Consider the following 288,358-nt stretch of genomic DNA (forward strand, 5'->3'; position numbering starts at 1 on the left):
CCCGCCCGCCCGCCCCGGGCTACTTTCAGTGGTATGTCAGCCGATTGTGGTTTGTAGGCTTGTTTTCTTTACTGTCTCAATGCTTCATTAACTAGCAATTCTGCTGATATTGGTAAGAATGACTTCCGGGTGATAACGGCTGATCCTATCAAACAACAAGGAGGTGCCTTAATAAAGTACAGTCCTGAGGGTAGCTGGTGAGGCCAACAAATTTCCAGTCCATCCCTCATACTTAGATGTTAAAGGCAGACCTGTTCAATATGCTATCCATGTCCCAGTTTGGCCTCTTGTTGGTAGGAGGTGTAAATGGTTGCTTTAAACAGAATGAAGCTATTTTAAGTCTGATGTCGGGAGTCTCAGAATGGACTGGTCGACATTTTACTTAGCAAAATATTTATGTCCCAGTTATCCTTCTAGTTGAAGTTGGTCATGGTTGTGATTAGTAGGGGAGTAACGACTGCGGTCGCAGCAAGTCACAAAGGCCCGGAGGATCAGGGGCCCGCCGACACCAGCAGAACCTTTAATTAGATGTGTGTCCTCCTACGCACATCCAGTTGAAGTGTATTGCTGTGGACATACCCATTGGGTCCTTTAGCGACAATGCATTCTGTTGGCCAATCATAGGCCAGCACATGACGGGGCGCATCGCAGTAACGTCATGCACTCCCGTCACAGGCCGAAGTCAGCTGCCTGCTTCACAACAGGACTTGCGGAGCGGGAGTGAAGGGAAGGTGGGTAGAGTATTTAAATATTTATTTTAAATAAGTTGCCATACTACTATATGTAGCATCGGCGTCTCTGCCCCCTGCTAGGCAGAGACGCCGTCCCATTCACCTCCTCGCTCCCCGCTCTGTGTTCACCAGCGCTCCTCTTCCTGTTGCCGGCGCGCGCAGCTCCCCGGGCACTGTGCTTAGGGCGCGCTCGCTCCCTCCCTCTTAAAGGGGCCGCGTGCGCCGTCCTAAGGAGTCCTCGGCCAATAGCCGAGGGTCCTCCCATATATAAGGCACCTCCTCCAAAATGGAGGTGCCCGAGCAAAAGTTGTTGCACAGTGTTTCTGACTTCTGCTTCAGCCCTCAGGTCCCGCTGCTAGCCTGACTACCAGTCTTGCCCACCAGCCTGTTACCTGCCGTGCCTGCCAGCCCGCTCACCTGGGAGCACTTGCCTGTTGCCTGCCTGGTACCTGCCGTGCCTGTCAGCCTGCTCACCTGGGAGCACTTGCCTGTGACCTGCCTGTTACCTGCCGTGCCTTCCTGGAGGCTCCTGCCGTCACTTGCCGTGACCACTTGCCAGCCCACCTAGAGACTCCTGCCGTCACTTGCCGTGACCACCTAGAGACTCCTGCCGTCACTTGCCGTGACCACCTGCCAGCCCACCTAGAGACTCCTGCTCGCCAGCCTGCCTGCTGTGCCTACCTGCTATTCCGGTCAGTCCCTGCCATCTGTACCGTGAAGGTCACCTGCTCCCTTACAAGGTCATCCCCAGAGTAGCACCTGGTCCCTCGGCTCGGTCCCTCCCTGGTCACGGAGTCGTTAACTGCCGTACGACCAGGGTCGGTCCGGGTTGATACTTAGTTACGCCCCTCTGGGTCCCTCCTTGCACCATAGCACAGAGGTTCTACCCCCCGGACCCGTAACACTATATATGACTATGAGGTGCTTTATACTACTATATATGACTACGGGGTGCATTATACTGCTATATGACTATGGGGTACATTATACTACTATATATGAATATGGGGTATACTATACTACTATATATGGCTATAAGGGTGCATTATACTGCTATATATGACTATGATGTACATTATACTGCTATATATGACTATGGGGGTACATTATACTGCTATATATGACTGAAGTGCAATATAGTGCTATATATGACTATAGGGTGCATTTTACTACTATTTATGACTATGGTGGTGCATTATACTACTATTTATGACTATGGAGGTGCATTACACTACTATATATGACTATGGGGGTTGTATTATACTACTACGGATGACTATTGGGGTTGTATTATACTACTACGGATGACTATAGGGGTGCATTATACTTCTGTATATGACTATGAAGGTGTATTATACTACTATATATGACTATGTGGGTGCATTATACTACTATATATGACTATGGGGGTGCATTATACTGATATGACAGTGGGGTGCGTTATACTACTATATATGACTATGGGGGTACATTATACTACTATAAATGACTATGGGGTGCTTTATACTACTATATATGACTATGGGGTGCTTTATACTACTATATATGACTATGGGGTGCTTTATACTACTGTATATGACTATGGGATGCTTTATACTAGTGTATATGACTATGGGGGTGCAGTATACTATTATATATGACTATGGGGGTACATTATACAACTATATATGACCAGGAGGTGCAATATACTGCTATATATGACTATGGGGTGCATTATACTACTATATAAACTATATGGGGGTACATTATACTGCCTTATATGACTATGGAGTGCATTATACTGCTTTATGTGACGATGGGGGTGCATTATACTTCTATGGATGACTATGAAGTGTATTATACTACTATATATGACTATGAGGATGCATTATACTACTGTACATGTCTATGGGGTGCATTATACTACTATATATGACTGGGGGTGCATTATACTGCTATATAGGACTATGGCTTGCATTATACTGCTATATATGACGATGGGGTGCATTATTCTGCTATATATGACGATGGGGGTGCATTATACTGCTATATATGACTATGGAGGTGCATTATACTACTATATATGACTATGGGGTGCATTACACTACTTTATATGACTATGGAGGTACATTATATTACCATATATGACTATGGGGGTGAATTATACTACTGTACATGTCTATGGGGTGCATTATACTACTATATATGACTGGGGGTGCATTATACTGCTATATAGGACTATGGCTTGCATTATACTGCTATATATGACGATGAGGTGCATTATACTGCTATATATGACGATGGGGGTGCATTATACTGCTATATATGACTATGGAGGTGCATTATACTACTATATATGACTGGGGGTGCATTATACTGCTATATAGGACTATGGCTTGCATTATACTGCTATATATGACGATGAGGTGCATTATACTGCTATATATGACGATGGGGGTGCATTATACTGCTATATATGACTATGGAGGTGCATTATACTACTATATATGACTATGGGGTGCATTACACTACTTTATATGACTATGGAGGTACATTATATTACCATATATGACTATGGGGGTGAATTATACTGCTATATATTATGATGTGGTGCATTATACTACTATGTATGACTGTGGAGGTGCTTTATACTTTATTGAAAACTATGGGGTGCATTATACTACATGTATGACTAGGAGCTGTGCATTATACTTTATGGACGACTATGGGCTGTACAGTATATTATATAGAGGAGAATGGGATGCATTATACTATATGGAGGACTATGGGATGCATTCTACTATATGAAGGACTATGGGAAGTGCGTTATACTTAAGCTCTGGAGCCCCATGACTTGAATGTACACCCCTGGTGAGTATAATGGCTTAGATTTTTTTTATACAATAAAGAACAGCGGCAGAATGGGGGACATATTCGGGATATATATATTCAGACTCTAGTTACGCCACTGGTCATAAGACACATGAAATCATTGTAAGTTCAATTAATATTCGGGGTCTGGAGTCATAAATTGGACTGGTTGGCGTTTAAGTTGGTTAACCATTTAGTTTCCAGGTTATCCTTTAAGTTGGATTTGTAAGTTGGGTATGGCTGAGCTGAGCAAAACCAGTGTAAGTCCAGCTGCTCCTCCTGGTCCGGTGTCATAGGATGGACTGCTCAGCATTTAAGTTGATAAACATCTACATTTCAGTTTACTCTCCTTGTTGGAGGTGCAAGCTGGACATGGCTGCAATAAGCTGAATAAAACCACTGTAAGTCCAGTTAAGGCTCCTAGTTGGAAGAGATGGCCTTGTGGACACAAAGTGATTAAACTGTTAATGCCCCAATCTACCCTCCTGGTATGGAGTGGTAAGATGAGCTTGATGGTGTCATGTTGGACAGCACTACAGTGGAGAAAATAAGTATTTGATACACTGCCGATTTTGCAAGTTTTCCTACCTACAAAGAGCGTAGAGGTCTGTCATTTTTATCGTAGGTCACTTCATCTGTGAGAGACCAAATCTAAAAATCAGAAAATCACATTATATGATTTTTAAATAATTAAATTGCATTTTATTGCATGAAATAAGTATTTGATCACCTACCAACCAGCAAGAATTCTGGCTCTCACACACTTGTTAGTTTTTCTTTAAGAAGCCCTCCTACTCTGCACTCATTACCTGTATTAATTGCACTTGTTTGAACTTATTACCTGTATAAAAGACACAAGGCTGGGATGGGCTACAGGACAATAAGCAAGCAGCTTCACGAGACGCCAACAACTGTTGGCGCAATTATTAGAAAATGGAAGAAACACAAGATGACTAAGTCTTCCTCGGTCTGGGGCTCCATGCAAGATCTCGCCTCGTGGGGTAAGGATGATTCTGAGAAACGTCAGGAATCAGCCCAGAACTACATGGGAGGACCTGGTCAATGACCTAAATAGAGCTGGCACCACAGTCTCAAACATTACCATTAGTTACACACTACGCTATCATGGATTAAAATCCTGCAGGGCACACAAGGTCCAGTGCTCACCCCAGCACATATCCAGGCCTGTTTGAAGTTGCCAATAACCATCTGGATGATCCAGAGGAGGCATGGGAGAAGGTCATGTGGTCAGATGAGATCAAAATAGAACTTTTGGTGTCCACTCCACTCACCTTGATTGGAGGAAGAAGAAGGATGAGTACAACCCCAAGAACACTCTCCCAACCATGAAGCATGGCGGGGGAAACCTCATACTTCGGAGGTGCTTTTTTTTGCAAAGGGGACAGGACGACTGCAATGTATTGAAGGGAGGATGGATGGGGTCATGTATCTTCCTTCCCTCAGTAAGCACGTTGAAGATGGGTTGTGGTTGGGTCTTCCAGCATGACAATGATCCGAAACACACAGCCAGGGCAACCTAAGGCGTGGCTCGATAAGAAGCATTTCAAGGTCCTGTAGTGGTCTAGCCAGTCTCCAGACCTGATCCCAGTAGAAAAGCTTTGGAGGGAGCTGAAACTCAATATTGCCCAGCAACAGCCCCGAAACTTGAAAGATCTGGAGAAGATCCGTATGGAGGAGAGGGCCAAAATCCCTGCTTTATTATGTGCAAACCTGGTCAAGAACTACAGGAAACGTCTGACCTCTGTAATTGCAAACAAAGGTTTCTGTACCAAATATTAAGTTCTATTTTTCTATTGTATCAAATACTTATTTCATGCAATAAAATGCAAATGAATCATGTAATGTTAATCATACAATGTGATTTTTCTGGATTTTATTTTTAAACTCGGTCTCTCACAGGTGAAGTGACCTACGATAAAAATTACAGACCTCTACATTCATTGTAGGTGGGAAAACTTGCAAAATCGGCAGTGTATTAAATACTTATTTTCCCCACCGTATAGCAGTCTGCCCTCCTAATGGAAGTTGGATCTGGATTCGCCAGTGTGGGGCTGATAAACCATCAATGTCCCAGTCTATCCTCCTAACTGGAGGAGCATGATGGACGTAGTTATACCGGTTCTAGTGAAAATATTCCAAGACCAGCATATCCTCTTGGTTGAAGTTGGAAAATGGACATATTAGAAATTAAGTCAGTGAAGCCATTATACCCAATAAGTATTTCAGGATTGAAGTCCTAAAATTGCTAGATTGAACTAAGTGGTGAGTTGGTTAAATATCCGGTCAATGCGCTTTTTGGGTGATTAAAACGGCAATTCTGCAATAAATCTACAAGGGGAGGAATTGATGGATGAGATAAAATGTCCACTTACCTGTCAGACTCCTGTAGCAAAGGAGTAACCTCTCCGCTAGTCAAGACGAATGCCTTCTCACTGCGTTTCTTCAGACGACTTAACGTTCCGCCCTGTGGGACAAACCAAAAAAAAAAAAGATTGGTGAAGTTTGATTGAAATAAGGTATTAAATATTCTGGTTTCTGGATCCCCTTTGGCATTCTGGGATGCTCAATCTACACTTTATAGCAAAAAGTGGGGTAGATATTTTTGAACCATTAGGTGGTCATTGACACTGGAAGGGTTTCTTACTGTCCAGACCTTCGCCTTAGGGGGGCCTTACTTCAATGGAAAATATCAACAATATTGTGTTTGTGATCCAATTCTCTCGCATGCGAGATTCGGATCACAGGTGTGGACAAGATGGAGCATTTAATTTCTCCATCTTCTCAATTGTGTGAGTCAGCCGGCGTATATTGGACTGCACTCAGATGACATCTGAGTGCAGTCCGATGTTTTTCACGTATCCATAGACTTGTATGGGCGCATCGTCTGATATACTCTGCCAATTGCAGCATGCAGCAATTTTTTTCTCATGCCGACTTGGCATGAGAAAATAAACACTAGTTGGCACTGCCCCATAGTATAACATTGGAGTGAGTGCTATACTCATCCGAGTTATATGCCGGCTACTCAGCAGTGTCAGCCATCCCTAAAGGCATCACCTTGACAATCACAGCAATAAGCACATGACACAGACGTGTTGGCTCTGATTTTTTGGGGGGCAAAATGGTGCAGTGCTGAACTTCACCACAAACACCCCCAGCTACATGATGTGTAAACAGGACCCCAAGATTGTGTGAAGAGACGCTTACCTGGACCAGTGTCCTTCAAGCTGTCCGGGGTTAAAGACATAAAATGATTCCGGTTTAGAAATGTGCACATTCTATTTCATCTGTGATGTCATGGGATGTCGATGACGTCACGCGCCCGGTGTTGTCATTAACACTGTCACTGCTTTTTATGGATCCAGTTTACAACATCAACAAAAAATTAATTCAATAAAAAGACAAAACCCCGACCTCATTTTATAATTCTATGAGGCACATTTAAAAGGAGCCTTTTATTTTATCTATATTACCTACTGCTCTATGTACTAAAATAACACCCAGGACCCCATCCTGCCATTCCTGACCCCCAAACTACAACTCCAATGTCCCCCCGAATTCAACAGGAACAAAGGAGCTGACAACAGAGAATGATGGCATACGCTACTAAATTTCTGTTACAAAGTGCTGTAATTCTACCACGTCAATGGCAAAACGATCCAAAAATGGAGCCGCATAAAGATGTCCCAACTTGAGCCCCCCCTATCTACATGCCTTACTAGAGTATAGGGGTGACATAGGGGGCGAGCTCCATTGTAGTCTGCCATAGTGGGGGGGCAGTGCAAAGAGCTGGAAGACCCCCAACAAATATGTATCATCACATTGTCATCCTCCTGCTATAGGGGGCATGTAACACGCTGCTTCCCCAGCAATATAGCAGCTCATTGCTGGGGGTTTAGCTGCCATACTTGTTCATATCAGCAGATCATCAGTGACTCCTCATTTAGGTAAGGGGTGGTCCTGAAAATGTCTTATTACAGAGTGTTTCTGGAGATCCATGATAAATCCGGGGGATACGCTATAAGTATACCAAAGCTTAAAAGTAATGTGCTCCCTACCTGGACTCGTCCCCTTCCAGCTGTCAGATCCTAGTGACACAAGATGGCTCTGGTGCAGAGCTTCATACATTCTACTCCAGCTGTCATGTCTATGATGTCATGTGCATTGTGATGTCATCATGGCTCTCACTGTTATTTCACATTTACAACCACAAGAAAAAGTTGATATTAATTGTTTAAAAAAACAAAACTAAAAAACATTGTGGGTAATTGCAGCCTGTGATTATTTTACACACTATCATTAATATTTGGGGGGATTAGTCATGTCCTTCGCCTTCCCCTCCTGCACTGCACTTTATATGTTGTATATTATAATAATGGACAATCCACAAGCCCTGCTTGTAGAATATGTAATATATATACAGTACAGACCAAAAGTTTGGACATACCTTCTCATTTAAAGATTTTTCTGTATTTTCATGACTATGAAAATTGTACATTCACACTGAAGGCATCAAAACTATGAATTAACCCATGTGGAATTATATACTTAACAAAAATGTGTGAAACAACTGAAAATATGTCTTATATTCTAGGTTCTTCATAGTAGCCACCTTTTGCTTTGATGACCGCTATGCACACTCTTGGCATTCTCTTGATGAGCTTCAAGAGGTAGTCACCGGAAATGGTTTTCACTTCACAGGTGTGCCCTGTCAGGTTTAATAAGTGGGATTTCTTGCCTTATAAATGGAGTTGGGAACATCAGTTGTGTTGTGCAGAAGCCTGGTGGATACACAGCTGATAGTCCTACTGAATAGACTGTTAGAATTTGTATTATGGCAAGAAAAAAGCAGCTAAGTAAAGAAAAACGAGTGGCCATCATTACTTTAAGTAATGAAGGTCAGCCAGTGCGAAAAATTGGGAAAACTTTGAAAGTGTCCCCAAGTACAGTTGCAAAAACCATCAAGCGCTACAAAGAACCGGGCTCACATGAGGACCGCCCCAGGAAAGGAAGACCAAGAGTCACCTCTGCTTCTGAGGATAAGTTTATCTGAGTCACCAGCCTCAGAAATCGCAGGTTAACAGCAGCTCAGATTAGAGACCAGGTCAATGCCACACAGAGTTCTAGCAGCAGACACATCTCTTCAACAACTGTTAAGAGGAGACTTTGTGCAGCAGGCCTTCATGGTAAAATAGCTGCTAGAAAACCACTGCTAAGGACAGGCAACAAGCAGAAGAGACTTGTTTGGGCTAAAGAACACAATGAATGGACATTAGACCAGTGGAAATCTGTGCTTTGGTCTGATGAGTCCAAATTTGAGATCTTTGGTTCCAACCACCGTGTCTTTCTGCGACGCAGAAAAGGTGAACGGATGGACTCTACATGCCTGGTTCCCACCGTGAAGCATGGAGGAGGAGGTGTGATGGTGTGGGGGTGCTTTGCTGGTGACACTGTTGGGGATTTATTCATAATTGAAGGCATAGTGAACCAGCATGGCTACCACAGCATCTTGCAGCGGCATGCTATTCCATCCGGTTTGCGTTTAGTTGGACCATCATTTATTTTTCAACAGGACAATGACCCCAAACACACCTCCAGGCTGTGTAAGGGCTATTTGACCGAGAAGGAGAGTGATGGGGTGCTACGCCAGATGACCTGGCCTCCACAGTCACCAGACCTGAACCCAATCGAGATGGTTTGGGGTGAGCTGGACCGCAGAGTGAAGGCAAAAGGGCCAACAAGTGCTAAGCATCTCTGGGAACTCCGTCAAGATTGTTGGAAGACCATTTCCGGTGACTACCTCTTGAAGCTCATCAAGAGAATGCCTGGAGTGTGCAAAGCAGTCATCAAAGCAAAAGGTGGCTACTTTGAAGAACCTAGAATATAAGACATATTTTCAGTTGTTTCACACTTTTTTGTTAAGTATATAATTCCACATGTGTTAATTCATAGTTTTGATGCCTTCAGTGTGAATGTACAATTTTCATAGTCATGAAAATACAGAAAAATCTTTAAATGAGAAGGTGTGTCCAAACTTTTGGTCTGTACTGTATATACTAGATGGAGGCCCGATGCTATCGCATCGGGAGGTCAGTAATGTCACGATGGGGGCAGGCTTTGCAGTGCTGAGAATCTCTCCCCCCCATGTGCTCACTCACCTATTCACTCTCTCTTTCCCCCATGTGCTGACTTCTCCCGTCTGTGATCTCTTCTTTGACCTGTCTACCCCATGTGCTCTCCCCCTTGTCTGCTGTCTCTCTCCTTCCTGTGCTGTGTTCTCCCCTCATGTGCTGTCCCGTTTGAGCTGTCTCCCCCCTGTGCTCTGTCTCTCTCCCCCTGTGCACTTTCTCTCTCCCCCATCTGCTGTCTTCTCCTCTCATGTGCTCTCTTCTTTGACCTGTCTACCCCATGTGCTCTCCCCCTTGTCTGCGGTCTCTCTCCTTCCTGTGCTGTGTTCTCCCTTCATGTGCTGTCCCGTTTGAGCTGTCTCCCCCCTGTGCTCTGTCTCTTTCCCCTCCGTGCACTTTCTCTCTCCCCCATCTGCTGTCTTCTCCCGTCTGGGCTCTCTTCTTTGACCTGTCTACCCCATGTGCTCTCCCCCTTGTCTGCTGTCTCTCTCCTTCATGTGCTGTGTTCTCCCCTCATGTGCTGTCCCGTTTGAGCTGTCTCCCCCCTGTGCTCTGTCTCTCTCCCTCTGTGCACTTTCTCTCTCCCCCATCTGCTGTCTTCTCCTCTCATGTGCTCTCTTCTTTGACCTGTGTACCCCATGTGCTCTCCCCCTTGTCTGCGGTCTCTCTCCTTCCTGTGCTGTGTTCTCCCTTCATGTGCTGTCCCGTTTGAGCTGTCTCCCCCCTGTGCTCTGTCTCTCTCCCCCTGTGCACTTTCTCTCTCTCCCATCTGCTGTCTTCTCCTCTTATGTGATCTCTTCTTTGACCTGTCTACCCCATGTGCTCTCCCCCTTGTCTGCGGTCTCTCTCCTTCCTGTGCTGTGTTCTCCCTTCATGTGCTGTCCCGTTTGAGCTGTCTCCCCCCTGTGCTCTGCCTCTCTCCCCCTGTGCGCTTTCTCTCTCCCCATCTGCTGTCTTCTCCTCTTATGTGATCTCTTCTTTGACCTGTGTACCCCATGTGCTCTCCCCCTTGTCTGCTCTCTCTCTCCACCCCTGTGCTGTCTTCTTCCCTCATGTGTTCTCTCGTTTGAGCTGTCTCCCCACGCAGTAAATCAGATCGCCGCCATCTTTGTGCAGGCAGATAGCGGCGGTCACATTAAATCTGTGCATGCGCTCCTCCTGTACAAAGATGGCGGCAGTCAGTGAATCATTCGGCTGATCCCGGCGGCGGCGTGTTTGCGACAGTGTTCCGCTGGTGGTACCACGCAAGAGGCTGCGTACGGCGTATACCGTGTGTGTGGTGCGTACGGCGTATACAGAGTGTGTGTGTGTGTGTGGTGGTGCGTACGGCGTATACAGAGCGTGTGTGTGTGTGTGTGTGTGTGGTGGTGCATATAGCGTATACAGAGTGTGTGTGTGTGTGGTGGTGCGTACGGCATATACAGTGTGTGTGGTGTGTACAGCATATACAGTGTGTGTGTTGTGCATACGGCGTATACTGTGTGTGTGGTGTGTGCAGCTTATACAGTGTGTGTGTTGTGCGTATGGCGTATACAGTGTGTGTGTGGTGCGTGCGGCGTATACAGTGTGTGTTGCATACGGCGTATACAGTGTGTGTGTTGTGCGTATGGCGTATACAGTGTGTGTGTGGTGCGTACGGCGTATACAGTGTGTGGTGCGTACGGCGTATACAGTGTGTGGTGCGTACGGCGTATACAGTGTGTGTGGTGCGTATGGCGTATACAGTGTGTGTGTGTGTGTGGTGTGTACGGTGTATACAATGTGTGTGGTGCATACGCCGTATACATTGTGTGTGTGGTGCGTACAGCGTATACAGAGTGTGTGTGGTGGTGCGTACGGCGTATACAGAGCGTGTGTGGTGGTGCATACAGCGTATACAGTGTGTGTGGGGGGGTGCGTACGGTGTATACAGTGTGTGTGGGGGGGGTGCGTATGGCGTATACAGTGTGTGTGGTGTTGCATACGGCGTATACAGGGTATGTGTGGTGAATACGGCGTATATAGTGTGTGTGTGGTGCTTACGGCATATACAGTGTGTGTGTGTGTGTGTGTGTGTGTGTGTGTGTGGTGCGCAGGGTGTATACAGAGTGCGTGTGTGTGGTGGTGCGTACGGCGTATACAGTGTGTGTGTGTGTGTGTGGTGCATACGGCGTATACAGTGTGTGTGTGTGGTGGTGTATACGGCGTATACAGTGTATGTGGTATGTACGGCCAGGGGCATACATAGGAATCATGGGGCCCCATAGCAGAAGCTCTAATTGCCCCCCCCCCCCAAAAAAAATAATTAAATAATTGTCGGGGTCACCAAAGATCAGATCTCACAACTTTCCATCTTTACATAGTAATTTTCCTCCTGCTGACGTCCTAGATCTCTTTCATTGCCCCATAAAGTGTGATGCCAATAAAAGGGCCCCCCAAACACAGTATAATACCCCCATGGTGAATTCCTCCACATGCACAGTATAATGACCCTACTGTACCCCACCTCAACTCCCAGGGTAAAGTATGCTGACCCCAACATAGTATGATCCCCCAACTGTGAGCCGCTAGAGAGGATGGTACATAATAAGGGAGGGTGTTATACATAATAAAAGAGGAAACTATATAACTAAGGATGGCGCTATACATAGTAAGTGAGTACACTATATACTAAGGGACTGTCCTATACATAATAAGGCTACATTCCTGCATCTGTGTGCAGTGTCGGTGTGCTGCCCTGCATTGAGCATGTCCTATTCAATATCGGATCAGAACAGGACATTCTCTGACCCTCTTAGATCTCATTCTCAGATCCGTGATTTTCATGGATGTGTGAATGGATCTATAAAACTGTACGAGTCCGTGGACCATCCGATAAAAAGATCTGGCAGCACACGGACATTTCACACAAATGTGAGAATGCAGCCTAAGGGATTTTACAGATAACATTATCACTCCAAGTCACACAGTGCAGATACAGAATAATATTTACATCCAGGCACTTACCGCTGACGTCTCATCTGATCAGAGTCGGTTTCTGCTGCTTCTTCTCCATCTGGTCAGACCTTCATGTCGACATCTCCCAGCCACGTCTCGTCTTGTCACGATGATCTCCAGCCTAGAAAATAACAAGGTCACATATTGTATGTATACATGTGTCTCCCCCGCTCTGCGTCCTCGAATACAGATATGTAACCCCCCCCCCCATTAATATACTATTAACCACCTAGTAATCAAAATATAAAGTGATAAGCAGCACTGTGCCCCCCATTAACTATAATCTGCACAGGCCAATAATATAAATTATTCAGTCTCTGTGACTCTCCCCAATTAACTGTAAGGCTATGTGCACACGGAAAACATACAAGGCTTCACAGTACAAGCAAAGTGAAACCCCCATAATTGCTCTCTCCCAGCACCCCCATCATTGCTCTCTCCCAGCACCCTTGTCATTGCTCTCTCCCAGCACCCCCATCATTACTCTCTCCCAGCACCCCCATCATTACTCTCTCCCAGCACCCCCATCATTGCTCTGTCCCAGCACCCACGTCATTGCTCTGTCCCAGGACCCTCATCGTTGCTCTCTCCCAGCACCCCCATCTTTGCTCTCCCCCAGCACCCCCATCATTGCTCTCTCTCTTAGCACCTGCATCATTGCTCTGTCCCACCACCCCCATCATTGCTCTCTTCCAACCCCCATCATTGCTCTGTCCAGCACCCCCATCATTGCGCTGTCTCAGCACCTCCATCATTGCTCTGTCCCAGCACCTCCATCATTGCTTCTCCCAGCACTCCCATCATTGCTCTCTCCCAGCACCCCCATCATTTCTCTGTCCCAGCACCTCCATCATTGCTCTCTCCCAGCCTCACATCATTGCTCTCTCCCAGCCCCCCACCATTGCTCTCTCCCAGCCCCCCACCATTGCTCTCTCCCAGCCCCCCACCATTGCTCTGTCCCAGCACCCCCACCATTGCTCTCTCCCAGCACCCCCATCATTGCTCTCTCCCAGCACCCCCATCATTGCTCTCTCCCAGCACCCCATCATTGCTCTCTCCCAGCACCCACGTCATTGCTGTCCCAGCACCCTCATCGTTGCTCTCTCCCAGCACCCCCATCTTTGCTCTCTCCCAGCACCCCCATCATTGCTCTCTCTCTTAGCACCTGCATCATTGCTCTGTCCCACCACCCCCATCATTGCTCTCTCCCAACCCCCATCATTGCTCTGTCCAGCACCCCCATCATTGCGCTGTCTCAGCACCTCCATCATTGCTCTGTCCCAGCCCCCATCATTGCTCTGTCCCAGCATCTCCATCATTGCTCTGTCCCAGCCCCCCATCATTGCTCTCTCCCAACCCCCCATCATTGCTCTGTCCCAGCACCTCCATCATTGCTTCTCCCAGCACTCCCATCATTGCTCTCTCCCAGCACCCCCATCATTTCTCTGTCCCAGCACCTCCATCATTGCTCTCTCCCAGCCCCACATCATTTCTCTCTCCCAGCCCCCCACCATTGCTCTGTCCCAGCACCCCCACCATTGCTCTCTCCCAGCACCCCCACCATTGCTCTCTCCCAGCACCCCCATCATTGCTCTCTCCCAGCACCCCCATCATTGCTCTCTCTCTTAGCACCTGCATCATTGCTCTGTCCCACCACCCCCATCATTGCTCTCTCCCAACCCCCATCATTGCTCTGTCCAGCACCCCCATCATTGCGCTGTCCCAGCACCTCCATCATTGCGCTGTCCCAGCCCCCCATCATTGCTCTGTCCCAGCACCTCCATCATTGCTTCTCCCAGCACTCCCATCATTGCTCTCTCCCAGCACCCCCATCATTTCCTCTCAGCACCCCCATCATTACTCTGTCCCAGCACCTCCATCATTGCTCTCTCCCAGCCCCCCATCATTGCTCTGTCCCAGCACCCCCATCATTGCTCTCTCCCAGCACCCCCATCATTGCTCTCTCCCAGCACCCCCATCATTGCTCTCTCCCACCATCCCCATCATTGCTCTCCCCAGCTCTATCCGCCCCATTATTGCTCTTCCCAGCCCCATCCCCTCCCCAGCATTTCAGTAAAAAAAAAAAAAACTTACCTCAGCTCGCTCCCCTGCAGCAGCATCCTCCTGGTTGCCGGCAGCTTTCTTCCTGACCCAGGCGCGCGCTGCATGATGACGTCATCAAGCTGCGCGCGCCTGGGTCAGGGAGGAAGTAGAGGATGAACCCTCCAGCTCCGCTGCTATTCTCCTCCTGACAGCAGCGGAGCTGTAGGGATCACTCCCTGACCGCCGCGTGCAGGGAGCAGCTGCACCTTGTGGGCCCCTTTGTGCAGCTGCATGGTGGGGACCCGGCGCAGCTGCACCGGTCGCGGTATATCCACCCCTGGACTGCTATGGGGCCCCCTCGGCTCACGGGCCCCATAGCAGTCGCCTGGTCTGCCGCCATTGGCAGTACGCCACTGTGTACGGCATATACAGTGTGTGTGTGGTGTGTATGGTGTATACAGAGTGCGTGAGTGTGGTGCGTACGGTGTATACAGAGTGCTTGTGTGTGTGGTGGTGCGTACGGCGTATACAGTGTGTGTGTGTGTGTGGTGTGTACGGCGTATACAGAGTGTGTGTGGTGAGTATGGCGTATACAGTGGATGTGTGGTGCGTACGGCGTATACAGTGTGTGTGGTGCGTACGGTGTATACAGAGTGCGTGTGTGTGGTGCATACGATGTATACAGACTGCGTGTGTGTGGTGGTGCGTACGGCGTATATGTAGCACCCTGAGGACTCGGCTGCTACAGGGGTATTACACCTCAAGCCAGAGGTGTGGTATTCCACTCCCGGGTAAGGATGGAGTGTGGAACTGAGCTCAGTAGGCTGCATACACTACATACATCCAATTTCCGGGGGACAGAACTACTGTACTCCCACCAGAGATATGTGCAGGTACGACAGCGTCTGTCCCTGGCTGGAGTGGGAGGGGGGTGGAACATCCCAGTAGTGTAGGGGCAGATAGGGGGAGCAGTCTGGGTAAGGCTAGGAGCTCATTGGGTGCTGGTCACCTGAGCTCACACATAGAGGGAGTATATAAGGTGGGCACCATCTTAGAGCAGGGTCTTTTGTAGAGCCAGAGGAGCAGAGCAGAGAAGCTCAGCCAGAAGGGCTGACAGGGAGCTGTGGTTCCGGCTGGGCCCAGCTCCAAGGCCAAGTCTGAGAGAGAGAGAGAGGAGAAAGGAAGGCCCAGAGAGGAAAGAAGAAAGAACCCCAAGATCCCAGAATACAGACAAAAGGGTGAAGGGTTAGCGAACAAGGGTACCGGATCCCAAGCTGGCAGAGGCCAAAACCCCTGAACTGCACAGCCCGACTCTGAGTCTTCTTACTAAACTCTACTGCACCTTCACAACCACCATCCTCTACATCTGACCCCCTGAGGCTATACCCCTCCCGTTGGGGGTTATACTACCACAGCTGCACACACACCACCAGCCTCAGCGGACCCTTCTGCAGCGGCGGCCTTTTGACCGCAAATCAACGGGTGGCGTAGTCGACACTAAGAACATCTAACAACATCTGTAAAGACTGCCGCACACTGAGTTTGACACCCTGGGCACGGACCGGGTCGCCGCCACTCGGAGACTACAACCCCCATCTGATCCGGCTCCGGGTATCCCAAACAGCACTGGCCCAGGGGGCGCGTCAACATTGGCGTAGTCGGCAGGATAACGTGCCCGCAACAACCGGGTACTGCGTGCCTGAAGAAAAGTTCACCTTTACCTCAAAAAGAAGTCTCCCGCCGGTTCTAGAGGGTCCCCGCCATCGGACCCCATCACAGGTCGTTTCCCGCTGGTTGCCCGCCATTTGCAGCTTTTTCCCGCCATCCACGGAGTTTCCCGCCACTGGGAGACGTTTCCCGCCATCAGAAGAAGATTTCCCGCCTTGGAAGAGCGGACGCCATTATGGGCGTGCCAGAGGGTGGCAAGAGGCCACCTCCCATCGTGGGCCAGGTCGAAGAATGGCGCCAAAAGCGGAAACCTCCCCCACCAACAGAGACTGTGATGATAGAAGTGTCCATCAGCGTGAGGGAACTGCCCCTGGAACTGACAATCACCAAGTTGTCCCGGGACCATCCTCAATGTGGGCGGGGACAGAACAAAAGAGAGAAGATGGGTGCAGCCTGGAGGAGTCTGGAGAGAGCGCACCCGGAGATGAGGAGTCTGGAGAGGAGTCCAGAGAAGTCGCACCCGGAGATGGAGGGAGAGTCAGGCAGCACCGACCCTGTGGTCAGGAGCCTGCTGCAAGCGACCACCCCACTAGGCCTGGTGGAGATACTGGCACAGCTCCCCCGAGACCGGGAGTGTGCACAGACCGCGCTGGAGCGCCTCGCACGGAGGATGGCCCAGGTGCAGCGAGAAACGCTGACGGAGTGGAGCAGAGAGATGGCCCAGCAGGCTGGAACCCGCCAGCGGAGCACGCCACCCGAGACGAGGAGTCAGACCGCCTCTGAGGATGGTGCAGGAGGAATCAAGGCCGGAGACGACGCCGAGGAAGGAGCTGAAGAGACGGAGGCAGGTAAAGGGGACGTCACTACCCCGAGCCGAGAAACCGTGAGCCTGCCCCAGCTACCCGTCGCAGAGCCCGAAATTCCCCCTGCCGTGCCCGTCGTTGCACCGTCACCGCTCCAGACTAGGCCTCAAGCAGAAGCCGCGGCCGCGACCTCTGTGACGTCACGCGCCCCAACCCTGAGCGCGGCCAAGCAGGAAACACCATCGGCCTGGTCGCAAGGTCGAGTGCCCCCGGGCGCTGCAGAGCCAACAGCGCCTTCTACCTCCACCGAGCCACCGGCCTGGTCGCAGGGCCGAGTAACCCCGGGCGCCGCCGTCCTTACGGTGCCCTTTACCTTTAGGGTGCCCCAAGCCTGGTCGCAAGGCCTGGTAAACCCGGGCGCCGCTACCACCACTGCGCCCTCAACATCTAGAGTGCCGCACCTGGGTGAAGACTTATTTGCCCAGCACACTTGCCCGGATGGGCAGCCCTTTATATGGCCACCGGAGTATTATCAACTGGAACTCCAAAAAGCAAGGCCCCTGTGCGAGCCCCTGATTCCGGCTCCGAAGCTCGTCAAGAGGACCCCGCCCCCGCTGGAGGAGGCACAGTTTGAGTGGGACCCCACTGGAGGAGACCTCATGGGGTTCACCCAGGAAACTCGGGCGGCCGCAGCTGAACGTGCGGAGTGCTGCCGCCAGCAGCTAGAGGTCTTCGAGCGAGAACGGAGAGAGAGGCGGGTCCGTGAGCAGCGGCTGCAAATACAAAGCGCAGAGCAGAAGAGCCGGACCAGGAGGAACCCCCGTGCAGCACACGGTCCCCGTGCCACCGGGACTGTGATTAAATTCCAACTGCAGCACGGTTGGGGTTTCATCAGGGATCATCACACCCCTGGCGACGTCTTTGTCACCCGCAGAGACGTAGAAAGCCATCTGCCGGAGGGACACAGAGGTCGTGACCTATACGTTGGGGATGAGGTCACATTCACCCGGCACAAGTGTGCCAAAGGACCCTACGCTCTCCATGTACACCGGCTGACGGAGGAGGAGCTGCGGTGTGAGGAGGAGCAAGAGGACCCGGACGGGTCTGAAGCCTACTTGCAAGGAGGAGCAGGAGGACGCCGTCATTAGAGTACGGTATCGTGAAACTGTACATAGTTACCCGTCGGGATATAAGAACTGTTGCTGATTTAAATATGTTCCCCGTTGGGACAAGTGTGAACTGTACCCGTATGTCCCTATTCCCACTGACCGAGGACTGAGAGCGGTCATCCTTTCCTAATACCTGGCCGAGGACTGAGAGCGGCCACATTTCCCCTGTATATAGTTGCGCTTTCTAAGGCGCCCCCTACTGGTTTTATAGGAAACTACAAGAGACTGTCGCACTTTACCCGGTCACAAGTTGCACCGTGGCCGGAGGAACAAGAATATTTATATGAAAAAGTTTAATATGCTGTTGATAATATATATGATGTTTTTATATGTTTTATATGTTTATGTTTTATGAAAAGAATTGTATGTTTGTGGATGTTTTTATTCTTTTACAGCCCGAGGACGTGCTGTGATTTACCAGGGGGGAATGTAGCACCCTGAGGACTCGGCTGCTACAGGGGTATTACACCTCAAGCCAGAGGTGTGGTATTCCACTCCCGGGTAAGGATGGAGTGTGGAACTGAGCTCAGTAGGCTGCATACACTACATACATCCCATTTCCGGGGGACAGAACTACTGTACTCCCACCAGAGATATGTGCAGGTACGACAGCGTCTGTCCCTGGCTGGAGTGGGAGGGGGGTGGAACATCCCAGTAGTGTAGGGGCAGATAGGGGGAGCAGTCTGGGTAAGGCTAGGAGCTCATTGGGTGCTGGTCACCTGAGCTCACACATAGAGGGAGTATATAAGGTGGGCACCATCTTAGAACAGGGTCTTTTGTAGAGCCAGAGGAGCAGAGCAGAGAAGCTCAGCCAGAAGGGCTGACAGGGAGCTGTGGTTCCGGCTGGGCCCAGCTCCAAGGCCAAGTCTGAGAGAGAGAGAGAGGAGAAAGGAAGGCCCAGAGAGGAAAGAAGAAAGAACCCCAAGATCCCAGAATACAGACAAAAGGGTGAAGGGTTGGCGAACAAGGGTACCGGATCCCAAGCTGGCAGAGGCCAAAGCACACCTTAGCCAGGAACCGGAGGTCGTGGTCAGGATCTGCCACGACCCTCACCAAATCCACTAGAAAGGCACACCAAGCATAGGGTCAGGGAACCCAGAAGAGGGACAACCAACAAGAGGCCCGAGGGAGCCGGACATAAGTGGATCCCTGGTGGGAACGGCCAGTAGAAGGGAAAGTCAGAAAAGAGCTCAGGACCACGCTCCAGAATTGCTTGGGGGTTGGCCGAGTCCAGGACCTGGTGGACGCAGCACGGCTCGGGTGGTCACTCAAGGCCAGAGTGACCAAAAGAACATCAGTAAGTAAAACCCCTGAACTGCACAGCCCGACTCTGAGTCTTCTTACTAAACTCTACTGCACCTTCACAACCACCATCCTCTACATCTGACCCCCTGAGGCTATACCCCTCCCGTTGGGGGTTATACTACCACAGCTGCACACACACCACCAGCCTCAGCGGACCCTTCTGCAGCGGCGGCCTTTTGACCGCAAATCAACGGGTGGCGTAGTCGACACTAAGAACATCTAACAACATCTGTAAAGACTGCCGCACACTGAGTTTGACACCCTGGGCACGGACCGGGTCGCCGCCACTCGGAGACTACAACCCCCATCTGATCCGGCTCCGGGTATCCCAAACAGCACTGGCCCAGGGGGCGCGTCATATACAGTGTGTGTGTGGTGTGTACGGCGTATACAGTGTATGTGGTGGTGCATATGGTGTATACACTGTATGTGGTATGTACAGCGTATACAGTGTGTGTGTGTGTGGTGTGTACGGCGTATACAGTGTGTGTGGTGGTGCATACGGCATATACAGTGTATGTGGTATGTACAGCGTATACAGTGTGTGTGTGTGTGTGTGTGTGTGGTGCGTACGGCGTATACAGTGTATGTGGTATGTACGGCGTATACAGTGTATGTGGTGTGTACGGCATATACAGTGTATGTGGTGTGTACGGCGTATACAGTGTGTGTGGTGTGTACGGCGTATACAGTGTGTGTGTGGTGTGTACGGCGTATACAGTGTGTGTGGTGGTGCGTACAGCGTATACAGTGTATGTGGTATGTACAGCATATACAGTGTGTGTGTGTGTGTGTGTGTGTTGCATACGGCGTATACAGTGTGTGTGTGTGTGGTGTGTACGGCGTATACAGTGTATGTGGTGTGTACGGCGTATACAGTGTGTGTGTGTGTGTGGTGTGTACGGCGTATACAGTGTATGTGGTATGTACAGCGTATACAGTGTGTGTGGTGTGTACGGCGTATACAGTGTGTGTGTGTGTGGTGCGTACGGCGTATACAGTGCATGTGGTATGTACGGCGTATACAGTGTGTGTGTGTGTGGTGCGTACGGCGTATACAGTGTGTGTGTGGTGCGTACGCCGTATACAGTGTGTGTGTGTGGTGCGTACGGCGTATACAGTGTGTGTGTGTGTGTGTTGCGTATGGAGTATACAGTGTGTGTGTGTGTGTGGTGCGTACGCCGTATACAGTGTATGTGGTATGTACAGCGTATACAGTGTGTGTGTGGCGTGTACGGCGTATACTGTGTATGTGGTATGTACAGCGTATACAGTGTGTGTGTGGTATGTACGGCGTATACAGTGTGTGTGGTGCGTACGGAGTATACAGTGTGTGTGTGTGTGTGTGTGTGTGTGTGTGGTGCGTACGGCGTATACAGTGTGTGTGTGTGTAAGTAAATTAACCTTAAAGAGTAAATCAACTTTTGGGACGTTTTTAATGTGATTTAGGGTCATTAATTCTGAGCAGATTTGTGGGGACCCCAATCTTTTGTTCCTTTGCTTAAAAGACCTCCTAGAAGAGCGCAGCTCAGTAGATAGGAGAGTACACTGAGCGGAGCAAATGCAGCAGAAAGTCATAGTCATGTCTCCTCACCTCTTCACTTCTAAGAGATCTTCTGAGTGATCAGGGTCTCAGATTCGCACTAATCTGCTCAAAATTATAGGACCTAAATCATGTAATATATATCCCAAAATGTAAGTTACTTTTTTTTGCATCTAATCAGTACATTGGTTCCTATACGGTCCACAGTCTGATGATGACTGGTAACAACTCCCAGTATCTCCTTACCATTGCTAAGGACATACTGGGAGTTGTAGTTAAGTCCTCCATTCTCTGGAATTCCTATTGTTAGCAATGCCCTTCCTCCACCAATTGCAAATACAAAGGATCCATCCATGGGGCGAGATCTTGGGAATAATTGAATCGTACCTACATTTAAAAAAAAAATAAATCTCCTATTCTTAATAATAACCGTATTTTTCGGACTATAAGATGCACTTTTTTCCTCCAAAATTTTGGAGGAAAGTGGGGGGTGCGTCTTATAGTCCGAATACTATATTATTGTATGGCCGCATGGTGGTGGGTGTGGGGGAGCCACAGGGGTGGATTAAGAGTAGCAAGTGCCCCGGGCAGTTTAGAAGGCGCGGCCCCTTCCCCCCCCCACACACACACACACATGCACACATACCTGTATGTATGACATGTCACATGATCCCCTGTGATAGATCATGTGATAGTTCACGTGAAATTAATTTGGCACAATATTAATTATAATAATTTTTTTTATGCTGTGCCCACTACGCGTTTTTTAAGCTTTTCCGCAGCGGCAATTCCGCTGCAGAAACGCTTAAAAAACGCTTGGTAGAAGGTCTGCCATGTTCCCCAATGATAATCCGCATGTGCTGTTCACATGCTGTGTAAATTTCCGCTGCGGATTATCATTGCGGAAAAATCCGCAGCAATAACAATTATTTTGCGGAAGCGTGGCGCTTTCGCCGCCATTGACTTGCATTGGAACACATGGAATCCGCATCACTGCATCTGTACATGCAGATTCCATGCGTTTCAATGTGCGGATGGTACCTGGGTTTGGAGAAAAGGAGACTCTCCTCCGGACCCGGGTACCATAGAACCTGTAAAAAAAGAATAAAATAAAAAATAAATATTATACTTACCTTCTGATGGCCCCCGGTGTCTTTATCCGATGCGTCCTGGCTTGCCGGCAGCTCGCGATGGTCTGAAAAGGACCTGCCGTGACGTCATTTAGTCATGTGACGGGTCACGCGACCGCTGACGTCGACAGGCCATCAGAAGGTAAGTATATATTTATTTTTTACCATTCTTTTATGGTCACACTATATAAATCCATGCCGGTTGCATGGATTTATATAGTGTGACCAAGTTGTCAAGTACTTTCCAAGTGATGCTAAAATCGCTTGGAAAGCGCTTGTCAACCCGCATGCGGAAATGCATGTGAAGAACGCTTCACATCCGCATGTCCCTGGCAGGTAATTTTATGACTCAATATTGAGCACACGTAACCATCTATACACAGCAGGAGGCCGCACTGCGCCATCTATACACAGCGGGAGGCCGCACGTAGCCATCTATACACAGCAGGAGGCCGCACGTAGCCATCTATACACAGCAGGAGGCCACACGTAGCCATCTATACACGGCAGGAGGCCGCACGTAGCCATCTATACACAGCGGGAGGCCGCACGTAGCCATCTATACACAACGGGAGGCTGCATGTAGCCATCTATACACAGCGGGAGGCCGCACGTAGCTATCTATACACAGCAGGGAGCCGCACGGTGCCATCTATACACAGCAGGAGGCCACACGGTGCCATCTATACACAGCAGGAGACCGCACGCTGGCATCTATACACAGCAGGAGGCCGCACGGTGCCATCTATACACAGCGGGAGGCCGCACGGTGCCATCTATACACAGCGGGAGGCCGCACGGTGCCATCTATACACAGCGGGAGGCCGCACGGTGCCATCTATACACAGCGGGAGGCCGCACGGAGCCATCTATACACAGCGTGAGGCAGCACGGAGCCATCTATACACAGCGGGAGGCCGCACGGAGCCACCTATACACAGCGTGAGGCCGCACGGAGCCATCTATACACAGCGTGAGGCAGCACGGAGCCATCTATACACGGCAGGAAGCCGCATGTAGCCATCTATACACAGCGGGAGGCCGCACGTAGCCATCTATACACAGCGGGAGGCAGCACGGAGCCATCTATACACGGCAGGAAGCCGCATGTAGCCATCTATACACAGCGGGAGGCCGCACGTAGCCATCTATACACAGCGGGAGGCCGCACGGTGCCATCTATACACAGCGGGAGGCCGCACGGTGCCATCTATACACAGCGGGAGGCCGCACGTAGCCATCTATACACAGCGTGAGGCAGCACGGAGCCACCTATACACAGCGGGAGGCCGCACGGCGCCCCCCCCCAGAGACAGCAGGAGGCCACACATCGCCATCTATACTCAGCAGGAGGCCGCACGCAGTCACGCACACACACAAACATATACAGACATATACATACACGCATAAACACATTTGAAACACAAAAATACATATAAACAGACATCACACAATGATATCTGCCTGCACACACATACATACATACACACAGACAGACTCACACTCACACACACACAGACAGACACACACACACACACACACACACCATCCCCCGGCTTGGCTCCAGTCCTCCTGGCTCCTGCTCCTATCCGGTGGTAAGTAGCAGTGCAGGCCGGGCACGCACTGCGTGACGTCACAGCTAGGAGACACGGCCGCGCACAGGGCCGTGTCTCCTAGCAGTGACGCGGCCGGGCCAGCAGAGGGAAGTTAACTGCTGCAGTGCTGGCCCGTCCAAAGAAGAAGCAGCGGCTGTGCACCGCTGCTGGGGGAGTGGTCCGGGGCCCCCCCTGCCACTGTCTGCCGGTATGTGCCGCGGGGCTGCACATATAATGAGGGCAATCCGGTCATAGAGACCCGAGGCCCCGGGCGGTAGCCCGGATTGCCCTCATTATAATCCACCTATGGGGAGCCGCAGCGGGGGATCAGCGGGGCACAGGATTTTACAAATCGCAGAAAACCCATTTGATGTTAATTGTTTGGGCTTTTCTCATGCGCCGAGCATCACTCACGAGGAAAACAAGCTTCAAAGAACAAATGAGAGGAGACAGTCCATGCATTATGTGTCACGGTGGCGTGTCATTACCAACCCCCTTGCTGCAGCGCTCCCTAAATTCCCGACAATGTAGAAAAACCTTGTCCACACGTCACGGCTCTGAGCTGACTAGTCCTGGAGGATCGTGAGGTTCCTTCCTTACATCTCTCCTCAATTATCTCGGCTTCTGTAAAATAGGCCGAGTCTAATGGGATGAAAGATGCGGCTGCAGAATAAAGGTTCTCTGGCATTTATCTACTCTGTGATCACCGTTCCTAATCCAATCATGGAGGCGTTCCTGGCTGTTACAAGGAATTAGTAGGATTACTAAAGTGTGACAGGCGAGGGTACAGCGCCTGTGCCTGTCATGGATTCTCAATAGAGGTGGCTGGGAATGGTCGCTCTCCACTGAAATGATCGGGAGGTGCACATACTTCCCACAAGAAAGCACTTGAATTGCCAAGGTCAATCTATTCTATAGCTGTAACTTTAGCCTTAAAGGAATTGATACAGTGGGTTACATCTGGTGCCCGGGGGGCAGTGTTTGGTTAACTCTGTGTCCCTCTGAAGAAGCTAAAAAAGTGAAACGCGTGTTTAGGAGAGTGGCAGGCACATAATGGGTAAGGATCTCCTCATTACTGGTACTCAGGCGCAAAATATGTAGAATTTACACTACACTAGGGATGAGCGAACCCCGTGGATGTTCGGTTTCGACCAAACTTTAGTCCAAAGTTTGGTTCGGGTACCAGAACTTGAACCCGAACCCCATAGAAGACAATGGAGACACAAACTTTGATGCTGTAAAATGGTCGTAGTAAGGGCTAGGAGGTCTCTCACTCTTAAAACGGACTTGTCAGTGTTCGGAGTTCAGCATTGGACACTAGGTGTCCGGTATGAACCCCAAACTTTACAGTTCGGGTTCGCTCATCTCTACACAACACTCGTTATACTGTTGTACTGATACATTACACGTCTAGTCCCTGTGATTGACTATATATTCATTGTTGAGGACGCTCTTGCAGATGTGTCTAATCTCTGATGTCACGCCATCTGGAGGCTGAATCTTGAACTAAGTGCTCTTGTAATACAGGTTTTAATATTACGCTAATAAAATATATACTGTATACTGTACAATAGCTTTCCGACCCCATTACACAGTTTTTGAGCACTTGAGCTGAAGTTGTTAAAGCTCAATTGGTGTTTTGCATAGTCTGAGGGGGCTATAGGTGTAATTCTGCTGAGATTTTGACTTCGATGCGTGTTGCAGTTACATTGGCATAATACTCTGTTCCATGTACAATATTATGTAGAACAGAGTTTTGATTCTAAATGGACTGTAGATAAAACAGTATGTCCTGGAACAGTACCAATACACATGCTCTGTAACTTGCCATCCACTCTTTTGAAGTGGACGATTCCTCATTATCAGCATTCTGTCAGCACTATAGGTCCCGGGACATCCCTTCTCTCATTACTCAGCACGTATTGCTTCCGCCATTGCTTAATGAGATGCCTGTGTAGCACCCTGAGGATTCGGCTGCTACAGGGGTATTGCACCTCAACCCAGAGGTGTGATATTCCACTCCCGGGTAAGGAAGGAGTGTGGAACTGAGCTCAGATAGACTGCATGCACTACATACATCCCATTCCAGAGGAGCAGGCCGACGGCACTCCCACTTAGAAATGTGCAGGTGCGACCGAGCCTGTTCCTGGCTGGAGTGGGAGGGGGGAGGAACATCCCATGTAGTGTAGGGGCAGATAGGGGGAGCAGTCTGGGTAGTGATAGGAGCTCATTGGGTGCTGGTCACCTGAGCTCACACATAGAGGGTGTATATAAGGTGGGCACCATCAAAGATCAGGGTCAGACGCAGAGAGGAAGTCAGATGCAGAGGACTAGCCTGCAGCAAGAGAGAGAAAGAAACAACAGCCCTGGAGAGAGAGTGGAGTGCAGAAAGACCCAGAGGGGGACAAAGAAGGGACCCAAGAACCCAAATAAGAACACCGGGTGAGGAGTCAGCAGAAGGGTACCGGAACCCAAGCTGGTGGGGGCAAAGACATTCCCCAGCCAGAGACCGGAGACCGTGGGCAGTGTCTGTCACGGTCACCCACTACATTCACCCTGAAGGCACACCACATGGAGGGTCAGGGAACCTTAGGCCAAAGGTTGCCCAACAGAAGGCCCGAGGGAGCTGGATTTAGGTGAATCACTGGTGGGGACGGCTGAAGAAAGGACAGAGGGAGAGCTCAGGGCCACGCTCCGGACTTGTTTGGGGGTTGGCTGGATCCAGGACCTGGTGGACGCAGCACGGCTCGGGAGGTCACTTGGAGCTAGAGTGACCAGGAACATCTGCAGTAAGTAAAGACCCTTAACTGCACAACCCGAGTCTGTCATCATTACCGGCTGCACCACACCACCACAACCCCCATCCTCTGCGCCTGTCCCCTCTGAGGCTATACCCCTCCCGTTGGGGGTTATCCCACCAAGCTGCGCACCCACCATCAGCCTCAGCGGACCCTGCAGCAGCGGCGGCCACAGTGACCGCATCACAACGGGTGGCGTAGTCGACACAACGAACTTTAATAACATCAGTAAGGACTGCCACATAACACTGAGCTTGACGCCCTGGGCACGGGACCGGGTCACAGCCGCTCGGAGACTACAACCCCCCCCCCATCTGATCCGGTGCCGGGTATTCCCCTCAAAAAAGGAATATGTCCCAGGGGGCGCGTCAACTTTGGCGTAGTCGGCAGGATTACGTGCCCGCAACACCCGGGTACTGCGTGCCTGAAGAAAAGTGCAAGTTTACCTCAGAAAGAAGACTCCTGCCGGTTCCGGAGGGTCCACGCCATCGGACTCCATCACCAGTCGTTTCCCGCCGATTGTCCGCCATTTCCAGCTTGTTCCCGCCATCTGCAGAGTTTCCCGCCACTGGGCGACGCTTCCCGCCAAAACCGCAGATTTCCCGCCTTGGAAGAGCAGCGGACGCCATTATGGGCGTGCCAAAGGAGGGCAAGAGGCCACCTCCCATCGTGGGCCAGGACAGAAAATGGCGCCAAAAGTGGAAACCGCCCCCACCAACAGAGACTGTGATGCTGGAGGTGTCTGTCAGCGTGAAAGAACTACCCCTGGAGCTGACAGTCACCGAGTTGCCCCGGGACCGCCCTCGAAGTAGGAGGAGACGAAAGAAAAGAGAAAAGATGGGTGTCGCTTGGAGCAGTCTAGAACGAGCGCACCCGGAGGCAAGGTGTCTAGAGCGAGAGCACCCGGAGTCGAGGAGAGAAAGAGTAGACCCGGGAATGGAGCGGCAGCAGAGCAGCACCGGCCCGCTGGCCAGGAGCCTGCTGGAGGAAGAAGGAGGAGAGCAGAGCAGCACCGACCCGATGGTCAGGAGCCTGCTGGAGTCAACAACCCCGCTAGGCTTAGCGGAGATCCTGGCGCAGCTTCCCCGAGACCGGGAGTGCGCGCGGAGTGCCCTGGAGGGCCTCGCGGGAAGGATGGCCCGAGTGCAGAGGGAGATCCTGGCGGAGTGGGGCCGGGAGATGGCCCAGCAAGCTGGAACCCGTCCACGGAGCCCGCTCCCTTGGAAGAAGACATCGACTGCCTCTGCGGATGACGCGGGAGGACCCAAGGCCGGAGACGGCGCAGAAGAGGGAGCGAGACGCATGGCAGCAGGTAAGGGGGACGCCTATACCCCATACCGGAAGACCGCTTACCTGCCCCAGCTCCCCGTCGCAGAGCCCGAAGGTCCCCCGGCCGTACCCGAGACCGCCATGACACCGCCACCGACTAGGCCCCGACCGGAAGCCGCCGTCGCGGCCCCGGTGACGTCACGCGTCGTGACCCGGAGCGTGGCGAAGAAGGAGGAGCCTCCGGCCTGGTCGCAGGGCCTAGCGTTTCCGGGCGCCGCATCCCCAGCAGAGCCATCTACCTCCGCGGAGCCTCCGGCCTGGTCGCAAGGCCAGGTAGCCCAGGGCGCCGCCGTCCTAACAGTTCCATTTACCTTCCAGATGCCCCCGGCCTGGCCGCAAGGCCTGGGCAACCTGGGTGCCCCCACCATCGCGCCCGCACCCGCAACACCAAGGGTGCCATATCTGGGAGAGGACCCCTTCAGCCAGCTAACGTGGCCGGACGGGCGGCCTTTCATCTGGCCCAAAGAATTCTTGGAACTGGAGCGACAAAAGAAGTTGGGGCCCTTGTGTGAGCCCCTGATCCCGGCTCCAAAGCCCGTGACTCGGGTCTCGCCTCCACTCGAGGAAGCCCAGTTCGTGTGGGACCCCACGGGAGAAGATTTGATGGGGTTCACCGGAGAGACTCGGGCAGCTGCAGCAGAGCGTACCGAGTGTTGCCGTCAACAGCTGGCAGAGTTCAAGAGAGAGCGGGAGGAGAGGCGGGCCAGAGAGCAATGGGCCCAGACCCGCAGCGCGGAGCAAAAGAGTCGGACCAGAAGGGACCCCTATGCAGCAGATCGTCCCCGTACCATCGGGACGGTAATAAAGTTTAATGCGCAGCATGGGTGGGGCTTCATAAAGGACCGGAACACCATGGGTGACGTCTTCGTTACCCGACGGGATGTCGAGTCTCACCTGCCAGAGGGTCACAAAGGCCGTGACCTCTACGTCGGTGACGAGGTAACGTTCACCCGGCACAAGTGTGCCAAGGGACCTTACGCCCTCCACGTGCATCGCCTGACAGAGGAGGAGTTGCGGTGTAGGGAGGAGGAGCCAGAAGACCCGGACGGGTTCAAGGCTAGAAGGTACTATGACTGAAATAGTACAAAGGACTGTATATAGTTACCTGTCGGGGTACCCAAGTAACCGTGGCTGCTTTAAAGTTTAGTCCCCGTTGGGACCAGTGAACAGTTTAACCCGTGTGTCCCCTACCCAAACCAGGCTGAGGACTGTGAGCAGCCATCCCATTCCCTTTACTTGGCCGGGGACTGAGAACGGCCAAAATTTCCCTGTACATAGTTGCGCTTCCTAAAGCGCCCCCTACCGGTTTTATATGAGAAACTGTTTTTCAAAAGACTGTCGCACTTTACCTGGTCACGAGTTGCACGGTGACCAGAGGAGGAAGAAAGAAAAAGACGACGAGAAAGTTTTATATATATATGTTTTATGTGTTTTATATGTTTATAAAAATTTGTATGTTTTGGTGTTTTATGTCTTGCAGCCCGAGGACGTGCTGTGATTTACCAGGGGGGAATGTAGCACCCTGAGGATTCGGCTGCTACAGGGGTATTGCACCTCAACCCAGAGGTGTGATATTCCACTCCCGGGTAAGGAAGGAGTGTGGAACTGAGCTCAGATAGACTGCATGCACTACATACATCCCATTCCAGAGGAGCAGGCCGACGGCACTCCCACTTAGAAATGTGCAGGTGCGACCGAGCCTGTTCCTGGCTGGAGTGGGAGGGGGGAGGAACATCCCATGTAGTGTAGGGGCAGATAGGGGGAGCAGTCTGGGTAGTGATAGGAGCTCATTGGGTGCTGGTCACCTGAGCTCACACATAGAGGGTGTATATAAGGTGGGCACCATCAAAGATCAGGGTCAGACGCAGAGAGGAAGTCAGATGCAGAGGACTAGCCTGCAGCAAGAGAGAGAAAGAAACAACAGCCCTGGAGAGAGAGTGGAGTGCAGAAAGACCCAGAGGGGGACAAAGAAGGGACCCAAGAACCCAAATAAGAACACCGGGTGAGGAGTCAGCAGAAGGGTACCGGAACCCAAGCTGGTGGGGGCAAAGACATTCCCCAGCCAGAGACCGGAGACCGTGGGCAGTGTCTGTCACGGTCACCCACTACATTCACCCTGAAGGCACACCACATGGAGGGTCAGGGAACCTTAGGCCAAAGGTTGCCCAACAGAAGGCCCGAGGGAGCTGGATTTAGGTGAATCACTGGTGGGGACGGCTGAAGAAAGGACAGAGGGAGAGCTCAGGGCCACGCTCCGGACTTGTTTGGGGGTTGGCTGGATCCAGGACCTGGTGGACGCAGCACGGCTCGGGAGGTCACTTGGAGCTAGAGTGACCAGGAACATCTGCAGTAAGTAAAGACCCTTAACTGCACAACCCGAGTCTGTCATCATTACCGGCTGCACCACACCACCACAACCCCCATCCTCTGCGCCTGTCCCCTCTGAGGCTATACCCCTCCCGTTGGGGGTTATCCCACCAAGCTGCGCACCCACCATCAGCCTCAGCGGACCCTGCAGCAGCGGCGGCCACAGTGACCGCATCACAACGGGTGGCGTAGTCGACACAACGAACTTTAATAACATCAGTAAGGACTGCCACATAACACTGAGCTTGACGCCCTGGGCACGGGACCGGGTCACAGCCGCTCGGAGACTACAACCCCCCCCCCATCTGATCCGGTGCCGGGTATTCCCCTCAAAAAAGGAATATGTCCCAGGGGGCGCGTCACCTGCAATTAACTGAAAGACTCAATCTCTGTTAAGCCTGCATATACAGTTTGACAGGCAGGAACAAAGAGACAAAGGCCAAGCCCCACTTCCGGTAATCCATATAGGGGGGTTTCTGCTGCTAGAGACAAATTACACTTAGACAAAAGGGAGACCCTACCGGCCGACACTTTTAGGTTATCTAACCCCTGAAAAGTAACTCCAACTTAATTGAACTTTATAAAGGGATTTTGCACATTATCTATCGAATTAGATCAAGTACAGCGACCATTTAATTTGTATTAGGGTTCAACTCACCTGCAAACACCATGGGTTTCGCAGGCTTAAAGCCGGGCAGAGCCACTGGCTGCTTCAGTAAATGCAGAGTGTCTCCTATTTGTGCTTCCTGTGCGTCCTTCATCCCAGCGATTAGATAACCTACTTGCCCAGCATATCTTAGAAGCAATGAGAGCAATATATATTCACAATTAGTGCAGATTCATCAAATTCTACATTGAATATCAGGTACAAATCTACCATAAAAGAAGGTAGCAACGGCTCTGAGACCCAGCACTGCATGAGTTCACTACAGCTATATACAGCTGGCACTAGAGGGCGCTCACTGGAGACAGACTTCTACTGCTGCGGTTGGGTCCAATACTAGCTGTACATAATCACATGTCAACAGCTCCCCCTGGTGGTGGCTGCATGCAGCAAAAATAGTGTTTCATCTAGTTACATTCATTTAAGTCAGAAATGCTGTGACATTAGTCAGCACTGAATTTTGGATGTAAAACTATTTTGGATCTATCAACATATATGTTATAACTTCCCAGAGACTAAATACCACATCAGAGAGCTCTGCTAATCGCACTGTAACCAGCTGAGAACCATCATACGGCCATAACAGATTTGTAACTTTCCATAACACAATATTGGCATTTTATTTGCTTTAATAACAGAATCCCCTTTCAGCTCTGCTCTCTCCTGGGCATCAAACACACATGTATATTCATAGAAAGCAGCACCGACAGGAGCATCAGTACTGCATGCAGGATTAGAGCGCCATCTAGTGGCACTATAAGAATATTCCTAGTGTGCTAAAATGTCGCTCTATTATATCCTGCACAGGGTCGTACACAATTTTAAATGCTTTGGATATCGGAAAAAATTACTTTAAAAAAATGATGGAAAAACCCTTTTAAAAAGACACAGAAAGCAATAAGGAAAAAGCACAAACAAAAGAAGTGGTGCTGAGATGGGCCGGCTGCAGTTTATGCAGATCCTTGGGTGACAAAGTGCATGTGGGATAATCTTCACTTTTACAATTTGTTTTTTATCCTTGCCTTCTAAAAGCTATAAAACTTTTTTTCCCAGTAGATTCGTTGTATCTGGGCTTTTTTTCCAGTAGATTCGTTGTATCTGGGCTTTTTTTCCAGTAGATTCGTTGTATCTGGGCTTTTTTCCCAGTAGATTAGTTGTATCTGGGCTTTTTTCCCAGTAGATTAGTTGTATCTGGGCTTTTTTTCCAGTAGATTCGTTGTATCTGGGCTTTTTTTCCAGTAGATTCGTTGTATCTGGGCTTTTTTCCCAGTAGATTTGTTGTATCTGGGCTTTTTTCCCAGTAGATTCGTTGTATCTGGGCTTTTTTTCCAGTAGATTCGTTGTATCTGGGCTTTTTTCCAGTAGATTCGTTGTATCTGGGCTTTTTTTCCAGTAGATTCGTTGTATCTGGGCTTTTTTTCCAGTAGATTCGTTGTATCTGGGCTTTTTTCCCAGTAGATTCGTTGTATCTGGGCTTTTTTCCCAGTAGATTCGTTGTATCTGGGCTTTTTTTCCCAGTAGATTCGTTGTATCTGGGCTTTTTTCCAGTAGATTCGTTGTATCTGGGCTTTTTTCCCAGTAGATTCGTTGTATCTGGGCTTTTTTCCAGTAGATTCGTTGTATCTGGGCTTTTTTCCAGTAGATTCGTTGTATCTGGGCTTTTTCCCAGTAGATTCGTTGTATCTGGGCTTTTTTCCCAGTAGATTCGTTGTATCTGGGCTTTTTTTCCAGTAGATTCGTTGTATCTGGGCTTTTTTCCAGTAGATTCGTTGTATCTGGGCTTTTTTCCAGTAGATTCGTTGTATCTGGGCTTTTTTCCAGTAGATTCGTTGTATCTGGGCTTTTTTCCAGTAGATTCGTTGTATCTGGGCTTTTTTCCAGTAGATTCGTTGTATCTGGGCTTTTTTCCAGTAGATTCGTTGTATCTGGGCTTTTTTCCCAGTAGATTCGTTGTATCTGGGCTTTTTTTCCAGTAGATTCGTTGTATCTGGGCTTTTTTCCCAGTAGATTCGTTGTATCTGGGCTTTTTTTCCAGTAGATTCGTTGTATCTGGGCTTTTTTCCAGTAGATTCGTTGTATCTGGGCTTTTTTTCCAGTAGATTCGTTGTATCTGGGCTTTTTTTCCAGTAGATTCGTTGTATCTGGGCTTTTTTTACAGTAGATTCGTTGTATCTGGGCTTTTTTTCCAGTAGATTCGTTGTATCTGGGCTTTTTTCCAGTAGATTCGTTGTATCTGGGCTTTTTTCCCAGTAGATTCGTTGTATCTGGGCTTTTTTTCCAGTAGATTCGTTGTATCTGGGCTTTTTTCCAGTAGATTCGTTGTATCTGGGCTTTTTTCCAGTAGATTCGTTGTATCTGGGCTTTTTTCCCAGTAGATTCGTTGTATCTGGGCTTTTTTCCCAGTAGATTCGTTGTATCTGGGCTTTTTTCCCAGTAGATTCGTTGTATCTGGGCTTTTTTTCCAGTAGATTCGTTGTATCTGGGCTTTTTTTTCCAGTAGATTCGTTGTATCTGGGTTTTTTTCCCAGTAGATTCGTTGTATCTGGGCTTTTTTTCCCAGTAGATTCGTTGTATCTGGGCTTTTTTTCCAGTAGATTCGTTGTATCTGGGCTTTTTTTCCAGTAGATTCGTTGTATCTGGGCTTTTTTCCAGTAGATTCGTTGTATCTGGGCTTTTTTCCAGTAGATTCGTTGTATCTGGGCTTTTTTCCCAGTAGATTCGTTGTATCTGGGCTTTTTTTCCAGTAGATTCGTTGTATCTGGGCTTTTTTTCAGTAGATTCGTTGTATCTGGGCTTTTTTCCAGTAGATTCGTTGTATCTGGGCTTTTTTTCCAGTAGATTCGTTGTATCTGGGCTTTTTTCCCAGTAGATTCGTTGTATCTGGGCTTTTTTTCCAGTAGATTCGTTGTATCTGGGCTTTTTTTCCCAGTAGATTCGTTGTATCTGGGCTTTTTTTCCCAGTAGATTCGTTGTATCTGGGCTTTTTTCCAGTAGATTCGTTGTATCTGGGCTTTTTTCCCAGTAGATTCGTTGTATCTGGGCTTTTTTTTCCAGTAGATTCGTTGTATCTGGGCTTTTTTTCCAGTAGATTCGTTGTATCTGGGCTTTTTTCCCAGTAGATTCGTTGTATCTGGGCTTTTTTCCAGTAGATTCGTTGTATCTGGGCTTTTTTTCCCAGTAGATTCGTTGTATCTGGGCTTTTTTTTCAGTAGATTCGTTGTATCTGGGCTTTTTTTCCCAGTAGATTCGTTGTATCTGGGCTTTTTTTTCCAGTAGATTCGTTGTATCTGGGCTTTTTTTCCCAGTAGATTCGTTGTATCTGGGCTTTTTTCCCAGTAGATTCGTTGTATCTGGGCTTTTTTCCCAGTAGATTCGTTGTATCTGGGCTTTTTTTCCCAGTAGATTCGTTGTATCTGGGCTTTTTTCGCAGTAGATTCGTTGTATCTGAGCTTTTTTCCAGTAGATTCGTTGTATCTGGGCTTTTTTTCCCAGTAGATTCGTTGTATCTGGGCTTTTTTTTCAGTAGATTCGTTGTATCTGGGCTTTTTTTCCCAGTAGATTCGTTGTATCTGGGCTTTTTTTTCAGTAGATTCGTTGTATCTGGGCTTTTTTTCCCAGTAGATTCGTTGTATCTGGGCTTTTTTTTCCAGTAGATTCGTTGTATCTGGGCTTTTTTTCCCAGTAGATTCGTTGTATCTGGGCTTTTTTCCCAGTAGATTCGTTGTATCTGGGCTTTTTTCCCAGTAGATTCGTTGTATCTGGGCTTTTTTTCCCAGTAGATTCGTTGTATCTGGGCTTTTTTCCCAGTAGATTCGTTGTATCTGGGCTTTTTTTCCAGTAGATTCGTTGTATCTGGGCTTTTTTCCAGTAGATTCGTTGTATCTGGGCTTTTTTTCCAGTAGATTCGTTGTATCTGGGCTTTTTTTGCAGTTAGAGCTGTAGTTTTTATAAATGTTTTCTGATCTTTTTATTACTTTTCTTGGTGAGGCAAAGTGAACAAAATAAACTCCAGAGATTCTGCCGCTTCATCTTTTTTTTTCTTTTTCATTCCATCATCCACTCGATAGGATTTCTAGAAGATATTTTTTTTAGTTTTAACACGAACAGATGTGGTGAAGCCAAAAATTATGTAACGGGAGAATTTAACTTTGCAGGCTCAGGTCACCGAAAACATCCAATGGCTTTACCGCTACAGTGTAGAGTAAAATGACCAATCTGATATTAATCCCAGTTATGGGACGGGCTTCATAGTTGTACAATCATGGAAGACATGGAGGCCTTCAGTAGGATCCTTGGCTGTCAAGACAATGCCATTGCCACATAACACTCATATGATTGATGACATGACATGGCTTTATAACTGATGGGGAGCCGTACCCCTTCAAGCCCACTGATTCTCAGAAAGAGGGGGATGCTGTCTTTGCCTGCACAGCGGCCCCCTAAGGCTATGTGCCCACGATGCAGAAATGCTCCGGCTTTTTCCTGAACGTTTCTGTATCTCCCTGGCATGTGGATTTTATATGCGTTTTTTTCAGCCAGGGACAAGCGTTTGTCACGCGTTTTGCACATGTGATTTCGCATGCGGGTGGTCAAGCGCTTTCCAAAAGATTTTAGCATCACATGGAAAAGTGCTTGACAACTTAGTCACACTATATAAATCCATGCAACCGGATTAGCAGGATCCCCCAACAATTTCTTAAGCAATGAGAAAATGCAGTCCCTAATGATGTCCTCTGACAATAAGCGGATCACGGACAGCAGATGCATTGGGTTCTGCATTTCTTGGAGAATGGGATGGGGCAGCTTCTGTCTTCTCAGTGATACAATCAGGAAGGAGATGCAGCGTGAGACAATCCCTGTCTACATCTTTGATCTGATCATCAATACAGAGGGCTGATTGGTGAAAACAGAGGGAAAGGCTAATTAAATTATTTAAAAAAAACTTAGTTTTTCGGCTGGCACTTCCTCTGGGGTCAGTATGCCAACCTCATTGACTTCATAGCACTTGCCAGAGTGGGCAGACACGATTTATTGCCTTTACACACGTCACCTCCACACAGGGCGATGCGGCTACGACGCCTCTGTAGTGATCAAACGTGGAGTCAAACAGCAGGGCTTTAAGAGGGCTGCCCTTTTCAATCTTGGGACTAAAACACAAAAATAAGACATCCTGTTAAGGGGGATAAAGGTAAGTAACAGCGTTCAGTCCAGAGTGATGAATTCCAAAAGACAAAGTTTATTCCGCCATCACATAACGTTTCGACCTGTTATAGGTCTTTATCAAGTATATACAAAGACATACAGGGATACTGATCCCCTTTAAGGAAAATCAGTGGCCAGAACCCTTTAAATTCCCCTTAAATGGTCCAAAACTGAAACTGTGGGAACAATATAATCCACTTAGGGTTCAGCAAACTTACAGTCAAGGGTTTGATAAAATGATCTACACCCTTGTGTCTCTAGAAAGCATGGCGTACGTTCACGTGCTGAAAATGCCGACCAGTGCTGGAGTGAGCGGAGGTCCGCAGCTTGTGACACTCCTGCTGTAGTGAAACTACAGGTCCCAGCAGACTGACGGTCTCTCATCAAGTTATGCTGGGAGCCGCAGTTTCACAAATAGTGCTAGAGGATCCATGTCAGAAATATGAGGCTGCCACTAGGGTTTCTCCCACAAATATGTAATCGGACGTGGAGCAGATCTGCACGTGGATGAGCCATATTCTCTATCTGTGAACATACTACTCCTTCACTCAGATTCTAAGTGGTTCTGCAGCGCATCTGTGCAGAGCAAGCTGTCAATCAAAATCCAGGCCGGGTTTACAGCCGTCGCCCCTGATATAGCGAGCGGTGCTGTGATCCAAGACTGTAGCCGCTCCGTGCACAACGATGAGTGAAGGCCGGCGGCTGCAGGGAGGAAAGAAGTTAATTTTCTCCCGGTACCTGGACTATCAATAAGGCGGCCGGGCAGCATTGTAACAATATTTATCTGCAGATTAACCCTATACCTGCAGGTACATAGCATTTTCCAGGGTGACAGGTTCCCTTTAATAAACAGAAGATGGATAGAGCCGCATTAGTCCGTACTCTCGGTGGAAGCCTCCTGACAACTTCTTGAAGAACACTTTCCACATTTGTTCCAAGCTTCCCCGACATCTAATAGAAATAAACAGAGAAATTAATTTCTTAATACAGTTTAGAACTCGGCTACAACGAATCAGAAGAAATGAAACCTGTTTGAAGCTGACAAGCAATCAAGCCCCTCCGTAAGCCACACAGAACATGGCTACTTATGTCATCTGCAGGTGATTAAAGGAACCTGTCATGTTGAAATGGTATAAGATCTGTAGGGGGGTGTTGTAGAGCAGAGAAGTTGATCAGACTGATAGACATATCTGTGGGAAGAGAGTCAGCAAAACTGGCATTTTATGCAGTGAAAAGTCCTGCCGTATGTACACTAGTCCAGTGGGCGGTCCTACTAAGTGATTGACAGTTCCCTGTATGACCATGCAGGCAAAGATAGCTGTCAATCACTAGTAGGACCGCCCACTGGACTCATCTGTACAAACAGCAGGATTCCACTGAATAAATTGATACAGGAAAAACATCTATCTTTGTACCGTATTAGCCAGTAGATAGAAGAGTATTTAGATTTGAGAGTCCTCAGTGGTTGATACCATCTTTTCCGTTAGCCATTAAAAGGTAACAAATTGCAGGCTTTCCAGACTACTCAGGTCTCAGGTCTGCCTGATGAAGAAGCCGGAGTAGTCTGGAAAGCTTGCAATTTGTTACCATCTTTTCAGTTAGCCATTAAAGGTATCAACCACTGAAGACTCTCAAATCTAATGAATAAATTACAATTTATACTGAATCTTCTCCCACAAACCTATATATCGTTCTGCTCAGTTTCTCACGGATAAAACCTGTACATCTGAATGGGGCTTTAATGTTGTTATTACAATCATGTAACCGCAGATCACAAAATCTTTCATATGATCATTTTTTTAACACCTGAAACCCCAATGGGTCGTTCTTAGACCTGTGTGGCTTACCAAGCCCAATTTCTAAAAGTTGCAAAAGTGCTGTAAAATAGGAAGCTGCACATTTCTGCGCAAAAATGATGCGTCACAAAAGTTTTTTTTTTAACACCAAAAATTGATGTAAATTCCTCGCTACATTGCCCCTTTTCCAGCCACATTTTGTAGAAAAAAATAAAAAGACAAGGTACAGACAGCGGAGTTAAATTTGCCTACAGGAATGATTTTGATCTGGAGCGCATCGTACCCGGATACAGTCACTAGCGGGAACGTCAAACATCTTCTCAATTTGTTTCTCCACCCTTTCCGGATCTGCATTCTTCAAGTCTATCTAAAAGAATTAGTATAAATACTAATTATTTATCAAAGCTGGACAACATCTAGAAACCATATAAGAAAACTGGCTTAAAATATAGTGTGAACAAGAGTTTAGGGAGAGATGTACAACTGGCACTGGCCTATAAAAGGGATTGTGTAATCGTACAAAACTAGCAAAAATGTAAAGCGCCTGGAAAACAAGGAACGTGCAATTTACCTCTTAGTAAAATCCTATGCTTTATCAAGAACAGAGGAATTTTAATTTCATATTTATTTTTAATCAAACCATTTTTATTGAAAAACTGCAACTACAAATATTCCATCTTTCAAATAACATACATGACATAGTAATTCCATAGTAAAAATATGAACAAAGTATCTGAACTTCAATTCCCATAACCCACCCTAAACCCAAATCCCAACACTCCAGAGAGAACCATTTTCAGGGCAGTTCTAGAATAACGGACTATAGCATTCGTAGAAGGGGAAGAAGATAAAAAAGTGACTGACAAAGGGGTAGCAGCGTTTTAATGTTATCATTTACTGCTTGATGCCTGAGCCGGGGAGTGCACGCCTGAAAACTGTTGCAGGCTGCTGTAATCACAGGACACAAGCAAACAGCATGGCATTTCCTATCAGCAGGGAGGAAGTAAAGGGAACAGTAATGAAAGTCTCCTCCTACTCCGCTCCATATTGAAATGAATAGTGTGCATCCTACAAATGAGATGCATACAGCAAACAATTGATTTTCCATACATAGGTTTTGAGTTGACCACTGGATATACACATGTGTATCACTAATTACCAGAACTGGAAATCGAAAAAAAAGACGAGCAAGTTTGGGGTGAATCCTGCCTTCATTACTGCACAGCCGCTCAGAGGGATCGGTACTAGGAACAGCAGGAGTGCCGGCGATGTTCACAGATTTACCTGCTGCGGGACTGAAGGAGTCTGATCGCGCTCGGCTCGAAGCTTTTTACCTGGTTTACGATAGGAATAATTGAAAGCTGTGCTTCAAAGGCCAGGAAGAAGTTTGCCACCATCTATTAGAAAATCAACAAACTTAGGATAGAAACAATATGAACATATACCCTGCTATAAGTAAGTAAAAAGCAATAGGAAATATATATAATATAGGGTACTTAGTAAACATGTTGTTTGATTAAAAAAAAAAAAAGCCATCCCACCAGCACCAAGGTGTACCCAGTCAGTTATGTGAAGTATATAATAAAATACACTTTAGTACAATATTAGTATCTTGTCCCTTTAAATCTGCTGCTACTTCTGTCACCATGGTAACTGCATTCATACTCAGCCAATAGGATTGCTCGGTTTGAATTAGAAGAAAAAAAAAAAAAAAAGTCCTATATGGTCAGTTTGTTCCATCTCATCTGAGTGTGAAGACAGACACCTGCGATCAGCGAGATTATAGGTATAAGACGTGATATAATATAACGGACGGAGCCACATCCCATCACACGCACTCAGCGACCACAACTGACAGGAATCAGCACATTTATCAGAGGAGAAGTCATTATTCCCCAACACATGATAAGTGACAACTTCTAGATCTGCTGGGAACCCAACTAATCCCTGCTAGTACCTCCCCGGCCACCGCTCCATTCATTCTCTATGCAGGAGAAAGCTGAGTACAGCGCCCCCCATAGAGAATGAACGGACCGGCGGTTGAACATTTGCACTTCGCTCACTTCTATCTATAAGTGCTGTTCTGCTGATTGGGTCATAGCGGCCAAACCCACCGATCTAAGAGTCATCACCTATCCAGAGATCAGTGAGAACTTGTTCCAACTAGACATCCCCTTTAATGGAAGAGATCACATATCTAACAGCCAATCCTATTCATTCCCAATCTTCCCTGTGCCCAGTAATGCCCCTGGGTATATCGCCAATATGAGCCAATCACCAAACCCTCTGCTGACTGTTCCCCATGTTTTATAGATTTTGGATCCGTTTCTACAAGAGAAGATCTCAGCGGCCACCATGGGGATGGGTTACTCTGCCAGCGATGGAGCAGGTAGTATCCACCAGCCTGTGATATCTCACCTTCCTCCATATTCTGCTGTTACATGCGTTTCTTCAGCTTTACCCCTTCCCAACAGAACCAATTGATGTTTTTTTTCTGTTTTTTCCTTGGCTTTTTCCAAGGGCTATAACTTTTTCATGTCTGTCCACATATGTGAGGTCTTGTTATTTTGCAGGACGAGCGGTACTTATAAATCCCACCATTCATTTACCACATAGTACTAGAAAACGGGAAAAAAAGACCAAGTGCAGTAAAAGTGCGAGGAAAAAAAAAGCCTGACCCTGTTTATCTGGGAAGGGTTTTAACGGCGTACATAGTGTGGTGAAAATGACCTGGTAATAGGATCCTACTCCTCAGTGTGATCACAGCAAGACCAAACTTCTCCAAGAGTTTTGGCAAAAGAAAAAAACTTCATTTTTTCTGAGACCCGTAACATTTTCGTTTTTCGGGTTGATGGAGCTGTGTGGGGCTTATTTTTTGAAGGGCAAGAGGACTTTATTGATAACATTTTGGGACACATATGACATGGTCATCGCTTCTTACAGGGTTTTCTGTAGTATTGTGCCGAACGAAAAAAATGCAATTTTGGCTTTTTGAATTTTTTTCTGTGTTCACTGATCGTTTGTTTTTTATATTTGGATAGATTGTATTTCTCTGAAAGAGACCATACCACAAATGTGTATATTTTTATTATCTTTATTTTTAGTGGGAGGTGAGTTGAACTTGTGGGGTTTTAATATTTTACACTTTTTTTTTTTTAATTTTCACTGCATTTGTATACATTATCTGATTGCTTGTGCTATATACAGCGATACCACAGTAATGCTCCATATAGCAAAATCACGGTCTTCTTTACAGCCCAAATGAAGCTTTATGATGACAGGCACGGAGGCTTCAGCAGACCCCCGGATGTCATAGCAGTCCATCTGCACCCTGTGATCGCGTCACAGGAGCTCCGGTGGGCGCATGGAACGATGCGTCCCAATGCCGGCGCGCTGTTAATGCTGCTGTTAGTGATTGACAGCAGCACTGAACAGGTTAACAGTGGTGGGCAGATCTTCGCTCCACTCGCAGCTCTTAGAGGCAGGTCCTGGTTGTTTGTCACAGCCATTATCTGCCATGTACGGGGCGAGCTGACTCTGCTCCATACAGTCATGGCCAAAAGTTTTGAGAATGACACCAAAATTATATTTTCACATGATCTGCTGGCCTCTGGTTTTTATTAGTGTTTGTCTGATGTTTATATCACATACAGAAATATAATTGCAATCATATTATGAGTACCAATAGGTTATATTGACAGTTAGAAAGAGTTAATGCAGCAAGTCAATATTTGCAGTGTTGCCCCTTCTTCAAGACCTCTGTAATTCTCCCTGGCATGCTCTCAATCAACTTTTGGACCAAATCCTGACTGATAGCAGTCCATTCTTGCATAATCAATGCTTGCATTTTGCCAGAATTTGTTGGTTTTTGTTTGTCCACCCGTCTCTTGATGATTAACCACAAGTTCTCAATGGGATTAAGATCTGGGGAGTTTCCAGGCCATGGACCCAAAATCTCTATGTTTTGTTCCATGAGCCATTTAGTTATCACCTTTGCTTTATGGCAAGGTGCTCCATCATGCTGGAAAAGGCATTGTTGGGCGCCAAACTGCTCTTGGACGGTTGGGAGAAGTTGCTCTTGGAGGACATTCTGGTACCATTCTTTATTCATGGCAGTGTTTTTAGGCAAGACTGTGAGTGAGCCGATTCCCTTGGCTGAGAAGCAACCCCACACATGAATGGTTTCAGGATGCTTTACAGTTGGCATGAGACAAGACTGGTGGTAGCGCTCACCTCTTCTTCTCCGAATAAGCTGTTTTCCAGATGTCCCAAACAATCGAAAAGGGGATTCATCAGAGAAAATGACTTTGCCCCAGTCCTCAGCAGTCCACTCCCTGTACCTTTTGCAGAATATCAGTCGGTCCCTGATGTTTTTTCTGGAGAGAAGTGGCTTCTTTGCTGCCCTCCTTGAAACTAGCCCTTGCTCAAAGAGTCTCCGCCTCACAGTGCCTGCAGAAGCACTCACACCAGCCTGCTGCCATTCCTGAGCAAGCTCGGCACTGCTGGTAGTCCGATCCCGCAGCTGAAACAGTTTTAAGATCTGGTCCTGGCGCTTGCTTGTCTTTCTTGGGCGCCCTGGAGCCTTTTTGACAACAATGGAAGCTCTCTCCTTGAAGTTCTTGATGATGCGATAGATTGTTGACTGAGGTGCAATCTTTGTAGCTGCAATACTCTTCCCTGTTAGGCCATTTTTGTGCAGTGCAATGGTGGCTGCACGTGTTTCTTTAGAGATAACCATGGTTAACTGAAGAGAAACAATGATACCAAGAGCCAGCCTCCTTTTAAAGTGTCCAGTGATGTCATTCTTACTTAATCATGACTGATTGATCGCCAGCCCTGTCCTCATCAACACCCACACCTGTGTTAATGGATCAATCACTAAAACGATATTAGCTGCTCCTTTTAAGGCAGGACTGCTATGATGTTGAAATGTGTCTTGGGGGTTAAAGTTCATTTTCTGGGCAAATATTGACTTTGCAAGTACAGTAATTGCTGTTAAGCTGATCACTCCTTGACATTCAGGAGTATATGCAAATTGCCATTACAAAAAATGAAGCAGTAAACTTTGGAAAAATTACTATTTGTCTCATTCTCAATACTTTTGGCCATGACTGTACACCCGCTACTGACTTATACCAGACACGTACGGCAGATGTTGGTAAGGAGTTAAAGCGGTTGTCCTGCTTTGGGGCCATTTGTTTTTTTTACTTTAATGCAAGTATTTGGGGCTAAAATTGATTTCCGTTATTGAGTTTCATTAAAAATGTTGCCTTCTGTAGCATCTGCGCTGCACTGTCTATTCCTGGCTGCAAAATTAGCTAACTGAGAATCTATCAGTGAGCTCCTTCTGGCAGTCTTAAGGGAGAGTTTGTAGATCTTTCATCTGTTTTTTTTCCTGAGTGCCTTTTAACTGATCTATGCCCAAAGAAAACATGAAACTTGAATGTGCAGGGAAGCAATAAGTCTGTAATAACCAGTGAAAAATGAAATCTAAATGTAAAAAATTACTTTTAGTAGTAAATACATGGACATAAGAAAATACACACTGCTCAAAAAACTAAAGGGAACACTTAAACAACAGAATATAACTCCAAGTAAATCAAACTTCTGTGAAATCAAACTGTCCACTTAGGAAACAACACTGATTGACAATCAATTTCACATGCTGTTGTGCAAATGGAATAGACAATAGATGGAAATTATTGGCAATTATCAAGACACCCTCAATAAAGGAGTGGTTCTGCAGGTGGGGACCACAGACCACATCTCAGTACCAGTGCTTTCTGGCTGATGTTTTGGTCACTTTTGAATGGTGGTTGTGCTTTCACACTCGTGGTAGCATGAGAAGGACTCTACAACCCACAGAAGTTGCTCAGGTAGTGCAGCTCATCCAGGATGGCACATCAATGCGAGCTGTGGCAAGGAGGTTTGCTGTGTCTGTCAGCGTAGTGTCCAGAGGCTGGAGGCGCTACCAGGAGACAGGCCAGTACACCAGGAGACGTGGAGGGGGCCGTAGGATGGCAACAACCCAGCAGCAGGACCGCTACCCCCGCCTTTGTACAAGGAGGAACAGGAGGAGCACTGCCAGAGCCCTGCAAAATGACCTTCAGCAGGCCACAAATGAGCATATGTCTGCACAAATGGTTAGAAACCGACTCCATGAGGGTGGTATGAGGGCCCGACGTCCACACATGGGGGTTGTGCTCACAATCCAACACCGTGCAGGACGTTTGGCATTTGCCACAGAACACCAGGATTGGCAAAGTCGACCACTGGCTCCCTGTGCTCTTCACAGATGAAAGCAGGGTCACACTGAGCACATGTGACAGACGTGACAGAGTCTGGAGACGCCGTGGAGAACGATCTGCTGCCTGCAACATCCTTCAGCATGACCGGTTTGGCAGTGGGTCACTAATAGTGTGGGGTGGCATTTCTTTGGAGGGCTGCAAAGCCCTCCATGTGCTCGCCAGAGGTAGCCTGACTGCCATTAGGTACAGAGATGAGATCCTCAGACCCCTTGTGAGACCATATGCTGGAGCGGTTGGCACTGGGTTCATCCTAATGCAGAACAATGCCAGACCTCATGTGGCTGGAGTGTGTCAGCCTCATTTTGACTTGTTTTAAGTACATTACATCAAAGTTGGATCAGCCTGTAGTGTGTTTTTCCAATTTAATTTTGGGGGTGACTCCAAATCCAGGCCTCCATTGGTTAATAAATTTTATTTCCATTGATGATTTTGTATGAACATTTGCTAAAGAAGAACTGCGCCCAGCGGAGCCAAGCTGAAGGAAGAGAATGGACTTGATCTGACTTCAGACATTTTTTCAAGTTTCCCCCCAGGAGGGGGCCAGTTCACTTTTTAGCTGGGTTAAAATACACTGCTCAAAAAAATAAAGGGAACACTCAAATAACACATCCTAGATCTGAATGAATGAAATATTTGTAAGGTGCCCCAGCGAGGTAGTCGTGGGCGAGCTGTAGCCCCCTCTCGCTATGGCACCCTACAGACAATACGTGTCCTCTCTCTGAAGCGTGGCTGTGTATGTAGTGCTCTTCACTTACTTCACGCCATCCGATCGCGGCTGTCTCCAGGCAATTTTCTTCTGGGACCAGGGCAGCAATAATTTCAGAGGACACGAGGATCTTAACCAGAACTTGGACTTTACTTCGGGAAGAGGAATATTTACAGTATTTACAGTCAGATATAATGGATAAGGCCCGACAGGCAATCATCTCCCTCACAGGCGCTGTTAACTGCTTCAGCCCTGGTTCCCTCTTTAGGCGGAGCATCTCTGTGGCTATAATTCCTGGCCCTAGAGACTCCTCTGTATTAACAGTGAACGGATCCGATATCTCTCCCCACGTCTTGGCTTGGAGTACTGTTTAGCTTCCTCTGCTGCCTGCAGACCAGAAGTGCCCCGTGTCCTCACTACGCTTTGGTGAGTTTCTACGGCGAGCGAACAGGACTCGTGCTCATGCGTGGGGAGAACTGCGCACTGGGATCTCACTGTCTGAGGGTTCGGAGCTCCCGTCTACCCTAGCAGCCACTATAGTAAGGCTGTCTCATCAGGTCGCAATCCCTTCTTGTACTACTCAATCACTTCCTGATACAGGAAATTAAAACAGAGACTTTCCTAATATGCCCACCCTCAGTGAGCTGTCATCACAGAACCTTAACCCATCACTGTCTATAGCTCGGCTAGCAGACTCAACCTGACATCTGCACCCCGAACAGTGGCATCTTGTGGCTGTTTTCAGGTACTACAGCCCAGAAGGAACTATACCAGGAACAAGCTCTATATCTCTCTAGGCTTGATAAGGGCACTAAGTTCCCCCTCTGCTCTACCAACTGGACCACTAAAGCTAACCCCCTTAGCTTGGCCTACCACAGTTGGGGAGGTCTGTCTTCAGGAACTCTTCCTTTTACTCTCTCAGTCTCAAGGGAAGGCTACGACCTTCCCCACTATTACATTTTCTCATTGAATACTTTGTTCTGTACAAAGTTGAATGTGCTGACAACAAAATCACACAAAAGTCATCCATGGAAATCAAATTTATTAACCAATGGAGGCCTGGATTTGGAGTCACCCCCAAAATTAAAGTGAAAAAACACACTACAGGCTGATCCAACATTGATGTAATGTCCTAAAAACAAGTCAAAATGAGGCTCAGTATTGTGTGGCCTCCACGTGCCTGTATGACCTCCCTACACCACCTGGGCATGCTCCTGATGAGGTTGCGGATGGTGTCCTGTGGGATCTCCTCCCAGACCTGGACTAAAGCATCCGCCAACTCCTGGACAGTCTGTGGTGCAATGTGATGTTGGTGGATGGAGCGAGACATGATGTCCCAGATGTGCTCAATCGGACTCAGATCTGGGGAACAGGCGGGCCAGTCCATAGCTTCAAAGACTTCATCTTGCAGGAACTGCTGACACACTCCAGCCACATGAGGTCTGGCATTGTCCTGCATTAGGAGGAACCCAGGGCCCACTGCACCAGCATATTGTCTCACAAGGGGCCTGAGCATCTTATCTCGGTACCTAATGGCAGTCAGGCTACCTCTGGCAAGCACATGGAGGGCTGTGCGGCCCTTCAAAGAAATGCCACCCCACACCATTACTGACCCACTGCCAAACCGGTCGTGCTGAAGGATGTTGCAGGCAGCAGATCGCTCTCCACGGTGTCTCCAGACACTGTCACGTCTGTCACATGTGCTCAGTGTGAACCTGCTTTCCAGTGGCGAGTTTGCCAATTCTGGTGTTCTGTGGCAAATGCCAAGCATCCTGCACAGTGTTAGGCTGTGAGCACAACCCCCATCTGTGGACGTCGGGCCCTCATACCACCCTCATGGAGTCAGTTCTAACCGTTTGTGCAGACATGCACATTTGTGGCCTGCTGGAGGTCATTTTGCAGGGCTCTGGCAGTGCTCCTCCTGTTGCTTCTTGCACAAAAGCGGAGGTAGCGGTCCTGCTGCTGGGTTGTTGCCCTCCTAAGGCCCACTCCATCTCTCCTGGTGTACTGGCCTGTCTCCTGGTAGCGTCTCCAGCCTCTGGACACTACACTGACAGACACAACAAACCTCCTTGCCACAGCTCTCACTGATGTGCCATCCTGGATGAACTGCACTACCTAAGCATCTTCTGTGGGTTGTAGAGTCCGTCTCATGCTACCACGAGTGTGAAAGCACAACCAACATTGAAAAGTGACCAAAACATCAGCCAGAAAGCACTGGTACTGAGATGTGGTCTGTGATCCCCACCTGCAGAACCACTCCTTTATTGAGGGTGTCTTGATAATTGCCAATAATTTCCATCTATTGTCTATTCCATTTGCACAACAGCATGTGAAATTGATTGTTAATCAGTGTTGTTTCCTAAGTGGACAGTTTGATTTCAGAGAAGTTTGATTTATTTGGAGTTATATTCTGTTGCTTAAGTGTTCCCTTTATTTTTTTGAGCAGTGTATATAAAAAAATTACTGCAGCTTTAATGCTATTTATTACGTCTCAGGTAATTTTGTGACTAACTATACAGCATCAAAAATACCAAAAAGCTTAAATCGCCAATGGAAGCCGATAGCACTAGTGAGAACATGGCATAAGCGTAATTTAAAGGAAGAGGAGGACATTATTCACTCCAGTTTCCTGCGGCCCCTCGGGAGTATAGGTTGCTGCACAGTAGTCTGCATTCTGTGTAAAACAGGAAAAAACACTTTCTTAGAGGGATGAGGGCAGCGCGGTGGTCAGTAGTAGCACTCTGTCAGTTGAGGATTGCTCCTAATATCTGGTTGTGTTTCCTGAGAAGAGGAGACCCCACCCAAGAGGAGACCCACCCAAGAGGAGACCCCACCGAAGAGGAGACCCCACCGAAGAGGAGACCCCACCGAAGAGGAGACCCAACCGAAGAGGAGACCCCACCGAAGAGGAGACCCACCGAAGAGGAGACCCAAGAGGAGACCCCACCGAAGAGGAGACCCCACCGAAGAGGAGACCCACCGAAGAGGAGACCCCACCGAAGAGGAGACCCCACCGAAGAGGAGACCCCACCGAAGAGGAGACCCACCGAAGAGGAGACCCCACCGAAGAGGAGACCCCACCGAAGAGGAGACCCACTGAAGAGGAGACCCCACCGAAGAGGAGACCCCACCGAAGAGGAGACCCCACCGAAGAGGAGACCAAACCGAAGAGGAGACCCCACCGAAGAGGAGACCCACCGAAGAGGAGACCCAAGAGGAGACCCCACCGAAGAGGAGACCCCACTGAAGAGGACACCCACCGAAGAGGAGACCCCACCAAAGAGGAAACCCCACCGAAGAGGAGACCCCACCGAAGAGGAGACCCACCGAAGAGGAGACCCCACCGAAGAGGAGACCCCACCGAAGAGGAAACCCCACCGAAGAGGAGACCCCACCGAAGAGGAGACCCACCGAAGAGGAGACCCACCGAAGAGGAGACCCAAGAGGAGACCCCACCCAAGAGGAGACCCCACCCAAGAGGAGACCCACCCAAGAGGAGACCCCACCCAAGAGGAGACCCCACCAAAGAGGAGACCCCACCGAAGAGGAGATCCACCGAAGAGGAGACCGCACCGAAGAGGAGACCCCACCGAAGAAGAGACCCAAGAGGAGACCCACCGAAGAGGAGACCCCACCGAAGAGGAGACCCACCGAAGAGGAGACCCCACCGAAGAGGAGACCCCACCGAAGAGGAGACCCACCGAAGAGGAGACCCCACCGAAGAGGAGACCCCACCGAAGAGGAGACCCACCGAAGAGGAGACCCAAGAGGAGACCCCACCGAAGAGGAAACCCCACCGAAGAAGAGACCCCACCGAAGAGGAGAACCACCGAAGAGGAGACCCCACCGAAGAGGAGACCCCACCGAAGAGGAGACCCAGGAGGAGACCCCACCGAAGAGGAGACCCCACCGAAGAGAAGACCCCACCGAAGAGGAGATCCACCGAAGAGGAGACCCCACCGAAGAGGAGACCCAAGAGGAGACCCCACCGAAGAGGAGACCCAAGAGGAGACCCCACCGAAGAGGAGACCCACCGAAGAGGAGACCCCACCGAAGAGGAGACCCAAGAGGAGACCCCACCGAAGAGGAGACCCCACTGAAGAGGAGACCCCACCGAAGAGGAGACCCAAGAGGAGACCCCACCGAAGAGGAGACCCACCAAAGAGGAGGCCCACCAAAGAGGAGACCCACCAAAGAGGAGACCCACCAAAGAGGAGACCCACCAAAGAGGAGACCCCACCGAAGAGGAGACCCCACCGAAGAGGAGACCCAAGAGGAGACCCCACCGAAGAGGAGACCCAAAAGGAGACCCCACCGAAGAGGAGACCCCACCGAAGAGGAGACCCCACCGAAGAGGAGACCCACCGAAGAGGAGACCCACCGAAGAGGAGACCCCACCGAAGAGGAGACCCACCGAAGAGGAAGCCCCACCGAAGAGGAGACCCAAGAGGAGACCGCACCGAAGAGGAGACCCACCGAAGAGGAGACCCCACCAAAGAGGAGACCCATGAGGAGACCCCACCGAAGAGGAGACCCACCGAACAGGAGACCCAAGAGGAGACCCACCGAAGAGGAAACCCCACCGAAGAGGAGACCCAAGAGGAGACCTCAACGAAGAGGAGACCCCACCGAAGAGGAGACCCACCGAAGAGGAGACCCCACCGAAGAGGAGACCCAAGAGGAGACCCACCGAAGAGGAGACCCCACCGAAGAGGAGACCCCACCGAAGAGGAGACCCCACCGAAGAGGAGACCTCACCGAAGAGGAGACCCACCGAAGAGGAGACCCCACCGAAGAGGAGACCCAAGAGGAGACCCACCGAAGGGGAGACCCCACCGAAGAGGAGACCCGACCGAAGTGGAGACCCAAGAGGAGGCCCACCAAAGAGGATACCCAAGAGGAGACCCACTGAAGAGGAGACCCACCGAAGAGGAGACCCCACCGAAGAGGAGACCCACCGAAGAGGAGACCCACCGAAGAGGAAACCCAAGAGGAGACCCACCGAAGAGGAGACCCAAGAGGAGACCCACCAAAGAGGATACCCAAGAGGAGACCCACCGAAGAGGAGACCCAAGAGGAGACCCACCGAAGAGGAGACCACACCGAAGAGGAGATCCCACCAAAGAGGAGACCCACCGAAGAGGAGACCCAAGAGGAGACCCACCGAAGAGGAGACCCCACCGAAGAGGAGACCCCACCGAAGAGGAGACCCCACCGAAGAGGAGACCCAAGAGGAGACCCCACCGAAGAGGAGACACCACCGAAGAGGAGACCCCACCGAAGAGGAAACCCCACCGAAGAGGAGACCCACCGAAGAGGAGACCCAAGAGGAGACCCCACCCAAGAGGAGACCCCACCCAAGAGGAGACCTCACCCAAGAGGAGACCCACCCAAGAGGAGACCCCACCCAAGAGGAGACCCCACCGAAGAGGAGACCCCACCGAAGAGGAGATCCACCGAAGAGGAGACCCCACCAAAGAGGAGACCCCACCGAAGAGGAGACCCAAGAGGAGACCCCACCGAAGAGGAGACCCACCGAAGAGGAGACCCCACCGAAGAGGAGACCCCACCGAAGAGGAGACCCCACCGAAGAGGAGACCCACCGAAGAGGAGACCCAAGAGGAGACCCCACCGAAGAGGAAACCCCACCGAAGAAGAGACCCCACCGAAGAGGAGAACCACCGAAGAGGAGACCCCACCGAAGAGGAGACCCAGGAGGAGACCCCACCGAAGAGGAGACCCCACCGAAGAGAAGACCCCACCGAAGAGGAGACCCACCGAAGAGGAGACCCCACCGAAGAGGAGACCCAAGAGGAGACCCCACCGAAGAGGAGACCCAAGAGGAGACCCCACCGAAGAGGAGACCCACCGAAGAGGAGACCCCACCGAAGAGTAGACCCAAGAGGAGACCCCACCGAAGAGGAGACCCCACCGAAGAGGAGACCCAAGAGGAGACCCCACCGAAGAGGAGACCCACCAAAGAGGAGACCCAAAGAGGAGACCCCACCGAAGAGGAGACCCCACCGAAGAGGAGACCCAAGAGGAGACCCCACCGAAGAGGAGACCCAAAAGGAGACCCCACCGAAGAGGAGACCCACCGAAGAGGAGACCCACCGAAGAGGAGACCCCACCGAAGAGGAGACCCACCGAAGAGGAAGCCCCACCGAAGAGGAGACCCAAGAGGAGACCCCACCGAAGAGGAGACCCCACCGAAGAGGAGACCCACCGAAGAGGAGACCCCACCAAAGAGGAGACCCAAGAGGAGACCCCACCGAAGAGGAGACCCACCGAACAGGAGACCCAAGAGGAGACCCACCGAAGAGGAGACCCCACCGAAGAGGAGACCCAAGAGGAGACCTCAACGAAGAGGAGACCCCACCGAAGAGGAGACCCCACCGAAGAGGAGACCCACCGAAGAGGAGACACCACCGAAGAGGAGACCCCACCGAAGAGGAGACCCAAGAGGAGACCCACCGAAGAGGAGACCCCACCGAAGAGGAGACCCAAGAGGAGACCCACCGAAGAGGAGACCCCACCGAAGAGGAGACCCACCGAAGAGGAGACCCCACCAAAGAGGAGACCCCACCGAAGAGGAGACCCCACCGAAGAGGAGACCCACCGAAGGGGAGACCCCACCGAAGAGGAGACCCCACCGAAGTGGAGACCCAAGAGGAGGCCCACCAAAGAGGATACCCAAGAGGAGACCCACTGAAGAGGAGACCCAAGAGGAGACCCACCGAAGAGGAGACCCCACCGAAGAGGAGACCCACCGAAGAGGAGACCCACCGAAGAGGAAACCCAAGAGGAGACCCACCGAAGAGGAGACCCAAGAGGAGACCCACCAAAGAGGATACCAAAGAGGAGACCCACCAAAGAGGAGACCCAAGAGGAGACCCACCGAAGAGGAGACCACACCGAAGAGTAGATCCCACCAAAGAGGAGACCCACCGAAGAGGAGACCCAAGAGGAGACCCACCGAAGAGGAGACCCCACCGAAGAGGAGACCCCACCGAAGAGGAGACCCACCGAAGAGGAGACCCCACCGAAGAGGAGACCCACCGAAGAGGAGACCCCACCGAAGAGGAGACCCACCGAAGAGGAGACCCAAGAGGAGACCCACCGAAGGGGAGACCCCACCGAAGAGGAGACCCCACCAAAGAGGAGACCCACCGAAGAGGAGACCCCACCGAAGAGGAGACCCCACCGAAGAGGAGACCCACCGAACAGGAGACCCACCGAAGAGGAGACCCACGAAGGAGACCGAAGAGGAGGCCCACCGAAGAGGAGACCCACCGAAGAGGAGACCCACCGAAGAGGAGACCCACCGAAGAGGAGACCCACCGAAGAGGTGACCCACCGAAGAGGAGACCTACCGAAGAGGAGACCCACCGAAGAGGAGACCCACCGAAGAGGAAACCCAAGAGGAGCCCCACCGAAGAGGAGCCCCACCGAAGAGGAGAACCACCGAAGAGGAGAACCACCGAAGAGGAGACCGAAGGGGAGACCCACCGAAGAGGAAACCTAAGAGGAGACCGAAGAGGACAGACCTGCACCTTAAGATCCCTAGGGGGAAAGGGATGGCCCAAGGCCAGAAAAGACATCAATCGATCCTACAACAAAAAAGAAGAAGCAGAACCAGAACAAAGTCCGCCATTACATCAACCGGTATTTGAGAGGAAAGAGGAACATCATGTGGACCATCCTGCTGGGACCTCTCTGCCGATAACATCATACGGCAATACCGGCTGGTAAGTATAAATCCAACAAAGTAATAATAGCAGGATTGTAGGAATATAGTGGCAGTATGTCAGTATTAGTGTAATTTGAGTAATAATACTAGTGATAATAGTAAGAAAGTAATAAAATAACAGTAGTAATAGTAGTAGGTAGAATAGCAGTGTGATCCAGGGTTCTAGGACTGATCGCCTTTTCTCGGGGTCAAGAAGGAATTTTTCCGCTGTGACACAAATTGGCTGAAGGTGTCCTGAGGTTTTTGCCTTCTTTTGGATCAACACTCTAGGTATAGGGTAGTATTAGTAGCAATAGGAAAGAAGAATAATACCGTAATAAGATAGCACAATGTTAATAATAACCATATCAAATAGTTAGATTTATACAAACAAATTAAAATAACTCCAGTAATACAATAATTAGTGTAATATTTAACTTGTAATAACATTATTAGGTTTGATCCAGGGTCCTAGGACTGATCGCCTTTTCCCGGGGTCAAGAAGGAATTTTTCCCGTGACACAAATTGGCGTTAGGTGTCCTGGGGTTTTTGCCTTCTTCTGGATCAACAGCTTTAGGCATAGGGATTTTAGTAATACCATTATTAGAATCACAAGATTAATAAAAAAATTAGAATTTATTTTTTTTAATTAGTTTTATAACAGTTATAATTAATTGGATTAATGCAAAAATAATAAATAGTAAAAATGGTGGTAATAATAAAAAAAAATAGTCCCAGTTACTAAGTTAGTGTAGTGTTAGTGTAGGGACCCATCTGAAGAGGTCGCCTTGACGTTGGCAGATGGGCTCGCACAATTTGCTCAAAATGTGCGCTAAGAACCTCATATTTCTATGTACAGGAGATCTAGCAGTAATTCCATTCAGGAGATAGATATCTGTGTACACACACACTTTGTTATATACTTTTGTGCAGCACACAGGGCAGGCATACAGGTACAGGGCGAGAGGAGACCCACCGAAGAGGAGACCCACCGAAGAGGAGACCCCACCGAAGAGGAGACCCCACCGAAGAGGAGACCCCACCGAAGAGGAGACTCCACCGAAGAGGAGACCCACCGAAGAGGAGACCCCACCGAAGAGGAGACCCACCGAAGAGGAGACCCAAGAGGAGACCTACCGAAGAGGAGACCCTCCGAAGAGGAGACCCTCCGAAGAGGAGACCCACCAAAGAGGAGACCCACCGAAGAGGAGAACCACCGAAGAGGAGACCCACTGAAGAGGAAACCGAAGAGGAGACCGAAGAGGACAGAACTGCACCTTAAGATCCCTAGGGGGAAAGGGATGGCCAAAGGCCAGAAAAGACAACAATCGATCCTACAACAAAAAGGAAGAAGCAGAACCAGAACAAAGTCCGCCATTACATCAACCGGTATTTGAGAGGAAAGAGGAACATCATGTGGACCATCCTGCTGGGACCTCTCTGCCGATAACATCATACGGCAATACCGGCTGGTAAGTATAAATCCACCAAAGTAATAATAGCAGGATAGTAGTAATATAGTGGCAGTATATCAGTATTAGTGTAATTTGAGTAATAATACTAGTGATAATAGTAAGAAAGTAATAAAATAACAGTAGTAATAGTAGTAGGTAGAATAGCAGTGTGATCCAGGGTTCTAGGACTGATCGCCTTTTCTCGGGGTCAAGAAGGAATTTTTCCGCTGTGACACAAATTGGCTGAAGGTGTCCTGAGGTTTTTGCCTTCTTTTGGATCAACACTCTAGGTATAGGGTAGTATTAGTAGCAATAGGAAAGAATAATAATACCGTAATAAGATAGCAGGTTATTATTGAGCTCCTAGATTGGGCAGAGGAGCTCAGTCTTCAGCAGGAGCTGGCCGAGGAGAGCAGAGCAACTTGCATGGGGCTGCTGCACAAGAAGTAACTCAAAAGGTGGAGATTAACCCGGAGATGTGGTGCCCGGGCTGTGATCTGCTGTGCAGGCTGCATAGACGATGCCTCCTAGGACCCGAACTTCACCCCTAACAGGCACAGCAGAGCTCGGACGGCTGCAAGTGAATGGAGAGCGGCTGATTAGTAACTGCTGCGTCTCCTGCAGCTCAGATAAGAGCCGTACAGAGCGGGGGCTCAGTAATGATGAATACGGGAAGTGTCCGCCCCTCACATGTCCTATATGCGGCCTCCAGAGGTAAAGTCTCCCCTGTAACCAGCGCCTTCTCTCACCTTCTCTGCTGGCATGCTCCATTGCTTAAAGGGGATGTCTGAAGAAAACAAGTTATCACTTATCCACAGGCTCGGTAATCACTTACTGATTGTGGGGTCTGACCGCTGCGAACCATTGTCTGATCGGGAAGGAGTGGAAAGTCAGGGATCAACTGCAGCTCCATTCATTCTCTATGGGGCTCCAGAAAAGCTGAGCTCAGGGCTTGAATGCCACATAGGGAAGGAATGGAGCAGATCCTGGAGTAATAACATGTCCTCCTCTCCTCAGCTTTCTGTCTGTGTAAGTGGCTCAGCCCTTGTCTCCCTTTCTCACCGGCTTCTGTACTGGTCCCTGTGGACTTTCTCCTATGAGGAAGAGGAAACCCCTCTGCCCTTCTGTTCTCAGTCCTCTGCGGCTTTTCCCCATCGCTCAGTGCAGCCATTATATGTAATAAGGATCATTCTTGTCCGGCTTTCATTCCGCCCAGCTGACAAGATAATAAACATGTGAGGTGGAAGGTTCACAATTATTAGATGTGTTGTGAAAAGTCTCCACAGCAAATTCAGAGAAAACTGCAGGGTGACCGCTTGTGAAACCAGCACAAAATCCAGCGGACAGCGCCTCCCTGCCCCCCGCCGGTCTCTGTATCCTGGCATTCAGCTATTCCATTTGGTGCTTATTCAGGGAGGAAAACAAAAATGTGATGTTCTTACACAGACGCCTGAAGACGCGACGTTCGCTGCTGTGACGCCCAGCTGAGCTTGGTATCACAGATCCTAGAAGTGTGCATTGATGGATTCCTCCACAAGACGCCCTCATAAGCATTCACACACCTCCACCTTCCACCTCAGACCACCAGAGGGAGCCCGCTAGGGATATATAAAGGGAAGGTGGAGCCAGGCAGCCCAGAAAGTGATTCAGCAGTTTCCTGCTCAGACACAGAAGGACTCAGTGCAGTCGAGCCAGAGCCTAGCAGTTCCTGCAGAAAGAGTTCAGTACAGTCTGTAGAGTGATTCCAGACTAGAACTCAGCTCAGGATAGAGAGCTAGGAGTGTGCCGACGCTCTGAGAGCGGCGAAGAAGAGCAGTGTCCCGGCTGCAGTGTGTGTTGCCTAGTGAGGGCCCGAGCGGGACCAAAGGTGAGTGGAGAGTGAGTACATAGGGGGCAGAGGAGCTTAATTAGCTCACCCCGAAGAATTTACCGGACACCAGGTCCGAAGCTTAGCGGGATCTCTACGACCTAGTAAGGCATAACCGGAATCCCTGGAGAACTACAGGTCCCAGGATCGCTAGAGTGCTGATACGTAACAGAGCCGGGAGACACATAGGCCCCGCAAGCTGAGGAGCGTGTACTCCAAGAAAAGGCCCTACCACAAGGTCAGCCAGCGCAAGACAGAGACAAAGTTAGGCCTAGCTCCAGGCAGGTCAGAAACTTACTACGCAGAGGCAAGAAACAGGAAGCCCTACACCCGCTCATGGGGGAGGATCCTGATATGCACCCTTCACCCTACAGTGCTCCGGGATGTGCCTGACTTTCCATCAGTAAAAGGTACTGAAGTGACTACAGTGTCCGTCCCCGTTCTTGCTCTGACCCGGCTGGGTCTCGCCTGTCCTGCATTCCCCTTGCATACGCTGCCCTGAGGCCTAGCTCCGCCTGTGGGGAGCTATACCATCGAGCAACCTTATCACCGGCCTCAGTGGACTGCTGCAGCGCTGGTGATTATCATCAGAAACCACAGGTGGCGTCACGAACGTTCATAAAATTAACAAACAACCACCCTTTTAAAGAGTGACCCCAGGGTACGGGCCTGGGAGCCGACCACCGCGACATCCCCAAGGCCAGGCAAAGGCCCGGGTACCGAGTCATCCCCATCCCCTGGGCTGGTCACTGCTTTTCATCATCCATGTTGGGCTGTTGTACGACGTGTGGACTACTCTGCTTGTTGGATTCTTGCATTACCACAAACACTGCCTTTATTTTGTGATTTCTGTGCCGCTTCCCATTTCTATTGGCAGCGTGATATACCAGCACGTGAGGGCTGCCACAATCATGTGTCAATAGGTTATTGATGGAGGCCGTGATACAGAGACTGTCCTGGACCAGGGAGGAGTTGGTACAGAAGCACCTAGAGAGGAGGGTACAGGGGCTTCATTTCAATTTTAAAACTTAGCTGGATTGTGTTTAGCTACAAGAATGGAAAGAAAAATAGAAAAAAAAAAATGAAGAGTTTATTATTTGGCAAAATCGTCCATCAGAGGTTTGGCCACTACCAAAAAGTTTTTGATGAACTTACAGTAGCAGCTGGCAAAACCCAAAAAACTTTGTAACGCCTTTAAGTCCTGAATATTATACCAATCCAGTACCATCCGGACTTTTGCCAGATCCATGCAAAAACAGTGAATGATAAGAAATAACCCAAAAAAGGGACCTCCTGATGGAGAACATAAATTATTTGTCAAACCAGAGAAATGTATTATCTTTGAGTATCTGTAAGACCTGCCTGACATGTACCTGATGTGATACGAGGTGAATAAATTAGACTGTGGGGACCCCCAACGAAACCCCGACGCTCAGCCCCCCTACCGCCACCCCTTCCTTAACAATACAATAATGTAACTCTTACAACTGGATGGGTGAGGATCAGTCACAGCTAGTGTTGAGCGATACCTTCCGATATCGGGAAATATCGGATCGGATTGGATCGGACCGATACCGAAAAAGTATCGGATATCGCCGATTCCGATACCGGAAACCAATGCAAGTCAATGGGACAGAAATATCGGAATGAAAATAAACCCTTTCTTTCCTTGTAGGTTAATTCTACATGGAGGAAAACAACGAAGAATAATGTAGAATGTATTGGGGGAGGTGGGGGAGACAATAAAGGCATAGAGGTTTAGCCCAATCAAATGGAATAGCAGGAATTAATATTTTTTTTTAAGACGTTCTGAGTTACGGAAATATTGACTATGTTAAGTATTTTTATATTTTGTCAGATATTTATGTTTCACTACTTCCATGCTCTTCACCTTCTTTTTTACTTCTCCCACACTTTCTCCTTCATCATCCTCAGCATCTTTTTCATCCACTTCTTCTTCACCTTCTTCATTTTCTTCTTCTTCACCTTCTTCGTATTATTCTTTTTTTTTACATTCTTCATATTCTACTTCTTCATCTTCTTCATCTTCTTCTTCTTCATCATATTCTTATTTGTGGCAGGCATTCCTGTAGTTGTTATCTATAAAAGGTTGGACATTACACCTTTCGTTCTGCCCGTCACAAAAGATTTACAACAGGATTTGTCCGCGTTCAGTTTGGCCTGCAGCAGCAGGTCTTTTCCAGGGGCACCACGAGGAGGAACGGACTCACCCCCATACACTGCTTAGTCATCTTCTGCTTATAATTTAGATATTATCTTTTGCTCTGATTTTTAGTCTTATGCTTAATGTTCTTCCGCTTTTTGTTCTGCAGCTTCTTGTATTTCTGCTTCTTGGTTTTCTGTCTCTTGTTCTTCTGTATCTTGGTGCTTGTCTTCTCTTCTTTGTCCTCTTGGTCAACTTCTTCAGGGTCATCTTCTTGGTCTTCTTCGGGGTGGTCTTCAGGGTCGTCGTCTTCGGGGGTCCTCGTCTTCGGGGTCCTCGTCTTCTTCGGGTTGGTCTTCTGGGTCCTCGTCTTCGGGGTCCTCGTCTTCTTCGGGGTGGTCTTCAGGGTCCTCGTCTTCTTCGGGGTGGTCTTCAGGGTCCTCATCTTCAGGGTCGTCGTCTTCGGGGTCCTCGTCTTCTTAGGGTTCGTCTTCAGGGTCCTCGTCTTCAGGGTCCTCGTCAGGGAGATCTAGAGTGATTACCAAGAACCATTTCAAAAAGCTTGAACTTGGAAATGTAGCAGAAGGTACAAGAAAGCTGAGGAACTACCGAGGACCAGCTGACGGTACTGGAACCCGGATGGGTAGCAGAAGGTACAAGAGCCAATGGAACTGCCGAAGACCAGCTGACGGTACTGGAACTCGGTTACTAAGCAGGAGGTACCTGTGCCAGAAAGCACTACCAAGGACCAGCAGACGTTGGTGGAACTTGGATACCGAGAAGGAGTCACCTAATCCAAAGGCACTGCCGAGAACCAGCTGACGGTACTGGAACCCGGATGGGTAGCAGAAGGTACCCATGTAAAAAAAGTTCAAGGCCGCGAGCCGGCCGCAGTTACCAAAACCCACAGTCCTACAGGGGGTGCTTGTCCTATTGGCACTATGGAACCAGCCTTCATTGCCAGATCCCGCAGCCCACAAAGGAGTCACCTAAACTGCAGGCACCATAGAGTCGGCTAACCTGACCGCAACACGACAGGACAACGCATTGGAGGCAAAGTGACGTTGACACTACTCGGAAACAGCTGGCGTGCTGGAACCAGGCTGGGCAGGAGGGAGTACCCGTGCCAAAGTCACTGCCGAGAACCAGCTGACGGTACTGGAACCCGGATGGGTAGTAGAAGGTACAAGAGCAAATGGAACTACCGAGGACCAGCTGACGGTACTGGAACCCGGATGGGTAGCAGAAGGTACAAGAGCCAATGGAACTGCCGAAGACCAGCTGACGGTACTGGAACTCGGTTACTAAGCAGGAGGTACCTGTGCCAGAAAGCACTACCAAGGACCAGCAGACGTTGGTGGAACTTGGATACCGAGAAGGAGGCACCTAATCCAAAGGCACTGCCGAGAACCAGCTGACGGTACTGGAACCCGGATGGGTAGCAGAAGGTACCCATGTAAAAAAAAGTTCAAGGCCGCGAGCCGGCCGCAGTTACCAAAACCCACAGTCCTACAGGGGGTGCTTGTCCTATTGGCACTATGGAAACAGCCTTCATTGCCAGATCCCGCAGCCCACATAGGAGTCACCTAAACTGCAGGCACCATAGAGTCGGCTAACCCGACCGCAACACGACAGGACAACGCATTGGAGGCAAAGTGACGTTGACACTACCCGGAAACAGCTGGCGTGCTGGAACCAGGCTGGGCAGGAGGTAGTACCCGTGCCAAAGTCACTGCCGAGAACCAGCTGACGGTACTGGAACCCGGATGGGTAGTAGAAGGTACAAGAGCAAATGGAACTACCGAGAACCAGCTGGCGGTGCTGGAACCCAGGGTAAATACTAAAAACAGAGTGGAGCCAGAGGTGTAATTGGAGCAAGTTTTAAATCCGTAGTACAGTGGATGTGGACAAAGCAGGAGAATTTGCCGGACACACAGCTGGGGATCAGCTGACGTTACTGAACCCCAATAACACTGGAGCAAGCGTTGACTGTGCAGATGGCACTTCTGAGCAGCAACTAGCGGTATTGGAGCCCAGGGTAAATACTAAAAACAGAGGCGCCAGAGGTGTATTTGGAGGAGGTTTTAAATCCGTAGTACAGTGGATGTGGACAAAGCAGGAAAATTTGCCGGACACACAGCTGGGGATCAGCTGACGTTACTGAACCCCAATAACACTGGAGCAAGTGTTGACTGTGCAGACGGCACTTCTGAGCAGCAACTAGCGGTATTGGAGCCCAGGGTAAATACTAAAAACAGAGGAGCCAGAGGTGTATTTGGAGGAGGTTTTAAATCCGTAGTACAGTGGATGTGGACAAAGCAGGAGAATTTGCCGGACACACAGCTGGGGATCAGCTGACGTTACTGAACCCCAATAACACGGCAGCAAGTGTTGACTGTGCAGACGGCACTTCCGAGCGCCAACTGGTGGTGTTGGAGCTCAGGGATAATACTGAAAACAGAGGAGCCAGAGGTGTAATTGGAGCAACTTTAAAATCTGTAGTAGTGAGAATGTGGACAGAGCAGGAGAAATTGCCGTCCGCACAGCAGGGGAACAGCTGACGTTACTGAACCCCAATAACACGGCAGCAAGTGTTGACTGTGCAGACGGCACTTCCGAGCGCCAACTGGCGGTGTTGGAGCTCAGGGATAATACTGAAAACAGAGGAGCCAGAGGTGTAATTGGAGCAACTTTAAAATCACTAGTAGTGAGAATTTGGACAGAGCAGGAGAAATTGCCGTCCGCACAGCAGGGGAACAGCTGACGTTACTGAACCCCAATAACACGGCAGCAAGTGTTGACTGTGCAGACGGCACTTCCGAGCGCCAACTGGCGGTGTTGGAGCTCAGGGATAATACTGAAAACAGAGGAGCCAGAGGTGTAATTGGAGCAACTTTAAAATCTGTAGTAGTGAGAATGTGGACAGAGCAGGAGAAATTGCCGTCCGCACAGCAGGGGAACAGCTGACGTTACTGAACCCCAATAACACGGCAGCAAGTGTTGACTGTGCAGATGGCACTTCCGAGCGCCAACTGGCGGTGTTGGAGCTCAGGGATAATACTGAAAACAGAGGAGCCAGAGGTGTAATTGGAGCAACTTTAAAATCAGTAGTAGTGAGAATGTGGACAGAGCAGGAGAAATTGCCGTCCTCACAGCAGGGGAACAGCTGACGTTACTGAACCCCAATAACACGGCAGCAAGTGTTGACTGTGCAGACGGCACTTCCGAGCGCCAACTGGCGGTGCTGGAGCTCAGGGATAATACTGAAAACAGAGGAGTCAGAGGTGTAATTGGAGCAACTTTAAAATCTGTAGTAGTGAGAATGTGGACAGAGCAGGAGAAATTGCCGTCCGCACAGCAGGGGAACAGCTGACGTTACTGAACCCCAATAACACGGCAGCAAGTGTTGACTGTGCAGACGGCACTTCCAAGCGCCAACTGGCGGTGTTGGAGCTCAGGGATTACAGTTCAGGTGGTAGAAACATGAACACAACAGGAGACCTGGATACTGTTGCCAACCAATTATTTATTCTGGAAGAGGACTGGCAAATTCATGAGAGATCCAGGCCTTGTTCATTTTGAGAAAAGTAAGCCGGTCAACGTTATCGGAGGATAGTCGCATGCGACGGTCTGTTAGTACACCACCTGCGGCACTAAAGACGCGTTCCGATAATACACTAGCAGCAGGGCAAGCTAGCACCTCCAATGCATACTGACTAAGCTCTGGCCATGTATCCAGCTTACAGACCCAAAACTTGAAGGGAGAAGAGCCGTCTGGGAGTATACTAAGAGGGCAAGACATGTAGTCTGTCACCATCTGACGGAAACGTTGCCTCCTGCTGACTGGAGCCGTCTGTGATGGTGTAGACATTTGTGGCGGCGGGGACACAAAACTTTGCCACATTTCGGCCATACTGGTCTTGCCTTGTGCTGAGGCGCTGCTTCTGCTCCCTCTTTGTGCAGAGCTTCCTCCACTGCCTCGACGCACTGAGCTGCTTTGTAAAGCACTAGCAGCACTGCTCTCGGTTGGAATGGAGAACATGATGGAATGCACCAGTGCGTCTTGGTACTCCAGCATTTTACGCTCCCGGTTCAACGGTGTTATGAGGCTTTGTAAGTTGTCCCGGTAGCGAGGATCTAGGAGGGTGGACACCCAATAATCAGCCGTGTTGAGAATGTGGGCGATGCGGCGGTCGTTTCTCAGGCACTGCAGCATGAAATCAACCATGTGCTGCAGACTGGCAACTGGCCAAGAAACGCTGTCCCCTGCTTGAGGCGTGATCTCTGCCTGCTCTGCATCACCCCACCCTCGCTCTAGATCAGGGGTCTCAAACACGCGGCCCGCGGGCCGCATGCGGCCCCTGAGGCTGCTTTATGCAGCCCGCAGGCACAGACCCCTTGATGATCCCGACCAGGTCCAGGAGGAGCCGCCGACAGCAGCGCTGCATTGCCGCACAGAGACTGTCTCCCAGCACTGCATTTCCAATGCCAGCCGCCGGCCAATCAGAGGCCAGCAGCTGATATCTGCGTGTCGGCACAGCGAGTATGACGTCATTGCCATATGCAGATGTCAGCTGCTGGCCTCTGATTGGCCGACGGCTGACATTGAAAATGCTGTGCTGGGAGACAGTCTCTGTGCGGCAATGCAGCGCTGCTGTCGGCGGCTCCTCCTGGACCAGGTCGGGATCGTCAAGGGGTCGGACTCTGTGGTGCCTGCGGGCCACATCTGCAGGAAGGCCGCCGAGGGAACGGAGGACAGGTGAGAATCATCTTTTTTTTTTTTTTATGTGTGTGAAGAACAGCACAGGGGGCACATAGCCACAAGAGGGGACCTGGATGGGGCACATAGCCACAGGATGGGGACCTGGATGGGGCACATAGCCACAAGAGGGGACCTGGATGGGGCACATAGCCACAGGATGGGGACCTGGATGGGGCACATAGCCACAAGAGGGGACCTGGATGGGGCACATAGCCACAAGATGGGGACCTGGATGGGGCACATAGCCACAAGATGGGGACCTGGATGGGGCACATAGCCACAGGATGGGGACCTGGATGGGGCACATTAGTACAAGATGGGGACTTGGATGGGGAACATTACTACAAGATGTTTGCCATTATTACTATATGATGCTAATTGTAAGACAATATTACTGAATGTGGCCAATTGGGGGAAACAAAATTGTAAAAATCAAAAAAATAAAAATAAAGCATGAAAAAATATTGTGCACTAAAAATGCTGTTTTATATGTAAACTAAAGTAAACACAAAAAAGTGCATGTTTATTATCGCCACATCCATAACGACCCAAGCCATAAAAAAATAAACACGGAAAAAATGTTCAAAAGGTGTATACAAAAAAAAATGGTATCACTAAAAATGTCACATTGAACAAAGAATGCGGCCCCCCAAATTCAAATTTTTTCCATGTGCGGCCCATATACCCAGCCGAGTTTGAGACCCCTGCTCTAGATACTGACTACTAGAGCATTGTGTACCTCCCTCCTCTGGACAGATGTCTTCCTCATCCATTGACTCCTCCTCATCCTCCTCACAAAGTGTCCCCTGCCTAGGCCTTTGTGAGGAACCACGTTGCGCAGACTGTAGAGAAGCAGATTGCATTTGTGACTCCTCATCCTCCACCTCTTCCAAAACCTCGTCCCTTAGTGCTTGCAGTGTTTTTTCAAGCAGGCAGATAAGGGGGATAGTCATGCTGACTAGTGCATCATCTGCACTCGCCATCCGCGTGGAATAATCGAAGGCACGCAAAACGTGGCAAATGTCCTTCATAGAGGCCCACTCAGTGGTGGTGAAGTGTCACTGCGACTTGTTTGCGCCTGCTGCAGCTGGTACTCCATTACTGCTGCCTGCTGCTCACACAACCTCTCCAACATATGTAACGTTGAATTCCACCTGGTGGGTAGGTCACATATGATGCGATGTTCCGGAAGACGTAATCGGCGCTGCAGAGCTGCAATGCGTGATCTTGCATTGCTGGAACGCCGCAAGTGAGCGCACTCTATGCGGACCTTGTGAAGCAGTGCATCAAGATCCGGATAGTCCCTCAAATAACTCTGCACGACCAAGTTGAGCACATGTGCCAGACATGAGATGTGAGTGAGGTTGCCTAGGCCCAGAGCTGCCACCAGATTTCGGCCATTGTCACACACTACCATGCCTGGCTGGAGATTCGCTGGCACAAACCACACGTCGCTCTGCTGCTTGATGGCATTCCAGAGCTCCTGCGCTGTGTGGCTTCGATTTCCCAAAGAAACTAATTTTAATACGGCCTGTTGACGTTTGGCCACGGCTGTGCTCATATTGGTCACCATAACAGGTAACCGTTCACGGGTCGATGTGGAGGTAGACCGTGACGGCTCCTGCAGCGCTGATTCAGAGGAACTGGAGTATGAGGAGGAGTCAATGTGTACAGACTGGATTCCTGCAATCCTTGGAGTTGGCAGAACACGTACAGTGCCACTCTCAAGATCTGTACCCGGCTCCACAACATTTACCCAATGGGCAGTGAGGGAAAGGTATCGTCCCTGTCCATGCTTACTGGTCCACGCATCGGTGGTCAGGTGGACCTTGCTACTGACGGCGTTTTGTAGCGCATGTTTAATTTTTCCCTCCACATGATGTTGCAGGGCAGGGACGGCTTGCCTGCTGAAATAAAATCGGCTGGGCACGTTGTATTGTGGGACTGCCAATGCCATAAAGTTACGGAATGTGTCAGTCTCCACCAGCCTGAATGATAGCATTTCAAGGGCCAGTAGTTTAGCAATGCCAGCATTCAGAGCCTGTGCTCGGGGGTGGTTTGCCGAGTATGGGCGCCTTTTCTCCCATGCCTGTGCTAACGATGGCTGTAGACTGGCCTGGGAGTGTGAGGATGACTGGGAAAGTGGTGCTGTGGGTGGAATTACACTGTGTCTCTGTACAACAGTGCCAGAGATTCTTCCATGGCGATCCTGTGAGGAAGCCGAACCAGCTGTGTGTGAGCTGGAGGAAGAGGCTACAACACGAGCTGAAGAGGTGGTAGGTGGCGCTGTAGGTTGGCCTAGGTCTTCAGTGTGTTTTTGTAACTCCACCACATGCTTGGTCCGCACATGTTTCCACATATTTGTGGTATTGAGGTTGCTGACACTTTTCCCTCTTTTCACCTTCTGATTACACAGCTTGCATTTGACAAAGCAAATGTCATCTGCAACTGTGTCAAAAAAGGACCAGGCACTGCAAGTCTTGGGAGCGCCCGCTTTGGATTTTGGAAGAGCCATGCTCCTAATAGGTGCCGAAGTGGAGGCTACAGGCAACCAAGTCTGCCCCCTCCCTCTCCCTCCTTTTTGGGCTGTTCGGGGAATCTCTTCCTCAGAGCTGCTCCCACCACCTTCCTGTCCCTCACGCCATGATGGGTCAAGGACCTCATCATCTACACCACCCTCTTCAAACAACTGCTTCTCCTGGGTAGTCTCGACAGCACAGTACGCACCAGAAAGAGTCTCATCATCAGATGCGTACTGAGGTGTGCTGCTGACCATAGGCACTGGCCCACCCGCCTCTTCACATTCAGAGAGACAAAACGGTTGTGCATCACTGCATACTACCTCTTCTTCAAATTCTCGAATTCTGCTTGGCTGGCCCCCTCTTTCCAAGCCAAGAGATTCAGAGAACAGAAGTAGAGATGGCTCCTGTCCAGGGCTCTTTGACTGCCTGGGCAATTTGGCAGGTGGTGAAGAGACAGATGGGTGCTCTTCAGTGCTCAGGACCTGAGAGGATCTGGAACTAATTGAAGTCGATGCATTAGCTGCCATCCATCCGACAACGGCTTCAATTTGGTCCTCCCGCAGCAGTGGGGTACGGCTAGCTCCTACAAAGCTGCGCATAAAGGACTGTTCCCTGGTAAAACTGGGGGATGCTGAGTCACTGGTGCCCGCTGCAGGCACAGAATCCCCACGTCCTCTCCCTGCAGGCACAGAATCCTCACGTCCTCTCCCTGCAGAAACTCCACGCCCACGCCCACGATCACATGCCTTACTCCCTGCCTTCTTCATCTTGGTAGACTGATAAAAATAGGCAGAAAAGTACTAAGGGCTTAGTGTGCTTATTCCTGAACAGCTGCTAACAGGTATAAGAAACACTAATTTTATAAAGTGTGGACTAGACTTTAATATGAGCTAATGTGGCCTACACAACTGTAAAGTGGAGTGTTTGGTGAACTTTATTTAGGTTTTTTTTGTCACAAAAAGACACTGGATGTGCCTGAAGATGTAATAACGATAGTATCACAAACTTTTTGTAGCTATTACAATGTAGGAAGGTAACCTACAATGCAATAGATGAGGCTACAAAAAATAGGCTAATACTAATCTGGCTGGGGCTGCAGGGCCCAATGCTGCAGAAAGGCTCCTCTATCTACTCCTATATAGTGTGTTTGGAACCAGTTTAGCTGAATACGGATGGAACCACCACACTAATAGGAGATATCAGGAAAAATTATGAATTGGCAAAAAAGGACAATGTATGAGGCAGTGACACACACTGAGTGCACTACAACCAGACGTGGCTGAAGCACACACTACAGGGTGAGCTGCACTCACACACAGAGACCTTGCAGAAAGCGGTGAACAGCACAGAGAACTGTGCACTAGCACTGCAAGGCACAGCGATTTATAAAGTAGCTTGGGTAAAGCAGAATAGACCAAATAGGTAGCTAAAACTGTCCCTCAGAACAACAGCGTCCTATCCCTAACTGAATTCACAGCAGCCAAAATGGCGGCGGCGGCTTTTATAGTGCATCATGACATCATTTCAGCAGCCAATCACAGCCATGCCATTAGTTAAGATGCCTACATGCCTAACAGGATGTGCCCACACTTCTTAGGATCCTCATTGGCTGAATAAAATGAAAATGGCTCATTGCATTATGGGAACTTCCGATTCTGGTATACGATATTGCAAAAGTATCGGAATTAAGTATCGGAATTCCGATACCGCGAATATCGGCCGATACCCGATATTTCAGTATCGGAATGCTCAACACTAATGACAATTGAAAAGCACTACAATGATAAATAAGTGCTACAGCTCCTAAGTCTAATAGATGAGATACAAGGGCGGCAGTAGAAGCATTTACCTCACTGCCCACTAATGAATGAAACCAAATATTGCCGAATAAGGCTCATTTGGATATGAAAAGATATCTATTGTGATCCAAATAGTTTTCTATCTATAGAAACTGGAGAGACGGCTGAACACCTTGATGACCAGTTTAGTTGTACATATAAGCAGTTTTCTCTTGCTACGTATAGCATAATCCCTTTTATCCAATTTCCTGATAAATAAGCCCTGATAATAAAGTGAGTAGTGTATACCGAGTAGGATTATATTGAGGACTCACTATTGGTGGTGATTTATTCTGAAGAATAATATATTAGACAGATAAGCCCTCGATACACAACTGCCATAACAGAAGCACAAGCACTTTAACAGTTCTGGCTCATAGAACTCATCGCTGAATTATCAGAAACATCCAGTACTGTGGGTTTTTAAGTGTGTGTTATCTTTTCCGTTATTATATCTAATAATCAAAATAAAAGTTATGTTTTATATTTAGGTCTTTATTAAGGGATCTCTATTTTCCTTTGGCAATTTGTGTGTACATGAAGTAAACCCTAAGCCGACCTTTGAACAGAGTTTTTGTGTGTCTGATCCACACAATGTTACTCCACATTATGAGCTAAAGAGGACTTAAAAATGAGCAATTGATGCCTATTTGCTTCTGTGCTGATCTGACACATGGGCCCATCAGGTAAAGTGATGGGATGAAGTTTTCTCTCCTCATGTTGAAAAATGACATTTTCTGCCACCTATTGATGAGAGAAAAAAAGTGATGAAGATTTACAAACTTCTAACATTAGTCAGTGAAAAACATACAGAACAAGGATGCAAATGGATCTTTTTTTGGCAATCCAATCATTTGAATGGGCCAGTTTTATCTGCAAATCAGATTACAATCAAACATGTCTCAAATTTCTTTTGTGAACCATCAGCATCAGAGAAGGTTCATAGACTATAATTATTATGTTTTTATAAGCAAAGAAAAGGAACACAATGCAAACTCTAAAATCAGACATTTAAATGGATGAGTTTGGTGGGCAAACAGGGTCTGACTGGAGCACCGGGACACTGGACGATTATCCGGTGGGCCAGGGTCCTTGGCAGGACCCTGAGCAGGACGTAGAGGGGGCCCACTGGTTTCAACTGAATGTGCATCCGAGGACATTTCATTAATGATCAGTATTGTAATATTCGGTCACTATGTTGTAATATCTGGTCCGGGCATGGTGTGGTATTTATCCCTGTATGTGTTATTATTTGGTCACTATGTGGTGTGGACATGGTGTGGTGGTATTTCTCCCTTGTATGTGCAATTATTTGGTCGCTATATGTTGGTAATATCTAGTCTGGTCATGGTGTGGCGATATTTCTCCCTTTTACAGTCTGAGGTATTGTTCGGTCACTATGTGGTGGTAATATGTGGTCTGGTCACGGTGTGGCTGTATTTCTCCCTTCTACGTGGGATTATTCGGTCGCTTTATGCTGGTAATATGTGGTCTGGTCACAGTGTCACCTTAGTTCTCCCTTGAATGTCGTGTTATTGGTCTTGAAAAAGTGGATTGTGTTGTGTATATCAGTGAATTGTTCTCTCTGATATTAATTAGGAGAATAATCTATATTTAGATTTGTGATTAAATACTTGGAAAAAGATGCACTTACAGGAATTCTACTGTGAAAACAAGTAATCATCTTTCCAAAGGATAAGTGATAAGGTATTGATTGGTGGGGGTCTGACTGCTGGGACCCGCACCGATTGGTAGAATGTGGAGCTTTTATCCCCACTAGACTGGAGCAGCATGTGCGACTTCACCACTGATCCATTCATTCCCTCAATGGCTGTGAGCGCTGCTCTTATTTTTTTCTGGAAGCCCCAAAGAGAATGAATGGATCTGCGGTCAGACATCCCACCTGCCGCTGCATTTTAAAATGGGGATAAAAGTGTCCTGTCAGGGATAAAACTTCCCAATTCTGATCAGTGCGGTTTCCAATGGTCGGACCCAAACGATCATTAAGTTATCACCAATCCTGAGGAGCCCAGGGATCGGTGATAACTTGTTTTCACCAAAGAAGCCCTTTAATGCAAACGACCGTAATTGTCCATCCCAGTTGTGCTGTGCGCACAGTAGATGTGCAGGAGCCGCCTGTGTTTTACAGTCGAGGTCCCACTATAACGGGGATAACGGCTATCAGGTATCTGCATCTAGCTGTAGGGTGGGCCCCAGTCTCCCCAGTCCCACGCTGTGGGCAAATATAACCTGTCTGGGCAATTGTAGCCAATTTTGCTGCAAAAAAAGAAAAGTCTTTTTACCTTTTTAACCATAACTTTCAATGTCTTGGATAAATGTGTAACCCTTTATTAAATTCTGCCTTTATTATGGGGATCTCATGGTAGTAGAGCATACCAGAGGTTGACTATATTTTATTTTTTATTTCTCTTTTACAGAAAGATCCACGTAAAGAAAAAAAAAAAAGTAAAAAAAAATGGAAACCAAAAGAAAATAAACAGACCACACCTTTTTGGTAAATTTTTATACTTTGAGCAGCCCCATGATATAAGCTGGTGCAGGTCACTAATCAGACAAATCCACATGAATGAGTGTAAGAAGTGAATGCAGCACTCACCGCTATAATAAAACATTGTATTCCATCATTAATAACCATCAGCTTCTCACAGAGGGAGGTCGGCGAGTGGTAGATACAGCGCATTGTGAAAGGATTTGGCCCCCTTGAACTTTTCTACCTTTTGCCACATTTCTGGCTTCAAACATAAAGATATAAAATTCAAATTTTTGGGAAGAATCAACAAGTGGGAATGAAATTTATTGGATATTTTAAACTTATTAAAAAAAAATAAAAAATGAAAAGTGCAATATTATTCGGCCCCTTTACTTTCAGTGCAGCAAACTCACTCCAGAAGTTCAGTGAGGATCTCTGAATGATCCAATGTTGTCCTAAATGACTGGTAACGATAACTAGAATCCACTGATCCAATGTTGTCCTAAATGACTGGTAATGATAAATAGAATCCACTGATCCAATGTTGTTCTAAATGACTGGTAACGATAACTAGAATCCACCTGTGTGTAATCAAGTCTCTGTATAAATGCACCTGCTGTGTGATAGTCTCAGGGTTCTGTTTCAAGTGCAGAGAGCATCATGAAGACCAAGGAACACACCAGGCAGGTCCGAGATACTGTTGTGGCGAAATTCAAAGCCGAATTTGGATACAAAAAGATTTCCCAAGTTTTAAACATCTCAAGGAGCACTGTGCAAGCGATCATATTGAAATGGAAGGAGTATCAGACCAATGCAAATCTACCAAGACCCGGCCGTCCCTCTAAACCAGTGTTTCCCAAACTCCAGTCCTCACGGACCCCCACAGGTCGTGTTTTCAGGATTTCATTAGTATTGCATAGATGATGGAAGTATCATCAAGGCATCAGGAATTCTCTCACCTGTGCAATACTATGTAAATCCTGAAAACATGAACTGTGGGGTCTGTGAGGACTGGAGTATGGGAAACACTGCTCTAAACTTTCATCTCCAACAAGGAGAAGACTGATCAGAGATGCAGCTAAAAGGCCCATGATCACTCTGAATGAACTGCCGAGATCTAGAGCTGAGGTGGGTTAGTCTGTCCATAGGACAACAATCAGTTATACACTGCACAAATCTGAGTTTTACGGAAGAATGGCAAGAAGAAAGCCATTTCTCAAAGATATCCATAAAAAGTCTCGTTTGAAGTTTGCCACAAGCCATCTGGGAGACACACCAAACATGTGGAATAAGGTGCTCTGGTCAGATGAAACCAAAATCAAACTTTTTGGCCACAATGCAAAACGATATGTTTGGCGTAAAAGCAACACAGCTCATTACCCTCAAAACACCATCCTCACTGTCGAACATGGTGGTGGCAGCATCATGGTTTGGGCCTGCTTTTCTTCAGCAGGGACAGAGAAGATGGTTAAAATTGATGGGAAGATGGATGGAGCCAAATACAGGACCATTCTGGAAGAAAACTTGTTGGAGTCTGCAAAAGACCTGAGACTGGGACGGAGATTTATCTTCCAACAAGACAATGATCCCAAACATAAAGCAAAATCTACAATGGAATGGTTCAAAAATAAACATATGCAGGTGTTAGAATGGCCAAGTCAAAGTCCAGACCTGAATCCAATCGAGAATCTTGGAAAGAGCTGAAAACTGCTGTTCACAAACGCCCTCCATCCAACCTCAATGAGCTCCAGCTGTTTTGCAAGGAAGTATGGGCAAGAATTTCAGCCACTCGATGTGCAAAACTGATAGAGACATACCCCAAGCGATTGCAGCTATATTCGCAGCAAAAGGTGGCACTACAAAGTATTAACTCAAGGGGGCCGAATAATATTGCACGCCCCACTTTTCAGTTTTTAATTTGTTAAAAAAGTATAAAATAGCAAATAAATTTCATTCCACTTCACGATTGTGTCCCACTTGTTGTTGATTCTTTCCCCAAAAAATAGAATTTTATATCTTTATGATTGAAGCCAGAAATGTGGCGAAAGGTAGAAAAGTTCAAGGGGGCCAAATCCTTTCACAATGCAGTGTATAGGCGACGGCAGTGCTGTGTATCTGCAGGATTCCAGGCCAGTATCTGCCACCCGCTGGATTTCCCATGGGAGAAGCTCTGGGATTTTATTACAGGGAAACTGTCATCAGGTTTTTGCTATGTAATCTAAAAGCAACAAGTCGGGGCAGAGGACCTTATGCCAGCGATGTGTCACTTGCTGGTCTGCATGATGGCATTTTGATATAATCCCTCTTTTATCTGCTGCAGATCTAGCAGTTCCCTGAATTCACAGATCATGTAGAGACCAATGCGGGAAAGTTACCCCAAATGTTCTAGAAGTCAGCATTGGATTTTCTGCTTTCAGATCACCTCACAGACCAATGTAAGTTAAGGGACAAGTTCAGATGACTGTTTATCCCACTGTTTTTTGAAAGAAATTCGCCATTAAAACTCATGCATCCAGTACAAAAAGAAATAGATGCCACAACCAGGGCCGGCTCCAGGATTTCATGGGCCCCGGGCAAAAGTCTCAGTGGGCCCCTTTCACACCTACCACGATTCATGATGCACAGAAATATAGGTATAGTACAATGCTAAAGATTTCACTGACTTCTCACATTACATGAGTGATATCTATTGTAAAGTCTACAACAGCTCAGAAACCGGCGAATCCTTCCAGCGCACAGTTCAGACCAGACAATATAGTCCTCTATACAGTATTATGGGCCCCACGTAGTACTCCATATACAGTATTATGGGCCCCACGTGGTCCTCCATATACAGTATTATGGGCACCACATGGTCCTCCATATACAGTATTATGGGCCCCACGTGGTCCTCCATATACAGTATTATGGGCCCCACATAGTCCTCCATATACAGTATTATGGGCACCACGTGGTCCTCCATATACAGTATTATGGGCACCACATGGTCCTCCACACAGTATTATGGGCACCACGTAGTCCTCCATATACAGTATTATGGGCCCCACGTGGTCCTCCATATACAATATTATGGGCACCACGTGGTCCTCCATATACAGTATTATGGGCCCCATGTGGTCCTCCATATACAGTATTATGGGCCCCACGTGGTCCTCCATATACAGTATTATGGGCCCCACATAGTCCTCCATATACAGTATTATGGGCACCACGTGGTCCTCCATATACAGTATTATGGGCACCACGTGGTCCTCCATATACAGTATTATGGGCACCACATGGTCCTCCATACAGTATTATGGGCACCACATGGTCCTCCATACAGTATTATGGGCACCACATGGTCCTCCATACAGTATTATGGGCACCACATGGTCCTCTATACAGTATTATGGGCCCCACGTGGTCCTCCATATACAATATTATGGGCACCACGTGGTCCTCCATATACAGTATTATGGGCCCCATGTGGTCCTCCATATACAGTATTATGGGCCCCACGTGGTCCTCCATATACAGTATTATGGGCCCCACATAGTCCTCCATATACAGTATTATGGGCACCACGTGGTCCTCCATATACAGTATTATGGGCACCACATGGTCCTCCATATACAGTATTATGGGCACCACATGGTCCTCCATACAGTATTATGGGCACCACATGGTCCTCCATACAGTATTATGGGCACCACATGGTCCTCTATACAGTATTATGGGCACCACGTGGCCTCCATACAGTATTATGGGCACCACGTGGTCCTCCATATACAGTATTATGGGCACCACGTGGTCCTCCATATACAGTATTATTGGCACGACGTGGTCCTCCATATACAGTATTATGGGCACCACATGGTCCTCCATATACAGTATTATGGGCACCACATGGTCCTCCATATACAGTATTATGGGCCCCACGTGGTCCTCCATATACAGTATTATGGGCCCCACATAGTCCTCCATATACAGTATTATGGGCACCACGTGGTCCTCCATATACAGTATTATGGGCACCACATGGTCCTCCACACAGTATTATGGGCACCACGTAGTCCTCCATATACAGTATTATGGGCCCCACGTGGTCCTCCATATACAATATTATGGGCACCACGTGGTCCTCCATATACAGTATTATGGGCCCCATGTGGTCCTCCATATACAGTATTATGGGCCCCACGTGGTCCTCCATATACAGTATTATGGGCCCCACATAGTCCTCCATATACAGTATTATGGGCACCACGTGGTCCTCCATATACAGTATTATGGGCACCACGTGGTCCTCCATATACAGTATTATGGGCACCACATGGTCCTCCATACAGTATTATGGGCACCACATGGTCCTCCATACAGTATTATGGGCACCACATGGTCCTCCATACAGTATTATGGGCACCACATGGTCCTCTATACAGTATTATGGGCCCCACGTGGTCCTCCATATACAATATTATGGGCACCACGTGGTCCTCCATATACAGTATTATGGGCCCCATGTGGTCCTCCATATACAGTATTATGGGCCCCACGTGGTCCTCCATATACAGTATTATGGGCCCCACATAGTCCTCCATATACAGTATTATGGGCACCACGTGGTCCTCCATATACAGTATTATGGGCACCACATGGTCCTCCATATACAGTATTATGGGCACCACATGGTCCTCCATACAGTATTATGGGCACCACATGGTCCTCCATACAGTATTATGGGCACCACATGGTCCTCTATACAGTATTATGGGCACCACGTGGCCTCCATACAGTATTATGGGCACCACGTGGTCCTCCATATACAGTATTATGGGCACCACGTGGTCCTCCATATACAGTATTATGGGCACGACGTGGTCCTCCATATACAGTATTATGGGCACCACATGGTCCTCCATATACAGTATTATGGGCACCACATGGTCCTCCACACAGTATTATGGGCACCACATGGTCCTCCATACAGTATTATGGACACCACATGGTCCTCCATACAGTATTATGGGCACCACATGGTCCTCCATACAGTATTATGGACACCACATGGTCCTCCATACAGTATTATGGACACCACATGGTCCTCCATACAGTATTATGGGCAGCACAATAGTGGGCCCAATATATTGCTCCATAAAGAATAGGCCCCATATAATGCTCCATAGATAATGGGCCCTATATAATACTCCATACATAATGGGCCCCATATATTGTTCAATAGATAATGAGCCCCATATAATACTCCATACATAATGAGTCCCATATATTGTTCAATAGATAATGAGCCCCATATAATACTCCATACATAATGAGCCCCATATATTGTTCAGTAGATAATAAGCCCCATATAATACTCCAAACATAATGAGCCCCATATATTGTTCAATAGATAATGATCCCCATATATTACTCCATACATAATGATCCCCATATATTACTCCATACATAATGGGCCCCATATATTGTTCAATAGATAATGAGCCCCATATAATACTCCATACATAATGAGCCCCATATATTGTTCAATAGATAATAAGCCCCATATAATACTCCATACATAATGAGCCCCATATATTGTTCAATAGATAATAAGCCCCATATAATACTCCATGCATAATGGGCCCCATATATTGTTCAATAGATAATGAGCCCCATATAATACTCCATACATAATGAGCCCCATATAATGTTCCATAGATAATGAGCCCCATATAATACTCCATACATGAGCCCCATATATTGTCCAATAGATAATGATCCCCATATATTACTCCATACATAATGAGCCCCATATATTGTTCAATAGATAATGAGCCCTATATAATACTCCATACATAATGGGCCCCATATATTGTTCAATAGATAATGAGCCCCATATAATACTCATTACATTAAAAAAAAAAAATCAAATACTCACCGCTCCTTGCTGGAAGCAGGCCTGTCTCATCAGGATCTTCCGACTCTCTGCACTGGGACTGCTTAGCAGAGGGTGCTCTGTAGTGACGTCATTGCGCCCTCTGCCCTGAGATGTCACAGAGTAAGAAGACGCAGAAGACAGAGGAGCAGCAGAGGAACAGGGAGAGGTAAGTATTGCAAACAGTTTAAAGCACTGGGGAAGGCCCAGTGCAAGTGCCCTTTCGCTGGCATCAGGCCCCGCTGACTCATGGGCCCCATAGCGCGCTGGTGTTCCAGAGGGTGAGTGGGCCCCCCTGCTCGCTCAGGGCCCAGGCACTTGCCCGGGTGGTGATGCCGGCCCTGGGTACAACACATACGGCACCCGTTTTTAACTGATCCGCTGCAATGATTATGTAGGAAACTGTATTCATTTACAATCATCCACAGCGTGAGAGAAAACAGCTACAACATTACTGAATAAGCAGAAACCCTGCAAGTATAAGAAAATGATTTTATTAAAAATATTTTGCATATCAATCCAGTTTGAAAAAAAATAACTCATTAAGCATTTTTTGCAACGTAGCAGTCCACATCTGACAGAGTCCTGTAACTCTGGACACAGTATAATAGTGTGGCCGCTGTTCTCTAGCAGGATCCTCTAATGATAGAAGCAGGACGGCATACTGGATCTCGCACAACGCTACCTGCATGCCATCTGATTGGCTACTGTAAGTGCTCCAGCCGTATAAAGATCACTATGTATACAATATACTCCGAAAAGATGTCAGTGATTACTGTGAAGTCAAAATATTGTGGCCCCCATTGAGCAGGAATGATTAGAGATGGACGAGCTCCAGTTGGCAGACAGTCAGTGATGGCGGAGAGCTGATCATCTTTACTCGCTGCTCATTAGGAAAGTGCTCGCTTTCTGAAACCATTTGACTCTGAACTCGGCGTCAGACGGCATTATGTAAGAGGCCAATGTCTGAGTGGTTTTTGTGTCCATTTGTCCTTCCTCTGTTCTTTCTGCCAAAAGATCCTCACCCATAACCTAAGCATTAAAATAAAGTTGAATTGTTACTAATATTTTTGTAAATTTAGGACATGAATTGAATTTCATAAATTAAAAGAAAACTTTCCCTCCGATGTCCACAAAACTGAGCGCCACTACATAAGCCCCAAATAGTCTCCCCTCTCTCTCCCAGTCTGTGCAGCGGACGGGAACCATTTAAATGGGTGCAGGGCCGATTTTAGATAAAGTGGGGCCCTGGGGAAAAGTTTAAGGTGGGGTCCCAAATGCTGACATACAGCACCACACAAACATTTAGCTTGTATGTACATGCGCTGAGATCAGGCCGCTAAACGAGCGCAATCCACAATACTGAAGCCGTTCGACGCTTGTTTCCCGACCTCTTTATACCAGCTGAGGAAGAATGATGGATACAGAACAATCACTAATAGATCAATCTGTCCCCATACAGCATCATGTTATCAGCAGCACATCTGCAGGTTACACCGGCCGATGTGCTGCTGAGAACAAGGATTTTTGTTCTGGTAAAAACAATCCAATTACTCGATGAATAGGCAGCATTTTGCTTGTTTAGTATAATACATGCCATAGTCCTCCATATTTTATAATGTGCCCCACAGCCCCCCATATTGTATAATGAGGCCCATAGTCCTCCATATAGTATAATACACTCCCGATAGCCCTCCATATAGTATAATGCACTCCCCATAACCCTCTATATAGTATAATATACTCCCCATAGTCCTCCATACAGCCCTCCATATTGTATAATGTGGCCCATATTCCTCCAAATAGTATAATGCACTCCCCATAGCTCTCTATATAGTATAATGCACCTCATAGTTCTCCATATAGTATAATGCACCTCATAGTCCTCCATATAGTATAATGCACCTCATAGTCCTCCATATAGTATAACGCACCTCATAGCCCTCCATATAGTATAATGCACCTCATAGTTCTCCATATAGTATAATGCACCTCATAGTCCTCCATATAGTATAACGCACCTCATAGCCCTCCATATAGTATAATGCATTCCCCATAACCCTCTATATAGTATAATATACTCCCCATAGTCCTCCATATTGTATAATGTGCCCCACAGCCCTCCATATTGTATAATGTGGCCCATATTCCTCCAAATAGTATAATACACTCCCCATAGCTCTCTATATAGTATAATGCACCTCATAGTTCTCCATATAGTATAATGCACCTCATAGACCTCTATATAGTATAAGTCACCTCATAGCCCTCCATATAGTATAATATACTCCCCATAGTCCTTCATATAGTATAATGCACTCCCCATAGGCTTTCATATTGTATAATGTGCCCCACAGCCCTCCATATTGTATAATGTGGCCCATATTCCTCCAAATAGTATAATACACTCCCCATAGCTCTCTATATAGTATAATGCATCTCATAGTTCTCCATATAGTATAAAGCTCCTCATAGTCCTCCATATAGTATAATGCACCCCATAGTCCTCCATATAGTATAATACACTCCCAATAGCCCTCCATATAGTATAATGCACTCCCCATAGCCCTCCATATAGTATAATACACTCCCTATAGTATAATGCACTCCCCAAAATCTTCAATATTGTATAATGTGCCCCACAGAGCTCCATATTGTATAATGTGACCCATATTCCTCCAAATAGTATAATACACTCCCCGTAGCCCTCCACATAGTATAATACACTCCCCATAGCCCTCCATATAGTATAATGCACTCCCCATAGCCCTCCATATAGTATAATGTGCCCCACAGCCCTCCATATTGTATAATGTGACCCATATTCCTCAATATAGTATAATACATTCCCCATAGTCCTCCATATAGTATAATACACTTCCCATAGCCCTCCATATAGTATAATGCACTCCCTATAGCCCTCCCTATAATATAATGTACTCCCCATAGTCCTCCATATTGTATAATGTGCCCCACAACGCTCAATATTGTATAATGTGGCCCATATTCCTCCAAATAGTATAATACACTCCCCATAGCCCTCCACATAGTATAATATACTACCCATAGTCCTCCATATAGTATAATGCACCTCATATTACTCCATATAGTATAATACACTCCCCATAGTCCTCCATATAGTATAATGCACCTCATAGCCCTCCATATAGTGTAATGCACTCCCCATAGCACTCCATATTAGTATAATGCACCTCATAGTCCTCCATATACTATAATACACTCCCCATAGCCCTCCATATAGTATAATGCACCTCATAGTCCTCCAAATAGTATAGTACACTACCCATAGCCCTCCATATAGTATAATACACTCCCCATAGCCCTCCATATAGTATAATACACTCTCCATAGCCCTCCATATAGTATAATGCACTTCATAGTCCTCCATATAGTATAATACACTCCCCATAGCCCTCTAAATAGTATAATGCACTCCCCAAAGTCCTCCATATAGTATAATATACTCCCCATAGTCCTCCATATAGTATAATGCACTCCCAATAGTCCTTCATATAGTATAATGTGCCCCACAACCCTCCAAATGGTATAATGTGACCCATATTCCTCAATATAGAATAATACATTCCCCATAGTCCTCCATATAGTATAATACACTTCCCATAGCCCTCCATATAGTATAATGACCTCCCTATAGCCCTCCCTATAATATAATGTACTCCCCATAGTCCTCCATACTGTATAATGTGCCCCACTGCGCTCAATATTGTATAATGTGGCCCATATTCCTCCAAATAGTATAACACACTCCCCATAGCCCTCCACATAGTATAATATACTACCCAGAGTCCTCCATATAGTATAATGCACCGCATATTCCTCCATATAGTATAATACACTCCCCATAGCCCTCCATATGGTATAATGCACCTCATAGCCCTCCATATAGTGTAATGCACTCCCCATAGCCCTCCATATTAGTATAATGCACCTCATAGTCCTCCATATAGTATAAAACACTCCCCATAGCCCTCCATATAGTATAATGCACCTCATAGTCCTCCATATAGTATAATACACTCCCCATAGCCCACCATATAGTATAATATACTCCCCATAGCCCTCCATATAGTATAATACACTCCCCATAGCCCTCCATATAGTATAATGCACCTCATTGCCCTCCATATAGTATAATGCACCTCATTGTCCTCCATATAGTATAATGCACTCACCATAGCCCTCCATATAGTATAATATACTCCCCATAGTCCTCCATATAATGGAATGCACCTCATAGTCCTCCATATAGTATAATGTACTCCCTATAATCCTCCCTATAGTATAATGCACTCCCCATAGCCCTCCCTATAGTATAATGCACTCTCCATAGTCCTTCATAGTGTATAATGCACTCCCCATAGTTCTTCATATAGTATAATGCTTTCTCCTCAGTCCTTAATAGAGTATAATGCAGCCTCCCTATAGTATAATGCAGCCAAACATACAGTACATATAATATAATGCAACCCATAGATCTCGATAAAGTATAATTGGGCCCCAACCATAGAGTATAATTCCATATGCCTATAATGAATTAAATAAACCATTTTCTGGTCTCCATGGGAATCAAACCCACAACCGCTATCATTGCCGGTAACAACTAAAGCTATGAGCAACAGCCTCTGCTGATATCACGGAGGATTTTCGATATTTGCACAATCTGAACCCACAGGCAAATGCTACTGATACATAGAGATACATCTATACATAGCAGTGTATTTTTTGTCCCTGTATTATAGAGGAAAATTAAAAGATTTTTTTCCTATAACATTACTAAAAAATAATGAAAAACAATTACAATAATGGCATTTCATTGAGCTTTTTTAGATAATAAACATCACAAATCAGCAAATACCATGGACATATGTGTTCCTGTACCTATAACGACCCGCACAACACAGCGATCAGACGATTTATGGCAGGGATGTCAAACTCAAATACACAGATGGCCAAAATTAAAAACTTAGACAAAGTCGCAGGCTAATGTTCATATTTAAAAAAATGTCTAGAATTGCAGACGTTTTTCCTTATCAAATATAATGATGATACTTTTCTTAAAGGGGTTGTGCCACGAACAAAGTACATTTTAATTAATAGATCTTAGAATAAAATAAAACACAATCACAAATAGGGCATACTGGAATAATATAATGTTATGTAAGAGCAGTAAAAAGCAAATGGCCCAATGGCCTAATTTAAATATGTAATAACAAAGGATAAAAAACTTTGACTTAATAAATAATACAGATAATAAAGTATGATGCAAACAAAAGTGCCTCCCAAACACAGTATGATACCCTCACAGTGAATTCCTCCACTGTATCATCCATACACACGGTATGATGACCCTACTGTGACGCGAACACAATATGATGCCGCAACTGTGATTTGCACAAAGTCCTCCATACAGTATAATGGGCCCCATAGAGTCCTCCATACAGAATAATGTGCCACCTCATAGTCCTCCATACAGAATAATGGGCCTCACATAGTCCTCAATACTGAATAATGGGCCCACATAGTGCTCCATACAGTTTAATGTGCCACCTCATAGTCCTCCATACAGTATAATGGGCCCCACATAGTCCTCCATACTGAATAATGGGCCCACATAGTGCTCCATACAGTATAATGAGCCCCTCATAATCCTCCATACAGTATAATGGGACCCTCATAATCCTCCATACAGTATAATGGGCCTCATATAGTCACCCATACAGTATAATGGGCCCCACATAGTCCTCCACACAGTATAATGGGCCTCACATAGTCATCCACACAGTATAATGGGCCCCACATAGTCCTCCATACAAAATAATGGGCCCCACATTTTCCTCCATACAGAATAATAGGCCCCACATAGTCCTCCATACTGAATAATGGGCCCACATAGTGCTACATACAGTATAATGTGCCCCACATAGCCCTCCATACAGAATAATGAGCCAACTCATTGTCCTCCATACAGAATAATGGCCCCCACATATTCCTCCATACAGAATAATGGGCCCTAGATAGTCCTCCATACAGAATAATGGGCACCACATATTCTTTCATACAGAATAATGGGCCCTAGATAGTCCTCCATACAGAATAATGGCCCCACAAAGTCCTCCATACAGAATAATGGGTCTCACATAGTCCTCCATACAGAATAATGGCCCCACATCGTCCGCCATACAGAATAATGGCCCCACATAGTTATCCATACAATGTAATGTGCCACCTCATAGTCATCCATACAGTATAATGGGCCTCACAGTCGTCCATACAGAATAATGGGCCCCACATAGTCCTCCATACAGAATAATGGGCCCCACATATTCCTCCATACAGAATAATGGGCCCTAGATAGTCCTCCATACAGAATAATGGCCCCACATACTCCTCCATACAGAATAATGGGCCCCACATAGTCCTCCATACAGAATAATGGCCCCACATCGTCCTCCATACAGAATAATGGCCCCACATAGTTATCCATACAAAGTAATGTGCCACCTCATAGTCCTCCATACAGTATAATGGGCCTCACAGTCATCCATACAGAATAATGGGCCCCACATAGTCCTCCATCCAGAATAATGGGCACCACATGGTCCTCCATACAGAATAATGGGCCCACATAGTGTTCCATACAGTATAATATGCCACCTCATAGTCCTCCATACAGTATAATGGGCCCCACATAGTCCTAGATACAGAATAATAGTCTCCACATAGTCCTTCATACTGAATAATGGGCCCACATAGTGCTCCATACAGTATAATGGGCCCCTCATAATCCTCCATACAATTTAATGTGCCACCTCATAGTCCTCCATGCAGTATAATGGGCCTCACACAGTCATCCATACAGAATAATGGGCCCCATATAGTCCTCCATACAGTATAATGGGCCTCACATAGTCCTCCGTACAGAATAATGGGCACCACATGGTCCTCCGTACAGAATAATGGGCACCACATAGTCCACCATACAGAATAACAAGCCAACTTATTGTCCTTCATACAGTATAATGGGCCCCACATAGTCATCCACCCAGAATAATGAGCCCCTCATAGTCCTCCATACAGAATAATGGCCCCAAATAGTCCTCGATAAAATATAATGGGCTCCACATAGTCCTCCATAGAGAATAATGGCCCCACATAGTACTCCATTCAATATAATGGGCCCCTCATAATCCTCCCTACAGTATAATGGGCCTCACATAGTCACCCATTCAGTATAATGAGCCCCACATAGTCCTCCATACTGAATAATGGGCCAACATAGTGCTCCATACAATATAATGGGCCCCACATAGTCCTCCATACAGAATAATGGGCCCCACATAGTCCTCCATACAGAATAATAGGCCCCACATAGTCCTCCATACAGAATAATGGGCCAACTCATTGTCCTCCATACAGAATAATGGGCCAAACATAGTCCTCCATAAAGAATAATAGTCCCTAGATAGTCCTCCATACAGAATAATGGGCCCCGCATAGTCCTCCATACAGAATATTGGCCCCACATAGTCCTCCATACAGTATAATGGCCCTACATAGTCCTCCGTACAGGATAATAGGCCCCACATAGTCCTCCATACAGTATAATGGGCCTCACACAGTCATTCATACAGAATCATGGGCCCCACATAGTCCTCCATACAGTATAATGGGCCCCACATAGTCCTTCATACAGAATAATGGGCATCACATTGTTCTCCATACAGAATAATGGACCAACTCATTGTCCTTCTTACAAAAAATAGGCCCCACATAGTCCTCAATATGAAATAATGTGTCACCTCATAGTCCTCCATACAGTATAACGGGCCTCACATAGTCATCCATACAGTATAATGAGCCCCACAAAGTCCTCCACATAGTATAATGGGACTCACATAGTCCTCCATACAGAATAATGGCCCCACATAGTCCCCCATACAGAATAATGGCCCCACATAGTCCTCCATGCAGAATATTGTGTGCCACATCGTCCTCCATACACAATAATGGCCCCACATAGTTTTCCATACAATATAATGTGACACCTCATAGTCCTCCATACAGTATAATTGGCCTCACAGTCATCCATACAGTATAATGGGCCCCACATAGTCCTCCATACAGAATAATGGGCACCACATATTCCTGCATACAGAATAATAGGCCCACATAGTGCTCCATACAGAATAACGTGCCACCTCATAGTCCTCCATACAGTATAATGGGCCCCACATAGTCCTCCATACTGAATAATGGGCCCAAATAGTGCTCCATACAGTATAATGGGCCCCTCATAATCCTCCATACAATATAATGTGCCACCTCATAGTCCTCCATACAGTATAACGGCCCTCAGATAGTCATCCATACAGAATAATGGGCCCCACATAGTCCTCCATACAGTATAATGGGCTTCACATAGTCCTCCATACAGATTAATCGGCACCACATAGTCCTCCATACAGAATAATGGGCCAACTTCTTGTCCTTCATACATTATAATGGGCCCCACATAGTCATCCACCCAGAATAATGGGCCCCTCATAGTCCTCCATACAGAATAATGGCCCCAAATAGTCCTCAATACAATATAATGGGCCCCACATAGTCCTCCATACAGAATATTGGCCCCACATAGTCCTCCATACAATATAATGTGCCACCTCATAGTCCTCCATAGAGTATAATGGGCCTCACATAGTCATCCATACAGTATAATGGGCCCCACATAGTAGTCCATACAGAATAATAGGCCCCACATCTTCCTCCATACAGAATAATAGGCCCCACATAGTCCTCCATACTGAATAGTGGGCCCACATAGTGCTCCATACAGTATAATGAGCCCCTCATAATCCTCCATACAGTATAATGGGCCTCTCATAATCCTCCATACAGTATAATGGGCCTCATATAGTCACCCATACAGTATAATGGGCGCCACATGGTCCTCCACACAGTATAATGGGCCCCACATAGTCCTCCATACAGTATAATGGGCCTCACATAGTCATCCATACAGAATAATGGGCCCCACATAGTCCTTCATACATTATAATGGGCCCCACATAGTCCTCCATATAGAATAATGGGCCACACATCTTCCTCCATACAGAATAATAGGCCCCACATAGTCCTCCATACTGAATAATGGGCCCACATAGTGCACCATAGAGTAAAATGTGCCCCACATAGTCCTCCATACAGAATAATGGGCCAACTCATTGTAATCCATAAAGAATAATGGGCCCCACATATTCCTCCATACAGAATAATGGGCCCTAGATAGTCCTACAAACAGAATAATGGGCCCCACATAGTCCTCCATAAAGAATAATGGGCCCAACATAGTCCTCCATACCGAATAATAGGCCCCACATAGTCGCCTATACTGAATAATGGGCCCACATAGTGCTCCATACAGTATAATGTGCCACCTCATAGTCCTCCATACAGTATAATGGGCCCCACATAGTCCTCCATACAGAATAATAGGCCCCACATAGTCCTCCATACTGAATAATTGTCCCACATAGTGCTTAATACAGTATAATGGGCCCCTCATAATACTCCATACAGTATAATGGGCCCCTCATAATCCTCCTTACAGTATAATGGGCCTCACATAGTCACCCATACAGTATAATGGGCCCCACATAGTCCTCCACACAGTATAATGGGCCTCACATAGTCATCCATACAGTATACTGGGCCCCATATCTTCCTCCATGCAGAATAATAGGCCCCACATAGTCCTCCATTCTGAATAATGGGCCCACATAAGGCTCCATACATTATAATGTGCCCCAGATAGTCCTCCATACAGAATAATGGGCCATCTTATTGTCCTTCATACAGAATAATGGGCCCCACATATTCCTCTATACAGAATAATGGGCCCTAGATAGTCCTCCATACAGAATAATGTGCCCCACATAGTCCTCCATACATAATATTGGCCCCACATAGTCCTTCATATAGTATAATGGCCTCACATAGTCCTCCATACAGTATAATGGCCCCACATAGTCCTCCATACAGTATAATGGCCTCACATAGTCCTCCTTACAGGATAATAGGCCCCACATAGTCCTCCAGACAGTATAATGGCCCCACATAGTCCTCCAGACAGTATAGTGGCCCCATATAGTCCCCAGCGTCGCAGGTCAAACACAATCACCCTGAGAGCCAGACTTGGCCCGTGGGCCAGAATGTGACACGTGTGCTCTACATAGCGCACCTGTAGGACTGGTATCTACTACTTTATGCTCACCGTATGGTGGGAATATTGGTTTTTGTACAGCAGTTTTGTCAATGATCAGTATATAGTCAGTACTGTAGTGCTGGTGATATGCGGTTATGGCCTGTTGATACATTGTGTAGTATTAATGGTAGTATCTCTATAAATTAAAATTAAAAATTCTAAAAAAATATCTGATTCATGACGGATAATTGGCACAAGTCCATTAACCTTCATTCAGATGCACGTGGTGGATCACTGAGGCGTCACATCACTTTTTTATATACGATATGTATATCTCTTTTTTTATTTTTTTTTTCTTTAGTGCAGACACTGAGGCGTCACATCACTTTTTTATATACGATATGTATATCTCTTTTTTTATTTTTTTTTTTATTTTTTTTTTCTTTAGTGCAGACACTGAGGCGTCACATCACTTTTTTATATACGATATGTATATCTTTTTTTTTTTTTTTTTTTCTTTAGTGCAGACTACCCCTCACCTCCAATATACTCCTGCGACCTATACTGTATTTATAGTCCGTAAAATGAGAAACTTTGACTTTAGGGAGAGAAACTTTTTTTTCTGCTAATATAATGAGCCGCCCCTGCTGAACACCCTCCTGCTATAGAAAGCTTAACTACGGCGAAAATTTAGGAGATTTACCCTGAATACACGTTGCCTCTGTCCCTTTTCCCAGAAGCTCATTTGCATATGTCACTGATGGAGCTCAGTGATTGGCTGACACAGTAGCTCAGTAGTTAGTGCAGCCCTGCCCACACAGAGCTTCATTGTAGTCTTCATCCTGCCGCCATAGGCCCGGGCTGCAGACAAACAGCTTATAGTGCGACAGTTATTGTAAAACTTGTTATTCATGATGGATGTGCTCTGCTCTAGGAAACGCCCCAGACATCATCCAGCAGGGGGCAGTGTTAATGCCTTCATCAGGCTCTCTTTCCCAACAGTAAGCAGTGATGGATATCTGCTCTGTCCTAATAGAAAGGGGTTGTCTAATAACTGATGCAGATGGGAGCAGAGCGACCCCATTGATTTCTGCATGATGTGATTTTTTTCTGAGAGCGGTGTACGGACACAAGGACTTACCATTGAGCCCCCACACAGCTTATGCAGGCGCTGCGCACTTCAGAGTGGTCTTTTGACCAATAGGTGCTGGGATCAGGACTTTATATCCCATTGATTGGCAGCATAAACAGCACCTATAATATATACAAATGATTGATACATTTTTTAAGTATTTTTATTTTTTTAAGTGGGAAGGATAGATATCTTTATAGTCTCTAGCAACAGCTATGGCTTCAACACCAAGACCGAAGAAAAATGTTTTTTTTTCCTAATCTATAGGGGATTTGAAGATCCAATCTCCTGATCACTTAGATCAGGGCTTTTCAGTCTTCTTATCATTGGGGATCACTTTTTCTTATGGGGACTTTTATGTTCTGTCCCTAACCCTGCCCCCTTTTGGGCTCATCAGAAATTCTCACTTCTAGGTGGGGTTAAAATAAAACCCACTACACTTTTTGTCCAATGGGTGTCAGCACATGCTCCTTGGGGTGGGGTCTGCATCTCTGCTTTGTTCTTACATGAATGAAATAAACCATTTTCTGGTCTCCATGGGAATCAAACCCACAACCGCTATCATTGCCGGTAACAACTAAAGCTATGAGCAACAGCCTCTGCTGATATCACGGAGGATTTTCGATATTTGCACAATCTGAACCCACAGGCAAATGCTACTGATACATAGAGATACATCTATACATAGCAGTGTATTTTTTTGTCCCTGTATTATAGAGGGAAATTAAAAGATTTTTTTCCTATAACATTACTAAAAAATAATGAAAAACAATTACAATAATGGCATTTTCATTGAGCTTTTTAAGATAATAAACATCACAAATCAGCAAATACCATGGACATATGTGTTCCTGTACCTATAACGACCCGCACAACACAGCGATCAGACGATTTATGGCAGGGATGGCAAACTCAAATACACAGATGGCCAAAATTAAAAACTTAGACAAAGTCGCAGGCTAATGTTCATATTTAAAAAAATGTCTAGAATTGCAGACGTTTTTCCCTATCAAATATGATGATGAAACTTTTGTTAAAGGGGTTGTGCCACGAACAAAGTACATTTAATTAATAGATCTTAGAATAAAATAAAAGACAATCACAAAAAGGGCATACTGGAATAATATAATGTTATGTAAGAGCAGTAAAAAGCAAATGGCCCAATGGCCTAATTTAAATATGTAATAACAAAAGATAAAAAACTTTGACTTAATAAATAATACAGATAATAAAGTATGAAGCAAAAAAAGTGCCTCCCAAACACAGTATGATACCATCACAGTGATTTCCTCCATGGTAACCCTCCACACACACGGTATGATGACCCTACTGTGACCCCAACACAATGTGATGCCGCAACTGTGATCCCCACAAAGCTCTCCATACAGTATAATGGGCCCCATAGAGTCCTCCATACAGAATAATGGGCCTCACATAGCCCTCCATACAGAATAATAGGTCCCACATAGTCCTCAATACTGAATAATGGGCCCACATAGTGCTTCATACAGTTTAATGTGTCACCTCATAGTCCTCCATACAGTATAATGGGCCCCACATAGTCCTCCATACAGAATAATAGGCCCCACATAGTCCTCCATACAGAATAATGGCCCCACATAGTAATCCATACAGTATAATGAGCCCCTCATAATCCTCCATACTTTATAATGGGCCCCTCATAATCCTCCATACAGTATAAGGGGTCTCACATAGTCACCCATACAGTATAATGGGCCCCACATAGTACTCCACACAGCATAATGGGCCTCACATAGTCATCCATACAGTATAATGGGCTCCACATACTCCTCCATACAGAATAATAGGCCCCACATAGTCCTCCATATTCAATAATGGGCCCACATAGTCCTCCATACAGTATAATGTGCCCCACATAGTCCTCCATACAGAAAAATAGGCCAACTAATTGTCCTCCATACAGAATAATGGCCCCCACATATTCCTCCATACAAAATAATGGGCCCTAGATAGTCCTCCTTACAGAATAATGGCCCCCACATATTCCTCCATACAAAATAATGGGCCCTAGATAGTTCTCCATACAGAATAATGGCCCCACATAGTCCTCCATACAGAATAATGGGTCCCACATACTCCTCCATACAGAATAATGTGTCCGACATAGTCCTCCATACAGAATAATGTCCCCACATCGTATTTCATACAGAATAATGGCCCCACATAGTTATCCGTACAATGTAATGTGCCAACTCATAGTCCTCCATACAGTACAATGGGCCTCATAGTCATCCATACAGAATAATGGGCCCCACATAGTCCTCCATACAGAATAATGGGCACCACATAGTCCTCCATACGGAATAATGGGCCCACGTAGTGTTCCATACAGTATAATGTGCCACCTCATAGTCCTCCATACAGTAAAATTGGCCCCACATAGTTCTAGATACAGAATAATAGGCTCCATATAGTCCTCCATACTGAATAATGGGCCCACATAGTGCTCCATACAGTATAATGGGCCCCTCATAATCCTCCATACAATATAATGTGCCACCTCATAGTCCTCCATACAGTACAATGGGCCTCACATAGTCATCCATACAGAATAATGGGCCCCACATAGTCCTCCATACAGTATAATGGGCCTCACATAGTCCTCCGTACAGAATAATGGGCACCACGCAGTCCACCATACAGAATAATGGGACAACTTATTGTCCTTCATACGGTATAATGGGCCCCACATAGTCATCCACCCAGAATAATGGGCCCCTCATAGTCCTCCATACAGAATAATGGCCCCAAATAGTCCTCGATTCAATATAATGGGCCCCACATAGTCCTCCATACAGAATAATGGCCCCACATAGTCCTCCATACAATATAATGTGCCACCTCATAGTCCTCCATACAGTATAATGGGCCTCACATAGTCCTCCATGTAGAATAATGGGCCCCACATAGTCCTCCATACAGAATAATGGGCCCCACATAGTCCTCCATACAGAATAATGGGTCCCACATCTTCCTCGATACAGTATAATGTGCCACCTCATAGTCCTCCATACAGTATAATGGGCCTCACATAGTCCTCCATGTAGAATAATGGGCCCCACATAGTCCTCCATACAGAATAATGGGTCCCACATAGTCCTCCATACAGTATAATGTGCCCCACATAGTCCTCCATACAGAATAATAGGCCCCACATAGTCCTCCATACAGAATAATAGGCCCCACATAGTCCTCCATACTGAATAATGGTCCCACATAGTGCTCCATACAGTATAATGAGCCCCTCATAATCCTCCATACAGTATAATGGGCCCCTCATAATCCTCCATACAGTATAATGGGCCTCACATAGTCACCCATACAGTATAATGGGCCACACATAGTCCTCCACACAGTATAATGGGCCTCACATAGTCATCCATACAGTATAATGGGCCCACATAGTCCTCCATACAGAATAATGGGCCCCACATCTTCTTCCATACAGAATAATGGACCCCACATAGTCCTCCGTACAGAATAATGAGCACCACATAGTCCACCATACAGAATAATGGGCCAACTTTTTGTCCTTCTTACAGTATAATGGGCCCCACATAGTCATCCACCCAGAATAATGGGCCCCTCATAGTCCTCCATACAGAATTATGGCCCCAAATAGTCCTCGATACAATATAATGGGCCCCACATAGTCCTCCATACAGAATAATGGCCCCACATAGTCCTCCATACAATATAATGTGCCACCTCATAGTCCTCCATACAGTATAATGGGCCTCACATAGTCCTCCATGTAGAATAATGGGCCCCACATAGTCCTCCATACAGAATAATGGGCCCCACATAGTCCTCCATACAGAATAATGGGTCCCACATCTTCCTCGATACAGTATAATGTGCCACCTCATAGTCCTCCATACAGTATAATGGGCCTCACATAGTCCTCCATGTAGAATAATGGGCCCCACATAGTCCTCCATACAGAATAATGGGCCCCACATAGTCCTCCATACAGAATAATGGGTCCCACATCTTCCTCGATACAGTATAATGTGCCCCACATAGTCCTCCATACAGAATAATAGGCCCCACATAGTCCTCCATACTGAATAATGGTCCCACATAGTGCTCCATACAGTATAATGAGCCCCTCATAATCCTCCATACAGTATAATGGGCCCCTCATAATCCTCCATACAGTATAATGGGCCTCACATAGTCACCCATACAGTATAATGGGCCACACATAGTCCTCCACACAGTATAATGGGCCTCACATAGTCATCCATACAGTATAATGGGCCCACATAGTCCTCCATACAGAATAATGGGCCCCACATCTTCTTCCATACAGAATAATGGGCCCCACATAGTCCTCCGTTCAGAATAATGAGCACCACATAGTCCACCATACAGAATAATGGGCCAACTTTTTGTCCTTCTTACAGTATAATGGGCCCCACATAGTCATCCACCCAGAATAATGGGCCCCTCATAGTCCTCCATACAGAATAATGGCCCCAAATAGTCCTCGATACAATATAATGGGCCCCACATAGTCCTCCATACAGAATAATGGCCCCACATAGTCCTCCATACAATATAATGTACCACCTCATAGTCCTCCATACAGTATAATGGGCCTCACACAGTCATTCATACAGAATCATGGGCCCCACATAGTCCTCCATACAGTATAATTGTCCCCACATAGTCCTCCATACAGAATAATGGGCCAACTCATTGTCCTTCTTACAATAAAATAGGCCCCACATAGTCCTCAATATTGAATAATGTGCCACCTCATAGTCCTCCATACAGAATAATTGGCCCCACATATTTTTCCATACAGAATAATGGGCCCCACATAATCCTCCATACAGAATAATGGGTCCCACATAGTCCTCCATACAGAAAAATGGCCCCACATAGTCATCCATACAATATAACCACATTGGCCGTAACAGGTCATGCCTAGTTATAGTTGTTCATTAAAGTCAGATGCTTCCTAATGAGTCACGATCACACATGGGTCAACAGGTCAATAGCAACAATGCCATAGTGTTAAATGATTGCACACAGTCCTTATAAAACAGCATGGAGCCGGCCCCCCGAATTATCACCGAGGTATTATACACTTTACAAGTCACAAAATATAAGTCCAGCCGTAAGTGGCACAGTATAATGTGTTGGCAAGTAAAGTGACAGGCAAAGTAAGATCAAAGCTGGTGGAGATTATCGTGCAAAACATTATTGGAATTTAGAAGTTAAATTAAAGGGATTCTATCAATTCTGACATCCAAATCAAAGTAATCACAGGTCCTTGTTGGGGTTCTTGCACTTAGGCCATTAATGACATCAGTGTGCAATCAGTGTGTGATCAGTGTGTCATCAGTGTGTGATCAGTGTGCCATAGTGTGATCAGTGTGCCATCAGTGTGCCATTAATGTCATTGGTGTGTGATCAGTGTGCCATCAGTGTGTGATCAGTGTGCCATTAATGTCATTAGTGTGCCATCAGTGTGCGATCAGTGTGTCACCAGTGTCATTAGTGTGTCATAGTGTATGATCAGTGTGCCATCAGTGTGTGATCAGTGTGCCATTAATGTCATCAGTGTGTGATCAGTGTGCGACCAGTGTGTGATCAGTGTGTGATCAGTGTGCCATTAATGTCATCAGTGTGTGGTCAGTGTGTGATCAGTGTGCCATCAGTGTGTCATCAGTATCATTAGTGTGTAATCAGTGTGCCATTAATGTCATCAGTGTGTCATCACTGTGCGATCAGTGTGCCATTACTGTCATCAGTGTGCCATCAGTGTGCGATCAGTGTGCCATTACTGTCATCAGTGTGTCATCAGTGTGTTATCAGTGTGCCATTACTGTCATCAGTGTGTCATCAGTGTGTTATCAGTTTGCCATTACTGTCATCAGTGTGCCATAGTGTATGATCAGTGTGCCATCAGTGTGTCATCAGTGTGTGATCAGTGTGCCATTAATGTCATCAGTGTGTCATAGTGTGTGATCAGTGTGTCATCAGTATCATTAGAGTGTGATCAGTGTGCCATAGTGTGTGATCAGTGTGTCATTAGTATCATTAGTGTGTAATCAGTGTGCCATTAATGTTATCAGTGTGTTTTCAGTGTGCCATTACTGTCATCAGTGTGCCATAGTGTGTGATCAGTGTGCCATCAGTGTGCCATTAATGTCATCAGTGTGCCATAGTGTGTGATCAGTGTGCCATTAATGTCATCAGTGTGTCATAGTGCGTGATCAGTGTGCCATCAGTGTGTGATCAGTGTGTCATCAGTATCATTAGTGTGTGATCACATGACCAGCGGTGGTGCATGCATGATGATTCCATATGGATTGCACTGAGTGACAGTTGGAAGTGACAGTTGGAATTGCCCAGCGACAGTGGAGGAGATGTCGTCTGACCCAAAGCAGAGCAATAATATGGATGCAAAAGAGGAGGCGATTGTGGTGAGGACAGAAGGAGTGAAGACTGGAAAACCTTCCCATGACACATCTGATGATGAGAGGAAGTCTTCAGTCAACAGGACAAAACAACCAGTCCACAAGAAAGAAGAAGTAGAGGAGAACGTGGTGAGGAGAGAAGGAGCGAAGAGACTAAGACCTTCCCATGACACATCTGATGATGAGAGGAAGTCTTCAGTCAAACAACCAGTCCAGAAGAAAGAGGAAGCAGAAGAAAAGGAGAAGGTAGAAAGTCAGATGATGGGAGCCAAGAAGAGAGGAGCCATCTTCATCTCATCGGGGGACAAAAAGGAGAAGAAAAGAAGAAGGATTACATCAGGACAGAAACCCATGGATCTAAAGCAGAAGGCTGAAGAAGCTGAAGGAAGCAGCGGTGTTCGGCCAACCGGCTCCAAAAGCACAGTCTCTGATACTGATACCATCAAGAGGAGATTATTATTCCATCATGTGCTTGGCCAGGGAAGTTTTGGGACGGTCCTGCTGGCGGAAGATTCATCTACCCGCAAACATTTTGCTGTTAAGATCATCGGCAAAAGAGCCCTGCTTGCTGAAGGTGATGAGCGTGTGATGGTGGAGCGACGGGTTTTACAGCTGGCATCTGGGAGCCCCTTCCTTGTCCACGCAGACTTTGCATTCCAGACCAAGGTACAGTATTGATTGCTCGATATTAGGAAATGTCACACGTACCACACACTGCTCTGCCTCATGGACCCCACTGATATCATCTTCTTACATCTCAATGTAGCGTGTCCCAAGGTAACCACAGAATATAAGATTAATGTGATGACTATACACATGGGATATTGTGGCCCCTACTGTTATTAATATAATTCATTGTGGGGCGCGGTACATTGGGAATCATTTATTAACAGCTTTTACTTTTCCAGGTCAGTTAAAACAATCTTAGCTGATCTCTAATTGGTTAGTATGGGTAACTAGTTTTCTAGTAGGCAGATTTATTAATGAGGCCCAATGTACCCCGCTCTATAAATGATTGAAAATATCAGATGTTATCACAGAGGTCAATGACCTGTAAAAATTCACTTCCCCCGGATTTCATGATTCTAATTGGGTGACTGGTAATATTTGTATCATTTACAGTATTAGCTGTGCACTCTATCGTTTGTAGGCATCAATGCCATGTAGTAGTCTATGGACATTTATATCCACTCTGTGATCGGGGCTGTTACAAAAGAGGCTCGATATTCTTTGTAATATTCAACCTGCTGCTGCAGAACCTCTTCCTGCCGTCATCACCTTCTTGATATGACTTATACATTGCTCTGAAGGAAATTTTTTGTATAAAGTAAAATGTGTTTATATGTTTTTTTTGGACTCTATGCCATTTCTTTGACACTATAATTTTGCATATTATTATCTTGTATAGACATGGGATTTCAGAATAGATTAAATGTATTTGTTATTTTTTGTTATTTCCTGGATGACATTGTATTTTGTGTATACCATATGGGGGACCCTGTGTACACTATATGTCAGGGCTATTGACTTTTGTGCACTTTATATACAATTTGAAAATGTGTTATTTTTGTATACAAGTATTATCTGTATCTTAATAAAGTTTTTTTAATTAATGGTGGGACAATGTTATGTACTTGGGGTCACTTTTTTTTGTATGAATATACTGTAATAAAGTACCAAATCCACTGTCTTTGAGTGAAACTTCTTCTAACTTAACCAACTAATGGAAAAAATGGTATTATATTGAGCAGGGGCGGGCTGGGCCAGGGGGCAGAGGGGCACATGCTCACTGGGCCGGCCACCAAGCAGCTGTTGAGGGCCGCCCAGCCATCTGCTGCTTTAGAGAACGCAGGGCGGCCCTGTATATGTAAATGTGTACATGTGCCGGCCGGGCGTCTGCAGCGCAGCACAGCAGACACTGCTCACATTCTTCTGCCTGCCGGAGAGAAGCTTCAGCCGCTGAGCAGTACCGGAGAGCAGACATCTTTGATTCTTATAAGTCTGAGCTCCGGATAGTGGTCAGGACAGGAGATTTATACTTTTTGTAGAGTGTGGAAGTGGCAGGATGCTGCTCACCTCCTGACAAGTCCAGGGCAAGATCCTGAATGTTATCTATGGTCGCTCTGCTGATGATCAGAAAGATTTATTGTAGCAGATGGACCCTTCATGCAGGTTGGGGTCGTGCTGTCAGTGTGAGATCATCGGCTCTCGATCTGTATGAATGTTCAAATCACATCGGACCCGAGATAGAGACACTGCAGACCTGACTATAAAGACCCCTGCCCCAGACTGATCCTGCACCGACTACAGGACAACACAGATTATATCTATACTGCCATCTCTACAATGTGATGTCTTGTAGTCGGTGCAGGATCAGTCCAGGGCATATATGATCTAATGTCAGTGCACAATATAGAAATATGAATATCAAAAGACTGACCGTCACTTCCAAACAGAAAACAGGTGTGTACAGGCATACCTCCCAACTTTGGAAGAAGAGAAAGAAGTACAGATCGGCAAATTTGGCCATGCCCCTGGCCACACCCATTTACCATTTCTTATTCCCAGGGCTGGCTCCAGGTTTTCGCAGGTCCCGGGCCAAAGAGTCTCAGTGGGCTCCTTTAACACATACCATGATACGTGACCCACAGATATGGCAGAGAAATCCCTGTGCAAGCCCCCAAATGACCCTTTTCCTGTGCAAGCCCCCAACATTACATCCTACCCTGTGCAAGTCTCTCAACATGACCCCCTTCCCTTTGAAAGCCCCCAACATGACCTCCTACCCTGTGCAAGCCCCCAAATGCTGAGACTTGTAATCCTTATTCCTCACTAAGACTATGTTAATACTAATGATGACAAAAAGTACAAAAAAGTAATAGTACTTGTAGTGCCATACCCTTTCCTACTTCAATTTGCCTGATGACAGAGCTGCTGGGACTTGTAGTGCCCGATCCTACCCAGTAAATAACAGCACATTATAGCCCCTCTCTATATACTAACCCCTTCCTACTGTACTTGCATGATGACAGAGCTGCCTGCATGCTGGGACTTGTAGCTTCGCTCTCCACCCCGTACACAATGCTAATCTTCACCACACCCCTATGTAATAACAATATTACACTTCTGTCTCCCACATCTCCCTGTCAAGTACGAAACTGTATTTCCCGGCAGCCACATAAAACCACATCTAGGGAAACAGGAAGTTCAAGGATGCAGTGTATGCTAGGAAACGTAGTCCTAGTCCAATCTATATACACCCACTATGCACTTAGCATGCGGTTAGAGTCAGCCATCTTCTCAGTGCACAGTGACAATGCGCTCTCTCACCAGCTCTGGTCAGAAGTAATGAGACGGTAACAGAGTGCACTGTCATTACACATTGTAAATAAAAAAGTAGACCAGTGTCGCCCCCACAAGTGATGTCAGATAAGAGATTCAGCAGCCAGGTATCAATTAACTGAATGCTGGACCAGAGTCCCACATATCGATCCGCTCACCTCTGGTTATGTCCTTTCTTTGTAGTAGACCTAGATACATTTAAAAATGTGGTGCAAATTTTGTTTAAGGTCATGTGCAAATGTTGCATGTTTGATGCATTTTTTTCAGCACAAATTTGGCACTGAAAATATGCAACGTTTTTCTGTCCCAGCAAAGTGAATGCAGACATCGCTTATTTTTTTCCTAGCAGATTTGCATCAGATTCAAATCTGAAGCATGTCAATTCTTGCAGCTTTTTTCACCCATGCTAATGAGTGGGGAAAAATACACAACAAAAATGCAAGTAAAAAACGAGGCAAAAACAGGTGTATTTTATGAAGAATTTTCCCTGCCAAGACATCAGGATTTGCAACAGAATTTTCTGCTGCAAATCCTGAATGTTTGCACAGAACTTAAGGTTATATGCACACGTTAAGTATTTGCTGCAGATGTTTCTGCACCAAAAATGTGTCCATTGGCAGGAAAACCGCTGCATAAAATCCACACGTTTTTGCTGAAGTTTTTTATGCGTTTTTCTCCACTCATTGGAATGGGGGAAAACACTGAAAGAATGGACATGCAGCAGATATGAAACTACTTCAAATCTGCAATTAAGAAATAAGCAACGTGTGCATGAGATTTCAGATATCTCAATCACTTTGCTGCGTTTTTTGCAGCAAAAAAGTGGGGAAACCGCAGCACAAAGGCAACGTGTGCACATACCTTAAGGTGGTTGTTCTTGTTAAAATCTAAGCATTAGCTAAACGAGTGCACATTAGAAAAACCACAGAAGGAATTGAGAGGCAGCGCTCTGCAGAGCCATACACTGTACTAGTCAGTGTTACCTAGCCTTATGTATGACTAGCTTTAGGCAGCGCACACGTTTTTAGAGGTGCAGTAAAGCAAGGTACGCTGTGCTGTTCTACACCCCTGAGAAAAACGTATGCCAGGAGTAATGGTGGTCACACAAGTATAGGGGTACTACAGAGTTACCTAGAAATGTCGCTTTTTTTTGTTTGTGTTTTTTTTGCAAATCTACACACTCAAGCAAGTCACAATTGAACTCAACAACATGAAACGGGTAAAAGTATATTATATATGACTAACTTATTATGCTGTATATACCAGTATATATCAGTATTGCACATACAGTATACAGAATATATGTCTGGTATATATTATAGTATGACAACAGACATCAGATATTACACTATCACATATTATCTATATGTAATATCTAATGTCTGTGCACTTAGTATGTTGCATACAGTATACAGAGGAATATGTGACTGGTGTGTGATATACAATGTGAACAGACATCATATGTCTGTACGCAAAGTATAAGGCCTCATTCACACGTCAGTGTGTCCGGTACATGTGGTGATAGTTTTCACACGAACTGGAGACACTTACACATGTAGACCCATTAAATGAATGTGCCTGTGCACATGTCAGTGTGTTTCCACGGACCATGTGTCCGTAGGCAAAACATGCTGAAATGTCAATTTTTTGCACACCGTATGGGTCGGAAGATGTCCAACACACGCGCACACATCTGTGTGTCATAAGTATGACACGTACCAGCGCCTGGGAATCAGCGTACAGTTAGCGCTGTTACGAAGCGCCGGATGCTGGAGGCATCTCTCATCATTGTCCCCTGCTTGCGCTGAGATCAGCCAGCAGGGGACAATGTTAAGAGTAGTATTCTGCTCCTTCTGTCTCCAACAAGTGTAAAAATAAGAATAAAATAAAAAACACATTATACTCACCTGTCCGAAGTTGAAATAATCCAGTCTTCCACGATGTAATCCATCTAACCGACATTTGTTCATCAGCGTGATCAATGGCTTAAGGCGATCACACATGCTGAGGAACAGAGGAGAATGACTCGCTGCAGCGAGCGGGCCCCTGAACTGCGCTGAGTTCACTGACCAGTGTCCTGTCACTCACTAAGCTCAGAGCAGTTCAGGGGCCCGCTCGCTGCAGAGAGTCATTCTCCTCTGTTCCTCCGCGCGTGCGGTCGCCTCAAGCTACCGATCACACTGATGAAGAAATGTCGGTCAGATGGATTACAGCGTGGGACACTGGATTATTTCAACTTCGGACAGGTGAGTAGTGAGTATAATGTGTTTTTAGAGCTCGTACCTCTTCCATACAAATTATAAAATATAACTTTTAATATCTGTATTAAAATTTTGACAGCCATAAAATAACAAACCACAACATCAGTGCACAATAAGAGGAGGGGAGGGTGCCTCACCCTATTTAGGCCCTATTTCACCCTACCTTGCCGCGGAGGTTGGCACCCTATTTTCCTGTGCAATGGCGCCCACGCTCAACGATGACTCTCCCTGGGATCCCTATAACACCCTATATTGACGGCCAGTGGGGTACAGGGATTCTTAGTGGAGAACACACAGTTTCTTGTGACAAATAGAAACAATGCAAAAAATACTCAAAAAGTTTTTATGTATCTGTAGCCCTGATCAGTACAATTCGACCACAGATACAGAAGGGTGCATGAATATAATCAAAGCGCATAACATGGATCAATTTTTAAAATCTTGTTTGCTCGAAATCATGCCACATAGAAAGGGGAAACGCGTTGAGTTGTACAGGCATTGAGTCATATATGCACGATATATTTTCATTCATGACATGTAATCTTAGTTGTGCAGGCATTAAGTCATATATGTATAGATTTGGTAATATATTTTGATTCATGACAGTTAAACAGTGGCCATGAGCTACATATGAATTGCCTTGAGCTATTTGGGCATTTAATTGTGGTTACATCTACTAAGCAATATTTATTTGTATTAAATGGATCCCTGGTCCAAGACAATTTATTAACTGAGATCATGAGCTATATATAAACTGATCGGGCATTGAGTATTATCTTGAAACTAGATGGTGGCCCGATTCTAATGCATCGGGTATTTTAGAACATGTATGCGGCCGACCGGGCGCGATTAATCAGTGAAGCAGTGTTTAAATGGGTTGTGCACTACTTTAAATTAATCCCCGAATGCATCCTCCAGGGGCCCCTAATGAATTTTGTGCTAGTGAGGACCGGGGAGCGGCGCTGCCTGTGTGGGTACTTCCGCAGCGAGCAGCTGACCTCCGGCTACATCCGGTACTTCCGGCTACATCGCCGCTGACCTCCATGCGGCTACCGTAGGGAGATCATCGGCTAGGACCGCTGATCTCCCGACGGCAAGTGTGAAGGGAGGACCGGGGAGCGGCGCCGCCTTGGCCACCGGTCGGGGTACTTCTGCTGCGAGCAGCCAGGAGATGACCGGCTACCGCCGGTCATCTCCCGGCTGCATCGCCGCTGACCTCCATGCGGCAGATGAGCCGCTAACAGCCGCCATCTTGTTCTGAAATCCCGAGTCGCTGATTGGCCGTGGCCGGACCAATTAGCGACGCGGGATTTCCTGGACAGACAGACAGACAGACGGGATAAGCCGATTATATAGTAGATGGATCCTCTGTCCATGTCATGGAAATTAAGTAGTGCACTTTAAGATTGATCCTTCTATGTGGCATGATTTCGAGCAAGCAAAAAAGATTTTAAAAATTGATCCATGTTATGCGCTTTGATTATATTCATGCACCCTTCTGTATCTGTGGTCAAATTGTACTGATCAGGGCTACAGATATATAAAAACTTTTTGAGTATTTTTTGCATTGTTTCTATTTGTCACAAGAAACTGTGTGTTCTCCACTAAGAATCCCTGTACCCCACTGGCCGTCAATATAGGGTGTTATAGGGATCCCAGGGAGAGTCATCGTTGAGCGGGGGCGCCATTGCACAGGAAAATAGGGTGCCAACCTCCGCGGCAAGGTAGGGTGAGATAGGGCCTAAATAGGGTGAGGCACTATCCCCTCCTCTTATTGTGCACTGATGTTGTGGTTTGTTATTTTCTGGCTGTCAATATTTTAAAACAGATATTAAAAGTTATATTTTAGAATTTGTCTTGAAGAGGTACGAGCTCTGTGAATTGTTAGTTTGGTTGGTACCGTAACTACACTGCTCAAAAATATAAAGGGAACACTCAAATAACACATCCTAGATCTGAATGAATGAAATATTCTCATTGAATAATTTGTTCTGTACAAAGTTGAATGTGCTGACAACAAAATCACACACATATCATCAATGGAAATCAAATTTATTAACCAATGGAGGCCTGGATTTGGAGTCACCCCCAAAATTAAAGTGGAAAAACACACTACAGACTGATCCAACTTTGATGTAATGTCCTTAAAACAAGTCAAAATGAGGCTCAGTATTGTGTGTGGCCTCCACGTGCCTGTATGACCCCCCTACAACGCCTGGGCATGCTCCTGATGAGCTTGCGGATGGTCTTCTGCTGGATCACCTCCCAGACCTGGACTAAAGCATCCGCCAACTCCTGGACAGTCTGTGGTGCAATGTGACGTTGGTGGATGGAGGGAGACATGGTGTCCCAGATGTGCTCAATCGTATTCAGGTCTCGGGAAAGGGCGGGCCAGTCCATAGCTTCAATGACTTCATCGTGCAGGAACTGCTGACATACTCCAGCCACATGAGGTCTGGCATTGTCTTGCATTTGGAGGAACCCAGGGCCAACTGCACCAACATATGGTCTCACAAGGGGTCTGAGGATCTCATCTCGGTACCTAATGGCAGTCAGGCTACCTCTGGCGAGCACATGGAAGGCTGTGCGGCCCTCCAAAGAAATGCCACCTCACACCATTACTGACCCACTACCAAACCAGTCATGCTGAAGGATGTTGCAGGCAGCAGATCGCTCTCCACGGCGTCTCCAGACTCTGTCACGTCTGTCACATGTGCTCAGTGTGAACCTGCTTTCATCTGTGAAGAGCACAGGACTCCAGTGGTGACTTTGCCAATCCAGGTGTTCTGTGGCATTTCTTTGGAGGGCCGTACAGCCCTCCATGTGCTCGCCAGAGGTAGCCTGACTGCCATTAGGTACCGAGATGAGATCCTCAGACCCCTTGTGAGACCATATGCTGGTGCAGTTGGCCCTGGGTTCCTCCAAATGCAAGACAATGCCAGACCTCATGTGGCTGGAGTGTGTCAGCAGTTCCTGCACGATGAAGTCATAGAAGCTATGGACTGGCCCGCCCGTTCCTGAGACCTGAATACGATTGAGCACATCTGGGACATCATGTCTCGCTCCATCCAACAACATCACGTTGCACCACACACTGTCCAGGAGTAGGCGGATGCTTTAGTCCAGGTCTGGGAGGAGATCCCACAGGAGACCATCCGCAGCCTCATCAGGAGCATGCCCAGGCGTTGTAGGGTGGTCATACAGGTAAGTAGAGGTCACACACAATACTGACCCTCATTTTGACTTGTTTAAAGGACATTACATCAAAATTGGATCAGCCTGTAGTGTTTTTTTCCACTTTAATTTTGGGGGTGACTCCAAATCCAGGCCTCCATTGGTTAATACATTTGATTTCCATTGATGATTTTTGTGTGATTTTGTTGTCAGCACATTCAACTTTGTACAGAAAAAAAGTATTCAATGAGAATATTTCAATCATTCCGATCTAGGATGTGTTATTTGAGTGTTCGCTTTATTTTTTTTGAGCAGTGTATATAGATCGTTTACTGTGATTCTTATAATGTGTTTTTAATTTTATTCTTATTTTTACACTTGTTGTAGACAGCGGGGGCAGAATACAACTCTCAACATTGTCCCTTGCTCGCGCTGATCTCAGCGCCAGCAGGGGACAATGATGAGAGCTGCCTCCATCACCCAGCGCTTGGGAACAGCGCTAACTATACCGCTGATTCCCAGGCGCCGGTACGTGTGATCCTGCTGTGGCATATGGGCGGCACATGGTTGCCACACGTATGCCACACAGGGAGACACGGACATCTCCGGTACTGGTTTTTCCAGTACTGGAAATATCAGGACGTGTGAAAGAGGGCTAGCACATACAGAATAATATATTACTTGCATATAGTACTGTTATACAAACATCAGATGTTATACAGGATACACATTGTTGTATGTATATTCATATATCTGACAGTGTGTGTACTGTATAACATCTCATGTCTGTACACAAAGTGTAAGGGTATGTGCACACGTTTAAGCACCACTCCAGCATTTGTTTGTTCTCAGCACTGGAGTGGCGCTTTAAGTGTAAGCCCCCTGCCCCTGGTCATATACTCATCCTCCAGCATCTTCCCCGGTTTTCAACACCGCTCCGGTCCAGCGGCACCATCATGTGAGTGCAGCTTCTGAGTGTCCGGAAGTCAGAAGTTACGTCACAAGCTCTCAATACAGGTCTATGAGAGCCAGAACGAGGCTCACATAGACTTGTATTAAGTTTTGACCTCCAGCGCACTCCTTGAAATACAGGAGCTGCAAGCAGGTCACTTTTCACAGGAAACAAACGGGCGCGGTGTCGAAAACTGATGAAGGCTACAGGTGGGTATCAGATAGGGGGCAGGGGACTTACATTTAAAGCACCACTCCAGCAATGCAATAAAAAAATGCTGGAGTGGTGCTTTAAGTATTTGGTGCAGAAACTTCTGTACCCTTTCTGCATCTCTTGGCAGAAAAAATGCTGCATATAGTAGACACGTTTTTGATGTGTTTTTTTTACTTGCGTTTTTATTGCAGATTTTTCCCCACTCATTAGTATGGGTGAAATCTGCAGCAAAAATACTTAAAAAATTTACATGCTGCAGATATTTTGCCCTTCAAGTTTTGTGACGAATATGTTAAGAAAAATCTGTCATAATTTGCAATGTGTGCACAGGTCCTAACACACAGGATAATATATGACTTATACAGTATATACATTGCTGCATGTATATACAGATATATCACAATGTGTATACTGTATAACAGCTGATGTCTGTATTATTCTTTATACTATAGTGGTATACTATGTGCAAAGATATACAATGAACTATGCACTGGACTGATCATTCCTGCACCTGGCACAGGATATACTGTACAAGTGCTTCTCACAAAATTAGAATATCATCAAAAATTTAATTTATTTCAGCTCTTCAATACAAAAAGTGAAACTCCTATATTATATAGAGTTATTACAAACAGAGTGATCTATTGCAAGTGTTTATTTCTGTTAATGTTGATGATTATGGCTTACAGCCGATGAAAACACAAAAGTCATTATCTCAGTTAATTAGAATACTATATAACACCAGCTTGAAATTTTTTTTAATGTTTTTAAAATCCGAAATATTGGTCTACTGAAATGTATGTTCAGTAAATGCCCTCAATACTTGGTCGAGGCTCCTTTGGCATCAATTACTGCATCAATGCGGCAATGTGGCATGGAGGCGATCAGCCTGTGGCCCTGCTGAGGTGTTATGGAAGCCCAGGTTGCTTTGATAGCAGCCTTCAGCTCGTCTGCATTGTTGGGTCTGGTGTCTCATCTTCCTCTTGACAATACCCCATAGATTCTCTATAATAGATTCTCTATGGGGTTAAGGTCAAGCGAGTTTGCTGGTCAATCAAGCACAGTGATACTGTTGTTTTTAAACCAGGTATTGGTACTTTTGGCCGTGTGGACAGGGGCCAAGTCCTGCTGGAGAATGACATTTCTATCTCCAAAAAGCAGAGGGAAGCATGAAGTGCTCTAAAATTTCCTGGTAGACGGCTGTGCTGACTTTGGTCTTGATAAAACACAGTGGACCTACACCAGAAGATGACATGGCTCCCCAAACCATCACCGATTGTGGAAACTTCACACTAGACCTCAAGCAGCTTGGATTATGTGCCTCTCCACTCTTCCTCCAGACTCTGGGACCTTGATTTCCAAAAGAAATGCAAAATTTGCTTTAATCTGAAAACAACACCTTGGACCACTGAGCAACAGTCCAGGTCTTTTTTCTCTTTGGCCCAGGTAAGACGCTTCTGGCGTTGTCTATTGGTCATGATTGGCTTGACACAAGGAATGTGACACTTGTAGCCCATGTCCTGGATACGTCTGTGTGTGGTGGCTCTTGAAGCAATGACTCCAGCAGTCCACTCCTTGTGAATCTCACCCAAATTTTTGAATGGCCTTTTTTAACAATCCTTTCAAGGCTGTGGTTATCCCGGTTGTTTGTGCACCTTTTTCTACCACACTTTTTCCTTCCACTCAACTTTCCATTAATATGCTTGGATACAGCACTCTGTGAACAGCCAGCTTCTTTAGCAATGACCTTTTGTGGCTTACCCTCCTTGTGGAGTGTGTCAATGACTGCCTTCTGGACATCTGTCAAGTCTGCAGTCTTCCGCATGATTGTGGAGCCTACTGAAACAGACTAAGGGATCATTTTAAAGGCTTAGGAAGCCTTTGCAGGTGTTTTTTCGTTAATTATTCTAATTTACTGAGATAATGACTTTTGTGTTTTCATTGGCTGTAATCCATAATCATCAACATTAACAGAAATAAACACTTGAAATAGATCACTCTGTTTGTAATGACTCTATTTAATATACGAGTTTCACTTTTTGCATTGAAAAACTGAAATAAATTCCATTTTTGATGATATTTTAATTTTGTGAGAAGCACCTGTATATAACATGTGATGTCCAGTGTCCATACTCAGGGTTGATCAGTCCAGTGCATGATTCTGTATTGTGTCTCTGGTCACTCTGAGGTATAGGGACAGAGATTTATTGCAGCAGACTGAACTTTCCTGTGGATCTGATGACGCTGGAGCCGATGAGCTGGCACTGACAGAGCGACTCTGAGGGTTCAGACTCCTGCAATAAATCTCAGGGGAAATCATCAGAGCGGCCACAGACACAATCCAGGACCCCACACAATCCAGGTCCCTGTATTTATCAGCAGGTGAGCAGCGTCCTGCCATCTCCTCACCACACAGAGAGCTGAAGTTCCTACTCACAGATGCCTCCTGTCTGTCCCGCCCACATGCTCCTCTGCGTCAGTAAGAAGATGCAGCCACGCTCCCTCTACTTCAGCAGACGGACGACGCACACACCATTCAGTGGGCGTGTTTGCTCCACTGTGATGCGACCGGCCTGCACTTACTGTATACAACAGCATCAACCCACCAGTGGCCTTAATCAGCTGCTTAATGACCGGCCCAGGGGGCATATGCCCCTCTACCCCCTGACCCAGCCCTCCCCTGCTCACATATGAGTGAAGTGACTGTGTGATGACTGCTGGAACCTGCAAGCAGAGCTGAATCCTGACAGTGAGTATATTACACACTGTTTGGATTGGCATGCTACAGGGCTTCATTTTATAATTAAAGGGTTTGTTCAGGTTTGAGATGAAAGTCTGCAGTCACAGCACATGCAGTACACACTTTTAGGAGCCTCCCTTGCACAAGTATGCGATTTGTATACTTCTGGCCACATTCTGACTAGACGTATCCAGCCTCACTCAATTCATTTTCATTGAGTTAGGCCACACATGTCTAGTCGGCATGTGACCGCATGTATGAAAATCGCCGGCACAAGAAAATCCTGACAGTGTGCAGTGCACTGTTAGAATTCAGAAGCCTGCAGTCACATAGAGTGACTGCTGACTCACCACAAACTTGGACAATCCTTTTAATGCTTCTAACATAAATAAAAATATGAGAATCAGTACTGAGTTAGTATCACAAATAACATTTACATCCAGGTACCTTATAGATGTTGTTGTTTCTAGTCGTTCTCTTTCTTTTCTTCTTCATCTTGTCCAGACTCCATGATGAGTTTTCTCATCCAAAGCTCGTCTCTGCAGACTTCTATCTTCTCTGATCTTCTGCAGCACATCCCACACGATGCCCTTAAAGATAACAATGGCATTATAATGCTCCTGAATAAAAATATGTGTCCTATGCTGAACCCCTGAATAAATAATTGCCCCTCACTATATTCCCGGCATGAATTATCACCCCCACACTGTCCCTCCTATGGTACATGCTCTGTACACTGCACTCTCCTTTCCATACTGGGTCCCTTCTTCACAGTGTCCTCTCACACTGTGTCCCCCTTATAGGGCCCAGTGTCTATACTATGCTCCTGCACCATACTCTCCCCCTCCTTGGCTTACTATCTCTTCCTGGCTATGTCCTTACACTGTTCCCCAATGCTTACCCCCAACTACTCAATCTCTATTCTGTGCCTTCTCATCACACTGCTCATCCCCTCCTTGGTATACTGTCCCCTCCTGGCTGTGCTCTTACACTGTCCCCCTATGGTACCCCCTACACTACTCAGTCTCTATTCTGTGCCCACTCACACTTTTATCCCCCCCTTACTGTCTCCTCGCACTATTCCCCTCAATATCTCCTCACACATTACCGGCTTCCTCCTCGTACATTTACCCTCTCACTAAACAATACTGCCTCCTTACACATCTCCTCAACTCCCCAAACTGTGTCTGAACCCATCCCATCACCCTCACTGTCACGCCAGGTGTGGGAAAGACTAGTGCAACACAAAGGGAAAAGGGAAAGGGAGTCCAGACTCTAGGGAAAAGGGGGAAGGGGAGACCTCCTAGTCTCGTCTAGTGTCACCCTGTCTCAACTACCCTCCCTATATTGGCTCTTCATCAATTGCTACACGGGTGCCTCGCCCTGACTTTCCCTGGCGTATGGCTAAGGCTAGGGACGGGAGGAGATGAGCACTAGTAGATATCCACTAAACTCTATAGACAACAAGGGTAGTCAAACAGGGGGATATTGCTTAGCTTTTGACGACTCCAGACAAATGCACACATGGCCTCAAGCTCCAGAGAGGACGAAGTACTGCTCTTGCTAAAGCCTCACAAGTCGTAATGAATATCGCTGGCACCTCCCTCTCAGACACACCAGGTATTTATACACCCAGCCCAGGGAGCTAATTAGCCAGAGGGAGGTAGTCGCTGGGTCCTAGAGACAGTCAGCCTCTAACAAGATGTCTGTAATGCCAAACGTAGAGATCTCCTGCAACCAACTGCAGGGTGACTGTCTGTCACCTCTGACACACCCGTGACAGTACCCCCCCCTCTACGAGTGGCCTCCTGACACTCAGGAACGAGTTTCTCAGGAAAAGAGGTGTGAAATGAGCGAACCAATCTGGGAGCGTTCACCTCTGATGCTGAAACCCACATCCTCTCCTCTGGACCATAGCCTTTCCAGTGCACCAAGTATTGTAGAGAATGATGTTGGAGACGAGAATCTACAATCCTCGAAATCCGGAACTCCAGATTAACATCAACCATTACTGGGGGCGGTAGTAGAGGCGAGGGTTCAAGAAGTTCCACATGTTTTTTAAGTAAGGACCTATGAAACACGTTGTGGACTTTAAGGGCCTGAGGAAGTTCAAGACGAAATGCTGCTAGGTTAATGACGGCGGTTATTTTATAGGGACCAATAAACCTAGGTCCCAGCTTCCAAGAAGGAACTTTCAATCTTATATTCCTGGTAGGCAACCACACAAAGTCATTCACATTCAGGTCCGGACCTTGCAAGCTTTTTCTGTTAGCCATACGTTTATACCTGTCTCCCATGATCTTTAAATTACTCAGCACACCCTGCCATACCGAGGAGAGCGATGAAGCAAACCGTTCCTCCTCAGGAACTCCTGAAGCTTCTACCCCACTAAAGGTATCAAACTGTGGGTGATAACCGTATGCACCGAAGAACAGTGACATGCCAGTGGATTCTTGACGATGATTATTAATGGAAAATTCTGCCAGCGGTAGGTAGGATGCCCAATCCTCCTGATTTTCGGAAACGAAACACCTGAGGTAGGTCTCCAAATTCTGATTGACACGCTCGGTCTGTCCATTCGACTAAGGGTGGAAGGCAGAGGAAAAGGACAGCTGCACCACCAGTCGAGAACAGAATGCCCTCCAGAACATGGAAACAAACTGGGTCCCCCGATCTGACACCACATGGGAGGAAACCCCGTGAAGCTTCACAATCTCATTTATGAACACCTGAACAAGTGTCTTGTCATTTGGAAGTGCAGGCAATGTGACAAAATAAACCATTTTACTGAACCTATCTACTACCACCAAATCCACCGTTTTGCCTGCAGAAACCAGTAGGTCAGTAATAAAATCCATGGACAATTGTGTCCATGGCCTACTAGGGATAGGTAGCGGAAGAAGAGTACCAGACGGATGGGTATGCGAAACCTTAGAACGCGTGCAAATACTACAAGCAGCTACGTGTTCAATTACATCCTGATGCAACCCCGGCCATCAAAAACGACTAGCGAGGAGGTCTACCGTTGCCTTACCACCTAGATGCCCAGAAAGCACAGAGTTATGATGTTCCTTAATTACTTTGCAGCGCAGATTGGATGGTACAAATAACTTTCCTGAAGGGCAGGAGGCAGGGGCGTCCCCCTGTGCCTCCAGCAACTCACCCTCCAGTTCAGGATAAAGTGCCGAAATGAATTCACCTTTCTGTAATATCGCAGCAGGGTTCTCATGGTCACCACCACCAGTGAAACTCTGGGACAAAGCATCAGCCTTGACATTTTTGACCTCTGGATGAAAAGTGACAACAAAATTGAACCTAGTAAAAAACATGGACCATCTGGCTTGCCTACGGTTGAGACGTTTAGCTGACTGGATATATGACACGTTCTTATGGTCAGTAATAACAGTAATAGGATGGACAGCCCCCTCCATCCAATGTCGCTATTCTTAGAATGCCAACTTGATCACCAAAAGTTCCCTATTACCCACGTCATAATTTCTCTCAGCCGAAGACATTTTTTTGTAGAAAAGAAGGCGCATGGACGCCATTTACCAGGGGACGAATCCTGAGACAACACAGCCCCAACCCCGACATCAGACACATCAATAAAGAGTTGAGAAACATCGGGTTGACTGAGTATAGGTGCAGTGGCAAAATGATTCTTTAAGGAAGAAAAAGCCTGGATGGAAGAATCCGACCATTTGGAAAAATCAGACCCCTTCTTAGTCATGTCAGTAAGGGGTTTCACAGTAACAGAGTGATTCTGGATGAATTTCCGGTAAAAATTAGTAAAGCCCAGAAAACGTTGTAGAGCCTTCAGGTTCTCGGGACGTTCCCAGTCAAGGACTGCACGGATCTTCTCCGGATCCATCCAAAAACCCGAAGATGACAACAAGTACCCCAAAAACTGCACCTCCTGAACAGTGAAAACACATTTTTCTAGTCCGGCTTAAAGTTTGCTATCCCTTAATATCTGGAGTACCTGCTTAACATGCCCCTGATGAGTCTCAAAATCAGTGGAGTAAAGCAAAATATCGTCCAGATAGACCACCACAAACCTCCCTATCAATTGATGGAAAATATCATTTATGAAGTTCTGGAATACCGCAGGTGCATTGGCCAAACCAAAAGGCATAACTAGACTCTCGAAATGTCCTTCCGGGGTATTGAACGTTGTTTTCCATTCGTCCCCTTCTCTGATTCTAACCAGGTTGTAGGCTCCCCTTAAATACAACTTGGAGAATACCTTAGCTCCCACAACCTGGCTGAACAAATCAGGAATCAGAGGAAGAGGGTATGGATCATGGATGGTAATTTGATTTAATTCCTGGAAATCTAAACAGGGACGTAGACCGCCATCTTTTTTCTTCACAAAGAAACCTGTAGCCACGGGCTAAGATGAGGGTCTGATATGTCCCTTCTCCAGACTTTCCGCAATGAAATCCTTCATGGCTTGTCTCTCAGGGCCAGAAAGATTATACAGTCTGGACTTCAGTAGTTTAGCTCCGGAGGTCAGGTTAATAGGACAGTCATAAGCACGATGAGTGGGCAAATCCTGACATCCCCTCTCAGAAAAAACATCCTCAAAACCAGACAGAAAAGCAGGTAATATTTCCGTAGAGACAGTAGCAAGGGAAATATCTAGACAGTTCTCATGGCAGTAATCTCCCCATTCAATAATCTCCCCAGTTTGCCAATCAACCAACGGATTATGTTTAACAAGCCAAGGGATACCCAAGACAATCAGTGTGGGAAGATTGTCCAGAACATAGCAAGGGATGATTTCACAATGAACTGACCCCACCCTCACTTTTACATTATGTACAATCTGAGTAAATGCTCTCTCTGCAAGGGTCGCCGAGTTGATGGCGAAAATGGAAATAGGTTTATCTAAAGTACAGCAAACAAGACCATGAGTTTTCACAAACTCAGCATCCAAAATGATGACTCCGGCTCCACTGTCAGCAAACACAGAAATTTTTTCCCCACAAAAAAAGCATGCCTTTTTTCTTGTGAATCTCCGGGGAGATGTATGATGCAGATACACCCCCTTACTGCATGGGTTCTTCCACCTCCCCCAATACTGGTTCACCCCCAGACCGCTCCCCTGGCAGAGATACACAACCCCAACAAGAAGGCCCCGGAGAAGGTGGTCTCACCTGTCAATCCCGAAGGCGTCTATCAAGACGTATGGCCAAAGACATGGCAGCCTCCAAGGACTTAGGGGTTTCATATACTGCCAAGGCATCTTTCAACCTTTCAGTAAGCTCCTTACAAAATTGACTTCTAAGGGCTGAGTCATTCCATTTGGAATCCGTTGCCCATCTGCGGAATTCCGAACTGTATGTTTCCACTGACCGATTTCCCTGCTTAAGGCGACGTAGCCTAGACTCAGCCAAGGCGACTCGGTCAAGGTCATCATAAATGAGGGCCAGAGCCTCGAAAAAACACTCCACAGACTGGAGACAAACAGAGTCCTGCGGTAAAGAAAACGCCCATGACTGAGGATCTCCCTGTAATAGAGAGATCACAATACCAATCCGTAGCTCCTCATTACTAGAGGAGTAAGGATGAAGTTTAAAGTATAATTTGCATGCCTCCTTAAATACTAAAAAACATATCCCTACCTCCTGAAAACCTGTCCAGGAGGACAACCTTGGGTTCAGGCTGGACCTGCCTACCTGCAGAGACCCTCAGATTGGCGACCTGTAACCGCTGATGCTGCTGCTAAACCTCACAGCGGAAGTCATTCACCTCCAGTGACAGACTGTGAAACTGCTCTGCGAGCTCTGCAACTGAACCTGTACGAAGGGAGAAAGGAAAAAAAAGGTCCACGCCAAAAAACACACAGAGAAAGAAAAAAAAAAGGCAGATTTTTTTTTTCCTTTTCAAAACGTGCTCGGCCGGTGATAATGTCGTGCCAGGTGTGGGAAAGACTAGTGCAACACAAAAGGAAAAGTGAAAGGGAGCCCAGATTCTTAGCTTTAGACGACTCCAGACAAATGAACACACGGCCTCAAGCTCCAGAGAGGACGAAGTACTGCTCTTGCTAAAGCCTCACAAGTAGTAATGAATATCGGCACCTCCCTCTCAGACACAGCAGTTAATTATACACCCAGACGAGGGAGATAATTAGCCAGAGGGAGGTAGCCGCTGGGTCCTAGAGACAGCCAGCCTCTAGCAAGATGTCTGTAATGCCAAATGTAGAGATCTCCTGCAACCAACTGCAGGGCGACTGTCTGTCACCTCTGACACACCCATGACACTCGCTCCCAATACTGTGTCCGCATAAATTTTCCCCTTGCTCCTCATACTATGTCCACACTCATCCCCCCACTAACCATACTGTGTCTGCACCAACCCCACACACAGTAAATGCACTCACACACACAGTAAATGCCCTCACACACACAGCAAATACCCCCCCTACAAGCAGTAAATACACCCCCCAGGCAGTAAATATCCCCCTGCAGTAAAACCCCTCTGAGGCAGTAAACCTCTGACTGGCACCATGCTTGACCCGAGCCTCAGTAATAACAGGGCACCCCCTGTAAATGTCTGAAATAAAATTACATTGAATATTAATTGAACAAAATGTACAGCAGTCCTTTAAATCTCCGTATGCCACTCTAAAGAAAATCATTATACATAACCGCATATTTAAATAACCCTCCACAGGAGCATCCCTAAGGTGTCATTTGTCATTAGAGGTGCCTCATATGGTCGTCAGCTAGAACATTGAAAAAATGTTGGGACATCTGAAATGTAATCCCTCTTAAATGGGAAATGTATACTATCAACCTTCCATTTATCCTGTTGCCTATAGTCATACTGACCTATTCTGTAGTATGTGTGTAGATATTGTAATCTTTTGGCAACTTTACCTGCATATAAATATACTTATACGTTTTTCTGTGCTACAGCGCTATGTGCTGCTTGGTCTGGAATACGTGAGCTGCGGGGACTTTAACACCTTCCTTCTGGAGAAGGGGCGGCTTGACATCCCCAGCGCAAGGTACATTTTATATTACCTACAATCCTGATCATAACTGTACATAAATGTCTAGGGTTGGTTCTGTTCACTTTGGTGCTGTATTATATGCCTTTGGGTTCTGGTGCTTTTTATATCAAAAATATTGTAGACTGCAGCGACAGAAACCTGAGGGGCTCCATTATTCATCAGTGGGATCTGGCAGGATTTGTTGTATGTTCTGCATATGGTCATCTTGTTCTGGTCGATCATGTACATAATATTGGCTGGATCTTGGTGTTTCTTGTTTCTCCTCGGGAAGCTACACTCATTCATGTCTTTCTGTCAGATTCTATGCCGCTGAACTGGTCTGTGGAATCCAGTACCTCCACTCCAAGGGCGTCATCCACAGAGACCTCAAGCCCGAGAACATCCTGGTGGCTGAAACGGGCCATATTAAGATCACAGATTTCGGTCTCGCAATTGACAACATGCATGGAGACCGAACAGCCACCGAATACGCTGGAACACCGGGCTACATGGCTCCTGAGGTGCAGACAATAGTGCTTTCCTATTTCATTTTCACAAAAATTATAGTCCATGGGGTGTTAACATTTTGACCTTTCTGTTCTCTCTTCCATGATAGATTTTTGCTGGCGAGGAGTATAACGCCGGAGTAAACTGGTATTCTTTTGGTGTCATCTTAAAAGATATGGTTACCAGTGAGTGTACGTTCCATCTGACACTCGATGAGGCATCCTCCGGCATTGATGACATCATTAAACAGGTCAGTATAATTCCAGGTTATTAGTACTATGGGTTGTACAATATTCATTTAAATGGTGAAGTTGTGAGAATGTTTTATTACCTCTACCGCTTACCTTCATGGGTTTTACTTTATTGTTTTTAGCTCCTACAGAAAGATCCAGCCAGACGCTTAGGAGTCCATGGTAACATCAGAGAGCAGGTGTTTTTCCAGTGTATTGACTAGGTCTCTGTGGAAGCCCTGAAAGTGCCTCCACCTCGCATCCCTGTAGTAAGTATATGTCCAGATCACATTGCACCATCATCTCTGCATAGGGGAAACAATGATGGGTAGAGAACACTTATTGAAAGCTGATAGTTGTTTCTATCATTTTTTGGTGTTGACTTTCTGTTGAGTATTATTTACCGCTGACACTAACATTGTTAAATCAACATCATCCAGAGCTGCTGGTCCTGGTCTGATGGTTCAGATCATTTCACTTTTCACTTTCAAGTTAATGTGGACATCATCCTTCTCCAGAAGGATTAAGATTTTGGTCATTTTAGTGCAGTTTAAAACCAGGAATGTGATAAAAAGTCATATTCTTAATGTTATGATTCTTTTTTTGTTTTATAGCCATCTAAAGCTCATCACCGTTCTCGACCACACCATCTGGAGAAATTAGAAGCAGCGGAGGCCAAAAAGTCACCTCTATCAGCAAAGGACCAGGCCATGTTCAAGGGATTTTCTTTTGTCAACATGGAAACCCTTGTCAAGACACCAGCTCCATAGTCACCAGAGCGAGCTGTCTTCCTCAGCCTCCAGAAGACCTTGAAGAACCGAAGAGTGAACATCACTGATCATCTGGAAAAACTGCTGGAATGAAGATAACCATGGACACAACACTGAGGGACCCCAAAAACAGACTCTAAAGATGGAGAAGCCAGATATTGTAATCATACGCTGGCAGTAAGTATAAGCGCCACAACACCTGCGCTTCACTATAATCATAGACATGTGCAGAACTTTTTACACTAACCGGTAATTGGATTTCCTCTTGCTCATGACAGCTCCATCTTTCGGTGCTGTCTTGGGCTAAGAAGAAATAACATGGTGTGCGATGGCCGGCTATTAAGGGGAGGAAGGAGGCCGGATTTTTTTTTTTAAACAAACATCATTGCACATGTCTATGATCATTTTTACCATTACCGGTAGTAAGATTTCCTCACACTCATGAAAAAGCTGTCATGGGTGTTGGGAAGAGGTGTGTGATGGCCGGCTATTAAGGGGAGGAAGGAGGCCGGATTTTTTTTTTTTTTTTTTTTTTTTTACAGGTGAGCATAAAGATGACAGTGGATCCCAGTGGAAGAAAGAGATGCCAGCAGATCTACTCATATGCTGGCGGTAAGTATAAGCGCCACAACACCTGCGCTTCACTATAATCATTGACATGTGCAGAACTTTTTGCAATAACCAGTAATTGGATTTCCTCTTGCTCATGACAGCTCCAACTTTCGGTGCTGTCTTGGGCTGAGAAGAAATAACATGGTGTGCGATGGCCGGCTATTAAGGGGAGGAGGAGGCCGGATTTTTTTTTTAAACAAACATCATTGCACATGTCTATGATCATTTTTACCATTACCGGTAGTAAGATTTCCTCACTCTCATGAAAAAGCTGTCATGGGTGTTGGGAAAAGGTGTGTGATGGCCGGCTATCAAGGGGAGGAAGGAGGCCGGATTTTTTTTTTTTTTTTTTTTTACAAGTGAGCATAAAGATGACAGTGGATCCCAGTGAAAGAAAGAGATGCCAGCAGATCTACTCATATGCTGGCGGTAAGTATACTAACCGGTAATTGGATTTTCCTCTTGCTCATGACAGCTCCATCTTTCGGTGCTGTCTTGGGCTAACAAGAAATAACATGGCGTGCGATGGCCAGCTATTAAGGGGAGGAGGAGGCCGGATTTTTTTTTATGCAGCTGAGCATAAAGTTGACAGCGGATCCCAATGGAAGACATCGAAGATAAAGGAGTCAGCAGATCTACTCATAAACTGCACTCCATTATAATCATAGCTATACGCAGAACATTTTACACTGTCAGTCAGTGCCGGTGCGCGGTTAGAGCAGCCGATTACTATGTACTGAGCAGTGACTGAAGCCGCGTCAGCTTTATTAAGATCTGGGCCCCAGTCACTCACAGCCGCAGCTACTTACACTGTATGGCCGCAGCAGAGTGGGCTGGCCTCATCTGACATCAGTGACATCAGACACTGCCGACCCGCTCTTTGTTCCCAAGCTGCCGGCGAACCCTGGTTCTTGCGGCACAATAGGAGTTGAAGGCCTCAAAGTGATGAGGTGCACGCGCACACCCACTCGTAAAAAGAGGGTGCAGCTATGCCAACTGGTGCAGTAACAGAAGAATCTGCGGAAACACGGTCCAGTACCATGTCACCAAAGAGTCCTTCTCACAAAATGCTCCCTCCCACTGTTTTTATGGAGATGGAAGAAGAGCCAATGCCTTCATGTTCATGTTCCATTTTAGAACATGTATATGAAGGACAATCTTGCGGCCAAAGTGCAGATGTAATGCAGTTGCCGGAATGCAACGCACAGAGACACAAGGCAGGGACAGTCAGAGATGATTATAAACAGTTTATGTATATATAAAACAGGTATTTTGAACAAGGGGATAGCAACAAGGGTATTGAACGGTAATTTGAAATATTAGCAAAATACGAAGTCTCTCAAAGTAATGTGGTGCACCCAGTCAGGGGAGTCACCACGTCAGTTCTTTATCTCTATATATGGCTCTAGCGAGGGTCACCGGTTATTCCCGCTAGGCCGCAAGTCTTTTCCGGACAAAATCAATTAAAGCAAGTTTAGCTTCTTCCGCCCCAACTATTCCCCTCCCAACCTGAGTACCTAAACCCAACTGGCCCCAGTACCGTGAGTGAACAGAAGAATGACGGCCCTGTTCACGTATGCAGCTCTTCTGCTTTCACTGGCGTGACTTTCGTGGCTCAGCAGTCTCTCAACTCCTCTCTTCCTGGCCGTTGGAGGCAGTCTCTCAAGCCGGGAATAGGGGGGTCCAGACCTTGTCTGTCGGCGGGCGACGTCGGGTTCCGCGAACTCACTCAGCACCACAAGCAGGTTCCGACTCTCCTCAGTAGGTACAGCACTCAGGTCACATCTGTGAGGGATCTGGAGCTCATCCACCGGCGTCCAGCTATGGCACCTGGCAGGCCTCCGGCTTAGGCCTGCCACGCGGGGCTTCTCAGCATGCAGGGAGCACGTCTGCTCCTCTCTGCTGCTTGGCGCCAAAAACTCCTCAGGCTTGGCGCGCTTGGCTCTTATCTCCAGGAACTCCTTCCTGGAAGTCACCTTGACGGGTCCTGCATCTAAATCTGCTCTCTCTTCTACTTCCCTTGTATATCTTGGCTCCGCTTGACTGTGTCTGGCCAGCAGATGGCAGTCTCTTTCCATCTTTGAAGCATCATGTCAGAGTTCTCTTAAAGGTTCTCTTGCCTCTACTACATTCCTCCCTCCTTTTTGTTCGCCAGTCCTCGGGCAAGTGGATTTCTTGCAGGATTGACGTCTCTTTCTAGACAATGCAAGCTCAGACAGGAGTTGGGCACACTCCTGCGTTTTGTGTTGGGCACACTCCTGCGTTTTGTGTTGGATCTGAGACCAGATAAACTCTTCTTGAGCATACCGATTAGGAGGAATTCCGGCATTAGCCCGCTCAGTTCTGCGGGGCTCCTCCTGCGGAGGTGACTCTGGGATATCCGATCAATCAACCTCTGGGGATTGCAAGTCACTTCTTGATTCATTCAGGGTCCTACTCGGGGTTTGCATCGACGGTTCTGACAGGCCCAACTTCATTGTGGCCCATCCTTCTTCATCCCCCAAGGTTCCGGTATGCGAAACCTCAGCCAATTTGTTTGAAGGCCCAACTTCGTTACAGGCCTCTGCTTCAGAAGAGCAAGGTCGCAGCATATTACGGTGCAACACCCTGGGTGTCGCAGCGTCATCCCCTTCGGGCCTTACCTCGTAGACTGGGTTGTCGGGGTGAATCTTCTTCACCACCCAATATGGTATCGCCTCCCAACGATGGTCCAGTTTACTCCCAAATCGTTTGGCCCTGACCAGCACACGGTCTCCTGGCTGGAGTGATCCACCTGAGGTCGGGGGCCGATCTGCATCCTCTACTTCCTGAAACTTCTGAGAGACCAATCTTCTTACCGTATGAAGCCGGCGCTTGTGCTCTCGAATCCAGGTACTCGGGCTACTGCCCGTGCTGGAGTCTTCTGAGTCTAGCTCTAGTTCAGTAATTTCTCGTCCACTCCTTCCAAACAGCAACATGTAAGGGGTGTAGCCAGTAGTCGCATGAACTCGATTATTATACACCCACACCAGTTCGGACACAAATTCGGGCCACTTCATCTTTTTGTCCGCTTCCAGCGTTCGCAACATTTGCAACAGGGTTCGGTTGAAGCGCTCGCATGCGCCGTTCCCTTGAGGGTGGTAAGACGTTCGGGATCGGTCGATCCCATAGATACGGTATAGTTCATCCATCACTCGTCCTTGGAAGCAGGCCCCTTGGTCAGAATGTATTCGCTTCGTACACCCATAAATCCGGATGAAATCCTGACAGATGGCCTTAGCTGCGGCTTCTGCTGTCTGGTCTTTGGTAGGCTTCACTACTGCGAACTTGGTAAAGTGATCAGTCATTACCAGTGTCCGTAACCATTGTATGAAGTTCCGATCATCAGATAGTCAATCATCAGGACTTCCAAGGGTGCAGAAGTTCGGATGGCCTGAATGGGAGCCCTTTGTTCCAGGGGTTTGCTCAACTCACACTGGCAACATGTTCGGCTGACCCCTTCAACTTTTTGCTGCAGTTGAGGCCAATACACCAGCCATTGCAACCACTGAAAGGTCTTCTCCACACAGAAGTGAGCACCTCTTCTATGAGCCTTCTGGGCTACCTGTGTTACCAGCGCCTCTGGAACTACTACCTGCCAGGTAACATCAAACTCTCGAGGTAGCTGGATTCTTCGGCATAGCAAGCCATCCTTCAGGAAGAGCCTCTCCCACTGGCCTAGGATTTGTAGGGTAGTTGGTAGGGAAGCGGCCCTGGCCTCCTGGTCGGGTCTTTGACCAAGGGCGACCCATTCTCTCAGCTTTGCCAGCTCTGGGTCGGATTGTTGCAGATGTATCCACTCGTCTCTTGAGCGGCCCAGGATTTGAGTGGGCCTCGGCTCCTCTCTGGTCTCCTGGGCGTCGACCACAGCAGCAGCAAACTGGCTGAAATCCGGAATCTCTATCCCTCTTCATGCCCGTCTAAGTAACCCGGGACAGGGCATCTGCATGAGTGTTCAGAGCCTTGGACCGATAGGCGATCTTATACTGGTATTTGGACATCCTTGCGACCCACCGCTACTCTAGCGCGCCCAGCTTGGCGTTCTCCAAGTGGGCCAAAGAGTTGTTATCTGTCCACACTTGCACTTCTGACCCCCACAAGTACTCAGCAAATTTCTCGGTCATGGCCCACACCAGTGTCAGTAGCTCCAGCTTGAACGAACTGTAGTTGTCCGGATTCTTCTCCGTATCGCGGAGCGACCTGCTGGCACACGCAATCACCCGCTCTTTTCCTCCTTGCACTTGAGCCAGCACTGCTCCCAGTCCATGCAAGCTTCCATCAGTGTACAACACGAAAGGCTGCGAAAAGTCAGCATAGGCCAGAATTGGGGCATCCGTTAGCGCCATTTTCAATGCTCGGATTGCCTCTTCTTGTCGTGGGCCCCACTGAATGGGCTGCCGCTTGGTTCCCCCAGCCGTTCCTCTCAGCAATTCATTGAGCGGGATCGCAATCTTAGCGAAGTCTTTAATGAATCTGCGGTAGTATCCAGCGAGCCCCAGGAATGCCCTCAGTTCTCTTAGATTGGCGGGTGTGGGCCACTTCTGCACGGCAGCTACTTTCTCCGCAGTGGGGTGCACTCCCTCACTGGACACAGTGTGCCCCAGATATTCAATTTCCTGCTTGAAGAGACGACACTTACGAGGCTTAATTTTCAGGCCGTGCCTCCGAAGCCGTTCTAACACTTGTTCCAGTCGTCAGAGATGATCTTCAAACGGTAGCGGAATAGATAATGATATCGTCCAGATATATTAAAGTGGCTTCAAAGTTGAGGTCCCCCAAGCATCTCTCCATCAGTCTTTGGAAGGTTCCCGGTGCATTTGTTAGCCAGAACGGCATCCGATTGAACTCAAACAGGCCCATAGGGAGAACAAAAGCTGTCTTCGGACGATCCTTCTCAGCTACTGGGACCTGCCAATAGCCACTGGCCAGGTCGAGGGAAGAGAAGAACTTGGGGCATCCTAGCGCAGATAGAGACTCTTCAATTCGGGGGAGTCGATAGGAGTCCCATACTGTACAGGCATTCAGCTTCCGATAGTCTACACAGAATCTCAGGGTACCATCCTTCTTCTGGACCAGCACGATAGGAGCCGCCCAAGGACTCTGACTTTCGCGGATTACGCCGTTCTGCAACATGTGGGCCAACAGCTCTTTCACCTCCTGGTTCATTTGAGGCGGGATCTGCCAATATCTCTCTCGAATGGGAGCAGTATTTCCGGTGGGTATTTCGTGTTGAATGTCCCGAGTGCACCCAAAATCGTCTTCATGTTGTGCAAACCCTCCATCATATCTCTGTAGAAGTTGTTCGATCTGCCTTACTTGTCCAGCAGAAAACTCAGTAAGATTAGCCTCCATTTTCTCCAAGAGGTGGCGCCCAGCCAACGGTTCTCTTCCATTCTCTTGGCTGTTGAGGGACACCTCCAGGGTCCATGGCTCTCCTTCCACAGGTGCCAGCCCTATAGTGTCAGCTCTGGTAAGGGCCTCTGGCATTATACAGACTCACGCCACCTCTTGTCGGGGCAAAAACTGTAAACTCATGCCACTTAGATTGATGCAACGCACGGGCACTCGACCCTGCCGCACGGTGGCCAGGGTCCGAGCAACTTGGAGTCCTGAGGGCGCTTCCTCTCCCTCCACTGGTTCAATTTGAAGGTCCACGCACACTAAGGACACAAGTGCCAGCACCCGTAAAGTGAGTACAGTCTGTCCCACTGGCAGTGTCATTGTGGCTTCAGGTGGTATCGATACCTTACCAAGGTACTGAGAGGTAGCGGGCAATTTTTGAATTTGACTGACCCACACGAGATGCTGGAATACTCTCTTGTTAGCTGGGTCACGAGTGGCGCGGTCCAGTTGTTTTTGTTACAGCCCTCGGCCAGGAACTGTCCGACCTCCTTCAGCACATTCATGCCCAGAGTTACAATGGGCCCATCGCCTTCGGGCCCTGTGGTCAGTACTATCCCCTTCCGACTGAGGTCCTTTCCACATGCTCGGACAGACATCCATACTACTCCCGCTACTGGGATAGGTAGTTGATTAGCAGCCACCAGCTTGACAGTGGGATCCTGCCAGGAACAAGCAACTTCAGGAAAGTGGCTTTGGAAATACGCCTCAGGCATAGTGGTCACCTGAGACCCAGTGTCCATTAGGCAGTGGATCCGCTGCCCATTAAATTCAGCCCAGATAATGGGCCTCTCAGAGACAATGTCTTCAGAGCTCCCTCTTCCACTTTCTGAAGCTCGAGACCCCACAGTATGCTCCACAACCGTGGGGCATCTTAGTTTAACGGCTGCCCCCGCCTCCTCCTTTCTCGGTTTGGACAGTCTTTGGAGATATGCCCCCTACCATTGCAGGTCCAACACTCTGGTCCTCATTCTACCGATAGGTCTGGTACATGATGTGTTGGGGCCTGGTAGGAACATCTTTCTTGCTCTGGTCTCTACCCATGTGGGGCAGTAGGATGCATCAGCAAGGAGGCAGTAGGGGCCTTTCTAATAGTGTTCAGCTCACCCCGAATATCTCGAATTTCCTGACGTATCTCCCGTACCCAGTCAGGCTCCTTGTTGGTGAATCCAGGGGTAATTGCTTCATGACTTCTAACTGTGGCTTTGAGAACAGGAACGTCTTTCTCCAGGACTCTAGCTTCAACCCCTACCTCCAGGAAGCCCAGATCAGGGCTCAAACGCAGCCGCTCCATCAAGATCTGCCTCAGGAAAGGGTCTTTCAAGCCAGAAATCAGTTGGTCACGCAACACTTCATCCAATGGTCCCAGTCCTTGGTTCCCATCTCGAGCCTTCTTAGTGATATGGGCCGTCACTTCCTGTAATGCATTAACATATTGATTTATGGTCTCATGTTCCCCTTGGACCCGCTGAAACAACCGTAGGCGCAAGTGTCCCAGATTTGTGGTGTCACCGTGCATGTCCTCTAGGATTTTTATCACTTTGTCCACGGTGTCATGGTCCCCAGGTGGGCGGTACATCGCAGTTTGCCGGGCCTCCCCATCAAGGGTTAGGAGGGCCAGTTCCGCCTGGGCTGGGGGATCAAGGGGATACATACGTAGCACACTTCTCAGTCTTTCTACCCAGTCCCACAGTGACATGCCATCTCCCGTGAATTTGGGAAGATGATTGAGCATAGCCCCCAGGGGTATATGGTTCCGGCCAGCCCCAGCCCCAGACTGATCTGCCATCTCTGCGTCTGAATGTTGCATCCTGCCGACTACGCCAAATGAAATGCAGGTGCCGGAATGCAACGCACAGAGACACAAGGCAGGGAAAGTCAGAGATGATTATAAACAGTTTATGTATATATAAAACAGGTATTTTGAGCAAGGGGATAACAACAAGGGTATTGAACAGTAATTTGATATATTAGCAAAATATGAAGTCTCTCAAAGTAATGTGGTGCACCCAGTCAGGGGAGTCACCACGTCAGTTCTTTATCTCTGTATATGACTCTAGTGGGGTCACCGGTTATTCCACCTAGGCCGCAAGTCTTTTCCGGACAAAATCAATTAAAGTAAGTTTAGCTTCTTCCGCCCCAACTGTTCCCCTCCCAACCTGAGTACCTAAACCCAACTGGCCCCGGTACCGTGAGTGAACAGAAGAAGTGACGGCCCTGTTCACGTATGCAGCTCTTCTGCTTTCACTGGCGTGACTTTCCTGGCCCAGCAGTCTCTCAACTCCTCTCTTCCTGGCTGTTGGAGGCAGTCTCTCAAGCCAGGGATAGGGGGGTCCAGACCTCGTCTGTCGGCGGGTGACGTCGGGTTCCGCAAACTCACTCAGCACCGCAAGCAGGTTCCGACTCTCCTCAGTAGGTACAGCACTCGGGTCACATCTGTGAGGGATCCGGAGCTCATCCACCGCTGCCCGGCTATGGCACCTCACAGGCCTCCGGCTTAGGCCTGCCACGCAGGGCTTCTCAGCATGCAGGAAGCACGTCTGCTTCTCTCTGCTGCTTGGTGCCAAAAACTCCTCAGGCTTGGCGCGCTGGCCTCTTATCTCCAGGAACTCCTTCCTGGAAGTCACCTGACCGGGTCCAGCATCTAAATCTGCTCTCTCTTCAACTTCTCTTGTATATCTTGGTTCCGCTTGACTGTGTCTGGACAGCAGATGGCAGTCTCTCTCCATCTTTGAAGCATCATGTAAGAGTTCTCTTAAAGGCTCTCTTGCCTCTACTACACAGAGTCGTTTTCTTCAGAGGAGTGCACTCATGTAACATTACAAGGAGAAGAAATCAATTGGAAAGACCCAGCAATGTGGCCAGATGTCATCATGGACAAGGAAAGGGAGAAGATTGTATTTTCAGGGCTTTCTAATAACGAAGTATTGAAGCAGATAGTACAATCTCTGCCTAAGGATGTTGATGACCGTTCTTTTAGTGACTTTCTCCTATATGCCAAGTCATCTAATGGGCGTGAACATTTTTTCTTGGATTGGCTAACATGGAGCCCAAGTAAGAAAGCAATGTATTGTGTAGCGTGCATGGCATTTTCTGTTGATCAGAGAATCAAGACTGGGAGCAGACTTTATCGGAAAGAAGGTTTTAATCCTTTGGTTTTCAAATGGCATCGCCTGTACCTCAAGTTACCAGAGCATGAACATATTGCACAGAACAGGAAGCACTACTGGAGTTGGAGAACACTCCAAAATGCCCTAGATGGCCATGCTGTTGACTTTGAGATGCAATGAAGTTTAGCGAAGGAAGCGGAGAAGCTCGTGACTCTTCTAGAAAGACTTTTGGATGCGACACTGCAATTAGGTTAATGCAACATGGCTTTCAGGGGAATATTGCAGAGAATTTGAGATCTACATAACGGCAATTTTCTTGGAACTTTGGAAATCCTGGACAATGCAAAATAAATTTATAAATATTTATAGAAAACATGTCCTGGATGCCATATTTTCAGATAGGAAAGAAGCTATTTATTTTTATTTGTGATGCTACTTCAGACGTCTCACGCACTGAACAGAACGTTGTACTTTTGAGGTATGTCTCCAGAGAGACATACATTTTTTTCTCAGAAGACACGAGAAGAAATTGAGGACATGGTTATATCAAGACTGAATGAGCATGCCATTGACCTAAAAACTGCAGAGGCCAGGTATATGATAAAGGAGCAAACATGTCTGGTAGGATTAAAGGTGTAAGGGCCAAAATTCTAGTGATATTTCCAAGGGTTCTCTTTAGTCTTTGTACTGCCCATTCTATAAACTTTGTGGGTGTTCATGCTGTTGCAAGCTGTCCTGAAATGAAGACTTTTTTGGAAGCCTAAACCGGCTATACATTCTGTTTAGCAACGGTCTTCCAACTTGATGCAGTTGGAAGGCCTTTACATGGTCTAAGTGACACCCGGTGGAGCTCAAGAATAGAGGCTGCCAAGCATTTTGAAGTTTCTTGATGAAGTTCTTTCTTACGGAAAACTTACAAATGATGCACATTCAGAAGCTGAAGATGTCTAAGACTATTTTTTGTCTTTCAGGGCAGTGATTTTAGCAACATTTTGGGTAAAAGTTCTTACAACTTTTGAGGAGAGAAAAAAAATACTACAATCTAGATCTGTCTCTTTTGGAAGTTGGAGCTGCCAACATTAAACCTCTCTCTGAAGAAACGATATTACTCAGGGAAAAGTGTCCCACTCTGCTTTCTGAAGCTGGTTTGGTAGCAGATTCCAGATTGCAAAGGACCTATTGAATGCTCAACAATAGTGCCAAAGAAAGTCAAAGCATCATGAAGCTGCAAATCCTGAAGAGCACTTCAAAGCTAATGGCCTTCTTGTGGCAATGGACACTATAATTTCTCATTTTCACCAGCGCCTCAGATCAATGGAATATGTCTGCAAGTTGTTTGCTCCAGTTCTTAAGGTGAGGACAATTAGTGAAAAACAATCTGGTGGCATCCACTGAAGAATTGATCTCTGCATACTCTAAGGATCTAAACATCATCGTTACTTTCTGAGCTGCAACATCTTCGGACAGTTTATGAAGGTACATTTACAGAAAATATGGGTCCACTGGATTTACTAAACGCCATCTACAAATTCGAGCTTCAAGGAATATATGGAGAGGTGTGTATTGCACTCAGAATTTTTAGCATCCTACCACTTTCAGTAGCAGAAGTACAGATAGCATTTAGCAATCTCTCATTGGTAAAGAACTATCTGCGTCCTACAATGACAGAATAACGGTTAAACAGCCGAGCCCTTCTGTCAATTGAGCATGAGCTCTGCAGACGCCTGAATATTAAAGACCTGATTAATGATTTTGCTAACCAGAAGGTAAGACGACTGCCTGTTCCATACATGTAAATTTGCATCTTCACATCTTCTACATTGCAGCCAGTTTTACATTAGTGTGTTATTGCCATGTATGTTCCCCTGTATTATGGATGAGTGTCCTAGCCTGACTGCGGGATTACTGACCCAAAGTCCTAGCATTAGACAGATGTAACAGATCAGTTAGTAATGTTTCAGTTGTGGGACCTGCACCTGACTGACCCTGCGATGCACTATCCGTACCCCAGATGGGAATACCCATTTAATATTAGGGCTCAGTTCTAAGGATAGAGCGCACTATTGTCTGTTGTTCTTAGATTTATGGAAATACGTCTTTATGGTTCAGTTCCTTAGATCGTGTGCAATACTGTTTGTTGTTTTTATATTGCATTTTCCTGACCTCACAAAATGACCTTATTTTCATTGTATTAATTGGTTATACATGTTGTCATTGTTTTGTTTTCTGTTTGTTTTGTTACTGACACTATAATTTGCACTTTACATAATTGACCAAAGGATTTAACTAAATGACTCTCATGAAAAAGAGCGAAATGTTTAGTGGGAATGTGTTCCGAAGCTTTTATGTTAAGGGCATTGACCACTCTCTGGTTATTGTTAACCAATGTGTTTGTAAGAGGAATAAAAGGCACTTAGTGACAAAATTCAATATAGACTATATTTCTATTTCCCATATCTCATATTTAGTGCCAAAATTCAAGAAAGGCCATATTAGTAAGTGCCTTATCATCCTCTCAAACACATTGGTCAACAATAACCAGAAAATGGACAATCCTTTTAATCATAGCTTAAAGTTTTGGAAGAATTTACTTTAAAGTTTGTCACCCCTTATATCACAAAATAATAAATATTCAGAAACTGCTTTTCTAATAGACTGACACATCCAGAAGAGATCCCTTTTCATCAGTCACCTCATTATTATAACAAGCAGGATTACAATGAGAGATAACAGAATCCACCATTCACATTAGGTCGTGTCACAGCTCACCTCTTCCCCTTTCCTGCACAATGACATCTTCATGTCCCTAATATAAGAACATGGAAGGAAAACTGTCCCAAGGAAATACATAGAGTCCCCTATAATGTCTAATGTCCATATCTCCAAATAGGCAAGAGAGCAGCTTCCATAAATGTACAGAAAACAGAATACAATAATCTGCAATCAGAAATACAGATTATAAAAAATTATCACAATCTGATTTCAATTAGTTTAAAAATGTATGTGACACATTCCCTTAAAGAAAAATAAAGAAAAATATCACTAAACAGAGTATTGGATATTTTAAGAAATGTTTAATAGGTTAGAGTAGAGTAGGGCCCTGCCAAAGGAGTCTACCTTGTCGTGGTGGCAGGCTTAAAAAATCTTTTGGCCAAAACAAAAGCTGCTGGCTATGTATGTGATATAGTGTTTGATGGGAACTGTTAATGTGTGATTGGTAAGGACGTGGTGCAGAAGTGGAGTTTTTCCAAGATTGGGTGGTGGGAGTGTGGAAGATTCAAGAGATGGAGGCGAAGCTGGGGTGGAGTTTCAAGGGGGCTCGAAAATATTGCCAGAATGGGGTGCTGAAATTCCTGATGACAGCCCTGCTTCTTTATATATCAAAAATCACAGTCTCCTACTCTCCATAGGCTGGTGTTCAAAGGAGTACTGTCATGACAAGCACTGGCGTGTTCAGCAGACCCAAGGCTGTCATGGCAACTCTACGTGTCATCTATTTTGGGAAGAAGAGGTTAAATATAGGGGGAGAATCTCCCCTATTTGTATCTCAATCCGCCTGTTGGTAGACCCAAAATGACATAAAAGGGATTTTGTATCATAAAATATAAATTTTATTAAATGATATTTAAAGTTATACAAAGACAATAAATAAGGAAAGGAGGGGAGGGGTTGGGGATAGGAGAGGACAGCTATAGAGGCAGGATGAGATGGTAAAGATCCCGCAAGGAGACTAACATCCCTAAACCAGCATAGATTGTATCACAAATGTGAGTGTAAGCTGCCGGCCAGGTAATATAATGGTAAAAAACCCAGCATAGATCGTATCAAAAGGTACCTTCACATAAGGAGCATTGATAGCAAAGGTAGGTATAACATGTGGCTTTCAAGGTAATAACCTTATAAGGTAAGTCAGTGACAATAGTAGGTATAACATGTAACAAGAAAAGGTAATAATAGACAATAGATTCAGAGGTTACATTATAAAAGATATCGTCATTGTCAAAGATTTCCATTACCTTGTGCCATAAAGATAAGATCTAAGGCAGCGTGCACTAAGATGCTGGGGGGTGTAGCAGCCGCAGGTGCAGCTTCCCTCCATTCACTACTGTTAGAAGCAGATGATAGCTGAATAACACAGCCGTCATCTGCCAGCTCAGTTCCCAAGTCCACATCAAAGAACAGGGATGTATGTTATTTTTTTTTATAAACATTTTATTTTATTGTTTTACTTTTTTTATTTTAGTCCCTATACAGAACGTGAACCTGGTTGCTTCATTGCGCGATGCTGCGAGGCATGATTTAACATTGCAGCTGTGGGGGCCATTGTGTAGGTTTATTGACTAAGAAAGCCCCCTAACTTTATTTAACAACCTAGATGCCACTGATACTATAGGTTGCGGCATCAAAGAGGTAAATTAAAGATAACAGCTAGGATCAAAGACATTGACTGCTCAGTTCCTGCAGGAGCCCCTCAGTGATCCAGCTGGAATGGCGCCACCACCGGAGGTGAGTATAGCTGCTATTACTTTACTTCGTGGAAACAGTAATTGAGAAGGGTTGGTCCTAGTAGTGGACAACCCTTATATAGACTAAGGGCTTGATTCATTAAGGGGTTTATGTTGGAATTGTGTAAAACTCCTTAACAGTGATGAGCGAGCGTGCTCACCACTGCTCGGTACTCGCCTGAGCATCACCCTGCTCGACATGCTCGGCGAGTATTTTCGGGGTTGCTCGGGCGGGAGCTCTGTTCCCCGCCCTGCATGTTTGGCTCTCTTTAGAGAGCCAATGACCATGCAGGGATTGTTTGCCACACACTGTAATGTCATAGCCATGTTGGTTGTGGCATTACAGTGATTGGCTGGCCGAATAGCGTCATCGAGTCTATATAAGACCGGGCGCCGCTATGCTCATCAAAGTCTATCCCGGAAACAGGCAGAGTACGGAGAGGTCCTGCTGTGTGAGGGAGAGAATTGGCGGTGTAATAGTTACATATAGGTAGTGGTACTTCAGGAGTATGTATATATATATATCCATCTGAACTAACAGTCCTTCTGAGGACTAATCCAGCTGCATATATTAATCCTGATAGCACGAGTTAGGTGTAATTACCGGTGGTCCGAGAGAGATCCAGTGAGTCACAAACTGAGACAGAGACAGAAATAAACAACACTTTCTTTACTAAAACAGGGATTAGACTAAAATTCTGTATTGGATGAATCAGTCTCAGGTTCTGCCTGGGACACTACCTCTACTAGATACACACAATCAGCAAGAGCTGAAATCAATGTGCCAATCTCAAGGTTTCCAGCTCATGTAAATTATTCTAAAGATCTGGAACAATTTTACCTAAACACAGTGTCAGACTAGTGAGGGCGGTATATGGGGACCCCCTGAGATGGCACACTGCATACAATCCTACCACTATAAACAATAGTAATGCAAGAAACTATATCAATTGCTCTTATTATTAGGATATCCGGATATCTTAAAGTTATGGTACCGTTAACCTCGGATGCAGTCTATCACAGGCCTGTGAATCGCGGTGGCTGCAGCTAGTCCCGGAAAACTTTGGCGCCAAAACAAAAACAGAGTTCACAAAACAGCAAAAATTCCTTGTCTTGTCGGCCGATGCCGAGCCCACACGCCGGGGACTTTAGTCCTGTAGCCTCAGATTAAGGTCTGGGAAGATCTCTTCACAAAGTCTTGTCAATATCCTCTCAGTGGAAATAGCACCAGAAATCGTCTTTCCTCCCGAAGTCTCTCACTGTTATCCAGTACACCATACACGTGTTCAGTCACAGAGATGGATTGCTCAGCCTCTTCATCACCCGACAGTGACTCCCCAAGCACAAAGTCAATAATCCACTCAGCATGGACTTTCACAAAACTCCACAGAGCCACACAGCTTCCCCAGCTCAGCACTTGTTCTTAAACAGAGGAAGGGGTAAACAAACTCCACACAGAAGAGAGCAAAGACAGCATCTTCTTGCAGCTCCTTCTCACAGACTTCCTGTCTAGACTCACACATCAGACGCTCTCAAAATACACACAGTTTCTAGCCCTGCCCCTCCTCTGAGCCCAGCCATGCAAAAGTCACAGGGTCCTAGAGCTCTCCAGCTGTTATCACATTTCACACTCTCACATCAGGCAGGCAGGCAGGGTTTGTGGCAGTGTACACAGCACAAGAGGGTCCACTGCACGTTCTGTCTGCTCCTGCTGTTACAGATATCCATAGACATAGCCCCAGATATCAGGGGCCAGAGCTATTTTTTTTATGTTAATCCTGATCATTTGCTTAAAAAAGCAATCCAGAGTACACCACTTTACTTCTCCATTTGCTTGTTAGCCCTGCAGAATACAGCCAGATCTTTTCCATCATCAGACGTGATCCCATTTACAGCGATAAAAATTCAGAAATGTGTAGTGAACGTGGAAAATATTATCCTTCATTTACAGTTTGTAGCAGTGTGTCAGTGAAGCTATTCACACGTGGTCGCTGTGAATAATAGGAAACTACAAGCCCGCTATTTAAAACAGTAGGCGTCCATCAGACATATCACATATAACTGCGGTACAAATCCAGCCATTTGTAGCAAGCGTGTAAAATATTGTCTTCCATTTGCAGTTTGTAGCAGTGTGTCAGTGAAGCTATTCACAAGGGCGCATTGAGGAGCATTTTTGTTTTTGGTTATTTATTTTGCCTTATATACAAGTCATTACCTTGGAAAGGATGTTCCTTGACATTTTTCCCACGAAAATCTATTTTGGTTTAGTTTTTGCATGTTTCATTGTGAATCCGTAAAAGTGGGGTAATACTCTGACAACATTGTTCACAGCAGTGACCTGGGAGTCAGAGATGCTTCCAGGGGTCTTCCCCATGCTGTTCCCATGCCATTTGAGCACTGTTCTTATTGATTTGGACAGTTTTTGGCCCCCTGCAGACCTCCGGGGTGGGGGGGTGCCACCGAAAAAATGCTCGAGTTTACCATAGACTTAAATTGGGCTCGTTGCTGGGGTCGAGCACTCGAGCATTCCAATTTGCTCGATTCGAGCAACTAGTACCCGAGCATTTTAGTGCTCGCTCATCACTACTCCTTAATAAGTTGCAATGTTTAGCATAAACGCCAGCTCCACTATTATGAGATAGAATGTGCAGGATATAGACGGGGCGCGGCTACTCCAATCATGATACATTATGCCACTCTAGTGGTGTAACTTACTCCAGAAGTGTACTCCAGTCACTAATTGGAGGACACGTTTGGCTACAGCGCATGCTGGTTATCAGATACACCTAGTCCATTAAGAGTCATACTCTACTTAATGAATAAGGCACATTGTACTCCAGCAAGCCCCTTCATTAAAACTTATGTGCGTAACGCCAGTCTAAATGAATGTGCTTCTAAATGTACACAGAGAAACCTCAACTGATTAAAACTTAAGCCACCAACAAAAAAGTATAAGCAAATTTTAGTTTACAAGCAACTTATTACTTATATACACTATTAAAGGGAATCTGACTGCAGGTTTTTGCTATGTAATCTGAAAGCAGCATAATATAGGGCAAGAAAGCCTGATTCAAGCAATGTATCACTTACTGGACAGCTTGGTACAGTTTTGATATAATCCATGCTTTATCTGCTGTTGATATAGCAGCGCTATAAATGCTGAGCTCGATGTAACCCCTCCCCCACCGCTGATTGGCAGCTTCCTATGTACATTGTACAGTTTCAGAAAACTGCCAATCAGTGGTAGGGGCGGGGTTACACAGATTAACCTGACTGGCCTGCACATGAGACCTAGTCAGGCTGTGATAATCTCCTGCTGATGAATTAATAAAATTCAGTGAAACACATGTGGTGTCAACATGTGCACTATACCTCTAAATTCATTGAAAGGTACAGTTTTTTTTTAAATGTGGTCACTTTGGGGGTTTCTGCTTTTCTGGTACATCAGGCGTTCTGCTGATGTGACATGGCACCCCAAACCATTCTGGCCACATACTGGAGATTTGTATTTTCAGGAGAAAATTGTATTATGATTTATAGGGTCCAATTTTTCTTGTTATCCTTTCAAAACGTTGGGGCTAAACCAACATTTTGGTTGAAAAAATGTCATCCTTCAATTTCACCTCCAAGTGTTTAGTGACTTGTCACCCGGTTTAAGATGCTCACTACACCCAGAAATGAATTCCTTGAGGGATACAGTTTCCAAAATGGGTTAAATTATGGGAGTTTTTGTGGGTTTCTCACCTTATGGGCTCTTGAAATGTGACATGTCATCTGCAATCTATTCCAGGTAAAATTGTGAGCCAAAAGTTTTATAGCGCTTCTTCCCTTCTGAGCCCAAAGAGTAGTCTCCGACCACATATGGAGTATTGATGTACTCAACGTTACCCTTGTAAAAATGAAAATTTGTGGCTTCTTCAACATCTTAGTGGAAAAAAACTTTTTTTTTCTTTTTCACGGCCTAGTGTTATAAAAGTCTCTGAAATGCCTGTGGGTTCAAGATGCTCACCCCACCCCTAAATGAATTCATAGTGGGTGTAGTTTTTATAATTTGGGTAATTGTGGGAGGTTTTGGATTTTAGCACTTCAGGAGCTCCGCAAATGTAACATGATGTTTATAGCCTATCTCTTCCAAAATAGCTTAACAAAGGCCAAATAGCGCTCCTTTCCTTCTGAACCCAGCTATGGGCCCCAAAAATAGGTTTCAGCCTCTTATGGGATTTCAGTGTACTGAGACATTTGGGGCTAAAGTAACATTTTCATAGAAAACATTTTTCTTGTTCCAATGTTATAAACTTTTGTGAAGCATCTTTGGATCTAAAATGGCCAGCATACCCTTAGTTGAATTCCTTGAGGAATGCAGTAACTAACATGGGGCCTTTTATAGGGGCTTTCCGTTCTTTGGGCACCTCAGGAGCTCTGCAAATGTGACATGGGATATGGAATCTATTCCAGCCAAAATTGTGCTCCAATGTAAAATTTTGCTCCTTGCCTTTCAAGCCCTGCCGTTTGTCCAAAAAGTATCTTCCAGCCACATGTGGGGTGTTGGCCCAAAATTAATTGTCTATTTTCTTCTGCTCCGTTACTGAAATGACAAAATTGGGAGCTAAAGTAACATTTTTGTGCATAAAAAGTATTTTTTCATTTAACAGCATGAAGCCCTGTGGGGTATACAAAATTTCTCAATACAGTTTTGAATATCTTGAGGGGTACACGTGACATAGGCCCCTCAAAATCACTTCAAATGTGTAAAGGGCCCCTAAAAAAAAGAGAGTTTGGAAATCTCATTGAGAAAAAGAAAAATTACTGCTAAACTTTTAACCCTTATAAAAAATCCTAACAAAAAATATCAATTAAAAATAGAGCTTATTTAAAGTAGACATATGGTAAATGTTATTTACTTTAAAAAATTCTGCAGTATGGCACAAAAATAAAGTTTTTAGGGACATAAAAATTTCAAAGTTCAAAAATGGAGATTTTTTCAAAATATATGCATCAAATTTCTATTTCTTTAATATAAATGCCAATCATATTAACCTAAATCTACCACTAACATAAAATACAACGTGTCAAGAAAAAAAATATTACCACATAAAATAGCACATTGGTTTAAAAAATTTGGCCTGGTAAGGTAGGTGAAAACTACCTTAGACGGGAAAGGGTTATTCCCAATATATGTGATAACTCTGAAGTGGAGCAGACTCCACAATACAAGCTGTTCACATTATTAAATAGATTTCTTAGGCCTGATAAGGCTTGTTTAGTTACGTTGAAAATCCACTTGCTTTTGAGCTGACGCATTTCCACCTGTTCACACGGGCCAATAAATACACCATTTTTGATGTAATTTTCTATAAAGTGCTGCTCTCTTTTTTGCTTACTTATGTGCCATAGCTTGGTGGGTTGCAGTCTGTGTGCTGGAGCCTTTATTTAGGCTTTTCCAGCTCCTTTTTTTGTTAATCTATCTATCATCTACATTTTGTATTAGTAACCATCCTCCAAATCCCCTTGTCCGGCCACTTTCTGAATAGTTTGGATATTCTATTTGGACACATCACGGCTCATGGAAGAAATAAATCACACAATGACAGCACATCCATATAAAAAACATTCTGTTTCATTATGAAGCTTACAACAGAGTGGCAAGTGACAAGACATAAACACTAGAGATGAGCGTTGTTCTACTCGAACTGTTCGCCAATCTCAAATTCGAGCTGTTTTGGGCGGTGTTCGAGCCGTTCGGCGAACACGAACAATTTGAGAAAAATTCGGCTGTTCGAGGTTATGTTCGATAACTGTTCGTGCACCAAAATCATAACTGGATTTTTTCTCAGTAATGATGAAAATTAATGTTAATACGCAATTTGAGTGTACAGCGGGGTGGGGGGAGGGGCAGGGGATGGATCTCTGCAGGAACAATGAAGATCTCCATTTTTTTTTCTCTTTCCCGCATTTGCAGTGGGGAGGTGCAATCTGTCAGCCTATCAGCAGCGCACACACGGAGCGAAGTGCTTTTTTTCACACAAGCAAGGGCATGTGTCATTGGCAGTGTATGTCACATGTCCTTGCCCTATAAGACCAAGCCATTTTCCCCGTCGCCACCATTTTCTCACTGCTGCAGCTGCGTGTTAGACGGCACCGCTGTTGCTGTGTGCGCTATACCTTGTTAATTTCCAGCCAATTTTCGCACAAATCTACAGATAGCTTGGGAGTAGGGAATAGTTGTGATTGCAGTCCTTTTAAGGACTAGGTTACAGCATTTCCTACGACTTTTATCAGGCAGGTCTGTGCTCTTAAATAGATAGATTGTGGGAGTAAAGACTAATTGTAATTGGAGTCCTTTTCAGAACTAGGTTACATCAGTTCCTATCAGTTTTTGCCAGGCAGGTCTGTGCCAGTGCTGTGCAAGTTTTTTTCACAGCATTTGGCTGAATCTAGCAAAGCTAATCCTTTTTGGCCTATTGCAGAGTGTGTTAGTCAGTGGAGTAGCCTATCTGTGTTGCAAGATATACCACCTGTGTATAGAATACCAATTTTTTTACTGCACCTAGTGAAGTAAAATCTTTTGGGCATAGCATCATTCTATTAGTCCATCTATACTGACCTCCATCAGGTTGCAAATTGAATATAATTTTTTTCTGCATCTAGCTCTGAAAAAATATTGGGCTTCTAGCTGTGTGTGGGACTTGTTGTATTAGTCCATCTATACTGACCTCCATCAGGTTGCAAACTGAATATATTTTTTTCTGCATCTACTTCTGAAAAAATATTGGGCTTCTAGCTGTGTGTGGGACTTGTTCTATTAATCCATCTATACAGACCTCCATCAGGTTGCAAACTGAATATATTTTTTCTGCATCTACCTCTGAAAAAATATTGGGCTTCTAGCTGTGTGTGGGACTTGTTGCATTAGTCCATCTATACAGACCTCCATCAGGTTGCAAACTGAATATATTTTTTTCTGCATCTACCTCTGAAAAAATATTGGGCTTCTAGCTGTGTGTGGGACTTGTTGTATTAGTCCATCTATACTGACCTCCATCAGGTTGCAAACTGAATATATTTTTTTCTGCATCTACCTCTGAAAAAATATTGGGCTTCTAGCTGTGTGTGGGACTTGTTCTATTAATCCATCTATACAGACCTCCATCAGGTTGCAAACTGAATATATTTTTTTCTGCATCTACCTCTGAAAAAATATTGGGCTTCTAGCTGTGTGTGGGACTTGTTGTATTAGTCCATCTATACTGACCTCCATCAGGTTGCAAACTGAATATATTTTTTTCTGCATCTACCTCTGAAAAAATATTGGGCTTCTAGCTGTGTGTGGGACTTGTTCTATTAATCCATCTATACAGACCTCCATCAGGTTGCAAACTGAATATATTTTTTTCTGCATCTACCTCTGAAAAAATATTGGGCTTCTAGCTGTGTGTGGGACTTGTTCTATTAATCCATCTATACAGACCTCCATCAGGTTGCAAACTGAATATATTTTTTTCTGCATCTACCTCTGAAAAAATATTGGGCTTCTAGCTGTGTGTGGGACTTGTTGTATTAGTCCATCTATACAGACCTCCATCAGGTTGCAAACTGAATATATTTTTTTCTGCATCTACCTCTGAAAAAATATTGGGCTTCTAGCTGTGTGTGGGACTTGTTGTATTAGTCCATCTATACTGACCTCCATCAGGTTGCAAACTGAATATATTTTTTTCTGCATCTACCTCTGAAAAAATATTGGGCTTCTAGCTGTGTGTGGGACTTGTTCTATTAATCCATCTATACAGACCTCCATCAGGTTGCAAACTGAATATATTTTTTTCTGCATCTACCTCTGAAAAAATATTGGGCTTCTAGCTGTGTGTGGGACTAGTTGTATTAGTCCATCTATACTGACCTCCATCAGGTTGCAAACTGAATATATTTTTTTCTGCATCTACCACTGAAAAAATATTGGGCTTCTAGCTGTGTGTGGGACTTGTTCTATTAATCCATCTATACAGACCTCCATCAGGTTGCAAACTGAATATATTTTTTTCTGCATCTACCTCTGAAAAAATATTTGGCCTTCTAGCAGTGTGTGGGACTTTCTCTATTAGTCCATCTATACTGACCTCCATCAGGTTGCAAATTAAAAATAATTTTTATCTGCATCTAGCTCTGAAAAAATATTTGGCCTTCTAGCAGTGTGTGGGACTTTCTCTATTAGTCCATCTATACTGACCTCCATCAGGTTGCAAATTAAAAATAATTTTTATCTGCATCTAGCTCTGAAAAAATATTTGGCCTTCTAGCAGTGTGTGGGACTTTCTCTATTAGTCCATCTATACTGACCTCCATCAGGTTGCAAATTGAATATAATTTTTTTCTGCATCTAACCCAGCCAATAGTTTTGGCCTAATACCACAGTTTGGCCACTCAGCTCTGCTCGGTTCCCATCCATTGTTTTTTTGTGCAAACAACTCCAGAGTTGTTAATTAGTTAACCACCAAAATGAGTGGTAAAAGGCCTGCTGCTGGTGGAAAGGGGAATAGGCGTGTTGGGAAGGGGAAAAAAGGTTGTGTCCGTGGGGTAGGTGTTAAAGCAACAGTAACATCTGCAGAAGAAAGACCATCTTCCAGCCAAACTAAAATGTCTACTTCTTTTAGCGGACAATGTGATAAGATCCCTTTCTTACGGCCATGCCAATCGCTACAAATTCCAGATGAGGCACAAAAACAGCAGGTGCTTCAACGGATATCAAGTGCTCCTTTAAGTGGGCTCTCCTCCACATCAACTTCAACATCACAAATACTCCAGTCCTCAAAGGTGTCACCCCAATCGCACTTGCTTCCTCACAGCTCCCAAATCTCCAGCTGCCCGTCTGAGTATGAGGTAGAACAGATGGTTGAGTCTGCTGAGCTGTTTACTCATACTATAGCCTGGGAATCAGAGGTCGACTCCAGCGCTTCTGTGAATCCAGACGAGGAAATGATCTGCACTGATGCCCAGAATCTTTATGAGTCGGATCCAGGACCAGACGCAGAAGGTTCTGACCATAATGTAGACCCTCATTCCCAAACTGTAACTCCTGTTGGTGGAGACAATGAGGAAGACGATGATAAGACTCAAATACCTGATTGGAGCGACAACTTTAGTTTTTTGTCAGGGCAGGAACAGGTTGGCTCTGAGGACGACGGGTGTGATAACGCACAGGGTGATGATGATGAGGTTGGAGATCCCACTTACTGTCAACCCACAGTCAGCCAAGAGATGAGGTCAGCAGAGGAGGTGGAGGAAGATGCTAGTGACGACGAGGTCAGGTTGCGCCTTCCTGGACAGAGACGTAGTACTGGAAGCACGTCAACAACTGCATCCTCAAACACAACTCTGCCTCTCACCACAAGTCGTGGTGGCTCTTCAGGTCGCATGGGTGCTAAGCCTTGCATAGCCTGGGCATTTTTTCAGATCGATAAAGATGACCCAACTCGTGTTATCTGTAACATTTGTCAGCAAAAGCTAAGTAGAGGCCAAAAAATACATAGTTTGAGTACTTCATGCATGAACCGGCACATGGACATGAAGCATAAGTTGCAGTGGGAAGCTCAGTGTGCTACAATGCGGCCTAGCCGGCCGGGCCAACCACCGTCTGCCATATCTTGTGCATCCGCGGCCTCTTCATCCTCTGTGACTGGGGGGACAGCAGTCACACCTGTTTTGGGGCGCAGACCTGCCACCTCTTTACCCGCAACAGCCAGCGTGATTGGCAGGTCATCATTTTCTTTGGAGGTGGTAACACCAGCTGGTGTTGAGCGCTGTCCGACATCGATAGCACCACCTTTGGATCAAGGCAACCTAACATGTCCGCCTGCATCTTCCTCACAGACCGGCAGTTTGCCGGGGACACCCTTATCAACCCCGTCTAAGCACAATAGCCAGCCCTCGGTCCCTCAGATGTGGACAAGTAAAAGACCATTTCCTCCTAGCCATGAGAAAGCTAAGAGGTTGAATTTCACCATCTGCAAGCTCTTGGCTACAGAAATGCTGCCTTTCCGCCTGGTGGACACAGAGGATTTTCGAGACCTTATGTCCGTCGCAGTGCCCCAGTACCAGATGCCCAGTCGGCACTACTTCTCAAAGAAAGGTGTGCCTGCGCTCCACCAGCATGTCGCACACAACATCACCGCTTCTTTGAGAAACTCTGTGTGTGACAGGGTGCATTTCACCACAGACACTTGGACGAGTAGGCATGGACAGGGGCGTTACATGTCGCTGACTGGGCACTGGGTAACTATGGTGACAGCAGGACAAGGGGCTGCTGTCCAAGTCTTGCCGCCCCCACGAGTTGTGCGTCAATCCTCTTTATCTCAAAGTTCCTCCACTGCTTCTGCCTCCTCAACCTCCTCTCGGTCTTCCACCTGCACCCAAAGCCTGTCTGGTCATGCCACAAGCTTTCTAACTGCGCAGAAGGGATCCTGCCCACCTCCTTACTATGCTGGCAGTAGGGCTCAACGTCATCAGGCGGTTTTTACATTGAAATGTCTGGGAAATGTGAGTCACACAGCTGAGGAGTTGTGGTCAGCTCTGGAGAACCAATTTCATGAATGGTTGTCTCCACTGGACCTGAAACCAGGGAAGGCCGTGTGCGACAATGCTGCAAACCTGGGTGCGGCCCTTCGCCGGGGCAATGTCACACACGTGCCTTGTATGGCTCACGTGTTGAACCTGGTTGTCCAGCAATTTTTAGCCCACTATCCCAGACTAGATGGCCTTCTGCAGAGGGCACGGTCGCTGTGTGCTCACTTCCGCCGTTCGCATCCCGCAGCTCAGCGACTTACATCTCTACAGAAGTCGTTGGGCCTGCCACTTCACCGGCTAAAATGCGATGTGCCTACCCGGTGGAATTCAACTCTGCACATGTTGCAGCGACTGTGGCAGCACCGACAAGCCCTGGTGCAATACGTTCTGACGTATAGCCTGGGCCAACGAGATCCAGAGGTGGGGCAAATCACGCTGGAGGAGTGGTCTCAGATCAGGGACCTATGCACCCTTCTGCACAGTTTTGAAATGGCGACGAAGATGTTTAGTGCTGACGATGCCATTATCAGCATGACTATTCCGGTGATTTACATGCTGGAGCACATGTTAAACAGAATTTGGAGTCAGGTGGTGGCACAAGAGGAGGTGGAGGAAGTAGAGGAGGAGGAGTTGTATGCGGAAGGGCTAACATCTGCAAGGTCCAGACGGTCGGCAGCACCAAGGCGGCAGGCATGTGAGGGTGGGGGAGATGGTTTTACCAGGGCGCATGGTAGCAGCCAAACTAGTGAGGAAGGTGCAGGAGCCCAGGAAGAAGTGGAGGACGAACTGATGGAAGACTCATCAGATGAGGGAGACCTTGATCACATTTCTGTTGTGCGAGGTTGGGGGGAGAGGACAGAGGAAGGAAGCATGATTGTTACCTCGCTACCAACACAACAGGGACTTGGTGCTCCTGGATGCGCAACACACATGAGTGCCTTCTTGCTGCACTACCTGCAACATGACCCTCGAATTGTGAGAATTAGAAATAATCCTGACTACTGGGTTGCCACACTGTTAGATCCCCGGTACAAAAGTAAATTTGCAGAAATTATTCCTGCCATAGAAAGGGATGCACGCATGCAGGAGTATCAGCAGAGACTGTTGCAGAATCTTACATGTGCTTTTCCACAAAATACCAGTGGTGCACGTAGTGAATCTCACAGTTCCAACTTGCCAACCGTGGGACCGTCAAGTGTTCAGCACTCAAACCGTAACAGAACCACAGTATCTGCTGGTAACATCAATTTTGCGGAATCATTTCACCACTTTTTTAGCCCATCCTTTGCAAGGCCACAGGAGACAAGAAGTCTGACACATAGTCAACGCCTAGAGACTATGGTACAGGAGTATCTCCAAGTAAACATTGAAGCCATGACTGTGTCACTGGACCCTTGCTCTTTTCGGGCTTCCAATCTGGATAAATGGCCGGAGCTAGCCACTTACGCCTTGGAGATCTTGTCATGCCCCGCAGCCAGCGTTCTGTCTGAACGTGTGTTCAGTGCTGCTGGTGGTGTGCTGACAGATAAGCGCACGCGGCTCTCCACTGATAATGTAGACAGACTCACGTTCATAAAGATGAACAAATCATGGATCCGAAACGACTTTTCTACCCCTGTGTCATCCTGGGGAGAGTAAAAGCTTGATGATTGGTTAAAATCACCCTACCAACCGTTTTAAGCTTTCAAATTACTAATCATGTTTATCTGTATCTTGGCTGGAAAATAATTTGGGCTTTGTAGCAGTGTGCAGCACTGATTCTATTAGGCCATCTATAATAAGCTCCACCAGATTTAAAATTACTAATCATGTTTATCTGTAGCTTGACTGGAAAATAATTTGGGCTTTGTAGCAGTGTGCAGCACTGATCCTATTAGGCCATCTATACTAAAGCTTCACCAGATTTAAAATTAATAATAATTTTTAGCTGCATCTAGCCCGGAAAATAATTTTGGGGCTCCGAGATGCGCAAGACACATAAGTGCCTTCTTGCTGCACTACCTGCAGCATGACCCTCATATTGTCAGAATTCGAAGTAATCATGACTACTGGGTTGCCACACTCTTAGATCCCCCAAACTTTTCGATCAACCTTTTCATTTTAATAAAGACCAAAAAAATGGTCATTTTTGTAATTATAAGCATTAGCAGGTTGTTAGAAACTGAAATCAAACAGTTTTCAACTCAAAACTTTATTCTAGGTGATGTTACATTTTCACATAGGACCCCTTGTTCGAAAGGAGCTTCTGAACTCTCTCGTCCATTGAATTTGTCAGGTTTTGGATGGTTTCTGCTTCAATTGTTTTGCATGAGGACAGAATACCCTCCCAGAGCTGTTGCTTAGATGTGAACTGCCTCCCGCCATCATAGACACTCCTTTTAATGATGCTCCAAAGGTTCTGAATGGGGTAGAGGTCAGGGGAGCATGGGGGTCACACCATAAGTTTGTCCCCTTTTATGCCCATATCAGCCAGAGATGCAGATGTTTTATGTGCAGCATGAGATGGTGCATTATCATGCAGAAAAATGATCTTGCTGTGAAATACACGGTTCTTCTTCTTGAACCATGGCAGGAAGTGCTGTTTGAGAAAATCCACATACATTATGGAGTTCATCTTTAGCGCCTTCAGGGATCCTAAAGGGGCCGACAATCTCTCTCCCCATGATTCCAGCCCAAAACATTACTCCACCTCCTCCTTGTTGGCGCTGTAGCCGTGTTTGCGTGGGGTGTCCATCAACCAGCCATCCTCCACTCCATCCATCTGGACCATCGAGCACAGCACGGCACTCATCCGTGAACAAAACAGTTTTGAAATCAGTCTTCATGTAATGTTTGGCCCACTGGAGCTGTTTCTGCTTGTGTGAAGTGGATAGAGGAGGTCGACAGGATGGCGTATGCACAGCTGCAAACCTCTGAAGGATCCTGCATCTTGTTGTTCGGGGGACGTTGGAGGCACCAGCAGCTTCAAAAACTTGTCTGCTGCTATGACAAGGCTTTCTTGCCGCTGCTCTTTTAACCTGACGTAATTGCCTGTAGGAAAGAGTCCTCAATTTGCCCTTATCAGCACGCACACGTGTGTACTGTGAATCAGCTACATACTTCTTGATTGCCAAGACACTTCATCCTGATCATCGCACAATGTTGATTGTAGTCATGCCTTGACCTAAACACTCCACAATTTGTTGCTTCTCAGCAGCCGACACATCCTTTTTCTTTCCCATTTTGGCAGAAAATGTAGGCTGCTTAATAATGTGAGAGAGCCTTCTTAAGTAGTCTTGCCTTTCATTGGACACACCTGCCAAACTAATTAGCACAGGTGTCTGCAATTGCTTACAGTGATATAAAGAGCCCTGACACACATCACCATCAATGAGTTTAACTGACAAACAAACAAATTCTTCCCTTATCACTCCTAAACACTTTTTGCATAATAATTTGGAACACAGTGTACATGTGCTTTTCCACAAAACACCAGTGGTTCACGTAGTGAATCTTACAGTTCTAACTTGCCAACCGTGGTCTGTATGGAATTGTTCAATAAAGGGCCCAAAATTAAGATAACATAGATGGGAGAGGTCTCTATGAATAGGAATTCCTAAGTATTTGATACCCTGTGAGGGCCAGGCAAAGGGAAAGTTGGACTGGATGGAATCCTATATGGATTTGGGGAGGGAGACATCGAGGGCCTCAGACTTCGCTGCATTGATTTTAAAATTTGACCATGTAACAAAGTGATCTATTTCAGCCATAACAGCATGGATGGATATATGTGATTGAGTGATATATACTAGGACATCATCAGCAAATAGAGAGCACTTGTACTCGGTGCCTCCCACCTCAATCCACCTAATATTGGGGTTATGGCGAATTGATGAGAGCAGGTGCTCCGTCACTAGGATGTATAAGAGAGGGGACAGAGGACATCCCTGCCTTGTCCCATTGGTGATTGTGAAAGGTGATGAAAATGTTCTGATGCACCCCCTGGGCCTTGGGACACCCGGAGCCGGACCCTTTTTGGTGGATGCTGGTGGTTGTAGTCTTCGTGGCGGCGACCCGGTTCCGTGGCTCAGGGCGGTCAAACCAGTAGCGGAACTATTTATGTGGTTTTGATGTTTAAATGTCCGACTACGCCACCCGTGGATTGCGGTCAGAGTGAACCGCCGCTCCAGGGCAGACCGCTGAGGCTGGTGTTGTGGGTGCAGCAGAGCGTAGCATAACTCCCCACGGGAGGAGTATAGCCTCAGGGCAGTGTATGCGGAGGATGGGGGTGATGGTGCAGGGCAGCAGCAGTAATGACACGGAGTCAGTGATGCAGTCCAGGGCCTTTACTCACAGTTCTTATTATCCAGACCACGTCTGCAGGTAACGGCTGCCCACGTCGTACTGTACTCACCAGGTGAGGGGCTCAGACAGCTCCCAGATAACTTTGGAGTGCTTCACAGGACCCCCTTTGTGTGTCCTTTGTCTGGCCTTTCTTACCAACCCTTCTGTCCGGCTGCCTCGGGCCTCCTCTTGGTAAACTTGGCGCCAGTTTCCCTGACCCTATGTGGTGCCTTCCTAGCGGGTGTAGCGAGGGGCTGCGCCACATAAAATGTCACAGCCTCCTGTTTCTAGCTGAGGGTCGTTTCCTGCCTCCACTAGTTTCGGGGACCGGTCTCCCCCTTTGGCCTGACCCCTCCACGCAGGTGGATTCGGGCGTGCGGTGGCGACTCGCCCGTCCGCACCCCTGAGATCCCTTCGTTCCTCGTTCCTGGAGCCTTCTCCGCTCCTCTTCCTTCCTTCTCCCTCTTCCAGGCCTGGGCCTCTGTTACTAGGCCCGCCTCCGGAGCAGAGCTCATGCAGAGCCCCTGCTCCCTGCCACTTCTGCTCAGACTTCTCTGCACTGAACTAAGATGGTGCCCACCTTTTATACTCCCTTCTCAATGCACCCAGGAACTGCTTCCTCCCTGCTCCTGCACTACAGGGTTCCCCTTCCTCAGTGTTCCCTCCCCCCACTCCAGCCAGGGACAGGGACTGTCGTGCCCATCTCAGGGGCATATTGGTCGCCCTGCCCCACGGCAATGTGGTGTAATGCATGCAGGTGTCGGGTCCTGATCCACACTACATCCTTACCTGAGAGTGAGATATCACACCTCTGGGTGAGGTGCAATACCTCTGTAGCAACCGAGCCCTCAGGGTGCTACAGTTCCATTTATCTTCAGCCTAGGTGACGTATTGCGATACAGGGCCGTGATTTTGGCTATAAAAGGGTCCCCTAGACCCCTACCCCAAGCTTTTTAAGAGAATCATATATGGCGTGCCAGGAGACTCTATGGAATGCTTTCTCAGCATCCAACGAGAGTATCTAATTACAAATTTTTAACTGCATCTAGCCCAGGAAATACTTTGTGCCTAGTAGCAGGGTCTGCTAGTCAGCGGATTATCCCGGCTGTTAAGCAAGCTACACCACCTGTAGTTTGGACACTTCATTTTTTCAAAGGAAATGCTTCGGGACCACGGGATACTCAGTGAAGAGCATCAGGAGGCACCCCAAGGCATAGGGGCTGGGACTGGCAGTAGGATGCCTTGCGGTGGACAGCCGAGCTCGATCCTTATAAAAGCTTTTTAACTGCAGCAGCTTTAGTGGACGCTACTGGAGCTGGAATTACGCGGCTGCTGGCATGAGACTTGCCCTCTAATAGATCCTTGTAAATGGATTTAAAGTGTATTCATTCAAATTAGAGGGACAATTTAAATTAAAAAGCTTAGAGCTGCCTCCACCACAGGGGGGCTCGCTCGACCCACCAGCGGACAGGCACCAGTATTGGGAGAGGGGGGCTGGCCGTCAGGGTTCACCGCGGCTCTGGCACAAACCCGGCGACACGGAGGTGGCACGGGCAGGAGCGGACTGAACGTGTCGGCTTCTCACTTTTTGGATTTTAGAAGGGCATGACATGCCTATATCTGTGTCTCCCCCTCCTTTTACTCCTCCACCTCTTTTCTTTTCTTTTCGCATGACTATATGTACTTGTCACTTTTCCATGTGTTAGTTGTGTCTTCTGAGCAGTTTGTCAGCTTTTGGACACCTTTGAAGGTGTTTTCTATGTGTTTCTATGTGTTTTTGTTTGCCTGCCATTGGTTTTAACGGTGTTCGAAGGTGTTCGACGAACAGTTCGACGAACCGAACCGAACTCGAACACTACGGGGGTGGCTCAACACTATTAGGGATATGATTTTTGAGAGCAGATTTAGTGACACGGGATGTCTGCACTCCTGACTTGTCTGACCTCTTTTCCACCCTTTTAAGGCTTGACTGATGATGAATCTTTTTGTCACATCTCCCCAATTCAGTAGTTGGAAATGAAATGCTACTCCGGTCCGCCACCGCTGCGCTGACGCCCCTGATATTTCCCTCATTATTAGCTGGTGGAGAAATTCTATGGTTACATCTAGTCTGGCTTGTTCACATTGGTCAACCAGTCTGCCTGCTACTAGTCGTGTCCAGTCTTCCCATGCCTTACCGTATGCTTTCCACATTGACGGGGCGACTGACGCTCTGATTAATGGCATCAGCTGTTCGCCACTAGATCCCATAGGGAGGGTGGGCAACTGGTGCCCGACGGGTGGGCTTTGGGGAGGCGCTCTCTGAAAACCTGCCAATTGAATTGTGATAAAGCGTTAGCAGCAGCGTTAGATCCCCCCTCCACATTGTGGCTAGCGTGGACTCATACATTGTGTTTTAGGCACAGGAATGCTAGCCGGCGTAGTAGGCCTAGCACTGGGAGAAACGATGATGCCATCTTATTAATGCAGTGCGCTAGGCTGGTGTTATTTGTTATGAAGCGTATATTTTTGTTCGCTAGGTATGTGCCCCATATTTCTATGGCTACCACTATTGGGAAGAGTTCCAGGAGTGTCTGTTTTTTTGTTAACCCTTGTTCAGACCAATACGGAGGCCATAAGCCTGTGCACCACTGGTTATCTAGTATCGCTGCATATCCGCCCACTTCTGCTGCCCCGGTGAATAATGTTAGTTCAATGTTGGACTGTTCTGCTGACATAAATAACGTGTGACCATTGAATGATTGTAAGTATGTTTTCCACACCTCTAAGGCAAGAAAGCCTTGTCATAGCAGCAGACAAGTTTTTGAAGCTGCTGGTGCCTCCAACGTCCCCCGAACAACAAGATGCAGGGTCCTTCAGAGGTTTGCAGCTGTGCATACGCCATCCTGTCGACCTCCTCTATCCACTTCACACAAGCAGAAACGGCTCCAGTGGGCCAAACATTACATGAAGACTGATTTCAAAACTGTTTTGTTCACGGATGAGTGCCGTGCAGCGCTCGATGGCCCAGATGGATGGAGTGGAGGATGGCTGGTTGATGGACACCCCACGCAAACATGGCTACAGTGCAAACAAGGAGGAGGTGGAGTAATGTTTTGGGCTGGAATCATGGGGAGAGAGATTGTCGGCCCCTTTAGGATCCCTGAAGGCGCTAAAGATGAACTCCATAATGTATGTGGATTTTCTCAAACAGCACTTCCTGCCATGGTTCAAGAAGAAGAACCGTGTATTTCACAGCAAGATCATTTTTCTGCATGATAATGCACCATCTCATGCTGCACATAAAACATCTGCATCTCTGGCTGATATGGGCATAAAAGGGGACAAACTTATGGTGTGACCCCCATGCTCCCCTGACCTCTACCCCATTCAGAACCTTTGGAGCATCATTAAAAGGAGTGTCTATGATGGCGGGAGGCAGTTCACATCTAAGCAACAGCTCTGGGAGGGTATTCTGTCCTCATGCAAAACAATTGAAGCAGAAACCATCCAAAACCTGACAAATTCAATGGACGAGAGAGTTCAGAAGCTCCTTTCGAACAAGGGGTCCTATGTGAAAATGTAACATCACCTACAATAAAGTTTTGAGTTGAAAACTGTTTGATTTCAGTTTCTAACAACCTGCTAATGCTTATAATTTCAAAAATGACCATTTTTTTGGTCTTTATTAAAATGAAAAGGTTGATCGAAAAGTTTGGGGGATCTAAGAGTGTGGCAACCCAGTAGTCATGATTACTTCGAATTCTGACAATATGAGGGTCATGCTGCAGGTAGTGCAGCAAGAAGGCACTTATGTGTCTTGCGCATCTCGGAGCCCCAAAATTATTTTCCGGGCTAGATGCAGCTAAAAATTATTATTCATTTTAAATCTGGTGGAGCTTAGTATAGATGGCCTAATAGGATCAGTGCTGCACACTGCTACAAAGCCCAAATTATTTTCCAGTCAAGATACAGATAAACATGATTAGTAATTTGAAAGCTTAAAACGGTTGGTAGGGTGATTTTAACCAATCATCAAGCTTTTACTCTCCCCAGGATGACACAGGGGTAGAAAAGTCGTTTCGGATCCATGATTTGTTCATCTTTATGAACGTGAGTCTGTCTACATTATCAGTGGAGAGCCGCGTGCGCTTATCTGTCAGCACACCACCAGCAGCGCTGAACACACGTTCAGACAGAACGCTGGCTGCGGGGCATGACAAGATCTCCAAGGCGTAAGTGGCTAGCTCCGGCCATTTATCCAGATTGGAAGCCCAAAAAGAGCAAGGGTCCAGTGACACAGTCGTGGCTTCAATGTTTACTTGGAGATACTCCTGTACCATCGTCTCTAGGCGTTGACTATGTGTCAGACTTCTTGTCTCCTGTGGCCTTGCAAAGGATGGGCTAAAAAAGTGGTGAAATGATTCCGCAAAATTGATGTTACCAGCAGATACTGTGGTTCTGTTACGGTTTGAGTGCTGAACACTTGACGGTCCCACGGTTGGCAAGTTGGAACTGTAAGATTCACTACGTGCACCACTGGTATTTTGTGGAAAAGCACATGTAAGATTCTGCAACAGTCTCTGCTGATACTCCTGCATGCGTGCATCCCTTTCTATGGCAGGAATAATTTCTGCAAATTTACTTTTGTACCGGGGATCTAACAGTGTGGCAACCCAGTAGTCAGGATTATTTCTAATTCTCACAATTCGAGGGTCATGTTGCAGGTAGTGCAGCAAGAAGGCACTCATGTGTGTTGAGCATCCAGGAGCACCAAGTCCCTGTTGTGTTGGTAGCGAGGTAACAATCATGCTTCCTTCCTCTGTCCTCTCCCCCCAACCTCGCACAACAGAAATGTGATCAAGGTCTCCCTCATCTGATGAGTCTTCCATCAGTTCGTCCTCCACTTCTTCCTGGGCTCCTGCACCTTCCTCACTAGTTTGGCTGCTACCATGCGCCCTGGTAAAACCATCTCCCCCACCCTCACATGCCTGCCGCCTTGGTGCTGCCGACCGTCTGGACCTTGCAGATGTTAGCCCTTCCGCATACAACTCCTCCTCCTCTACTTCCTCCACCTCCTCTTGTGCCACCACCTGACTCCGAATTCTGTTTAACATGTGCTCCAGCATGTAAATCACCGGAATAGTCATGCTGATAATGGCATCGTCAGCACTAAACATCTTCGTCGCCATTTCAAAACTGTGCAGAAGGGTGCATAGGTCCCTGATCTGAGACCACTCCTCCAGCGTGATTTGCCCCACCTCTGAATCTCGTTAGCCCAGGCTATACGTCAGAACGTATTGCACCAGGGCTTGTCGGTGCTGCCACAGTCGCTGCAACATGTGCAGAGTTGAATTCCACCGGGTAGGCACATCGCATTTTAGCCGGTGAAGTGGCAGGCCCAACGACTTCTGTAGAGATGTAAGTCGCTGAGCTGCGGGATGCGAACGGCGGAAGTGAGCACACAGCGACCGTGCCCTCTGCAGAAGGCCATCTAGTCTGGGATAGTGGGCTAAAAATTGCTGGACAACCAGGTTCAACACGTGAGCCATACAAGGCACGTGTGTGACATTGCCCCGGCGAAGGGCCGCACCCAGGTTTGCAGCATTGTCGCACACGGCCTTCCCTGGTTTCAGGTCCAGTGGAGACAACCATTCATGAAATTGGTTCTCCAGAGCTGACCACAACTCCTCAGCTGTGTGACTCACATTTCCCAGACATTTCAAAGTAAAAACCGCCTGATGACGTTGAGCCCTACTGCCAGCATAGTAAGGAGGTGTGCAGGATCCCTTCTGCGCAGTTAGAAAGCTTGTGGCATGACCAGACAGGCTTTGGGTGCAGGTGGAAGACCGAGAGGAGGTTGAGGAGGCAGAAGCAGTGGAGGAACTTTGACATAAAGAGGATTGACGCACAACTCGTGGGGACGGCAAGACTTGGACAGCAGCCCCTTGTCCTGCTGTCACCATAGTTACCCAGTGCCCAGTCAGCGACATGTAACGCCCCTGTCCATGCCTACTCGTCCAAGTGTCTGTGGTGAAATGCACCCTGTCACACACAGAGTTTCTCAAAGAAGCGGTGATGTTGTGTGCGACATGCTGGTGGAGCGCAGGCACACCTTTCTTTGAGAAGTAGTGCCGACTGGGCATCTGGTACTGGGGCACTGCGACGGACATAAGGTCTCGAAAATCCTCTGTGTCCACCAGGCGGAAAGGCAGCATTTCTGTAGCCAAGAGCTTGCAGATGGTGAAATTCAACCTCTTAGCTTTCTCATGGCTAGGAGGAAATGGTCTTTTACTTGTCCACATCTGAGGGACCGAGGGCTGGCTATTGTGCTTAGACGGGGTTGATAAGGGTGTCCCCGGCAAACTGCCGGTCTGTGAGGAAGATGCAGGCGGACATGTTAGGTTGCCTTGATCCAAAGGTGGTGCTATCGATGTCGGACAGCGCTCAACACCAGCTGGTGTTACCACCTCCAAAGAAAATGATGACCTGCCAATCACGCTGGCTGTTGCGGGTAAAGAGGTGGCAGGTCTGCGCCCCAAAACAGGTGTGACTGCTGTCCCCCCAGTCACAGAGGATGAAGAGGCCGCGGATGCACAAGATATGGCAGACGGTGGTTGGCCCGGCCGGCTAGGCCGCATTGTAGCACACTGAGCTTCCCACTGCAACTTATGCTTCATGTCCATGTGCCGGTTCAAGCATGAAGTACTCAAACTATGTATTTTTTGGCCTCTACTTAGCTTTTGCTGACAAATGTTACAGATAACACGAGTTGGGTCATCTTTATCGATCTGAAAAAATGCCCAGGCTATGCAAGGCTTAGCACCCATGCGACCTGAAGAGCCACCACGACTTGTGGTGAGAGGCAGAGTTGTGTTTGAGGATGCAGTTGTTGACGTGCTTCCAGTACTACGTCTCTGTCCAGGAAGGCGCAACCTGACCTCGTCGTCACTAGCATCTTCCTCCACCTCCTCTGCTGACCTCATCTCTTGGCTGACTGTGGGTTGACAGTAAGTGGGATCTCCAACCTCATCATCATCACCCTGTGCGTTATCACACCCGTCGTCCTCAGAGCCAACCTGTTCCTGCCCTGACAAAAAACTAAAGTTGTCGCTCCAATCAGGTATTTGAGTCTTATCATCGTCTTCCTCATTGTCTCCACCAACAGGAGTTACAGTTTGGGAATGAGGGTCTACATTATGGTCAGAACCTTCTGCGTCTGGTCCTGGATCCGACTCATAAAGATTCTGGGCATCAGTGCAGATCATTTCCTCGTCTGGATTCACAGAAGCGCTGGAGTCGACCTCTGATTCCCAGGCTATAGTATGAGTAAACAGCTCTGCAGACTCAACCATCTGTTCTACCTCATACTCAGACGGGCAGCTGGAGATTTGGGAGCTGTGAGGAAGCAAGTGCGATTTGGGTGACACCTTTGAGGACTGGAGTATTTGTGATGTTGAAGTTGATGTGGAGGAGAGCCCACTTAAAGGAGCACTTGATATCCGTTGAAGCACCTGCTGTTTTTGTGCCTCATCTGGAATTTGTAGCAATTGGCGTGGCCGTAAGAAAGGGATCTTATCACATTGTCCGCTAAAAGAAGTAGACATTTTAGTTTGGCTGGAAGATGGTCTTTCTTCTGCAGATGTTACTGTTGCTTTAACACCTACCCCACGGACACAACCTTTTTTCCCCTTCCCAAACACGCCTATTCCCCTTTCCACCAGCAGCAGGCCTTTTTCCACTCATTTTGGTGGTTAACTAATTCACAACTCTGGAGTTGTTTGCACAAAAAAACAATGGATGGCAACCGAGCAGAGCTGAGTGGCCAAACTGTGGTATTAGGCCAAAACTATTGGCTGGGTTAGATGCAGAAAAAAATTATATTCAATTTGCAACCTGATGGAGGTCAGTATAGATGGACTAATACAACAAGTCCCACACACAGCTAGAAGCCCAATATTTTTTCAGAGGTAGATGCAGAAAAAAATATATTCAGTTTGCAACCTGATGGAGGTCAGTATAGATGGACTAATACAACAAGTCCCACACACAGCTAGAAGCCCAAATATTTTTTCAGAGGTACTGTAGATGCAGAAAAAAATTATTTTGAATTTGCAACCTGATGGAGGTCAGTATAGATGGACTAATAGAGAAAGTCCGACACACTACTAGAAGGCCAAATATTTTTTCAGAGCTAGATGCAGAAAAAAATTATATTCAGTTTGCAACCTGATGGAGGTCTGTATAGATGGATTAATAGAACAAGACCCACACACAGCTAGAAGCCCAATATTTTTTCAGAGGTAGATGCAGAAAAGAATAGAATAGAATTAATAGAACAAGACCCACACACAGCTAGAAGCCCAATATTTTTTCAGAGGTAGATGCAGAAAAGACCACTGCATCTACTGACCTCAACGTTGCACATTTACTTGTGCTTCTTCATAAGTGCTTGAATGACACATCTTGAACCCTCAATCTGCTTTGAAAGTTGTGCCTTAGAGACCTTGCTGATGTAGTATAACTTCCTTGTGTATTCTTGCTCAGTCTTGCCATGGTGTATGACCAGACACCTGACTGTATTATTACAAAATCCCTGACTTTGCGCAGGTGTACCTGGAATAATTGATGCTGTTTTAAAGTGAAAAGTTAGTCACACCAAATATTGATTGGATCTAGATTTTTCGTTTGTTCATTCACTTGTATTTTGTTAATTGATTAAATAAATCATTAACATTTCTATTTTTGAAGCGTTCTTACTTTACAGCATTTTTTCTACACCTTTCTAAAAATTATTTTTATGTGATTGTGTCTTTTATTTGCTCATTAATAATCTGATATATCTTTTGGTATTTTGTGTATAGTTGTTTTTTTGCTGTTGGGGTAAATTGTAGGATATTGATTTCAGAGTGGTTTCCTGATCCTTTGATTGTAGGAATGAGTGGTATATATGTGCTAATAAATTAGGATAAAACATAGGAAATTTAGGAAAAAACTGAACATCTCAGCAGTAATAACATGCTGATTGTGATGTCATGAAGATGACTTGAATTTCCACCAATCAGAGATCAGCATGTTTCAGGTCACCCAGATAGAACAGTCCATGAAACATGAGTCACGGCCACTGTGAGGTCATAATGCTGATTAGAATTTCCACCAGTCAGAAAACAGAACCGCCCAGAAGAACCACCCAGGAGGTATGAGTCATCGCCACTGTGAGGTCATAATGCTGACCAATCACAGAGCAGCCACACCCAAATTTTCCACCAATCAGATAGCAGCCACGCCCAGATTTTCCACCAATCAGAGATCAGCAGTGGGTATAAATAGCCGCTGCCGCCTGCCCGGCTTAGCCTTGCACTGGTTGGGTCTCTCTTTTTTTCTCTCTCTTGGTATCTCCCGGTTTCTCTCCCTCCCCTCTCTCTTCTCTCTCTCTCTGACCCAACGGCCCTCTTAAGGGCTACTCCAAATGGGTAAAAGATAGAACCAATATTTGTGTTGTTTGTCCGTTTTATGAGCCTGTGATTAACCCCTTCCCACTCTTTGCCATATATATATATTATATACATAGTATGTGCAGGTGGGCCTTAAATGGAATTTCCAGGACAAACATATTGATGGCCTATCCCCTGGTTAGCTCATTAATATCAGATTTGTGGGGTTCCGGCACATGGCACCTCCACTACTCAGTTGTTTGAAACTCTGGCAGAGGTCAGATGTAAACATTGTTGAGGAGCTGAACATCACAGCTCTGGTCACTGTGTAGTGGCTGCTACCTGGTGCTGCAGATCAGCTCCTATTACATGAATATTAGCTGACTTGCAGGACCTACAGTTCAGTGAATGGAGCAGTGATGTTCAGATCTTCAAACTATTTACATCTGAGCGTTGCAAACAACTGATGGGTAGAGTCAGTGCCGCGTGTCGGAGCCCACCGATCTGATATTGATAACCCATCCCCAGGATGGCAGATCGATAGCCACCATACCAGGATGGGGGATATTATGCAACAATGGGTACATTATACCAGAATGGGGACATTATGTCAGAATTAGGTCATTATGCCAGAATGTGAGACACTGTAACCGAATGGAGTGCATTGTACCAGGATGGGGGACATTAAACCAGGGCGAGGGACATTAAACCAGTATGATGGTCATTAAACCAGTATGATGGTCATTATACCAGGATGGGGACATTATACCAGAATGGGGACACTATACTAGTATGGCGACATTTTACCAAGATGAAGGACACTATATCAGAATGGGGACAATATATCAGAATGGGGACAATATACCAGGAAGGGGGGCATTAAATCAGAATGGGGACATTATATCAGAATGGGGAAATTATACCAGAATTTGGGACATTATACCAGAATAATGGACACTATACCAGAATGGGGTACACCATACCCGGATGGGTGACACTATATCAGAATTGGGACATTATATCACAATGATGATGTTATACCAGGATGGTGGAAATTATATCACAATGATGATATTATACCGGTATGGTGGATATTATAGCAGCATGGGGGACATTATGCCAGAACTGGAGATACTATAGCAGGATGTGGGGCATTATACCAGCTTTGGGGACATTATAGCAGAATTGGGAGCATTACACCAGCATGGGGGATATTATACCAGTTTAGAGACATTATACCATAATGGGGACATTATATCAGAATGGGGACACTATACCAGGATGGGGACATTAAACCAGAATGAAGGAAATTATGCCAGAATTGGGACATTACCAGACAGGGGCACAGGTGGGGGAAAATGTTATAGCATAAGGCCCTGTATGTGGGAGATTATTACAAGAAGGAGCCAGGATGGGGGACATTCCTACATAGGGAGAGAACACATATACTGTATCTTTTTAGGATCCAGAACGCTACAAGGGCCCATACATCTGACCAACATGCAGGTGGGGGCCTATCAGACTCTAGTTACTCCACTGGGTGGGACCAGATCATTTCCAGGACTCCTTGTTCTTTACATTGAAGATAATTCTTAATGACATTGGCTGTACGTTTGGGGTTGTTGTTCTGCTGAAGAAAACATTTGGATCCAATCAGACACCTCCCTGATGATATTGCATGATGGCTAAGTATCTGCCTCTATATCTCAGCATTGAGGGAACCAATAATTCTAACCCAATTCCCACTTCCATTTGCTGAAATGCAGCCCCAAACTTACAGGACCCTCCACCGTGCTTATGGATCACTATTGCCCACAGACACTCATTATTGTACTGCTCTCCAGCCCTTTAGTGAACAAAATCTCTTCTGTAATAACAAAATTTTTCATATTTGGACTCAACCGTCCAGAGCACATCCTGCCAATTTTCTACACCCTGGTTCCTCTGTTTTAATGCATAGTTGAGTCACTTGGCCTTGTTTTGATGTGTAAGATATGGCTTTTTCACCACAATTCTGCTATGAAGAGAACTTCTGGCTAGTCTTCTCTGAACAGTAGATGAGTGAAGCTGAGTCCCACTGGTTGCTGCCAGTTCTGAGCTCATGGCACTGCTGGACATCTTCCGCTTTTGAAGGAAAGTAACCGTAATGTGTCATACATCTGCTGCACTAAGTTTCCTTGGCCGATCACTGCATCTACTGACCTCAACGTTGCACATTTTCTTGTGCTTCTTCATAAGTGCTTGAATGACACATCTTGAACCCTCAATCTGCATTGACATTTGTGCCTTAGAGACCTTGCTGATGTAGTATAACTTCCTTGTGTATTCTTGCTCAGTCTTGCCATGGTGTATGACCAGACACCTGACTGTATTATTACAAAATCCCTGACTTTGCGCAGGTGTACCTAGAAGAATTGATGATGTTTTAAAGTGAAAAGTTGGTCACACCAAATATTGATTGGATCTAGATTTTTTGTTTGTTCATTCACTTGTATTTTGTTAATTGATTAAATAAATCATTAACATTTCTATTTTTGAAGCGTTCTTACTTTACACCATTTTTTTACACCTTTCTAGAAATTATTTTTACGTGATTGTGTCTTTTATTTGCTCATTAGTAATCTGATATATCTTTTGGTATTTTGTGTATAGCTGTTTTTTTGCTGTTGGGGTAAATTGTAGGATATTAATTTCAGAGTGGTTTCCTGATCCTTTGATTGTAGGAATGAGTGGTATATATGTGCTAATAAATTAGGACAAAACATAGGAAATTTAGGAAAAAACTGAACATCTCAGCAGTAATAACATGCTGATTGTGATGTCATGAAGATGACTTGAATTTCCACCAATCAGAGATCAGCATGTTTCAGGTCACCCAGATAGAACAGTCCATGAAACATGAGTCACGGCCACTGTGAGGTCATAATGCTGATTAGAATTTCCACCAGCCAGAAAACAGAACCACCCAGAAGAACCACCCAGGAGGTATGAGTCATCGCCACTGTGAGGTCATAATGCTGACCAATCACAGAGCAGCCACACTCAGATTTTCCACCAATCAGAGAGCAGCCACACCCAGATTTTCCACCAATCAGAGATCAGCAGTGGGTATAAATAGCCGCTGCCGCCTGCCCGGCTTAGCCTTGCACTGGTTGGGTCTCTCTTTTTTTCTCTCTCTTGGTATCTCCCGGTATCTCTCCCTCCCCTCTCTCTTCTCTCTCACTCTTTGACCCAACGGCCCTCTAAAGGGCTACCCCAAATGCGTAAAAGATAGAACCAATATTTGTGTTGTTTGTCCGTTTTATGAGCCTGTGATTAACCCCTTCCCACTCTTTGCCATATATATATTATATGCATAGTATGAGCAGGTGGGCCTTAAAGGGAATTTAAAGGACAAACATATTGATGGCCTATCCCCTGGTTAGCTCATTAATATCAGATTTGTGGGGGTCCGGCACGTGGCACCTCCACTACTCAGTTGTTTGAAACTCTGGCAGAGGTCAGATGTAAACATTGTTGAGGAGCTGAACATCACAGCTCTGGTCACTGTGTAGTGTCTGCTACCTGGTGCTGCAGATCAGCTCCTATTACATGAATATTAGCTGACTTGCAGGACCCACAGTACAGTGAATGGAGCAGTGATGTTCAGATCTTCAAACTATTTACATCTGAGCGTCGCAAACAAGTGATGGGTAGAGCCAGTGCCGCGTGTCGGAGCCCACCGTTCTGATATTGATAACCCATCCCCAGGATGGCAGCTCAGTAGATACCATACCAGGATGGGGGACATTATGCCAGAATGGATACATTATACCAGAATGGGGACATTATATCAGAATTAGGTCATTATGCCAGAATGTGAGACACTGTAACAGAATGGAGTACATTGTACCAGGATGGGGGACATTAAACCAGGGCGAGGGACATTAAACAGTATAATGGTCATTAAACCAGGATGGGGGGCATTATACCAGGATGGGGACATTATACCAGAATGGGGACACTATACTAGTATGGGGACATTTTACCAAGATGAAGGACACTATATCAGAATGGGGACAATATATCAGAATGGGGACAATATACCAGGAAGGGGGACATTAAATCAGAATTGGGACATTATATCAGAATGGGGAAATTATACCAGAATTGGGGACATTATACTAGAATAAGGGACACTATACCAGAATGGGGTACACCATACCCGGATGGGTGACACTATATCAGAATGGGAACATTATATCACAATGATGATGTTATACCAGGATGGGGGACATTATATCACAATGATGATATTATACCAGTATAAGGGATATTATAGCAGCATGGGGGACATTATGCCAGAACTGGAGATACTATACCAGGATGTGGGGCATTATATCAGCTTTGGTGACATTATAGCAGAATTGGGAGCATTACACCATCATGGGGGTATATTATACCAGATTAGAGATATTATACCAAAAGGGGGACATTATATCAGAATGGGGACACTATTCCAGGATGGGGACATTAAACCAGAATGAAGGAAATGATGCCAGAATGGGGACATTACCAGACAGGGGCACAGGTGGGGGAAAATGTTATAGCATAAGGCCCAGCATGTGGGAGATTATTACAAGAAAGAGCCAGGATGGGAGACATTGCTACATAGGGAGAGAACACATATACTGTATCTTTATAGGATCCAGAACGCTACAAGGGCAAATACATCTGACCAACATGCAGGTGGGGGCCTATCAGACTCTAGTTACTCCACTGGGTGGGACCATATCATTTCCAGGACTCCTTGTTCTTTACATTGAAGATAATTCTTAATGACATTGGCTGTACATTTGGGGTTGTTGTTCTGCTGAAGAAAACATTTGGATCCAATCAGACACCTCCATGATGATATTGCATGATGGATAAGTATCTGCCTCTATATCTCAGCATTGAGGGAACCAATAATTCTAACCCAATTCCCACTTCCATTTGCTGAAATGCAGCCCCAAACTTACAGGACCCTCCACCGTGCTTATGCATCACTATTGCCCACAGACACTCATTATTGTACTGCTCTCTAGCCCTTCAGTGAACAAAATCTCTTCTGTATTAACAACATTTTTCATATTTTGACTCAACCGTCCAGAGCACATCCTGCCAATTTTCTACACCCTGGTTCCTCTGTTTTAATGCATAGTTGAGTCACTTGGCCTTGTTTTGATGTGGAAGATATGGCTTTTTCGCCACAATTCTGCTATGAAGACCACTTCTGGCCAGTCTTCTCTGAACAGTAGATGAGTGAAGCTGAGTCCCACTGGTTGCTGCCAGTTCTGAGCTGATGGCACTGCTGGACATCTTCCGCTTTTGAAGGAAAGTAACCATAATGTGTCATACATCTGCTGCACTAAGTTTCCTTGGCCGACCACTGCATCTACTGACCCCAACGTTGCACATTTTCTTGCTTCTTCATAAGTGCTTGAATGACACATCTTGAACCCTCAATCTGCTTTGAAATTTGTGCCTTAGAGACCTTGCTGATGTAGTATAACTTCCTTGTGTATTCGCGCTCAGTCTTGCCATGGTGTATGACCGGACACCTGACTGTATTATTACAAAATCCCTGACCTTGCGCAGGTGTACCTGGAATAATTGATGCTGTTTTAAAGTGAAAAGTTGGTCACACCAAATATTAATTGGATCTAGATTTTTCGTTTGTTCATTCACTTTGTATCACTTTGTATTTTGTTAATTGATTAAATAAATCATTAACATTTCTATTTTTGAAGCGTTCTTACTTTACAGCATTTTTTCTACACCTTTCTAAAAATTATTTTTATGTGATTGTGTCTTTTATTTGCTCATTAATAGTGTTGAGCGATACCTTCCGATATCAAGAAATATCGTATCGGATTGGATCGGACCGATATCCAAAAAGTATCGGATATCGCTGATTCCGATACCGGAAACCAATGCAAGTCAATGGGACACAAATATCGGAATGAAAATAAACCCTTTCTTTCCTTGCAGGTTAATTCTACATGAAGTAAAACAACTAAGAATAATGTTGAATGTATAACGCGAAAAGCCGGCAATTCATCAGCGCATACACCGGTACCCGACAATTTACAACAGAAAGAATAGAGCTTCACACATAGATTAGATAGATAGAAACATGTCAGTGAAATATATATGAAGTACAGTGACAGTGTTGCTTACTGTACTTGTCATTTAGTGTAAAGGATTTATTAAAAAAAATAATAGTGTTTTCATGCACTGTCTCTTTAAAAAAGCCGGCCGGCAATTCAGCAGCGGTACCCGACAATTTAGAATAGAAGGAATAGAGAATCACACATAGATTAGATAAATAGAAACATGTCAGTCACATATATATGAAGTACAGTGACAGTGTTGATTACTGTACTTGTCATTTAGTGTTAAAATAAAGGATTTATTTAAAAAAAAATTGGCGTGGGGTTCCCCGTAATTTTAGGCTCTAGCGGAGGTTAAGCAGACGGCTGGGGCAGATGTTTAAAGCCTGGGAAGGGGGTAATACCCACGGAGCTTCCCAGGCTACTAATATCAGCCCCCAGCTGAATACCTAGCCTTTACTAGCTATTAAAATGGGGGGCCCCCCAAAAAAATGACGTGGGGTCCCCCCTAATTTAATAGCTAGCAAAGGCTAGGCAGACAGCTGGGGGCTGATATTAATAGCCCAGGAAGGGTGCCATGAATATTGGCCCCCTCCCAGGCTAGAAACACCAGCCGTCAGTCACCCCAGAAATGGCGCATCCATAGGATGCGCCAATTCTGGCATTTAGCCTCGCTCTTCCCACTGCCCTGTAGCGGTAGCAGTGGGGTAATAGGGTTGGGGTTGATGTCAGCTTATAATGCCAGCTGACATCAAACCCAGGTTAGTAATGGAGAGGCGTCTATAAGACACCCCCATTACTAACCCCATAGTCAAAGTTAAAAAAAAAAAAACACAAACACCCAGAATAAAGTCCTTTAATTGAAATAAACACACAATTCTTTATTGTTCTAAATTAAACTCTACTTACCATCACGCCCATTCCAGCTGAAGCCAACGATCTCCTGCAATAAAAGAAAAATAATAAAGCAACATCATCCTTACCTTTCCATGGTTCCCACGACAGCTTCAGCTCTGCTACATCGAGATGACAGGCTGGACCGCAGCAGAACGCTGCCATCCAGCCTGTCATCTCGCGGACACTGAGAAGTGCAGGCTTGCTTGCGCTCCTCAGTGTCTCGCTGTGACGGCATAAAGATGAGCCGAGGTCATGTCCAATGAACTCGGCTCACCTCATGCACGTCACTGACAGCGTGGGAAAATTCTCCTGCACTCAGCACTTAGAATTCTCCCACGCTGTCAGTGATGTGCATGAGGTGAGCCGAGTTCATTGGACATGACCTCGGCTCATCTTTATGCCGTCACAGCGAGACACTGAGGAGCGCAAGCAAGCCTGCACTTCTCAGTGTCCGCGGGATGACAGGCTGGATGGCAGCGTTCTGCTGCGGTCCAGCCTGTCATCTCGATGTAGCAGAGCTGAAGCTGTCGTGGGAACCATGGAAAGGTAAGGATGAGGCTGCTTTATTTTTCTTTTATTGCAGGAGATCGTTGGCTTCAGCTGGAATGGGCGTGATGGTAAGTATGGTTTAATTTAGAACAATAAAGAATTGTGTGTTTATTTCAATTAAAGGACTTTTTTCTGGGTGTTGTGTTTTTTTTAAATACTTTACTAGAAATTCATGGTGGTCATGTCTAATATTGGCGTGACCCCATGAATTTCGGGCTTAGGGCCAGCTGATAATGCCAAGCTGGCCCTAACCCCTTTATTACCCAGTGAGCCACCGCACCAGGGCCCTGGATGAGTTGGGTACAGCGCCAGAAGATGGCACTTCTATGAACGCGCCATTTTGCGGGGTGGCTGCGGACTGCAATTTGCAGCGGGGGTGGCCCAGAAAGCTTGGGCCTCCCAGCGCTGTGGATTCCAGCCCCCAGCTGCCTAGTTGTACCTGGCTGGATACAAAAACAGGGCGAAGCCCCACGTCAATTTTTTTTAAATTATTTCATGAAATAATTTAAAAAAAAGGGCTTCCCTATATTGTTGTGTCCAGCCAGGTACAAATAGGCAGCTGGTGGTTGGGGGCAGCCCGTTCCTGCCTGCTGTACCTGGCTGGACACAAATATAGTGCGAAGCCCCACGTCAATTTTTTTTTAATTATTTCATGAAATAATTTAAAAAAAAGGGCTTCCCTATATTGTTGTGTTCGGCCAGGTACAAATAGGCAGCTGGGAGTTGGGGGCAGCCCGTCCCTGGTTGCTGTACCTGGCTGGCATACAAAAATATGGCAAAGCCCACGTCAGAATTTTTGGGAAAAATTAATTAAAAAATAAATATTAATTTAGGGACTGCATCTTTATTAACCCCTCAAGTGTCATTTAGTGTTAAAATAAAGGATTTATTAAAAATAAAATTGGCGTGGGATCCCCCATAATTTTAGTCTCTAGCGGAGGTTAAGCAGACGGCTGGGGCAGATGTTTGAAGCTTGGGAAGGGGGTAATACCCACGGAGCTTCCCAGGCTACTAATATCAGCCCCCAGCTGAATACCTAGCCTTTACTAGGTATTAAAATGGGAGACCCCCCCAAAAAATGATGTGGGGTCCCCCCTATTTTAATAGCTAGCAAAGGCTAGGCAGACAGCTGGGGGCTGATATTAATAGCCCAGGAAGGGTGCCATGAATATTGGCCCCCTCCCAGGCTAGAAACACCAGCCGTCAGCCGCCCCAGAAATGGCGCATCCATAGGATGCGCCAACTCTGGCACTTAGCCTCGCTCTTCCACGCTGCCCTGGTGCGGTGGCAGGGGGTAATAGTGGTGGGGTTCATGTCAGCGCCAGCTGCCACGAAGCCCAGGTTAGTAATGATGGGCGTCTATAAGACACCCCCATTACTAACCTACAAAGTGTTAAAAATAAAAAACACACACTACACCCAGAAAAAAAATAATTTATTTGAAATAAAACACACCATTTTATTTAATTCTTAGTTTACTAAAAAAAAAAATAGTTACCTGTCCACGTTCCTGCGCTGATCTCCCATGCACAGCTGTCACATCTGGAGATGGTAAGCTCACGCTGCCGGGAACACGTCCGCTCCCGGCAGCGGGAGCCACTGACTGAGGTCACCGGAGTGCATTCAGTCAGCGCAGCTCCGGTGACCTCCTTTACGGCACTGCTGTATCGTGGGAATTTCTCACGGTACAGCGGGGCCATAAAGCAGCTAACCGGAGCAGTGCTGCCTGAACTTCGGCGAACCCGCTTATGCAATGACGGGGCTGCTTTACGGCCCTGTCATTCTAGCGGCGGCGGCGGTTCAGAGCGGTCACATTCTATGTGGCTGCTATAAACTGGAGATCTTCGTGGGACACTCGTGGACTACTACGGAGGGGTAAGGATAAGGTTGTGGCTTATTATTTTATATTTTATTACAGGAGATCGATGGCTTCGGGGAATTAGGTGTCTAGGTGAGTATAGGTGTAGGTTTTTATTTTTTACTTTATTTTAGGTGGCGATTGGCGGGGACAGGTAATGTATAAACTAATTTATTTTAGGCAACCACTGGCCACCAATGAAATGTATTTAAAATTTATTGGGGACTAAAAACAAAAAAAAGATAAAACATGTATAGGGCCAAAATAACATATGGGGTAGTTTAAATAGCAGGATCAGGCTGATGGGAACTACTGCTCCCATCAAGCTGATCCTGCTGGCACAAGTGGACGGGGGACAGACATAGGCCGATGGGAGTAGTAGTGTCACATCGGCCTATGTTTGCCTGCACGCACACACCCACAGACATCGCACAGACACCGCGCACACCCGCACATATCGCACAGACACCCCGCACACACCCGGAGACATCGCACACACACCACGCACACCCGCACACATCGCACAGACACCCCGCACACCCGCAGACATCGCACAGACACCGCGCACACACCTGCACAGACACCCCGCACACACCGCACACACACCGCACACACATCACGCACACCCGCACACATCGCACAGACACCCACACACACCAATCATGACCGGTCTGGGAGGTGAGGCTGACCTGTGCGACCGTGGGAAAGTTCATGTGAGTTCATGCAATGCAGTCAAGCATGAATTGACATGAACCCTCTGAGGGCAGCGGCTACTTCAAATGAACAGCTGATCAGCATCACCTGATACCTCAGCTGTTCATTTGAAATAACTGGCGGGAAAGCGCAGCACAGAACGGGAAAGCCGGCGGTGAAGTCTTTTCACTGCCGGCTTCCCCGCCCGGGTCCTTCGCTCCCCGCTCCTTGGTGCTGCGCTCCCCGCCCGGTCCTAACTTACGATCGGGATGGGAGGTGGCGAGGGGAGCGGAGGATCGGGGTGGGAGGCTGCGGGGAAGCGAGTGTGGGGCTGTGTGATTGTTTAAAAGCCGGCGGCTTTTTACCGCCCGCCGGCTTTTAAACAATCAGGAGAATTCTCTCACGCTAGGATGGCATTCTGATGACAGGCTGGATCGCAGCTGAGCGCTGCCATCCAGCTTGTCATCCTTCAGAGACACTGCAGAGCGCAGGCATTATGGGAACTTCCGATTCCGGTATTCGATATTCTAAAAGTATCGGAATTAAGTATCAGAATTCCGATACCGCGAATATCGGCCGATACCCGATATTTCAGTATCGGAATGCTCAACACTAGTCATTAATAATCTGATATATCTTTTGGTATTTTGTGTATAGTTGTTATTTTGCTGTTGGGGTAAATTGTAGGATATTGATTTCAGAGTGGTTTCCTGATCCTTTGATTGTAGGAATGAGTGGTATATATGTGCTAATAAATTAGGACAAAACGTAGGAAATTTAGGAAAAAACTGAACATCTCAGCAGTAATAACATGCTGATTGTGATGTCATGAAGATGACTTGAATTTCCACCAATCAGAGATCAGCATGTTTCAGGTCACCCAGATAGAACAGTCCATGAAACATGAGTCACGGCCACTGTGAGGTCATAATGCTGATTAGAATTTCCACCAGTCAGAAAACAGAACCGCCCAGAAGAACCACCCAGGAGGTATGAGTCATCGCCACTGTGAGGTCATAATGCTGAGCAATCACAGAGCAGCCACACCCAGATTTTCCACCAATCAGAGATCAGCAGTGGGTATAAATAGCCGCTACCACCTGCCCGGCTTAGCCTTGCACTGGTTGGGTCTCTCTTTTTTTCTCTCTCTTGGTATCTCCCGGTATCTCTCCCTCCCCTCTCTCTTCTTTCTCTCTCTCTCTTTGACCCAACGGCCCTCTTAAGGGCTACCCCAAATGTGTAAAGATAGAACCAATATTTGTGTTGTTTGTCCGTTTTATGAGCCTGTGATTAACCCCTTCCCACTCTTTGCCATATATATATTATATACATAGTATGTGCAGGTGGGCCTTAAAGGGAATTTCCAGGACAAACTTATTGATGGCCTATCCCCTGGTTAGCTCATTAATATCAGATTTGTGGGGGTCCGGCACGTGGCACCTCAACTACTCAGTTGTTTGAAACTCTGGCAGAGGTCAGATGTAAACATTGTTGTGGAGCTGAACATCACAGCTCTGGTCACTGTGTAGTGGCCGCTCCCTGGTGCTGCAGATCAGCTCCTATTACATGAATATTAGCTGACTTGCAGGACCCACAGTACAGTGAATGGAGCAGTGATGTTCAGATCTTCAAACTATTTACATCTGAGCGTTGCAAACAACTGATGGGTAGAGCCAGTGCCGCGTGTCGGAGCCCACCAATCTGATATTGATAACCCACCCCCAGGATAAATCATCATTATTATACTACTGGAAACTCCATTAATGGATTGTCTGGGATTAATAACTCGAGCCCCTTCTTTAAGAAAAAACAGTCCCTAACTGGTCACAGGATGAATGTGGGATTTAGGTCACCCATTTACTGCAATGTAGCTGGCAATGCCACGCAGCGGATCTAAGCAAGTCCCGGGGCCACAACAATATACAGCCAGTGCCCGAGTATAGGATGGAAGATTAAAAAAAAATCTTCAAAAATGTATTTAGTGTGAGGCATACATCAAAAATACAGGCAATGCTTTTCCTGACAACTCTGAGTTTTATAATGTGGAAAAAAACATTTAAAAAAACACTGTGTGAACATAACCCTAACTGCATTGTGACTGTGTATATACATATATAAGCTGCCCCTCCCCCACCATGTGAGCATTCTCAGCGTGTACTGACCAATTCTGTCCACCAGGTGGCAACAGCAGGAAATTACAGCGATGAGACAAGCACTGCATGACATGATATATGTATACTGTATATGTGTGTATATGTATACTGTATATGTGTGTATATGTATGTATACTGTATATGTGTGTATATGTATGTATACTGTATATGTGTGTATATATATGTATACTGTATATGTGTGTGTGTATATGTATACTGTATATGTGTGTATATATATGTATACTGTATATGTGTGTGTATATATATATGTATACTGTATGTGTGTATATATATATGTATACTGTATATGGGTGTGTATATGTATACTGTATATGTGTGTATATATATGTATACTGTATATGTGTGTGTATATATGTATACTGTATATGTGTGTATATATGTATACTGTATATGTGTGTGTATATGTATACTGTATATGTGTGTATATATGTATACTGTATATATGTGTATATATATGTATACTGTATATGGGTGTGTATATATATATATATATATGTATACTGTATGTGTGTATATATATATGTATACTGTATATGTGTGTGTATATATATGTATACTGTATTTGTGTATATATATGTATACTGTATATGTGTATATATATGTATACTGTATATGTGTGTGTATATGTATACTGTATATGTGTGTGTATATATATGTATACTGTATGTGTGTATATATATGTATACTGTATGTGTGTGTATATATATGTATACTGTATATGGGTGTGTATATATATGTATACTGTATATGTGTGTATATATATGTATACTGTATATGTGTGTATATATGTATACTGTATATGTGTGTATATATGTATACTGTATATGTGTGTGTATATGTATACTGTATATGTGTGTATATATATGTATACTGTATGTGTGTGTATATATATGTATACTGTATATGGGTGTGTATATATATGTATACTGTATATGTGTGTATATATATGTATACTGTATATGTGTGTATATATGTATACTGTATATGTGTGTGTATATGTATACTGTATATGTGTGTATATATATGTATACTGTTTATGGGTGTATATATGTTTACTGTATATGTGTATATATGTATACTGTATATGTGTATATATGTATACTGTATATGTGTGTATATATGTATACTGTATGTGTGTATATATGTATACTGTATATGTGTGTATATGTATACTGTATATGTGTGTGTATATGTATACTGTATATGTGTGTATATATGTATACTGTATGTGTGTATATATGTATACTGTATATGTGTATATGTGTATACTGTATATGTGTGTGTATATGTATACTGTATATGGGTGTATATATGTATACTGTATATGTGTGTGTATATATGTATACTGTATGTGTGTATATATATATGTATACTGTATATGTGTGTATATATGTATACTGTATATGTGTGTGTATATTTATACTGTATATGTGTGTATATATATGTATACTGTTTATGGGTGTATATATGTATACTGTATGTGTGTATATATATGTATACTGTATATGTGTATATATGTATACTGTATATGTGTGTATATATGTATACTGTATGTGTGTGTGTATATATGTATACTGTATGTGTGTATATATGTATACTGTATATGTGTATATATGTATACTGTATATGTGTGTGTATATATGTATACTGTATATGGGTGTATATATGTATACTGTATATGTGTGTGTATATATGTATACTGTATGTGTGTATATATGTATACTGTATATGTGTGTATATATGTATACTGTATATGTGTGTATATATATGTATACTGTATATGGGTGTATATATGTATACTGTATATGTGTGTGTATATATGTATACTGTATGTGTGTATATATGTATACTGTATATGTGTTTATATATATGTACACTGTATATGTGTGTATATATATGTATACTGTATATGTGTGTGTATATATACTGTATGTGTGTATATATGTATACTGTATATGTGTATATGTGTATACTGTATATGTGTGTATATATGTATACTGTATGTGTGTGTATATGTATACTGTATATATGTGTATATATATGTATACTGTATGTGTGTGTATATATATGTATACTGTATATATGTATACTGTATATATGTGTATATATATGTATACTGTATGTGTGTGTATATATATGTATACTGTATATGGGTGTGTATATATATGTATACTGTATATGTGTGTATATATATGTATACTGTATATGTGTGTATATATGTATACTGTATATGTGTGTGTATATGTATACTGTATATGTGTGTATATATATGTATACTGTTTATGGGTGTATATATGTTTACTGTATATGTGTATATATGTATACTGTATATGTGTATATATGTATACTGTATATGTGTGTATATATGTATACTGTATGTGTGTATATATGTATACTGTATATGTGTGTATATGTATACTGTATATGTGTGTGTATATGTATACTGTATATGTGTGTATATATGTATACTGTATGTGTGTATATATGTATACTGTATATGTGTATATGTGTACTGTATGTGTGTATATATGTATACTGTATATGTGTATATGTGTATACTGTATATGTGTGTGTATATGTATACTGTATATGGGTGTATATATGTATACTGTATATGTGTGTGTATATGTATACTGTATATGTGTGTATATATGTATGTATACTGTATATGTGTGTATATATGTATACTGTATATGTGTGTGTATATTTATACTGTATATGTGTGTATATATATGTATACTGTTTATGGGTGTATATATGTATACTGTATGTGTGTATATATATGTATACTGTATATGTGTATATATGTATACTGTATATGTGTGTATATATGTATACTGTATGTGTGTGTGTATATATGTATACTGTATGTGTGTATATATGTATACTGTATATGTGTATATATGTATACTGTATATGTGTGTGTATATATGTATACTGTATATGGGTGTATATATGTATACTGTATATGTGTGTGTATATATGTATACTGTATGTGTGTATATATGTATACTGTATATGTGTGTATATATGTATACTGTATATGTGTGTATATATATGTATACTGTATATGGGTGTATATATGTATACTGCATATGTGTGTGTATATATGTATACTGTATGTGTGTATATATGTATACTGTATATGTGTTTATATATATGTACACTGTATATGTGTGTATATATATGTATACTGTATATGTGTGTGTATATATACTGTATGTGTGTATATATGTATACTGTATATGTGTATATGTGTATACTGTATATGTGTGTATATATGTATACTGTATGTGTGTGTGTATATATGTATACTGTATGTGTGTATATATGTATACTGTATATGTGTATATATGTATACTGTATATGTGTGTGTATATATGTATACTGTATATGGGTGTATATATGTATACTGTATATGTGTGTGTATATATGTATACTGTATGTGTGTATATATGTATACTGTATATGTGTGTATATATGTATACTGTATATGTGTGTGTATATATGTATACTGTATATGCGTGTATATATATGTATACTGTATATATGTATACTGTATGTGTGTATATATGTATACTGTATATGTGTATATGTATACTGTATATGGGTGTGTGTATATATGTATACTGTATATGTGTGTATATATGTACACTGTATATGGGTATATATGTATACTGTATATGTGTGTGTATATGTATACTGTATATGTGTATATATGTATACTGTATATGTGTGTATATATGTACACTGTATATGGGTATATATGTATACTGTATATGTGTGTGTATATATGTATACTGTATGTGTGTATATATATGTATACTGTATATGTGTGTATATATGTATACTGTATATGTGTGTATATGTGTATACTGTATATGTGTGTGTATATATGTATACTGTATATGGGTGTATATATGTATACTGTATATGTGTGTGTATATGTATACTGTATATGTGTATATATGTATACTGTATGTGTGTGTATATGTATACTGTATATGTGTGTATATGTATACTGTATGTGTATATATGTATACTGTATATGGGTGTGTATATATATGTTTACTGTATGTGTGTATATATATGTATACTGTATATGTGTGTGTATATGTGTACACTGTATATAGGTGTATATATGTATACTGTATATGTGTATATATGTATACTGTATATGTGTGTGTATATATATATATGTATCCTGTATATGTGTGTATATATGTACACTGTATATGGGTGTATATATATATATATATGTATACTGTATGTGTATATATATACTGTATATGTGTGTATATGTATACTGTATATGTGTGTGTATATATGTATACTGTATATGGGTGTATATATATGTATACTGTATATGTGTGTATATATGTATACTGTATATGGGTGTATATGTGTACACTGTATATGGGTATATATATGTATACTGTATGTGTATATATGTATACTGTATATGTGTATATATAAGTGTACTGTATATGGGTGTATATGTATACTGTATATGGGTGTATATATGTACACTGTATATGGGTATATATATGTATACTGTATATGTGTGTATATGTGTATACTGTATATGTGTGTATATGTGTATACTGTATATGTGTATATATATGTATACTGTATATGGGTGTATATGTATACTGTATATGGGTGTATATATGTACACTGTATATGGGTATATATATGTATACTGTATGTGTATATATGTATACTGTATATGTGTATATATATGTATACTGTATATGGGTGTATATGTATACTGTATATGTGTGTGTATATATGTATACTGTATGTGTATATATGTACACTGTATATGGGTATATATATGTATACTGTATATGGGTGTATATATGTATACTGTATATGGGTGTGTATATGTATACTGTATATGTGTGTATATATGTATACTGTATATGTGTATATATATGTATACTGTATATGGGTGTGTATATGTATACTGTATATGTGTGTATATGTGTATACTGTATATGTATGTGTATATATGTATACTGTATATGTGTATATATGTATACTGTATATGGGTGTATATATGTACACTGTATATGGGTATATATATGTATACTGTATGTGTATATATGTATACTGTATATGTGTATATATATGTATACTGTATATGTGTGTATATGTGTATACTGTATATGTGTGTGTGTATATATGTATACTGTATATGTGTTTATATATGTATACTGTATATGGGTGTATATGTATACTGTATATGGGTGTATATATGTACACTGTATATGGGTATATATATGTATACTGTATGTGTATATATGTATACTGTATATGTGTATATATATGTATACTGTATATGTGTGTATATGTATACTGTATATGGGTGTATATATATGTATACTGTATATGGGTGTATATATGTACACTGTATATGGGTATATATATGTATACTGTATGTGTATATATGTATACTGTATATGTGTATATATATGTATACTGTATATGGGTGTGTATATGTATACTGTATATGTGTGTATATATGTATACTGTATATGGGTGTATATATGTACACTTTATATGGGTATATATATATGTATACTGTATATGTGTATATATATGTATACTGTATATGGGTGTGTATATGTATACTGTATATGTGTATATATATGTATACTGTATATGTGTGTGTATATGTATACTGTATATGGGTGTGTATATATATGTATACTGTATATGTGTGTGTATATATATGTATACTGTATATGTGTATATATGTATACTGTATATGTGTGTATATATGTATACTGTATATGTGTGTATATATGTATACTGTTTATGGGTGTATATATGTATACTGTACATGTGTGTATATATATATGTATACTGTATATGTGTATATTTGTATACTGTATGTGTGTATATATGTATACTGTATGTGTGTATATATATATGTATACTGTATATGTGTGTGTGTGTGTATATATGTATACTGTATATGTGTGTATATATATATGCATACTGTATATGTGTGTGTATATATATATGTATACTGTATATGTGTGTATATATATATGTATACTGTATATGTGTATATATGTATACTGTATATGTGTGTGTATATGTATACTGTATATGTGTGTATATATATGTATACTGTATGTGTGTATATATATATGTATACTGTTTATGTGTGTGTGTGTATATATATGTATACTGTATATGTGTGTATATATATATGTATACTGTATATGTGTGTGTATATATATATGTATACTGTATATGTGTGTATATATATATGTATACTGTATATGTGTATATATGTATACTGTATATGTGTGTGTATATGTATACTGTATATGTGTGTATATATATGTATACTGTATGTGTGTATATATATGTATACTGTATATGTGTGTGTATATATATATGTATACTGTATATGTGTGTGTGTGTATATATATATGTATACTGTATATGTGTGTGTATATATATGTATACTGTATATGTGTGTGTGTGTATATATATGTATACTGTATATGTGTGTGTATATATATGTATACTGTATATGTGTGTGTGTGTATATATATGTATACTGTATATGTGTGTGTATATATATGTATACTGTATATGTGTGTGTATATATATATGTATACTGTATATGTGTGTGTATATATATGTATACTGTATATGTGTGTGTATATATGTATACTGTATATGTGTGTGTATATATATATGTATACTGTATATGTGTGTGTATATATATGTATACTGTATATGTGTGTGTATATATATATGTATACTGTATGTGTGTATATATATGTATACTGTATATGTGTGTGTGTGTATATATATGTATACTGTATATGTGTGTGTATATATATATGTATACTGTATGTGTGTATATATATGTATACTGTATATGTGTGTGTGTGTATATATATGTATACTGTATATGTGTGTGTATATATATGTATACTGTATATGTGTGTGTATATATATATATGTATACTGTATATGTGTGTGTATATATATGTATACTGTATATGTGTGTGTATATATGTATACTGTATATGTGTGTGTATATATATATGTATACTGTATATGTGTATATATGTATACTGTATATGTGTGTGTATATGTATACTGTATATGTGTGTATATATATGTATACTGTATATGTGTGTGTATATATATGTATACTGTATATGTGTGTGTGTATATATATATGTATACTGTATATGTGTGTGTATATATATGTATACTGTATATGTGTGTGTATATATGTATACTGTATATGTGTGTGTATATATATATGTATACTGTATATGTGTGTATATATATATGTATACTGTATATGTGTATATATGTATACTGTATATGTGTGTGTATATGTATACTGTATATGTGTGTATATATATGTATACTGTATGTGTGTATATATATGTATACTGTATATGTGTGTGTATATATATATGTATACTGTATATGTGTGTGTGTGTATATATATGTATACTGTATATGTGTGTGTATATATATGTATACTGTATATGTGTGTGTGTGTATATATATGTATACTGTATATGTGTGTGTATATATATGTATACTGTATATGTGTGTGTGTGTATATATATGTATACTGTATATGTGTGTGTATATATATGTATACTGTATATGTGTGTGTATATATGTATACTGTATATGTGTGTGTATATATATATGTATACTGTATATGTGTGTGTATATATATGTATACTGTATATGTGTGTGTATATATATATGTATACTGTATGTGTGTATATATATGTATACTGTATATGTGTGTGTGTGTATATATATGTATACTGTATATGTGTGTGTATATATATATGTATACTGTATGTGTGTATATATATGTATACTGTATATGTGTGTGTGTATATATATGTATACTGTATATGTGTGTGTATATATATGTATACTGTATATGTGTGTGTATATATATATGTATACTGTATATGTGTGTGTATATATATGTATACTGTTTATGGGTCATAGTCATAGTTAGTAAAGCCGAATAAAGACTTGCGTCCATCAAGTTCGACCTGTTAGTTCTGTAATTGCTAAAGTTGATCCAGAGGAGGGCAAAAACCCCAAATGATTTGGCCAATCTTCACCTGAGGAAAAATTCCCTCCCGACTCTGAAACCAGCAGTCAGAATAAATCCCTGTATCAACCTACTATTTTATTCTATTTTTAAGTATACGCTGAAATCTGCCTGGTATCTAGAAATGCATCCAGTCCCCGCTTGAACTGGTGTAGTGAATCCGACATTACCGTCTCCTCACTCAGTGAATTCCATATTCTCACTGCTCTTACCGTAAAGAACCCCTTCCTATGCTGGTGCTGAAACCTTTTCTCTTCCAGTCTTAGTGAGTGCCCTCTTGTTACCGTAATATCCCTCCTTTTGAACAAATCCCGGGCAAGATCTCTATACTGTCCCCTAACATATTTGTACACATTTATTATGTCCCCCCTCAACCTTCTCTTTTCCAGGCTGAATAGTCCTAGTTTTGCCAACCTCTCTGGGTATTGCAGTCCCTCCATTCCCTTTATTAATTTTGTTGCCCTCCTTTGTACCTTTTCAAGCTCATTTATATCCTTTCTATATATTGGGGCCCATAACTGAGCACAGTATTCCAAGTGTGGTCTGACCAGTGCTTTGTACAGTGGAAGAACAATGTTCTCATCCTTTGCAGCTATACCTCTTCTGATACATCCCATTACCCTGTTTGCCCTTACAGCAGCGGCCTGACTTTGGGCACTCCAATTTAGTTTGCTATCAATCAAGATGCCCAAGTCCTTCTCCATCTCTGAATTCCCCAATGATTTCCCATTCAGTGAGTACTGGTGACTTCCATTTTTCCTTCCCATATGTATGACCTTACATTTCTCCTCGTTAAACCTCATTTGCCATTTAATGCTCCACCTACCCAGCTTATCCAAATCCCTCTGTAGGTCTGCACTGTCCTCTTTTGTATTAATTGTTTTACATAACTTTGTGTCATCTGCAAATATTGATATTTTACTATTTATCCCGTTGACTATGTCGTTAATAAAGATGTTAAATAACATTGGGCCTAGTACAGACCCCTGTGGTACCCCACTAGTGACGCTTACCCAATCTGAGTATATTCCATTTATAACCACCCTCTGCCTTCTATCCTTTAGCCAGTTAGCTACCCACTTGCAGACATTTTCCCCCAGCCCCATCATTCTCATTTTGTATACCAACCTATTATGTGGCACGCTATCGAACGCTTTTGAGAAGTCGAGATACACGACATCCACTGGTTCCCCCTGATCTACTCGAGAGCTAACCTCCTCGTAGAAGTCAATCAGGTTTGTTTGGCAGGAGCGATTCCTCATGAATCCATGTTGGTTCGGGATTAAAAGATTATTAGCATCAAGATGCTCCGTAATTGCCTCTTTAATGAAGCTTTCAAAAATTTTGCCCACAACGGACGTCAGACTCACCGGCCGATAGTTTCCGGCGTCACTTTTCGCTCCCTTTTTGAATATTGGCACTACATTCGCCTGTCGCCAATCAAGTGGCACAGACCCAGTCTCAACAGAGTCCTTAAATATAAGATATAACGGTCTGTCTATCACATTACTTAGTTCCCTTAGTACCCGTGGGTGTATGCCATCAGGTCCTGGTGATTTGTTTATTTTAATGTGTATACAGTATACAGTATATGTATACTGTATATGTATATATATGTATACTGTATATGTGTATATATGTATACTGTATATGTGTGTATATGTATACTGTATGTGTGTATATATATATGTTTACTGTATATGTGTGTGTATATATATGTATACTGTATATGTGTGTATATATGTATACTGTATGTGTGTGTATATATATGTATACTGTATATGTGTGTGTATATATATACTGTATATGTGTATATATGTATACTGTATATGTGTATATATGTATACTGTATATGTGTGTGTATATATGTATACAGTATATGTGTGTATATATGTATACTGTATGTGTGTGTATATATATGTATACTGTATATGTGTGTATATGTATACTGTATATGTGTATATATATGTATACTGTATATGTGTGTATATGTATACTGTTTATGTGTGTATATATATGTATACTGTATGTGTGTATGTATATGTATACTGTATATGTGTGTATATATATGTATACTGTATGTGTGTATGTATATGTATACTGTATATGGGTGTGTATATATATGTATACTGTATATGTGTGTATATATATGTATACTGTATATGTGTGTGTATATATACTGTATATGTGTTTATATATATGTACACTGTATATGTGTGTATATATATGTATACTGTATATGTGTGTGTATATATACTGTATATGTGTATATATGTATACTGTATATGTGTATATATGTATACTGTATATGTGTGTATATATATGTATACTGTATATGTGTGTATATGTATACTGTATATGTGTGTGTATATGTATACTGTATATGTGTATATATGTATACTGTATATGGGTGTATATATATATGTTTACTGTATATGTGTGTGTATATATATGTATACTGTATATGTGTGTATATATGTATACTGTATGTGTGTATATATATGTATACTGTATATGTGTGTGTGTATATATATACTGTATATGTGTATATATGTATACTGTATATGTGTATATATGTATACTGTATATGTGTGTGTATATATGTATACTGTATATGTGTATATATGTATACTGTATGTGTGTGTATATATATGTATACTGTATATGTGTGTATATATATATATGTATACTGTATATGGGTGTGTATATGTGTATATATATGTATACTGTATATGTGTGTATATGTATACTGTTTATGTGTATATATATATGTATACTGTATGTGTGTATGTATATGTATACTGTATATGTGTGTATATGTATACTGTATATGTGTGTATATATATGTATACTGTATGTGTGTATGTATATGTATACTGTATATGGGTGTGTATATATATGTATACTGTATATGGGTGTGTATATATATGTATACTGTATATGTGTGTGTATATATACTGTATATGTGTTTATATATATGTACACTGTATATGTGTGTATATATATGTATACTGTATATGTGTGTGTATATATACTGTATATGTGTTTATATATATGTATACTGTATATGTGTGTATATGTGTATACTGTATATGTGTGTGTATATATGTATACTGAATATGTGTGTGTATATGTATACTGTATATGTGTGTATATATGTATACTGTATATGTGTGTGTGTATATGTATACTGTATATGTGTATGTATATATGTATACTGTATATGTGTGTATATATGTATACTGTATATGTGTGTATATATATGTATACTGTATATGTGTGTATATGTGTATACTGTATGTGTGTATATATATGTATACTGTATATGTGTGTGTATATGTATACTGTATATGTGTGTATATATGTATACTGTATATGTGTGTATATATATGTATACTGTATATATGTGTATATATATATATGTATACTGTATGTGTGTATATATATTTATACTGTATGTGTGTATATATATGTATACTGTATATGTGTGTGTATATGTATACTGTATATGGGTGTATATATGTACACTGTATATGTGTGTGTATATATGTATACTGTATATGTGTGTATATATATGTATACTGTATATGTGTGTATAAATGTATACTGTTTATGGGTGTATATATGTATACTGTATATGTGTATATATGTATACTGTATATGTATACAGTATACATATATACACACACATATACAGTATACACATATACACACATATACAGTATACATATATACACATACATATACAGTATACACATATACACACATATACAGTATACATATATACACACATATACAGTATACATATACACACATATACAGTATACATATATATACACACATATACAGTATACATATATACACCCATATACAGTATACATATATATACACACATATACAGTATACATATATACACACATATACAGTATACATATACACACATATACAGTATACACATATATACACACATATACAGTATACATATATACACACACATATACAGTATACATATACACACACATATACAGTATACATATATATATACACACATATACAGTATACATATATATACACACATATACAGTATACATATACACACACATATACAGTATACATATACACACACACACATATACAGTATACATATATACACACATATACAGTATACATATATACACACACATATACAGTATACACATATACACACATATACAGTATACATATATACACATACAGTATACACATATACACACATATACAGTATTCATATATACACCCATATACAGTATACATATATACGCACACATATACAGTATACATATACACACATATACAGTATACACATATATACACACATATACAGTATACATACAGTTATATGAAAAAGTTTGGGCACCCCTATTAATCTTAAGCTTAATGTTTTATAAAAATTGGTGTTTTTGCAGCAGCTATTTCAGTTTGATATATGTAATAACTGTTGGACACAGTAATGTTTCTGCCTTGAAATGAGGTTTATTGTACTAACAGAAAATGTGCAATCTGCATTCAAACAAAATTTGACAGGTGCATAAGTATGGGCACCCTTATCATTTTCTTGTTTTAAATACTCCTACCTACTTTTTACTGACTTACTAAAGCACTTTTTTTGGTTTTGTAACCTCATTGAGCTTTGAACTTCATAGCCAGGTGTATGCAATCATGAGAAAAGCTACTTAAAGTGGCCACTTGCAAGTTGTTCTCCTGTTTGAATCTCCTCTGAAGAGTGGTATCATGGGCTCCTCAAAACAACTGTCAAATGATCTGAAAACAAAGAATATTCAACATAGTTGTTCAGGGGAAGGATACAAAAAGCTGTCTCAGAGATTTAACCTGTCAGCTTCCACTGTGAGGAACATAGTAAGGAAATGGAAGAACACAGGGACAGTTCTTGTTAAGGCCAGAAGTGGCAGGCCAAGAAAAACATCAGAAAGGCAGAGAAGAAGAATGGTGAGATCAGTCAAGGACAATCCTCAGACCACCTCCATAGAGCAGCAGCATCAACTTGCTGCAGATGGTGTCACTGTGCATCGGTCAACTATACAACGCACTTTGCACAAGGAGAAGCTGTATGGGAGAGTGATGCGAAAGAAGCCGTTTCTGCAAGCACGCCACAAACAGAGTCGGCTGAGGTATGCAAAAGCACATTTGGGGAAGCCAATTTCTTTTTGGAAGAAGGTCCTGTGGACTGATGAAACCAATATTGAGTTGTTTGGTCATACAAAAAGGTGTTATGCATGGCGGCAAAAAAACAGAGCATTCCAAGAAAAACACTTGCTACCCACAGTAAAATTTGGTGGAGGTTCCATCATGCTTTGGGGCTGTGTGGCCAATGCCGGCACCGGGAATCTTGTTAAAGTTGAGGGACGCATGGATTCCACTCAGTATCAGCAGATTCTTGACAATAATGTTCAAGAATCAGTGATAAAGTTGAAGTTACGCAGGGGATGGATCTTTCAGCAAGACAATGATCCAAAACACCGCTCCAAATCTACTCAGGCATTCATGCAGAGGAACAATTACAATGTTCTGGAATGGCCATCCCAGTCACAAGACCTGAATATCATTGAACATCTGTGGGATCATTTGAAGAGGGCTGTCCATGCTCGGCAACCATCAAACTTAACTGAACTGGAATTGTTTTGTAAAGAGGAATGGTCAAAAATACCTTCATCCAGGATCCAGGAACTCATTAAAAGCTACAGGAAGCGACTAGAGGCTGTTATTTTTGCAAAAGGAGGATCTACTAAATATTAATGTCACTTTTCTGGTGAGGTGCCCATACTTATGCACCTGTCAAATTTTGTTTGAATGCAGATTGCACATTTTCTGTTAGTACAATAAACCTCATTTCAAGGCAGAAACATTACTGTGTCCAACAGTTATTACATAGATCAAACTGAAACAGCTGTTGCAAAAACACCAATTTTTATAAAACATTAAGCTTAAGATTAATAGGGGTGCCCAAACTTTTTCATATAACTGTATATATACACACATATACAGTATACATATACACACACATATACAGTATACATATACACACACATATACAGTATACATATACACACACATATACAGTATACATATATACACCCATATACAGTATACATATACACTCATATACAGTATACACACATATACAGTATACATATATACACATATACAGTATACATATATATACACACATATACAGTATACATATATACACACATATACAGTATACATATATATACACACATATACAGTATACATATACACACACATATACAGTATACACATATACACACATATACAGTATACATATATATACACACATATACAGTATACATATATACACACACATATACAGTATACATATACACACATATACAGTATACATATATCCACACACATATACAGTATACAAATATACACACATATACAGTATACATATATATACACACATATACAGTATACATATATACACCCATATACAGTATACATATACACACACATATACAGTATACATATATACACACATATACAGTATACATATACACACACATATACAGTATACATATACACACATATACAGTATACATATATATACACACATATACAGTATACATATACACACACATATACAGTATACATATATATATACACATATACAGTATACATATATACACCCATATACAGTATACATATATATACACACACATATACAGTATACACATATACACACATATACAGTATACATATATATACACACATATACAGTATACATATATACACACACATATACAGTATACATATACACACATATACAGTATACATATATACACCCATATACAGTATACATATACACACACATATACAGTATACATATACACACGCATATACAGTATACATATATACACACATATACAGTATACATATATACACACATATACAGTATACATATACACACACATATACAGTATACATATACACACACATATACAGTATACATATATACACACATATACAGTATACATATACACACATATACAGTATACACATATACACACATATACAGTATACATATAAACACACATATACAGTATACATATATACACACACATATACAGTATACATATACACACACATATACAGTATACATATATACACACATATACAGTATACATATACACACACATATACAGTATACATATATATACACACATACAGTATACATTATACACACATATACAGTATACATATACACACATATACAGTATACATATATACACATATACAGTATACATATATATACACATATACAGTATACGTATATATACACACATATACAGTATACATATATACACGCATATATACAGTAATACAGCATATACACACACATATACTGTATATATATACACACATATACAGTATACATATATATATACACATATACAGTATACATATATATACACACCCATATACAGTATACATATACACACACATACAGTATACATATATATATATACACATATACAGTATACATATACACACCCATATACAGTATACATATATACACATATACAGTATACATATATATATACACACACATATACAGTATACATATATACACACACATATACAGTATACATATATATACACACATATACAGTATACATATATACACATATACAGTATACATATACACACACATATACAGTATACATATACACACATATACAGTATACATATATATACACATATACAGTATACATATACACACCCATATACAGTATACATATATACACGCATATATACAGTATACATATATACACACATATACAGTTTACATATATATACACACATATACAGTATACATATATATACACACACATACAGTAATACAGCATATACACACACACATATACAGTATATATATATACACACATATACAGTATACATATACACACCCATATACAGTATACATATATACACACATATACAGTATACATATATATACACACACATATACAGTAAACATATATACACATATACAGTATACATATATACACATACATATACAGTATACATATACACACACATATACAGTATACATATATATACACACACATATACAGTATACATATATATACACACATATACAGTATACATATATACACACACACATATACAGTATACATATATATACACACATATACAGTATACATATATACACCCATAAACAGTATACATATATATACACATATACAGTATACATATACACACACATATACAGTATACATATATATACACACACATACAGTAATACAGCATATACACACACACATATACAGTATATATATATATATACACACATATACAGTATACATATACACACCCATATACAGTATACATATATACACACATATACAGTATACATATATATACACACACATATACAGTATACATATATACACATACATATACAGTATACATATACACACACATATACAGTATACATATACACACACATATACAGTATACATATATATACACACACATATACAGTATACATATATATACACACATATACAGTATACATATATACACACACACATATACAGTATACATATATATACACACATACAGTATACATATATATACACACATATACAGTATACATATATATACACACATATACAGTATACATATATACACACACATATACAGTATACATATACACACACATATACAGTATACATATATATACACACACATATACAGTATACATATATATATACACACATATACAGTATACATATATACACACACACATATACAGTATACATATATATACACACATATACAGTATACATATATACACCCATAAACAGTATACATATATATACACACATATACAGTATACATATATACACACCCATATACAGTATACATATATACACACATATACAGTATACATATATATACACACACATATACAGTAAACATATATACACATATACAGTATACATATATATACACACATATACAGTATACATATATATACACACATATACAGTATACATATATACACACACACACATATACAGTATACATATATATACACACATATACAGTATACATATATACACCCATAAACAGTATACATATATATACACCCATATACATTATACATATATACACACATATACAGTATACATATATACACCCATATACAGTATACATATATATACACCCATAAACAGTATACATATATATACACACATATACAGTATACATATATACACATATACAGTATACATATATACACCCATATACAGTATACATATACACACACATATACAGTATACATATACACACCCATAAACAGTATACATATATATACACACATATACAGTATACATATATACACACATATACAGTATACACATATACACACCCATAAACAGTATACATATATATACACACATATACAGTATACATATATACACACATATACAGTATACATATATACACCCATATACAGTATACATATATACACACACATATACAGTATACATATATACACATATATACAGTATACATATACACACCCATAAACAGTATACATATATATACACACATATACAGTATACATATATACATACATATACAGTATACATATATATATATACACACATATACAGTATACATATATATACACACACATATACAGTATACATATATACACATATACAGTATACATATATATACACACACATATACAGTATTCATATATATACACACATACAGTATACATTATACACACATATACAGTATACATATACACACATATACAGTATACATATATACACACACATATACAGTATACATATATATACACATATACAGTATACATATATATACACACATATACAGTATACATATATACACGCATATATACAGTAATACAGCATATACACACACATATACTGTATATATATACACACATATACAGTATACATATATATATACACATATACAGTATACATATACACACCCATATACAGTATACATATATACACATATATAGTATACATATATATATACACACACACATATACAGTATACATATATACACACACAGATACAGTATACATATATATACACACATATACAGTATACATATATACACATATACAGTATACATATACACACACATATACAGTATACATATACACACATATACAGTATACATATATATACACATATACAGTATACATATACACACACATATACAGTATACATATATACACGCATATATACAGTAATACAGCATATACACACACACATATACTGTATATATACACACACACATATACAGTATACATATATACACACATATACAGTATACATATATACACACATATACAGTTTACATATATATACACACATATACAGTATACATATATATACACATATACAGTATACATATATATACACACACATACAGTAATACAGCATATACACACACACATATACAGTATATATATATACACACATATACAGTATACATATACACACCCATATACAGTATACATATATACACACATATACAGTATACATATATATACACACACATATACAGTAAACATATATACACATATACAGTATACATATATATACACACACATATACAGTATACATATATATACACACATATACAGTATACATATATACACACACACACATATACAGTATACATATATATACACACATATACAGTATACATATATACACCCATAAACAGTATACATATATATACACACATATACAGTATACATATATACACACATATACAGTATACATATATATACACACACATATACAGTATACATATATATACACCCATATACAGTATACATATACACACACACATATACAGTATACATATATATATACACACATATACAGTATACATATACACACCCATAAACAGTATACATATATATACACACATATACAGTATACATATATACACACATATACAGTATACACATATACACACCCATAAACAGTATACATATATATACACACATATACAGTATACATATATACACACATATACAGTATACATATATACACCCATATACAGTATACATATACACACCCATAAACAGTATACATATATATACACACATATACAGTATACATATATACATACATATACAGTATACATATATATATACACACATATACAGTATACATATATATACACACACATATACAGTATACATATATACACATATACAGTATACATATATATACACACACATATACAGTATTCATATATATACACACATATACAGTATACATATATATACACACATATACAGTATACATATACACACCCATAAACAGTATACATATATATACACACATATACAGTATACATATACACACACATATACAGTATACATATATACACCCATACACAGTATACATATACACACCAATAAACAGTATACATATATATACACACATATACAGTATACATATATATACACACATATACAGTATACATATATACACCCATATACAGTATACATATACACACCCATAAACAGTATACATATATATACACACATATACAGTATACATATATACACACATATACAGTATACATATACACACACATATACAGTATACATATATACACACCCATATACAGTATACATATACACACACATATACAGTATACATATATACACACCCATATACAGTATACATATACACACATATACAGTATACATATACACATATACAGTATACATATATACACACACATATACAGTATACATATACACACACATATACAGTATACATATATATACACACATATACAGTATACATATACACACACATATACAGTATACATATATACACACCCATATACAGTATACATATACACACACATATACAGTATACATATATACACACCCATATACAGTATACATATACACACACATATACAGTATACATATATACACACATATACAGTATACATATATACACCCATATACAGTATACATATACACACACATATACAGTATACATATACACACACATATACAGAGTATACATATACACACATATACAGTATACATATACACACACATATACAGTAAACATATTTATACACACATACAGTATACATATATATACACACACATATACAGTATACATATATATACACACATACAGTATACATATATATACACACACATACAGTATACATATATATACACACACATATACAGTATACATATACAGTGATATTGGCGCCAAATTTAAACACCGCTATGCTGATTGGTCACGGTTACCGGTCGCAAATAATCAGCATTATTGGCGCCAAATTTAAACACCGCTCTGCTGATTGGTCCCGGCCGTGACCAATCACCATTATTGGCGCCAAATTTAAACAACGCTGTGCTGATTGGTCGCGACCGCCGGCCGCAACCAATCAGCATTATTGGCGCCAAATTTAAACCCCGCTCTGCTGATTGGTCGCGTTCGCTGCCCACGACCAATCAGCATTATTGGCGCCAAATTTAAACCCCGCTCTTCTGATTGGTCGTGTTCGCTGCCCGCGACCAATCAGCATTATTGGCGCCAAATTTAAACCCCGCTCTGCTGATTGGTCGTGTTCGCTGCCCGCGACCAATCAGCATTATTGGCGCCAAATTTAAACCCCGCTCTGCTGATTAGTCGCGACCGCCGGCCGTGACCAATCTGCGATATAGCCGCCAAGTTTTAACACCGCTTTGGTGATTGGTCACGGTTGCCGGCCTCGACCAATCAGCGATTTTGGCGCCAAATTTAAACACCGCTCTGCTGATTGCGCCCTGTCGGCCGCATACATATTCTAGAATACCCGATGCATTAGAATCGGGCCACCATCTAGTGGGTGTATATATGTATACTGTATATATGTGTATATATATTTATACTGTGTGTGTGTATATATATGTATACTGTATATGTGTATATATATATATACTGTATATGTGTGTGACGCGCCCCTGGGCCTGTGTCGCGCTGCGCTGCGCACGCGGGAGCCTACCCGGAGCCGGATCAGTGGAGGGTTGTAGTCTCGTGGCGGTGACCCGGTCCGTGCCCAGGGAGTCAAACTAGACGGCAGTCTATTAGTAGTAAATAGTTGATGACTACGCCACCCGTTGAGAGCAGCCAGGGAGCTGCTGCTGCAGGGCAGACCGCTGAGGCCGGTGGTAGGATTGTGCAGCGTGATAGTATAACCCCCAACGGGAGGGGTATGGCCTCAGGGCAGCCGACGTGGATGATGGGGGTAGCAGGAACCACTCAGAGACGGTACGGTGTAGTTCAGGGTCTTTACTGGTAACAACGACAGACCCTCCCGGAGTACTTGCTAGCAAACGGGGCCTGGTCAGTCTTTGAGCAGATGGGATCTCCCCTGGCCAGGCGTAGTTGTAGGCCTCCCAAACTGACTGTACTCTTCTGGCTACCTTGCTAGAAGCTGATGTAAGTAACCCACGTCCCTGAGTGTACCGTGTGGTGCTCACCCGTATGGCCGGTGACTCGGGGCCTTCTAATGGCTTCCGCTCCACGATGGCGGTGCTGGTCCCACGCGTGTGACCGTGCCTTCGGGCTTCTGGGCCAGGGGACCTGAAATCCCCTGCCTGACGGATTCTGCTGCTGGGTAGGAGTTAGTCCCCACAGCCTCGGACTCCGGGTCCGGAAAAGAATCTTCTTAGTCAGGGCAAGCTCTGCAGCTGCCAGCCCCTGACTCCTTGTAAGCCTGCTGTTTCCTATGCTGCTTCTTGTCTCCACTCTCCTTGTCTGACTCTCCCTGCCTCAGCCCCGGGTTTATACAGGGGAAGTTCTTCCCCTCCCCAGACTGGGCAGGAGGTGTGGCATGCACAGGATCCCTGACCAAAGGACCTCCCACCTGCTCTCAGACATAACATTACATTACTGTGGAAAACCAGACCCCTGGGGTGCCACATTCCCCCCTAGTGAAATTTAGTACTCCGGGACTAAACACATTTAGAAAAACATAACAAAGTATAACAATAACAACACAATAAGAAAAAACACATAAGATGGTTACGGCGTGTCCGCAACCGGGTGCAGTCTTTGAAGAAAAGCAAAGGTGTCCATTTCACCAACACAGGGAGACGTAACCAGGTAGGGGTCTGTCCTACCCCGAGTCCTTAACAGTCTCTAGTCCATCCTGGGTTACGCTCCAACTATATACAAGGATTCCCGGTAAATCCACCAAGGTTTCCTAAAAATAACTAGAAACACAAAATTATACACAAGCAACAAGACACAGAAAAACATAAATAAAACAATTTATACACTTTAAATTCTCCAGCGTGCGGGTAACTGGCCTCTAGTGGCCCTAGTGGACCTACGGAGCTGACTGTCTGGCCCTGAACTACAGGGTGTAGGAGCTGTCAAGGGTAAACTGGGCAGCTGTCTACCGGCTCTTTGTCTCACTAGGGGTACGGCAGGCTCACTATAAGCAGAGGGTTGATTCTCCTGTTCTACTCGTGTGGAGTCTTCTGCCTCCTGGACCGGCTGTTCTTCCAGCTCTACCCGTTGCTCCGTAGGTTCTTGGGATGATGGTTGGAGGAAGGTGAGTACGGGTACCACAACTGCACCATTGACTTGAGTCCAAGACCGAGGGAAGTCCCCGAGCACGGTACTAACCATATCTTCCCTTTCTCCCACGGGTCGATGGTCTTCTTGTTCCTCTTCAGGGTTCCTCAGTTGTTCGGGACACTTCTTCAGGTGGTCCCGGGATACAATGGCTGTGGTTTCCCCTCCGTCTTTACTGATGGTACAGACCTTCGGGTTCTCGTGGCTTGAGGGCAGTACGGTGTACGGGTCCTCCTCCCACTGGTCATCCAACTTGTGGAGCCGTCTTTTCCTCTTCAAGACCTGCTCTCCGGGTACCAGGGGAACAGCGGGAGCATACTGGTTGTAAGTCTTCTCTTGTCTTTCCCTAGCCTGACAGAGACTTCGCTCCACGCTCTCTTGTACTCTCCGGTACTGCTGCTGCCTCTCTGTGTCCCAGTCTGTTTCTGGTGAAGTGTCCTCAGGTGTCAGGACTCCCATTTCCAGGTCAACAGGTAACTTACCAGGTCTCGCCCTCATTAGGTAAGCCGGGGTACAGTTGGTGGAACCTACCGGGATGTGGTTGTATAGGTCCACCAGATCGGGCAACTTCTCAGGCCACAGACTGCGTTCTTCCAGGGGCAATGTTTTTAGAAGATCCATTACCACCTGGTTCATTTTTTCACAAAGTCCATTAGTTTGCGGATGGTAGGGTGTCGTCCTTATCTTCCGGCAGCCATACAGATTGCAGAATTCCTGGAAGACCTCCGCTTCAAAGGCAGGTCCCTGGTCCGTCAGCACTTGGTCCGGGTACCCGTGTGGACGGCAGAAGTGCTGCTGGAAGGCTCTAGCTGCTGTTTGAGCCGTTAAGTCCTTGACGGGGACGACAACCAAGAACCGGGAGTAATGATCCACGATGGTTAACGCGTAGACGTAGCCACTTCTGCTTGGGGTCAGTTTTACATGATCCAAGGCTACCAGTTCCAACGGTTGCCGGGTGACGATGGACTGCAGGGGAGTCTTCTGGCTGGCCCGGTCCTTCCTTCTCAGATTGCACGGGCCACAGTCTCTGCACCACTTCTCGATGGTTCCCCTCATGCCTACCCAGTGGAACCGCTCGCGCAGCAGGAACTCCAGCTTTTTCCACCCGAAGTGTCCAGCTCCGTCGTGGTATGCCTCCATCACCATGGCTGCGTCTCTTCGTGGCACCACTACTTGCCAGAGTAGTTCATGCGTCCGGGAGTTGACCATTCTGCGGCACAACTTCCCCTTGTAAAGGAATAGTCGACTCTTCTCCGCCCATAGTTGTTTGGCTTCCTCCGGAGCGTCTGGTTCAAGTCGAGCCTCCGGCCGAGTCAGCATCTCCTTCACCAGTCGGACGGCAGGGTCGCTGTCTTGCGTTTCCGCCCAGTTGTAGTGGGGTAAGGGGTTCAACGTAGCAGCCTGTTTACCCCTTACCCGGTGGGAATACTGGATAGTCCCATGACGGTGGAACGCAGGGAGTTCAACTTCTTCCAGTCCCTCCGGATCTTCTCCTTCGTCCGGCAGGTTGGGCATCCTGGACAGGGCATCCGCGTTAGTATTGGAGCGTCCTGCCCGGTATTTGATTGTGAACTCGTAGTTGGACAGACGGGCCATCCACCTCTGCTCCAGGGCACCGAGTCTTGCCGTGTCCAGGTGTATCAACGGGTTGTTATCCGTGTATACGGTGAACCGGGAAGAAGCGAGGTAATGCCTAAAGCGCTCGGTGACTGCCCATACCACGGCCAGGAACTCTAGCTTAAATGAGCTGTAATTCTCGGGGTTCCTTTCGGTGGGTCGCAGTTTTCGGCTGGCATAGGAGATCACTCGTTCTCTCCCCTGCTGAATCTGGGATAGTACGGCTCCCAGCCCGATGTTACTGGCGTCGGTGTAGAGGATGAAGGGCTGGCTATAGTCTGGGTACGCCAAGATTTCATCCCCCGTGAGGGCCATCTTCAGCTGGCGGAAGGACTCTTCTTCTAGCTCTTCCCATTTGAAGGGCGGCTTCTGGTTCTTGGCCTTCCGGGACTGGCCTATCAGGAGGTCCTGCATCGGCGCTGCCTTTTTGGTGAAACCGGGAATAAACCTTCGGTAGTAGCCTACCAACCCTAGGAACTGCCGCACTTCTTTTACGCTGGAGGGGCTTGGCCATCCCTTAATTGCGGTGATCTTATCGGGGTCGGGAGCCACTCCGTCAGCGCTCACCACGTGTCCCAGGTATTGCACCTTTGGTTTCAGGAGGTGACACTTGGAGGGTTTCACCTTTAGGCCGTAACTCGCCAGAGCTTCGAACACCTCCGCCAGGTGTTTCAGGTGGTCCTCATAAGTTTTGGAGTATACGATGACATCGTCCAGGTACAACAGGACCGTCTCGAAGTTTCTGTGGCCCAGACAGCACTCCATTAATCGTTGGAAGGTTCCTGGGGCGTTGCAGAGTCCGAACGGCATGCAGGTGAACTCGCTAAGTCCCATCGGGGTGGTGAATGCGGTCTTCTCCCGGTCCGCCTCTGCTACAGGAACCTGCCAGTACCCGCTAGTGAGATCCAAGGTAGAGAAGAAGTTAGCAGATCTTAAAGCAGCCAATGACTCCTCTATCCTTGGTAAGGGGTACGCATCCTTGTGTGTGATACGGTTGATTTTCCGGTAATCTACACACATCCTCATGGTGTTGTCTTTCTTTTTGACTAAAACTAGTGGGGCTGCCCAGGGGCTACAGCTATCCCGGATTACCCCAGCCTCCTTCATGTCTCTAAGCATCCCCTTGGCGTGTTGGTAATGTGCAGGGGGTACGGGTCGATACCTCTCTTTTATGGGAGGATGATCTCCCGTGGGGATGCGGTGTTCTACCCCCTTGACTCGTCCGAAGTCTAACGGGTGTTTACTAAACACTCTCTCATACTCTTGAACCACCCGATAGACTCCTTGTTTCTGATGTGAGGGAGTGGAATCAGTACCCAAATGTAGTTGCTGACACCAGTCCTCCATGTCTTTCTTAGAGCCGTTACCTTCCTCCGGGTGAGATGGAGGCAAGGGTTCCACAGATTGTATAGAATTTTGATTAGTGGTATATAATTTGGCTAGCGTGGCATACCGGGGCAGGTACACTTCCCTCTCCCCGATATTTATTATGCGAATGGGCACCCTCCCATGGCGTACATTGACCACCCCCCGTGCTGTCAAAATGGTGGGCCTACTGTCTGAGTAAACTGGTTCTACCATTGCCTGGTAATCTCTTCCTCTCAGACCAATAGCTGCCCGGCACCAAATCATCATTTCACTTTTTGGGGGCATGGCAATAGGAAAAGGGTCACACATTCTTACGCTACCAATCTCACCGCCGGAGAGTTCCACTTGTTGCCGTTGCATCAGTGCCCGGATCTCTTTCTGGAGCACCCGCTGCTCGCCGGAGCTGGCGTTCTTGGCAACCTGCTGTAAAAGGAAAATCACCTCTGCAAGACAATTTTCAATTACGTTAGTTCCTAGAGTTATTTTTGGGTGACTCTCATGTTTATCAATATCTACAATGATCAGTCCCTGTGCGGCCAGTTCGACTCTACCGATTTTGAGGGCCACCTCCTTAAATCCGATCTGTGGCACGGGCTGGCCATTGCTGGCGATGATACTCAAGTCGTCGTCAGGGTAGTGGGTAATATCCGAGTCATTCCAGTACTGCTTGAAGAGCACGTACGGGATGGTGGTGACCTGTGACCCGGTATCCAGTAGGGCACTCATGGGAATGCCATCCAGTACCACAGGCAAGACTGGACGTCCTCCCACATATCTGTCGCGCCAGTTCGATGGGCCTGGTGATCTGTTTCCTGGGGGTTGGCCCTCTACCCCAGGTTGTGCCCGTTTAAAGAACAGTACCTTTCCATATGTCCGGGTTGATTGCAGCGGCGGCAGATGGGTCGTCCGTCCTCGCTGTATCGGTCACTGGGTCTTCCTCTGGCCGGTGGGGTCCTCCTTGGTCGACGCCACGGGATGTCCTCCGGTCCGGATGCCAGCTGGATCTTCCCTGGGGTGGAAACCTGTAAAGACTGCACAGTTCGGGTTAGCGCAGCAACGCTCTTAGCTAGCTCTTGGACCTGATGGTGTAGGTCTGGAGCCGGGTCATTGTCCAAAGCCTGCGCATCAGCTCCCACAGGCCCTGCTGACAAGGGCGCCGCCTCCTGGTAGTAAGTGGTAGTGGGGCGTCTGTGGGTCACAACGCCACCTGGTGCCGGTTCTCGGAGCACCCGGATGGCTCTGTCCTTGAACTGTGCAAAGTCCAGATGGGGATCCTGTAAGGCCATTGCCCGCAACTGGGTTCGGTGGGCATTGCAATATAAACCCTCTATAAATTGTTCAGTCAACAGCCTGTCCTCGTTTCCCACCCCATCAGGGTCGGTCTGCTTTATGGCCCTCAGGGCCTCTTGTAGGTTTAGTGCATAGTCCCTTATACTCTCATGCGCTCGCTGCTTGCACCCGTAGAATCTAAGCTTAATCTCGGCTGAGGTGCGGGTATCAAAGGTGTCCTTCAGCCGGGTTAGTATCCCTGCGACAGTCTTCCTCCCAGGTGGCCAGGATTTTACTTCCCTTTTGGCTGCCCCTGTTAGTTGGGCCACCAGGATGCTCACTTTTTGCTCTTCTGTGAGGGGGTACACCTGGAAGAGGCTATCCAGCTTTTCTCTAAAGTCATGCAGGGTATGTGACTCCCCTGAGTACTGGGGTAGCCAAGCTGCTCCCGGGATATAGGGCATGGTGAAGGGCATAACTGCAGCAGCGGTAGCGCTGGCGGGGGTTGAGGCAGTGAAGCTCTCCTCCGTATCCGACATCTTCCTCCCCCCTAGTGGACCGTGGCCTACCTTGCGATGATCCTCTTCCGTAGGCCGCGGCTCCGCAGTGGATCGTCAGGGTTGAGGACCTTCCGTCGCGCTCCTGTGACGTCGGCGTCTGCTGGGCTCCTTCCAGGACCTTACGCAACGTCCGGACGTGAGGCGGGGCTTCAGTTCTCGCGCGCTTTCGGAGTCCACGCCCCTCTTCGTCCCGCGCGGCGTCCTCAAGATGGCGTCCAATGGCGGGAAAACTCCACGGATGGCGGGAAGAAGGTCGAAGATGGCGCCGGATGGCGGGAAAACTTCGCGGATGGCGGGAAGAAGGTAGAAGATGGCGCCGGATGGCGGGAAACCTCCACGGATAGCGGGAATCTTCACCACTGGTAAGTTTGAACAGTCTTTGCTTTTCAGGCACGCAGTACCCGGTGGTTGCGGGCACGAAATCCTGCCGACTACGCCAAAGTTGACGCGCCCCTGGGCCTGTGTCGCGCTGCGCTGCGCACGCGGGAGCCTACCCGGAGCCGGATCAGTGGAGGGTTGTAGTCTCGTGGCGGTGACCCGGTCCGTGCCCAGGGAGTCAAACTAGACGGCAGTCTATTAGTAGTAAATAGTTGATGACTACGCCACCCGTTGAGAGCAGCCAGGGAGCTGCTGCTGCAGGGCAGACCGCTGAGGCCGGTGGTAGGATTGTGCAGCGTGATAGTATAACCCCCAACGGGAGGGGTATGGCCTCAGGGCAGCCGACGTGGATGATGGGGGTAGCAGGAACCACTCAGAGACGGTACGGTGTAGTTCAGGGTCTTTACTGGTAACAACGACAGACCCTCCCGGAGTACTTGCTAGCAAACGGGGCCTGGTCAGTCTTTGAGCAGATGGGATCTCCCCTGGCCAGGCGTAGTTGTAGGCCTCCCAAACTGACTGTACTCTTCTGGCTACCTTGCTAGAAGCTGATGTAAGTAACCCACGTCCCTGAGTGTACCGTGTGGTGCTCACCCGTATGGCCGGTGACTCGGGGCCTTCTAATGGCTTCCGCTCCACGATGGCGGTGCTGGTCCCACGCGTGTGACCGTGCCTTCGGGCTTCTGGGCCAGGGGACCTGAAATCCCCTGCCTGACGGATTCTGCTGCTGGGTAGGAGTTAGTCCCCACAGCCTCGGACTCCGGGTCCGGAAAAGAATCTTCTTAGTCAGGGCAAGCTCTGCAGCTGCCAGCCCCTGACTCCTTGTAAGCCTGCTGTTTCCTATGCTGCTTCTTGTCTCCACTCTCCTTGTCTGACTCTCCCTGCCTCAGCCCCGGGTTTATACAGGGGAAGTTCTTCCCCTCCCCAGACTGGGCAGGAGGTGTGGCATGCACAGGATCCCTGACCAAAGGACCTCCCACCTGCTCTCAGACATAACATTACATTACTGTGGAAAACCAGACCCCTGGGGTGCCACATGTGTATATATATGTATACTGTATAAGTGTGTATATATGTATACTGTATATGTGTGTATGTATGTATACTGTATATGTGTGTGTATATGTATACTGTATGTGTGTGTGTATATATATGTATACTGTATATGGGTGTATATATGTATACTGTATATATGTGTATATATATATTTATACGGTATGTGTGTATATATATGTATACTGTATATGTGTGTGTATATATATGTATACTGTATATGTGTGTATATGTATACTGTATATGCGTGTATATATATGTATACTGTATATGTGTGTATATATGTATACTGTATGTGTGTGTATATATATGTATACTGTATATGGGTGTATATATGTATACTGTATATATGTGTATATATATATTTATACGGTATGTGTGTATATATATGTATACTGTATATATGTATACTGTATATGTGTGTATATATGTATACTGTATATGTGTGTATATGTGTATACTGTATATGTGTGTATATATGTATACTGTATATGTGTGTGTATATATATGTATACTGTATGTGTGTATTTATATGTATACTGTATATGTGTGTGTATATATATGTATACTGTATATGGGTGTATATATGTATATACTGTATATATGTGTGTGTGTATATATGTATACTGTATATGTGTATATATGTATACTGTATGTGTATATATGTATACTGTATATATGTGTATATATATTTATACTGTATGTCTGTATATATATGTATACTGTATATGTGTGTATATATGTATACTGTATATATGTGTATATATATGTATACTGTATATGTGTGTGTATATATATGTATACTGTATATGTGTATGTATAATGTATATGGGTGTATATATATGTATACTGTATATGTGTGTATATATATATGTATACTGTATATGTGTATGTATAATGTATATGGGTGTATATATATGTATACTGTATATGTGTGTATATATGTATACTGTATATGTGTATGTATAATGTATATGGGTGTATATATATGTATACTGTATAAGTGTGTATTTTCATGACTATGAATTAACACATGTGGAATTATATACTTAACAAAAAAGTGTGAAACAACTGAAAATATGTCTTATATTCTAGGTTCTTCAGAGTAGCCCCCTTTTGCTTTGATGACTGCTTTGCACACTCTTGGCATTCTCTTGATGAGCTTCTAGAGGTAGTCACTGGAAATGGTCTTCACTTCACAGGTGTGCCCTGTCAGGTTTAATATGATAAAGTGCTTTATTCTTTGTCGGGTCCAGGGGTCCTGTAGAATGTGAATCCCTGAGGAACAGCGGATCCTTGGCTTGTGCCAAGACAGAAGAAAAGTTGCTGAACACTTGGTACCCCAACGTGATCAATCTATTTGCCAATCAAGATGCCCTGCAGCTGATTAATGCGGACAAATTGGATTCCTTTTATAACTGCGTCTCGACACTTATGTCCAACCAGGTAAAGGCGGCTGCGAGATCCGTGATATATAAGGATTCATGTTCATTATTGTATCTCTGGATCAAACATAGACTCAGAGTGGTATTCCCATCTCATATATGTATGGCACTTCCACAGTCTGAGGACGCACATCCGGCTGAAGTATATTGCTGCGCAGGAACATGCCGGGTCCCTGAGCTGCAATGCATGCCGCCAGCCAAAGGCCGGTAGCTGATGTCGGTGTGCCAGTCACGAGCGACGCATGGAAGTGACGTCATGCGCTGCCTCTACCGGCACACTGAAATCAGCTACAGAAGAAGGCACCGCATGTCGTGGGAGCGGAGGAAGGTAAGAAGAATCATTTATTTTTGTTTATTTAATGTATTGGAAAAGAACGACAGAACATTATACCAGGAAAGGGCCAAGGATGGGGAGCATTAGACAAGGAAGGGGCTCAGGGTGGGGAGAATTAGACAAGGAAGGGGCCCAGGATGGGGAGCATTATATAATGAAGGGGCCCAGGATGGGGAGCATTATACAAGGAAAGGGCCCAGGATGGGGGGAATTAGACAAGGAAGGGTTCCAGGATGGGGAGCATTATACAAGGAAGGTGCCCAGGATGGGGGGAATTAGACAAGGAAGGGTCCCAGGATGGGGAGCATTATACAAGGAAGTAGCTTAGGATGAGAAGCATTATACAAGGAAGGGTCCCAGGATGGGGAGAATTAGACAAGGAAGGGTCCCAAGATGGGGAACATTATACAAGGAAGTAGCCTAGGATGAGGAGCATTACACAAGGAAGGGGCGCAAGATGGAGAGCATTATACAAGGAAAGGTCGCAGGATGGGGAGCATTACACAAGGAAGGGGAGCATGATGGGGAGCATTACACAAGGAAGGCGCGCAGGATGGGGAGCATTACACAAGGAAGGGGTGCAAGATGGGGAGCATTATACAAGGAAGTAGCCTAGGATGAGGTGCATTACACAAGGAAGGAACGCAGGATGGGGAGCATTACACAAGGAAGGGGCGCAAGATGGGGAGCATTATACAAGGAAGGGGCGCAAGATGGGGAGCATTACACAAGGAAGGGGCGCAGGATGGGGAGCACTATACAAGGAAGGGGCGCATGATGGGGAGCATTATACAAGGAAGGGGTGCATGATGGGGAGCATTTTACAAGGAAGAGGCCAAGGATGGGGAGCATTATACCAGGCAGGGGTTCAGAATGGGGGGCTTTGTACAAGGAAGCGGCCCAGGATAGGGAGCATTATACCAGAATGGGGGTCATTATATCATGACATGGGCCAGGATGAAGGACATTACACCAGGAAGGGCACAAGGATGGAGGTCATTATACCAGAATGGGGCCTAGGATGGGGGACAGGATACCAGGATGGAAGACATTGTTATAGGATGAGGGACATTGTACCAGGATGGGGGACATTGTTATAGGATGTGGGACATTATACCAGGATGGGGGACATTGTTGCAGGAAGGGGCCAGGATGGGGGACATTATTACAGTAAGAGGCCCAGGACAAAGGACATTATACCAGGAAGGAGCCCAGGATTGGGACGTTATTGCTGAAAGGGGGCTCAGGATGGGGGGTATTATACACAGAAGGTGGATATTATAACAGGAAGAGGCCCAGGATAGGGGATATTATAACAGGAAGGGGTGCAGGATGGGGAACATTATACCAGGAAGGGGCCTAGAATGAGAGACATTATTATAGGATGGGGCTAGGGCTACGATGGGGGAGATTATTACAGGAAACATCCAAGGCAAGGGCGAACACGCGCATCATTATAGGATCTAGAATGCTACAAGGGCCCATAGGCATTATACAAGGAAGGTGCCCAGGATAGGGGGAATTAGACAAGGAAGGGTCCCAGGATGGGGAGCATTATACAAGGAAGTAGCCTAGGATGAGAAGCATTATACAAGGAAGGGTCCCAGGATGGGGAGAATTAGACAAGGAAGGGTCCCAAGATGGGGAGCATTATACAAGGAAGTAGCCTAGGATGAAGAGCATTATACAAGGAAGGGGTGCAGGATAGGGAGCATTACACAAGGAAGGGGAGCAAGATGGAGAGCATTATACAAGGAAGGGGCGCAGGATGGGGAGCATTACACAAGGAAGGGGCGCAGGATGGGGAGCATTATACAAGGAAGGGGCGCATGATGGGGAGCATTATACAAGAAAGGGGCGCAGGATGGGGAGCATTACACAAGGCAGGGGTGCCAGATGGGGAGCATTATACAAGGAAGTAGCCTAGGATGAGATGCATTACACAAGGAAGGCGCGCAGGATGGGGAGCATTACACAAGGAAGGGGCGCAAGATGGGGAGCATTATACAAGGAAGGGGCGCAAGATGGGGAGCATTACACAAGGAAGGGGCGCAGGATGGGGAGCACTATACAAGGAAGGGGCGCATGATGGGGAGCATTATACAAGGAAGGGGCGCATGATGGGGAGCATTTTACAAGGAAGGGGCCAAGGATGGGGAGCATTATACAAGGCAGGGGTTCAGGATGGGGGGCATTGTACAAGGAAGCAGCCCAGGATAGGGAGCATTATACCAGAATGGGGATCATTATACCATGACATGGGCCAGGATGAAGGACATTACACCAGGAAGGGCACAATGATGGAGGTCATTATACCAGAATGGGGCCTAGGATGGGGGACAGGATACCAGGATGGAAGACATTGTTATAGGATGTGGGATATTATACTAGGATAGGGGACATTGTTACAGGAAGGGGCCAGGATGGGGGACATTATTACAGTAAGAGGCCCTGGACCAAGGACATTATACCAGGAAGGAGCCCAGGATTGGGACGTTATTGCTGAAAGGGGCTCAGGATGGGGGGTATTATACACAGAAGGTGGATATTATAACAGGAAGAGGCCCAGGATAGGGGATATTATAACAGGAAGGGGCGCAGGAAGGGGATCATTATACCAGGAAGGGGCCTAGAATGAGAGACATTATTATAGGATGGGGCTAGAGCTACGATGGGGGAGATTATTACAGGAAACATCCAAGGCAAGGGCGAACACGCGCATCATTATCGGATCTAGAATGCTATAAGGGCCCATACATCTGACCAACATGCTGGTGGGGGCCCAGGTCCAAATTTTGCACATCTACAGGAACATGGCATTACAATATGTCATATGTTGGGAAGGGTTTAAGCTACAGCACATTACATAGCCTCTTGCAGCTATATCAATGGAAAAATGAAAAATGTATGGCTTTTTGAAGACGGAAAGGAAAAAATGCAAAACAAAAAATGATCCGGTCCTGAAGGGATTAAGGATTTCCCACCCACAGTAAATGTTGTCACTCAGCTTTCTTCTCTTATGGCCCAGTCCGTCTCCCTGTTTTCTGCACCACTCTCGTAGTCATGTATTTTTTCTCCTTATAAACACTAATATATACTTGCTGATTCTCCCCCCCACAGGTGAGAGACCTTCTGCAGAAAACTGTAGAAACTTTTGTCCGTTTATTTGATCTGATAGACGGGCAATTTTTACCAATCTCCAAAATGCAACTTACATTTGATGACGAGAAAATGGATTTCTATCCAAGCTTCCAGGACGTAGAAGAAGTTGTACTATTTATATTAACTCGGATCTCCAAGACCCTTCAGGTATCAGGATTTTTTTTTCAATGCTGACAACTTACTTTTTATAGTAGGTACATGTGTGGCTCACAGGTAAAAACTGCAGTAAAAAAAATTGGAAATTTGCTGCCACCATTTTGGAATATCACAGCAAAAAAAAAATATAGTACTGGCTGATTTACAATTCCTATTGGCTGTCACCTAGTATATGAGCGTCCGCAGCAGTATCCTCCGGTGGGCCCCCATGCAGGGATAGGACAACGAGTATATTGACTTTGTAATACACATTGCAAAAATATATGAGAATTATAAGTAGAAGAGTTGGGTAGCATAAACACTTTTACAGGCTCGGACTGGCCAACAGGAGAAATGGAGAATCCTCCGGTGGGCCCCAATGAAGGGATGGCTCTCCACTCCAGTCCCCTATTAAAGTGCACCTGTCAGCAGGAGTGTGCTCAGTAAACCACATACACTGTCAGGAGGGCGACATTACACAGAGTAAAATGATACCTTAGTTGATGAAATTCGTCCTGTGGTTCTTGTGTAATCTTTACTTTCAGTTTGGAAATAATGATATGCTTATGCTCCGGGGCGGCGTGTGGGGGCACTCTATCTGGTGCTCTGCTTACATATTCATGTGTATGCTCTTATGACAGCTCACTGATCGTCCACTGACCTGCCTCCTATTTTACCTAGCCCCGCACTACTAGATGCATTATGTAAAAGAGGAGGCAGGTCAGTGAAGGCACAGTGAGCTGTCATAAGAGCATACAGATGAATATGTAAGCAGAGCACCAGATAGAGCGCCCCCCACAGGCCGCCCCGGAGCACGAGCGTATCATTATCTCCAAACTGAAAGTAAATGTTACACAAGAACCACAGGACGGATTTAATCAACTAAGTTATCATTTTAATCAGTGTAGTGGCACCCACCTAACAATGTATGTGTTTTACTGAGCTCAATCCTGCTGACAGGTGCGCTTTAAATGTATAAGTGGTTAAATCTGAATTTTTGGGGTGACAGATGCCCTTTAAGCTCCCTTTACTGGCCACTGAGGATACACAGCATGGCAGCTTTTATTTCATGTCTATGCTGAGGATATGGAGCTTTGTATGGAGTTTTTGATTTATTTATATCAAAATAGGTGGATGTTCAGGGGGTTTATATTAGAGACTTCTGCAGTATTCATGTCACTTTATAGAACGTTCTTCTTTGTCCAGAATATTCAGACGGTGCAGCCGTGGCTTTCTGGTAGTAACACGGTTCAGATCATCGAGGCCAAACTCCCTGATTACATCTTTGATTCTGCCGCGCTGAAGCTGAAGGAGGCCGTCAGCCACAATTTACACCAGCCATTCAGGCATTTCCAAACCTACGGTAAGCGGGACGTGAATCATTAAAAGGATGATACATACGGTAAGCTGGACGTGAATAATTAAAGGGATGGTACATACGGTAAGCTGGACGTGAATCATTAAAGGGATGGTACATATGGTAAGCTGGACGTGAATCATTAAAGGGATGGTACATACGGTAAGCTTGACGTGAGTCATTAAAGGGATGGTACATACTGTAAGCTGGACGTGAATCATTATAGGGATGGTACATACAGTAAGCAGGATGTGAGTCATTAAAGGGATGGTACATACGGTAAGCTGGACGTGAATCATTATAGGGATGATACATACAGTAAGCAGGACGTGAGTCTTTAAAGGGATGGTACATACGGTAAGCTGGCTGCGAATCATTAAAGGCATGGTACATACGGTAAGCTGGACATGAGTCATTACAGGGATGGTACATAGGGTAAGCTGGACGTGAGTCATTAAAGGGATGGTACATATGGTAAGCTGGCCGCGAATAATTAAAAGAATGGTACATACAGTAAGCTGGACGTGAATCGTAAGTATTAAAGCGATGGAACATATGGGAAGCTGGACGTGAATCTAGTATTAAAGGGATGGAACAATCACAATCAGAAATCTCCTGCCGGCGCTTGCAGCGTGATATTCCTGTGGACGCTTTGATCCTGATACCTTTCCAAAAGCCATTGAACTCAGTGTTAGGGGTTCCCAGAGGTGTGATCCTCATCTATCAGACATTATCATGCAGAAATACTATATATCATTGGTCTAACAAGCACTGCAAAGAGGATCTGTCTCTAGATTTCACCATATAAATGTAGATTATCAAATTGATCTCTTAGACCTGATGAAGCCAGAGAACTCGCTTTCAAAAATCCATGTCCGATCAGCTGTATAATCCTCTTTGAAAGTTTTCTCCGCCCGTTATTAAGATGAGTCTAGATACAACTATAAATTCTGTGTTATATTATTTGATAGTTGAAAGCTTCAGCTGGCTGGTGGATGGTTCAGCCACGGAGAAAGTAGAAACTGTGTGCAAAGCAGTCATCAAAGCAAAAGGTGGCTACTTTGAAGAACCTAGAATATAAGACATATTTTCAGTTGTTTCACACTTTTTTTGTTAAGTATATAATTCCACATGTGGTAATTCATAGTTTTGATGCCTTCAATGTGAATGTACAATTTTCATAGTCATGAAAATACAGAAAAATCTTTAAATGAGAAGGTGTGTCCAAACTTTTGGTCTGTACTGTATGTGTGATCATAATGTGTTTTTTTTTTTTTTACATATTGGACCTTCTTGCATATTATCTCGAACCGTCATTAAATTGACTCATCCCTGCACAGCAACACTGGCTTTGATGTTTCTAGTAAAAATCGACTGCTTATGCGCCGTTCATCATATGCAAGTTATCTAGGACTAGTCCAGCGGGACGTCACTTCCCACAAACAAATCTGACCTCAGATGCTGTGATCACACCCAAATCATGGCATCTTAGTCTCACCTGGCGAGGTGGATCTTCTAAGCCTCGGGTCTGGGTGGGCACACGGACCCCGGGTGTTGGTGTGGCAAGCAGGAAGGCACATGAGCAGCAAGGAATTGGCACTCAGGAATCTTGGGAGCTGCAGGATGGATGTAGCGTAACCCAGTAGGAATGGAAGAAAGTTAACGCAGAAGGTGGAGCACACCAAACAAAAGTCTAAAAACTCAATCCTAAGACCCAGGTGTGTGTCCTAATGGTCCATAAATAGGATTTAGGAGATTATGTCACTGAGCTACACAGGACAACCTGTAAAACCTGACGTGGAGCACAGCACGGGGCAGCAGACCGAAGTGAAGGAAGCAGAGCTCGGGTACCCAAGACAGGTGTATAATACTTAATTTCACATGACCAATTTGCATATGACAGCCGGCACATAAAAAGTTTAGTCTTTTAAGGTAGAAACATTTTTGCCAGATATATACCGTGAATGTCAATGCAGGAATTTGGCATGCCTGAAGGACCTGACAGGTTCACTTTACGGGGACCCTCTTCGGTTCGTTTGAAGGGTCCCTTGACAATAAGCTGATCACAGCTGTAGTCGGGTGGACGCAGCAACGAGGACTAAGTTGCAGGAATCATTTTCTTACCATTCCCATTAGAATCAATACTGTCCTAAGTCCTACAGAGCGAGGGGTGCAACGTGTCCGATAATAATTGAGGGTCAAATCAGAAATCTCAAGGGTAAACGAGACTGATTTATATTTGTATTCCAGTTTATAGAAGAATTTCACACCCTGGCCAGAGATATCATGGGACTGCCCACCCGCGCTTACTTCACCATGGTACACCTCGACTGCGATGACTTAAAGCAAGGCCTGGCTGACAAAGCAAAAAGTTTTGCAAATATATTACTAGATAGACTGGTGACAAATCACAGATTGGAGAATGAAGAGTGAGTAAAATCCTGGATTCAAGGAGGTTTCACAATAGAAAAAAATAATCTGTAATGGGCCTCTACCTGCCATGTGCCGTTCAGGGGCCCTTGGGGTCAAGGTCAAGTGCTACTTCTGCTATGATTTCATACAGTGAGTTATAGATGCTGATGCTACAGTAAAAGTTAAGAATCTCACATTACTTTACTTATGATACCATAAAATATCATCACATTCCAGTATATAATATACAGGTGCATCTCACTAAATTAGAATATCATCAAAAAGTTAATTTTTTTCATTTCTTCAGTACAAAAATTTAAATTCATATATTATATAGAGTCATTACAAACAGAGTGATATATTTCAAGTGTTTATTTCTGTTAATGTTGTTGATTATGGCTTACAGCCAATGGAAACACAAAAGTCATTATCTCAGTAAATTAAAATAATTAACAAATACACCTGCAAAGGCTTCCTAAGCTTTTAAAAAGGTCCCTTAGTCTGTTTCAGTAGGCTCCACAATCATTGGGAAGACTGCTGACTTGACAGATGTCCAGAAGGCAGTCATTGACACACTCCACAAGGTCCCAGAGTTCCAATTTTCATTTGGAAATCAAGGTCCCAGAGTCTGGAGGAAGAGTGGAGAGGCCACAATCCAAGCTGCTTGAGGTCTTGTGTGAAGTTTCCACAATCAGTGATGGTTTGGGGAGCCATGTCATCTGCTGGTGTAGGTCCACTGTGTTTTATCAAGACCAAAGTCAGCGCAGCCGTCTACCAGGACATTTTACAGCACTTCATGCTTCCCTCTGCTGACAAGCTTTTTGGAGATGGAAACGTCATTCTCCAGCAGGACTTGGCCCCTGTCCACACTGCCAAAAGTACCAATACCTGGTTTACACACAACAGTATCACTGTGCTTGATTGGCAGAAAACTCGCCTGACCTAATCCCCATAGAGAATCTATTATAGAGAATCTATAGGGTATTGTCAAGAGGAAGATGAGAGACATCAGACCCAACAATGCAGACGAGCTGAAGGCTGCTATCAAAGCAACCTGGGCTTCCATAACACCTCAGCAGGGCCACAGGCTGATCGCCTCCATGCCACATTGCCGCATTGATGCAGTAATTGATGCAAAAGGATCCCAGACCAAGTATTGAGTGCATTTACTGAACAGACATTTCAGTAGGCCAACATTTCAGATTTTAAAAACATTTTTCAATCTGTTGTTATAAAGTATTCTAATTTACTGAGATAATGACTGTTGTGTTTTCATCGGCTGTAAGCCATAATCATCAACATTAAAAGAAATAAACACTTGAAATAGATCCCTCTGTGTGTAATGACTCTATTTAATATAGGAGTTTCAATTTTTGTACTGAAAACTGAAATAAAGTAACTTTTTGATGATATTCTAATTTAGTGAGATGCACCTGTATGTAATAATCTTTGCTTCGCTTAGGATCTTCATGGAATTTGAGAAAATCAAGGAACAAGCGTTAAAGACTCCTGAAACTAATGAAGATGTAATAGAGGAGATTGCGCTTGTGGAGCAGGCGAAGAATAAAAGCCTGGTAGAGCTAAAGTCCCGAATTGCTGTACTTACGTCCCTGGGTATAATTAGTGTAAAACATAATATATAGGATTATTCCGATATTTCTTGTGTCCTGGTTAATATGTATTTTTCCATATATAGGTCATGTCATACTAGCTATACTTACCAGTCCCCCTCCAGGTTTCAGTGATGAGATCCCCAACATGATCATGTGATTGCTGCAGCCTATCAGTGACTACGGTGGTAACCTGCTACAGCCAGTGATTGGCTACAGAAATCACATGTCCACATAGAGCAGGAAGAACACAAACTGATGGAGGGAACTGTAGTTGTGGAGCATCAGTATAATTTTATAACCTAAGTTTTTGGAAAAAATATAATTGGTGCAACCCCTGTGATTGTAGATGCTAGATACATTAATACAGAGTGAGTTTCATTTTTTTAATTTTAGGAGTGTCAGCGGAGGATGAGTTATCTTCTAGATGTTCATTTATTTGTACCTGAAGATATCATCCTGAACTCAACAGTGTTACTGTGGCCAAAAAATATCAACCCAGTGTTTGATGAAAATGTCCAGGTATGTGGGCTCATTTCTGAAAATGGGGTCTCGGGTGCCAGCCCCAATGAAGCAGCAGCCCCCTGCAGTGTCCAGGTAATTAAACGGGGCGCTCTGGGAGCGTTTTTTGATAACTGTTCCTTTCTAAAAGCTGATTGAAAACGGCAAGTGTAAAGGAGAGGGCGAGCTGCTGGGAAAAGAGAGACGCTTATGCTGGAACTGGAGAAACTTTTGCGTCGGATGGAAGAATTTGCAGAGTACTCTGAGCTGGATATGATGCAGCAGGTATGATAGTCACAGGCTGTGTTATAGTTTTCCCTCTTCTTATTTTCATTACTTTAAGACTCTTTTCATATTTGTACAGATCCTTTTTACCCAAAACGCATCATGGTTGTCGTGAACGATAATTTTTTTGTGCAATACAAAAGATCATTTCACCCGACGATCAAGTGTTTGGCCATTCGTCGGTGATTGGCAGCCTATTTATACTGCACAATTATCCTTAAACGAGCGTTCCTGGGAAGTAGTTATAAAATGCTCCCTAACTCCGGTTTGGAGTTGCATTAGGCTTTTTTTATGTTGTTTCTTTTGGGGGGGTTCTATCCCTTTTTAAAGGCAAGAATCAAGAATATTGAGACTACAGCCAATAGTGTAACCTGAAGCTTCAATGCAAAATCTCCATTAGGGCCCCCAACTATTGCAGGTCTTTAATAGTAGTGATCTTCTCATATGAGTCAAAGAGACCTTTTGAGCCCCCCTTAGCTCCAGATGCGACTGCAATCCCTGCACGCACTGTAGTTACGCCCTTGACTGCAGCATTATTTTTGCTATGCAAAAAAAAACTATGAAAAAAACATAAACCCGACTGACCACCATTATCAGCCAGAACAGTCTTTATAGAGGCAGTCCCTAGTGCTTAACCTGAAGTGCAGTCAAACAAAGGCAGGTCAGAGGCAGTCGTCACACCTGAGCACTGGCGTATGAAAGCGTCCAATAGGCCTGAAACGCGTTGCATCCAATAGGCCTGAAACGCATTGCGTCCAATAGGCCTGAAACACGTTGCGTCCAATAGGCCTGAAACGCATTGCGTCCAATAGGCCTGAAACGAGTTGTTCCAATAGGCCTGAAACGCGTTGCGTCCAATAGGCCTAAAAATCGTTGCGTCCAATAGGCCTGAAAATCGTTGCGTCCAATAGGCCTGAAATGCATTGCGTCCAATAGTCCTGAAATGCATTGCGTCCAATAGGCCTGAAATGCATTGCGTCCAATAGGCCTGAAATGCGTTGATTCCAATAGGCCTGAAACGCATTGCGTCCAGTAGGCCTGAAACGCGTTGCGTCCAATAGGCCTGAAACGATTTGTGTCCAATAGACCTGAAAGGCCTGAAAGTTACACCTCTGACATCAGCTGTCTATAAAGTGGAGCATATAGGAGTCTGTATTCTGCAAATGAGAAGTAAAGTTCACCGGTGAGAAGTCAGTCTCATACTGTAACTTGTGACTGTCTAACTCATTTTCTTTAACGGAGGCAGTCCGGTTCACCCTTTACTTATCTGTGTTTATTGTGCCTGGTTTCAGTAAGTGACAGATGTGAGGACTGTACAGAAGCGAATAGCAGACGCAGAGGAGGCGGTGGCTTATATTAACAAAGAAGAAGCACTGTATAAATGGGACCTTACAACATACCCTGAGCTGGATTCTTCAAAAGTCAACATCGAACCTTACCAGAAACTTTTTGCACTGATTTACAAATGGCAAAAAACTGAAAAAAAGTATGTGCACCCCATTGGGGAATTCTGAGTTAACTCTTGGCATGCCGTTATTTATTAACACCAGACGTGATCTGAAGTGGAGAGTAAATGGCGCATTTAAACAAGCTGATGATCATTCCCAATTATCAGCCCATGTAAATGTGCCTGTAATCACCCGATGAACAAGCAAAACACTAATTCGTTGGGAACGAATCATTTATGGCAGCAAAAATCATCTTTATCTACAGCACTTCGCCCCTTGTAACCTTATAGGGACAAAGTATATCTAATAACCAATCGTTCTGTCCCCATCACTGTTCTTCGGTCCTGGAAATAACCAAGCGCCAAAAGTCTTGCATATATTACAAGGGGATTATGTGTTATTAAAGGGCTGTCCGGCCTTGGGGCACAAGTCTGCAGTCACTCCATGTGACTGCAGTCATGTGAATCCTCACAGCATGTGTACTGTGCGCGTAATAAGGATTCTCCAGCATCGGGAGCACAGGCATGTGACAGCAAGTATGTGATTTGCATATATACGGTCACATCCCAACTAGACATATCCGGCCTTGCTCAATGCAAGCACATTGAGTGGAGCCAGACACGTCTAGTCGGAATGTGGTCTGAAGTATGCAAATCACATACTTGTGGTCACATAACAGCCCGTTCCCGGCACCGGAAAATCCTCGCAGTGCGTGCAATTTGAGAATTTAAAAGTCTGCAGTTACATAGACTGTAGACTTGTACCCCAAGGCCGGACAATCCCTTCTGCAAAATAGGAGATAAATGTATGATCGGTAGGGGTCCTCCAGTAATCCTGAGGACAGAGGTTCCAAAGTCTGCTGTGTGAATGGAGTGATCGTGCGCATGCATAGCCAGTGCTCCATTCATGTCTGTGGGAGCAGTCATGCGCATGCATAGCCATCACTCCCATAGATGCACACATGCTTCATTCACAAAGCTGTATCTAGGACCACCGCTTTCAAAACTGCTGGGGGCTGCAGCAGTCAGACTCCTAGTGATCAGACATTTATCAACAACCTTGTGGATAGGTGATTAAACATTATTTATGGGACAACCATAGCCATAGATGTAGAAGAGAAAAAAAGCAGAATAAACAGTAATAGATGAGCTAAAAACATGAAATTTATCAAAATATGTCTTGAAAAATCTCACGCTTCCAGGTGGATCGACGGCGCTTTCCTTGACCTGAACGGAGAAAGCATGGAAGCCGAGGTGGACGAATTCCTCCGAGAGGTCTACAAGATGATGAAACTGTTTCAGCAGAAGCAGAAGACGTTAGAAGAGGAGAAGAAAAAGGCGTCTCAACACCGGACACTGTCTGAAGATAAGGATTCGGTGGACGAGGAAAAGAAGGAAAGCCGCATAGTTCTCATGTGTTCTGCCATCACCGAGCAAATCAAGGCTTTTAAGGTAGATGCATCAAATAATGGATATATCAGTAATCTGGGCCCGGTTTGCTGGAGCGCGCTGTTACCTCCCAATCCCAGCCAACTTTAGCACAGTGGTTACTATCGAGACAGCAGCGGTGGTCGGTCTCCTAGGCAACGATCTGTAAACAAAAGAAAAGTCTTAATATCTCAAGAACGGCTGCAAATGTCAAGAAGCAGTAAATTGCAAAAGTGCAGGTTTTTACAATATCTATGAAGATGGGAATAACCCTTTAATTCATTTTTGTAGCCGTAATCCCGGGACACTGATTATGATTGACTCCTTTTCAGGAATATATCCCTCTGGTGAGCATCCTTTGCAACCCATGCCCCTCCTATATATCCATCCTGGCCTCCATGTGTCCAGCCTGCCCCCCTTCATATATTCATTCTGTCCCATATATCTATATATATCTATATCTATATCATATATATATAACAGTTTTGATTTATATATATCCATCCTAGCCCCCCCATATATGCATCCCACCCCACCCCATATATCTATCCAGGTCCCCACGTGTCCAGCTTGCCCCCCTTCACCTCCATGCGTCCATCCAGGTCCCCACGTGTCCAGCTTGCCCCCCTTCACCTCCATGCGTCCATCCAGGTCCCCACGTGTCCAGCCTGCCCCCCCTTCAGCCCCATGCGTCCATCCAGGTCCCACGTGTCCAGTCTGCCCCCCCTTCAGCCCCATGCGTCCATCCAGGTCCCACGTGTCCAGTCTGCCCCCCCTTCAGCCTCATGCGTCCATCCAGGTTGCCACGTGTCCAGCCTGCCCCGCTTCAGCCCCATGCGTCCATCCAGGTCCCCACGTGTCCAGCCTGCCCCCCCTTCAGCCTCATGCGTCCATCCAGGTCGCCACGTGTCCAGCCTGCCCCCCCTTCAGCCCCATGCATCCATCCAGGTACCCACGTGTCCAGCCTGCCCCCCCTTCAGCCCCATGCATCCATCCAGGTCCCCACATGTCCAGCCTGCCCCCCCTTCAGTCCCATGCATCCATCCATGTCCCCACATGTCCAGCCTGCCCCCCCTTCAGCTCCATGCGTCCATCCATGTCCCCACATGTCCAGCCTGCCCCCCCTTCAGCCCCATGCGTCCATCCATGTCCCCATGTGTCCAGCCTGACCCCCCTTCAGCCCCATGCGTCCATCCATGCATCCTGGGTAGGTGTTTATGCCCCTGCATCCATCCATCCTGGGTAGGTGTAAATGCCCCTCCAGCCATCCATCCTGGGTAGATGTATATGCTTTTCCATTCATCCATCCATCCTGGGTAGGTGTATATGCCCCTCCATCCATCCATCCATCCATCCATCCATCCAATCTATCTATCTTTCTATCCCTTCCTTTCTGAGATAAGCTGCAATAATGCATTTGTCCTTTGCTACACCTTTGCACATACGCCATATACCTAATCAGTGGCCTTGTTATCAGCTGCTACTCTTTTAATTCAACTGTCCCATCAGTTGGGTGTTGCTGAGTACCACGCATTTAAAAAAAATGTGGGGCCGTTGCGATTTCTTTAGTGAAATGCTGGCTCCCTCTGAAAGAGCACTGACTTCTTTAATTTTCTATCTATGGATGAAAAAAAGATAAAAAAAAGTTTGGTCTGAGATGTTGTTTTAAAGTGCTACCTATGTCTGTCAATCAGAGCATCCTATTGGTTTTCACCCAGGCAGATAGATTGCTTGCAATAGATGTAATGAGTGAATGGAACAATGGAATAATGCAAGAGAATGGGACAATGGAACAATGGAATAATGCTAGAATGGAAGAATGGAACATCATTGCACATGTCATAATGGGCTCCTAGCCTTTATCTGGCTGTGCTTCGGCAGTCAGCTACAGTCTGCAGGGAGCCTGCAGACTAGGAAGAAGGTGGACCGCCGCTTGTTTGTTCACTAATTAGTTATCCTCTCCCCATCCCCTTGTCTGCAGGTGCATGGGACATTGGGTGGGGAGGGGAGCATGTTTGAAAATAGGCAGACTCATGCAGATTAAAAATGCATGCGTGGGCTGCAGCTGCAACAAGCAGTAAAGTTGTGGGTTTTAAGATGTCTATTGATGAACAACATGTCCTCCTAAGGGGAGTCTTTGTCCCTATCCCTACAATGGGTGCATTCTTGAAGCCAGGGTGCAGTCATAGGCCAAAACCAATTCAGGTTATCGCTTCTCGGCCTTTTGGCTAACATCAAGTGTAGTATCTGTTCTCATTTAGTATATGTGCTTAGCTTTTACCAATATATTGCATTGCAATGTTATCTATCTATCTATCTATCTTCCCGGCTGCTTGTTTTCCCTCTATCCACACCCTCCTCTTCTTTGATTGACAGCTCTGGCTTCATAGAACCAGAGAAGGAAGGAGACAGAGGTAAAACAAGCAGGTGGGAAGGTGTATATAAAGGATTGGCCCACGCCGTGATCCACGGAGCGCTTGTACTTGGTTTCAACAGTCATTCTGTGCTGACAGTCCCTTTAAAATCAGTGTTTCCCAAACTCCAGTCCTCACGGCCCCCCACAGGTCATGTCTTCAGGATTTCCATAGTATTGCACAGGTGAGAGAATTCCTGATTCCTTGATGATACTTTCATCACATGTGTAACACTGAGGAAATCCTGAAAACCTGACCTGTTGGGGGCCATGAGGACTGGAGTTTGGGAAACACTGCTTTAAATGGAGCGGTGCTGCAGTTTTATTATTCAGCAATTAGCAGGATCCCCCAACAATTTCTTAAGCAATGAGAAAATGCAGTCCCTAATGATGTCCTCTGACAATAAGCGGATGACGGACAGCAGATGCATTGGGTTCTGCATTTCTTGGAGAATGGGATGGGGCAGCTTCTGTCTTCTCAGTGATACAATCAGGAAGGAGATGCAGCGTGAGACATGACCTGTCTACATCTTTGATCTGATCATCAATACAGAGGGCTGATTGGTGAAGACAGAGGGAAAGGCTAATAAAATTATTAAAAAAAACTTCGTTTTTCGGCTGCCACTTCCTCTGGGGTCAGTATGCCAACCTCATTGACTTCATAGCACTTGCCAGAGTGGGCAGACACGATTTATTGCCTTTACACACGTCACCTCCACACAGGGCGATGCTGCTACGACGCCTCTGTAGTGATCAAACGTTGAGTCAAACAGCAGGGCTTTAAGAGGGCTGCCCTTTTCAATCTTGGGACTAAAACACAAAAATAAGACATCCTGTTAAAGGGGATAAAGGTAAGTAAACCGCGTTCAGTCCAGAGTGATGAATTCCAAAAGATAAAGTTTATTCCGCCATCACATAACGTTTCGACCTGTTATAGGTCTTTATCAAGTATATACAAAGACATAGAGGGATACTGATCCCCTTTAAGGAAAATCAGTGGCCAGAACCCTTTAAATTCCCCTTAAATGGTCCAAAACTGAAACTGTGGGAACAATATAATCCACTTAGGGTTCAAACTTACAGTCAAGGGTTTGATAAAATTATCTACACCCTTGTGTCTCCAGAAAGCATAGCGTACGTTCACGTGCTGAAAATGCCGACCAGTGCTGGAGTGAGCAGAGGTCCGCAGCTTGTGACACTCCTGCTGTAGTGAAACTACAGGTCCCAGCAGACTGACGGTCTCTCATCAAGTTATGCTGGGAGCCGCAGTTTCACAAATAGTGCTAGAGGATCCATGTCAGAAATATGAGGCTGCCACTAGGGTTTCTCCCACAAATATGTAATCGGACGTGGAGCAGAACTGCACGTGGATGAGCCATATTCTCTATCTGTGAACATACTACTCCTTCACTCAGATTCTAAGTGGTTCTGCAGCGCATCTGTGCAGAGCAAGCTGTCAATCAAAATCCGGGCCGGGTTTACAGCCGTCACCCCTGATATAGCGAGAGGTGCTGTGATCCAAGACTGTAGCCGCTCCGTGCACAACGATGAGTGAAGGCCGGCGGCTGCAGGGAGGAAAGAAGTTAATTTTCTCCCGGTACCTACACTATCAATAAGGCGGCCGGGCAGCATTGTAACAATATTTATCTGCAGATTAACCCTATACCTGCAGGTACATAGCATTTTCCAAGGTGACAGGTTCCCTTTAATAAAGAGAAGATGGATAGAGCCGCATTAGTCCGTACTCACGGTGGAAGCCTCCTGACAACTTCTTGAAGAACACTTTCCACGTTTGTTCCAAGCTTCCCCGACATCTAATAGAAATAAACAGAGAAATGAATTTCTTAATACAGTTTAGAACTCGGCTACAACGAATCAGAAGAAATGAAACCTGTTTGAAGCTGACAAGCAATCAAGCCCCTCCGTAAGCCACACAGAACATGGCTACTTATGTCATCTGCAGGTGATTAAAGGAACCTGTCATGCTGAAATGGTATAAGATCTGTAGGGGATGTTGTAGAGCAGAGAAGTTGATCAGACTGATAGACATATCTGTGGGAAGAGAGTCAGCAAAACTGGCATTTTATGCAGTGAAAAGTCCTGCCGTATGTACACTAGTCCAGTGGGCGGTCCTACTAAGTGATTGACAGTTCCCTGTATGACCATGCAGGCAAAGATAGCTGTCAATCACTAGTAGGACCGCCCACTGGACTCATCTGTACAAACAGCAGGATTCCACTGAATAAATTGATACAGGAAAAACATCTATCTTTGTACCGTATTAGCCAGTAGATAGAAGAGTATTTAGATTTGAGAGTCCTCAGTGGTTGATACCATCTTTTCCGTTAGCCATTAAAAGGTAACAAATTGCAAACTTTCCAGACTACTCAGGTCTCAGGTCTGCCTGATGAAGAAGCCGGAGTAGTCTGGAAAGCTTGCAATTTGTTACCATCTTTTCAGTTAGCCATTAAAGGTATCAACCACTGAGGACTCTCAAATCTAATGAATAAATTACAATTTATACTGAATCTTCTCCCACAAACCTATATATCGTTCTGCTCAGTTTCTCATGGATAAAACCTGTACATCTGAATGGGGCTTTAATGTTGTTATTACAATCATGTAACCGCAGATCACAAAATCTTTCATATGATCATTTTTTTAACACCTAAAACCCCAATGGATATTTATGTTTACTAAAGGATTCCTTTCCCATTCTTTTGGCAGCTCTTCTTTAGGTATGGACACAGACCGGCATCCGGCATAAAGACATCTGGAGACTTTTCCTTTTTCTGTGATATTGGATAATCTTGTTCATTTCTAACGCTTTAAATCTTTCAAATTCTTTCTGAAAAATGTATCATAAAGGGACTTTCTCAGGTCAGTTTTGCTTGTGGTTGTGTTACCATTATTTGTGCCAAATGTATCAAAGTGTTGCGCGATGTTTGATAAATGTTTATGTAGCACTTCCATCTATCTTTATTTATTTTACTCACTTATATGGCGTCATTAATTTCACAGCACTTTACAGACATTATCATCACTGCCCCCATCGGGGCTCACAATCTACATTCCCTATCAGTATGTCTTTGGAGTGTGGGAGAAAACCGGAGAACCCGGAGGAAACCCACGCAAACACAGGGAGAACATACAATCTTCTTGCAGATGTCGTCCTTGGTGGGATTTGAACCCAGGATCCCAGCGCTGCAAAACAACAATGCTAACCACTGAGCCACTGTGTATCGTTATCCACTTTTAACGTCACCCGTCGTTCTTAGACCTGTGTGGCTTACCAAGCCCAATTTCTAAAAGTTGTAAGAGTGCTGTAAAATAGGAAGCTGCACATTTTTGCGCAAAAATTATGCGTCACAAAAGTTTTTTGCTTTTTTTTAACACCAAAAATTGATGTCAATTCCTCGCTACATTGCCCCTTTTCCAGCCACATTTTGTAGAAAAAAATAAAAAGACAAGGTACAGACAGCGGAGTTAAATTTGCCTACAGGAATGATTTTGATCTGGAGCGCATCGTACCCGGATACAGTCACTAGCGGGAACGTCAAACATCTTCTCAATTTGTTTCTCCACCCTTTCCGGATCTGCATTCTTCAAGTCTATCTAAAAGCAAAAGTATAAATACTAATTATTTATCAAAGCTGGACAACATCTAGAAACCATATAAGAAAACTGGCTTAAAATATAGTGAGAACAAGAGTTTAGGGAGAGATGTACAACTGGCACTGGCCTATAAAAGGGATTGTGTAATCGTACAAAACTAGCAAAAATGTAAAGTGCCTGGAAAACAAGGAACGTGCAATTTACCTCTTAGTAAAATCCTATGCTTTCTCAAGAACGGGAGGAATTTTAATTTCATAATTTTTTTTTAATCAAATAATTTTTATTGAAAAACTCCAACTACAAATATTCCATCTTTCAAATAACATACATGACATAGTAATTCCATAGTAAAAATATGAACAAAGTAACTGAACTTCAATTCCCATAACCCACCCTAAACCCAAATCCCAACACTCCAGAGAGAACCATTTTCAGAGCAGTTCTAGAATAACGGACTATAGCATTCGTAGAAGGGGAAGAAGATAAAAAAGTGACTAACAAAGGGATAGCAGCGTTTTAATGTTATCATTTACTGCTTGATGCCTGAGCCGGGGAGTGCACGCTGAAAACTGTTGCAGGCTGCTGTAATCACAGGACACAAGCAAACAGCATGGCATTTCCTATCAGCAGGGAGGAAGTAAAGGGCGACAGTAATGAAAGTCTCCTCCTACTCCGCTCCATATTGAAATGAATAGTGTGCATCCTACAAATGAGATGCATATGACGCGCTCCTGGGCCTGTGTCGCGCTGCGTTGCGCACTCGGGAGCTTACCCGGAGCCGGATCTGTTGAGGGTTGTAGTCTCGTGGCGGTGATCCGGTCCGTGCCCAGGGAGTCAGACTAAGTGGCGCTGTTTTAGCGGTAGATGTTGGACGACTACGCCACCCGTTGAGTGCAGCCAGGGAGCTGCTGCTGCAGGGCAGACCGCTGAGGCCGGTGGTAGGATTGTGCAGCGTGATAGTATAAACCCCAACGGGAGGGGTATGGCCTCAGGGCAACCGACGTGGATGATGGGGGTAGCAGGAACCACTCGGAGACGGTACTGTGTAGTTCAGGGTCTTTACTGGTGATAAAGATAGACCCTCCCGGAGTACTGGCTAGCGATTGGGGCCTGGTCAGTCCTTGAGCAGATGGGATCTCCCCTGGCCAGGCGGAGTTGTAGGCCTCCCAAACTAACGATACTCTTCTGGCTACCTTGCTAGAGGCGGGTATAAGTAGCCCACGTCCCTGAGTGTACCGTGTGGTGCTCACCCGTATGGCCGGTGACTCGGGGCCTTCGGGTTTCTGGGCCAGAGGACCTGCAATCCCCTGCCGGTCGGTTTCTGCTGCTGGATAGGAGTTAGTCCCCACAGCCTCGGACTCCGGGTCCGGTGATAACTTCTCAGTCAGGGCGAGCTCTGCAGCTGCCAGCCCCTGACCCCTTGTAACACTGCTCCCACAGAGCTCCTGTTGTTTCTTCCTATATTTGCTTCTTTTCTCTGCTTCTACTCTACTCACTCACCCTGCCTCAGCCCTAGGTTTATATAGGGGAAGTTCTTCCCCTCCCAGGACTGGGCAGGAGGTGTGGCATGCATAGGATCCCTGACCAAGAGACCTCCCACCTGCTCTCAGACATAACATTGCTGTTACTGTGGAAAACCAGACCCCTGGGGTGCCACATTCCCCTCTAGTGAAATTTAGTACTCCGGGACTAAACATATTTTAGAAAAACATAACAAGATATAACAATAACAATAAAGAAACACATAAAGGTGGTCACGGCATGTCCGTAACCGGGTGCAGTCTTTGAAGAAAGCAAGGTGTCCATTTCACCAAAACAGGGAGACGTAACCAGGTAGGGGTCTGTCCTGCCCCGAGTCCTTAACAGTCTTTAGTCCGTCCTGGGTTACGCTCCAACTATGTACAAAGGATTCCCGGTAAGTCCACCAAGGACTCCTAAAAATAACTAGAAACACATAATTATACACAAGCAACAATAAACAGGTAACCACAAATAAAACACTTTATACACTTCAAATCCTCCAACGTGCGGGTAACTGGCCCCTAGTGGCCCTAGTGGACCTACGGAGCTGACTGTCTGGCCCTGAACTACAGGGTGTAGGAGCTGTTAAGGGTAAACTGGGCAGCGGTCTACGGGCCCTTTGGCTCACTAGGGATATGGCAGGTTCACTGCAAGCAGAGGGTTGATCCTCCTGGTCTGCTGGTGTGGGGTCTTCTGCCTCCTGGACCGGCTGTTCTTCCAGCTCTACCTGTTGCTCCGTAGGTGCTTGGGATGCTGGTTGGAGGAAGGTGAGTACGGGTACCACAACTGCACCATTGACTTGAGTCCAAGACCGAGGGAAGTCTCCGAGCACAGTATTAACCATGTCTTCCCTTTCCTCTACGGGTCGAGGGTCTTCTTGTTCCTCTTCAGGGTTCCGTAGCTGTTCGGGACACTTCTTCAGGTGATCCCGGGATACAATGGTTGTGGTTTCCCCTCCGTCTTTACTGATGGTACAGACCTTTGGGTTGTCGTGGCTTGAGGGCAGTACGGTGTACGGGTCCTTCTCCCACTGGTCGTCCAACTTGTGGAGCCGTCTTTTTCTATTCAAGACCTGCTCTCCGGGTACTAGGGGAACAGCGGGAGCATACTGGTTGTAAGTTTTCTCTTGTCTTTCCCTAGCCTGACAGAGACTTCGCTCCACGCTCTCCTGTACTCTCCGGTACTGCTGCTGCCTCTCTGTGTCCCAGTCTGCTTCTGGTGAAGTGTCCTCAGGTGTCAGGACTCCCATTTCCAGGTCAACAGGTAACTTACCAGGTCTCGCCCTCATTAGGTAAGCCGGGGTACAGTTGGTGGAACCTACCGGGATGTGGTTGTATAGGTCCACCAGATCGGGCAGCTTCTCAGGCCACAGACTGCGTTCTTCCAGGGGCAACGTTTTCAGAAGATCCATTACCACCTGGTTCATTTTCTCACAAAGTTCATTAGTTTGCGGATGATAGGGTGTCGTCCTTATCTTCCGGCAGCCATACAGAGTGCAGAATTCTTGGAAGACCTCCGCTTCAAAGGCAGGTCCCTGGTCTGTCAACACTTGGTCCGGGTACCCGTGTGGACGGCAGAAATGCTGCTGGAAGGCTCTCGCTGCTGTTCGAGCTGTTAAGTCCTTGACGGGGACGACAACCAAGAACCGGGAGTAGTGATCCACGATGGTTAGTGCGTAGACGTAGCCACTTCTGCTTGGGGTCAGTTTTACATGATCCAAGGCTACCAGTTCCAACGGCTGCCGGGTGACGATGGACTGCAGGGGAGTCTTCTGGCTGGCACGGTCCTTCCTTCTTAGGTTGCACGGGCCACAGTCTCTGCACCACCTCTCGATGGTTCCCCTCATGCCTACCCAGTGGAACCGCTCGCGCAGCAGGAACTCCAGCTTCTTCCATCCGAAGTGTCCAGCCCCGTCGTGGTATGCCTCCATCACCATGGCTGCGTCTCTTCGTGGCACCACTACTTGCCAGATTAGTTCATGTGTCCGGGAGTTAACCATTCTGCGGCACAACTTCCCCTTATAAAGGAACAGTCGACTCTTCTCAGCCCACAGTTGCTTGGCTTCCTCCGGAGCGTCTGGGTCAAGGCGAGCCTCTGGCCGAGTCAGCATCTCCTTCACCAGTCGGACGGCAGGGTCACTGTCTTGCGTTTCCTCCCAGTTGTAGTGAGGCAAGGGGTTAAACGTAGCGGCTTGCTTACTCCGTACCCGGTGGGAATACTGGATAGTCCCATGACGGTGGAACGCAGGGAGTTCGACTTCTTCCAGTCCCTCTGGATCTTCTCCTACGTCCGGTAGGTTTGGCATCCTGGACAGGGCGTCCGCGTTGGTATTGGAGCGTCCTGCCCGGTATTTGATTGTGAACTCGTAGTTGGACAGACGGGCCATCCATCTCTGCTCTAGGGCACCGAGTCTTGCTGTGTCCAGGTGTGTCAACGGGTTGTTATCCGTGTACACGACGAACCGGGAAGAAGCGAGGTAGTGCTTAAAGCGTTCGGTGACTGCCCACACCACTGCCAGGAACTCTAGCTTAAATGAGCTGTAATTCTCAGGGTTTCTCTCGGTGGGTCGCAGTTTTCGGCTGGCGTAAGCGATTACTCATTCTTTCCCCTGCTGGATCTGGGACAGCACGGCTCCTAGCCCGATGTTACTTGCGTCGGTGTAGAGGATAAAGGGCTGGCTGTAATCCGGGTACGCCAGAATTTCATCCCCCGTGAGGGCCATCTTCAGCTGGCGGAAGGACTCCTCTTCCAACTTCTCCCATCTGAAGGGCGGCTTCTGGTTCTTGGCCTTCCGGGACTGGCCTATCAGGAGGTCCTGCATTGGAGCTGCCTTTTTGGTGAAACCGGGGATGAACCTGCGGTAGTAGCCTACCAACCCGAGGAACTGCCGCACTTCCTTTACACTGGAGGGACTTGGCCATTCCTTAATTGCGGTGATCTTATCAGGGTCGGGAGCCACTCCGTCAGCGCTCACCACGTGTCCCAGGTACTGCACCTTTGGTTTCAGGAGGTGACACTTGGAGGGTTTCACCTTTAGGCCGTAGCTTGCCAGAGCTTCGAACACTTCCGCCAGGTGTTTCAGGTGGTCCTCATAAGTCTTAGAATATACGATGACATCGTCCAGGTACAACAGGACCGTCTCGAAGTTTCTGTGGCCCAGACAGCACTCCATTAAACGTTGGAAGGTTCCTGGTGCGTTGCAGAGTCCGAACGGCATGCAGGTAAACTCGCTAAGTCCCATCGGGGTGGTGAATGCGGTCTTCTCCCGGTCCGCCTCTGCTACAGGAACCTGCCAGTACCCACTAGTGAGATCCAAGGTAGAGAAGAAGTTAGCAGATCTTAAAGCAGCCAAAGACTCCTCTATCCTTGGTAAGGGGTACGCATCCTTGTGTGTGATACGGTTGATTTTCCGGTAATCTACACACATCCTCATGGTGTTGTCTTTCTTTTTGACTAAGACTAGTGGAGCTGCCCAGGGGCTACAGCTATCCCTGATCACCCCAGCCTCCTTCATGTCTCTAAGCATCCCCTTGGCGTGTTGGTAGTGTGCAGGGGGTACGGGTCGATACCTCTCTTTTATGGGAGGATGGTCTCCCGTGGGGATGTGGTGTTCTACCCCCTTGACTCGCCCGAAGTCTAACGGGTGTTTACTAAACACTCTCTCGTACTCTTGAACCACCCGATAGACTCCCTGTTTCTGATGTGAGGGAGTGGAGTCAGTACCCAAATGTAGTTGCTGACACCAGTCCTCCATTGTTTTCTTAGAGCCGTTACCTTCCTCCGGGTGAGATGGAGGCAAGGGTTCCACAGATTGTATAGCATTTTGGTTAATGGTATATAATTTGGCTAGCGTGGCATACCGGGGCAGGTACACTTCCCTCTTCCCGATATTGATTATGCGAACGGGCACCCTCCCATGGCGTACATTAACCACCCCCCGTGCTGTCAAGATGGTGGGCCTACTGTCTGAGTAAACTGGTTCTACCATTGCCTGGTAATCTCTACCTCTCAGACCAATAGCTGCCCGGCACCAAATCATCATTTCACTTTTTGGGGGCATGGCAATAGGGAAAGGGTCACACATTCTCACGCTACCAATCTCACCGCCGGAGAGTTCCACCTGTTGCCGTCGCATCAGTGCCCGGATCTCTTTTTGGAGCACTCGCTGCTCGCCGGAGCTGGCGTTCTTGGCAACCTGCTGTAAAAGGAAAATCACCTCTGCAAGACAATTTTCAATTACATTAGTTCCTAGAGTTATCTTTGGGTGACTCTCGTGTTTGTCAATGTCTACAATGATCAGTCCCTGTGCTGCCAGTTCAACTCTACCAATTTTAATGGTCACCTCTTTAAATCCGATCTGTGGCACGGGCTGACCATTGCTGGCGATGATACTCAAGTCGTCGTCAGGGTAGCGGGTAATATCCGAGTCATTCCAGTACTGCTTGAAGAGCACGTACGGGATGGTGGTGACCTGTGACCCGGTGTCCAGTAGGGCACTCATAGGAATGCCATCCAGTACCACAGGCAAGACTGGACGTCCTCCCACATATTTGTCGCGCCAGTTTGATGGGCCTGATGATCTTTTTCCTAGGGGTTGGCCCTCTACCCTAGGTTGTGCCAGTTTAAAGGACAGTACCTTGCCATATGTCCGGGTTGATTGCAGCGGCGGCAGATGGGTCGTCCGTCCTCGTTGTATCGGTCGCTGGGTCTTCCTCTGGCCGGTGGGGTCCTCCTTGGTCGACGCCACGGGATGTCCTCCGGTCCGGATGCCAGCTGGATCTTCCCTGGAGTGGAAACCTGTAAAGACTGCACAGTTCGGGTTAGCGCAGCAACGCTTTTAGCTAGCTCTTGGACCTGATGGTGCAGGTCTGGAGCCGAGTCATTGTTCAAAGCCTGCGCATCAGCTCCCACAGGCCCTGCCGACAAGGGCGCCGCCTCCTGGTGGTAGGTGGTAGTGGGGCGTCTGTGGGTCACAACGCCACCTGGTGCCGGTTCTCGGAGCACCCGGATGGCTCTGTCCTTGAACTGTGCAAATCCCAGATGAGGGTCCTGTAAGGCCATTGCTCGCAACTGGGTTCGGTGGGCATTGCAATATAAACCCTCTATAAATTGTTCAGTTAACAGCCTGTCCTCGTCTCCCACGCCGTCAGGGTCGGTTTGCTTAATGGCTCTCAGGGCCTCTTGTAGGTTCAGGGCATAGTCCCTTATACTCTCATGTGCCCGCTGTTTGCACCCGTAGAATCTAAGCTTGATCTCGGCTGAGGTGCGGGTATCAAAGGTGTCCCTCAGCCGGGTTAGTATCCCTGCGACAGTCCTCTCCCCAGGTGGCCAGGACTTTACCTCCCTTTGGGCTGCCCCGGTTAATTGGGCCACCAGGATGCTTACTTTTTGCTCTTCTGTGAGGGGGTACACCTGGAAGAGGCTATCCAGTTTTTCTCTAAAGTCCTGCAGGGTATGTGACTCCCCTGAGTACTGGGGTAGCCAGGCTGCCCCCGGGATATAGGGCATGGTGAAAGGCATGACCGCAACAGCGGTGGCGCTGGCGGGGGTTGGAGCGGTGAAGCTCTCCTCCGTATCCGACATCCTTCTCCCCCCTAGTGGACCGTGGCCTACCTTGCGATGATCCTCTTCCGTAGGCCGCGGCTCCGCAGTGGATCGTCAGGGTTGAGGACCTTCCGTCGCGCTCCTGTGACGTCGGCGTCTGCTGGGCTCCTTCCAGGACCTTACGCAACGTCCGGACGTGAGGCGGGGCTTCAGTTCTCGCGCGTTTTCGGAGTCCACGCCCCTCTTCTTCCCGCGCGGCGTCCTCAAGATGGCGTCCAATGGCGGGAAAACTCCACGGATGGCGGGAAGAAGGCCGAAGATGGCGCCGGATGGCGGGAAAACTCCACCGATGGCGGGAAGAAAGCGGAAGATGGCGCCGGATGGCGGGAATCTTCACCACGGGTAAGTTTTCACAGTCTTTTTCAGGCACGCAGTACCCGGTGGTTGCGGGCACGAGATCCTGCCGACTACGCCAAAAGTTGACGCGCCCCTGGGCCTGTGTCGCGCTGCGTTGCGCACGCGGGAGCTTACCCGGAGCCGGATCTGTTGAGGGTTGTAGTCTCGTGGCGGTGATCCGGTCCGTGCCCAGGGAGTCAGACTAAGTGGCGCTGTTTTAGCGGTAGATGTTGGATGACTACGCCACCCGTTGAGTGCAGCCAGGGAGCTGCTGCTGCAGGGCAGACCGCTGAGGCCGGTGGTAGGATTGTGCAGCGTGATAGTATAACCCCCAACGGGAGGGGTATGGCCTCAGGGCAGCCGACGTGGATGATGGGGGTAGCAGGAACCACTCGGAGACGGTACTGTGTAGTTCAGGGTCTTTACTGGTGACAAAGATAGACCCTCCCGGAGTACTGGCTAGCGATTGGGGCCTGGTCAGTCCTTGAGCAGATGGGATCTCCCCTGGCCAGGCGGAGTTGTAGGCCTCCCAAACTAACGATACTCTTCTGGCTACCTTGCTAGAGGTGGGTATAAGTAGCCCACGTCCCTGAGTGTACCGTGTGGTGCACACCCGTATGGCCGGTGACTCGGGGCCTTCGGGTTTCTGGGCCAGAGGACCTGCAATCCCCTGCCGGTCGGTTTCTGCTGCTGGATAGGAGTTAGTCCCCACAGCCTCGGACTCCGGGTCCGGTGATAACTTTTCAGTCAGGGCGAGCTCTGCAGCTGCCAGCCCCTGACCCCTTGTAACACTGCTCCCACAGAGCTCCTGTTGTTTCTTCCTATATTTGCTTCTTTTCTCTGCTTCTTCTCTACTCACTCACCCTGCCTCAGCCCTAGGTTTATATAGGGGAAGTTCTTCCCCTCCCAGGACTGGGCAGGAGGTGTGGCATGCATAGGATCCCTGACCAAGAGACCTCCCACCTGCTCTCAGACATAACATTGCTGTTACTGTGGAAAACCAGACCCCTGGGGTGCCACACATACAGCAAACAATTGATTTTCCATACATAGGTTTTGAGTTGACCACTGGATATACACATGTGTATCACTAATTACCAGAACTGGAAATCGAAAAAAAAGACGAGCAAGTTTGGGGTGAATCCAGCCTTCATTACTGCACAGCCGCTCAGGGGGATCGGTACTAGGAACAGCAGGAGTGCCGGCGATGTTCACAGATTTACCTGCTGCGGGACTGAAGGAGTCTGATCGTGCTCGGCTCGAAGCTTTTTACCTGGATTACGATAGAAATAATTGAAAGCTGTGCTTCACAGGCGAGGAAGAAGTTTGCCACCGTTTGCGCTTGAATACCCTTAAGGGGGGAAAAAAAATATATACATATATACAAATACTGAAACATCTAAATGCATTAGAACATCAAACCTGGTGAAGCGGTAAATGACTTGTCCTCCAGGGATACAGGCTACTGTCATTCAGTAATTATTGAATAGGAATTTTACATTTTATGTGATCACCACGCTAGAATGTAAATGATGAAAACACAACACAACTCCTCATCATATGAAGATATTTTGTGTTTTATAGAACAGCATTTCTGTGGAATAACACGACTGATTTACTATGTATGCACCATAGCCTTCATTTGATGTCACTTACTGTCACCTGTCACCTTGCCCCAACTCTGCAATCCCCAATATCAGTCCATGACCTCAATGGGGTCACTATAAAATTCTAAAGAGGACTGGTCATGTCTCTATTAGAAAATAGACACACTTAGGATAGAAACAATATGAACATATACACTGCTATAAGTAAGTAAAAAGCAATAGTGAATATATATAATATAGGGTACTTAGTAAACATGGTTTTTGATTTAAAAAAAGCCATCCCACCAGCACCAAGGTGTACCCAGTCAGTTATGTGAAGTATATAATAAAATACACTTTAGTACAATATTAGTATCTTGTCCCTTTAAATCTGCAGCTACTTCTGTCACCATGGTAACTGCATTCATACTCAGCCAATAGGATTGCTCGGTTTGAATTTGGAAAAAAAAAAAAAAGTTCTATATGGTCAGTTTGTTCCATCTCATCTGAGTGTGAAGACAGACACCTGCGATCAGCGAGATTATAGGTATAAGACGTGATATAATATAACGGACGGAGCCACATCCCATCACACGCACTCAGCGACCACAACTGACAGGAATCAGCACATTTACCAGACAATAAGTTATTATTCCCCAACACATGATACGCTGAGACACCAGTGGGGGGCGCCGCACTCGTTACATCTCCCATCTGGATGGATCCAGCGACGAGATCCTGATATTTATCCCCAGCTCCGCTCCTCCATAGGGAATGGTCCAGATGCACGCAGAACGGACCGAAGTGTAATACTGCTAGAACTCTGCATGATATCATATCCTCCATATATACCACATAATAAAGAGGTGCTCCCACTGGGAGAGGTCATCACCTATCCAGAGATCAGTGATAACTTGTTCCAACTAGACATCCCCTCTAATGGAAGAGATCACATATCTAACAGCCAATCCTATTCATTCCCAATCTTCCCTGTGCCCAGTAATGCCCCTGGGTATATCGCCAATATGAGCCAATCACCAAACCCTCTGCTGACTGTTCCCCATGTTTTATAGATTTTGGATACGTTTCTACAAGAGAAGATCTCAGCGGACACCATGGGGATGGGTTACTCTGCCAGCGATGGAGCAGGTAGTATCCTCCAGCCGGTGATATCTCACCTTCCTCCATATTCTGCTGTTACATGCGTTTCTTCAGCTTTACCCCTTCCCAACAGAACCAATTGATGTTTTTTTCTGTTTTTTCCTTCGCTTTTTCCAAGGGCTATAACTTTTTCATGCCTGTCCACATAGTGTGAGGTCTTGTTATTTTGTAGGATGAGCGGTACTTATAAATCCCACCATTCATTTACCACATAGTACTAGAAAACGGGAAAAACATTCCAAGTGCAGTAAAAGTGCGAAAAAAAAAGCCTGACCCTGTTTTTCTGGGAAGGGTTTTAACGGCGCACATAGTGTGGTGAAAATGACCTGGTAATAAGATCCTACTCCTCAGTGTGATTACAGCAAGACCAAACTTCTCCAAGAGTTTTGGCAAAAGAAAAAACTTTTTTTTATGGCGTCACCATTTTTTCTGAGACCCGTAACATATTCAGTTTTCGGGTTGATGGAGCTGTGTGGGGGCTTATTTTTTGAAGGGCAAGAGGACTTTATTGATAACATTTTGGGACACATATGACATGGTCATCGCTTCTTACAGGATTTTCTGCAGTATTGTGGCGAACGAAAAAAATGCAATTTTGGCTTTTTGAATTTTTCTCTGTGTTCACTGATCGTTTGTTTTTTATATTTGGATAGATTGTATTTCTCTGAAAGAGACCATACCACAAATGTGTATATTTTTATTATCTTTATTTTTAGTGGGAGGCGAGTTGAATGTGTGGGGTTTTAATAAATACACATATATATACAGTACAGACCAAAAGTTTGGACACACCTTCTCATTTAAAGATTTTTCTGTATTATTCAAGACTATGAAAATTGTACATTCACACTGAAGGCATCAAAACTATGAATTAACACATGTGGAATTATATACTTAACAACAAAGTGTGAAAAAACTGAAAATATCTCTTATATTCTAGGTTCTTCAAAGTAGCCACCTTTTGCTTTGATGACTGCTTTGCACACTCTTGGCATTCTCTTGATGAGCTTCAAGAGGTAGTCACCGGAAATGGTCTTCCAACAATCTTGAAGGAGTTCCCAGAGATGCTTAGCACTTGTTGGCCCTTTTGCCTTCACTCTGCGGTCCAGCTCACCCTAAACCATCTCGATTGGGTTCAGGTCTGGTGACTGTGGAGGCCAGGTCATCTGGCGTAGCCCCCCATCACTCTCCCTCTTGGTCAAATAGCCCTTACACAGCCTGGAGGTGTGTTTGGGGTCATTGTCCTGTTGAAAAATAAATGATGTTCCAACTAAACGCAAACCGGATGGAATAGCATGCCGCTGCAAGATGCTGTAGTAGCCATGCTGGTTCAGTATGCCTTCAATTTTGAATAAATCCCCAACAGTGTCACCAGCAAAGCACCCCCACACCATCACACCTCCTCCTCCATGCTTCACGGTGGGAACCAGGCATGTAGAGTCCATCCGTTCACCTTTTCTGCGTCGCACAAAGACACGGTGGTTGGAACCAAAGATCTCAAATTTGGACTCATCAGACCAAAGCCCAGATTTCCACTGGTCTAACGTCCATTTCTTGTGTTCTTTAGCCCAAACAAGCCTCTTCTGCTTGTTGCCTGTCCTTAGCAGTGGTTTCCTAGCAGCTATTTTACCATGAAGGCCTGCTGCACAAAGTCTCCTCTTAACAGTTGTTGTAGAGATGTGTCTGCTGCTAGAACTCTGTGTGGCATTGACCAGGTCTCTAATCTGAGCTGCTGTTAACCTGCGATTTCTGAGGCTGGTAACTCGGATAATCTTATCCTCAGAAGCAGAGGTGACTCTTGGTCTTCCTTTCCTGGGGCGGTCCTCATGTGAGCCAGTTTCTTTGTAGCGCTTGATGGTTTTTGCAACTGCACTTGCGGACACTTTCAAAGTTTTCCCAATTTTTCGCTCTGACTGACCTTCATTTCTTAAAGTAATGATGGCCACTCGTGTTTCTTTACTTAGAATTTGTATTATGGCAAGAAAAAAGCAGCTAACAGTCTATTCAGTAGGACTATCAGCTGTGTATCAACCAGACTTCTGCACAACACAACTGATGGTCCCAACCCCATTTATAAGGCAAGAAATCCCACTTATTAAACCTGACAGGGCACACCTGTGAAGTGAAAACCCTTTCCGGTGACTACCTCTTGAAGCTCATCAAGAGAATGCCAAGAGTGTGCAAAGCAGTCATCAAAGCAAAAGATGGCTACTTTGAAGAACCTAGAATATAAGACATATTTTCAGTTGTTTCACACTTTTTTGTTAAGTATATAATTCCACATGTGTTAATTCATAGTTTTGATGCCTTCAGTGTGAATGTACAATTTTCATAGTCATAAAAATACAGAAAAATCTTTAAATGAGAAGGTGTGTCCAAACTTTTGGTCTGTACTGTATATATATATTTTTCACTGTATTTGTATACATCATCTGATTGCTTGTGCTATATACAGCGATACCACAGTAATGCTCCATATAGCAAAACCACTTTCTTCTTTACAGCCCAAATGAAGTTTTATGATGACAGGCACGGAGGCTTCAGCAGACCCCCGGATGTCATAGCAGTCCATCTGCGCCCTGTGATCGCGTCACAGTGGCGCCGGTGGGCGCATGGAACGATGCGTCCCAATGCCGGCGCGCTGTTAATGCTGCTGTTAGAGATTGACAGCAGCACTGAACAGGTTAACAGTGGTGGGCAGATCTTCGCTCCACTCGCAGCTCTTAGAGGCAGGTCCTGGTTGTTTGTCACAGCCATTATCTGCCATGTACGGGGCGAGCTGACTCTGCTCCATACACCCGCTACTGACTTATACCAGACATGTACGGCAGATGTTGGTAAGGAGTTAAAGCGGTTGTCCTGCTTTACGGCCATTTTTTTTACTTTAATGCAAGTATTTGGGGCTAAAATTGATTTCTGTAATTTAGTTTCATTAAAAATGTTGCCTTCTGTAGCATCTGTGCTGCACTGTCTATTGCTGGCTGCAAAATTAGCTAACTGAGAATCTATCAGTGAGCTCCTTAGTCTTAAGGGAGAGTTTGTAGATCTTTCATCTGTTTTTTTTTTCCTGAGTGCCTTTTAGCTGATCTATGCCCAAAGAAAACACAAAACTTGAATGTGCAGGGAAACAATAAGTCTGTAATAGCCGGTGAAAAACACTTAATGAAACCTAAATGTAAAAAATTACTTTTAGTAGTAAATACATGGACATGAGAAAATACACACTGCTCAAAAAACTAAAGGGAACACTTAAACAACAGAATATAACTCCAAGTAAATCAAACCTCTGTGAAATCAAACTGTCCACTTAGGAAGCAACCCTGATTGACAATCAATTTCACATGCTGTTGTGCAAATGGAAGACAATAGATGGAAATTATTGGCAATTATCAAGACACACTCAATAAAGGAGTGGTTCTGCAGGTGGGGACCACAGACCACATCTCAGTACCAATGCTTTCTGGCTGATGTTTTGGTCACTTTTGAATGTTGGTTGTGCTTTCACACTCGTGGTAGCATGAGACGGACTCTACAACCCACAGAAGTTGCTCAGGTAGTGCAGCTCATCCAGGATGGCACATCAATGCGAGCTGTGGCAAGAAGGTTTGCTGCATCTGTCAGCGTAGTGTCCAGAGGCTGGAGGCGCTACCAGGAGACATGCCAGTACACCAGGAGACGTGGAGGGGGGCATAGGAGGGCAACAACCCAGCAGCAGGACCCCTACCTCCGCCTTTGTGCAAGGAGGAACAGGAGGAGCACTTCCAGAGCCCTGCAAAATGACCTCCAGCAGGCCACAAATGTGCATGTGTCTGCACAAACAGTTAGAAACCGACTCCATGAGAGTGGGATGAGGGCCAGACGTCCACAGATGGGGGTTGTGCCAAATGCCAGACCTCATGTGGCTGGAGTGTGTCAGCAGTTCCTGCAAGATGAAGGCATTGAAGCTATGGACTGGCCAACCCGTTCCCCAGACCTGAATCCCATTGAGCACATCTGGGACGTCATGTCTCACTCCATCCACCAACGTCATGTTGCACCACAGACTGTCCAGGAGTTGGCGGATGCTTTAGTCCTGGTCTGGGAGGAGATCCCACAGGAGACCATCCGCAACCTCATCAGGAGCATGTCCAGGCGTTGTAGGGAGGTCATACAGGCACGTGGAGGCCACACACAACACTGAGCCTCATTTTGACTTGTTTTAAGGACATTACATCAAAGTTGGATCAGCCTGTAGTGTGTTTTTCCACTTTAATTTTGGGGTGACTCCGAATCCAGGCCTCCATTGATTAATAAATTTGATTTCCATTGATGATTTTTGTGTGATTTTGTTGTCAACACATTCAACTTTGTACAGAACAAAGTATTCAATGAGAATATTTCATTCATTCAGATCTAGGATGTGTTATTTGAGTGTTCCCTTTATTTTTTTGAGCAGTGTATATATATATATATTATAAACAATTACTGCAGCTTTAATGCTATTTATTACGTCTCAGGAGGAGGACGGAAGAGGAAGAGGACGGAAGAGGCGGAGGACGGAAGAGACGGAGGACGGAAGAGGCGGAGGACGGAAGAGGAGGAGGACAGAAGAGGAGGAGGACGGAAAAGGAGGAGGACGGAAGTGGAGGAGGATGGAAGAGGAGGAGGACGGAAGAGGCGGAGGACGGAAGAGGCGGAGGATGGAAGAGGCGGAGGACAGAAGAGGCGGAGGACGGAAGAGGCGGAGGACGGAAGAGAAGGAGGACGGAAGAGGAGGAGGATGGAAGATGAGGAGGACGGAAGAGGAGGAGGACGTAAGAGGAAGAGGACGGAAGAGGAGGAGGATGGAAGAGGCGGAGGACAGAAAAGGCGGAGGACGGAAGAGGCGGAGGACAGAAGAGGCGGAGGACGGAAGAGGCGGAGGACAGAAGAGGAGGAGGACGGAAGAGAAGAAGGACGGAAGAGGAGGAGGACGGAAGACGAGGAGGACGTAAGAGGAAGAGGACGGAAGAGGAGGAGGATGGAAGTGGAGGAGGATGGAAGAGGAGGAGGACAGAATAGGAAGAGGAGGACAGAACTGCACCTTAAGATCCCTAGGGGGAAAGGGATGGTAGTAATATAGTGGTAGTATATCCGTATTAGTGTAATATGAGTAATAATACTAGTGATAATAGTAAGAAAGTAATAAAATAACAGTAGTAATAGTAGTAGGTAGAATAGCTGTGTGATCCAGGGTCCTAGGACTGATCGCCTTTTCTCGGGGTCAAGAAGGAATTTTTCCCCTGTGACACAAATTGGCTGAAGGTGTCCTGGGGTTTTTGCCTTCTTCTGGATCAACACTGTAGGTATAGGGCAGTATTAGTAGTGATAGGAAAGAATAATAATACTGTAATAAGATAGCACAATGTAATAATAACCATATCAAATAGATTTATAAATACAAATTAAAATAACTCCAGTAGTACAATAATTAGTGTAATATTATATAACTTGTAACAACATTATTAGGTTTGATCCAGGGTCCTAGGACTGATCGCCTTTTCCCAGGGTCAAGAAGGAATTTTTCCCCTGTGACACAAATTGGCTGAAGGTGTCCTGGGGTTTTTGCCTTCTTCTGGATCAACAGCTTTAGGCATAGGGATTTTAGTAATACCATTATTAGAATCACAAGAATAATAAAAAAAAAATAGAATTACCTTTTTTTAATTAGTTTTATAACAGTTACAATTAATTGCATTAATGCAATAATAATAAATAGTAAAAATGGTGGTAATAATAATAATACAAAAAACTAGTCCCAGTTAGTAAGTTAGTATAATGTTAGTGTAGGGACCCATCTGAAGAGGTCGCCTTGACGTTGGCAGATGGGCTCGCACAATTTGCTCAAAATGTGCGCTAAGAACCTCATATTTCTATGTACAGGAGATCTAGCAGTAATACCATTCAGGAGATAGATATCTGTGTACACACATTTTGTTATATACTTTTGTGCAGCACACAGGGCAGGTATACAGGTACAGGGAGAGAGTGTTACAGTGATATTATAACTCGGCCTTAAGGATAAAATGCTGATAACTACAGATCCTGGAAACACATCCGAAACTAGACCTTGTAAGTGTAGCATCGGCGTCTCTGCCCCTTGCTAGGCAGAGACGCCTTCCCTCTCACCTCCCCACTCCTGGCGCGGCGTCCTCCAGCGCTTCTCTCTCCACTGCTGCCGGCGTGCGCTCTTTCCCTGGCAGTGTGCTTAGGGCGCGCGCGCGTGCTCCCCCTCTCTTAAAGGGACCGCGTGCGCCGTCCTAAGGAGTCCCCGGCCAATTTGCGGAGGACCTCCCATATATAAGGCACCTTCTCCAAAATGGAGGTGCCCGAGCAAAGTTTTTGCAAAGCATACTCACCTCTGCTTCAGCCCTAAGGTCCCGTTTCCAGCCTGACTACCAGTCCTGTCTGCCTGCGTGTCTTCCCTTCAGCCCGACAGTCTGTCTCCTGCATCTGCCAGTCTGTCTATGGGCAAGTCCACCTGCGGACCAGGAAGCACCTGCCAGTTACCTGCCTGCTACCTGCCGTACTTGCTAGCCCGCTCACCTGGGAGCGCTCACCTGCTACCCGCCTGCTAGACTACCTGGAGGCTCCGCCGTCACTTGCCGTGACCACCTGCCTGTCAGCCTAGAGACTCTTACCTGCTCTGCCATTACTTGCCGTGACCACCTGCCTGCCAGCCAAGAGACTCTTACCCGCTCAGCCGTCACTTGCCGTGACCACCTGCCTGCCAGCCAAGAGACTCTTACCCGCTCAGCCGTCACTTGCCGTGGCCACCTGTTACCTGCCAGCTACCTGCCTCGTCTGTCTGCCGGCTCACCTAGGAGCGCCCACCAGTTACCCGCCAGGTACCCGCCTCGTCTGTCTGCCCGCTCACCTGGGAGCACCTGCCTGTTTCCTGCCAGCCTGCCTGGAGACCCGGCCGTCACTTGCTGTGACCACCTTCCTGGTAAAACTAAAGACTGCTAATTGCCCTGCTTCCTCGAACTGTGACCACCTGTCTGCTACCAGAGACTTCCGCCTGCTTGCCGTGTCCATCCGCCATACCGGTCAGTCCCAGCCATCTGACCCGTGGGAGCCACCTGCTCTCTTACAAGGTCGTCCCCAGAGTAGCACCTGGTCCCTCAGCCCGGATCCTCCCTGGTCACGGTGTCGTTTGCTGCCGTGCGACCAGGGTCGGTTTGGGTGGATACTTAGTCACGCCCCTCTGGGTCCCTCCTTGCACCTCGGCACAGAGGTTCCACCACCCAGACCCGTAACAGTAAGTAACTGGTTCCCAGCTAGTGGTAAATATGTACAGGGCAGTCCGGTACCAAGACCTGCTCTATAGGACACATTATCATCAGGCAGGTCCTGTCAGGGCTCTTACAAGATCTGCGGCAGAAGTGTGGCTGTATAACACAGTCCTGCTCCTGCCTCAGCTCCCCACAGTGGAGCCAGCCTTGATCCTGGCAGCTTAAGGACTTGTGGAGGATGAAGATGAAGATGGCACACCTAAGGATGAGGAACTACCAGGAAGCAAAAAAGAAAAGAGCACCCAGAAACACCCAGAAGCGACAAGAAAAAGGACAGCCAAGAAGGGAAGAAGAGTGGTGGTGGTGGGAGACTCACTACTGAAAGGAACAGAAGCAGCTATCTGCTGACCGGACATAACCGCAAGAGAAGTATGCTGCCTCCCAGGGGCTAAGATCAAGGATGTTACCGATAGGATACCGAAGCTCATCAGTTCCAAGGATGTCCACCCATTTCTTCTGATACATGTTGGCACCAATGACACGGCAAAGAAGGACCTACCGACAATCTGCAAGGACTTTGAAGCATTGGGGAAGAAATTAAAAGAACTGGATGCGCAGGTAGTTTTTTCTTCTATCCTTCCAGTAGACGGGCATGGCGTCAGGAGATGGAACAGGATCCTTGATGTGAACAACTGGCTGAGACGATGGTGCAGACAACAAGGATTTGGATTCCTGGACCACGGTGTGAATTACCTCTATGATGGACTCCTTGCCAGAGACGGACTACACCTCAACAAACCCGGGAAACACACATTCGCCAGGAGACTCGCAACACTCATCAGGAGGGCGTTAAACTAGAAGAAGAGGGGATGGGAAGAAAAACGCCGGACACGAACATGCAACCAGAGAACATACTAATGAAAGATATGAAGTGCGACAAAGAAGGTCCAAGACAAGATACTTGGAAAGGAGGTAAGAAAATTTGTAATACAATCCACAGGGAGAAGATTGGAACAAAACAAAATCGTGTAAACTGCGTGCTAGCAAATGCCAGAAGCCTGACAAACAAGATGGATGAACTGGAAGCAGAAATATCTACAGGTAACTATGACATAGTGGGAATAACCGAGACATGGTTAGATGAAAGCTATGACTGGGCAGTTAACTTACAGGGTTACAGTCTGTTTAGAAGGGATCGAATAAGTCGGAAAGGGGGTGGAGTCTGTCTATATGTAAAGACGAGTCTAAAGCCTACAATACGGGAGGATGTATGAGAGGGAAATGAGGAGGTCGAGTCCTTATGGGTGGAGATACATGGGGCAAAAAACAATAATAAAATTATCATAGGAGTCTGTTATAAACCACCAAATATAGCAGAAGCCACGGAAAGTCTATTAATGAGACAAATAGACGAAGTAGCAAAAAATAACGAGGTGATTATTATGGGGGACTTCAACTACCCCGATATAGACTGGGAAACCGAAAGCTGTAGATCTCAGAAAGGAAACAGGTTTCTGTCAATTATCAAAGACAATTATTTGTCACAACTTGTGCAGGAACCAACTAGAGGGATGGCCCTTTTAGACTTAATATTAACTAACAGGCCAGACAGAATAACTGAGGTGCAGGTCGGGGGGCACCTGGGAAATAGTGACCACCGCTAAACCCTCCGCTAAATATCACCCACCTAACCCAGGAGGAAGTCCAGAAACGCCTAAATAATATCAAAATAGACAAGTCACCAGGCCCAGATGACATACACCCCCGGGTACTAAAATAATTAAGTAATGTGATAGACAGGCCGCTGTATCTTATATTCAAGCACTCTTTATGGACAGGGACTGTCCCACTAGACTGGCGCCAAGCAAATGTGGTACCAATATTCAAAAAGGGGTCTAAAAGTGACCCTGGGAACTATAGACCAGTCAGCTTAACATCTGTTGTGGGTAACTTGTTTGAAGGATTTCTTAGAGATGCTATTGTAGAATATCTTAATGATAATAACTGTCTAACTCCATATCAACATGGATTCATGAGGGATCGCTCCTGCCAAACAAACCTGATCGCCTTCTACGAGGAGGTGAGCTCACAGCTGGACCGGGCAGAGTCAGTGGATGTTGTATACCTTGACTTCTCCAAAGCGTTTGATACCGTGCCACACAAAAGGTTGGTATATAAAATGAGAATGCTTGGTCTGGGGGATAATGTGTGCAAGTGGGTAAATAGCTGTCTGAGTGATAGAAAGCAGAGGGTGGTTATCAATGGAGTAAGCTCAGGGTGTGTCAGGGATACTAGCGGGGTGCCTCAAGGGTCTGTCTTGGGCCCTATATTATTTAATATATTTATTAATGATCTAGTGGAAGGGTTGCATAGTAAAATAGCAATATTTGCAGATGATACTAAACTTTGTAAAGTAGTTAATACAAATGAGGATAGGGCACAGCTACAGGAGGATTTAGATAAATTGGGGAGTTGGGCCAAAAAATGGCATATGGGGTTCAATGCCGATAAATGTAAGGTCATGCACATGGGAAAGAAAAACAGCAGTCACCCATACATATTTAATGGGAAACCGTTGGGGAAATCTGACATGGAGAAGGACCTGGGCGTCTTGGTTAACAGCAAATTAAATTGGAGTGCCCAGTGTCAGGCAGCAGCTGCGAAGGCAAATAGAGTCATGGCATGCATCAGAAGAGGAATAGGGGCATATGATGAGAACATTGTTCTTCCTCTGTATAAAGCGCTGGTAAGGCCGCACTTAGAATATTGTGCACAGTTCTGGGCTCCGGTGCTCAGGAAAGACATATTGGAGCTAGAGAGGGTACAAAGGAGGGCGACTAAGGTAATAAAGGGAATGGAGGGACTAGAATACCCAGAGAGGTTGTCAAAATTAGGCCTATTTACATTGGAAAAGAGAAGGCTTAGGGGAGACCTCATAAACATGTATAAATACATCAGGGGGCAGTACAGAGATCTCTCCCATGACCTGTTTATACCAAGGATGGTGACAAAGACGAGGGGGCACACTATGCGTCTGGAGGAAAGGAGGTTCCTGCACCAGCATAGAAGGGGATTCTTTACGGTCAGAGCCGTGAGACTCTGGAACTCTCTGGGAGAGGAAGTGGTGATGTCCAACTCACTTAAAGAGTTCAAGAGAGGCCTGGACGCCTTTCTTGAGAACAATAAAATTACATCTTATGCTTAGTGATAGTTAATTAATCCAGGGATTTAATCTGACTGCCAGATTGGAGTCGGGAAGTGAATTTTTCCTCAATGATGTAAATTGGTCTATACCGCATGGTTTTTGTTTTTTTTTGTTTTTTTTTGCCTTCCCCTGGATAAACGCTGCGGAATAGCTGCAGTGCACAAGAAATAGGCTGAACTGGATGGACGCTTGTCTTTTTTCGGCCTTATAAACTATGTAGCTATGTAGGATGGATTAAATGCCTGCAAAATCTTCATAGAAAATACAGGAATTGTTGCCGATTCTGTGGTCAAACTTACAGAATTCATCCTCACCCACAATTACTTTGAATTTGATACCAACATATATCTACAGGAAACTGGTACAACGATGGGAAGTAAAATGGCTCCACAGTACGCAAATTTTTTCATGGCCAAGCTTGAAAGTGACTTTTTGTCCTCATGCCCCATCAGGCCTCTGGCCTACTATCGTTTCATTGCCAATATTTTAATCATCTGGACGGGGTCTGAGCAACAGCTGAAGACGTTCCATGAACACTTTAATCGATTTCGTCCCACCATCAACCTAACACTCAACTACTCCTGTACTGAAATTAACTTTTTGGAGACCATTATCAAGCTACAGAACAATGAAATAGAGACATCCTTGTACCGGAAACCAATCGACCGTCCTACATACCTTAAATTATTTACAGACAAGCCGTCAGATACAATCGGATATGTTCCAACCCTATGGATAGAGACAAACACCTTCTTGGTCTCAGACCTTTTTGAATCAGGGCTACCATCCAAGAACAATTGAGAACCAGATTACAAGAGCCACCAGAATACCAAGGAATCACCTCCTACATTACAAAACCAAACAAGAAAGCAACCGGGTGCCTCTAGTAGTCATCTACAATTCAAATCTGGAGGCGCTAAGGAGAGCTACACGGAAACTACAACCCTTACTACAAAAAGATGCCCGATTACAATCCATATTTCCAGACCCCCCACTTCTGTGTTTCAGACAGCCCCCAAATCTAAGAAGCATCATTGTCAGAAGTTTTCTGTCATCTCCTCCAGCTACAGGTACCTTTCCTTGCAACCAGAAAAAATGTAAAACCTGTCCGTTTATAATGACCACAGACAAGATGATGATACCCAACTCACATCAGGACTATAAGATCCCAGGTACGTTCAGCTGTATCACATCTAACGTAGTGTACTTAATTATATGTACCAAATGTCCAGCTGGGGGTCTTTATGTAGGGGAGACAGGGCAAAAACTTAGGACAAGAATGAATCATCATCGCCACACAATAAAAGAAAAAAGAATAGATCTACCTGTAGCCAAGCATTTTTGTTCCCCTGATCATAGCATAAAAGACATGAAATTACTGGTATTAAAAGGTCATTTCAAATCTCAAAGAGAAAGAAGAATCTCAGAATATAAACTAATGGTGACCTTTAACACTTTCAGAGCAGGAATGAATGTGTCGCATGGATTTATGTCATTCTACATCAACTAAGGAATGTGCCCCTCAGACTTGTGAGGCCATCATAACACTGGACCTAGTCACAGGACAATAAAACCTTCACACTCCTTATCTATTAACTGCTAAAATATTTGTAGCCAGAACTGTTTATCTCTCCCATAATAACTCTGCTTTCCGTCACCTGTTGCATCTATTGCATTATTTCTGTGTCTTATTGTGAATAAATATGTGACTCTTCAGATTTTGTGGTATATTAGCCTGATGAAGAGACCTGAGTAGTCTCAAAAGCTTGCAATTTGTTACTATCTTTTCAGTTAGCCTTTAAAAGGAATCAACCACTGAGGACTCTCAAATCAAAGCATTATCAAATACATTTCTGATGTTTTATTTCTGCGTATATTTCTATTCTGTGTCTATAATTTGATTTTAATATTGCAGCTGTGGGATTATATTTATTGTTGAAGTGGTATGCAGTGACTTACCTGGGACACTTGTGTTAATTGCTATATTCTAACTGAGACAAAACCGTGTATGAATAAAGGATATTTATTACACACAAGTCTCCAGTTCATATACTACTAATCACCACACTAACACAGTGCACACTAATAACAATAGCAGACAGTACTAATATACGATTAATTCCCAATTACCTAATTATACTTCCCACCCACTTGAGCTAAAAACATACATAGATTAATACTTATATCCCACCCGTCTATCACTACACTATCCCTATGGAGAAAAAGGGGTTACAAGCAGTGATCAGTAGACACTCAGCCAGATATCCTCATCATGGTGTCCATCGAGTTTTACCTGAAGTGGCTTTTGCGATGTCTTTGTGTTCGTTTTTTTGCTGCGTTTTCACTGCGAAATCAGTTATATATATAATAGTGGCGACTTCCAAGCAGAAGCTTCTAGAAGAAAAGACCAATCGCTTCTTTTAGCCGCTTCATAGATTTTGAAGCCTGAAGCAGTTAAAAGAAGTGACAACAACGGATCATATGCACAGCAAGTCCTTTTGACATTTCAGTACATATGTTCATTCTTTTTGACGTTTGTACAACTTTTTTTTTTTAGAATAGACATTTATCATCAATCCACCTGCTCTGTGCACAATGTTATGGAGTTCCCAGTATGCATACCATGCAAATAAGGTGAAAGACACGGAATCAATATAATTGGTATAACATTTTTTAATGTATATACATATATATATTATGAACAAGGTCATGTGAGCTAAACGTTGGCCCATTGCACACAGACGTTTGCTGATGATTGTTGTAATAAACTTCTAACTTTCGGCTTATATTGGAGAGCCTGGTTTCCTCTCTATCTCTACTTTCCAGAGCGTCCTCAAAATCCCCTCACAGAAAAGAGAGAAGGGGGTTCATCCGAAAATCGTCATGTGCAGGAGCAGTTTCTTCTTCAGAGTCTCAATAATATCACAGAAAGAAGACCGCTATTTCATTGATCCTCATCTGAGAACTCAGTACTGGTACGATGTTTCCCAAAGCTGATGGTAAACTAAAGAAAAGACAGAACAGAAGTAAAGGTGAATTATTTTTTTTTAGCATTTGAAATGAATGCAGATGTAATCTATATGTTCTCTCTTACCTGGGCTGACGTACAAGATGGACTCTTCTAGTGTCACTGCCAAACTCTTAACTTCTTCCTTGAACATTTAAGATGTTCCACTGAATTTTAGAAGGAAGCAGTGTTTGCGACACAGGTGGCACCGAAGGTTGGAGTTGAGCCAGGTAGAGATGCAACCCTGATGGAAACAATGATTGCATGGTAGCACTGTGACTTCCTCTCCGGTCTCATAATCCGTCATGCAGATGACACACGACTCCTCCTGAGATGTTACAGCTCTTGTTGGGAGGTTCCTAATTTGCCGAGCTCGCCAAGTCTGCTGCCTTTCCTGCAGATTATATTGTGCAGGTGGTGATGGTGGCCGCATCTGTGGCGGAGGCGTCATCACTCCCATTCCCTGCTGCTGAAAGATGATGTTGAACAGACGGTTTGCCTGCAGTAATTGTACAGGAGATCCACTTGCAGCTGGAGACTCCCTGAGTCTGCGGCTGGGCAGAACGGGAAATGGCCGTCTGAATTCAAACTCAGTGACGGTGTCTGAGGATCCACTGTCATCCCTTCTGCTCTCTGATGTTTCTCTGGAGGGCTCTGCAGGGACTGGTCTAAGCGGAGAGCGGCTTCTTTCCCTGCTCTCTTGTCCTCTTTGCCGGAGAGGAGTTCTGGCTTCTCTGCCTCTCGCAGTGACAGCAGTGGCGTCTGTTCTGTGTCCACCAGTAGTAATTAGTCTTCTCTGATCCCTTTGAGAAGATCTCAATTGATGGACAATCATAGCCTGACCTATAAAGAAATACAATTTACTAGAAATATGCAAAAGTTTATAAAAAAAAACACTTTCGAGCCAAACGGAGTGAACCTGCTGTTGCTTTAGGGTTTAGGGAGAGGAGAAAAAATTGATTAATGTTTGGGCTAAATAAACCTGCTCAGTGGATCCCCTCTCTACAGACATCACAGAGCAGTGGTGGAACCAGACTGCGACTAACACAGCCCCCAAGGACTATGAATGGGAAGGTGGAGGATGCACTGAGTGCACTGAAACTGCTTACCCCAGGGAAATCTCCTCCCAGAAAAGATCCTATAAGGTGGGAATATTCTCTCACTTACCCTGATTTTCTGGTCGGCTCATCCAAGTCTCGTTGTCAGCAATAAGCTGATGCAGCTCCCTGGAAGTCATGGTTCAGTTTCCCGGGGCTGAGATGGTAGAGTGATAGAAAATGAGAACTAAGTTCTCTGCTGGCACGGATGTTATGGTGCCAAAATATCAATAAGAAGCTGTAGAAGTAAAGCACTAGATGTATGAAACAAACTAGCTCGCACTTCCAAAACCAAGGTAGAGTCTCAGCGAAAACTTCAACTCTGAAAATGGCGCTGATGTCACCGAGTGCAGAGATTGTATAACCTCACAGCATTCTATGTCACTGTGACATCACATGTGAGACCAACAACGCGCTGTCATGATGGCTGACTGTCCAATCTGTTATATACATATTCTAAAATGTTATATTATTATATATTATAATACACATTGTAAAAAAATATTATATTATTATTAACCATCTAACACTCTTAAGGTGTGTATATGTGTCTAAAGCATAGGATATATATATATACATCTTATGTATATCAGATGCCTTGGAATAATAATCTCATACTTACCTTTCAGACCCCCAGTACTGCTGCTGTCAGTGTCCCCGCCGACCTCCGGGCTTCTCCTTCTCGCAGTGGCCATTGGGTGACCACTGCAGCCAATCAGTTAATAGAAATTTTCCATACTTATGTTTCATGTTGATGTAAAATAAACACTTTTAGAAAAGAAAACAGATAAATAAGATTTTCAGAATACGGCATGTACTAAGGTGGATACTCATGGTATGATATGCAGAGAGAGGAATACTGGGAGGGCACAGAACATGTTAGTCCACCTGCTTAACCCTCAGGATAATTCTTATCAGGACATAGAGGGGTGTACATAGAAATCCACAGACCCCATAGCAAAGATCCGAAATGGGACCTCTTATTGGCCCCTGGCTGCCATTAAGCAACCCAGTGGTGGTCACAGAGACCCCCTGTCTAGCTGCTTAGGTACCATAATTGCTGGTCACTATGGAAGCTAAGGGGTTAAACAGCTGCAATCAGAGCTAGCTTGAATTGCATCAATTACGATTGGCTGTCTGCTGTGTAAAACAGCCGGCACCCACTGGGTATGGAGTGGGCTCAGCATGTGAGTCTACTCCTTATAAGCCATCATAACTTATAATGTACATATACGCTATAAGCATTCGGCACTAGGCTCCTCTTGTTCATGGGCCCCATAGCGTTCATGTGGTCCAGCTCTTTAGTGCCCATTCACATTAAAGGAAAATCATCTGAATTGAATGAATTTTGTGGGACAGGCCCATTATCCTCCCATGGAAAGCACATGTGACGCGCCCCCTGGGCCAGTGCTGTTTGGGGATTACCCGGAGCCGGATCAGATGGGGGCTGTAGTCTCCGAGTGGCGGTGACCCGGTCCGTGCCCAGGGTGTCAAACTCAGTGTGTGGCAGTCTTTACAGATGTTGTTAAAGGTCCTTAATGTCGACTACGCCACCCGTTGATTTGCGGTCACAAGGCCGCCGCTACAGAAGGGTCCGCTGAGGCTGGTGGTGTGTGTGCAGCTCTGGTAGTATAACCCCCAACGGGAGGGGTATAGCCTCAGGGGGTCAGGTGTAGAGGATGGTGGTTGTGCAGGTGCAGGATGAATCAGCAAGAAGACTCAGAGTCGGGCTGTACAGTTCAGGGGTTTTTACTTACGGGTGTTCTTATGGTCACTCTGGCCTGAAGCGACCACCCGAGCCGTGCTGCGTCCACCAGGTCCTGGACTCGGCCAACCCCCAAGTAATTCTGGAGCGTGGTCCTGAGCTCCTGTCTGACTTTCCCTCTCTTCTGGCCGTTCTCACCAGGGATCCACCTATGTCCGGCTCCCTCGGGTCTCTTGGTGGGTACACCCCTTCTGGGTTCCCTGACCCTATACCTGGTATGCCTTCCTAGTGGATTTAGTGAGGGTCGTGGCAGATCCTGCCCACGACCTCCGGTCTCTGGCTAAGGTGTGCTTTGTCCTCTGCCAGCTTGGGATCCGGTACCCTGGGTGCCAACCCTTCACCCTGTTGCTTGTATTCTGGGGTCTTGGGGTTCCTTCTCCTTCTCTCTGGGTCCTTCTGACTCCTCTCTCTCTGTCTTGGCCTTGGAGCTGGGCCCAGCCGGAACCACTACTCCCTGTCAGCCCTTCTGGCTGAGCTTCTCTGCTCTGCTCCTCTGACTCAACTCTGACAGACTGACCCTGATCTAAGATGGTGCCCACCTTATATACTCCCTCTATGTGTGAGCTCACGTGACCAGCACCCAATGAGCTCCTAGCCTTACCCAGACTGCTCCCCCTATCTGCCCCTACACTACTGGGATGTTCCACCCCCCTCCCACTCCAGCCAGGGACAGACACTGTCGTACCTGCACATAAACTGGTGGGAGTACCGTCGATCTGTCCCCCGGAAATGGGATGTATGTAGTGTATGCAGCTAACTAGCTCAGTTCCACACTCCATCCTTACCCGGGAGTGGAATACCACACCTCTGGCTTGAGGTGTAATACCCCTGTAGCAGCCGAGTCCTCAGGGTGCTACACATGCATGCTCGGCTGAATCAGGCATACATGAGTATAGGAGCAGTGAGGGAGAGAAGAGAGGAAGGGAGAAGACGGTGATTGGTGAGTATTTTAATCTGCCTCCATCACATAGATATTTAGGATGGATTAGGGAAACGTTAGCTTGGAGCGCTTCTTTCTCCAATAACTTTTATTGATTGTTATAAACAAAGAAAAATATACAAACAATGAACAGAGAACGCAAAAGTGTAGACAAATTATAGATGAAAGTTACCATAAAAGTGAGTGATGAAAACATCCAGCATGTGAAAAAGTGGAAATAATAGGAGGGGGAGAGATGCGGAGAAGATGGGGATAGGACATTACAGCATAATAATAGGGACCACTGGGGGGAGGGCCACAGGGACCAGTCCTGATGAACCATGACTCTTGAATGGATATTGGTAGTGAGAACACTTTCATGGTGAAAATGGGAATTCAGTATCTTATAGAAGGTTTACAAAACTTTTTCAGACGTATCCTCAATAAGGAGGTAATGGTGGACGGGTGAAAGAGGGGATGTGTGTTGATAATAGAAGGCCAATAAGATGTGTCTGATCTGCAAGTATTGATAGAAAGATCCACGTTGGCGCTATTACTTTTTAATAATTGTGTCTAACTAAAGAAACAAGGAATCCTTGGTATTATCTGCCAAGTCCTCAGACTGCTTACCTCCCATGTAGACAGAATTGATAAGGGATATGGGGCTCTAATTCTATAATTGAGATCTCACATAGAGGACACATTTCCCAGGTTCTCCAAAGGGAAACAGTAGATAACATAATTGGGAGTATAGGGGAACAGGAGGTAGGTTTGATGTATTCAGACTGAAGAGTCCGCCTGGCGAAACCAAATTTAGCGAAAAAGTTTTCAAACTGCATCCATCTGTGAGATTAATTTGATAAGGATTGGATTATTGCTAGGCAAGAAAGGGCTAGGTGTGAGAACCTGTCCAGTTCAGATTCATGTGAATGATAAAGATGGTAGAAATGTTTCTTAATAATCATGTGAGAAGCAGATAGTATAATCCCCAAGTATGGAATGACTTCTTCCGACCACCTAAATAGGAAAAGCGATTCAAATTTCAATTTATTATGAGCCTGAACATTGATAGGGAGAATTAAAGGGGTTGTCCAGTACTTTATATTACCCCCGCAATGTATCCCCCCGGGGCGCCTAAGGATATTTGTAATTACGTTACACTGCAGATACTGCCTGTGAGCGGCGCTATCACTGGCTGCTCACAGGCATCACGTGACCCCCGGCTGTAGCTGACTCTGACATCCGCTGACGTCATGACAGCAGCCGGGGGTCTCTGTCTTCTGCGTTCCACGGTGGATGCCAGGCTGTGGGCGGGGTTACTCCCCCGCGTCACACCCGGCATCCACCGTGCTCTGCCTCTCCCCATTCATTGGGAAAGCACGCGTTGGATGCTGGGTGTGATGCGGGGGGTAACCCAGCCCACAACCCAGCAGCCACCGTGGGGACCCCAGCGCTAAGTCACGCCTCATTTGTCGTGACGTCATCATGGGGTCACGTGATGCTTGTGAGCGGCCAAGGATAGCGCCGCTCACAGGCAGAAACAGCAACGTAAGGTATTTACAAAAATCCTTAGGGGCCCCGGGGGGATACATTGGGGGGGTAATATAAAGTACTGGACAACTTTTTTAAGGCCTTGTGGAATTTTTTTTCTTTGAAACTGTAAATTTTTGTTAAAGTTTCAAAAGATAAATGATGCAAAAGTATTTAAAAAAACATTCATACAAATGTTTGACTTATATAAAATATAGAGATGAAAATAGTGAGGAAAACAATAAGGGGGAAGAAAGAGGGGAAGGAAGAGATAGGTGCCTGAGAGGGAGTCAGATCATATACAAGAGGTAGGATTTGTTAAAGTAGAGGTGGTGTGGAAAATGGAGTGTGGTTGCCATAGTGTGCCCAATGTGACGATGTTGTCTCAAATTTGCAATAAGTTTATTGTCAAATCTCATCGGACATTTATTCACATTAGTGTACACCCCTATAATACTGTACATTAATAAGGAAAAGAGGAGAGGAGGGGAATAAAGTTTGTGAATAAAATGTAACTTTTATTGCTTTGTATAAAATAGGATTATATATTAAAGTATCATACACCCAGATAAGGGTATATTTTTGATCACTGCTGTATAAATGTTATGGTATACCGTATTTTTCAGACCATAAGACGCACTTTTTCCCCCCAAATTTGGGAGGAAAATGGAGGGTGCGTCTTATGGTTCAAACGCAACTTACCGGTGGTGGTGGAGCGGGATCGCAGGGCAGCGGCGGAAGAAGAGGTGTGCCAGCGCCATAAGATCGGTGAAGCGCGGCAAGCTGCCATTAGTGTAAGTAGCCTAGAGAGGGCCCGAGTAGGCCGAAGGCGAGTAGAGAGTTAGTTCATAGGGGGCAGAGGAGCTTAAATAGCTCACCCCGAAGAAGCAATTACCGGACACCGGGTCCGAAGCTTACCGAGATCTCCATGACCCAGTAAGATAAACCGGAATCCCTGGAGAACTACAAGTCCCAGGATCGCTAAAGTGCTGATACGTACCAGAGCCAGGAGACATATAGGCCCCGTAGGTCGGGAGCGTGCACTCCAAGGGAAGGCCCTACCACAAGGTCAGCCAGCGCAGGACAGAGACAAAGTTAGGCCTAGCTCCAGGCAGGTCAGAAACTTACTACGCAGAGTCAAGAAGCAGAAGGCCCAAAACCCGCTCATTGGGGAGGAAAAGTTAGGGTTTTTTTGGTAACATTTTGGAGTACAAAATATTTTTTGATCACTTTCAGTATGGTGGGATCACATTCTTGTGTTCTACGCTGAGCATTTATAACACGGTTTCTGAGTAAATCTCACAAAAATGTGATTCAAACGAAATCCCCAGAGGAACCATCCATCATAATGAGGCAGATGGAGACACTTTGGACTCTGTTTGCCGTCTATTCCGGTGGTATCCATCTTTTTTGGCGTGCACAAAACTGTGGTCGCCCACACTTGTGCGCTAAAAAGATGCATAAAATAATGTGACACCACTGTAACAGACACCAGAGTCCAAAGTGCCTCCATCTGCCTCTTTATAGTGAGTGGTTCCATTGGGAGTTTTGTCTGAATCGTGTTTTGTCTGAATCGCGTTTTCTCTGATTTACATAGAAACTCCAATGTAAGCGCTCAACAGAGAGCGCAGGATAAATGTGAATCGAGCCATATTCCAATTTTTGGGATGTTGAATGAACAAATAGACAGTAGTACAAGAACAGTTTTTATTTTTATTTTTGCGCTGCTCATCGTGCGGTATAAATTAATCTACGGGTCAGTGCAATTACAGCGATACCAGATTTATATAGTTTTTTATGTTTTGCTGCTGTCACGCAGTAAAAATGATTGTTTATAAAAAAATAGTTTTTTTTTATCGCCATATTGTGAGAGCTATAATTTCTTTATCTTTTGACGAACAGAGCTGTATGAGGGCTTATTTTTCACAACGAGTTGAAGATTTTTTTGGTACCATTTTGGTTTACATAACAATTTTTGATTGCTTTTTACTAAGATTTTTCAGACACAGAATGAATAAAAAACAGCAATTCAGCTATTGTTTTTATACTGGACATTCTTTTGCACGGTTCACCATGCGGTAAAAGTGATAACACTGATTTATTCTTCTGGCCTGTATGACTGTATGATTACAGTGATATCAGATTCATATGACCCCCTGATTCATTTGCTGTTTTGGGGTAACTTTGTTTCTCCTATTTTCCCTTGTCCATCTCTTCTTAAGGGTATTATATAGACCTGTTTACCTATCAAAATATATTTGTTTAATTAATTCACCTTATGGACATCTATGGCATGCAGTATATGTTCCATATGCTTTTCATGTCCCTTTTGATCAGGGATATTCACTGAGTATACATATTTTTGTACGGTTTGTACCTTTCTCTACGTGACCCCAGGTGTTCATGTCACTTATATTGATTGTCTATCATTATTGCTTGGGGATATTTTAGCACACTTTTTATTGTTATATTTTTTAATAATTTGTGGAATATTTATTATCCCCCACACATTTTTGGTACACCACTGCACTTATTTTGCACGTATTCATTGTTAGTGCTTATGGCATTTATGTTCAATATTATTGCTGTTATTATTGTAACAGGTTAACCCTTTTTATTATTCACTTTTTTATGTATCTCTTAGTACACTCGTGCACTTGCTCCGCACTTATTCACCCACAGTGCTTATGGTATTATGTCTAACATCATTGCTGTCATTAGTAATAGGTTATTTCATCTGTCCTCTCTCTTGTAGCTTCTAATTCCATCTGACTTATATACCAGGTTCAAGCGTTTATTAGGATTACTATGTATTATGTATTACGTTTTCCACCTCCTTTACCCACGATGTGATATGAGTCCTGTCCAATAGCGATCCGGGCTCCCCCATCTTTTGTACACCTAGCGGTATTTGCTAGCCGCACACTTTACTTACTTCCTTTCCTTGGGCTTGTGCGCATGCGCATTCATGGCACTCAGTGTCTTCCGGCCTTGCGCACTCGGAACAGTGTGCGTGCCACGTATGTGTTCCAAGCGCACAATCCTGAAGTCACCTTTTACATCTATGAGTTACTGAGGAATGCTTCATGTGCCGCCTTCCACCCATGGCAACAATTGGATATAAGGCTAAAAACTTTGATTAATGGCTGTATATATAAGGAACACTGTCCCCTCCCTAGTTAACGCCCCTTGGAAGAAGCACTGGTGAAACGGCGTTGTCAGGGGGTGCATACACATGTAGATCTGTCTACTAACAGTAAGTTCTAAGTGACAACTCCTTTCAAATCAGTACTACCGGGATTCAAAGCCTCCAAGCATTGCACTGTGCACTTTACGACGGGCTAGTCCCTATAATCTGTGTTTTATTTGATTCATGTTTACTGTTTTATGCCAAAAGACTTCTCCATGGAAAACCTTGATTTATTAGGTTTCTTTTCTCCAGCACAATGCACCTCAGACGTGGGGTTATATATCTGCGTGGTTTAATTAGTGATCACCTGGAGTCATAGCTTATTTTCAAATAGCATTAGGCTCTTCTATATGTGGATTGGTTAACGGTTTCCCTTCCCTGCTATGTTTATATGTTGTTTTATTGATTTTAGCATTATCAAATTAATAGAATAGAGTGTGTTCTTAAACCACTGGTAAAGATTACACCCAGCTACATTCAGGACACAACAGACCTACTGAATAAACTAGCAGCAATAGGTCCTCTACCAGAAGGATCCATCCTGGCCACCATGGATGAGGAATCTTTGTATTCTAACATCCCACATCAGGATGGATTAAATGCCTGCAAAATCTTCATAGAAAATACAGGAATTGTTGCTGATTCTGTGGTCAAACTTACAGAATTCATCCTCACCCACAATTACATTGAATTTGATAACAACATATATCTACAGGAAACTGGTACAACGATGGGAAGTAAAATGGATCCACAGTGCGCAAATCTTTTCATGGCCTAGATTGAAAGTGACTTTTTGTCCTCATGTCCCATCAGGCCTCTGGCCTACTATCGTTTCATTGACGATATTTTAATCATCTGGACGGGGTCTGAGCAACAGCTGAAGACGTTCCATGAACACTTTAATCGATTTCATCCCACCATCAACCTAACACTCAACTACTCCTGTACTGAAATTAACTTTTTGGAGACCATCATCAAGCTACAGAACAATGAAATAGAGACATCCTTGTACCGGAAACCAATCGACCGTCCTACATACCTTAAATTGTTTACAGACAAGCCATCAGATACAATCGGATATGTTCCAACCCTATGGATAGAGACAAGCACCTTCATGGTCTCAGAAAGACCTTTTTGAATCAGGGCCACCATCCAAGAACAATTGAGAATAAACCAGATTACAAGAGCCACCAGAATACCAAGGAATCACCTCCTACATTACAAAACCAAACAAGAAAGCAACCGGGTGCCTCTAGTAGTCATCTACAATTCAAATCTGGAGGCGCTAAGGAGAGCTACACGGAAACTACAACCCTTACTACAAAAAGTTGCCCGATTACAATCCATATTTCCAGACCCCCCACTTCTGTGTTTCAGGCAGCCACCAAATCTAAGAAGCATCATTGTCAGAAGCTTTCTGTCATCTCCTCCAGCTACAGGTACCTTTCCTTGCAACCAGAAAAAATGTAAAACCTGTCCGTTTATAATGACCACAGACAAGATGATGATACCCAACTCACATCAGGACTATAAGATCCCAGGTACGTTCAGCTGTATCACATCTAACGTAGTGTACTTAATTATATGTACCAAATGTCCAGCTGGGGGTCTTTATGTAGGGAAGACAGGGCAAAAACTTAGGACAAGAATGAATCATCATCGCCACACAATAAAAGAAAAAAGAATAGATCTACCTGTAGCCAAGCATTTTTGCTCCCCTGATCATAGCATAAAAGACATGAAATTACTGGTATTAAAAGGTCATTTCAAATCTCGAAGAGAAAGAAGAATCTCAGAATATAAACTAATGGTGACCTTTAACACTTTCAGAGCAGGAATGAATGTGTCGCATTGATTTATGTCATTTTACATCAACTAAGGAATGTGCCCCTCAGACTTGTGAGGCCATCATAACACTAGACCTAGTCACAGGACAATAAAACCTTCACACTCCTTATCTATTAACTGTTAAAATATTTATAGCCAGAACTGTTTATCTCTCCCATAATAACTCTGCTTTCCGTCACCTGTCGCATCTATTGCATTATTTCTGTGTCTTATTGTGAATAAATATGTGACTCTTCAGATTTTGTGGTATACTAGCCTGATGAAGAGACCTGAGTAGTCTCAAAAGCTTGCAATTTGTTACTATCTTTTCAGTTAGCCATTAAAAGGAATCAACCACTGAAGACTCTCAAATCAAAGCATTATCAAATACATTTCTGATGCTTTATTTCTGCGCATATTTCTATTCTGTGTCTATAATTTGATTTTAATATTGCAGCTGTGGGATTATATTTATTGTTGAAGTGGTATGCAGTGACTTACCTGGGACACTTGTGTTAATTGCTATATTCTAACTGAGACAAAACCGTGTATGAATAAAGGATATTTATTACACACAAGTCTACTGTTAATATACTACTAATCACCACACTAACACAGTACACACTAATAACAATAGCACAAAGTACTAATATACGATTAATTCCCAATTACCTAATTATACTTCCCACCCACTTGAACTAAAAACATACATACATTAATACTTATATCCCACCCGTCTATCACTACACTATCCCTATGGAGAAAAAGGGGTTACAAGCAGTGATCAGTAGACACTCAGCCAGATATCCTCATCATGGTGTCCATCGAGTTTTACCTGAAGTGTCTTTTGCGATGTCTTTGTGTTCGTTTTTTTGCGGCAGTTTCACTGCGAAATCAGTTTATATAAAATAGTCGCGACTTCCAAGCAGAAGCTTCTAGAAGAAAAGACCAATCGCTTCTTTTAGCCTCTTCACAGCTTTTGAAGCCTGAAGAAGCTAAAAGAAGTGACAACAGACGGATCATATGCACAGCAAGTCCCTTTGACATTTCAGTACATATGTTCATTCTTTTTGACGTTTGTACAACTTTTTTTTTTAGAATAGACATTTATCATCAATCCACCTGCTCTGAGCACAATGTTATGGAGTTCCCAGTATGCATACCATGCAAATAAGGTGAAAGACACGGAATCAATATAATTGGTATAACATTCTTTAATGTATATATATATATATATATATATATATATGAACAAGGTCATGTGACCTAAACGTTGGCCCATTGCACACAGACGTTTGCTGATGATTGTTGTAATAAACTTCTAACTTTCGGCTTATATTGGAGAGCCTGGTTTCCTCTCTATCTACTTTCCAGAGCGTCCTCAAAATCTCCTCACAGAAAAGAGAGAAGGGGGTTCATCTGAAAATCGTCATGTGCAGGAGCAGGTTTCTTCTTCAGTGTCTCAATAATATCACAGAAAGAAGACCGCTATTTCATTGATCCTCATCTGAGAACTCAGTACTGGTCCGATGTTTCCCAAAGCTGATGGTAAACTAAAGAAAAGACAGAACAGAAGTAAAGGTGAATTATTTTTTTTTACCAATTGTAATGAATGCAGATGTAATCTATATGTTCTCTCTTACCTGGGCTGACGTACAAGATGGACTCTTCTAGTGTCACTGCCAAACTCTTAACTTCTTCCTTGAACATTTAAGATGTTCCACTGAATTTTAGAAGGAAGCAGTGGTTGCGACACAGGGGTCAGCGAAGGTTGGAGTTGAGCCAGGTAGAGATGCAACCCTGATGGAAACAATGATTGCATGGTAGCACTGTGACTCCCTCTCCGGTCTCATAATCCGTCATGCAGATGACACACGACTCCTCCTGAGATGTTACAGCTCTTGTTGGGAGGTTCCTAATTTGCTGAGCTCGCCAAGTCTGCTGCCTTTCCTGCAGATTATATTGTGCAGGTGGTGATGGTGGCCGCATCTGTGGCGGAGGCGTCATCACTCCCATTCCCTGCTGCTGAAAGATGATGTTGAACAGACGGTTTGCCTGCAGTAATTGTACAGGAGATCCACTTGCAGCTGGAGACTCCCTGAGTCTGCGGCTGGGCAGAACGGGAAATGGCCGTCTGAATTCAAACTTAGTGGCGGTGTCTGAGGATCCACTGTCATCCCTTCTGCTCTCTGATGTTTCTCTGGAGGGCTCTGCAGGGACCGGTCTAAGCGGAGAGCGGCTTCTTTCCCTGCTCTCTTGTCCTCTTTGCCGGAGAGGAGTTCTGGCTTCTCTGCCTCTCGCAGTGACAGCAGTGGCGTCTGTTCTGTGTCCACCAGTAGTAATTAGTCTTCTCTGATCCCTTTGAGAAGATCTCAATTGATGGACAATCATAGCCTGACCTATAAAGAAATAAAATGTACTATAAATATGCAAAAGTTTATAAAAAAACACTTTTGAACCAAAGAGTAATAACCTGCTGTTGATTTGGGGTTTAGGGAGAAGAGCAAAAATTGATTAATGTTTGGGCTAAATAAACCTGCTCAGTGGATCCCCTCTCTACAGACATCACAGAGCAGGGGTGGAACCAGACTGCGACTAACACAGCCCCCAAGGACTATGAATGGGAAGGTGGAGGATGCACTGAGTGTACTGAAACCACTTACCCCAGGGAAATCTCCTCCCTGAAAAGATCCTATAAGGTGGGAATATTCTCTCACTTACCCTGATTTTCTGGTCGGCTCATCCAAGTCTCGTTGTCAGCAATAAGCTGATGCAGCTCCCTGGAAGTCATGGTTCAGTTTCCCGGGGCTGAGATGGTAGAGTGATAGAAAATGAGAACTAAGTTCTCTGATGGCACGGATGTTATGGTGCCAAAATATCAATAAGAAGCTGTAGAAGTAAAGCACTAGATGTATGAAACAAACTAGCTCGCACTTCCAAAACCAAGGTAGAGTCTCAGCGAAAACTTCAACTCTGAAAATGGCGCTGATGTCACCGAGTGCATAGATTGTATAACCTCACAGCATTCTATGTCACTGTGACATCACATGTGAGAGCAACAACGCGCTGTCATGATGGCTGACTGTCCAATCTGTTATATACATATTATAAAATGTTATATTATTATATATTATAATAGACATTGTAAAAAAAATATTATATTATTACTAACCATCTAACACTCTTAAGGTGTGTATATGTGTCTAAAGCATAGGAGATATATATATACATCTTATGATTATCAGATGCCTTGGAATAATAATCCTATACTCACCTTTCAGACCCCCAGTACTGCTGCTGTCAGTGTCCCCGCCGACCTCCTGGCTTCTCCTTCCCGCAGGGGCCATTGGGTGACCACTGCAGCTAATCAGTTAATACATATTTCCCATTCATATGTTTAATGTGATGTAAAATAAACACTTTTAGAAAAGAAAACAGATAAATAAGATTTTCAAAATACGATATGTACTAAGGTGGATACTCATGGTATGATATGCAGAGAGAGGAATACTGGGAGGACACTGAACATGTTAGTCCACCTGCTTAACCCTCAGGATAATTCTTATCAGGTCATAGAGGGGTGTACATAGAAATCCACAGACCCCATAGCAAAGATCCGAAATGGGACCTCTTATTGGCCCCTGGCTGCCATTAAGCAACCCAGTGGTGGTCACAGAGACCCCCTGTCTAGCTGCTTAGATACCATAGTTGCTGGTCACTATGGAAGCTAAGGGGTTAAACAGCTGCAATCAGAGCTAGCTTGAATTGCAGCAATTACGAGTGGCTGTTTGCTGTGTAAAACAGCCGGCACCCACTGGGTATGGAGTGGGCTGAGCATGTGAGTCTACTCCTTATAAGCCATCATAACTTATAATGTACATATACGCTATAAGCATTCGGCACTAGGCTCCTCCTGTTCATGGGCCCCATAGCGGTCATGTGGTCCAGCTCTTTAGTGCCCATTCACATTAAAGGAAAATCATCTGAATTGACTGAATTTTGTGGGACAGGCCCATTATTCTCCCATGGAAAGCACATGCATGCTCGGCTGAATCAGGCATACATGAGTATAGGAGCAGTGAGGGAGAGAAGAGAGGAAGGGAGAAGACGGTGATTGGTGAGTATCTTAATCTGCCTACATCACATAGATATTTAGGATGGATTAGGGAAACGTTAGCTTGGAGCGCTTCTTTCTCCAATAACTTTTATTGATTGTTATAAACAAAGAAAAATATACAAACAATGAACAGAGAACGCAAAAGTGTAGACAAATTATAGATGAAAGTTACCATGAAAGTGAGTGATGAAAACATCCAGCATGTGAAAAAGTGGAAATAATAGGAGGGGTAGAGATGCGGAGAAGGTGGGGATAGGACATTACAGCATAATAATAGGGACCACTGGGGGGAGGGGACCACAGGGACCAGTCCTGATGAACCATGACTCTTGAATGGATATTGGTAGTGAGAACACTTTCATGGTGAAAATGGGAATTCAGTATCTTATAGAAGGTTTACAAAACTTTTTCAGACGTATCCTCAATAAGGAGGTAATGGTGGAAGGGTGAAAGAGGAGATGTGTGTTGATAATAGAAGGCCAATAAGATGTGTCTGATCTACAAGTATTGATAGAAAGATCCACGTTGGCGCTATTACTTTTTAATAATTGTGTCTAACTAAAGAAACAAGGAATCCTTGCTATTATCTGCCAAGTCCTCAGACTGCTTACCTCCCATGTAGACAGAATTGATAAGGGATATGGGGCTCTAATTCTATAATTGAGATCTCACATAGAGGACACATTTCCCAGGTTCTCCAAAGGGAAACAGTAGATAACATAATTGGGAGTATAGGGGAATAGGAGGTAGGTTTGATGTATTCAGACTGAAGAGTTCGCCTGGCGAAACCAAATTTAGCAAAAAAGTTTTCAAACTGCATCCATCTGTGAGATTCAATTTGATAAGGATTGGATTATTGCTAGGCAAGAAAGGGCTAGGTGTGAGAACCTGTCCAGTTCAGATTCATGTGAATGATAAAGATGGTAGAAATGTTTCTTAATAATCATGTGAGAAGCAGATAGTATAATCCCCAAGTATGGAATGACTTCTTCCGACCACCTAAATAGGAAAAGCGATTCAAGTTTCAATTTATTATGAGCCTGAACATTGATAGGGAGAATTAAAGGGGTTGTCCAGTACTTTATATTACCCCCGCAATGTATCCCCCCGGGGCGCCTAAGGATATTTGTAATTACGTTACACTGCAGATACTGCCTGTGAGCGGCGCTATCACTGGCTGCTCACAGGCATCACGTGACCCCCGGCTGTAGCTGACTCTGACATCCGCTTACGTCATGACAAGTGCTGGCAGCAGCCGGGGGTCTCTGTCTTCTGTGTTCCACGGTGGATGCCAGGCTGTGGGCGGGGTTACTCCCCCGCGTCACACCCGGCATCCACTGCGCTCTGCCTCTCCCCATTCATTGGGAAAGCGCACGTTGGATGCTGGGTGTGATGCGGGGGGTAACCCAGCCCACAACCCAGCAGCCACCGTGGGGACCCCAGCGCTAAGTCACGCCTCATTTGTCGTGACGTCATCATGGGGTCACGTGATGCTTGTGAGCGGCCAAGGATAGCGCCGCTCACAGGCAGAAACAGCAACGTAAGGTATTTACAAAAATCCTTAGGGGCCCTTGGGGGATTCATTGGGGGGGTAATATAAAGTACTGGACAACTTTTTTAAAGCCTTGTGGAATTTTTTTTCTTTTAAACTGTAAATTTTTGTTAAAGTTTCAAAAGATAAATGATGCAATAGTATTTAAAAAAAACATTCATACAAATGTTTGACTTATATAAAATATAGAGATGAAAATAGTGAGGAAAACAATAAGGGGGAAGAAAGAGGGGAAGGAAGAGATAGGTGCCGGAGAGGGAGTCAGATCATATACAAGAGGTAGGATTTGTTAAAGTAGAGGTGGTGTGGAAAATGAAGTGTGGTTGCCATAGTGTGCCCAATGTGACGATGTTGTCTCAAATTTGCAATAAGTTTATTGTCAAATCTCATCGGACATTTATTCACATTAGTGTACACCCCTATAAGACTATAGATTAATAAGGAAAAGAGGAGAGGAGGGGAATAAAGTTTGTGAATAAAATGTAACTTTTATTGCTTTGTATAAAATATGATTATATATTAAAGTATCATACACCCAGATAAGGGTATATTTTTGATCACTGCTGTATAAATGTTATGGTATACCGTATTTTTCAGACCATAAGACTCACTTTTTTCCCCCCAAATTTGGGAGGAAAATGGGGGGTGCGTCTTATGGTCCGAACACAACTTACCAGTGGTGGTGGAGCGGGATCGCAGGGCAGCGGCGGTAGAAGAGGTGAGGCGGGCCGGTATTTGGCTGGGGGCTGGGCCTGGCCGGGTACCGGGGCTGGTGTATTTCTGTGAGCAAAGTTTGCAGAGCAGAGTGAGCGGCTTCCGGTGGCCGCGGCCATGTTCCTGAAGCTGTGCTCTACAGGAAAATGGCCACACCCCAGGTATCAGGCCACCAGCACTCCAGGTACTAGGCACCAGTCCACCAGCACCCCAGGTACCAGGCCACCAGCACCCTGGCCCCCAGCACCCCAGCACCAGGCATCAGCACCAGGCCCCCAGCAACCCAGATACCAGGGCACCAGGCCCCCAGGTACCAGGGAACCAAGCCCCCAGCGCCAGGCCCCCAGCCACCAGGTACCAGCATGCCTCCACTTCCGCCGGCTTCCTGAACGACCCTGCCTTCTGTGACCCCAGCTCCACCGCCCCCCCAAGTAAGATACCTATTCAGACTATAAGATGGACCCCCATCTTATAAAAAATTTTTTTTTTCCTATTTTCCACCCTAAAATTTGGGGTGCGTCTTATGGCCCGGTGCGTCTTATAGTCCGAAAAATACGGTAAATAAAACAGCTGTGACCCAATAAAGTCACGGTTGTTGTGACAAGATGTAAATAAATAAATCAATGTAAATTGTCATTTGTACATTGGCAAAATTGGCAATCTTGTGCTGATCACAAGCGGAAAGGTCACCATATAATTTTTAAGGTTTATTGCCATTTAGTTTATAAAATGAAATGTCAGTAAAAGATTATAGAAAAGCGATGATGGCATGAAGAGATATTTCTATATCTGTGGAGTAGATACAGTTATATGAAAAAGTTTGGGCACCCCTATTAATCTTAAGCTTAATGTTTTATAAAAATTGGTGTTTTTGCAACAGCTATTTCAGTTTGATATATGTAATACCTGTTGGACACAGTAATGTTTCTGCCTTGAAATGAGGTTTATTGTACTAACAGAAAATGTGCAATCTGCATTCAAACAAAATTTGACAGGTGCATAAGTATGGGCACCTCACCAGAAAAGTGACATTAATATTTAGTAGATCCTCCTTTTGCAAAAATAACAGCCTCTAGTCGCTTCCTGTAGCTTTTAATGAGTTCCTGGATCCTGGATGAAGGTATTTTTGACCATTCCTCTTTACAAAACAATTCAGGTTCAGTAAAGTTTGATGGTCGCCGAGCATGGACAGCCCTCTTCAAATGATCCCACAGATGTTCAATGATATTCAGGTCTGGTGACTGGGATGGCCATTCCAGAACATTGTAATTGTTCCTCTGCATGAATGCATGAGTAGATTTGGAGCAGTGTTTTGGATCATTGTCTTGCTGAAAGATCCATCCCCTGCGTATCTTCAACTTTATCACTGATTCTTGAACATTATTGTCAAGAATCTGCTGATACTGAGTGGAATCCATGCGTCCCTCAACTTTAACAAGATTCCCGGTGCCGGCATTGGCCACACAGCCCCAAAGCATGATGGAACCTCCACCAAATTTTACTGTGGGTAGCAAGTGTTTTTCTTGGAATGCTGTGTTTTTTTGCCGCCATGCATAACGCCTTTTTGTATGACCAAACAACTCAATCTTGGTTTCATCAGTCCACAGGACCTTCTTCCAAAAAGAAATTGGCTTCTCCAAATGTGCTTTTGCATACCTCAGCCAACTCTGTTTGTGACGTGCTTGCAGAAACAGCTTCTTTCGCATCACTCTCCCATACAGCTTCTCCTTGTGCAAAGTGCGTTGTATAGTTGACCGATGCACAGTGACACCATCTGCAGCAAGTTGATGCTGCAGCTCTCTGGAGGTGGTCTGAGGATTGTCCTTGACTGATCTCACCATTCTTCTTCTCTGCCTTTCTGATGTTTTTCTTGGCCTGCCACTTCTGGCCTTAACAAGAACTGTCCCTGTGTTCTTCTATTTCCTTACTATGTTCCTCACAGTGGAAACTGACAGGTTAAATCTCTGAGACAGCTTTTTGTAACTTTCCCCTGAACAACTATGTTGAATAATCTTTGTTTTCAGATCATTTGACAGTTGTTTTGAGGAGCCCATGATGCCACTCTTCAGAGGAGATTCAAACAGGAGAACAACTTGCAAGTGGCCACTTTAAGTAGCTTTTCTCATGATTGCATACACCTGGCTATGAAGTTCAAAGCTCAATGTGGTTACAAAACCAAAAAAAAGTGCTTTAGTAAGTCAGTAAAAAGTAGGTAGGAGTATTTAAAACAAGAAAATGATAAGGGTACCCATACTTATGCACCTGTCAAATTTTGTTTGAATCCAGATTGCACATTTTCTGTTAGTACAATAAACCTCATTTCAAGGCAGAAACATTACTGTGTCCAACAGTTATTACATATATCAAACTGAAATAGCTGTTGCAAAAACACCAATTTTAAGAAAACATTAAGCTTAAGATTAATAGGGGTGCCCAAACTTTTTCATATAACTGTAATTAAGTCATCAGCTAACATGTTTTAAAGTTACCAACGCTAAGACCAGAAATGTCTGAATTGGGACGAATGGACTCTGCCAGGTGCTCCATAATTAACGCAAAAATTATTGGGGTTGACCTGGCTGGTTCCATTCGAGCTTTTCAAGTTGGATGATAAGGAACTGGAAGAAAGAACCATGGCTTTGGGGTTGAAATATAGGGATGTTATAAACGATTTGATAAAGCCAGTCAAACCAAATTTGATGAGTACTTTGTCTAAGTAGCCCAGTAAACCGTATCAAAGTCCTTTTTGGCATTAGGGATAGGAATACTGCCTTTATCATGGGGGTCTGCTGCATCCTGTTAGTGCATTGGTATTCTGACCTGGTGTTGGTAAGGCTGTTTCTTTTTCTGTGATAGAACTTGATGCAACCATTTAGTGAACAATTTAGAAAAAAATATTCAGATCCCAGTTTAGAAAGGCTATTGGCCTAAAGTTCCCAGGGGTGACTAGAGGATTACCTGGTTACTCTGATTCTGCTAGTAGAGGTAGCTTTTCCTCTGCAGCATCGACAGAGTGCACGGAGGCTGGATCTGGTGTAATCCAGTAATATGGCCAGCTTCAGAGCAGCGCTCACAAGCTCTATAGCAAATCTTGCCTAGGTGGCCAGTACTTTGGGCAATGAGCTGTAAACTATAGAATTAAAAATCCCAATAATAAAGTTGCATGTTTGAATAAGTACTTTACAATTTTATGAGGGAGTCCCGTTAAATAGAGAAGTGGGTTGCTTCTTGGTATGACCGGACAATACTCATTAGTTAAAAGGTGGCTCAACCCGCAAATTATATCTATTATATTGGGGGACTCCTGGCTTTAACGTAACAGGCTAAGTCAGGGGATAAAAGGATCAGATGGTTGGAATATAATTGCCCAATACTTTAGTTCTGTGGGAAGATAACCCGCTGCCACATGATTCAGCAGGGACTTACTCTACTCAAGTCATGAAGAGCACAGGAACTCACGGCCTAGCCAAATGTTCCTGCTTTTGGGGAAGTCAGGATCAGTGTGTTAAGCCAACAGTTATCTAAGGTGCATGGCCAGATTACCGTAGGTTTTGGAAGGAGTCAGTAATATCGGGGATTGTTAAGCTTTAAGTATAGATGGAATTCCTCCTTAATGACCGCTGTATAATAATTTAACTGTTGCCTCTTTATGGTAGCGCATTAGAAAAATATGTGCTGCAAAAGGATCGCACACAGGCTGCTATTAACAGCGCTGGGCATAAAGCCCAATAGAATTGGTCTCCGGTCAGTTAACCCCGTAGATGACTATGTGTGGGCTAATAGTTTGCCTGTCAGTGTAAAGTATTCTGAAGCATTATAGAAGCGATCAAATGATCACCTCCCGTTTGCACGACATTAAGCTACAAGCTAGATCACCAGCTATGGATGGTCCATTGAACTCACTACGCCGCTCTTAAAGGCTATCTTGATGCGGAGCAAAACTGCACTAGAGGCTGAAATGGAGACCTATTCTCTTCAACAATGAGTCTCGCTTTTGTCGTAGACACAATGAGATAGCTGTAGATTTGTCTGGAAACCATGTGGGTGATGGCATGAAGATGTCCTACTGTCACGAGTGTGTCAGGGTTAACTAACAGTCTTGCGGTGTCCAACGGTAGAAGGTTGCTGCGTTTGGCTTTACTAACGTCTCCATGATCTTTTTACTATACCTTTCTCTTTAGGACCCAGCAGTGACCCTCACCTTGCTTGGGGATTATACCTTTCCCTTTAGGACCCTGCTTTATCCTCACCTTTCTGCTGTTAGTCAGCATTTCCTTTCTGTTTCCTCAAATACACTCAGATTCTCAGAGTGTTGCTGGTGATAGCATGTTATACCTATTCAGGCTTTGGATTCTAGTGGTCGACTAGAATTACCTTGGAGTTTCTTCGTGGATTGTTGCCATGCTTTCTCCTGTGTCATCTTGGAGCTAAGTGTATTCCCCTGTGAGTATCCCCTGTGTGTTCTTTAGTCTTTAGTGGGGCCGACTTAGTGCTCATCCCTCCCGCTCCCTTCCTAGGGCCTAGCCTTAGGGTCTGCTAGGGCTAAGTATCCTGCTCGGCGAACCTATTTAGGGTCGATAGGGCAGTTAGGGTTTGTCATTAGTTCTGTTTAGGGGTCGCCACTCTCACCTTCCCTAGATTTAGGGCTTCTTTCCCTTTCCCGTCATTATACGCTGGGTTCTCCCCATTCCCAGCGTGACACCTATTACCGGGAATATGGTGTGCGGTGGGATAATGTATGATAGGTGGACCATTCTAGACTTCACTCCAGGTGCACTAACATTTCATCATTACATTGATTTGATGGTGGAACCAGTGCTACGACCATTTCTCCAAAGTGTGCAAGTGGCCGATTTTCAACACAACAATGCGAGGCCATATATTGCTCAAGCTATTGGAAGCAGCCTGCCTGGCCTCAACATGCTATAATGGCCTGCAGCATTTCCAGACTTGTTTCCCATCGAACACATCTGGGATATAATTGTCAGCAGTTGCAATAAGAGCTGTCAGTAGTCGATCCTACAATTTCCATAACTCCATAACTTTTCCTTCTTGATGTTGCATTTTCAGTTTTGAGAAGTGCAACAGTGAGTATTTATAAGTGTGTATGTAGTATATAGTGTAGATAATAGTGTGTATTTATAAGTGTGTATGTAGTATATAGTGTAGACAATAGTGTGTATTTATAAGTGTGTATGTAGAATATAGTGTAGACAATAGTGTGTACATGTAAGTGTGTATGTAGTATATAGTGTACACAATAGTGAGTATATATGTGCGTATGTGGTATATAGTGTAGACAATAGTGTGTATTTATAAGTGTGTATGTAGTATATAGTGTAGACAATAGTGTGTATTTATAAGTGTGTATGTAGTATATAGTGTAGACAATAGTGTGTATTTATAAGTGTGTATGTAGTATATAGTGTAGACAATAGTGAGTATTTATAAGTGTGTATGTAGTATATAGTGTAGACAATAGTGTGTATTTATAAGTGTGTATGTAGTATATAGTGTAGACAATAGTGTGTATTTATAAGTGTGTATGTAGTATATAGTGTAGACAATAGTGTGTACATGTAAGTGTGTATGTAGTATATAGTGTACACAATAGTGAGTATATATGTGCGTATGTGGTATATAGTGTAGACAATAGTGTGTTATTTATAAGTGTGTATGTAGTATATAGTGTAGACAATAGTGTGTATTTATAAGTGTGTATGTAAAATATAGTGTAGACAGTAGTGTGGATTTATAAGTGTATATGTAGTATATAGTGTAGACAATAGTGTGTATTTATAAGTGTGTATGTAGTATATAGTGTACACAATAGTGTGTACATATAAGTGTGTATGTAGTATATAGTGTAGACAATAGTGTGTACATATAAGTGTGTATGTAGTATATAGTGTACACAATAGTGTGTGTATATAAGTGTGTATGTAGTATATAGTGTACACAATAGTGAGTATATATGTGCGTATGTGGTATATAGTGTAGACAATAGTGTGGATTTATAAGTGTATATGTAGTATATAGTGTAGACAATAGTGTGTATTTATAAGTGTGTATGTAGTATATAGTGTAGACAATAGTGTGTATATATAAGTGTGTATGTAGAATATAGTGTAGACAGTAGTGTGGATTTATAAGTGTGTATGTAGTATATAGTGTACACAATAGTGTGTACATATAAGTGTGTATGTAGTATATAGTGTAGACAATAGTGTGTACATATAAGTGTGTATGTAGTATATAGTGTACACAATAGTGAGTATATATGTGCGTATGTGGTATATAGTGTAGACAATAGTGTGTACATATAAGTGTGTATGTAGTATATAGTGTAGACAATAGTGTGTGTGTATATAAGTGTGTATGCAGTATATAGTGTAGACAATAGTGGGTGTATATAAGTGTGTATGTAGTATATAGTGTAGACAATAGTGAGTATATATGTGCGTATGTGGTATATAGTGTACACAATAGTGTATAAATATAAGTGTGTATGCAGTATATTGTGTAGACAATAGTGTGTGTATATAAGTGTGCATGTAATATATATTGTTCATAATAGTGTGTACAGTCATAAAAAGTAAACATAAGTCCATCAAGATCAATATAACCTAAGACGTTGATCCAGCGGAAGACGAAAACCCCAAGAGGCAGATGCTAATTGCCCCATATTATGGAGAAAATTCCTTCCTGACTCAACATACGGCAACCAGTCGTGTCGAAAGGTTTTGAGAATGACACAAATTTAGCTTTTCACAAACTGCTGTTTCAGTGAGGTTTTTTTTATATTTTTTAGTCAGATGTTTCAATTATCAGCATTTCATAAGTTTTTATTTTTTATTGACAAAAACATCAAGTTTATGCGAAGACTCAAAAGTTACAGTGTTGTCCCTTATTTTTCAAAACTTCTGTCCTTCACCCTGGCAGCTGGATAAAAGCTTGTGGGCCAAATCCTGACTGATGGCCCATTCTTGTCTAATCAGTGCTCACAGTTTATCACATTTTCTGTGTCCTCCCGCTTTTTGAGTATTCACCACAGGTTCTCAATGAGATTGAGATCTGGGGTGTTTCCTAGCCATGGACCCAAAATTGTAATGTTTTGTTCACCAAACCTCTTAGTTATCACTTTGGCCTTGTGACATGGTCTCCATCATGCTGGAAAAATCGTTGTTCACCAAATTGCTCTTGGGTTATTGGGAGAAATTGCTCTTGGAGGATGTTTAGATCCCATTCTTTATTTATAGCAGTGTTCTCAGGCAATATTGTGAGTAATCCACTCCCTTAGGTGAAAGGCAATTCCACACATGAATTGTCTCAGGATGTTTTTCAGTTGGCATAACACAGAACGTATCGTAACATTCAACCCCTTTTCTTCACCAAACAATCATTCTTCTGGATGTCCCAAACAGTCTGAAGGGGACTTCATCAAAGAAAATAACTTTACTCCAGTCTTCTGTAGTGCAATTCCTGTACTTCCTGCAGAATGTCAGTCATACTGGATGCTTTTTTTTACAAAGTGGATTCTTTGCTGCCCTTATTGACACCAGGCCTACCTCTAAAATGCTTCACCTCACTGTACGCACAGAAGCACTGACAGCTGCCTGCTACCATTCCTGAGCAAGCTCTGCACCAGTGTTAAACCAATCCCATAGCTGAATCCTCTTTAGGAAAGAGTCCTGGCACTTGCTGGAAAATTTTCAATGCCGTGAAGCCTTTCTCTCAGCTGAAGAACCTCTGTCTTTGAAGTTTTTGACGAATGTTCTTGATAAGTGATTGATTTTCAGTTTTGAGAAGTGTAACAGTGAGTATTTATAAGTGTGTATGTAGTATATAGTGTAGACAATAGTGTGTATTTATAATTGTGTATGTAGTATATAGTGTAGACAATAGTGTGTACATATAAGTGTGTATGTAGTATATAATTTTACGATAAACATGTCCTTGCCTGTAAAGCCGTTCTAATACAAAGGAATGATGACTGCACCTATTTCCTTGGAGGTAACCATGGTTTACAGAAAAAGACAATGATTTCAAGCACCAGCATCATGTGTTGCGGCTGTCTAACAGCCATGAGACATGCAGCCGCGGAGACGCAAACATATTTGACGAGCATGCCGAGAATACTTGGTTAGGTCTCAAGTCGTTCGCGCATCTCTAGTCGCTATAGTTGTGTTTGTCTGTTGAGAATTATATCTATTGATAACTTAGTTTTAAGCATTTCTTCTTTGATTGTCTTTCATGCATTATTATATACCATGTATGGAATTGACGCGCCCCTGGGCCTGCTGTGTCGCGCAGCGTCTCGCGCACGGGGGCTTACCCGGAACCGGATCAGATGAGGGTTGTAGTCTCCGAGTGGCGGGGACCCGGTCCGTGCCCAGGGAGTCAAACTTAGTGTGTGGCAGTCTTGATAGATGTTATTTGAGTGTCGACTACGCCACCCGTTGATTTGCAGCTATGGAGCTGCCGCTGCAGGGCAGACCGCTGAGGCCGGTGTAGAATTGTGCAGCGTGATAGTATAACCCCCAACGGGAGGGGTATGGCCTCAGGGCAGCCGACGTGGAAGATGGGGGTAGCAGGAACCACTCAGAGACGGTGCGGTGTAATTCAGGGTCTTTACTGGTAACAACGATAGACCCTCCCGGAGTACTTGCTAGCGAACGGGGCCTGGTCAGTCCTTGAGCAGATGGGATCTCCCCTGGCCAGGCGGAGTTGTAGGCCTCCCAAACTGACTGTACTCTTCTGGCTACCTTGCTAGAAGCGGATATAAGTAGCCCACGTCCCTGAGTGTACCGTGTGGTGCTCACCCGTATGGCCGGTGACTCGGGGCCTTCTAATGGCTTCCGCTCCACGATGGCGGTGCTGGTCCCACGCGTGTGACCGTGCCTTCGGGTTTCTGGGCCTGAGGACCTGAAATCCCCTGCCGGTCGGCTTCTGCTGCTGTGTAAGAGTTAGTCCCCACAGCCTCGGACGCCGGGTCCGGTAAGAAAGCTTCTCAGTCAGGGCGAGCTCTGCAGCTGCCAGCCCCTGACTCGTAGTAGTATTGCTCCCACTGAGCTTCTGCTGTTTCTTCCTATGACTGTTTCTCGTCTCTACTTCTTCTCTACTCCTCACCCTGCCTCAGCCCCGGGTTTATATAGGGGAAGTTCTTCCCCTCCCCAGACTGGGCAGGAGGTGTGGCATGCACAGGATCCCTGACCAAAGGACCTCCCACCTGCTCTCGGACATAACATTACATTACTGTGGAAACCAGACCCCTGGGGTGCCACATTCCCCCCTAGTGAAATTTAGTACTCCGGGACTAAACATATTTTAGAAAAACATAACAAGGTAAAAACAATAATAATACAATAAGAAAAACATATAAGGATGGTTACGGCATGTCCGTAACCGGGTGCAGTCTTTGAATAAAAGCAAGGTGTCCATTTCACCAAAACAGGGAGACGTAACCAGGTAGGGGTTTGTCCTGCCCCGAGTCCTTAACAGTCTTTAGTCCGTCCTGGGTTACGCTCCAACTATGTACAAGGATTCCCGGTAAATCCACCAAGGACTCCTACAAAGAACTAGAAACACAAAATTATACACAAGCAACAATACACAGGTAAACATAAATAAAACAATTTATACACTTCAAATCCTCCAACGTGCGGGTAACTGGCCCCTAGTGGCCCTAGTGGACCTACGGAGCTGACTGTCTAGTCCTGAACTACAGGGTGTAGGAGCTGTCAAGGGTAAACTGGGCAGCTGTCTACCGGCTCTTTGGCTCACTAGGGATATGGCAGGCCCACTGCAAGCAGAGGGTTGATCCTCCTGGTCTGCTGGTGTGGGGTCTTCTGCCTCCTGGACCGGCTGTTCTTCCAGCTCTACCTGTTGCTCCGTAGGTGCTTGGGATGCTGGTTGGAGGAAGGTGAGTACGGGTACCACAACTGCACCATTGACTTGAGTCCAAGACCGAGGGAAGTCCCCGAGCACAGTACTAACCATATCTTCCCTTTCCTCTACGGGTCGATGGTCTTCTTGTTCCTCTTCAGGGTTCCTCAGTTGTTCGGGACACTTCTTCAGGTGGTCCCGGGATACAATGGCTGTGGTTTCCCCTCCGTCTTTACTGATGGTACAAACCTTCGGGTTCTCGTGGCTTGAGGGCAGTACGGTGTACGGGTCCTTCTCCCACTGGTCGTCCAACTTGTGGAGCCGTCTCTTCCTCTTCAAGACCTGCTCTCCGGGTACCAGGGGAACAGCGGGAGCATACTGGTTGTAAGTTTTCTCTTGTCTTTCCCTAGCCTGACAGAGACTTCGCTCCACGCTCTCCTGTACTCTCCGGTACTGCTGCTGCCTCTCTGTGTCCCAGTCTGCTTCTGGTGAAGTGTCCTCGGGTGTCAGGACTCCCATTTCCAGGTCAACAGGTAACTTACCAGGTCTTGCCCTCATTAGGTAAGCCGGGGTACAGTTGGTGGAACCTACCGGGATGTGGTTGTATAGGTCCACCAGATCGGGCAACTTCTCAGGCCACAGACTGCGTTCTTCCAGGGGCAACGTTTTTAGAAGATCCATTACCACCTGGTTCATTTTCTCACAAAGTCCATTAGTTTGCGGATGGTAGGGTGTCGTCCTTATCTTCCGGCAGCCATACAGATTGCAGAATTCCTGGAAGACCTCCGCTTCAAAGGCAGGTCCCTGGTCCGTCAGCACTTGGTCCGGGTACCCGTGTGGACGGCAGAAGTGCTGCTGGAAGGCTCTAGCTGCTGTTTGAGCCGTTAAGTCCTTGACGGGGACGACAACCAAGAACCGGGAGTAATGATCCACGATGGTTAACGCGTAGACGTAGCCACTTCTGCTTGGGGTCAGTTTTACATGATCCAAGGCTACCAGTTCCAACGGTTGCCGGGTGACGATGGACTGCAGGGGAGTCTTCTGGCTGGCACGGTCCTTCCTTCTCAGGTTGCACGGGCCACAGTCTCTGCACCACTTCTCAATGGTTCCCCTCATGCCTACCCAGTGGAATCGCTCGCGCAGCAGGAACTTCAGCTTCTTCCACCCGAAGTGTCCAGCTCCGTCGTGGTATGCCTCCATCACCATGGCTGCGTCGCTTCGTGGCACCACTACTTGCCAGAGTAGTTCATGCGTCCGGGAGTTAACCATTCTGCGGCACAACTTCCCCTTGTAAAGGAACAGTCGACTCTTCTCTGCCCATAGTTGTTTGGCTTCCTCCGGAGCGTCTGGTTCAAGGCAAGCCTCCGGGCGAGTCAGCATCTCCTTCACCAGTCAGACGGCAGGGTCGCTGTCTTGCGTTTCCGCCCAGTTGTAGTGAGGTAAGGGGTTCAACGTAGCAGCCTGCTTACTCCTTACCCGGTGGGAATACTGGATAGTCCCATGACGGTGGAACGCAGGGAGTTCAACTTCTTCCAGTCCCTCCGGATCTTCTCCTTCGTCCGGCAGGTTGGGCATCCTGGACAGGGCGTCCGCGTTGGTATTGGAGCGTCCGGCCCGGTATTTGATTGTGAACTCGTAGTTGGACAGACGGGCCATCCACCTCTGCTCCAGGGCACCGAGTCTTGCCGTGTCCAAGTGTGTCAACGGGTTGTTATCCGTGTACACGTTGAACCGGGAAGAAGCGAGGTAATGCTTAAAGCGCTCGGTGACTGCCCATACTACGGCCAGGAACTCTAGCTTAAATGAGCTGTAATTCTCGGGGTTCCTTTCGGTGGGTCGCAGTTTTCGGCTGGCGTAGGCAATTACTCGTTCCTTCCCCTGCTGGATCTGGGACAGTACGGCTCCTAGCCCGATGTTACTGGCGTCGGTGTAGAGGATAAAGGGCTGGCTATAATCCGGGTACGCCAGGATTTCGTCCCCCGTGAGGGCCATCTTCAGCTGGCGGAAGGACTCTTCTTCCAGCTCCTCCCATTTGAAGGGCGGCTTCTGGTTCTTGGCCTTCCGGGACTGGCCTATCAGGAGGTCCTGCATAGGTGCTGCCTTTTTGGTGAAACCGGGAATAAACCTTCGGTAGTAGCCTACCAACCCGAGGAACTGCCGCACTTCTTTTACGCTGGAGGGGCTTGGCCATTCCTTAATTGCGGTGATCTTATCAGGGTCGGGAGCCACTCCGTCAGCGCTCACCACGTGTCCCAGGTACTGCACCTTTGGTTTCAGGAGGTGACACTTGGAGGGTTTCACCTTTAGGCCGTAATTCGCCAAAGCTTCGAACACTTCCGCCAGGTGTTTCAGGTGGTCCTCATACGTCTTGGAATATACAATGACATCGTCCAGGTACAACAGGACCGTCTCGAAGTTTCTGTGGCCCAGACAACACTCCATTAGTCGTTGGAAGGTTCCTGGTGCGTTGCAGAGTCCGAACGGCATGCAGGTGAACTCGCTAAGTCCCATCGGGGTGGTGAATGCGGTCTTCTCCCGGTCCGCCTCTGCTACAGGAACCTGCCAGTACCCGCTAGTGAGATCCAAGGTAGAGAAGAAGTTAGCAGATCTTAAAGCAGCCAATGACTCCTCTATCCTTGGTAAGGGGTACGCATCCTTGTGTGTGATACGGTTGATTTTCCGGTAATCTACACACATCCTCATGGTGTTGTCTTTTTTTCTGACTAAGACTAGTGGAGCTGCCCAGGGGCTACAGCTATCCCTGATCACCCCAGCCTCCTTCATGTCTCTAAGCATCCCCTTGGCGTGTTGGTAGTGGGCAGGGGGTACGGGTCGATACCTCTCTTTTATAGGAGGATGGTCTCCCGTGGGGATGTGGTGTTCTACCCCCTTGACTCACCCGAAGTCTAACGGGTGTTTACTGAACACTCTCTCGTACTCTTGAACCACCCGATAGACTCCTTGTTTCTGGTGTGCGGGAGTGGAGTCAGTACCCAGATGTAGTTGCTGACACCAGTCCTCCATGTTTTTCTTAGAGCCGTTACCTTCCTCCGGGTGAGATGGAGGCAAGGGTTCCACAGATTGTATAGAATTTTGGTTAATGGTATATAATTTGGCTAGCGTGGCATACCGGGGCAGGTACACTTCCCTCTCCCCGATATTTATTATGCGAACGGGCACCCTCCCATGGCGTACATCAACCACCCCCCGTGCTGTCAAAATGGTGGGCCTACTGTCCGAGTAAACTGGTTCTACCATTGCCTGGTAATCCCTACCTCTCAGACCAATAGCTGCCCGGCACCAAATCAGCATTTCACTTTTTGGGGGCATGGCAATAGGAAAAGGGTCACACATTCTTACGCTACCAATCTCACCGCCGGAGAGTTCCACCTGTTGCTGTTGCATCAGTGCCCGGATCTCTTTCTGGAGCACCCGCTGCTCGCCGGAGCTGGCGTTCTTGGCAACCTGTTGTAAAAGGAAAATCACCTCAGCAAGACAATTTTCAATTACATTAGTTCCTAGCGTTATCTTTGGGTGACTCTCGTGTTTGTCAATGTCTACAATAATCAGTCCCTGTGCTGCTAGTTCGACTCTACCAATTTTAATGGTCGCCTCTTTAAATCCGATCTGTGGCACGGGCTGACCATTGCTGGCGATGATACTCAAGTCGTCGTCAGGGTAGCGGGTTATATCCGAGTCATTCCAGTACTGCTTGAAGAGCACGTACGGGATGGTGGTGACCTGTGACCCGGTGTCTAGTAGGGCACTCATAGGGATGCCATCCAGTACCACAGGCAAGACTGGACGTCCTCCGACATATTTGTCGCGCCAGTTCGATGGGCCTGGTGATCTTTTTCCTGGGGGTTGGCCCTCTACCCCCAGGTTGTGCCAGTTTAAAGGACAGTACCTTGCCATATGTCCGGGTTGATTGCAGCGGCGGCAGATGGGTCGTCCGTCCTCGTTATACCGGTCACTGGGTCTTCCTCTGGCCGGTGGGGTCCTCCTTGGTCGACGCCACGGGATGTTCTCCGGTCCGGATGCCAGCTGGATCTTCCCTGGAGTGGAAGCCTGTAAAGACTGCACAGTTCGGGTTAACGCAGCAACGCTTTTAGCTAGCTCTTGGACCTGATGGTGCAGGTCTGGAGCCGGGTCATTGTTCAAAGCCTGCGCATCAGCCCCTACAGGCCCTGCCGACAAGGGCGCCGCCTCCTGGTGGTAAGTGATAGCTGGGCGCCTGTGGGTCACAACGCCATCCGGTGCCGGTTCTCGGAGCACCCGGATGGCTCTGTCCTTGAACTGTGCAAATCCCAGATGAGGGTCCTGTAGGGCCATTGCCCGCAACTGGGTTCGGTGGGCATTGCAATATAAACCCTCTATAAATTGTTCAGTCAACAGCCTGTCCTCGTCTCCCACGCCGTCAGGGTCGGTCTGCTTAACGGCTCTCAGGGCCTCTTGTAGGTTCAGGGCATAGTCCCTTATACTCTCATGGGCCCGCTGTTTGCACCCGTAGAATCTAAGCTTGATCTCGGCTGAGGTGCGGGTATCAAAGGTGTCCCTCAGCCGGGTTAGTATCCCTGCGACAGTCCTCCCCCCAGGTGGCCAGGACTTTACCTCCCTTCGGGCTGCTCCGGTTAATTGGGCCACCAGGATGCTCACTTTTTGCTCCTCTGTGAGGGGGTACACCTGGAAGAGGCTATCCAGCCTTTCTCTAAAGTCCTGCAGGGTATGTGACTCCCCTGAGTACTGGGGTAGCCAGGCTGCCCCCGGGATATAGGGCATGGTGAAAGGCATGACCGCGACAGCGGTGGCGCTGGCGGGGGTTGAAGCGGTGAAGCTCTCCTCCGTATCCGACATCCTTCTCCCCCCTAGTGGACCGTGGCCTACCTTGCGATGATCCTCTTCCGTAGGCCGCGGCTCCGCAGTGGATCGTCAGGGTTGAGGACCTTCCGTCGCGCTCCGGTGACGTCGGCGTCTGCTGGGCTCCTTCCAGGACCTTACGCAACGTCCGGACGTGAGGCGGGGCTTCAGTTCTCGCGGGCTTTTCGGAGTCCACGCCCCTCTTCTTCCCGCGCGGCGTCCTCAAGATGGCGTCCAACGGCGGGAAAACTCCACGGATGGCGGGAAGAAGGCTGAAGATGGCGCAGGATGGCGGGAATCTTCACAGATGGCGGGAAGAAGGCTGAAAATGGCGCCGGATGGCGGGAATCTTCACCGATGGCGGGAAAACTTCACGGATGGTAAGTTTTAAAAGTCTCTTTTTCAGGCACGCAGTACCCGGTGGTTGCGGGCACGAAATCCTGCCGACTACGCCAAAGCTGACGCGCCCTGGGCCTGCTGTGTCGCGCAGCGTCTCGCGCACGGGGGCTTACCCGGAACCGGATCAGATGAGGGTTGTAGTCTCCGAGTGGCGGGGACCCGGTCCGTGCCCAGGTAGTCAAACTCAGTGTGTGGCAGTCTTGATAGATGTTATTTGAGTGTCGACTACGCCACCCGTTGATTTGCAGCTATGGAGCTGCCGCTGCAGGGCAGACCGCTGAGGCCGGTGTAGAATTGTGCAGCGTGATAGTATAACCCCCAACGGGAGGGGTATGGCCTCAGGGCAGCCGACGTGGAAGATGGGGGTAGCAGGAACCACTCAGAGACGGTGCGGTGTAATTCAGGGTCTTTACTGGTAACAACGATAGACCCTCCCGGAGTACTTGCTAGCGAACGGGGCCTGGTCAGTCCTTGAGCAGATGGGATCTCCCCTGGCCAGGCGGAGTTGTAGGCCTCCCAAACTGACTGTACTCTTCTGACTACCTTGCTAGAAGCGGATATAAGTAGCCCACGTCCCTGAGTGTACCGTGTGGTGCTCACCCGTATGGCCGGTGACTCGGGGCCTTCTAATGGCTTCCGCTCCACGATGGCGGTGCTGGTCCCACGCGTGTGACCGTGCCTTCGGGTTTCTGGGCCTGAGGACCTGAAATCCCCTGCCGGTCGGCTTCTGCTGCTGGGTAAGAGTTAGTCCCCACAGCCTCGGACGCCGGGTCCGGTAAGAAAGCTTCTCAGTCAGGGCGAGCTCTGCAGCTGCCAGCCCCTGACTCGTAGTAGTATTGCTCCCACTGAGCTTCTGCTGTTTCTTCCTATGACTGTTTCTCGTCTCTACTTCTTCTCTACTCCTCACCCTGCCTCAGCCCCGGGTTTATATAGGGGAAGTTCTTCCCCTCCCCAGACTGGGCAGGAGGTGTGGCATGCACAGGATCCCTGACCAAAGGACCTCCCACCTGCTCTCGGACATAACATTACATTACTGTGGAAACCAGACCCCTGGGGTGCCACAGAATTATGGAGGACTTACTATAGTATGTATTGGAGTATTGTGGGATCTCTTCACAAACCACTTAGTGCAACTAAGTCCCAGGCCTTACTAATAACTCGCTGTCAGGGTATGTGCACATGGCATCTTTTAGACATCGGCGTATCTGCATAGTTTAAGCTGTAGGAAAATACTTGAGGAAAACTCTGGTGATGTTTTACCTGAAACGTCTTTTGTGACATCACAAAATACATTAAAAACATATACAGAAGTGTTCAAAATAATAGCAGTCCAATATGACTAACCAGATTAATCACTGTTTTTGATATAAATTATATTACCACATGTCAAACAATTTACCAGTTGGTGCAGTAGATTCTAAGAAAACCACTAGACTCCGCATTCATGATCTGTATGTTTTTGAGTCTGTGTATTTGAATAATTAATTGAAAGGGGGTTTGTTCAAAATAATAGCAGTGTGGAGTTCAATTAGCGAGGTCAATCATTCTGTGAAGAAACAGGTGTGAATCAGATGGCCCTTATTTAAGGGTGAAGCCAGCACATGTTGTACATGCATTTCTCCTTGAAAGCCTGAGAAATATGGGTCGTTCGAGACATTGTTCAGAAGAACAGTGTACTTTGATTAAAAAGTTGATTGGAAAGGGTAAAACTTATAAAAAAGTGCAGACAATGATCGGCTGTTCAGCTAAAATGCTTTAAAATGGAAAACAAAACCAGAGAGACGTGGAAGAAAACGGAAGGCTACTATTCAAATGGATTAAAGAATATCCAGAATGGCAAAGGTTCAGCCAATGATCAGCTCCAGGATGATCAAAAACAGTCTCAAGTTACCTGAGAGTACTGTGACAGTTAGAAGATGCCTGTGTGAAGCTAATCTCTTAGCAAGAAGTCCCCGCAAAGTCCCACTGTTAAAAAAAAGACATGTACTGAAGCGGGTACAATTTGCCAAAGAACACATCAACTGGCCTAAAGAGAAACACTTTGTGGACTGCTGAATGTAAAATTGTTATTTTTGGGTCCAAGGGCCGCAAACAGTTTGTTAGACGACCCCCAAACTCGGCATTCAAGCCACAGTACACTCTGAAGACATTGAAACATGGTGGTGCAAGTATCATGATATGGGCACGTTTCTCTTACTATGGTGTCAGACCTACAGTACAGACCAAAAGTTTGGACACACCTTCTCATTTAAAGATTTTTCTGTATTTTCATGACTATGAAAATTGTACATTCACACTGAAGGTATCAAAACTATGAATTAACACATGTGGAATTATATACTTAACAAAAAAGTGTGAAACAACTGATAATATGTCTTATATTCTAGGTTCTTCAAAGTAGCCACTTTTTGCTTTGATGACTGCTTTGCACACTCTTGGCATTCTCTTGATGAAGTTCAAGAGGTAGTCACCGGAAATGGTCTTCCAACAATCTTGAAGGAGTTCCCAGAGATGCTTAGCACTTGTTGGCCGTTTTGCCTTCACTCTGCAGTCCAGCTCACCCCAAACCATCTCGATTGGGTTCAGGTCTGGTGACTGTGGAGGCAGGTCATCTGGCGTAGCACCCCATCACTCTCCTTCTTGGTCAAATAGCCCTTACACAGCCTGGAGGTGTGTTTGGGGTCATTGCCTGTTGAAAAATAAATGATTTTCCAACTAAACGCAAACCGGATGGAATAGCATGCCCCTGCAAGATGCTGTGGTATTGATGCTGGTTCAGTATGCATTCAATTTTGAATAAATCCCCAACAGTGTCACCAGCAACGCACCCCTACACCATCACACCTCCTCCTCCATGCTTCACGGTAGGAACCAGGTATGTAGAGTCCATCCGTTCACCTTTTCTGCGTTGCACAAAGACACGGTGGTTGGAACCAAAGATCTCAAATTTGGACTCATCAGACCAAAGCACAGATTTCCACTGGTCTAATGTCCATTCCTTGTGTTCCTTAGCCCAAACAAGTCTCTTCTGCTTGTTGCCAGTCCTTTGCAGTGGTTTCCTAGCAGCTATTTTACCATAAAGGCCTGCTGCACAAATTCTCCTCTTAACAGTTGTTGAAGAAATGTGTCTGCTGCTAGAACTCTGTGTGGCATTGACCTGGTCTCTAATCTGAGCTGCTGTTAACCTGCGATTTCTGAGGCTGGTGACTCGGATAAACTTATCCTCAGAAGCAGAGGTGACTCTTGGTCTTCCTTTCCTGGGGCGTTCCTCATGTGAGCCAGTTTCTTTGTAGCGCTTGATGGTTTTTGCAACTGCACTTGGGGACACTTTCAAAGTTTTCCCAATTTTTTGGACTGACTGACCTTCATTTCTTAAAGTAATGATGGCCACTCATTTTTCTTTACTTAGCTGCTTTTTTCTTGCAATAATACAAATTCTAACAGTCTATTAAGTAGGACTATCAGCTGTGCATCCACTAGACTTCTGCACAACACAACTGATGGTCCCAACGCCATTTATAAGGCAAGAAATCCCACTTATTAAACCTGACAGGGCACACTTGTTTTACCGCATAACAGGGATCATGGACCAGTTGGCATATATTAAAATTAGTGATGAGCGAGCATGCTCGCTTCTGCTCGATACTCACCCGAGCATCTCACTGCTCGAGATGCTCGGAGCTCGCCGAGTATTTCCGGGTTTGCACGGCAGGAGCTCGGGTCCCCTCCCTGCATGTTTGGCGCTCTTTAGAGAGCCAATGAACATGCAGGGATTGTCTGTCACACACTGTAATGCTGGTCATGTTGGTTGTGGCATTACAGTGATTGGCTGGCCGCACAGCGTCATCAAGTCTATATTCGACCTGCTCATCACAGTCTACTCCGGAATCAGGCAGTGTAGGGAAAGGTGCTGCTGAGCTAGGGAGAGATTTGCTTGTTTCTTAGTTAGTGTAGGTATACCACAACATATTATACACATATCCATCTCAACTAACAGTCCTTCTGAGGACTAATCCAGCTGCATAGATATCAGTGCTAGGCAGGCAGGCAGTGTATGTGGCAGACTGCAGTGCATATAGCAAGAGAGTCCATTCCAGTTCTGTCTGCTGCTGGTGATTTTACAGATATTTCTAGAAATAGTCCCAGGTATCAGGGGCCAGGAATATTTTTTTTTTATCTTAATCCTGATTATTTGTTTAAAAAGCAATCCAGAGAACACCGTTTTTCTGCTCCATTTGCTTGTTGGCACTGCAGAATACAGCCAGATCCTTTCCAAATTACAGAGCTAAAAATCCATCTATTTAAATCTGTGGTTTGTCCGTCACACGGATCACATATAAGTGCGCTCAAAATTCTGCCATTTCTGGCCTCCATTTAAATTTTGTTGCAGTGTGTTAGCGAAGTTATTGACACCAGTTCGCTGTTAAAAATAGTTACCTACAGGCCAGCTATTTAAAACTATGGTTTTCCGTCACACGTATCACATATCACTGCGGTTCAATTCCAGCCATTTGTAGTGAACGTGGAAAATATTGTCCATTTAAAATGGGCAAGGCGCATGGTAAGGGACGGGGAAGTGGACGTGATGGTGATGATGGTGCATGCAGAGGACGAGGCCGTGAGCTAGCTGAAATTGTGCCACAACAAACACTCACATTTTCATGCTCGACATTCCTGTCCGAATTAATAGGGGACCGCAGAACACCACTATTGAACACAGAGCAGTGTGAAAAGGTTATTTATTGGATAGCAGATAATGCTTCCAGTCACTTAGCCACCACCACCACCCTGTCTTCCACACGGTCAAGTCACAGTAGCCGTGAGTCTGGACTGCATATTCCTTACCTTGATCCTCTTCCTTCCACCATGCCGAATGGCCGGAGACAACTGATCCCTCACTTGAACACTCCAAAGAGCTGTTCACTTTTCCATTTATAGATTTGGGCCTCTCGTCTGGTCCACTTGAAGCGGGGCAAGAGGAGATCGCATGTAGCGATGCCTAAATATTTGAGCAGCCACGGTCACACGAAAGCGGGGGTGGGAAGAAAGAGGAGGACCAGGGTGCGGAAGTGGAAGACGAGGTGGTGGATGATATAGTAACTGACCCAACGTGGCCGGGGGACATACAGAGCGAGGACAGCAGCACACAAGGGGAGGGAGGCCCAACAGGGGGAGGGAGGCACACAGCATGGGAAGGGAGCACACAGGGGGAGGGAGGCACAACAGGCTGGAAGAAGCAGTGTGGTGGCCGCAGACAGAAGGGGGGCAACCATTCTCCGTAACATCAACACGACAGAAGTTGCCAGTACAACTGTTAGGTCTACCCGAGTCTGATTGTTTTTTAAAGACTCTGACGATAACTCCAAAAAGGCCATTTGCACCACCTGCCAGGCCAGCATCAGCAGGGAGAGCAAAACTACAAGCCTGACCACCACCATCATGATCAGGCAAACGGCAGCTAAGCACCCAACTTTGTGGGCCGAACCCCAGGGTCCAGGAGCAGTGTCTGTGGGTGGCACCACTGCTTCTTCCACTATTGTGCGTGCAAGCCAATCCCCTGTCCATGGCGGATGCGAAGATGCCTCCTGCCCTGCACCTGTCATTGCACTCTCAACTAGCACCATCAGCAAGCATGTCCACGTCCTTGTCCCAGCGCAGTGTTCAGTTGTCCCTACCCCAGTCCTTGGAACATAAGCGCAAATACGCAGTCATTGCCCCACAGGCCACACTACTAAATTCACACATTTCGCGACTGCTTGCGCTGGAAATGTTGCCTTTTCGGCTCGTGGAGACAGAAACATTCCGCAACCTGATGGCGGCAGCCGTCCCTCGGTACTCGGTCCCCAGCCGCCACTCTTTCTCCCGGTGTGCCGTCACCGCATTACACAAGCACGTGTCCCACAACATTAGCGGTGGCCTCAACAATGCAGTTACTGGGAAAGTCCACCTAACCACGGACACGTGGACAAGTGCTTGTGGACAGGGACAGTACATCTCGCTGACGACACACTGGGTTAACATAGTGGAAGCCAGGACCCAGTCGGACTTTGGGACGGAACACATCCTCCTTATGCCAAGGATTGTGGGCCCTAGGTCAATCAGGGTTGCCTCCACAGTCTACCATTCCTGCACCTCATCCTCCTCCTCTTCAGCCTCCATCTCCGAAATGACCACATCAGTCACAAGCTGGAAGCACTGCAGCTCTGCCTCAGCCAAGCGACAACAGGCTGTGCTGAAGCTAATATGCTTAGGTGACAAACCGCACAATGCTGAAAAGTTATGGACAGCTCTGAAATAGCAAGCAGATCTGTGGCTGACACCGCTGAACCTACAGCCATGCATGGTCATGTGTGACAATGGCTGGAACCTGGTGGCGGCTCTGAGGCGAGGCAAGCTCACACACAAACCATTCCTGGCCCATGTGCTTAACCTCGTGGTTCAGCGGTTTCTCAAAACATACTCGGAGCTGCCGGATCTGCTTGTCAAAGTACGCCGCCTGTGTACCCATTTTAGAAAGTCACCCACAGCTTCCTCCGCCCTTGCTGTTTTCAGCAGAGTTTGCAGCTTCCGGCTCACCGAATGATGTGTGATGTCCCCACGCATTGGAACTCTACATTGCAGATGTTGGGAAGGATTTGTGAGCAGACAAGGGAAGTTGCTGACTACCAGCATCAACAAGGCCATCGGTATTCAGTTCAGACTCCACACATAAGACCTCAGGAGTGGACATGGATGTCAGACATATGTACCATCCTGCAAAAATTTAAGGACTCCACCAAGATGGTGAGCGACGATGACGCCATAATTAGCGTCACCATCCCGCTTCTCTGTCTTCTGAAACGCTCTGCTCAAAATCAAAGAGGATGCATTGCAGGCGGAGCATGATGAGATGGAGCAAGGAACCATATAGGGTGATTACACACAGCTCAGCCTCATCTCATCCCAACGTGGATTGGGTGACAATGAGGAAGAGGAGGAGGAAGAATAGGAGCTAGTGTCATGCGCTATAGACGGGACTACCTGCACAAATGTCATACTGTCTATTCAGCGTGGAGGCCTGAGGACAGGGAGGAGGAGGAGAGCATGGTCACTCGTCATTTTGGTGAGGACATGGAAGTCTTGCCTGTTAGCAGTCTGGCATGCATGGCTGAGTTTATGTTACGCTGCCTTTCCCGTGACCCTCATGTTCTCAAAATTTTGGGCGATAGTCATTACTGGTTGGTGACACTTCTAGACCCATGCTACAAGGAGAACTTTCTATCTCTTATTCCCGAAGCGGACAGGTCTACTAAAATGGGGCAGTACCAGAAGGCCCTTGTTGCGGAATTATTAAAAAAATTCCAATCTAAAAACGCTGGTGGCAGAGGTCACAGTTCGTTGGACAACCAAGGAGTACAAGTGAGAGAGACATAACTCCAATCCAGCAGAGGCAGGGGAACATTGTCAAAGTTCTGGGAGAGTTTTCTCAGACCCTCCCATCTTACAGGCCCTGAGGCGCGGGTTAATCGCACAAGGAGCGCAAAGTTTGGGAAGATGCTGAGGGAGTACCTTGCCGACCATACCAACGTCCTCCATGATTCCTCTGTGCCTTATAATTATTGGGTATCCAAGCTGGACACGTGGCATGAACTGGCTGTCTACGCCTTGGAGGTCCTGGCCTGCCCTGCCGCTAGCGTTTTGTCAGAGCGGGCTTTTAGTGCCCTAAGTGGAATTATAACTGATAAACGCATCCGCCTGTCAACTGAAATTGCTGACAGGCTGACTCTTATTAAAATGAACAAGGGCTGGATTGGGCCAGACTTCTCAACACCACCGAATGATAGCAGCATAACATAAACTCAAATCCAGTATTTTTTTTTGGAAGGTCTATTGCCATGCACCTCTTCACACTCACACATGGGTTTACGCTTACTGATTTTGTCTATTTGCTCTTGTCCTCCTCCTTCTCCTCATCCTCCATCACCATATCATTCACTACCATATCTACCATATCACCTCCTCTACGTGTCTTGCAAAGGGCATTGGAGTGCCTCCAAATTTTGGCAGCCGTTGTCCTTACTGCATACTCTATAACTATAACTGTATAGCACAAGCGCTCCTTTGTAATGGGAACATGTCCTTACTGTGGCCCTGCTCTATGTGTCTTTAAATTGGTAGTGGGGATTTTCCTAAATTTTGTCAGGCCTTGCAGTCACAGCATCGGCATTACCACTATAGGAGACCCGCTCATTTATAATGTGAACATTTTTTTTACTGAGACCCTCCTCTATGTCTCTTCAAAGGGGTATTGGGTTACGTGCGTCCAAATGTTTGGCAGCCCTTGCGGTAACTGCATACGCAATAACAGTATAGGAGACCCACTCGTTAATAATGGGAACAACAAAGCATAGCCGGCTGATGGCTCTCTAACAAAAGCGAGGACCGACTGCTGGCCCTTTAAGAATAGTAAGGGCCGCCTGTTGCCCCTATAAAAATAGGCTTTGTGACTTTCAGAGTCCCTCCATCATAAATGAAACAGGATGTGTCTGATGATGTGTCACACACCACATGGCCAGTTAAGGTTGTAAAATGTTAAAATGACATTTCCCAGTGAATGCATTTGTCTTGGTTGAAAGCAAAAGTGCAAAAACGCATCAAAAATGCTATGTGTGAACACAGCCCAAGGTGTGTTGAGTATTTTTGTTTTTGGTTATTTATTTTGCCTTATATACAAGTCTTTACCCTGCAAAGGATGTCCTTTAACATTTTTCCCAGTAAAATCAATTTTGGTTTCGTTTTTGTATGTTTTATTGTGAGTCCATAAAAGTGGTGTAATACTCTGACAACATTGTTCACAGCAGTGACCTGGGAGTCAGAAATGCTTCCAGGGGTCTTCTCCATGCTGTTCCCATGTCATTTGAGCACTGTTCCCATCGATTTCTGCAATTTTTAGTCCCTCTGCCGACCGCCGGGGGGGCCGCTGGAAAAATGCTCGAGTTTCCCATAGACTTACATTGAGCTCGTTGCTCGGGTCAAGCACACGAGCATTCCAATTTGCTCGACCCTAGCAATGAGCACCCGAGCATTTTAGTGCTTGCCCATCACTAATTAAAATGTTTGAAGAGATCATGTTGCCTTACGCTGAAGAGGATATGGTCTTGAAATGGATGTTTCAACAAGACAACGACCCTAAACACACCAGTAAACAAGCAAAATCTTGGTTCCAGTCCAACAAAATTGAGGTTATGGAGTGGCCAGCCCAATCCCCGGATCTTAATCTGATAGAACACTTGTGGGGAGACATCAAAAATGCCATTTCTGAGGCAAAACCAACAAATGCCGAAAAATTGCGGGATGTAGTCAAAGCATCCTAGGCTGCAATAACAGTTGACAGGTGCCGGAAGTTGGTTGATTCTAAGCAACATAGATGTGAAGCAGTTCTAAAAAACTGTGGGTATACAACTAAATATTAGGTTAGTGATTCACAGGAATGCTAAATCCTCAAAAAAAAGAGAACATATTGTGCGTTTGTAAAGACAAATGTAGACACTGCTATTTTTAGAACAGCCCAATGTTCATTTTTTGCTATTAAAAAGTACTGTAAATTAGTAAAGTACTGTCTTTTTTGGACTATAAGACGCACTGGACCATAAGATGCACCTAGGTTTTAGAGGAGGAAAATAGAAAAAAATGTAAGCAAAAAATGTGGTCATGATGCATTGTTATGTGGGAGGGGGTCTGCTGCTGACACTGGTACTGGGGTAATGTCCCCCACTTCTGTTAATATCCTCGATCATGGTATGTATGACCCCTCCTTCCTGGTATACGTGGCCCTCATCCCCATCCTGGTATACATGGCCCTCATCCCCATCCTGGTATACGTGGCCCTCATCCCCATCCTGGTATAAATGGCCCTCATCCCCATCCTGGTATGCATGGCACCCCAAGCCCCCATCCTGGTATGCATGGCACCCCTTGATCCCCCATCCTGGCATGAATGACACCTGTTGATCCCCCATCCTGTCATGCATGGCATTCCTTAATCCCCCATCCTGGTATGCATGGCACCCCTTGACCCCCCACCCTGGTATGAATGGCACCACTTGATCTCCCATCCTGGCATGCATGGCACCCCTTGATCCCCCATCCTGGTATGCAAGGCACCCCTTGTTCCTGGTATGCATGGCACCCCTTGATCCTGGTATGCGTGGCACCCCTTGATCCTGGTATGCATGGCACCCCTTTATCCCCCATCCTGGTATACATGGCACCCCTTGATCCTGATATGCATGGCACCCCTATTCCTGGTTGTTGGTATATGCAACAGTTGTGGACTTCTTTGCTTGTGTGAAGGAGGACTTTATGCTGATTTGACAGTAGATGGCGATGTTGTTTCCTTGTTTACTGTATTGTAAAAAAGAAAAAAGTCTCTCTTGTATTTTCTGTTTTGCACTTACTTCCTGATGCAGTATTGAGTGACTGTGCGTTTTTACCTTTACCTCATGTTCTGAAAAGTAAAAGCTTGTTATCTCACGTAATCTGCTCTGTGAAGTTTCTACTGCAACTGTGGGGATCCAGAAGCTATGCAACAGGTTATGGGCCCAGGTACTGAGGACCCCAGACACCCAGGACACAGTAACTCTCAGCAAGACCCTTGTGAATTCAGAAGAATTCTTCAGTACAATTCTCTCCAAACAAGTAAGACAAGTTAAAGATGACAAGTTGCACAGAGCTAAAACTCACAGTAGCTAAGCTAAATAATGAGAATTATCAGTTATGGAAGTTCAAAGTAGAAATGTTATTGTCTAAAGATGATTTATGGGAAGGAATCAGTAGAGATAGACCTGATGAGGATAATCAGACATGGGATAACAAAAATAAACAAGCAAGAGCTACCATCAGCCTGTTAGTGGATGATGCTCAATTAATCCACATAAGGGATGAAGATACAGCAAAGGGAATGTGGGAAGCACTAAGAAAGCTACATAAAAGACCCAGCTTAAATCACAAGTTATTTCTGCTAAGAAAGCTTTACGGAATGAGACTAAGTGCAGACAATGACATGCAGAAGCATATATTCTCTATTATGGAAGTGATATCACAGCTGAGATCAATTGGTGAAGATATTAAGGAAAGCCATGTAGCAGCAATATTATTGTGCAGTTTACCGGATTCATATACTGCTTTGATAAATGCCCTAGAGACAAGACCTGAAACAGACATTACATTAGAGTTTGTGAAGACCAGACTCATAGATGCATATCAAAGAAGGAAAGAACAAACAAATGATTCTTCTACTGAAAAATAAAATGGAAATGCTCTTAAAGCTACAGAATCAAAAATACCCTATAATAAAGAGACAAGAGAATGTTTCCGATGTAAGAAAAAAGGAAATTTAAAGAAAGACTGTACTATATGGAAAGCAGAACAACAGAAATTACATCATAAAGAGAAGACACAGAAGGTGAAAAACACAATTTCTGATTCATGTGAAAATAATTGGAATGGCATATTTAAAGTGACTGATAAGAAATCATCGTTGGGTTGGTTTATTGACTCAGGAGCAACAAGTCACATGACAAGTAATAAAAAATTCTTTACTGAACTTAATTTAAATAAGAAGGAAGCCATTTATCTTGCAGATGGAAGCAAAATAACTGCAGAAGGTGTTGGACAAGGAATGCTAAACTGTTCTAACAAATTTGGGCATGATTCAAAAATACTTGTACAGGATGTGTTATATGTTCCAGGATAAGAAGGAGGATTGTTATCTGTAAAACGTTTAACAGCTAAAGGACTTACTGTAAAATTCAAAGATGATGAGTGTACAATCCTAGCAGGAAACAAGGTAATAACCAATGTGAAGGCAGACGAACAATTGTATGATCTAGACACATTAAAGGAACAGATGCATTTGTGTACACATGATCACAAGAATTCTATTCACATGTGGCATAGACGTCTAGGACACAGACATCCTGAAAGTATAATGGAGCTACAAAGGAAAGAATTGACAAAGGATTTATTGATATCTGACTGCTCAATTACCGTAAGATATGAATGTTGTATAAAATCAAAAGCCACAAGGATATCTATTCCTAAAGAAAGTGAAACTAAAAGCACAAGACCACTTGATTTGGTGCATACTGACATATGTGGACCCATGAAAGTGACTACATCAGAAGGCAATAGATATATGGTGACTTTTATAGGTGACTACTCAAGATACACAGTCACATACTTGAGCAAGAACAAAAGCGAAGTTTTCAATAAACTAGTAGACTACGTGACAAAGTCGAATAATGAATTTCAGAGGAAGCCAGTTGTCATTAGAAGTGATAATGGAGGTGAATTCACAGGACACCAAATAGAAAACTACCTAAGAAAAAATGGAGTAGCAGAAAGGAAAAACAGAACTCTGACTGAAATGATAAGGTGTATGCTGACAGATTCCAAACTATCAGAAAAATATTGGGGGTGAAGCAGCAATGACAGCTACATTTCTACAGAACCGACTTTTTTCTAGAAAACTGAAAAAAAAACCATATGAACTGTGGAAAGGTATGAAACCAAGTGTAAATCATTTAAGAGTTTTTGGTTGTAAAGTTTTTGTATTCATTCCAACAGAAAACTTTCCAAACTTCAAAATAGGTCCATGGAAGGAATATTTGTTTGATATAGTAAAAATTGCAAAGGATATAGAATCCTAGATCCCAAAACAGACAGAGTTATGGTGAGTAACAGTGTGACATTCATTGAGAATTTAAATGAAGACACTATGATTTCACTGGAAACAAAAAAATGAGAAAAATAGCAATGATATAGCTGAAGGAATATCTGATGAAAAATAAGTTGAAATTAATAAAAAACAGAATACTGAAAGTGAAGAGAAACAACTACAAACAGACACAGATCCAAGATGTTCAGTAAGAGAAAACAAAGGAAAACCACCATTACGCCTTTTATATAATGCAAGTACAAGTAAAATTTATGAGTCTACCTCTTGGGAAGACATATCTCGACTTCCTGAAGAAGAAGAAGCCAATAAATGGATACAGGCAACAGATATAGACATAAAATCCATGCATGACTCAAAAACATGGACACTAACAGAATTACCAGAAGGAAGAAAAGCTATAGGATGTCAATGGGTTTTTAAAGTAAAGTACCAAACAGATGGCACAGCTGAACGATACCGAGCAAGACTCTTAGCTAAAGGTTATTCTCAAAAATATGGAGAAGACTATGATGAAACATTTGCTCCAGTTGTCAAACATACTACAATAAGAACTTTGTTTGCAGTTGCAACAATGAAACAAATGGAACTGAAACATCTGGATGTAAAGACAGCATTTTTGAATGGAAGTTTAACAGAAGATATTTACATGAAACAACCTCCAGGATTCAAAGATGAAAGTAACCCAAACATGGTTTGCAAATCACAGAATGTGTATACGATTTAAAACAAGCTGCTAAAGCGTGGAATGATAAAATCATGGAGGTGCTCACAAATGAAAAATTTAAAAGAAGCAAAGCTGATCCTTGCCTGTACACAAAAAGACTAATGGACAGATGGATCTATGTACTCATATATGTTGATGACATTTTAGTTTGTTTTGAAAAAGAAAGGGATAAAGAGGACATACTAAAAATCTTGAATCAACATTTCGAGATCAAAGACTTGGGAAATGTGAAACAGTACTTAGGAATACAGATAGAAAGAGAAGAAGATGGAAGTTTCCTACTTAATCAAAATCACATGATTCAAGACATAACCGAAACATTTGGATTGAAGGATGCAAAACCAGCAAAGTCTCCAATGGAAACTAATTCTCTTAAAGAGATGAGTAGTGAGAAAAATGCGTTACCAAATAATGAAGAGTACAGAATGGTGATAGGAAAATTACTGTATCTAGCGACTGTTACAAGGCCAGACATTGCAGCAGCAGTAGGAATTCTGAGTAGAAAAGTGTCCAAGCCAAATAAAGCGTATTGGAATGCTGTGAAGAGAGTAATACGTTATTTGAAAGGAACCAGCAACGTTAAACTGAAACTGCCTACAAGTGATAAATGCATTTTAACTGGATACGTTGATGCAGATTGGGCTGAAGATCCAACTGACAGAAAATGTACCAGTGGCTATCTTTTCTTTCTCTCAGGTGGACCAATTAGTTGGACTAGTAAAAAACAATCAATAGTAACGCTGTCGACAACAGAAGCAGAATATGTTGCAGCTGCACATGCGAGTCAAGAAGTTCTATGGTTAAGACAATTGATAACAGACATAGGACAAGCACAGTTGGAACCAACAAAAATAAATGAGGACAATCAGGGATGTCTTGTTCTTGCTCAGATGGAAAGAGTTAACCCAAGAACCAAGCACATTGATGTGAAGTATCATTTCTTGAGGGACCATCAGGAACAAGGAATCCTGAAATTAGAATATTGTCCAACTGAAGATATGACAATAGACATTTTCACAAAGGCATTGAATGCTGAAAAACATCAGAGACTAATGAAAAAATTGGGTTTGACTGAATAAGTCCTTACTGTTGATAAAGGGTGTTGGTATATGCAACAGTTGTGGACTTCTTTGTGGGAAGGAGGACTTTATGCTGATCTGACAGTAGATGGCAATGTTGTGTACAGTTTCCTTGTTTACTGAATTGTAAAAAAGAAAAAAGTCTCTTTTGTATTTTCTGTTTTGCACTTACTTCCTGATGTAGTATTGAGTGACTGTGCGTTTTTTCCTTTACCTCATGTTCTGAAAAGTAAAAGCTTGTTATCCCATGTAATCTGCTCTGTGAAGTTTCTACCGCAACTGTGGGGATCCAGAACCTGTGCAACACTGGTATGCATGGAACCCCTTGATTGTGGTATGCTTAGCACCCCCTGATACCTATCACGCTGCCCACAAAAAAAAGAAACAATCATACTCACCTCCTCTCTCCTCCAGCACTGCGCCCCACTCTGCTGCCGACACTCTCACTGTGTGAGCCGCGCATGGCGTCCCTACCATGCGCCCTCACACAGTGAGGTGCTGTGCCGGAATAGTCACTGCTCCTCACACCGGGACTGTGTGTGCGTGGGGAGGAGTGACCATTCACTCTCTTCAATAGCGTGCACACTGTAGCCACAGCGCTATTAAAGACCATGAATATTCACTACAACCCATGGGAGTGGGTTGTAGCGAATATTCATGGACTTTAATAGCGGGCAAACAGACCGCCGGCCGCAGCAGGAGCCGCGCTGCGGCTACAGTGTGCGCGCTATTAAGGAAAATATTCATTTTCTTTAGCAGTGGGCACACCAGTACATATGTATATACACTACCATTCAAAAGTTTGGGGTCATTTAGAAATTTCATTATTTTTGAATGAAAGGCACATTTTTTTCAATGAATCTAACATTAAATGAATCAGAAATACACTCTATACATTGATAATGTGGTAAATGACTAGTCTAGCTGCAAACATCTTGTTTTTATTGCAATATCTACATAGGTGTATAGCGTCCCATTTCCAACAACCACCACTCCATTGTGTTTGATAACTGTGTAAGAAGGCTAATGGATGCTTAGAAAACCCTAGAAAACCCTTGCACAAGTATGTTAGCCCAGCTGAAAACGGTTTGGCTGATTTGAGAAGCTATAAAATTGACCTTCCATTGAGCTAGTTGAGTATCTGGTGCATTACATTTGTTTGTTCTATGAATCTCTCAAAATGGCCAGAAAAAGAGAACTTTCATGTGAAACTCGACAGTCTATTCTTGTTCTTAGAAATGAAGGCTATTCCATGTGAGAAATTGCCAAGAAACTGAAGATTTCCTACAACGGAGTGTACTACTCCCTTCAGGGAGAGCACAAACATGCTCTAACCAGAGTAGAAAGAGAAGTTGGAGGCCCCGCTGCATAACTGAGCAACAGGACAAGTACATTAGAGTCTCTAGTTTGAGAAATCTATGCCTCACAGCTCCTCAACTGGCAGCTTCATTAAATAGTACACGCAAAACGCCAGTGTCAACTTCTACAATGAAGAGGCGACTCTGGGATGTTGGCCTTCAGGGCAAAGTGGCAAAGAAAAAGCGATATCTGAGACTGGCTAATAAAAGGAAAATATTAATACACTGTGTGCAGAATTATTAGGCAAGTTGTATTTTAGAGGATTATTTTTATTATTGATCAACAACTATGTTCTCAATCAACCCAAAAGACTCATAAATATCCAAGCTTAATATTTTTGGAAGTTGGAGTGTTATTTTTTTAGATTTGGCTATTTTAGGAGGATATCTGTTTGTGCAGGTAACTATTACTGTGCAGAATTATTAGGCAACTTAATAAAAACCAATTATAATCCCATCTCACTTGTTTATTTTCATCAGGTAAACCAATATCAGTGCACAAAATTTAGAAAAAAACATTTCTGACATGCAAAAACAAAAACCCCCAAAATTTGTGATGAATATAGCCACCTTTCTTTATGATGGCACTCAACAGCCTTCCATACATAGATTCTGTCAGTTGTTTGATCTGTTTTCGATCAACATTGCGTGCAGCAGCCACCACAGCCTCCCAGACACTGTTCCGAGAGGTGTACTGTTTTCCCTCCCTGTAGATCTCACATTTTATGGTGGACCACAGGTTCTCTATGGGGTTCAGATCAGGTGAACAAGGGGGCCATGTCATTTTTTTTCTTTTTTTAGACCTATACTGGCCAGCCACGCTGTGGAGTAGTTGGATGCATGTGATGGGGCATTTTCCTGCATGAAAATCATGTTTTTCTTGAACGATACTGACTTCTTCCTGTACCACTGCTTGAAGAAGTTGTCTTCCAGAAACTGGCAGTAGGTCTGGGAGTTGAGCTTCACTCCATCCTCAACCCGAAAAGGTCCCACAAGTTCATCTTTGATGATACCAGCCCATACCAGTACCCCACCTCCAACTTGCTGGCATCTGAGTCGGAGTGGAGCTCTCTGCCCTTTTCTTTGATCCAGCCTCTGGCCCATCCATCTGGCCCATCAACAGTCACTCTCATTTCATCAGTCCATAAAACCTTTGAAAAATCAGTCTTAAGATATTTCTTGGCCCATTCTTGACATTTTATCTTATGTTTCTTGTTCAAAGGTGGTCGCTTTTCAGCCTTCCTTACCTTGGCCATGTCCCTGAGTATCGCACACCTTGTGCTTTTTGATACTCCAGTAACGTTGTAGCTCTGAAATATGGCAAAACTGGTGGCGAGTGGCATCTTGGCAGCTTCACGCTTGATTTTCCTCAATTCATGGGCAGTTATTTTGCGCCTTTTTTGGCCAACACTCTTCTTGCGACCCTGTTGGCTATTTGCCATGAAAGGCTTGATTGTTTGGTGATCACGCTTCAAAAGTTTGGAAATTTCAAGACTGCTGCATCCCTCTGCAAGACATCTCACAATTTTGGACTTTTCAGAGCCTGTCTAATCTCTCTTCTGACCCATTTTGCCAAAGGAATGGAAGTTGCCTAATAATTAAGCACACCTTATATAGGGTGTTGAAGTCATTAGTCAACACCCCTCCTCATTACAGAGATGCACATCACCAGATTTACTTCATTGGTAGTTGGCTCTCAAACTTATGCAGCTTGGAGTAGGACAACATGTATAAAAAGTATCATGTGATCAAAATACTCATTTGCCTAATAATTCTGCACACAGTGTATGGGCAAAAGAACACAGACATTGGACAGAGGAAGATTGGAAAAAAGTTTTATGGACAGACAAATCAAAGTTTGAGGTGTTTGAATCACACAGAAGAACATTTGTGAGACGCAGAACAACTGAAAAGATGCTGAAAGAGTGCCTGACGCCATCTGTCAAGCATGGTGGAGGTAATGTGATGGTCTGGGGTTGCTTTGGTGCTGGTAAAGTGTGAGATTTGTACAAGATAAATGGGATTTTGAATAAGGAAGGCTATCACTCCATTTTGCAATGACATGCCATACCCTGTGGACTGCGCTTGATTAGAGCCTATTTCATCCTACAACCGGACAATGACCCAAAGCACACCTCCAAATTATGCATGAACTATTTAGGGAAGAAGCAGGCAGCTGGTATTCTATCTGTAATGGAGTGGCCAGCGCAGTCAAAAGATCTCAACGCCATTGAGCTGTTGTGGGAGCAGCTTGAACGTATGGTGCGCAAAAAGTGCCCATCAAGCCAATCCAACTTGTGCGAGGGGCTTCAGGAAGCATGGGGGGAAATTTCTCAAGATTACCTCAGAAAATTAACAGCTAGAATGCCAAAGGTCTGCAATGCTGTAATTGCTGCAAATGGAGCATTCTTTGACGAAAGCAAAGTTTGAAGGAGAAAATTATTCTTTCCAATAAAAATCATTATTTCTAACCTTGTCAATGTCTGAACTATATTTTCTATTTGATAAATAAAAGTATGAGTTTTCATGGAAAACACAAAATTG

The 288,358-nt window shown here is 44.9% G+C and overlaps 1 long non-coding RNA gene and 1 pseudogene across 1 annotated transcript; one reads left to right on the top strand and one right to left on the bottom strand.

The window, feature by feature from the left end:
* Window positions 1–208,151: 208,151 nt before the first annotated feature.
* LOC141233401 (uncharacterized) lies at window positions 208,152–212,585 on the bottom strand. The gene is made up of 3 exons (XR_012299501.1): window positions 212,545–212,585; window positions 211,445–211,605; window positions 208,152–208,545 (listed from the first exon to the last, which is right to left on the bottom strand). It is a non-coding gene; the product is annotated as an uncharacterized lncRNA (long non-coding RNA).
* LOC141233422 (U2 spliceosomal RNA) lies at window positions 210,591–210,704 on the top strand (annotated as a pseudogene).
* Window positions 212,586–288,358: the final 75,773 nt, after the last annotated feature.

This window comes from Phyllobates terribilis, unplaced genomic scaffold (assembly GCF_046119375.1).
Source record: "Phyllobates terribilis strain yellow unplaced genomic scaffold, ASM4611937v1 Scaffold_587__1_contigs__length_1013667, whole genome shotgun sequence".
NCBI lineage: Eukaryota > Metazoa > Chordata > Amphibia > Anura > Dendrobatidae > Phyllobates > Phyllobates terribilis.